This window comes from Hyperolius riggenbachi, chromosome 9 (assembly GCF_040937935.1).
Source record: "Hyperolius riggenbachi isolate aHypRig1 chromosome 9, aHypRig1.pri, whole genome shotgun sequence".
In the NCBI taxonomy this organism is placed as follows: domain Eukaryota; kingdom Metazoa; phylum Chordata; class Amphibia; order Anura; family Hyperoliidae; genus Hyperolius; species Hyperolius riggenbachi.
The window spans coordinates 203,057,890-203,346,247 of record NC_090654.1 but is presented as its reverse complement, the minus strand read 5'-3'; the positions used below and the strand labels follow the sequence as shown (position 1 = coordinate 203,346,247).

The 288,358-nt window shown below is 45.3% G+C and overlaps 1 protein-coding gene across 1 annotated transcript; it reads right to left on the bottom strand.

Annotated features, from left to right (window-relative positions):
• Nucleotides 1-62,002: 62,002 nt before the first annotated feature.
• STXBP6 (syntaxin binding protein 6) lies at nt 62,003-195,255 on the bottom strand. The gene is made up of 6 exons (XM_068251788.1): nt 194,831-195,255; nt 150,829-151,021; nt 99,158-99,288; nt 79,684-79,849; nt 76,731-76,888; nt 62,003-62,849 (listed from the first exon to the last, which is right to left on the bottom strand). Exons 2-6 carry the CDS (start codon nt 150,980-150,982, stop codon nt 62,826-62,828), a joined length of 633 nt encoding a protein of 210 aa, XP_068107889.1. The 5' UTR covers nt 150,983-151,021; nt 194,831-195,255; the 3' UTR covers nt 62,003-62,825.
• Between the last annotated feature and the right edge of the window lie 93,103 nt (nt 195,256-288,358).

The following is a 288,358-nucleotide window of genomic DNA, read 5'->3' as shown; positions in this document are numbered from 1 at the left end:
CCCAGGTTTGACCAATGATATTATAGCTAAACATTGGTTTCCGCCCACCTTCCCTCAACTCGGCGCCCCAGAAACCATGGCAACCAGCTCAGCCTCGGGAGAAATGACGTGACAGGAAGGGGCGGAGCCTACACTCCGTCTTAACTCCGGAAGCTCAGAACTCCCGTCCACAGTGGTCTGCAGCGTGACCAAGCGCCAGGAGACGCGAAACGGCCGTCGCTTTGCCACCCTTTGCCCACCACCCACCTCCACCATGATGACCCATATGTATAAGGACACGTAAGATCCTGTATGCACGGGAGAAATTTATACGCAGTATGCTATGTTAATGGTTTAGCACTGTAATATGGAATTGTCATTTATACGGAAATAAACCCAAGACGGAAGGTGCACGCCTCTTTGCCTCTATGTAACGATAAGTTGTTCTGTGCCCTTAGCAGAAAAACACCCCCAAATCAAAATGTTTCCACCCCCATGCTTGACGGTGGGGATGGTGTTTTGGGGGTCATAGGCAGCATTTTTCTTCCTCCAAACACAGCGAGTTGAGTTAATGCCAAAGAGCTCTATTTTGGTCTCATCAGACCACAGCACCTTCTCCCAGTCACTCACAGAATCATTCAGGTGTTCATTGGCAAACTTCAGACGGGCCTGCACATGTGCCTTCTTGAGCAGGGGGACCTTGCGAGCCCTGCAGGATTTTAATCCATTGCGGTGTAATGTGTTTCCAATGGTTTTCTTGGTGACTATGGTCCCTGCTAATTTGAGGTCATTCACTAACTCCTCCCGTGTAGTTCTAGGATGCTTTTTTACCTTTCTCAGAACCATTGACACCCCACGAGGTGAGATCTTGCGTGGAGCCCCAGAGCGAGGTCGATTGATGGTCATTTTGTGCTCCTTCCATTTTCGAACAATCGCACCAACAGTTGTCACCTTCTCTCCCAGCTTCTTGCTAATGGTTTTGTAGCCCATTCCAGCCTTGTGCAGGTCTACAATTTTGTCTCTGACATCCTTGGACAGCTCTTTGGTCTTTCCAATGTTGGAGAGTTTGGAGTCTGCTTGATTGATTGATTCTGTGGACAGGTGTCTTTTATACAGGTGACTAGTTAAGACAGGTGTCCTAAATGAGGGTGACTAATTGAGTAGAAGTGTCTAACCACTCTGTGGGAGCCAGAACTCTTAATGGTTGGTAGGGGTTCAAAAACGTATTTCACTCAATGAAATGCAAATTAGTTGCTATCTTTTATTTAAGGTTATTTTTTTCGATTTTCCTGTTGATGTGCTATCTGCCACTGTTAAAATAAACCTACCATTGAAATGATACTGTTCTGAGACTTTTTATTTCTTTGTCATTGGACAAACTTACAAAATCAGTGAGGGGTCTAATAATTATTTCCTCCACTGTATGTACGGTGGTGATGGGGAAGGGGGCAGAGATATAGGTAGCATTGCCTGGGACACTCAATGGGTTAGAAACAGCTCTGTCTGAGCCACACCGATTAGGCCACAGAAGCTGAATCATACTACCTAGGGCATCCAAGGTCACCTGTCCAATAACTTTATACATATTTTCATCTCTGTACAGCACCGGAATAACTTCTTATCAAATGTGACTATTTGCTTATATTCACTGCTGGAAGTGGTGACAAATGTAGGAACCTGCTGAATATTAGTAAACATGGAACCAATAAGTAATAGATCAGTTTGTTCACAGCAATTTGACATGCACCATCTATGGCCCTAGTGGGATGGCCAAAGCAGAGTGTGACCTGAACATTCTTTTCAGAAGGTGGTAGTGGACACCATACTTATATGTTCTGAGAGTGAGAGAGCAGAGCAGGGGAACTTCAAGTAGCCAGCAAGCCACCTCTCATGTAAAGTGTATGGCGGTGCTTTGCCATTGCAATGGAGCGGCGCTGCAGCATGGGGGTGCTATAGCACTGGTAAGGCACTGAATTATTACGATAATAGAATATCTGCAATTCTACCTACGTTCTATTTTTGCTTTACCAAACCTACCTCTCACACTGACCCTCTTTATTTCTACTCCTAACACTAACTTACAGGTATCTAAGCATAGCACTAACCTACCCTTACTTACGCCTACCACTTACCTGGTAACTTACCGCTGTCGCTATCTAAGACAAAATCAACACCGCTTTGGTCCCTTTTTTCCCTGGCACTTTGGTTACACTTGTCACCTCCTGCACCCAAATTGTCCACTGGGTGCAGTTATACCTGCAATTGATGCTGTGGTTCATGTGGCATCCAAGTTTCCTTTTGGCTGCAGGCGCCCAAATTTCCTGCATCACTTCTACGGTGCATAGTCTAAAAGGACACCAGGTCTTTACCCACATACCCCACAAGGAATGATGGGCCACATCTCCTAGTGAGTGGAACATTACTTTGCTGTTAGTATCCATTAAGTCACAACCCCTGATATTGCCTCACCTGCAACTGACAGCAGATGAGGTCACTGTTGGAGGTCTAGACACTGTAAATTACTGGAATACTGTGGCCTAGCAGAGCAGGCAATTGCAGTCTTAGTAGTACAGAGGTAAGATCAGGACTTGCAGCATGTATTGTATTTGGTAATCGAACAGGGTTCTGGACTGGCAGCAGATCTCTGTGATCAAGGTATGGGAAGTCAGTTGGTGTCATAGATGGAAATGAGGCAGAGGTCAGGACAAAACAAACAGCAAGTATCGTAGCCAGAAATTAGGCAGGAAGTTGAGGCAGATGGAAGTCAAATTAGCGTCAAGGAGAAAGCTAGGATCAAGTCAGGGATCATGCCGTGGGTCAGAGCAGGAACAAATGACAGCCATCCGTGCATGTATATTGTGCTGATATTTAGTGAATACACCACCATATTTGAAAAAGTTAAGCACCATACAAGCACTGTGTATACAGTGAGAGAAATAAGTATTTGATCCCCTGCTAAGTCTGCTCATTTGACTTCTGACCAAGAAATTACCAGTCTAAAACTGTAATGGTATGTTTTTTTGTAGCTGTGAGAGACAGAACAACAACAAAAGAACCCTCAAATAGAGATGGGCCGAACCTCCGATTTTAGGTTTGCGAACCCTGTTCGCGAACTTCCGCGAAAGGTTCGGTTCGCGAAAAAGTTCGCGAACCGCAATAGACTTCAATGGGGAGGCGAACTTTCAAAGTTTTAAAAAATTCTATCAACTGGAAAAATGATAGAAAACATGTTTCAAAAGCTCTAATACCTGGAGCCCCACCTAATTGAGTGAAATACACATCACTGCTGGAGGACCCTCCCTCTTCCAAGCAAGGTCCTTTATACCATTTGCCTACCTACACTAATTAGTTATGGGACAGCTGCTACACACTCTGCTAGGGAAATTTTAATTGGCCTCCTCCCACCTCCCCTTCTCCCTCCTACCGGAGGGAGGAGGGTCTCTTCTGCCAGGGAATTATACTATTTTAAAAACCAGTATACATCATACCATAGCTGGTACATCATACCATAGCTGGGAATACATACATGAGTATACATCATACCATAGCTGGGGATACATACATGAGTATACATCATACCATAGCTGGGAATCGAACCCAGATCTCACTGTGTGGTGGGCACATCACCCTAAGCACTGTACCACTACAGAAGTAAGCGAAGCTAGCCTAAAATTTAACATTTATGCTCAATGCAATAGAACCATTAGGTTGCTTAAAGGAGAACTGTAGTGAGAGGTATATGGAGGCTGCCATATTGATTTCCTTTTAAGCTATACCAGTTGCCTGGCAGCCCTGCTGATCTATTTGGCTGCAGTAATAATAATAATCCAAACATTTGTATAGTGCTTTTCTCCTGTCGGACTCAAAGCGCTGAAGAGCTGCAAGCCACAGGGACACGCTCAAGAGGCCACCCTGCAATGTTAGGGAGTCTTGCCTTGAACTCCTTACTGAATAGGTACTTGACCTAGCCAGGATTCAAACCCTGGTCTCCCATGTCAAAGGCAGAGCCCTTAACCAGTACACTATCCAGCCACTGTAGTGTGAATCACACCAGAAACAAGCATGCAGCTAATCTTGTCAGATCTTACAAAAATGTCAAACACCAGATCTGCTGCATGCTTGTTCAGGGTCTAGGGCTAAAAGTATTGGAGGCAGAGGATCTGCAGGATAGCCAGGTAACTGGTATTGCTTAAAAGGAAATCAATATGGTAGCCTCCATATACCTTTCACTACAGTTCTCATTTAAAGGGAACCTTAACTGAGAATGATATGGATGTTTCCTGTAAACAATACCAGTTGCCTGGCAGTCCAGCTGATCTTTGTGACTGCAATAGTGGCTGAATCACACCCTGAAACAAGCATGCAGCTAATCCAGTCTGACTTCAGTCAGAGCACCTGATCTGCATGCTTGTTCAGGGGATGTGGCTAAAAGTATTAGAGACACAGGATCAGCAGGCGATTCAGGCAACTGGTATTATTTTAAAAGGAAAAATCCATATCCTTCTCCGTTTAGGTTCCCTTTAAGGATTTGTAGCATAAAAGCCAACTCACATTGGCTGGGATTTGAACCTGAGTCTCACTATATGGTGGACAAGCACACTAACCAATATACCAACTGAAGCTGGCCTGAAATTGGTGGCCTAAAATTTACTATTTATGCTCAATTAGTGTTGGGCGAACACCTAGATGTTCGGGTTCGCGAACGTTCGCCGAACATCGCCGCGATATTCGGGTGTTCGACCCGAACTCCGAACATAATGGAAGTCAATGGGGACCCGAACTTTCGTGCTTTGTAAAGCTTCCTTACATGCTACATACCCCAAATTTGCAGGGTATGTGCACCTTGGGAGTGGGTACAAGAGGAAATTTTTTTTTTAGCAAAAAGAGCTTATAGTTTTTGAGAAAATCGATTTTAAAGTTTCAAAGGGAAAACTGTCTTTTAAATGCGGGAAATGTCTGTTTTCTTTGCACAGGTAACATGCTTTTTGTCGGCATGCAGTCATAAATGTAATACATATAAGAGGTTCCAGGAAAAGGGACCGGTAACGCTAACCCAGCAGCAGCACACGTGATGGAACAGGAGGAGGGTGGCGCAGGAGGAGAAGGCCACGCTTTGAGACACAACAACCCAGGCCTTGCATGAGGACAAGAAGCGTGCGGATAGCAATTTGCGTTTTGTCGCCATGCAGTCATAAATTTAATACAGATGAGAGGTTCAATAAACAGGGTCCGGAAACGCTAACCCATCACAGATGTTCATTGTTCATGTTACTTGGTTGGGGTCCGGGAGTGTTGCGTAGTCGTTTCCAATCCAGGATTGATTCATTTTAATTTGAGTCAGACGGTCTGCATTTTCTGTGGAGAGGCAGATACGCCGATCTGTGACGATGCCTCCGGAAGCACTAAAACAGCGTTCCGACAAAACGCTGGCTGCCGGGCAAGCCAGCACCTCTATTGCGTACATTGCCAGTTTGTGCCAGGTGTCTAGCTTCGATACCCAATAGTTGAAGGGTGCAGATGGATTGTTCAACACAGCTATGCCATCTGACATGTAGTCCTTGACCATCTTCTCCAGGCGATCGGTGTTGGAGGTGGATCTGCACGCTTGCTGTTCTGTGTGCTGCTGCATGGGTGTCAGAAAATGTTCCCACTCCAAGGACACTGCTGATACCATTCCTTTTTGGGCACTAGCTGCGGCTTGTGTTGTTTGCTGCCCTCCTGGTCGTCCTGGGTTTGCGGAAGTCAGTCTGTCGGCGTACAACTGGCTAGAGGAGGGGGAGGATGTCAATCTCCTCTTTAAAGTCTCCACAAGGGCCTGCTGGTATTCTTCCATTTTGACCTGTCGGACTCTTTCTTCAAGCAGTTTTGGAACATTGTGTTTGTACCGTGGATCCAGAAGGGTATAAACCCAGTAATTGGTGTTGTCCAGAATGCGCACAATGCGTGGGTCGCGTTCAATGCAGTCCTAGGCCGAAGAGGTCATAGCCTAGGGTCACAAAAACCTGTTTATTTGGGCTATTTCAATGGTAGTGATGGTGACGTACATAAATCTCAGCCATGGCCGTTAGCAACGTCTGAATTTCACGAAATGTCTCATGCAGGTAGAAGACATATTGTTAGACTTGGATTCCAAAGATGGGGTCCCTACATCTCTGCAAACCAGAGTTACAGGGGTCCAAAATTGGTAAAATCCCCCATAGACTTTCATTGCCTCCCTATTTCACTTTCCAAAATCTCACATCTTTTCAAAGGGCAATGGCTCAGCAGTACCAAATTTTCTAGCATTGTAGGGACCCTTAGGGGGAACATGACTGGTGAGTTTCGGGCCCCTAGGCCAAAGAGGTCATAGCCTAGGGTCACAAAATCCTGTTTATTTGGGCTATTTCAATGGTAGTGATGGTGACGTACATAAATCTCAGCTATGGCCGTTAGCAACGTCTGAATTTCACGAAATGTCTCATGCAGGTAGAAGACATATTGTTAGACTTGGATTCCAAAGATGGGGTCCCTACATCTCTGCAAACCAGAGTTACAGGGGTCCAAAATTGGTAAAATCCCCCATAGGCTTTCATTGGGCCTACTATTTACCGTTCCAAAATCTCACACCATTTCAAAGGGCAATGGCTCAGCAGTGGCAAAACTCACCAGTCATGATCCCCCTAAGGGTCCCTACAATGCTAGAAAATTTGGTACTGCTGAGCCATTGCCCTTTGAAAAGATGTGAGATTTTGGAAAGTGAAATAGGGAGGCAATGAAAGTCTATGGGGGATTTTACCAATTTTGGACCCCTGTAACTCTGGTTTGCAGAGACGTAGGGACCCCATCTTTGGAATCCAAGTCTAACAATATGTCTTCTACCTGCATGAGACATTTCGTGAAATTCAGACGTTGCTAACGGCCATAGCTGAGATTTATGTACGTCACCATCACTACCATTGAAATAGCCCAAATAAACAGGTTTTTGTGACCCTAGGCTATGACCTCTTTGGCCTAGGGGCCCGAAACTCACCAGTCATGTTCCCCCTAAGGGTCCCTACAATGCTAGAAAATTTGGTACTGCTGAGCCATTGCCCTTTGAAAAGATGTGAGATTTTGGAAAGTGAAATAGGGAGGCAATGAAAGTCTATGGGGGATTTTACCAATTTTGGACCCCTGTAACTCTGGTTTGCAGAGATGTAGGGACCCCATCTTTGGAATCCAAGTCTAACAATATGTCTTCTACCTGCATGAGACATTTCGTGAAATTCAGACGTTGCTAACGGCCATAGCTGAGATTTATGTACGTCATCATCACTACCATTGAAATAGCCCAAATAAACAGGTTTTTGTGACCCTAGGCTATGACCTCTTTGGCCTAGGGGCCCGAAACTCACCAGTCATGTTCCCCCTAAGGGTCCCTACAATGCTAGAAAATTTGGTACTGCTGAGCCATTGCCCTTTGAAAAGATGTGAGATTTTGGAAAGTGAAATAGGGAGGCAATGAAAGTCTATGGGGGATTTTACCAATTTTGGACCCCTGTAACTCTGGTTTGCAGAGATGTAGGGACCCCATCTTTAGAATCCAAGTCTAACAATATGTCTTCTACCTGCATGAGACATTTCGTGAAATTCAGACGTTGCTAACGGCCATAGCTGAGATTTATGTACGTCACCATCACTACCATTGAAATAGCCCAAATAAACAGGTTTTTGTGACCCTAGGCTATGACCTCTTTGGCCTAGGGGCCCGAAACTCACCAGTCATGTTCCCCCTAAGGGTCCCTACAATGCTAGAAAATTTGGTACTGCTGAGCCATTGCCCTTTGAAAAGATGTGAGATTTTGGAAAGTGAAATAGGGAGGCAATGAAAGTCTATGGGGGATATTACCAATTTTGGACCCCTGTAACTCTGGTTTGCAGAGATGTAGGGACCCCATCTTTGGAATCCAAGTCTAACAATATGTCTTCTACCTGCATGAGACATTTCGTGAAATTCAGACGTTGCTAACGGCCATAGCTGAGATTTATGTACGTCACCATCACTACCATTGAAATAGCCCAAATAAACAGGTTTTTGTGACCCTAGGCTATGACCTCTTCGGCCTAGGGGCCCGAAACTCACCAGTCATGTTCCCCCTAAGGGTCCCTACAATGCTAGAAAATTTGCCACTGCTGATCAATTGCCCTTTGAAAAGATGTGAGATTTTGGAACTGTAAATAGGAGGCCCAATGAAAGCCTATGGGGGATTTTACCAATTTTGGACCCCTGTAACTCTGGTTTGCAGAGATGTAGGGACCCCATCTTTGGAATCCAAGTCTAACAATATGTCTTCTACCTGCATGAGACATTTCGTGAAATTCAGACGTTGTTAACGGCCATGGCTGAGATTTATGTACGTCACCATCACTACCATTGAAATAGCCCAAATAAACAGGTTTTTGTGACCCTAGGCTATGACCTCTTCGGCCTAGGACTGCATTGAACGCGACCCACGCATTGTGCGCATTCTGGACAACACCAATTACTGGGTTTATACCCTTCTGGATCCACGTACAAACACAATGTTCCAAAACTGCTTGAAGAAAGAGTCCGACAGGTCAAAATGGAAGAATATCAGCAGGCCCTTGGGGTGACTTTAAAGAGGAGATTGACATCCTCCCCCTCCTCTAGCCAGTTGTTCGCCGACAGACTGACTTCCGCAAACCCAGGACGACCAGGAGGGCAGCAAACAACACAAGCCGCAGCTAGTGCCCAAAAGGGAATGGTATCGGCAGTGTCCTTGGAGTGGGAACATTTTCTGACACCCACGCAGCAGCACACAGAACAGCAAGCGTGCAGATCCACCTCCAACACCGATCGCCTGGAGAAGATGGTCAAGGACTACATGTCAGATGGCATAGCTGTGTTGAACAATCCATCTGCACCCTTCAACTATTGGGTATCGAAGCTAGACACCTGGCACAAACTGGCGAAATACGCAATAGAGGTGCTGGCTTGCCCGGCAGCCAGCGTTATGTCGGAACGCTGTTTCAGTGCTGCCGGAGGCATTGTCACAGATCGGCGTATCCGCCTCTCCACAGAAAATGCAGACCGTCTGACTCAAATTAAAATGAATCAATCCTGGATTGGAAACGACTACGCAACACTCCCGGACCCCAACCAAGTAACATGAACAATGAACATCTGTGATGGGTTAGCGTTTCCGGTCCCTGTTTATTGAACCTCTCATCTGTATTAAATTTATGACTGCATGGCGACAAAACTCAAATTGCTATCCGCACGCTTCTTGTCCTCATGCAAGGCCTGGGTTGTTGTGTCTCAAAGCGTGGCCTTCTCCTCCTGCGCCACCCTCCTCCTGTTCCATCACGTGTGCTGCTGCTGGGTTAGCGTTACCGGTCCCTTTTCCTGGAACCTCTTATATGTATTACATTTATGACTGCATGCCGACAAAAAGCATGTTACCTGTGCAAAGAAAACAGACATTTCCCGCATTTAAAAGACAGTTTTCCCTTTGAAACTTTAAAATCGATTTTCTCAAAAACTATAAGCTCTTTTTGCTAAAAATTTTTTCCTCTTGTACCCACTCCCAAGGTGCATATACCCTGTAAATTTGGGGTATGTAGCATATAAGAAGGCTTTACAAAGCACGAAAGTTCGGGTCCCCCTTGACTTCCATTATGTTCGGAGTTCGGCTCGAACACCCGAACATCGCGGCCATGTTCGGCCCGAACCCGAACATCTAGATGTTCGCCCATCACTACACGTGACCCGATCGGCCAATCACAGCGCTAGCCGAACGTTCGGGTAACGTTCGGCCATGCGCTCTTAGTTCGGCCATATGGCCGAACAGTTTGGCCGAACACCATCAGGTGTTCGGCCGAACTCGAACATCACCCGAACAGGGTGATGTTCTGCAGAACCCGAACAGTGGCGAACACTGTTCGCCCAAAACTATGCTGAATACAAGAGAAAAAGTAGACAAGACAAATAACATTTATATCACACTTTTCTCCTGGCGGACTCAAAGGACCAGAGCTGCAGCCACTAGGGCATGCTCTATAGGCAGTAGCAGTGTTAGGAAGACTTGCCTAAGGTCTCCTACTGAATAGGTGCTGGCTTACTGAACAGACAGAGCTGAGATTTGAACTCTGGTCTCCTTTGTCAGAGGCAGCGCCCTTATCCATTACACCATGCAGCCACTGCTTACAGATATTTAGCCAGACATGGCCTTCTCTTTTGTGTTATTTGTCTTGTCTACTTTTTCTCTTGTATTGAGCATAAATAGTAAATTTTAGGCCAGCAATTTCAGGCCAGCTTCAGTTGGTATAGTGGTTAGTGTGCTTGTCCACCATACAGTGAGCCCCAGGTTCAAATCCCAGCCAATGTGAGTTGGCTTTTATGCTACAAATCCTTAAAGGGAACCTAAACGGAGAATGATATTGATTTTTCCTTTTAAAATAATACCAGTTGCCTGAATCGCCTGCTGATCCTGTGTCTCTAATACTTTTAGCCACATCCCCTGAACAAGCATGCAGATCAGGTGCTCTGAATGAAGTCAGACTGGATTAGCTGCATGCTTGTTTCAGGGTGTGATTCAGCCACTATTGCAGTCACAAAGATCAGCTGGACTGCCAGGCAACTGGTATTGTTTACAGGAAACATCCATATCATTCTCAGTTAAGGTTCCCTTTAAAGGAGAACTGTAGTGAAAGGTATATGGAGGCTACCATATTGATTTCCTTTTAAGCAATACCAGTTACCTGGCTATCCTGCAGATCCTCTGCCTCCAACACTTTTAGCCCTAGACCCTGAACAAGCATGCAGCAGATCTGGTGTTTGACATTTTTGTAAGATCTGACAAGATTAGCTGCATGCTTGTTTCTGGTGTGATTCACACTACAGTGGCTTGATAGTGTACTGGTTAAGGGCTCTGCCTTTGACATGGGAGACCAGGGTTTGAATCCTGGCTAGGTCAAGTACCTATTCAGTAAGGAGTTCAAGGCAAGACTCCCTAACACTGCAGGGTGGCCTCTTGAGCGCGTCCCTGTGGCTTGCAGCTCTTCAGCGCTGTGAGTCCGACAGGAGAAAAGCACTATACAAATGTTTGGATTATTATTATTACTGCAGCCAAATAGATCAGCAGGGCTGCCAGGCAACTGGTATAGCTTAAAAGGAAATCAATATGGCAGCCTCCATATACCTCTAACTACAGTTCTCCTTTAAGCAACCTAATGATTCTATTGCATTGAGCATAAATGTTAAATTTTAGGCTAGCTTCACTTACTTCGGTAGTGGTACAGTGCTTGGGGTGACGTGCCCACCACACAGTGAGATCTGGGTTCGATTCCCAGCTATGGTATGATGTATACTCATGTATGTATTCCCAGCTATGGTATGATGTACCAGCTATGGTATGATGTATACTGGTTTTTAAAATAGTATAATTCCCTGGCAGAAGAGACCCTCCTCCCTCCGGTAGGAGGGAGGAGGTGGGAGGGAGGAGGCCAATTAAAATCTCCCTAGCAGAGTGTGTAGCAGCTGTCCCATAACTATTTAGTGTAGGCAGACAACTGAGTCAAATGGTATAAAGGACCTAGCTTGAAGGGAGGGTGGGCGGGTTCTCTAGCACTGAAAGCAGTGTGTTTGACAATAACATGTCTGCTGACAGTGAAATGGAGAGTAGAAATTTTGCTCAATACAGCATTATGGGGCGAATCGAACTTCCGCAAAAGTTCGCCTGATGCAGGCGAACGCGAACCCCCAAAGTTCGCCTGGAACCGTTCGCAGGCGAACCGTTCGGCCCATCTCTACAATACTTAGTGCCCAAAAGTCAGAGCTTGGTGTGCATTTTAATGAGTGAAATAAGTATTTAATTCCCTATGAACCAGAAAAATTTCAGGCACCCAGGTTTATTCAGATAACAAGATGAGATCTCCCTCAGTCTGGGACTCCATAAAATATGTCACATTGTGGAGTTGCAATGATCATGATAAAATGACAAAGCAGCCCAGAACTATACGGAAGAGACTTGTCAATGATCTCAGAGCAGCTTAGACTATAGTCGTCAAGAACATAATTTGTAACACACTGCTCCATTAAAGACTCAAATTTTGCAGAGTCCTCAAGGTCCCCCTGCTCCAGACAGCACATGTACAGGCTCATCTGTAGTTTGCCAGTGCACATCTGAATGATCCAGAGGAAAATTGAGTGACAGTGTTGTGGTCAGATGACACAATATTGAGCTTTTTGACATAAACTCAACTTGCTGTGTTTGGAGGAGGTCTGCTTCCTGCAACCTCAAGACCTTCATCCCCACTATAAAACATTAAGGTGGAAGCATTATGCGTTGGGTGTGTTTTTCTGCTAAGGGGACATGACACCTTTACCACAAAGAAAGGGATAGGGGACGGGGCCATGTACCATCAAATCTTGGGTGAGCACTTCCTTCCTTCAACCAAGGCATTGAACATGGGTTGTGGATTGACATTCCAAAATGACAATGACATTAAACCTATACCTAAGGCAACAAAGGAGTGGCTCAAAAAGAAGCACATGAAGGCTCAAGTTGCTAAACATCAGCCTCAAAACCTTACTTACTTTGAAAGGATCTGCTAAGTGGAGTGGGCCAAAATTCCCTCCTGAGATGTGTGCAAACCTGGTGGCCTACTACAAAAAACGTCAGACATCTGTGATTGCCAACAAGGGTTTTGCCACCAAGTACTAAGTAGGCTTTTGATAGGGGATCAAATACTGATTTCACTTACAACGCACATCAAACTCTGACTCTGGGGAATTGGGGTTTTAAGGGTTCTTTTGCTGTTATTCTGCCTCTCACAGCTACAGCTACAAAAAAAAACTACCATTAAAACTTTAGACTAGTCATTTCTTGGACAGAGGACAAACAAGCATAATCAGAAGGGCACTTATTTTCCTCACTGTAGCTCACTAAACATTTTGAAAGATTTTGACTGAAATGCTGCGAGTATACATTGTTAGCCAGAGACATTCGTTCTCCCAGTGGCTTTGATTGAATTAGTATTCATCGTACACACACACTGTCTGACCAGTTTGTTGTGATGAATAGGAATGACAGTTTGTGGAAGATGACAGCAGCAAATTTTCTTATAGATATTACAATCATCCAACTCCTCTCAGCTGCTGCAGTAAGAACCTTCAGAATCTAATGCAAATGTTAGGGTATGTTTAAAGGCCTATATAAAGCATGATTTGACTTAAACAGACTTAATCTGTTTTCAACCTTTAAGACTTTTAGAAGTCTTATTAAATATGATGATTCCCAGCCAGAAGATGCTTATGGAAAATAGTAAAATTAAAGTCGGATATTTAAAGAGCCCGATAGTAATTTACTCATGCTTGAGGCCTGGCTGGAACCCACTAGGAGCGCTTTTCTGAGAGCTTCGTGATTTGAAAAGCTCTTGCTAATATAATGCTATAGGTGTGATCTCACTTGAGCGGTGTGATTTCATAAAAATCCCCATAGCATTGCATTAGCAAGAGCCTTTTCAAATCATTAGCACTTAGAAAAGGCTGCTGGTAAGTTTGAGCCCTGAGTTTTTTTTTTTTTCTTAATAATTGGGCATTAAAGCTTTTTGAAGGTACTCCTCACACAATGCACTTCCCCCATGTCAAAAGTCACTGGTCTGATTTAGCATCATTTTTTTTTCCGGGGTCGGGGGGGACGGGGGATTCCGGTATCACAGTATATTACTGTCTGCTTTCCTGCTAACCCCTAGCCCACTGCCTGAGCACCAGGCTGGTTGGTATCTCTAGGAAGGGAGTTTTCAGCACTCTTTTTATGCTGAAAAAGAGTAACACCACTAAATGGTCGAACAGCAGATAAAAGATCAATATTACGCACTGACAAATATCTTTCGCATGTGGAAACAGGGCTTACTTTGTGGAAATACAGAAAACGAGAGAACAATAGATAAGCAGTAAACACAAGTACAACAGAAATGTTTAGTGTGATTTACCTTCTTAAAACAGAAGGTATTTGCGATAATTCAACTTTAAACACTTCAGCCTTCAGTCGTTTTTCACCTTATGCCTCCGAGCAATTTTCACCTCCCATACATTCGCCAATCACTTTAGAACTAATTATCACAACAAATTGATCTGTATCTTGCTTTTTCCGCCACCAATTAGGCTTTCTTTGGGTGGTACATTTTGCTAATAATTATTTCTTTCTAAATGCATTTTAACAGAAATATTAAGGAAAGAAAAAATGGAAAAAATTCTTTATTTCTCATAATTAAAACCTACGTATTTAATTTGCCCAGTTGTCCCGGTTATTACACCATTTAAATGATGTCCCTGTTTCAATCATTTTTATTGGAGTTTTTCTTTTTAAACACATAATTATATACAATCAGGTAGTAAAAGTTAATAATAACAAATGTAACATATTCAGATTATACATCAACAGTACAGATTGTTATACAACAGTGAGTTACAGTATATTACCCATACTACAAGGATTACATTGAATTTAAATTATGTCCCTATCACAATGTATGGTGCCAATATTTTATTTGGAAATAAATGTTCCTTTTTTTAGTTTTGCATCCATCACTATTTACAAGCTTATAATTTAAAAAATATTAGTTGTATACCCTCTTCACGTGCATATTTAAAAAGTTCAGACCCTTAGGTAACAATTTTTTTTTTTTAATTGTAAGTTTTTTATTTTATTTTTTTAGTTAAAAATTTTATTTGGGTATTTTTTGGGTGTGGGAGGTAAACAGTTAATTTTAAATGTAATTTATTGTGTCTTTTTGTAATAAAAATGCATGTGCATGTAGTTTTACTATTTGGCCACAGGGTGGCCAGAGTGAGATTTTTTGTTTTTTCTATCCTGTGAACGAGCACGCTCACTCAAAGAAACTACAAGGAGAATATGATTTTTTTTTTCCAGAAAGACTGCGGCCTCTGAAAAGAAGCCGTCGGTTTTTCTACCGGGGACTTAGATAAATGAATGGGAACAATGTTCTTATTCATTGATCTCCGGGCTAACAGGGAGGGCATGGGGGCACGCGTGCACGTGCGCGGCAGCGTGAGGAACCGCAACAGCCTTTTGGATGTGAAAGTCACGTCCAAAAGGCTAAAATGGTTAAGTGAACACCTGTGGTTACCTACAATACACCGCTACCTAATATGCAAATTATCTCTTTATGCCCCTGAAGCCAGGCTTGCATCCAGAACCGCTGGTGTATAGCAAGCCTATAGCTTTAAGTTTTACACATCATCCTCACATGCAGACAGCCTGTTTCTGAATTTTGGTTCTCATCAGTGCATGGCAAGAATTTTAAAGAAATAGATTGTAGAAAAAACCCTTAAAGGAAACATAAAGCAAATTGTGTTGCCCCATGATATACTTACCCGGGGTTTCCTCCAGCCGACATGTCCCATACCGCAACCACCAGACCGAGGTCCCCGCCAGTGCGGAGGCCGACTTCGGGGTCGTCCTTACTGCACTTGTGTGAAGCGCCACTGTCAATAAAGTCCACGTTGTCCGCAGCGTACTGCGTAGGCGCAGAACTACTATGTCTGTGCAGTACGCTGTGGACAACGTGGACTTGATTGACAGCAGCGCTCATACAGGCACAGTAGAGGAGGTCAGCCTCTGTACTGGCGGGGACTCCGGGCTGGCAGCTGCAAGTGGAGATGCTGCGTGGGACATGTTGACTTCAAGGGGGTGGAGGAAGCCCCATGAGCACATTTTCCTTTATGCTTCCTTTAAGTCAGATTAAGTCAATGTTGCCAAAGAGTTTCTAGCCTAGTATACGAAAAACGGTGCCTCAATTTTGCCTTAAAGTACAGACTAATTGCCCTAAGTGTATCACTGTTGCTACAGAATGTTTAACCTGTGCCTTAACTATACATGAAAGGAACCACCCACAGTGCTTCAACATTTGTAAAGGGTCTTTAGCTTAGTATACCGAATCTGTCAATTTTGCCATAGTGTAATTTCTTACAGTGCCACTAAAGACTGTTTAGCCTGATATACAGAAATTCAGTGTTGCTAAGCGATTGCGATTTTTTAGCAAAATCACCAGAAAGAAATCTCAACCACTAAGTGCTTAGCAATTGCAGTTTGTTGGAAAAATTGCAGGGAAAAAAATCACTAAAATTGCAATCGCTAAGCTTTATCGATTGCAAATTTTTGGCAATGGCGTTTGCAATTTTTGCAATCAGGGAATGAGAACTGCAGCATGTTTCTAAAAGACTTCAGTACTTTTACAATTGCAGCTCGATTGCAGTTTTGAAGTGTGAAAGCCGCCATAAGGAGACACTATATCAGCATTTTGCCAATACTCTGTGATTAGCAAACGTAGCTAAATCAACCAGTGTGAAACACAGCATCTTTTTCCAGAGTTTTCTCCTAAGAGATAATTTTTATTTTTCTCTTTAAAATAACTTTTCAGCACTTTCCGGATGAAAAAGTACCAAAAGGTAGGTGACAAAGTACTATCAAAATCATACTGAGTATTTTCATGTTTGCTAGTGGTTTAAAGGTTTTTAGCTTTTTATTGACAAGGTGTAAAAATATCACCTAGGAGAAAACGCAGGAGAAAAAGATAATTGCATATGGGCATATATTATATGGGCATATGCAATTCACTTCTTCACCCAAGTTTTCTCCTAGGAGATAATTTTAATCTTCTGTTTAACATAGCTTTTCAGCACTTTTCAATTGAAAAAAATACTAAGAGTAGGTGGAAAGTACTGTCAAAATTATGAATTGTATTTTCTTGCTTGATGGTCGCTCAAAATGGGCCCTTATTCAATTTACTTCTTCTTCTGAGTTTTCTCATAGGTGATATTTTACCAAAATAATTTTGATGGTATTTTTTCACCTATTTTTTTGTTATTTTATTCAATTGCAAAGTGCTTTATTTTTCGAGAGGCTTCTTGTAAGGGTCCTTTCACACTGCATCCGTCACGGTGCAATGCAAAAGACAACATAACCGTAATTGCATTACATCACCTGTAATGCCCCTCTGGTTCAAGTGCCCTGGTGTGGTTGCAACCTCCCCCTATTGCTACGCCACTTGGTCCCCCATTGAAGTTACTCGACCTGCAGGTGGAATAAATCTTCGGTCCTACCACGTTTGCCTATCTTAGAAAGCACTTGGAGGAGCGAATCGTTACAAAGCCCTCTAAGGAGACCCGAAGGTGTGAATTTTGAACAGGGGATGGGAGGGGGGGGGGGGGGGTGAGGAGATGGAAAGAGGACCTGAAAGGCTCTGCATGATCCAGAGCCTTTCCTCTTCTTAAGCCCTGTGCCCACTATGCAATTTTTAGGACTATTTTTGTAACAAATGGCGATTTTCTTGAGCGACAAGCGATTGTTTCCATGATCAGGCCTGCAATTACATGAAAAAATGTTTGGCGATGCCCAGCAATGACAACCGCTACAGTGGATTGGATCTTCAAGATCGCTGACGACTGCTGCAAAAAATGCCATGGTTGTTTACACTCTTGTTTGCGCCTGTCGTGTGCCGTCGCGACACATTTCGTGTTCCTGCTGGCAGGAAGTTGGATTGGGAGACGCTCGTCGCCAGGAGATGTCGCTGTTTTCCATCATCCTGCGTTGTTAGGTGAATATTCAGCTTTAGAGTAGTATCTAAGTTTTTTTTCAAGTCACTTTAGATTTGCTTAAAATATTAGTTTAGGGGGTTTAAACCTACTTGATCCTGTATCATATAGTGTGTGCACCTAGCTTTAGTCTTTTTCACGTGTTTACCATATATAAGTGACTTGTTATTAGGACAGAATGTAAATGGTACCAATCAATAACGGGAAGGAGGAGATAAGAAGGCCTTGTAGAGCACTGAAAATGACTCAGAATCCAACCAAACAGACGATCAATAGAGCTCTGTTGAAGTCAAGCCAGTGTGATTTTTAGTCACAAAAAGGGTATCTGGTATGGGTTTTCTTCTTTCAGATATGCTGTATTTTATATTAAGAAACAGGAAAAAAAGAACTAGAAAAAAAGGAGCAGTAAGTGTGGAAAACCTTTTGGGAAACTGTTTATACACTGAACAGAATGAACTCCGGCGGGGCACATTAGAAAGCATTAATACACCGGTTATTATTTCCCCTTAACAAACATAGCAGGTGGGAGATGCATTTCATCACATCCTTTGAGGGCTAGTTTCTTTTAACAACCTCTGATTAACAAGCCAGAGCTTCATAGCGATAAAATGAAACAGTAGTTGCCAGCCAACAGCGAGAAGAGTGCTTCATAGCCAGAGCGCACATATATTTCAGTCACAAGATTGAAAATTACTGCACCACATGAGATGTAAAAAAACAGATAAGGCTTTGACTTTAATTAGGATTAGTAGAGACCTTAATTAAAATATTTTTTATTGTCCCGAAGCAGCTTGTGCATGGTCATAGATCACGTCACTGTAATTATAAAGGCTTGGGATATGTTTCATTTTCTTATGTTCTGTACAATATAACTGCCTACATATCTAAAAAGCCTAAGGGATATAGTACCATAGCAATAATTTAAAAGTGTACTCTGGCCAAATGTAAAGGGAACCGGAGATGAACAAAGTAAAAGAGACCATGGCCCATATGCAATTAACTGTTTCTCCTGAGTTTTTTCCTAGAAGATAATTTTTAATCTTCTATTTTTAATAACTTTTTAGCACTCTGCAATTGAAAATGAAACTGCAACTGCAAATGAAAGAACACTGTCAAAATTATTTTGAGTATTTTCTTGCTTGCTGATGGTTTAGAAGGCATTTCATTGGCAAGTTTAAATATATCACCTAGCGGGAAACGCAGGAGAAAAAGTTAATAGCATATGGGCCCGTGTGGCGAAAAACGACATCACCAGAGACTACCTACATAGAGACCACAGCCCATATGCAATTCACTGCTTCTCCTGAGTTATCTCCCAGGAGATCATTTTTTAATCTTCTCTTTAAAATAACTTGTCAGCACTTTGCAATTGAAAAATTACCAAAAAGTAGGCAAAGAAGTTCTATCAAAATTATTCTGAAGATGTTCTTGCTTGCTGGGGGCTTAAAAGGAATTGTATTAACAAATTGTGAAATTATAACATAGGTGAAAAATCAAGAGAAAAAGAAGATTGCATATGGGCCCACATGTCTAAATTTTCCGTAGCCCTACAGATAAGAAGAGATGTAATAAGACAAAATGGAAGTGAGTGTAAAAGAAACAGAGATCCTTGGCTACTAATTAGTGAAGCAACTCATCACCGTAACGTACCAATAAAGAGGCTCAAAGTCCAAGGAGAAGGACCTTCTCCAGAAACATTTTTATCATTCTCATTGGTATACCTTTTGGAAAAAAACTAATACTTTGTCAGACAGTTTCAACAGTTCTCTTAAGGTTTCCTTGTGAGCCACTTTAGAGGGAACCTAAAATTAGAGGAGTATTGTGGCTGCCATACTTAGTTCCTTTAAAAGCAAATCTGAAGCAAAAATAGACTTATGAGACAGTGAATTGTATGTGTAGCATGGACAATATGTAGCAAAGAAAAGAGCACTCTGTATTTTAACCCCCTTGGCGGTATGAAAAATACCGCCAGGGGGAAGCGCAACAGTTTTTTTTAATTTTTTTTTTTTTTTATCATGTAGCGAGCCGAGGGCTCGCTACATGATAGCCGCTGCTCAGCGGCATCCCCCCAGCCCCGCCGATCGCCTCCGGCGATAGGCGATCAGGAAATCCCGTTCAAAGAACGGGATTTCCTGGAGGGCTTCCCCCGTCGCCATGGCGACGGGGCGGGATGACGTCAGCGACGTCAGCGACGTCGGGACGTCATTGGGAGACCCGATCCACCCCTCGGCGCTGCCTGGCACTGATTGGCCAGGCAGCGCTCGGGGTCTGGGGGGGGGGGCCGCGCGCCGCACCGGATAGCGGCGATCGGGCGCGCGGCGGCGGCGATCGGGGTGCTGGCGCAGCTAGCAAAGTGCTAGCTGCGTCCAGCAAAAAAAAAATTAAGTAAATCGGCCCAGCAGGGCCTGAGCGGCACCCTCCGGCGGCTTACCCCGTGTCACACACGGGGTTACCGCCAAGGAGGTTAAGATGTAAAACAGAGCAGCAATAATTCATAACTTTGGCACATAAGAGTAAATATACTAAAATATTTTTTGAAAAATTGAGAAAATGTATCGTATATCAATACAGAACAAATGAGATAGAGATAATAATGGAACCTTTTAGGTATACGGAATGGTACTGTGTGGAGCAACTTCATGGCACCTTGGGGAAGTTAGAGTGCGCATCTAATAGGTGAGAAAATTGAAGAAGGTGGGAGGTTGAAACAAGGGAGAAAAATTACCCCTGAACATATGGGAGAAGGAAATTGGCATTGACCCTCTAGCAAAAAAGTTTGGGGGGATAGTAGTTTAGAGCCCTCAGGTCAATATAAGACACAGAGCACAGGACCACAAGAGAAATCGACTGTTAAAGGGCATGTTGGGTGGGGGGGAGGGTTAAGATATACAGGGGAAAAAGTAAATGAAACGGCTATCAACATAATAGTTATTTCTTTCTGTTGACTTGAGCAAGAAAACCTGATATGCTGGATGCTGAAGACTCTGTAAAGTATGATAATTATTGTTCTGTAAGAGTTTTCGAAATATCTACTCCTCATGAAGATGTTAAATCAGCATGGATATTATATTGTAATGTTGTTTGAAAACATGCCTTTTTCATTCCAAATAAAAAATTTGTTTAAAAAAAAAACAAAAAAACAGAGCAGCAATGACTCTTTGAACTTTCGTGCAATAAAACCTTATCTCTAACGGTCTCTCTCACTGTTCATTAGCTGTTTAAGCTCTTCAGAAAACAGGACTGAGTTCGACCAAGTTAGTCGACTAGCTCAGAGAAGCTCTTTTGCATAGATAACAACTCTTATTTCTTCATGTACTGGAAAACCAAAATGAGACTATTTTCTTTGCTATCAATATTCTATTTATTGTCCGTATTACGCGTAATGTACAATTCATTATCTCATACGTTTATTTACACTTCAGAATTGCTTTAAACAACACTAGTTGCTTGACAGGCCTGCTGATCTCTTGGGCTGCAGTAGTGTCTGAATCACACACTGGAAATGAACATTAGGCTAATCCAGTCAGACTTTACTCAGAGCACCTGATAAGCATGCTTGTTCCAGGCTTATCACTAAGGGCTGGTGCACACCAAAACCCGCTAGCAGATCCGCAAAATGCTAGCAGATTTTTAAACGCTTTTTTTTATTTTTATGAGGCGTTTTGCTAGCGTTTTGCGGATTGCTGCTGCGGTTTTCAGTATAGTAGATTTCATATATTGTTACAGTAAAGCTGTTACTGAACAGCTTCTGTAACAAAAACGCCTGCAAAACCGCTCTGAAGTGCCGTTTTTCAGAGCGGTTTGCGTTTTTCCTATACTTAACATTGAGGCAGAAACGCATCCGAAATCCAAAAAATGCCTCACCCAGGCATTTTTCGCTTCTGCAAAACGCCTGCCGCTCTGGTGTGCACCACCCCATTGAGATACATTGACCAAGCAGATCCGCAGCCGCAAGCGGATCTGAAAACGCCCAAAAAGCCGCTCGGTGTGCACCAGCCCTAAGAGTATTAGTGGCAGACAATGAGAAGAACAACCGAGCAATTTGCATTGTTTAAAAGGAAATACATACTGTAAAGGTGGCCATTAACGGTCCAATTTGCAACAAAAAAAATCGTTTGAGCCATCAGAAATTCTGATCGGAATGGTTGTAAATAATCTCCATTGATGGGCACAATTGATTACGAACGATTATAAAAATAGTCATCTGATTGGATTTTCATCAAACCAAAATTTGGATTTTCTTGTTGGTTGTGATAGATAGGAAGCAAAGATTGGTTCGTTGAGGCTGTAGTGAACGATTTTTCTTCCGATCAGAATTATCTGATTGCTGAAACAGTTTTTCGCTAGAAACTGGATCGTTAGTAACCATCTTAAAGGAGGCCACTAATGATACAATTTGCAGAACGATCGATTACGAATGGTTCTTCGTATGAACAATCGTAAATGATCGTTTTGGACAACTACTGGACAAAAATCTCCTAACCAATCCGATCAGATTGATGGGATTGAACCGAAATTCGGATCGATTTCATTAATCTGATCGGATTGGTTAGGAGATTTTTGTCCATTAGTGGTCCCAAACGATCATTTACGATCGTTCACTTGAAGAATCATTCGTAATCGATCGTTCAGCAAATTGTATCATTAGTGGCCACCTTAAGTCTCCCTCCATATTTCTCTCACTTCAGGTGTTCTTTAGGGCCCTTTTCCACTAGCGGCGATTGCGATGCTGAATCGCAAAATCGCAAATCGCTAGTGATTTTGAAATCGCTACGGTTTGCTTTTTAACATAGGAATCGTGGTAGGTAATTTCCACTACCACGATTCGTTTTTGACTCAAACGCGAATGCACCGCGGATCGATCTTTGCCGCGATTTTGCTATGCAGTGCATTGCATAGCAAAATCGTGAATGCAATCGCCGGGAAGTTTCCTGCACTTGCGATTCAGCAATCGCTAGCGTTTAGCGCGAACGCTAGCGATTGCTAGTGGAAAAGGGCCCTTAAAGCTCAGCTGTAGGTAAACTTTGAACATCCAAAAGTTTGTCCAGCTATCTTTTCATAAAAAGCATAATTTTTTTTTATCTTAATCACAGCACTGTCAGTGGTTTATCCTCCTTCTGGTACACCAGTTACCACTGTAAAGTCTACAGAAGGTGAAGTTACCAAGCAGTGAAGTAAATAATCGACTTGTGCGGTAAATACCTCAACAGTCAGCAAATCCAATAAATAAAGACACCTAGAGATCAACACTGTATGACAAATGCAATGTATTATGTGCTCAAACATTAATACAATACAGTACAAAATATGACCCCCAAGTATTGCACCAAACCTTATTAAAATGGAGATAATCTCTGCAGCTACAGTTCATGCCAACCCTATTTATCCTACGTATATGCTGGTTAGTGTTATCCACATCTGCACTCTATATTTTATTCTGTGCTGTCAAGCTGCGTAGCTGAAGTCCAGTCTATGGATCTGTAACACCGCTGGAGCAAGAGTGTTCCGGTTATTAAATTCACACTGCAGTGTATTGGCGTATGTGGTTAGCATGCAAGTTACCTTCTGCCCAGGACTTAGTTGGCTGCTGGGATACTCACTTGGCCTCCAGGCCATTTGCTAGGTCCATTCCCCAATGGCTCACCGCATGTCTCTCTCCCCATCAAGTTGAGGTAACTTCACTCTTGCCGGCCTGGCGCTGAAGTGCAGCTAGAACCTGAGCAGAAGTCGTTGCTTACCCTCCACCTCTTTAAAGGCTTACTTGTGGTGCGGGCGTCCCCGCATTACCAGAGGCTCTCAGGTTGTGCTGCTCATCTCTGTACGCGGCGTCTTCAATAATATCAGCTTGGCGATTTGGTGCAATATTTGGGGGTCATATTTTGTACTGTATTGAATTAATGTTTGAGCACATAATACATTGCATTTGTCATACAGTGTTGATCTCTGGGTGTCTTAAAGAAAACCTGTAACATCAAAAAGTTTTCCTGGGGTGTACTCACCTTGGGAGGGGGGAAGCTTCAGGGTCCCAATGAGGCTTCCCACGCCATCCTTCATCCCTGGGGGTCTCGCTGCAGCCCTCTGAACAGTGGCGATGTAAATATTTACCTTCCCAACTCCTGTGCAGGCGCTGTGGCGGCTCTCGGCTCCAAAATAGGCAAAAATACCTGATCGCCGTCAGGCCTGCTCTACTGCGCAGGCGCAAGTCTCCGGCACTTGCGCAGTAGAGCGGACCCGACTGAGATCGGGTATTTCCGTCTACTTCGGAGCCGAAAGCCGCAACAGCGCCCCCACTGGAGCCTGGAAAGGTAAATATTGAACAAGCTGTCGGATCTGTCGGGCCGCTGTTAGGCCTCTTGCACACTGCAAGTGATTCCGATTCCGCTTTTTAATCAGTTTTTACATCCGATTCAGATTCCGATTTGCAGTGTGCAGGGAGCAAGCTGCAAATCAAAATCTGAATCAGATGTAAAAACTGATTAAAAAGCGGAATCTGAATTGGAATCACTTGCAGTGTGCAAGAGGCCTTAGGAGGGCTGCAGCAAGACCCCCGTGGGACAGACGGCGGCGTGGGAAGCCTCATTGGAACCCTGAGGCTACCCCCTCCCGAGGTGAGTACCCCCCAGGGGAACTTTTTGATGTTACAGTGTCTCTTTAATTTATTGGATTTGTAGATGTATTAAGCACAAAAAAAAGGACACGTTTATATGACATGTCAGCAAATGTCAGTAAATGTCAATTCATAAAAACTAGAACATGCGGAAAAAACCCACAATTTTACCATCACCTCTGGTGTGGCGAAATCAGAGCGGAGACTGTACAAGTCACTCCAAAATATGGGTAGCCACCCATGACTCACACAAGCAGAGAGGGATACGCTATGACTGACAGGACCAGAAGCCAATATAAACAGACCCGGTTTCCTGCAAGTCCCTAGGACCTGCAGGCTTCTCAGCCGGGTCTAAATTTTCTACCCCCCCAAGAGAAATCCTGAACAAAAGAGGCTTCCCCTGTTAACCCTTTAGGCTCCTGTTTGAAGATGCAGAGGAACTAGTGGGGAAAATCACCTAAGCAAGGCATGTTTAAAGTTTCTTGGAGTTTATCTAAGTTGTAGAAAATGAATAAAGTATTAACCTCCTTGCCGGTTATCCCGAGCTCAGCTCGGGGTAACCTGCGTAGGAGGATTTCTCAGGCCCCACTGGGCCGATTTTCATATTTTTTTTTTGTTACATGCAGCTACCGTAGCACTTTTCTAGCTGCTTGTAACATTCGATCGCCCGCTGCTCGTCGCCAATCCGCAGCGCCGAGTCGCACCCCCCCCGCCCCAGACCCCTGCGCAGCCTGGTCAATCAGTGCCAGGCAGCGCTGAGGGGTGGATCGGGATTCCCTGTGGCGTCCCGACGTCCATGACGTCATTCCGCCCGGTCGCCATGGCGACCGGGGAAGCCCTGCAGGAAGTCCCGTTCTGAACGGGATTTCCTGCTTACTCTGATCGCCAGAGGCGATCGGAGAGGGTGGGGGGATGCCGCCGCTCAGCGGCTATCATGTAGCGAGCCCTGGGCTCGCTACATGATTTGAGAAAAAATAAAAATAAAAAAAAGTTCTGCGCTGCCTCCTTGTCGGTGGGAATTAGACCGGCAAGGAGGTTAAGAAAGACTAATAGACAGATTCAGAGTGAGCAGAGGCAGTATAACAAACATGTACTTCTAAAGGAATGTCGGGATGCCTCTTACTATTGTAATGCAATAGTTAGAGGCAATGGCTTCTGATCACTGAGGGGATATGTCAGCTGTCATATGACAGCTTAATCTCCCCTCTCGGGTGCACACGATTGTGTCGGGAGCGGAATCCTACACCGCATCAGGCTAGAACAGCCACAAGTGTGGCGTAGGATCTAATATAAGTGGTCCCCAAAAGGTTAAAGCTGGTAAATTACCGAACTTCTACCGCACCTGTGAAAATTTTTATGAATTAGCAAACAAAAGTCCGAGCATTTTACATTTTCCTGCACTGTGCTCTATGAATTGAGGCCAAATTGTTCAGTTTCTTTCCATGTTTTTGGTTAAGCTGTTATTTCTGAGAAAATACTTTATAAGCAACTAGAGGAGCTTTCCAGCAGAGGCCATATTTCTATGGCACTGACATGGATCAATATATAAACTGCCCTGTTAGCAGCAATGCATGTTACAGCAGACTTTATTTTGTGCAGTCAACTAGATCAGATCATTTACTGTCCTCTGGGATTGCCTTTGTTGTCACACATAGATGAGCTAGTAAGGCAGAAGAGAGAAGTGCCTGTGGCTCTGAATGGTGCTCAGATAGTGAGGGTCACACTTCACAATCCTTGCTGTGCTCCTGGGAACCCAAATCCCAAAGTAAAAACTTTCTAAGGGACCCTGGGGAACAACTTCGCATAAGCTTGTGTTCTACGAAGGCATCTCCAGAGGCGTACATCAAAAAAAGGTGTCTGGAAATTTGGGCGCCCAGTAATCCCGAATAGAAAAATATTGGTATTTAATACCAATATTTTACTATTAAAGTGTAAAGATGATAGTAAAATATTGGTATTAAGAACCAATATTTTACTATAGCTAAACCTAAGTGTGTAGTGGTTGTATAGTGTACTGATTAAAGCGGTATAAAACCCTGACAAAATATTTAATAAAAACATGTTTTCCTACTTTTTATATGCCAGATGGTTATCACATTTGCATTTGTACATAAGTATTATTATTCATTTAGAAATTACAAGTTCCCAAAAGTACAGTTTTTTTGGTTTGAGAGCTGCCTTTGCATTTTATTCATAGCTGGTTTTATTCATTATGTAGTGAAGGCAGAAATGCTTTCAGTGTCTCTCCATGTCCAGGAGCTTCTGCACAGTCAGAGAATGTGTCACATTCCTAACTTGATACAATTAAGTAAACACAAGATAACATCATCTCCACTTCTGATGCCTCCAAATTTCTCTGCACTGAACTTTCAAGTCCTGTGTATAACCCTTTGAATGCTGTTCTAGTAAAAAAAAATGCTGGTTGTATATAATATGCTGTAAATAATTTTTTAGAGCAAAGAAGAAATGCTGGGTTTCATTCCGCTTTAAAGAGACTCTGTAACATTAAAAAGATCCCCTGGGGAGTACTCACCTCGGGTGGGGGAAGCCTCCGGATCCTAATGAGGCTTCCCACGCCGTCCTCTGTCCCACGGGGGTCTCGCTGCAGCCCTCCGAACAGCCGGCGACTGTGCCGACTGTCAGTTCAATATTTACCTTTGCTGGCTCCAGCGGGGGTGCTGTGGCGACTTTCGGCACGTAAATAGACGGAAATACCCGATCTCCGTCGGGTCCGCTCTACTGCGCAGGCGCCGGAAACTTGCGCCTGCGCAGTAGAGCAGACCCGACGGCGATCGGGTATTTCCGCCTACTTCGGAGCCGACAGCCGTCAGAGCGCCTACGCAGGAGCCAGGAAGGTAAATATTACGTCACCGCTGCACGGAGGGCTGCAGCGAGACCCCTGACGGATGGAGGACGGCGTGGGAAGCCTCATTAGGATCCGGAGGCTTCCCCCACCCGAGGTGAGTACCCCCCAGGGGCCGTTTTGTCGTTACAGTTCCTCTTTAAGAGCTCTGCCTCTGACACAGGGTACAAGGGTTTAAATCACAGCTCTTCCTGTTCAGTAAGCCAGCACCTATTCAGTAAGGATACTTGGGCAAGACTCCCTAACACTGATACTGCCTATAGAGTGCTTCCTAGTGACTGCAGCTTTGGCGCCTTGAGTGGGTCAAGAGAAAAGCACCTGTATATTTGTCTTGTTTATTCTCACACAGAACTCTCCCCCGTTGCCACATTACTATCAGCATTCAAAACTGCTAAGTGGGCAACCTGTGCAGCCTGATAATACTAAGAAAATGATGATAGACCTCCAGTTGCTTTAGATCAGAGATATCAAATTCAGATACAGATTGGGCCGAAACAGAACACAGAATTATCATTTAGCAACATATAGTTCCTGCACTTTTTTGCGCTGAATTGTAAAAACTGTGGAATTTTGCAATAGGTTGCTTTCTCTTTTTGTACTTAAAGTGAACCTGACATGGCAAATAAAACAATTGATACTTACCTGGGGGTTCCTTCAGCCCCATGACCTCTGATGCCTCCCTCCTGACCTCTCTTCAGACAGTTGAGTTTTGTGCTGGCGGGGACGCGCTATTGCGTCTGGTGCACAAGAGCCAGAGTCATTAAAACTACGCACACAAGTGCGGCTTAGTTCATTACACTTGCTAACTGCTTATTGGTATACAGTAGTTTGCCCGCATTTTTAATACCCCTGTTGGCTGGTCCAGTCCTCTGGTAGTTGGGGATATGTATGATCACAGTGTGCTTTATTACGGTATTTCATGCCACTACAGTTTATTTTGTTTGTTTGTTTTAATTTCGCTATACTGTATAATTAAGTGCTGATTCATTGGGGCATCATGCATGACCAGGATTTACATGGGGTTGGGTTATTTAGGATTTAAATGCTTTTGAAGTGTGATTTGATCCTCTTCCATACTGAGTAATAAAGTAGACAGATTATATTTATGAGAATAGCAGGTTTTTGTTTGTTCCCCATTTGAATACACCAGTAACTGGTTTGTATGACTGATCAGCTTGTGTTTTTCCAACAGGAACAAGAATATTGCTAGAGATGACATAATAATGATGAGCTCTCTGCAACCACAGAATTATCTACCACCAAGACAGATGTACTGTATAATCTCATTATAATAAACTCAGGTATACTGAACATTATGGTATAGTAAACTACCTCTCCAGGTCCTGGCCAATCTCCATTATAAGTGTATGAGAGCAATGCCTGGTATTGTAAACGCTGATATAATAAAACTTCTGTTATAGTAAACATGTTTTTTGGCCCCTACGTGACGCTGCCAGGGGTGTTCCTAGGGCCCTTGGAGATCAGGGGCACCTGTGGGCACTAGGTGGGGGGTAACTAGGTGGGCACTAGGTGGGGCAAAATGGGTGTGGCCATGCAGTGCGTGGGCGTGACCATGGGTGGGGCCAAATGTACATGAACTTAGCAGCGGTGTAAGCTACAGATAATGGGCCTGCCCAACGAAATATGGATGGAGCCCCCTGTCCTTTTTTTTAGATAATTTACAATCAGTATAGGCATAGATCAAAAGATGTATACGCACATACAATTTTGATTGGTCAATCACTGACCAATTTTACCACCCCCATGCAGTAAGTGGGCCAACAGACAATGAATTTGAGCTAACAGAGCTAAAATTGGCTAATCAAAATTGTATGTGTGTACCAGGCTTTACAGCTAATACTGTACATACTGAAAGTAGCAGGGATCAGCATACAATACAGCTGGTTTACAATCAGTAAAGGCACAGAGTAACACCTTACACTGTACACACTGGAGGTAGATCATCACACAGTGCAGGCACTAAAGAACAGCTTATACTGTACATACTGTAGGCAGCAGAGATCAGCACACTGCAGCCAGCGCGCTGAAAAATATGAGGGTTACCTTGCGCTGCAAAAAATGGGTATGGCCATGGACCAGAATGTGGATATGGTCACGGGTGGAGACAAATTTACATGAACTTAGCAATGGTGGGACATTAGATTAGGACAGTGGTGGTGAACCTTTTGGAGGCCGAGTGCCCAAACTGCAACCCAAAAGTCACTTATCTATCGCAAAGTGGCAACAGCAATTTAAACGAAATACTGTACAAACGTTTTAACTCATACATGAACATTATGGAAAATCCAAGTTCAAAATACAGTAAACTGTGAAGATAAACAATTTCATCCATCCTACTTCTGAAAAATGTATTCATTTTTCTAGAACCTCCCAGTTTTATTTTCTGTTTTAAACAGCTAAAAAAGTAGGTTTAACCATTTCAGCCCGCGGGGATTTTTCACCTTATGGACGAGAGGAATTTTCACCTGTCAGCGCTTCTCCCTTTCATTCCCCAATAGCTTTATCAGTACTTATCACAGCAAAATGATCTATACCTTGTTTTTTCCGCCAGCAATTAGGCTTTCTTTGGGTGGTAAATTATGCTAAGAATTATTTTAATCTAACTGTATTATAATGGGAATAATAATAAAAAAATTAAAAAAATGCATTATTTTTCAGTTTTCAGCCATTACAGTTTTAAAATAATTAATGCTACCATAACTAAAATCCACACATTTTATTTGGCGATTTGTCTTCGTTATTTAAATGTTAAAATTATACCCCTAGTTTAATGTATGGTGACAATATTTTATTTGAAAATAAAGGTGCACTTTTTCAGTTTTACATCCATCACTAATTTTTAGCCCAATATTTATTAATTTTATGTCCTCTTGACATAAATAACCATTTATTTTTATTCCCCAAAGTTAGTAGGTGTGTTATACTATTTGGCCACAAGATGTCCCTACTGAGCAAAAATCCCATTAGCGTACAATGTACGCTAATGGGGATACAATGTATCACTACATTGTAACCAGGGAAGTGACGTAGGCTTCCATCGGATGCCTCCGATCACAGCAGCGGCGGGGAAGTTATGAATGGAAACATTGTTTCCATTCATAAATTTAACGATCGGGCGGCGGAAACCGGCGGAAATCACGGCGGGAGATAGCGCGGCGGCTCCATTTACAGAATAAACACTGTTTTTGAACAAAAACAGTGTTTATTCTCGGCGGACATGCTCGGATTGGCACAGGGGACTTTTGTCCCCTGCAGCCAATCCCCTCTGCTAGCAGCAGCAGCGCGATCGCGGGCATCTGCCCGCACGATCGCCTGCAGACCACCCAAACTGCAGGGACGTGACTAGCGTGTCCCTGCGGCTCTAGCACTTGCCGCTGCGGACGTGAAGCTCACGTCCGCGCGGCTGAAAAGGTTAATGCTATTGTCTCATATGATGAGGATTCAGCTTTTCCCATAGTCTCGCAGTTAGCAATCATGTGACCCCCAACAAGACAAATTCAGCAATCATGAGGCGCCCCTATCAAGACAAATTCAGCAATCATGAGGCACCCAACAAGACAAATTCAGCAATCATGAGGCCCCCAACATGACAAATTCAGCAATCGTGAGGCCCCCAACAAGACAAATATAGCAATCATGAGGCCCCCAACAAGACAAATTCAGCAATCTTGAGGCCCCCAACAAATCATGAGGCCCACAAGACAAATTCAGCAATCATGAGGCCCCCAACAAGACAAATTCAGCAGTCATGAGGCACATAAATAGACAGCATTTCACATAAATAGGCAGAATGCCCCCTTAATATGGTAGACTAGACACCTTTCACCTGGCTACTGAATTCTCCTCTACTGGCTGCTGTGCCTGGCAATACTGTTTTTGGCTGGATTGGGGATGATGTGTGGGCTGAAAGGCCTGGCAGTGATGCTGTGGCCTGGCTGGCGGTGATGCTGTGGCCGGGTTGGCTGGCAGTGATGCTATGGCTGGGTTGGCTGGCGGTGATGCTGTGACCTGGCTGGCAGTAATGCTGGGCTGTGCTTGGCTGGTTGAAGTAAAAGCTGGCCTGACTGGTGGTGATGCTGTGGCCTTTTTGACAGTGATTCTGAGCTGGTTGGCTGGTGGTGATGCTGGGCTGGCTCGCCTGGATAGTTTAGGTAGTGACAGGTGCCTCCTAGTTAAGGTAGCGCCAGGAGTCCTCCAGTTTAGGTAGTGACAGGAGCTCCCAATGTTCAGGTAGTGACAGGAGCCCCCCAGTTCAGGTAGTGACAGGGATCCCCCAGTGTATGTAGAGACAGGAGCCCCCAGTTTAGGTACAGACAGGAGCCCCCCAGTTTAGGTAGTGACAGGCACCCCCCAGTTTAGGTAGTGAGTGACAGGGACCCCCAGGTTAGGTAGTGAGTGACAGGGACCCTCAGGTTAGGTAGTGAGTGACAGGGACCCCCAGGTTAGGTAGTGAGTGACAGGGACCCCCAGGTTAGGTAGTAAGTGACAGGTCCCCCCCAGGTTAGGTAGTGAGTGACAGGGACCCCCAGGTTAGGTAGTAAGTGACAGGTCCCCCCCAGGTTAGGTAGTGAGTGACAGGTGCCCCCCAGGTTAGTGAGTGACAGGCGCCCCCCAGTTTAGGTAGTGACAGGCACCCCCCAGGTTAGGTAGTGAGTGACAGGTGCCCCCCAGTTTAGGTAGTGACAGGGACCCCCAGGTTAGGTAGTGAGTGACAGGGACCCTCAGGTTAGGTAGTGAGTGACAGGGACCCCCAGGTTAGGTAGTGAGTGACAGGCGCCCCCCAGGTTAGGTAGTGAGTGACAGGCACCCCCCAGGTTAGGTAGTGAGTGACAGGTGCCCCCAGGTTAGGTAGTGAGTGACAGGCGCCCCCTAGGTTAGGTAGTGAGTGACAGGGACCCCCAGTTTAGGTAGTGAGTGAGAGGCGCCCCTCAGGTTAGGTAGTGACATGGACCCCCAGTTAGGTAGTGAGTAACAGGCGCCCCCCTCACCTGACAGCCAGCAGCGTCAGACCTCAGTATCAGCCGGCGACCAGTTAGAGCGGGCGCACAGATTCACCACGCTGTATATGTGGAAGTGATGTCACTTTTATCCGCTAGGTCCTAGTGCCCGCACTAGTGGCCGCCGGCTGATCGAGGTCTGATGCACACTGGGCAGTCTGGCAGTGGGGACGGCCGGGGAGGGGGGGGGGGGGGGAGACAGCGGGGCCTGGGCTTCCCTGCAAATAGATTGGGGGCACGGGCCCCCCTAAAATAGGGATAGCGATGCGCCTTACGCTGACTCTGGATATAGTTAACAGTGGCCGGAGCATTTGTCAGTGTGAAATCCATGGTCGGCTGCTCTCCTCAGGCTGGTTGCATGTGAGTTGATGCCTGATAACATTTGTTAGACAAGAAGAATGGCACTGGCGCTTGATATACAGAACTGTACAAATAAGCAGCCTGGGTGAAATGAGGAATAATATGAACATGTGAACAAAAAGAGATGTAGTGTTACCACTTCCACTTTGCAAACACCAATAAAAGTATCATCACAGTCGTCCCACAGGATTGTACGCTCGCCTGGGTATCTCTTCCCTTAGCGATGACGCTCCTGATAGCGTGTGGAGCACAGTACAGGCTACATTCACTTGTAGTGTAGATCCGAGCGGGCCTACTCGCTGCAAACTAAGAGTGGAGATGAGATTGATAAGTCCTGACCACGGAGGTATCGGAGTCACTCGCATTACAGATGCAAGTGGCTTATGATTGGCTGTATTTTGAAAGTGACAGCTGCAATTTTTAAGGAGCCCTGGATACTTTACCAGTGATTTGTCAGCATGAAGCCCTAAGGTATACTTAACCTTGTAGACCACCATGTTCAAGTGCTTGTACTGTACCTCCAATCGGAGGACAAAGTTGGGCCTTAGCAGCAGAGAATGTACCAGGGCATGATGGGCTATTCCTTGAACAATTTCTGATATAGTAAACTTCTGATATAGTAAACCACTTTTTTGGGTCCCTTGGAGTTTACTATCACGAAATTATACTGTAATGCTGTAAACAAACCTAAAACCTGCTTGACTCTAAAATATTATTTTCTAATGGCATATTTCTTTATTGTAAATGTAAGTGCCAAAATGTGCAAAATAGGATAGGAACTCTACAAACATACATACATACAGTGGCTGGATAGTGTACTGGTTAAGGGCACTGCCTGTGACTAGGGTTTGAATCCTGGCTAGGGTCAGTACCTAATCAGTAAGGAGTTCAAGGCAAGACTCCTTAACACTGCAGGGTGGCCTCTTGAGCGCATCCCAGTGGCTGCAGCTCTTGAGCACTTTGTCCAACAGGAGAAAAGCGCTATACACATGTTCAGATTATTATAACTAATGCCTGGTATACACATTCAATCTTGATTAGCCAATTTTGCTACTTTCATGTACTATGAGGGCCAACAGATTTTGATACTTGGAACAGATTGTGTAGATAAGCTCACTAACTACACGGAAGCGAGAAAATCAGCCAATCAGGTGTGCACATCTTATCTCTGCATGACTTCTTGATTGTTTATATAGCAGCTATAAAAAGCCTGATATATACCGGTATGCTAAACTCTATTTAGGTGCGTAACAATAGACCCTGCAAGGGATGCAGCTGCAGGGGGGCCCAGAAGCCACAGGGGGCCTGTCCTGAGAGACTGACAATTGAAGGCAAGGAGAGAAAAAAACATTTCTGCTCTGCACTATTGTTCTGACTGCATGTGCTCAGCTATTAAGGAATCGTACAAAGTTTTGCAGACAGATTTGTAGACAGTCCCTATTTAGTGTGCATCAGGTTCTTGTGTAATGCGCCCAGCCCCCTTGGTGAGAGGGGGCCCCATTCAAAGTTTCGCAAGGGGACTCAGTGATTTCGAGTTACGCCCCTGACTCTAATGATATTGTTACCCCCAAAAGTACAGTTCATTGGATGGGTGGCCTTTCCATTAAGGCTGGGCTCACAGTGGGACGTTGCATTGGGTTCCCTGTAAAGCAGGAAAGCAATGCAATGTGATGTAAAAATTATACAGCACTTTATCCAACTGTTGCGTTGCATACAGTCAATAAAAAGTACTACAAAGCGTTGCTACGTCGCACCGCAATACATCACTGTGGACATATCCTAAGGGCCCGTTCACACTGCACGCGTTTCCAGCCGCGTTTTGGAAACGCGTGCAGGTGGCCAAAACGCACGACATCAGACATTGCATAGAGTGCAATGTCTGATGTTCACACTGCATGCGTACCGGACCTGTGCGGTCCGGGAACGCATGCTGCACGCAGATTTTGCAAAAACGCGTGGCTGTCCCATTCACTTTTCAGTTATGGGATCAGCAACGCAACGCACACAAACGCGGATGGCCATGCGTTCGTACGCGTTGCGGTCCGCACGCGTTCCGCACGCATGGCCATCCGCATTTCTGATCTGAACGGGCCCTAAAGGGAGGTGATATTGTCTGTTTGGGTTTTTCATTTTTGCAAAATCTGAAAACAATGTTAATAAATAATGCTTCACATTTCATGAAACTGAAATGCATTGAAGTCAGAGGGGATACTTTTTGTAGGGTGAGTTTTGGCTTTACATATATTTACATACAATAAACAATTGTTCCCCTACTCTTTACTACACATATAAGTATCCTATTTACTTCTATCCCAGCTGCAGCTGCATTCGTATGTCATATTATCTTATTCATTTATAAAGTTCATCAGTGAGGAAGATTATCATGTCTCAGTTTAAACAGGAACTCTAACCAATAATTGAACTTCCAATCAGTAGCTGATACTCCAACTCCCACAAGAAATCTTTACCTTTTCTCGAATAGATCATCAGGTGGGTCTGTGTGGCTGATATTGTGGTGAAACCCCTCCCATAGTGTGATGTCATGACCATGACAGTTTGTTGTCTGTCAACCTTGTTGCATTGTGGGAAATAATGGCTTGTTCCAACTGCCAAGCAAGCAATCTCTCTCTTTGTGCATAGAACTCTCAGTAACAAACATTCCGTACAGATCATCTGGCAGGACTAAAGCTGTTACCACCGGTGATACATTTCAGAATGTAAATCAGGGAGAGGAAAGATTTTACATTGGGCAAACCCCGACTAAATAATCTATAAATTAATATTGTAAAAGATAAGCAATTTTATTCATTATGCTATTTTCACTACAGTTCCTCTTTAACCACTTTTGGACCAAAGGTTTATACCCCCTTAGTGACCAGGCCATTTTTTACAATTTGCACTTCAAAACTTTAACGGTTTATTGTTCGGTCATACAACTTAGCACCCAAATTAATTTTACCTCCTTTTCTTCTCACAAATACAACTTTATGTTGGTGCCATTTAATTGCAGCTGCTATTTTTATTCATTAAAAAAGAGCAACATTTTTGCAAAAAAATTTGGGAGGCTGGGAATTTGGGGGGCCCTCCCCGCCCCTTTAAATTGGCCCTAGACTAAGATACATACACTACACTATGCATTCATAGACACTGGCTATGGCAGGGATTCGATTGTGAGCCCATCACAAGGACAGTTAATTACAAGACAATATACTCTGTACAGCGCTGTGCAAGATGTCAGCACTATATAAATGTTTGTTTTTATAATAAATAAAAACCCCAGCCTGTAGCCCTGTCAAATCTCACTCCTTGTGAGATGACACCATATGGCATCCTGGAGGAACAACAGAGCCACTCTGCTGCCGCAAATGTGCATTAGGCGGTCAGCAAGTGGTTAAGGTGCCCATACACTTATAAATGGGCACCAGATGTAGTCTAAAGAACTGATCTGGGAGGGAATGGATCCTTCCACCCAATTAATATAGATTTGTATATGGTTACAGCATGAAATATTAAAAATCTATCAACTGGGAGGTAAGAGGCGCCCCACAAAGAAGATTGCTCGATTTAGATAATGGGGAAAATTAGTAAATAAAATGTCTTACCTGAGGTCGTGAACCACCGAGTGATAATAAAAATCTTTAATAGCACAGAAACAACGCACTTCATGGTTCACAGGCCGCTTCACCAGGTTAACACAGTGTCTCAAGTGGTCTGTCAATAGGAGTGCCTGTAAAATTTTGAAATTCTGTGTTTTGTGCTGTTTAACATGTAATTTGAAGGGTAGCCACTAGAGGTCAGAAGAAACAATGATTTTCTATGAAACTTTCAGGCAATATGGGTGTGTGATTTACTGGCGGACTTGCAGAGGATTGCACACAGAGGATCCGATTGGACCAGCCCTATAGGTACTTGACAAAAGAATGGTATCTTTATTATGTTAAAATGTATAGTCTTAAAAATAGAGGGACCACTCCAGCAGGGCCGGGCTGAGGCATAGGCTGGAGAGGCTCCAGCCTCAGGGTGCAGTGTAAGAGGGGGCACAGAATTCATTCAGCTGTCATTCCTAATTGTGTTTGAAGCAGAAAGAAATAAGAAAAGGGGATACATGGCAGTGACTGCAAGCCAGATAACTACATATTAAGGTGTTGGGGAGGTTGTGGGCCCTGTGGCGCCTCTTAGTCTAATAGCAATCAGTGTGTGACGGCTGGGGTGGCAGGGATGGAGGGGCGCACTTTGGTGTCTCAGCCTTGGGTGCTGGAGGACCTTGTCCCGGCTCTGCACTCCAGTTGGAGTGCCTCTCAATACAAATAGATACAAAAGTCTGTGCTGGTTCACACCGATATTACAAAAATACCACAGGGTGTCGTTGCTGATCCCCAACTACATGGGTGCTATACACATTATACAGTGCTCCTATACTTTGACCGGTTTCACCAACAGGCTTCTTCTGAAAGTGACATAGTGCAAGTGCTATATACAACATATATACATCCCCCACCAGCTGTACAAATGTACAGAGTGTCCCCCTGCAACCCTCAAATAGCCCAAGTCAGAGATGACCAGACGCTGCTAGAGCGTGGTTTAAATGCGCACCCCAGGGCGCATGCCTTCTGAGCCTGCTCCCATGGATGGGAGCTTTCTGCACATGCGCACTATGTAAAAATGTCTTCTGCCCTTGTGCAAAACGCTCCCAGACATGAGTGCAATTGTGCATGTGTGCGGCTCGGGGCAGAGAGGTACGGAGGCTGATTGGTTAACGTAATTCCTGTCCGGCAGTATTGGAGTATTGCCTCCAATTGCTCCTTGTGAGCATGCGCACATAGAAGGACCAAGCAGGGAGCGTGGTCACGAGCCTGTCGACCTGACATACTACACATGGGCAGAGAAGTATGTCCGGGTCAAACAACTGTGCCGACTTACTGGATAAAATGGGGCATTTTTACAGCTAACCAGAAAGGGACGCTGGCACATGGGAGATGCAGTAGGAATCTGCACACTGAAACACACACACATGTAGCATCCATTTTTAATCTCAAGCTCAGCTCAGGTATCCTCTAAGCAAGGCAGCCACTTGATTGGCCCAGTTCCAAGCTACATACGAATTGCATTTGCTATCCTAAGGTCTGGTTCACATGGACGCTTGGTGGGCGTTTACTGCCAGCATCCAGAACTCGTCGTTAAAAGTTCCCTTTCAAGTGAATGGGAGTGTTTGCAATGGGTTTTTACCAGTGTTTGTGAGAAAGCGGCATTCCGATCCCGATGTTCCCCTTTGTTTAGCCGACCCGGGACACTACATGCGGCTTCCAGGGTCAATTACCGCTGCCTCTTCCTGTCCCCCTGCGGCGATGAAAAATGCTGATCACGACGGGATGCCGCTGAAAGCCCGAAAATCATGCCGCTGTATGAGACGCCACTGAAAGCCGGGCAGAAGCCGTGTGAACCAGCCCTTAAAGGGACTCTGAGCACCTTTCATGGGTATGCCTTTGAGCTACCCATGAACAATTGAGTGTGTCAGCACACTTACCAGCCACTTGTTTTATCCAAACTCCCCCTGGTATTGCCGCTATAAAATGCATGGGGCCAGACGACTTAAAACAAAGTCGTGCTATGACCCCTCTGGAGGAGCCTCTTGCAATGGCCATGCGTGTCACTTCCTCTTCCTGCTTCATTCAGTGATGCACTTCTCTATCAGACAAGACGGGGGTAACCCAGAAGTTATAACATAGCCAAGATGGCACTCGCGATTTTTAAATTGAAATCAAGCGAAAACTATTTGGTGTAGAACGGCGATTCAGGCATCAAATGAAAGAGGAGAGCATAAGCTACAGAACGTTATGCAGTCTCGGAGTCGGAGTCTCTTTAATCACACAGTCCTATTCGGAATTTGTGGCGTGCAGTTCCCTACTGTGCTTTTTATGAATGACTGATAGTGTCCAGGAGAAGCTGATTATCTCGAATAGCCCTTAAGAGCTACAAGTATAATATGTCACAGAACTCCCATAATCAGAAGTGACAGAAGACAGAATGCAGTCTTCATTAGAGCAGATAATTAGAATATAATAAACCAGACTGTGGTGTGATAAAATCTCACCTAACAATTGACAGATCTGTTTTATGTCCATCCTCCCAGCTGCTTGATTTGAGAATGTTCCTGGCATGACAGTATATTATGACGAGGAGGATTTATAAGGACTTAGGTATCAAAGAAACAGCTCGTGAAATGAGTGAAAACTGTTGAGCAAAAAATTAGGGGCTTAAAGGGACTCCGAGCACTTCTCATGGGTATGCCTTTAACCTCTTGAGGACCACAGTGTTAAACCCCCCTAAAGACCAGGCCATTTTTTGTCAAATAGGCCACTGCAGCTTTAAAGAGACTCTGTAACAAATTTTTTAGCCTTATTTCTTCTATACCATAATTTGCTATGCCTGTTCTAATCTGCTCTGACTTACTGCAGTCTTTCCTAACTGCACGGTCTCTGTAATAAATCAATGTATCTTTCCTCTGTCCTGTTTGTCGGGCTAAAGCTTGATTGTGTGGAATGTGCAGGGCTGCTTGTGATTGGTAGAAGCGATACACACCCTCTGCAGGCCCCCTGCACACTCTGAGATGACTCACACACTATGCTTAGCTGAGCCTATTAGAAGCTGGTTAGTTTATTTGTAAACACTGCCTAAAACTGTTAATTACAAGCCAGGATTGCAGCAGAGAGTGGCAGAAACAGCACAGAGGGGCACAGGAGAAAATAATGAATAGAATGGTATGCTTTTTATTGTAAGAATATTAGAGTACAGATTCTCTTTAAGGCCAAGCTGCAGGGCCGCACAACACAGCACACAAGTGATTCCCCTTCCTTTTCTCCCCACCAACAGAGCTCTTTGTTGGTGGGGTCTGATCAGTCCCCCTGTGTTTATTTATTTATTTATAAATATTTATTTATTTTTTATTACATATAACTATTTATTTTTTGCTAGGATCCCTCTGGAGGAGCCTCTTGCAAAGGCCATGCGTGTCACTTCCTCTTCCTGCTTCATTCAGTGATGCACTTCTCTAACAGAGAAGACAGGGATGACCTGGATGTTATAACATAGCCAAGATGGCAGCAAATTGAAATCGAATGAAAACTATTTGGTGTAGAATGGCAATTTAGGTATCAAATGAAAGAGGAGAGCACAAGCTACAGAAAGGTATGCATATTTAAGTATTTTGCAGTACTGGTCGGAGTCTTTTTAAAGGCATACCCATGAGAGGTGCTCGGAGACCCTTTAAAAACCTATAATAAAAGCTGTGCTTATGTGATATGCAGCCTTGTAGTATTCTGAAACAGGACTACGGATGTCCGTACATGATTTGATTTTGTGAGTTGATTGCTCGTTCAATCCAAACATGTTATAGAATTGGAGGGAAATCAGCACCAAAACATGGCCCTTTGATCAATTTCCAGCCAAAATGATTAATTCGGCATGCTAGGAATTATTGGTCGCAAGGGCTCGTTTGGGTGCGTGGCAGTGAGTGTTGAATTTCTCAAAAATCGACAAACCCCAGGCCAATGACTCCCATGGAGGGTGTTGACGGCTCACCTGTCACGTCAGCGCTAATCCTTGTCTCCTTCGTTGTCTGGTGTCTTTTACAATTGTCCCTGCAAGTGGCTGTACCATGTGACAGGGGTGCAAGTAGTAATATCACTACATGCACCAGTGTTGTGTGATACAGATACAAGCACTCGCATTGATGCCAGATACAGAAGGAGGCCACCAACAGACAAGTGAGCCTTCAACACTCACCATGGCCGAGAGACAAACACACACAAATATACACTTGCCAGTCGCAATAAAACTTCCTTAATCAGCCAAAACTATCAATACTGGCCTAACGGCACAAAGGTATCCACTCCAAAAATCTAGATACTGGGCACCAAAATGAAAGGCACTAAAGTTGCCTGCTTCACCAATGCCGATTGTGTGAATACAATATATAACTGCCTCACCAAGAACAAAAAATTATATCAATATTTTGAATTTAGCTGATCTGCAAGCTTGACGCAGGTGAATGACACAAAGTACAACAGCCAAAGGATCAGTACAACAGTCAGCCAGGCAAAGTTTGCTGATGGTTTTTGTATCTGCAGCAGACTCTCTCTTTTAGCTCAGCAGGACTGATGAGGAGCTGAGCTGCAGTTACATGACTGAAGTAGCCTGTTAATAAAAATAAATATATATATATATATATATATATATATATATATATACACTGTATATACTCGCATATACTCGCAAGCAAGCCGACCCGCATATAAGCCGACCCCCCAACTTTTACCTGAAAAACCAGGGAAAAATGATTGACTCCCGTATAAGCCGGGGGTAGGAAATGCTGGCCGCGTGATCCCCCCAGTGTGTCCCAGTATAGCTAGTAAAGTGCACAGTATAGCTAGTAAAGTGCCCAGTATGGGTAGGTAGTCCCCCAGTATAGCTAGTAAAGTGCCCAGTATAGCTAGTATAGTGTCCCAGTATAGCTAGTATAGTGCCCAGTATGGGTAGGTAGCGACCCAGTATAGCTAGTAAAGTGCCCAGTATAGCTATTAAAGTGCCCAGTATGGGTAGGTAGTCCCCCAGTATAGCTAGTAAAGTGCCCAGTATAGCTAGTATAGTGTCCCAGTATAGCTAACATAGTCCCCCAGTATAGCTAACATAGTGCCCCAGTATGGCTAGTATAGTCCCAGTATGGGTAGGTGGGTGGGTGGGTAGTGCCCCTCCCCGCTCCCCCCGTGGCCGCCGCTGCTATTACCTTAGCCGGCGCCGCTTCCTCTATCCCCGTCCTGCTCGTACGGTAACTAATTCACAGCAGCGGGCCCCATGGTGGCCGCTGTGATGAGGGAGTTAGCCTAGAGAGAGCAGCTTCCTGTAGCGGCGATATGTATTGCCGTTACTATGGGAACCGCTCTCTATTGTTTCCTCCCTCATCACAGCAGCTGCCGTGGGGCGCACTGCTGTGAATTAGTTACCGTACGAGCAGGACAGGGATAGAGGAAGCGGCGCCGGCTAAGGTAATGGCGGCCGTGGGGCGGGGGGAGAGACACATGACTCGCAAACAAGCCGACCCCCCTTTTGGGGGGTACAAAAATTCAGCTTGCGAGCATATACGGTATATATATATATATATATATATATATATATATATATATATATAAAGTACAAGTGTCCCTGCGTCTGTCCGTGTCAGTGCAAATGCGCTACTGCACAGGTCAAGCGCTGACAGCCGTTGGGACAGGACGCAGGGCGGGCCAGCCGGTAGAGTGGTCGGGAGTGTGCGCGTGTGTTGGTGACAGACCTGGAGCCCGTTTTCAAACATCCTTAGGTCACTAGTCTCTAATAAAAAGAAAAAACATAGCAGCTTGTACCTTTATGGGGTTGGGCAGCAGGGCAGGGTTCTATGAATTATTATATATTTACATATATTAGAAATGTTTAAAATCCTGCAAATCTGGTCTTCATCCCAGGGTTTGCTTAGGATGACGATATTTTTTTTTCATTTTGTAATTAGCTTAAGAACAGTAAACAAATGTATTCCAGGAATCAGATCTGAAAGGAGTCTATGTCTGTGGCTTATCATGCAGATTTACGTGCTATAGAACAGACAGCTGTAAGTTCATGTCTGCAAGAAAGGAATTACGCATTCTTAGGGCTGGTGCACACCAAGAGAGGTTCTGATCGTTTTTCGCTTGGTTCCCTAGGCTAATGTATTTCAATGGGATGGTGCACACTAGAGCGATTTGTTTTTTCCCCAAATGCAAACTCGGGTCCTGCAGCATTTTTGTTGATTTCTGCCTCAATGTTAAGTGTAGGAAAGTGGAAAACCGCTCTGAAAAATGCTAGATCAGAGTGGTGTTCCAAGCGTTTTTGTTACAGTAGCTGTTCAGATACAGCTGTACTGTAACAAGATATAAAAAACGCAAGACAAAAACCCTCCAAAAACCGCTAGGCATGTTTTAGAAAATTGCTCCAAACATGGCTAGAATCTCTGAAAAACCACTTCAAAAACCGCTTGCGTTTGCAGATACACTAGGAGTTTTGGTGTGCACTGGCCCCTAGTAAGTCACTAAAAGCCCTTAACTGAGAGGGATATGGAGGCTGCCATATGTTTTTCCATTTAAACAATACCAGTTACCTGGTAATCCTGCTGACCTCTTTGGCTGCAGTAGTGTCTGAAACATACACCTGAACCAAGCATGCAGTTAACCTAGTCACACCTGTCAGAAATATCTGACCTGCATGTTTGTTCAGTGTCTATGACAGAGAGTATTAGAGACAGAGGATCGTCAGGACAGCCAGGCATTCTGCATCGTTTAAAAATAAATAAATATGTCAGCAGAATATGTGGCAATTAGTAAAATAAATGGCACCCTCAAAACAGATGTCAATCATATCCAAAGTAAAGACATGTATGTGTCGCGTTAAATGCATGTGTTAGTCTCTTGATGTTTTCACATCATACTTTGAACCTTGTTGCCTTCTGGATTCCCTGAGAGCTAATCATGCATATACTGAATTTGTAGCTCAAGGTTTTGGTGTTCAATAGTGATGGTCATGTCTAGGAGAACTCATGGAGAAGCATGTGATCAGTTTGATCAGGTGATGGGTAGGTAAGCCTCCGATTTGCTAGTCATGATTATGTGCTAAAGCAGGATGTGATCACAGCATATCAGAGCTTTGCAAATCTATCAGCTGATCAAACAAATCACATGCTTCTACAGGAGTTCTCTAAAGGGGCCCATACACTTAACGATTTTCCCGCCGATATACAACAGATTCGATCACTGTGATCGAATCTGCTGTGAAAGCGTTGTGCAAACGCAGACCGAACGATCGATTTCCGTCCGAAAACGATCGTTCCCGTCGATCCGTCCGTGCGGAAGATTTCGCTCGATCGCCGGCGGGTCGGGAGTGCATCGATAGCGGCGTTCGAATGTTCGACGACCGGCGGTAGTGGCAACTGCACTGAATAATGGTTTTATGGTTGCTTGAGATAAATGCTTCCAATTTTTTAATTATCAAAAAAAAAAAAAAAAAAAGCAGTGATATAGCAGCTCCAGTACTAAACCAGATAACAACTGTTTCAGTAGTTCAAGCTTGTGAGATGCTATAGTTAGGAAATTAAGGACCGTGACCAAGTGATCATTTAGACAAAACTAACAACTGCTTTTTAGTGCTAAAGTCTAATGGCCCATACTCACGGGCAACTTTTTGGCCTGTCGCCAGCACACGTGAGCGTGTGCGTGACAGGCCGGCGACAGCTCCTCGCCAGGTCCCTCCGCGTACACACGCGGAAGAGGGACCAGCGGTGCGACGGAAGCTGTCGCCGACGTTCCTCCTCCCCCCGCCGGAAGCTCCGTATTCCTTTATGTATGTTGCTGTCGCTAGTCCGCGTACTCACGCGGACTAGCGACAGTTACGGCGGAGTTGCGGCGGCGACTGTCGCCAGGCGATTGAGTGGTTCAATCGCCTGGCGACATCAGCGACGGGCGACAGTTCGGGGTGCCTGCCGCATGTTGCGGCGACAATTGTAGCCCGTGAGTATGGGCCATAACTGGAGAAAGGTCATGGTGTCAGAGCTAGAAATGAGAAGTTGTGATGTGGACCATTATGCTTCATATGGCAGACTGTGGCAGTGTGCAATGTGGATCACCATGGTAGAAGCTGTCCTGTGTAATGTGGATCTATTCTCTGCTGTGGAAGAAGTGGTGGTGGTGTGCAACGTGGCAGAAAAAGTGGTGGTGTGCAATGTGGATCTCCATAGTGGAAGAAGTGGTGGTGTGCAATGTGTATCACCATGGTGGAAGAAGTGGTGGTGTGCAATATGGATCACCATGGTGGAAGTGGTGGTGTGCAATATGGATCACCATGGTGGAAGAAGTTGTCCTGTGCATTGTGGATCACCATGGTGGAAGAAGTGGTCCTGTGCATTGTGGATCACCATAGCGGAAGAAGTAGTTGTGTGCAGTTTGGATTTCCATAGTGGAAGTGGTGGTGTGCAATGTAATTTTCCATGGCTGATCCGTCCATCAGAGAAATAGATCAATGTGTTTGATGACTGTCGTTGGAAGTTCTCATTTGCAAAGGCCATGGTATTTCAAATTAAAAATATTCAGCTGTAGTTACAACTGAATATCTTTGATATAACACTAAAGAAGTTGTTCAGTAGGAGTGAGGAAATGTCTTTAACCTATTTTGGTTCCTGGACGTAGAAACTACGTCCAGGAACCATGCGCGCTAGCGCGCGCTCCCGCGGCCGATCGCGCGCGTGCACGCGCACTCCCGGCCGCGGATTCGGTAGCCAGGGAATCAATGTATCGGGCTATGGTGCCCGATCACTGATTCCTCTCCCCCGCTGAAAAAACGACAGCTTCTCTCGGGAGCTGCGCCTTTTCTGGCCGTTCCCTCCCCGATGCGTCACTCTAAGCGTGTGTTACGCTTAGAGTGACGTCATGTAAACAAACTCATGGCCGCCATCTTGTGGCCAAAAAGTAATACTACAACTGAAAATAAATTAAAATGAACACACATTTACATAATAAATCTATTGTTTACCTCCCACCCTCCCAAAACTACCCAAATAAAATGTTTACTATAAAAAAAACAAAAAACCATTACAATAAAAAAACAAACAAACATGTAAATATTTACCTAAGGGTCTAAACTTTTTAAATATCAATGTAAAGATGAAATATTTCTATATTTTTTTATTTTAAACTTGTTAATAGTGATAGATGCAAAATGGAAAAAATGCACCTTTATTTCCAAATAAAATATTGTCGCCATACATTGTGATAGGGACATAATTTTAACGGTGTAATAACCGGGACATATGGGCAAATACAATACGTGAGTTTTAATTATGGAGGCATGTATTATTTTAAAACTATAATGGCTGACTTCCGGTTCCGGCGCCTGCATGAACGGACGTGTGTGAAGGGAGCTCCGTGCAGCCGTTTACAGAATAGTGGCATAGCCACACTCATACACCCCTCAGGGACTTGAAGGGTGGCCCACAGTCCGCAGAAGCTAAGAAGTATACCCTATGGACCGTCGCCTAAAACCAGCAGGCAAAACAACTAAAGAAAATTCAAAGCCTGACATCCAGCCTAAGATGGCGCCGCCGGAAAAGAAGCAGGCTAAGTCTCCGAGCAATGAGAGAGACGAGGGCGAGTGGGGCACTGACTCAGACGAGTTCGAGGAGAGACCCCACACTCAACTTAAAGATGCTGACCACCAGCGCATAGCCAAAGAAGTGGTCAAAAGAATCTCGCCAGATTTGCAAGCGATAGTAGAGGCCGCGGTCACGAGGTCCATGGCGGCCATTAACCACAAGCTACAACAACACTCAAAACAGATCCGGGAGGCGGAATCCAGGCTAGAGAGATGTGAAACTGACCTACAAACAGCCCAGAACACAATTAAAGATCTTACCGTGGAGAACAAAGGCTTCAAAGAGAAGCTAGACGACTTGGAGAACCGCTCCCGCAGGAACAACCTGAGAATAGTCGGGGTGCCGGAGTCTTGCAAACCAGGAGACCTGCAACAATTGTGCGAAATAGACCTGCCAGAAGCTTTGAAGCTAACAGCGCCTATGAGGGTGGAAAGAGCGCATAGAATAGGACCCCCGAAAGATAATGAGGCCAAAACACCAAGAACTGTGATAGTCAGATACTTAGACTACAATGACAAAATGAAGATTTTGAACGCGTATAAGACACTGAGAGAATCATTCAAGCTTCTTGGATTTGTCATACGTATCTTTAATGACTACTCAGCAGAAGTCACGAAGAAAAGACAACTCTTTGGAGCAGTATGTACAGATCTTTATAATAGACAGATAAAGTTTGCTCTACTGTATCCCGCACTTCTTAAAGTGACCGAAGCTGGAGGTAAAACCATATTTCTCCGGGAACCAAAAGAAGCTCGCAACTACATCAAAAATCTTCCCCCCTTAGTGCCTGCGGAAAGAGCTGAAGAAGAAGCGGGGTAATGTATGAAAAGACTTATTAGCCAGCCTACGCTCTGTTTATTCTAAGGTACTCAGACTGAGGGATCTGCCCTGACCCTTTTGTTCTGAAGAACTGGGGTCTTTCCTTGGGACTCGTAAAGTACATAATATATGATGCGGACAATCTGTATATCTTATAAGGTTGCAAGCAAGCCTAACGGCTAGCTGAACTGAGTCCATGCAGGAAAAAAGAGAAGTCTCTACCAAAGGGATGGAAAATGTTAAGTTTTTTGATGACATGAGAAATACAACTTCTGAAACTCTTGGTATTAACCTTAAAGTAAATTTGGTATGCTCATGTCAGTTAAAGGTTTTATATACTCAGGTTAAAATGGGGGAAGGGGTTAGGGGGAATAAAGGGGACTGCTCTCTCGATGTTAACTGTTGTCTGTGGAAGAGGGGATTGAATGAAAGGCGACATAGGCCCTGTAAACTTAAACCATGGTAATCAAAATTATCTCATGGAACGTTAAGGGCCTGCGAACACCAACTAAAAGGGGCCAAATCCTGAGACATTTGAAAAGTCTCCACGCTGACATAGCTCTCTTACAAGAGACGCATTTGGGTAGCTCAGAGCTCTCATATATGAAAAAGAAATGGGTAATGCAAGTTATAGGATCCCCAGCGGTGGGAAAAAAAGCAGGAGTAATGATTCTCATAAACAAATCCTTAAGGGCGGAAATTATAGACTCAGCCTCTGATGATGAGGGAAGATGGGCCTATGTCACTTTTCGTATACCGGGGGAGACGTATACTGTATTTAATGTCTACGGGCCAAACGCAAACTCTAAAGACTTCATGCAAAAAATACAGTGGAAAGTAACAGAAAAGTCATCCCCTAATCTCATTGTGGGAGGTGACTTTAATGATGTCATCAATGTGGCTGAGGATAGGTCTGCTAGACCCCGAACAAATTATCAATCAAAACCTACTTACTTAGCCACATTGATTAAAGACCTAGACCTGATAGACAGCTGGCGTTTCCTACACCCTTATGACCGCGAATACTCCTTTTACTCACAAGTCCATACCTCTTCCTCACGTATTGACTATCTGTTCATATCCCCAAATATAATCTCTAAATTAAGGGAAGCAGTAATCCAAGATATGATTATCTCTGATCACTCACCTATCTCCATCACTATAGAGAAAAAAATACCTCATGGTACAGATATACTATGGAGATTCCCACAGTTTTTATATGGAGATGAGAAGTTTCACCAAGACCTAATATATTGGTGGCAGGAATACTCTGCTGATAATAAATCTTACAAAACTAACCCTCACCTCTTTTGGGATGCCTCCAAAGCGGTCATAAGGGGAAGGATTATATCATATGTAGCAGGTAAAAAAAAGCAGACCTCACAAGAATATGATAAACATGTTAACATGGTCAGGCAAGCTTACACTGAGTATAAATTGTCCCCTAGTGAAACCAATAGACAGAAATGGCTAGAAGAGAAAAAAGAGATGGATTACTGGTCTAAGACCCGAGAAACCATGACAACACCCTATAAGCAGCTATACTTTCACAAGTTCGGGGAAAAGTCAGGGAGACTCCTGTCTAGAATGGTCAAGGCCCAAAACTCCCCCTCAAATATCCATTCCCTTAAAGCCAAGGATGGAAAGCTGGTCCATCTACCCAAAGATATTAATAAAATCTTCTATGAACATTATAAGCAATTCTATGGGGACCCAGGACCTATAGACAAATCACTGGGAGAATCATTCATACAAAAGGTCAAATTAAGGAAACTTTCAGAACAACATTTAGAGGAACTAAACACCCCCATCACAGAACAAGAAATCCTAGCCACTATCAAAACCCTACATAATCATAAATCACCCGGCCCGGATGGCATGCCAGCCGAATATTTCAAAATATTAAAAACAGAGGTGACACCCACACTGACCTCCTTATACAATTTAATACTGGGAGGGAAACATATACAGCCCTCAGGAAATGAAGCTTATATCAAACTGATATATAAGCAGGGTAAAGATTCAAATGACCCGGCCTCCTATAGGCCAATCTCCCTGATAAACCAAGATTTAAAAATACTCACAAAACTAATGGCGAATAGACTGGCACAGTTTCTGCCTTTCTTGATCCACCCAAATCAGGTGGGATTTGTAAAGGGAAGAGCAGCGGTGACAAATATCAGAAAACTCATGACAGTACTAGAACAGGTCAAAGCTTACCCAACAACATACAAGCAAGCGGCAATACTCACGTTAGACGCGGAAAAAGCCTTTGACGCAGTTCACTGGACATGGCTTAACAAGGTATTGATGAAAATGGGGTTTCAAGGGGAATTTATACAATTCATAAGCTCATTATATGCAGCCCCCTCAGCTAAAATCTATACCCCAGGTTTCCTCTCCCCCTCTTTTCGATTATACAAAGGAACAAGACAAGGATGCCCAATGTCACCGCTGCTCTTCAATATAGCCTTGGAGCCACTAGCCACTTATTTTCTTAACACCCTAGAGGGAATACATATAGGAGAGCGAAAAGTAGTGTCCGCACTTTTTGCAGATGATATATTACTCTTTTTAAATAAACCACGCTCACAAGTCCCCCAAATACTGGAAACTATCAGGGAGGTTGGCCAGGAGTCAGGCTTTAAAATAAATGAAAAAAAAAGTGAGCTTCTGTACCTGTCAAATCAGCTACCTAGACAAGAGCAATTACAACTAGGAGTTAAAATAGCAAACAAGTCCATCACATACCTAGGACTGAAAGTCGATAAAGATCCCGCCCTATTGTATATCAATAATTTTACGCCACTAATCACAAATATCATACAACAGTTAGAAAGATGGGCTAATATCCCTGTGGGTTTATCAGGTAGATCAGCTTTAATAAAGATGATAAGCTTTGGGAGGCTCCTATATCCAATGCAAACCCTGCCTCTCCTGATAAAACATAAGGATGTAACTAGTCTAACTACAGCCTTTTCCAAATTCTTATGGAAAGGAAAAAGAGCCAGAATACAATATAAGAGACTCCAAATCCCTAAAATATATGGAGGCCTAAACCTCCCAGACATTAGAAAATACAACCTAGCATGCCTAACACGACATGTAAGAGATTGGGTCTCAGCCACTAGCTACTTTTCCAATTATGAGCTCGAAAGCTCTTTAGCCGAGCCCTGGTCCCTAGTGGGCCTGTTGCATACTCCTTGGGCAAAATTGCCTACACGTATGAAACATAGCCAGGTATTCAGAGATACTATTGTAGCGTGGAAGGAACTAAGGAAGATGTTTAACCTCCCATGGAAAATCTCAAAATACACCCCCTTATGGGGCCTGCCAACATTCTTGCCAGGCATGATGCACAAGGAGTATGAGAAGTGGGAATCCAAAGGGATAATAAAGATCAGCAACGTGCTTAACTTAGAGAAACATACCCTCTTATCATTCAGAGAAGTCCAACAAATATATGGGATAAGTAAGACACATTTCCTGATATATGCGCAAATCAAATCCTATATAAATAAAAATGTCACTAATGTTGCTAATATAGCAAAACTTACCCCCTTTGATCGATTCCTTAAGCCAGGAGGAGGGAGACTATCTCTCTCAGAGCTCCAGAGTGCTCTAGCCCAGACGCAGTGCGAAGCAACATCAAAAAAGAACTTTAAAGCGTGGGAAAAATCCTTTCCAGATATAAATATTGAGAATAAAATAATAGCTGGAAATAATATATTAAGATCGCTCCTGGTAAGTGAGAAATGGAGGGAGTCACACCTTTTATTTATTTTCAAGGCAAAATATGCATTCAATATAAAATATAAAATCCCTCCACCACACTATGATAATAAATGCCCAAAATGCAACTATTTGGAGGCAGACCTGATCCACTGCGTCTGGGAATGTCCTGATATCTCAAAGCTCTGGGATGACGTGTCTCAATTTTTGAGTAAGCTGTGTAAACAACAAATTAAGAAGAACCCTATACTCTTCTTATTCCACTTCAGTGAAGAAGAAAGAACTGCAGAAACCTCCCCAATTAAACTCCCTGATATAGGCCATCTGGTCTTAGCGGCTGCCAAAAAAGCCATATACAATAGATGGATATATCCCACAGTACCCTCCATGACCGATGTACACGACGAATTATCATTTTTATTTAAAATGGAAAGACTGGAGGCAACCTCAAATGTGGAAAAGGGCACAAAAAAGTTCTTTAAGAGGTGGAAAGCATATATGCTGCTAATGTACTCAGACTCACAAATTAGACAGCTCATGGAACCATTCAAGTACTCTTCTTGGTATGCCTACCAGCAACTAGCAGGTACCTTAGGCCGATTAGAAATTCATGTTAGCTAAACGTTTGATCCCTTATGTCCATAGATACGGAAATAAAATGCATTAAAGTTGAAGAGAGAGCAGAAGGGAGGGAGGGAGGGGGGAGGGGGGAGGGAGGGAGGGAATTCAGGGCGGGAGGTTGGGAAGTCAATTTATAACTTGATGTGATTGTTGTACCTTGTCATTAATATATAATATGCTGATATTAATGAGAAGCAGCTGCGCCTGCATAATGTTAAGATGTGAGATGGTAGATATGTTCTGTAACCAGGGTGAAAATTTGAAAACCAAATAAAATATATTGGAAAAAAAAAAAAACTATAATGGCTGAAAACTGAGAAATAATGAATTTTTCAATTTTTTTCTTATTCTTCCTTTTAAAATGCGTTTACAGTAAAGTGGCTCTTAGCAAAATGTACCCCCCAAAGAAAGCCTAATTGGTGGCGGAAAAAACAAGATATAGATCAGTTAATTGTGATAAGTAGTGATAAAGTTATAGGCTAATGAATGGGAGGTGAACATTTCTCACGTGAAAACCACGGAACCTGAATGGGTTAAGCACACCTATATGTGTCCAGTTCACTTACCCAATAACTGATAACATAATTGATAAACCTCATCAGTTCTCATTGCCATTTTGTTTGACGGTACCTTTTTTACCAGTCATCTTATCGTAGGCCTAAGTCTACTGCAGGTGTTAAAAAACTTATTGCATACAAGTTTCCTAATGTCTTTCACATTACTTCTTTCCTGGATTGGAGACATATTGCAAACTCCAGGGGTAGGACAGATACCTGGAACTTCCCCTCAGGCCCCTCCACATGTGTGAGGGCAGTTTCCCCCATAATTTACAAATAACAAAAATGGCAATGAGGCAATGAAACTTGGGAGACACAGAGACACAGAATAAATGACACAATACTAGGCACCACAGGTTTTGAAGCGGGTAGTACAGAAGGTCAGAACTAGGGCATGTAGCCCTTCATAGTATGTGACAACATCCACTTTGTCAAGGACCATTGTATAAAAGTGGCCAGTGTAGCCATGTAATACATAGGTATAGATGACTGACCTTCTGTTCTACCTGAGCCCTGTGATGCCTCCTTGGTCTGGTCTTTTGAATTAATATACTTGTATTTTACATAGTCATGTGGTATGGTCAGTGTTGTGTATAAAGGTGAGGAGATTTCCCTTTTCCTTTTTCTGCAATGTAACATTAGCACTCTCTCCTTTGGCCCTGTATATTGTTTGAACATTTCCACATTCCATGTGAATTTTGGCAGTACGCACTATCAAAGGTCAATTACAGATATGAGTTTAGCTTTCACAAAGAAATGGGCTTTACAGAGATAGGAATAAAATCGCTGGCAGAGTGCAGAGCTATTAGAGCTGGTGGGAAGCATACAGAACATAGCAGGTGCTGTGAGAAAGGGTTTGTAAAGTATTTTGAAATAGGCAGCTGTAGGTTCCCTGTATTGTTTCAGTGAAGCAAAAACAGAAGTGTAATGGGCTTCTCCCCCCCCCCCCCCCCATTTTTCGTGATGTTAAACTTCCTCCAATTATACAGTAGCTTTCATAGTTTATCCAGCACACAGCATTGGAATCATTTTTTTAACCAGACAGATAGTGATTTTTTTTAAACTAAATATTGAATCCATACATTAATATGTACTGTAATAGCATAGGTTAAAGTGTACCGGTTCTAGACTTTTTGCTGCCTGAGGCAAACTTGTGAGGGTGCGCCCGTCAGGACAACAGTGCTACCTCCTCCCTTCTGCTGTGCAAGTCAAATGAAACACTGTTGCTCTCCTGCGCCCCCCCCCCCCCCTCCTCACTCACTGTCGGACTCCTCACACAGCACAACAAGCTGCTTTTCCCCAATGATGACCTCTTTACCTTGGTCTCCTCTCGCTTCTTCTCGTATTCTGACTGCATGCTATTACAACAATGCTGCCCCTGTAATCTCTGCACCTGATGCAAATGTTTCACCTTGAGACAACCAGCCCTGATGATGAGATAAACATGGGTATATATTAATAACCAGGCTATTTATATTTTGCTGCCTTAAAGTGAACATTTTCAGGCATGCAAGTGACATCTGTCTTGTAGGTACCTTGTCAGGAATATCGTAAGTCTCACTGATAAGCAAATTACAGCCATAAAAGTTTTCCTGACAGAACACAACTTCTGAGGGCAGGGGAGAGATAGAAAAAGGTCAATAGTTAATGTATTTTAACTCTCGGACACTTAGTTTGTAAATGTTTAAATATAAAATAGAATCATGGAATATCTAAAAAAAAGTCATTTTTAGGAGTAGGGAACTTGGGAAGGCATTTTTTTTTCATTTTGACAAAAAGAAAACTATTCCAGGACAGCTAGCATATTACCATTATTATGACTGCTATTGACAAGACAAAATTATTACAAAAGGACATTCATGTAATATCATGAAAATCATTTATATATTTACTCTTGGATTTTATCAATTTATTTAAGACAAAAGTTTGATTCTGACTTAAGTAGAGGGAAGACTCTGGATACATAGACCCTTTCTGGTCCTCCATCCGTCCGTCTGTCGTTCATGCTCCATCCTAGATATTTGGTACTCCTTGGGCAGCCTTTGGAACTACTCGCATCCCCAAGTAGTTCCGAAGGTGAGCTTCAGGTTCCCTTTTAAGTAAGTTATTAATTGAAGTGTTATGGTAATTGGTGGGACTTATGGTAACATTGGGATGTTGCGTTGTGCTCCTGTTTTAACAGGAACACAACGCTACAGAGCAAGAAAGTTGTACTACACAATACAGCTGCATTACGTCGCCTACAGTGAGGAAAGGTGAAGCATACCGACAATGAAAAGTATGCTTCCCTGTACCTGTTAACGTGTGATTAGCAGTTTCTCACTGCAGCAGAGCATTACCATAAAGCAACACGTTACACTGCATCGCTAACATCGCACTGTGAATGTCGCGTAGACTTACACCCCTTTTCATGAAAGTCTACGGGACATTTCACTCATGGTGTGGTGCGATATCGCATCTGATGTGAAAGCATCAGCGCGTTATGGGCCAACATGCGCGGCGACGTGCGTTGACCTGAAGTCATGTAAGTCAATAGCGCCACAGATATTTGAAACTGTTTTGCGTGTGTGCTGCAATGCGCCGAAGCGTATTTTTTTCAATACATTTCCATGCAATTTTTATTTTAGCCAGAGAAAGTGAGCGCTACAGAACTTCACTTATAGTCTGCCCTGCTGCCAATCATTACCACGCGTAACTCCAAAGCCTGCGTTTAGTGTTGAGGTGCAATCAACCGATCCTGACGCATCCAAAACGCTGGTTGATGGTGTGAAACCGGCCTTATCACTGCAGTGCGTCATTCTGCATTGCAATGCCTCCCTTCACGTCCCACTGTGAACTTGGCCTCATTGTATTATTAAAAGAAAAGTGGTTACAGATACTATATCACCAGACATCTTTTTTCCTTATATGGCAAGGTACTGTACTGAGAAGACAACAGCCCTGGAACCGCATCTATGTCACTCTTCCTCATGTAATCAGTGGGATCACATGACCTGCAGAATGCCAATGGCCAGCTTTGCTTACAGTTTCTGAACTCCTACATATGTAAAGGCAGGTCCTGAAGCACATTTGTGTCAGGTACAGACAGCAGGCGATGGAGAATGATCATTTTAATACAGCACTGTGGAACAGTGCATGTCAGTAAAGGAATTCATATATTTGTAGGACTATACCTATTCTTTAAAAGGCGAGAGGTATACGGAGGCCGACATTTATTTTATTTTAAACAATGCAAATTGCCTGGCTGTCCTGCAGATCATCTGCCACTAATACGTTTAGCCATAGTCCCTGAACAAGCATGCAGATCAAGTGCTCTAAAGTCTGACTAGATTACATTCACAAGAGTAGAAGAAATCTGGGCCCCAGCTTGCAATTAGATGTCACCTTTATTTCATTCTCCTACCACCAACTTACAGTAAAAAAAACATGCAAAGCCTGTTTGAGCTTAGCATGTTTTTTTTTTTTATACTGCATGTTGGTGGTAGGAGGATGAAATAAAGGTGACATCTACTTGCAAGCTGGGGCCCAGATTTCTTCTACTCTTGTGAATGTGATTGTACTTTTAACTTGGAGTAACAGCTACTTTTGCCCCACCTCTCCTCCATTGCCAGACACCTTGTGCCGAAACTATCTACACTTTACGTCTGACTAGAGTAGGTGCATCCTTGTTTCAGGTGTGTGATTCAGACACTATGGATGACAGACAGATCGGCATGACTTTCAGGTAACTGGTATTGCTTAAAAGGAAATTAATATGGCAATCTCCACATGCCTCTTACTTCAGGTTCCCTTTAGGGTATGAAATGTAAGACATTGCAGGGGATACTTCAAACGAGTCATGAAAACACTATATTTACACCCAATATATATACATTATAAACATATATACAGACATGTATGCATAACCCTTCTTCCAACTCACAGCTCTGGGTAATACAGTGGAAACATTCCTGTTAAGTGTTTGGAGATAGAATGAAGAGCAGGAATATGCGAGTAGGAATTCAGGAGTGGAATGACCTTGCTTTGACCTGACCACTTCCCCACAGGAGAGAAAGAATGTGATATTTGGAAAATACATCTTATTAATACACAGACTTCTGCTGTTACAGATTTCTGTGGTATTTGTGAAAAAGCAGAATTACCTAATGACATAGTTTCCAGTAATCTACCCGGAAAAGTCTTCCAAAATGGGCTCTTCCCCAAATGCGAGAAACATCAGACCCTTTCACTTCTTAAAGGGATACTGTAGGGGGGGTCGGGGGAAAATGAGTTGAAGTTACCCGGGGCTTCTAATGGTCCCCCGCAGGCATCCTGTGCCCGCGCAGCCACTCACCGATGCTCCGGCCCCACGTCCGGTTCACTTCTGGAATTTCAGACTTTAAAGTCTGAAAACCACTGCGCCTGCGTTGCCGTGTCCTCGCGTCCCCTGATGTCACCAGGAGCGCACGGCGCAGGCACAGACCATACTGGGCCTGCGCAGTACGCTCCTGGTGAGGACACGGCAAAGCAGTGAGGACACGGCAAAGCAGGCGCAGTGGTTTTCAGACTTTAAAGTCTGAAATTCCAGAAGTGAACTAGAGGCGGGGCCGGAGCATTGAGGAGTGGCTGCGCGGGCGCAGGATGTCTGTGGGGGACCATTAGAAGCCCCGGGTAACTTCAACTCATTTTCCCCTGACCCCCCTACAGTGTCCCTTTAAGCTAAGTACCCATGTGAAGATGGATGGGGGGGGGGGGGCGGATATCGGTGGTGACCTACAATCGTTCCCCGACCCATCTTCACTACTGCGGTAACGACAGTGCGAATGATTGTTTAAACAATAGTTTAAACGATTGCAGTAATGTCCACGGTGGTCAATGGGGATCTGAACAATCTGCATTAAAGGATCCAACATGTCACACATCGCTACATTTTGTTTAACAAATGTTTGTTAAACTATTTTAAACAATATCACGAAAAACTATTGTATGCTGCAAAAAGAGTCACCAGTCGCGAAAAAAGGCGGTCAAAAAAAATCACATAATGGGTATGGACCTTTAACCAAAATATGGATCTAGTTTCCTACACTTTACATAAATCGGTTCAGTTTTTCTTATATTCAACAGAGAAACACTTTTCCTTTTAATTAGCTGAATTGGTAGAAAAGAATGGAAGTACAAAATCCTGAGTTCTAAGAGAGGTCACTGCTTAGGAAGAAATGTCAGGTACATACGAAAAATGATTCTATCTATGAAGTCCTAGGTTAGTTTGTAATACCCTTATCTCACTAGTTATTGTAGTAGCTGGATACTGGTTTAATAGTCAAAGATAACCTTAAGATGAAGTTTCTTCTTATCGCCACTGTGCTACAGTTCAATGAACCACTCTATTAGGGAACAATGGGGTACATTTATTAACCTCCTGGGCATTACGGACGAGCTCAGCTCGGCCAGTAACGCTGCGGTGTATTGCTCAGGCCCTAGTGGGCCGATTTGCATAATTTTTTTTGCAAACACGCAGCTAGCACTTTGCTAGCTGCTTGTTTGTTCCGATCGCCGCTGATCCGCCGCAAAACAGGGCCCCCCACAGACCCCTTGCGCAGCCTGGCCAATCACTGCCAGGCTGCACTATGGGGTGGATCGGGGCTCCCCCTGACGTCATGACGTCATTCCGATCGTCGCCATGGCGACGGGGGAAGCTCATACAGGGAAAAAAGTTCAGAACGGGATTTCCTGTTGGGTATTTGCGCCGGCGGCGATCGGAGGAGTGGGTGGGAAAGCGAAGGGAGAGGAGAAGCATGTAGCTAGCGCTAGGCTAGCTACATGTTAAAAAAAAAAAATAACTATAAGAAACCCTCCCGCGGCCGTGGGCCGCAATTAATCAGAACACCAGGGAGGTTAACAGTGTCTGAGACAAAATATTGGTAGGTTTTTAGAAATTTGTGCAGAATTGTCTCAGACATCTTAAGAAATCACTAGATGCAGTTTCCTTCTAAAACTGTTCTATAATAGAAGGAGCTAGAAAGGTTTATCAGACAGTGCATTGTGCGGCTCTGACTGAGGAATTCAGCAAGGATAAGGAGCCCTTCACAAATCATTTCTAGTCTACACTGCTGCACAATCTGGAGAAGTGTTATTAAGCACTTCTTAGTCTGTTGCAGTTTAGGGATTGATTTGCACAATTCTTAACTGAAGTGCAGTTCTAGAAATTCACGCTAAACTGCCACTATTAAGTGGGATTTAAGAAGTTTCTAATTATCATGCAGAACAGTTCCCCTGCTGAATAGAACTGTTTAAGAAGAAAAAACTGTCAGTAATCCTTTGATAAATCTGGCTCAATGTTCTTTTAGCCTGCAATTTCAGGATCCAAGTTGTGATGTTCAGCTCCTCCACCCGAGTTAACAGACCCAGTATCTAAGGAAAATTCCACCTTGGAGAAACTCATCCGCCTCACTATGGCAACAATAGTGCCCTTGAAGGATGTTCTAGGTTGCCCAATCACTTGGGACCACAAACACCCATACCTAGTTTAGATTTTTACCCAAAACAATCACAATGATTTCAGGAACTGAAAATGTAACAAGTGTAAGTACTGTAGATTTATTTGCACTAGTAAGGAAAAAAAATGTTCCTTCGGAAACCAGAGTTATCCAACATCTCAGGGTTGGGTTACAGAGATTCTCCTGAGCTGGAAAACACAAGTGGTAGAGCAAACCTATACGAAACTACAATTATCTGGGTGACAATAGTCTCCAAAACGTGCTTAGGTCATATCAGAACTAGCCATGAGCAAGCAACTCTCGTGGTATGCAAATTTCCACCAATTTCAAACAAAACCTACATATACAGTAACATTTACTGCCACCAACAGGGATCAGGGCTTAAAGAGACTCTAAAGCGAGTCTAAATCCACGTTTTTAACTTCTATTTATGTTAAGCACTATAGCTAGTGCTAAAACGCTGCATCCTGCAGCAAAACGAGGGGTTTATTCCCCTTAAATCCCCTGTGCAATATCCCAGACTTTCTTGGTCGTGGATTTTGCTGTCCATGGAGGCAGAGCTTTGAGCTGTAGCTCTGCCTCCATGCGCGTCAATCTGCCCATGGATCTCCGCCTCTCCCAGCCCCTCTCAGTGAAGGAAGATTGAGAGGGGCGGGAAGAGGTGGCGATCAGTGGGAATTGATGCGCTACAACTCTGCTTCAAACAGGAAGTGCTCCCCGGACTTAGCAGAGGAGATTTGGGGGGTATAAACTCCTCATTTTGCTGCAGGGATGTGGCGTTTTAGCACTAGCTATAGTGCTTAACATTAATAAAAGTTAAAAACATGGATTTAGACTCGCTTCAGAGTCTCTTTTAAGTGCTGTACAGACTTGCAGCTAGCGTAGAGGCTAGCAACATGTTTGTTGCTCTGGATGAAAGATTAGGTACAACATAGGGTGCATGACTAAGTGACTTCCAGAAGGCAGGGTTGGACAGGTGTCAAACACCACTAAAGATTTGCACAATGAATGGAAATGGGAATTTTGATAATCACTACTCTTTAAACAGGAATTGGAGGATTGCATGGCACACAAACCGTTGATTCCAAGTGATTAATCTGAAATGTACCTCCATGTGCAATCGCCCACTTTTCCATCCAGTTCCTCTGAATTCATATAATTTATTGTTTAAAAAATAACTGCACTAGTTAACTAACAACTTGGTTAGCTTTTTAATGTTTAAGTTTTATTGATTAACCAATTGCTTCAAAGCAGAACACAGGCTCTGTTTAACTAGCTTTGCTAAAGATTTGTACACATGTACACCTCAAGGTTTTCCTTTCTACCTGAGCTTTAAAGTCATTAGCATGGAAGTGTTCGCAAATAAATCTGGCAAGTCAAAGTAAATTAACTATTTTTTAGGTAACTTTTAGGTACTGTATTTAGTCGTTATTGCTTTGTGTGTTAGGAAAATGTTTTACTCAGAATGGTGGGAGGAAGTGAAGTTCCCTAAGTTTTAGTGCAGCCAAGAACACACTGCAGTATAAAAACAAGTAAAGAAGACACAAGTATTTTACAGAGTAAGTTAACTTACAAGAGGCTTGTTAAATCCTCTCCAAATTTGTACAGGTACAGGGCAAATATAATCTGTGACTTGTTCTCTCCCATAAAAAGATCTAAGAACTCCTTTGTTGCCCATATTTTTTTTTTAAAGTCCTATATTATAAGCAGAATGGACACCCTATTTAGAAGTGCTGTGGCTGCTAAAATGTTCCCCTATCCCTCTGTCCTTCTTAGTCACCAATAGGGATAGTCAATGAGATGCAAATAATTTAGAATTGACACAAATTTATGGAGCTTATATCTGGACCAATCATACACAGCAGTAACTGACTGGTCCATTTTCAAGCTGCATACATTCCAATTAAAATGAGCATAACATTTGCATCAACCAGTCTAAACCGTGTTCACTGCAATCCACTTCCTCCCTGTATATACGTAAATCAGACCTTTAAACATACCGTACTATTTGTCAAAACAACTTATACATTTTGTTAGTTTGACAAAATATATGTATCTGTACCTTCTCCATGACAAACACTGGAACACGCCTGACATACAGATAGCCACCATGCCCACATGGGATTCATCGATAGATGAGTAATGCTTACTAAACAAGAGGATAGGAGGGCAGAGGGAGAAGCAGTGGAAGCTAGCAGGAGATAATGCACTCCTATATAGAATGTACAAACTGCAGGTTGTTTACTAACAACAGGCAGACTGGGCAGGGGTCTCAGATTTCTTCAATGCAATAAAATAAGTCATTCATTTTAAATGCATCATTGATCAGCAAGCAATTTGAGATAAATCAGTAATTTGGGTATATGGTTCGATGGTGGTCTATGGCAGCACCCAATTTACCAATGTAAATTGCTGCTATGGCGGCGCCACTTAAAGTGAACCTGAGGTGAGAGGGATAAGGAGACTGCTGTATTTATTTCCTTTTAAACTATAACAATTGCTTGGCAGTCCGGTTATTCTTCAGAACATCAGTGGTGTCTGAGTCACAACCCCGAAACAAGCATGCAGCTATGGCCTCGTACACACCATGCAAATTTCCAGCAAATGATGGGGCAAATTGATAACTTCTGTCAGGTCCGATCACATCCCGATCGATGACGGGATCGATTTTGTGCAGCAGTGTTCGGAAAATGGATCCCATTATTATTTGGCAGCTTATTGGGCCTGTGAGAATTATCAATCTTACCAGTCAATCTGATGGGAAATTGCATGGTGTGTACCAGGTTCTTTGACAAAAAGTATTAGACACACATGATCAGGGGGACAGTAAGGCAACTTGCATTGCTTATGGGCCCGTTTCCACTAGACGCATTGCTATGCGGAAACTGCTCCGCATCACAACTCAAGGTAACTGCAACCAATTCAAGTCAATGGTGTAGTTTCCATTGATGCAAATCTACCTACGCGATCCGGTGCGATGAGGGGAAAATTATGGATAGCATGCTGCAGTTTTCCGCAGCACGCATGCCAGTCCTCATAGCCGCCGGCTGGAAGCCGCATGACGCCGCATCCGGTTGTATGGATGGCAACCGGAAGTACCTGCGGGGGGATGCGAGGCGATGCGGCGATCGCCTCACATCCTTAACGGTAGTGGAAAGGGGCCATAACTTGTTCCTGGCTGACGCAGTATGAAGCTAAGTCCAGCAGGTGGTTCTGTGGGCCTGACTGGACGTAGATTCAACGTCGCACTGAATCGCGCGCCCCAGCCGATACCGCTCTGTAAGCAGGTCAGGAGCCGCTTTCATTGGCTCCTGACCACGTGATCAGAGAGAGCCGCTCACATTGGCTCCCATAGATAGACAGCACCAGGAGCCAATAAACACGGGTACTGAGCGGCTGTCAGCCCTCTGCTGTCATAGAGACGGCAGAGAGAGGAGCCTGTGGCGATGGGGCAGCGCTGTGACCGGCGAGAGCGGCGGGTACAGTATGTACGCCCATACCTTGGGAGGCAGCGTTTTACCGTGCCAGCAGTCTCCTCCATATCACACTCACCTCAGGTTCCCTTTAAATAATTTGGGCACCAGAGTTCGGCTACCATATAGCCGAATTCCAGTTAGTGGCTGTAGACATTTAGTGGGAAGCTGAACTCCGAATATCAGGTGGCAGAACTTGTTGTGCTGTAAATTCTCGGAATGCTTTGATCTCTCTCTCTCTGCTAGCAGAAATTATAGAGGCTGAAAGCAGAAGTTCTCTATTATTGTCTCACATTGTCCCCTATTGACAAGTGGTCATAAATACACATTACAGCAGTACTAATTAGAAGCAGGGGAAAAACAAGAAATACAAAAAGGTGCTAAAATAAATAGGCCTAGAGCACTTGCAAGCCTCTAAATACATTGGCTAACTAAGGGGTTAAATGTATGCATTAGGGATTAATTTAGCACATAATCACACTTACCCTTTAAAATCTGAAACCTGCATAATCACTTTATTGATCAGAGAGCAATTTGGGATTAATTTAGCCTATTTATGTCATAAACACATTTATCCTTTAAGGTCTGCAACCTGTTTAATCACTTGGCAGGAAGTACAATTCCGCTCTAATGCGGCACACATCCATTCCACAAATACTATATCTGTTACTGAAAAATAGAAGCCAAAGCCGTGATGGATATTTCTCAAGATGTAAGTAACCACTTTATTGCTCAGAATATCATTATGCAACATGGTTCAAAATTAAGCACGTGAAAATGTTAAAAAGATGCCAGCCCTGTAGAAATGCTGACATGGAAGATTAGTGAGCTGGATGGATGATCTCAACTCTAAAAAATATGGGTAAAATTCGCTGTAAAAATAAGAAAAACAAAAAACGTGTCCAGAGACTCACAGAAAGGCAATGCAAGCTATTTTTTAAGTGCTTGTCTATATATAGCTACTTCATATTGTTACTGGAAATTCAGGGGTCTTGCCTTCAATGTTATATAACTTGCGACAGTTCTTGGAAGAGCACCGATCACCCACTAACCGGCCACTTTCAGTTCCTTAGTGGTACAGCGAGGCGGCATTCACATCAGTACAGGTATGCGGCTCGCCAACTCACAGCTGGTAATTACGGTAAACGATGTGTGTCCTGCATCCTCAGCCAGTAGGCGGAGTTCCTCTGAGGGCGCCATCTTGGGATGCAATACTTCCACTGGTCGATGAATGACATTCTGGTTGATGTCCGTGCAGTTGTGGCGTGACAGTGGCTGCTGGAAGCTGTACCCTGCATGTTACATCCAGAACTAACTCCTCCCAGAGTTATTCTGTACCCTTGCAATTGGCACCACGTGTGCCTGAAAAGCACGATGGGATTGGCAGGAAGAGGTAAATAGGTGTCCCATTCAAAATTAAAGAGTTAATATACTTGGTAATAACATTGTGCTGAGGTTTTGGCATGTACAGTTCGGCAGGGGCAAAGGGGTTCTCAATATTTAATTCACACTCTAGAGTGTCAGCATTTATGCTTCATGGCAAGCTGTGGACAGAAATATAAGACAGGAGAAGTTATACCAGCAACAGAACAAAAGTATACAAAAAAACATTAAAACCTGGCAGAAAAAAAATATTTGAAAACATTTCGGTGGTGACATCAGTGGAATTGTGTCCTAATGAATATAGACAAGATGGTGTTGAGGTTACAGAAAAGCCCTCGTGGCACTTGCAAAGAAAGAAAGGCATATTTACTTGCCAAATAAGTGCTAAGTTCTTAGCAATCAAGTTGAAAGCTATAATAAATCCAAAAGGTGTGGTTGAGGGACACCTGGGAATAGTTAATGCAGAAAGGAGTGTGTGCTTATACAGGGTAGCCTGCAGAAAATATTTCTCATTCCCATTTATATAGTTTATGTTGATGAGAGATTCCTTAAAGGGATACTGTAGGGGGTCGGGGGAAAATTAGTTAAAATTACCCGGGGCTTCTAATGGTCCCCCGCAAACATCCTGTGCCTGCGCAGCCACTCACCGATGCTCCGGCCCCGCCTCCGGTTCACTTCTGGAATTTCAGACTTTAAAGTCTGAAAACCACTGCGCCTGCATTGCCGTGTCCTCGCTCCCTCTGATGTCACCAGGAGCGTACTGCGCAGTCCCAGTACGGTCTGTGCCTGCGTAGTATGCTCCTGGTGACGTCAGTGAGAGCAAGGACATGACAACGCAGGCACAGTGGTTTTCAGACTTTAAAGTCTGAAATTCCAGAAGTGACCCGGAGGCGGGGCCGGAGCATCGGTGAGTGGCTGCACAGGCACAGGATGTCTGCGGGGGACCATTAGAAGCCCCAGGTAAGTTCAACTCATTTTCCACTGACCCCCTACAGTATTCCTTTAATTCCATTGGCAACAACTGGTTATTAGCAGAGCCATCAACTACAATTCACGATTTTTACTGGCAAAGTATACAAAAACACTAGACTCAGAGGGAGAGCTGGGGACTCGGTTTTATTGGTGCCTAAGTAATTTTGATTTATTGTGAAAATACCATTAACTTGAGCATATTTTTGCATTTTATGTACGTCTTAACTTACCGTATTCATTATTCATGTATAAAATTACATTAATAAATTGTGTATTATCAATTCAGATGTGCATGTCATTTTTGGTGATTTAGTACACTTAGTGCTTGTTTGTTTCTCTAAATAGCACTCTACTATTACCTAGTGATGAAACAGTACCCTTTCTTGTTGCCTTGATGAATTAGTAACCTTTGTTGCTGCTCCCAGTTATAGCAGTGCTTTTTGTTATTTTGCCCCATTATGGTAGTACCCTCCATTATTGCCCCTTGTTATAGTAGTGTCTTCAATTATGATGCTCCTTGCTACAGTGTTGCCTGCCCTGGTATAGTAGTCCAACCTTTCCTTATGGCTGCCTGTTATAACCGTGCTATCCAGTACTGCCCCTTGTTACAGTAGTGGCCCCCAATTACTGCCCCTGCCCTCTACCGTTGTTCTCTAGACACTAAGTAGCCTGTGTTTTTCCCACCCTCATGCAGAGTAATGCAAGAGAGTGATGTGCTGAAGGAGGCACAGGTACTTTACCGGGATGGGATCAGTTGGCCAGGACAGGTGGGATCTGCAGAAACCTCAGCATGCTTCAGCAGTCGTCTGTTGTAAATTTATGGACAGTACAAACTTTCTCACACACATTACAGATGGGGCTAGAAAGGGCCCCTTTTTCATGAAACTACAGACAGACAACTGCAATGGCTAGGAGAAAGTAAAGGTCCTTTGGAGGCTTTTAGGTGAGGAGGTACAATAGTTTGGTTGAAGGGGCACTACAGCGAAATTTACTGGATAACCCTAGTAGCATGTTTCTAATAGAAAGAGAAACACATATTAGGTAGTGTATCTGGTAATAAATGCCAGCTGAATAGGCTAATTTATTGCACCTCTTACAGATTGTGGCCGGCGTTTACAAAGAAGTGACGTCCTCCTCCGTTCAGCTCATCTGTAACAGTTATTTCTATACTCTATGTGATAAAAGCCAGTACTGTAAGCTGGGTGTTATCGGCAAGTACAGATAACTTAGGAAAATAAACAAGAAGCTTTCTGGTTATTTACCTAATGCTAGGTACACAATGAGATTTTCCAGCAGATTTACTGTCCGATCGTTTTTCCGATCGATTCCCATTCACTTCTATAAAAAAAATTGCTCAGAAAAACGATCGAAAATCAGATTGGACCTGTTGGAAATTATCTATCGAACCATCTATCTGCCAAAAAATCTTGTGATGTATTCCCAGAATAAAACTAGGTTCACACTGATCGATTATTTCCAACATGTCTGATTTATTTCCGATCGATTTCCGATAGACGTGAATGGCAAACTGTTGAAAAACAAAAATGAGATCGGACATGTTGGAAATAATTCATCTGACAGTAAATACCTATACTACTTGCTACTGATGAGCCATCCTACAGTACAGGCTTTTATCTCACACACAAAGAGTGTACAAATATAACAGAGGAGGAGGTCGCTTCCTAGTGACGCCAGGATCTGTTAAGCTGGGTACACACGATGCAATTTCCTGCCCGTCAGGAGGGAATTGGGCGATTACTTCTGACATGTCCGATTAGCTCCCAATCGATAAAGTGATCGATTTTGCACACTTATAATTGGAAAATCAATCGCTTTATCGATCGGGTGAACTTTGGACATGTACACACGATGCAAATTCCCATCCGATCACCTGTCAATTGGATGGGAAATTGCATCGTGTGTACCCAGCATAAGAGGTGCTATAAATTAGCCTATCCAGCCACCATTTGTAACCAGATACACTACCTAATATTTGTTTCTCTTACATATATATATATATATATATATATATATATATATATATATATATATATATACAGTGAAGGAAATAATTATTTGACCCCTCACTGATTTTGTAAGTTTGTCCAATGACAAAGAAATGAAAAGTCTCAGAACAGTATAATTTAAATGGTAGGTTTATTTTAACAGTGGCAGATAGCACATCAACAGGAAAATCGAAAAAATAACCTTAAATAAAAGATAGCAACTGATTTGCATTTCATTGAGTGAAATAAGTTTTTGAACCCTCTAACAATAAAAGACTTAATACTTAGTGGAAAAACCCTTGTTTGCAAGCACAGATGTCAAACGTTTCTTGCAATTGATGACCAAGTTTGCACACATTTTAGGAGGAATGTTGGTCCACTCCTCTTTGCAGATCATCTCTAAATCCCTAAGGTTTTGAGGCTGTCTTTGTGCAACTCTGAGCTTGAGCTCCCTCCATAGGTTTTCTATTGGATTAAGGTCCGGAGACTGACTAGGCCACTCCATGACCTTAATGTGCTTCTTTTTGAGCCACTCCTTTGTTGCCTTTGCTGTATGTTTTGGGTCATTGTCGTGCTGGAACACCCATCCACGACCCATTTTCAGTTTCCTGGCAGAGGGAAGGAGGTTGACGTTCAGGATTTCACGATACATGGCTCCGTCCATTTTCCCGTTAATGCGATTAAGTTGTCCTGTGCCGGGGCGTGGCTTGGCGCCTGATCGGAATGGACGCACGCTAGAGCAGCTCCAGACCCGGACTCCTAAAGCTTTATCCCCAGCAAGCTAACACCTGAAATGAGCAGACCCAGCCGCTCCAAACAACTCAGAGGGACACCCAGAGATACCAGAGCCCAGCTCGGACGGACTGTCCCGGAACTATTTAAAACCCACTCCTCGAGGAAAACATCTGAGGCCTCCAAGATGGCGCCGACTCGTGCAGCCTCACCGGCAGTGTCGCAGTCTGGATCTTCCGACCAGGACTACGGTAGGCCCGCAAAGCGGGGCAATAACATCTCCTATGCTGACCTCAAATCCTTTGCGGATGACATTAAATCCACCCTGAGAACGGCAATAGCCGAGGTGAGGGATGAAATGGCGGAAATAGCTGCACGCATCAACACCATAGAGAAAGCAGATTTTAAGCGCAATGCCCAAATTAAAACACTGGCGAAAGTTTCTTTTGGCCACAACAACAAGCTAATCGAACACGAACGCCACTTAGAAGATCTCGACAACAGGGGCAGGCGGTGCAATCTCCGCATAAGAGGAGTTCCGGAATCCGTAGGCCACGAAGCGCTAGCTGACTCGCTGTCCGCCATCTTTAACCAACTGCTGGACAAGCCCAAAGATAACAGCATAGACTTTGTACGAGCTCACAGAGCCCTTCGTCCCCAGGGCAATGAGGGGGACCCCCCGAGAGACATCATCTGCTGTCTACAATCCTTCAACTTAAAAGAGGCAATTCTGCGTGCCTCAAGAGATCAATCAGAGATTACTTTTAATGAGCACCAAATAGCCATTTTCCAAGACCTCTCCCCCATCACATTAGCTAACAGGAGAGCCCTTAAACCGCTGCTCCAACTTCTTACGGGAAAAGGACTAAAATACAGATGGAAATTTCCATTCGCCCTGGCAGTAATGGATAAAGGTCGCATGTATGTACTCCGCTCTCCTGATGATCTCTCTGATTTTTGTGAGGCTTTGGGCATTGATACACCTGAGCTCCCACTCTGGTACGCGGATTATAAAACTCCACTATCAGACTCTGGCTCCATAAACCTAAAGACACCGTTCCCCACTTCATCTAAGGTGAATACCCCTTTAAGAAATAGCTCCAAGAAGTTTTCCACCCCCAGAAGCAAGAAATCTCACTTCAATGATCCTCTCTCGACCCCCCTGAGACCCCTGGGCGATGACGATGATTAACTTTTATCCAACAACCTACGTTATTTGTTTTTACCAGGGTGGCAGTTACTTACCCGATCTCAATATATGGACTATATATACATATGCCCTTAAACTTTTTACGGTCCACAAAACCAAACAAGAGCTCGCCCTCTACACACCCTGGTCACCAGATCAGATGATTTTGCTCGTGCTGTTACGTTTATCGTGAGCTTTGCTCTATCTGTTCCCCTCTGACTTGTGTTAATAACCTTCCTTTACAGGTAGATGGGTCACCAATCTTTAATTTTGTTCTCTTTTTCTGTTGTGCAACGAAAGGAATTATTTCCGGGTCTACCCCCATGCTCGTTTACAAATAAGACTTTTGGTTGACTTATTTACTGCATCCTTCCAATTGTCAGGCCCCAGGCCTTCTCCCCAACACAGAGGATTTTTCGTTTCCTCTGACCTCATCACAAATTTATTAGTGCGATCCTTCTATCACTAGAAGGCTCTCCCACGTGTGATTACTGTTACTTATTCTTGAGTTTACCATTGTTATTTTAATATTGTCATTCTTACCTCAGTATACAGTTGAGTGCTTGTCTTCGCCACCCCCCCTCTAATTCTCCTGTCACTATCCTGATGACAGTGTCACTAGGCTGCTCCCTTCTCTGTGGCATCGGATTTCTGTGTGCTGTCATATTAGACATAATGGCCCCAAATACAAAACACACCACCCAAGCCTGGAAATTTGTTTCATCAAACACGAACGGCCTAAATATCCCAGAAAAAAGATCAATGTTTTTAGACTTCCTACATAAAGAAAGAGCCCAATTTGGCTTTTTCCAAGAGACCCACTTTAAATCTAACGCTGTCCCCAGGTTTAAAAACAAACGATACCCCACCCATTACTTTGCCACCTCCCCCAGTGACAAAACCAAAGGAGTCTCTATACTCATCCATAAAGACATTGATTTCAAGTGCAGCACCCAGAGATCCGACCCAGAGGGACGCTTCTTGATTCTTCAAGGTACAATAGATGATTTCGATGTGACACTAGCCAACGTGTATGCCCCTAACTCCAAACAGGTTCAATTTATGGCAAAAGTGATTGATGAAATACTACTTGTACAGAAAGGTGTCCTTATACTAGGTGGAGATATCAATGTACCCCTACACCCCCTCCTGGACTCCTCCACAGGTACCTCCTCTATAACCTTCAAGGCATTGAAAAAAATTAAGTCCTCCCTTGACAGAATCTCCTTGATTGACACCTGGCGTCTCCTCCACCCGACTAACAAAGATTGCACCTTCTACTCTGGCCTCCATAAAAAATACACGAGAATAGACTATTTCTTCCTCCAGCAAAGAGACATCTCGTTATTAACTGAAGCCAGGATAGAAACTAAGATTCTAGCAGATCACTCTCCTATCACTTGCACGATCAAAGTCCCCAGTAGCAATGCTAAACAATTTTCGTGGAAATTGAACCCCTTCCTGCTCTCTAGCCAACCTAACCTAGATACACTAAAAAACGAGCTATCCCTTTTCTTCCAGATAAATTCCAACCAGGAGACCTCAGATCTCACCATTTGGGAAGCCCATAAACCCTTTATCCGAGGCCATCTCATTAAGTTGGGAGCTAGGGCCAAAAGAGAACGTCTTACTCAGCTAAACAACCTGTATTCCCAAATCAACATTCTAGAAGCCCAACACAAACTCAAACACATACAAGATAACTTAAATAAATTAACGGAACTACGCAAACAACTCCTGGCCAGATTGGCTATCCAAGCAAAACGTAAACTTCTCCTTCAAAAGAAAGTTTTCTATGAACACGCCAACAAGGCTGGATCCTTTTTGGCAAAGGCCCTTAGAGAACAAAGAGCAAAAACCTCGGTGAGATGTATTCTTGACCACAAAAATATGAAAAAAATAGCCCCTGAAGAGATTGCAGAACAATTTAGATTATTCTACAAAAATCTGTATAATCTTCCCTCCCCCATGACCTCCAACTCCATACCAAAAAACAGAAAGGAGGAAATTGAGATCTTCCTCTCTAAATTTGGCCTAGATAAACTATCAAGTGAGGAACAACTAGCTCTTAACACTCCTCTGACCATGGGAGAGTTCTCGGAGGCAGTTAAAAACACTAAAACAAACAAAAGCCCCGGCCCAGATGGTCTCTCGGCCCACTACTACAAAGCATTTTCGGAACTTTTAGCACCACACTTTCTTAAAGCATTCAACTCTATCACAAAATACTCGACCCCCTCTAAACAGCTCCTAGAGGCCCATGTCACAGTGATCCACAAACCTGATAAAGACCCTCAAAACTGCTCCAGCTATCGTCCCATCTCTTTGCTAAATCTAGATATCAAAATCTTTGCCAAGATCCTGGCTACCAGATTGGTCCCAATTCTTGAGACTAGAATCCTCCATGATCAAGTTGGCTTCCTACCAGGCAAGAAGCAAGAGATGGGACGATGAGAGCGGTGGGACTACAGTCATGGCTCTCTCGGTGTTCCGTGGCGGGCTGTTTCCTCTCCACGGACGCCGAGAAAGCCTTTGACAGAGTGGCCTGGGATTTTGTTCAAGCTACCCTTGAGCATATGCACTTGGGTCACCAGATGCTCGATTGGATCATGCTTCTCTATTTAAATCCCTCTGCCCGAATAAAGGTCAATGGCATCCTCTCAGACTCATTTGATCTCGCAAATGGGACCAGGCAGGGATGCCCCCTGTCCCCCTTGATCTTCATTACCACTCTAGAGCCCTTCCTAAACTCAATTAGGGCAGATACTTTTCCTCAAAGGGGTCACAGTTAATGGACAGGAGCATAAAGTCTCAGCCTTCGCTGATGACCTCCTTTTTTTCATTACTGCCCCAGAGACCTCCCTGCCTGCTCTCATTGATACATTTGAATGCTTTGGCCTGTTATCCAATTACAAGATAAACTTTACTAAATCCTACGCCCTAAACATCTCATTAGAACCGTCCCTAGCCGCCAATCTGGCCTCTCAGCTCCTTTTCCAATGGGCTAAACAATCCATCAAATATCTGGGCATCAATTTGTCCACCAACCAAGACCTGTTATACCAACTAAATTTTGCTCCACTAATTACCAGTTTCTCCAAAGACATAAAGAACTGGTCATTTAAACAACATATCTCCTGGTTTGGCAGACTGTCTGCCATCAAGATGAATCTTTTACCCAGATTTCTGTACATCTCCCAAACTCTACCCATTACAGTGCCCAACTCATTTTTTAACAATCTACAATCCATACTCTCAGGCTATCTCTGGGGCCAGAAACACCCCAGAATAAAACGTTCCACCCTCACTCTACCAAAGGGGGAAGGGGGCATTGCCCTCCCTGACCCCAAAGCATACCATCAGGCGTCTTCCTTGAGTAGAATCTTAGATTGGTGCACACCTCTTTTCCCTAAACGCTGGATCCAGATTGAAGAGGCCTTCTCTAGTAGCAGTCTGAGAGCTCTTCCATGGTCAAACCCCAACAGATCTCAAATAGACAACTTGACCCATCCCTTGATGATAGCTTCTCTGAAAAACATTACCTCTCTGGCCAAATCAAAGACCTTAACTTCAATCCCGGGCCCCCTTTCCCCTCTGCTTAACAACCCACACTTCCCACCCGGTACCTCACTCTCCTTCCTCCCCAACCTTAACAATAGATATTTAACGCTAAAAGACGTTACTCTTAACGGCCAGTGCAAAACTCGCGAGGATTTAGCCTCCTTTACAGTTGACGGCAACATTCCTCTATGGGATTATCTCCAAATCCGGAGTTTTGTTAATACTATAGCAAGAAAAGCAAACTTAAAGATGCCTCTCTCACCCTTTGAAATGTGGGCCTCGGCTCAAAAACCAGTCAGACATGCGATCTCTCTCATATATAATCTTATAACCTCAAACCCTACCCCAGAAGAGCTTGGACCATTCCAATCTAAATGGGAGTCCCTACTGCAAAAAACCCTACCCCAAGAGACTTGGCACAAAATCTATATCCTCTCCCATAAAGCTTCCTTAAATGTGAATACCCAAGAACAAGGCTACAAAATTCTCTCACACTGGTATAGGACCCCAGCTTTCCTACACCAAGCCAAATTACTGCCATCCAGCGAGTGCTGGAGATGCCACTCTCAAGGAGGAGACCTACTTCACATTTTTTGGTCCTGCCCAACACTAACCTCATTCTGGCACAAAGTGCATACCTTGGCTGAACAGCTAACCGCCACATCCATTTCCTTCTCCCCTGAAATGTTCCTACTACACGCCACTTCAGCCTCAATCCAAATTTATAGGCGCTCTCTGCTAATCCACCTAGTAAATGCTGCCAGAAGCTTAATTCCCTCGCTCTGGAAATCCCTGGACCCTCCCTCCATTAAACTCTGGTTTTCGAAAATTAACACAATTTATGATATGGAGGAAATTATCGCTTCTTCCCTTGGCAAATCCAACCAATTTTTAACTACATGGGAGAACTGGTTGGCTTTCAAATCTTCTCCAGCTTATGATCTGATTATGCTCAAATAATATCACTGCCATACTGATAATGACATACACTTGCTGATATGCTGAAGTATCTACTCCCCCCCCCCCCCCCCCTCTTCTACATGAAGCTCACCCCTTTAGCTCTCTCATTATCTTGATAAGTTTGACTGTTGAGAAATGATATAACATTACTCTCTATAGCTTGTACTTGTTTCATATTGCTGTCTTACACTATGCTAAGTGATTCTGATTTAGCTGATTGTTCAATATTACTAACTAAGTCTGATTCAAGATACTTGACTATGTACATGGAAGTCGTTTCTTTTTTTCTTGTTGATAACTACAATAAAATTCTTCAAAAGTGAAAAAAAAGTTGTCCTGTGCCCTTAGCAGAAAAACACCCCCAAAGCAAAATGTTTCCACCCCCATGCTTGACGGTGGGGACGGTGTTTTGGGGGTCATAGGCAGCATTTTTCTTCCTCCAAACACAGCGAGTTGAGTTAATGCCAAAGAGCTCTATTTTGGTCTCATCAGCACACAGCACCTTCTCCCAGTCACTCACAGAATCATTCAGGTGTTCATTGGCAAACTTCAGACGGGCCTGCACATGTGCCTTCTTGAGCAGGGGGACCTTGGGGGACCTTGCGAGCCCTGCAGGATTTTAATCCATTGCGGTGTAATGTGTTTCCAATGGTTTTCTTGGTGACTGTGGTCCCTGCTAATTTGAGGTCATTCGCTAACTCCTCCCGTGTAGTTCTAGGATGTTTTTTCACCTTTCTCAGAACCATTGACACCCCACGAGGTGAGATCTTGCGTGGAGCCCCAGAGCGAGGTCGATTGATGGTCATTTTGTGCTCCTTCCATTTTCGAACAATCGCACCAACAGTTGTCACCTTCTCTCCCAGCTTCTTGCTAATGGTTTTGTAGCCCATTCCAGCCTTGTGCAGGTCTACAATTTTGTCTCTGACATCCTTGGACAGCTCTTTGGTCTTTCCCATGTTGGAGAGTTTGGAGTCTGCTTGATTGATTGATTCTGTGGACAGGTGTCTTTTATACAGGTGACTAGTTAAGACAGGTGTCCTTAATGAGGGTGACTAATTGAGTAGAAGTGTCTAACCCCTCTGTGGGAGCCAGAACTCTTAATGGTTGGTAGGGGTTCAAAAACTTATTTCCCTCAATGAAATGCAAATCAGTTGCTATCTTTTATTTAAGGTTATTTTTTCGATTTTCCTTTTGATGTGCTATCTGCCACTGTTAAAATAAACCTACCATTGAAATGATACTGTTCTGAGACTTTTCATTTCTTTGTCATTGGACAAACTTCCAAAATCAGTGAGGGGTCAAATAATTATTTCCTCCACTGTATGTATATATGTATATATATATATATATATATATATATATATATATATATATATATATATATATATATATACAAATATACATATATATACATACACACTAAATAACATCTATGCTGTAAGAATAAAGCCTGACGTGTAGCCGTGTCGCTAATAGAGATGGTCAACGAGATGGAAATAATTCTGCATTGATGCTGATTTATGCAAATGTATGCACTCCCTTTGCTGATGAAATAAAATAATTTGATATGTTGTTAAAATTTGGTTTGGTGACTACAAATTAAAGGGTAACAGACGGATGAAAAGTAAAGTTTTATACATACCTGGGGCTTCCTCCAGCCCCCTTCAGGCTAATCAGTCCCTCACTGTCCTCCACCACCCGGATCTTCTGCTATGAGTCCTAGTAATTCAGCCAGTCAGCGCTGTCCGGCCGCATGCCGCTCCCACAGCCAGGAACATTCTGCACCTGCGCAATAGTGCTGCACAGGTGTAGTATGCTCCTGGCGGCAGAGTGTGTGCATGCGCACTACGCCCGACTGGCTCAAGTACCTGGACTCATAGCAGAAGATCCAGGTGGTGGAGGAGGACAACGAGGGACTGATTATCCTGAAGGCGGCTGGAGGAAGCCCCAGGTATGTATAAAACTTTAATTTTATCTGTCTCAGGTTTACTTTGTTACACAGTAGTACTATACTCTACATATGCACTCCCCACAGAGCTGCAGGGAATCCACTGAGAATGCTGTGCACATTGAACACAGAGGTGTTGTCTGTTTACAATCTCCTCATTCCCCTGCAGAGTACCTGCACATCATTCTTACATGTACCCACACTTACATTGCCTAGGGCCTGATAGATGTTCTTTGTTCCGGTTTGTACCTTTTACAAGTACTCTTACCAAGGACTAGTTTTAGTCTAAAGGGAATAAATATAGTAGTCTCCATATCCTTCTCACTTCAGTTGTCTTGTAAAATTCCTAAGCGTTGGCAGTTAAGAGATGAATTTCATGTTACATACTTTTAATCAACAAAATTGTAATATGCAAATTAGAGGAGTCGAGGAGTCGATGGAATCCTAAACTGAGGAGTCGGAGTCGGTGGATTTTTGGACCGACTCCACAGCCCTGCTTAGCCCTAGTTAGCACGGTGCTAAGTGGTAGTTTGCATGTCCTAACTACGGTGCTAAGTAGTTTGCATGTGCTAACTACGGTGTTAAGTTTGCATGTGCTAACTACGGTGCTAAGTAGTTTGTATGTGCTAACTACTTAGCACCCTAGTTAGCACGGCCAAAGCCTTTAGACGTGCTAACTGAGTTAGCACCGTTTACTGAATCGAGCCCTAGGTGTCCATTAACAGTACAATCGCAAAAACGATTGTTCGAGCTTCCAAACCACTATCGATCAAATTGTGCCCAGTGAAATCAATACAAAAAATGGACTGATGGAACTATTGGTAAATCAGTCATTCGTCACTGATCGGTATCACCGATATCTGATCAAATAGTTAATCGTACGGGAGATAGTATGTTAATGGGCACCTTTAGAATGCACACATTGGTGCACCAATGACCACAGGAAAAGTCACTAGAAAAAGTTGAGGTACTGTGATGGCCATTTCTGCAGTAAAGATCAGGCCTCCCCCTCTCTACCTGCAGAAAGTCTGTGCTGTGGGGATAAGGTTTATAGGGCAGTGCCGAACTAGACAGTACTAGCCCAACTTTGGTGTTTTTTTGTTTTGGGGTATAGATGTGCTTTAAATGCAGGGCTGTGGAGTCGGTCCAAAAATCCACCGACTCCGACTCCTCAGTTTAGGATTCCACCGACTCCGACTCCACGACTCCGACTCCTCTAATTTGCATATTACAATTTTGTTGATTAAAAGTATGTAACATAAAATTCGTCTCATAACTGCCAACGCTTAGGAATTTTACAAGACAACTGAAGTGAGAAGGATATGTAGACTACTATATTTATTCCCTTTAGACTAAAACTAGTCCTTGGTAAGAGTACTTGTAAAAGGTACAAACCGGAAAAAAAGAACATCTATCAGGCCCTAGGCAATGTAAGTGTGGGTACATGTAAGAATGATGTGCAGGTACTCTGCAGGGGAATGAGGAGATTGTAAACAGACAACACCTCTGTGTTCAATGTGCACAGCATTCTCAGTGGATTCCCTGCAGCTCTGTGGGGAGTGCATATGTAGAGTATAGTACTACTGTGTAACAAAGTAAACCTGAGACAGATGAAATTAAAGTTTTATACATACCTGGGGCTTCCTTCAGCCGCCTTCAGGATAATTAGTCCCTCGTTGTCCTCCTCCACCACCTGGATCTTCTGCTATGAGTCCAGGTACTTGAGCCAGTCAGGCGTAGTGCGCATGCACACACTCCGCCGCCAGGAGCATACTACACCTGTGCAGCACTATTGCGCAGGTGCAGAATGTTCCTGGCTGTGGGAGCGGCATGCGGCCGGACAGCGCTGACTGGCTGAATTATCAGGACTCATAGCAGAAGATCCGGGTGGTGGAGGACAGTGAGGGACTGATTAGCCTGAAGGGGGCTGGAGGAAGCCCCAGGTATGTATAAAACTTTACTTTTCATCCGTCTCAGTTACCCTTTAATTTGTAGTCACCAAACCAAATTTTAATAACATATCAAATTATTTTATTTCATCAGCAAAGGGAGTGCATACATTTGCATAAATCAGCATCAATGCAGAATTATTTCCATCTTGTTGACCATCTCTATTAGTGCCATAGCTACACATCAGGCTTTATTCTTACAGCATAGATGTTATTTAGTATATATAAGAGATTCCTGTGTACACATCATATATACAGTCACAATCAGATATGTATATCTGACCTTAAAAATACGGGGACTGCTTTATTGAAGCAGCACAAGTAACTAATTTTGATTGGTTTATTTCATTTTTGTGGACTAAGCACAGCTATTACTGTATATATACTGTATATATACATTATTTTTAATGACTATTATCTGAGAAATAGAACATTATATCATATTTTCTATTTTAATTACAGTTACAAATTCATTAGGAGTCGGAGTCGGAGTATGTGCATTTTTTCCCGACTCCGACTCCAGGCACCCAAAATTGCCCGACTCCACGACTCCGACTCCACAGCCCTGTTTAAATGTACCCTGATTATACAGTATACGTCTGCTTTAAACGAACGCACAGAAATGCCATCACTGATGTGTAAATGATCACCCTCACAGCTCATTGTCACTGCAGTGCAGCCTTGGTTATGACTCCACCTGAGCTTGGAAAATAAATGATCATCACCTTGTGCGCAGTGTCTGCAAACTGTTGTGCACTGTTCATCATCTCTGCCGTAGATTCCTCCGCTCGGCCCAGTCGCTCCTGGCGTTCATTAAGGGCTTGGCTAGCCTTCTGTACAGCACTAGTTACACTGTCTGCAGCAGAGTGTAATATACTATTGCCTGTAAAACATGGAACATTCTGTGTAAATTACAAATCGTCCACATAATATGCTCACATATCTTACAGAGTAAGCAGACTTTAGAGCAAAACACAATACAAATGCAAATAAAGCTTTCTTTATATTTTACGGGGCACTAGTAAGTCAGTTGTTTTTTTAAAGACAAGTTCTCAAACTCTACATAAGAAAATTGATGTCAGTTACTGAACCTTGCTGTATACAGAACATTGCAGACAGAATAATAGAAAAAGTACACAGATGCACTGGTATACGTTTGAGAAATTATGTGATATCTCAGCTCTGAACTGCATGAATCAGAGTCTCTACAAATACTGAAATGTATTGCGTAGGAGTGGAGTGAGCACATCTGCGAGGGTGCTGGGGGTGCCCTATTTTTCTACACCCATAAGTTTCACTTTTGATCACTGTGTCCTGCCAGGATGCATTATGTGGTCATATTCAGAGCACAGCAGGGGTATCTGTATAATGCAGCTTGGAAAAATACTTGCAACATACAAAACTGAACTGGAGAGGGTTTCTTCTTTAGTGAAAGTGGACACATGGTTAAGTGCCTCAAACTACAGTGCTGACATGTACTTTAAAGGAATCGTCAGGCAAAAAAAAGTGTTTCACTTCCCTGGGGCTTCTACCAGCCCCATGCAGCCATCCTGTTCCTCTCGTAGTCACTCACTGCTGCTCCAGTCCCTCTGCCACCAGCTAATTTCATTAGCTGGTGGCCAAGCGTAACTTTTTACGCATTCCCACTGGTGCAGGAACATTAACACATACATTTTTACGCATTAGTGGCGCAATGCGTAAAAATGTACGCATTGCACCACTAACGCATAAAAATGTATGTGCTAATGTTCCTGAACCAGCGGGAATGCGTAAAAATGTACACAATGCAGCCCGCCGACCCCAAAGTCGGCAAAAACGAAACTAGCTGGCGGCAGGGGGAGTGGAGCAGCAGTGAGTGACTACGAGGGCACAGGATGGTTGCATGGGGCTGGTAGAAGCCCCAGGTAAGTGAAACTTTTTTTTTTGCCTGACGATTCCTTTAAGCATCAGATCACATGGGGAAGGTTTGCTAGTTTTGAATTATTTCAATCTGTGTTAACAACAGAACTATTTCCCTCAATATCTGTGATCCCCAACTGCAGAAATGAGGGGGAATCTCAATCAGTGCTGGGATAGCATTCAAACCCTGGCACATCAAATACCTTCCTCGATCTTAAAAAATGCCATTATCTGTGTACCACCTGGAAGAACTTCCCCTCACATCCTCTTTAGCTAACCTCAATTACCTACATGGTGAGGGGGAAAGGGGGTCAAACAAAAAACCTCTACTCATGTATATGCATAGCTTTGGCCTGCTGAAATCTATAGAAACAGTAATACAGGTTGAACTCCAGAGCTTGTCTAATGGTCAGGAGAGAAGCCACATTTAGGCTGCTTACACACAGGGACGTTACAGGCGCACGTCAGTGCGCTCCCCTAACGCACAGCAATGTAACACAAGTGGGCTGTTCACACAGCCCACGTTGCGTTACATGTAATGCTGCACGTTCTCCCGAAAGTGCAGCATGCTACGGCGTTAGAGAGGCTATAGCCGCGTTAGACTGTTTGCACATGCTCAGTGGGGGGCAGAGAGGAGGCGGGGAGAGCCAGCTACAGTAGCCGCGCACATGGCTACTTAATATTCACTGCACTGGCGGCAGCTAATTGGCCGGCGGGACCACGTGATGCGGAGTGTCTCGCTCCGCATCACGTGGTCCCGCCGGCCAATCAGCGCCACTCTGGGAGACCTTATAGGGATAGAGCCGCCTACTGCGGCTCACTCTACCGTCCTATCTTGCAGCACCATACGTTGTGTTAGGTGCACGTTATGCGACCTTAACGTGGCACCTAACGCAACGTCTTGATGTGCAAGTAGCCTTAAGGTGCAGATACCTTTCGGAATGATCCATAATTTTGTTCGATTTAGTTCAGAAATCAATCGAAATAAAGATCAGACGGCTATGTTGGTGCATCACTCTCCAACAGATTCAATGCCCCAACATGGCTGCCTGGTCGTAATTTTGATCCATTTCTCGATAAAAACGATCATCATTAAGGACTGGTCCAAACTGTAAATAATGGTCAAAGGGGGTGGGGCTTGGCGTCTTCATCCTCTCTAGGGCCCTTTGTTCATGAAATGTGCGTACGGACATGTCGCTGGGGCACTGAGTACAGGCTGCCATCAGAGATGGAGACTAAAGGACTCAGACTGGAAGGAATGTGCTGGCCTAAAAAGTGAGTGCTCTACGCTGCTGTGTGTGTGGACTCTGCAGGGGCAACGGGGCCGGACAAAGGCTGAAATCTATATAAAACTGATTAGCAGTGTGTGTCAGTAATAGCTCCTTCTCTAATCAGATTTCCGATCAGGAAGGGATCTTTATCTATCCTTTGGGCACATCAGCTGGTCATCGGCTACCTTCAGGGTGTGTACACACATCCAATTTTAATTGGCCAATGAATGGCTAATTTTACAACCTCCATGTAGTATGAGAGCTTACCTACACAATCTGTGCATAACATTGCTGATGACCCTGAAACGCCTTTTCAATGCAGGCAACATCCGATTGTATATTTTTCCCTTTACATTGTCAGGTGGGTTAACTGAACTAAAGAAATCCAAATTCAAATAGTTACTACGTTTTTGAGCTTTTTGCTTCACATTTCACAGCCTCCTAATAAAGCTGCTGTAAAAGATAGAAGTTGTCGGCATTTGTATTGGGTTTCTGGAATGTCACGGACCTGCGAAGAGTCTGGACTGGCAGTTGATGAACTCAGGTTTTCGGTCTGATAGGTATCTCTGACACGTGTGATGCAGGATTTGGAAGAAAGTAAATTTTTCAGAACCTGAACTTGCTACCCACTGATCAGAGGCATTGTCAAAGTGAAGATCAAATTCAGGAGACTCCTGTAAATAGAAAGAACATAAAATTATTGCAGGACGGGACAGAATCACAACGAATAGAAGGTCCACTACAACATTTCCCATTTCATTTTAAATGTGGACAACTGGCTAAACGTACATACTTACATCAGATAATCATAACCCAGACAAAAATAAACTTTCAACTGTTCCAGGAATCAATCAGATGCTACTAAAGTGATGCACATACACTATACAAAAGTCACTTAAAATGTACGGTGAAAAACAGATTTCACCATTATTGGGCAATTGTTGAGAAAAATGTAGCCAAAGAACAATGAGCGACCAATATTGATAAAGAGAAGAGACTCTTGGGCAGATATCACGCAGTCGGCCTTGTGCGTACAATGTCGTTCAAACAACATTGTTCTACAGAATGTGTGCGTAATGTTGCTTGCGTGAGCAGAATTTGACTTGCTTAGTCATTTGGAATATCAGTGTGTGGTCAACATTGTTTGACAGACTGGTCATTTGTCTTTTCTCTGGGGTAAAGTACTTTGCGCAATGTTGCTCATGTGTTTGTGGCGACTTTTGTATATAGTGTGTCCAGACCTTAAAATGGACCTGAACTCAGAATTTCCTCTCTGCTCTAAAAGATAAGCAATAGTATAACCACCTTTAAAAAAAAAACATTTCTTCGTTACACCTTACAGAACTGCAATAAATCTGCAGTGCATCTAATTCCTGATTTTATAGAAGCAGACAAAGGGTTAACATCCTGTGTTTGGTACTGCCGAATGTTTGTGCTGACACAGTTGAAAGATCAAATTACACTTGTGATTGCTTGAAGATGAGGGGGAATTAGACAGACTCTTCTCTCTAAAAACACACCAGGTGCATTACTCACTGGTTTCCTTGTATCCTGTGCAAGAGTTCATAATAACACCTGCTTCTTCCGCCTCCATAGAACAGAAAAATGCACACTTGGCTGAGTGCAGCAAGTATCATATACCAAAAGATTATTGATAATTGAATTACCCTTTGCTGTAAGGTAACAAGGTCTGTGTAGCTCAACTATAGTCCGTAAAGTTGGCCTTTGGAACTCATCTCCTGCATATCTCTCATTTCCAGACATTTACAAATAATAAAAAAGGATTATAAAGTAAGAATGATGTCATGCAGGTAATTCAGGTTGAAAAACATCACAAAGCAGCAGACAGCATAGCTGCCAACCCTACATGCCTTCCTCTGTCCACATTCAGATAACAGCAAACGACCAATGAGAAAAGATGTGGCAGGTAGATGAGGGTAGGAGAGGATTAAGGTGACCATACATTACTCAACTTGGAGGTCGATCCACCATCCGATTTGATAATTATCGAATTGGATGAAAATCGGTGCCAAGAGCATGCTTGATTTTTGGACCATTGGTTGCAGGTATCGAACAAACATGCTGGTAAATTCCGGGCCGACGTGCTTAATCAGGTGCGCAGCGGTAACAGCGGGCGAGCAATGAATGCAGCGGAACCCCTCAATGTAAATGTGCCTCCCTTTGCATGCATTTATACTTGACCTGTCCGCTGTCACGCGCTAGTGTGCCCATCCATCTTCTACTTCTCCCATTTGCGCTGATGGTGTATAGCACGTGGCGCATGTATAACAATGAATGCGGCGGAACCCCTGGAACCCCTCCGTAATGTAAATGTGCCTCCCTTTGCATGCATTTATACTTGACCTGTCCGCTGTCACGCGCTGGTGTGCCCATCCATCTTCTACTTCTCCCATTTGCGCTGATGGTGTATAGCACGTGGCGCATGTATAACAATGAATGCGGCGGAACCCCTGGAACCCCTCCGTAATGTAAATGTGCCTCCCTTTGCATGCATTTATACTTGACCTGTCCGCGGTCACGCGCTGCTGTGCCCATCCATCTTCTACTTCTCCCATTTGCGCTGATGGTGTATAGCACGTGGCGCATGTATAACAATGAATGCGGTGGAACCCCTGGAACCCCACCTTAATGTAAATCTGCCTCCCTTTGCATGCATTTATACTTGACCTGTCCGCTGTCACGCGCTAGTGTGCCCATCCATCTTCTACTTCTCCCATTTGCGCTGATGGTGTATAGCACGTGGCGCATGTATAACAATGAATGCGGTGGAACCCCTGGAACCCCACCTTAATGTAAATCTGCCTCCCTTTGCATGCATTTATACTTGACCTGTCCGCTGTCACGCGCTGGTGTGCCCATCCATCTTCTACTTCTCCCATTTGCGCTGATGGTGTATAGCACGTGGCGCATGTATAACAATGAATGCGGCGGAACCCCTGGAACCCCTCCGTAATGTAAATGTGCCTCCCTTTGCATGCATTTATACTTGACCTGTCCGCGGTCACGCGCTGCTGTGCCCATCCATCTTCTACTTCTCCCATTTGCGCTGATGGTGTATAGCACGTGGCGCATGTGTGACGATACGGCCAGGATTCGGGCTGGCAGGCAGGTGAGCATTAAACACTGCACACGGGCACAAGGGGACACATTTACATTGGGGGGAGGGGGGCCGGCCGGGGGTATGTCAGTCATCAGAAAACTGAACGCCGTTGGTGCCGCGCACCTGATTGTGCGACAGAGATTTTTCAGTATTTCGGCCAAAAATCGAAAGATCAATCAGATGGCCATGTTGAGGCACCAATTATCCTTCGATTTGATAAAATTAACAGAACTGACAACAGCATAATAACCTTTAAAGAAAAAATGTATGTTAGAGCTGATACAAATCCTGAAATAAATCTGCAGTGTGTCTACTTCCTGCTTTCATTGAAGCAGACAGAGTTGGCATCCTGTGTTTACAAATTAGCTGCTCTGCCGAGGCAGCCAGCTGACACAGCTGAGAAATCAAATTGCAGTTGTGATTAGTCACATATGAGGGGGAATAAGACAGGCTAAACTCTCCAAATATACAGGGTGCATCTCTCTCTGTTTTCCTTCTGTCCTGTGCAAGAGTTCAGTTCCACTTTTGAATGGGTGGGAGTAAAAGGTGAGGCCAGTAAGGTTAGGGCATTGAAGAAGGGGGAAGAGGAAGTTATAGCTCCGCATAATTTGGGGGTAGAGGTAAAGATTTGACACCATGGGGGAGTTGTACAACATTTAGATGAACATAAAAAAGGCTATTTAGCTAACAGCCATCGTCATAATTACCCAACACCAGAATGAAATATATAATAATAATATTAATTCCTATATTTGTATAGCACTTTTCTCCTGTCGGAAACAAAGCGCTTGCGAGGCAGCCACAAGAGCGCACTCAGTAGGCAGTAGCAGTGTTAGGGAGTCTTGCTCAAGAAACTCCTTACTGAATAGGTGCTGCTTACTGAATAGGAAGAGCCAAGATCTGAACCCAGGTCTGCTGAGTCAGAGGACTTGGTTCAAATACACTGTAGAAAGATATGACCACTCGGCACGCAGTACAATGTTCCGAAGGGTAGCAGAAATGCCGCCTGCACTAGCCTCTTACAAACTTCGCCCTCAAATCACACCTGTACTGGGCATACAGCAGAAGCCAGAGGACGTGCAACTGGTGTAAATCACTTGGAAGGAACAGGCATGAACATAGTACATCAAAGTAAGCCGGGCAACTGTCACTTAGATATGCTTCATGCCACACATGGTAGATACATGCAGATAACACATAGGTGCTTAAAACCTGTCTCAGGTGTTAAACGAATTCTGATTACTGGGGTGTATCAGTGTCCGGGTGACAAGGGTGAGAGGATGGCTCTACAGCCGTTTCGCGCCCGACTGGCGCTTGTTCACGTGCTTGACACAAGCACGTGAACAAGCTCCAGTCAGGTGCAAAATGGCTGTAGTGCCGTCCTCTCACCCTGGTCACCCGGACCCTGATACACCCCAGTAACAACACCTGACACAGGTTTGAAGCACCTTTGTGTTATCTACATGTATGTACCATGTGTGGCATGAAGATGGAATAAAGCATATCTGAGTGACAGTTGCCCGGCTTACTTTGATGTACTATGGACATGGTTCAAATCTCGGCCACTACACCATCTAGCCAACATCTGCATGGAGCTTCAGCCTTCACCATTCATTCAACACTATTTTTTTTAGTAGCTGGACTTTATTGCTCATGGTCTTGTCAATGTATGTGTTCCTATAAATGATTTTGGTCAAATAAGCACAAGGCGTGGCAATACTTGCACATTACATAAGCAAGCTAAACTTCCTGCTTAGCAATCCCATCATGATCAAAAGGAATTGTTATCCACTTGGTATTTATGGGTTTTGAATATGGATAATGAAATCCAGGGTATTTAAGGAAGCTGGCAGTGTTACAGGGACTAGCAAGTGCATTCATGTGTGCGCGTGTGTGTGGAGAATCAGGCTGAGTAACCCGTATATGCAGGTAGTGACTCAGGTGTTTTATACAGCATCCTAACTCCTGGCAGAAGAGTTCCTGAAAAACAGGATACAAAACCTGCTCAGTGCTTTTAATGAACTGCCTGACAGCTCTCTTTACTATACTTCTTTATTCATATACTCATGAGTATAGCAATTACAATATACTGTACATGTGTCTAGACTAGGACATGGTGTCTTGGTTTATCTAATGTGAAATTCATCTTTAAAATGCCCTTTTCACTTTTAAAACTGACCATAATTAGCTCTTCTACAGAACTTGTGCAGGACTGCTAGTGTAGGTACAGCCCGTATGTACAAGAGATAGGTACCAGTTCATCCCATTTACCTGTATTGTTCCCTGCAATAACCTGAGATTTCCAATCAGCACCAGCAGTAGAGTTTGGCAGCTCACAGTGTAATAGAAAGAAGGCTATTTGCTTTGAAGGAAATAGCTTGCAAACACCACTGGACTGTGCTGGATACTATGGCTAGAGAATCAATTTTTTTACATATTAACTTTTTATGCTGTCCCAGTTCCAAGAGACTCCTTCAGCAGCACTGGTTAAGGAGACTATTTGGTCATAATTACACATTCTATAAATCCTGTTGTAAAATAAAATTCCAATTACCTCCCGGGTCTGTTTTTTCCAACTTACTCTCGTAGCCCCATTTCTGCCATCTTCCCTGCCCCCTAGCAGAAAATGAACTTTGACGCTTCCTGGGCACTTTCTCAATCTCAGATAGCGGAGTGCCATGGCATTCTTCAATAAGGGGGCAGGGCTAAGTGTCGGAAGGCGGTGGACATGTGGATCAGGGAGTGAGTTGAAAGAATCAGACTGGAAGGTAATTTTAACTTTTTATACAACAGGATTCATAGAAATATCTTATTTTTATAAAACTAAATTGAATTCATTATGTTTGAGAAAATAAAAGCTGTATTTTAGAGCCAATGCAAAAGATCCTGGATGGCTGTCCAGCCCTGTAATCCCCTGTATAAGAAACAGTGGTGTTAAATGTAAATACCTTCATCTACCTTTATCTTACAGTGTAGTCACATGACACATACCACAATTTTCTATGGAGCCAAAATCCAAGCCCCTGTAGCATAAATGAGCAACAGCCAGGTCAAGACAGGGAAAATAACATGCTGCACCGTGCGCCCTTCACCCAAAGGCCACTGAAGGATCAGTGACAGTTTGGGTCACACTAAAGGTGGCCACTAACTGTTCAATTTCTAGAGAAAAATCGTTCGAGCGATCAGAAATTCTGATCGGACGAACAATCGGTCACTACACCATCAACTAACCAATCTTTGCTTCCTATCTATCACGACCACCAAGAAAATCCAAATTTTCGTTCGACGAAAATTCATTCGGGCGACATTTTTTTCACTCGTTCATAATCGATTGTGTCCACCAATGAAGATTATTTACAACCAATCCGATCAGAATTTCTGATCGCTCGAACGATTTTTCGCTAGAAATTGGACCGTTAGTGACCAGCTTAACTCACCAAAAGCAATGTAGTCTTTGCATGCCAAGAGAGGAGGGAGGACAGTCAAAGATCCAAAAGTGCGTCATATGAACACAGTATATGATTGTCAAACAAAAATAAGCTTAAAAAGTAACTGTCGAGCATAAAATCAAAAATCTATTCTTTATTTTTATCTGGTAAATAAGTAATAAGGGTGCTAACCAGGCAATCCAAAAGTTAAAATCACTATTACTTTTCTTGTTGATAAATGATCATTCCCCAGTTTACCTGACTCTTATTTGGTACACACAAAATTTGGTACGCACAAAGAAAGTTGCAGGGCATGCTGGGTTGTCCTTTTAAGCTTCTCTACTTTCCCCTCAGACTTAAGTGGATCCGAGATGAACTTCTACTCATTGCATAATTGTGTTCCTTTCCTATTGTTTATAGGGCATTCCTCAAGCCAAATACTTTTTTGTTTTATTTTTGTTTTTGTTTTAATACTCTAATTGCCTATAAACTAAACAAGCCACACCCATAGGTTTTCAGAGAGCCAAGGCACCTTCAGACAGTAGCAAGGGCTCATGGGAGCTCAGTCTAGGCAGGAGGAGGGGGAGGTATTACTAGCCAGAGATTTCAGAGGCAGAGGGGAGGAGGGAGGAGGAGGGGGGAATTTGTTTTTTTTTTGCTCAAGATGCAGATAAGCCTGCCTCTGTGTAATGTTTACAAACAACATGGCTGCTGTCATTGTATCACAGGAAGAAATTATCATATTCTATTTAAGCTGTTCGCAGATAGATTTGCTGTGTAAACTATCTAAACTTTAGATAAGATATATAGACAAGTTACTTGTTATAGTTAGTTATTCATCTCGGATCCACTTTAACTAATGCAGCCTGATTGGCTGAAGCCTCTTTTCCTCCTTTTTCCCCCTCCCACACCTTTGTTCCTCTCTAATTGGCCAGTATTTCTCATGCTGAGACAATGAACTTTCTTTAGTGACGGGTTATGCATACACAATCAGGCAGAGGAGAGTAAGGGAGGAAATTACATCAGGTTTTACATCAGCCACACTTAAAATGGGAAATGCTAAGAAGGATTTTCTCTTTTTTTTACTGTAGAAAAATCACTAAAATCAAAACGTGGACAGTGCAATATGCTATGTAAGTAGAGCAAGTATTTATCTACTTTTCGATGTGTTTTTTTTTTTCAGAGATGGTATGGCTGACAGCTCCTCTTTAAAAAACTTTAAATCACAGATGGCGCTGTGCAGCTGTTCTTGTACATGGACAGGGAGCATGGCCACGAAGAGGGTTGTGGACAGGACGGAAGGGGTCATGGACATCAGGAAGGCCACTAGAGCCTCCAAAGGCTTCCCCCTACTGACATAAGTATAACATTTGTTTTCAAGGCTTCAGGTTTGCTTTAAACAATTGTGCTGAAGTAGATTCATTTTCAGGTCTATTTAACTCTTTAGCAGCCAATTTATTTAAAGCCTTGCAAGGCCTCAAGGCAAATTTATTTTAGCCCATTTTTTTCTTATTTGTTACATTTCCATGCTTCTAAATAGAACTACTTTAATGTATATGTATGACCACTTGTCACTAGGGGGCAGTGTGAGACAATAACAGAGGACTTCTGCTTTCAGTCTCTATATTTTCTGCAAGTAAAGAGAGTTCAAAGCATTCCAAGAATTTACAGTACAACCAGTTCTGCCAACTGAGGTCAAAAGCAATGCACTTATCTCAAACGAGATAACTCTATTGAAGCTGCTAATGAGTTAACACACATCTAAAGGGTACAAAAATAAAAATAAAAAAGTTACATGCTTATATCAGTAGGGAAAAGTCTCAATCCCCCTTCCTCTTCAAACAGACGACCCATGTAGTAGCACGGAGAAAAAAAATTAGTGTACAAGCAGCTCGGTGCTACTGCGCAGGCTGCCCATGTGCCTGTACAGTGTGGCCGCGCTTGTACACAAAGGGGAGCAAAGCCCCAAGCAATATGTGTCATTAACATTGAAAATTGAGAAGTGGGTCCCAGCTCAGGACCGGAGGTGTGTAGGGAGACCGGAGAGTCCTTTGGACCTTTTCATTTTTTTTTTTTCCTAATACAGGTCCACTTTAACAAATCTGCCTTAAAGTGTATGCAATGAGTAGCGTCACTTAAATGACATTTAAAATTAAAAACAATACAGCTAAGATCCACACGGTTCCCATGAATTCTTAACAATGGGCTTGAAATGCTACACTGTAATAATGCACACCATACTGTCACTAGCTTAAATCAGAACAGGAAACAGATGTGAGACAATTTAACAACAATGTTGTGAAGCACTAATCACATCTCCACACAGCAGCTGAAGCCACGAAACATTAGTTTATACAAGTCAATGAGGCGTTTACATTATCTGCCAGCTCTGTAGAGAGAGATCTACACAATATAAAAAAGCCTGTAGGAGTGCTAATCAGAGGCTTTCTCATGCACAAACTACCAGAATAAAGAGTAACCCATGGAACTTTTTATGGGATTGGTAAAATGCAAGACCAAAGAGTGGCCAATTTGGCAAAATTGATTTGTCTGTTTTGTCCAGTAATGTGAGCAATGGAAATGGTCTACAGACAGGTGCACAAGATATAAATAGCACAACAAGTGCCCACTTGGAAACTTCCATTACAGGGTACATCTCTGAAAGCCAGTTTAGAGGTCTCACAGGCCAACGAACCTTATGCCTAGTACAAACCATACAATTTTCTGTTAGATTTCACCCTACAATTTTCTGTTAGATTTCACCCTACAATTTTCTGTTAGATTTCACTATACAATTTTCTGTTAGATTTTTCTGTTAGATTATTTTCTTAAAGGTGCGCACACACACACACTACGGCAATGAACGACGGGTCCGTTAGACCCGGCGTTCCAGCGACAGTAGTGCATGTGTAGTCTGTCGGCAGACTGATGAGGCTGTTTCTGAACAATCCGCTCAGCAGATCGTTCAGAAACAGCCTTATCATTCTGCCCGACAGACTGTACACACGCACTACTGTCGCTGGAACGCCCGCCCAGCGGGAGGGTCTGAGGGACCGGTTGTTCATTGCCGTAGTGTGTGTGTACCCACCTTTAGAGACTGGTCATTATCTCTGGTGCATTGTCTTCTGGTTATCTCCTGCTGAGTAGAACAATGCCTAATTGCTAGGCAGATAGATGGTTCGATACATAATTTCCAACATGTTGGAAATTATCTATTTGGCAGGTAAATCTAATGCTAGGGCATACACGGGTCGATGCACCCTTATCAATTGAGTCGCTGATGGCTCGATTGATAATTTCCGACAGGTCCGATGTCCCGCCGGTTCGATTCCCCGCTCGATCCCCGTGGGCGGACAATAGCGGGGAATCGAGCGGAAGATAAGGAAGCGCCCGCAGGGACAAGCAGGAATCGATCCGGACGGAGGCAGGGACGCGGCAAGAGTCGATCCGGTGGCTAATCGAGCCGCCGGATCGACTTGTGTATTCCCAGCATAACAGAAAATTGTATGGTGTGTACCTAGCATTCGAACTGCAGAAAAACAAACAAGATGTCTCTTCACTGGTTGCAAACAAAATACATTTATCTGAAGCAGGTAATATGCTACATTTTGCAACCCGACTGGCTAGTCCACAGCATGCAGTGTATTACCTCATGCTTGAGGTGAATGTATATTATTTGAAGCCTGCAGTGTGTCATCATTTTATTTTAAATGGTTAAAGAACATAAAAGGCCAAATGGAACCTATTATATGTCCCTTTGTCAGACTGACAGAGCCAGTAAAACATCATACACATGCTAGATGGCTCTTGACCAAGGTTGGAACGCTTTTGTGGAGAATCCAGCATGTGTTTGGCTGCCCCGATGTGTCACCGGGAGATGTGGAGTGCCAGATGATTTTGGCAGAGCGCATTCTTCCACAACTTACCAAGCCTGCTCAAAGCAGCTCTGTCAAGTGTTAGGGCTATTGACCACTGTAGGCTAGCAACACATCTGTATAGCACATTTCTGTTTGTACAGCACTCTATACCTGTGGGCAACAGTGGTTTTGTCTGTGTATGCACCTAAAAATATAAAAAATAATACCTGAAGGGGGAAAAAGTGACCAATTTGGGTACTGACCTCAGAAGAGGGAAGCCTCTGGATCCTCCAGAAGCTTCCCCTGTTGCCCTCCTCCTTGGCGTTCCAGTGCTGAGACCCCCACAAGCCCGTCAACAAGGGTTTGACAACAATTGATGGACCTCGGTCATGCTGCGCAAGCACAGACTGCTTGGGCCTGAGAGTTGCCAGCATACCAGTAAGTAAAAGTTGTTCTGTACACCAGCTTTTACCAGGGCTGTGGAGTCGGTACAAAAATCTTCCGACTCCAACTCCTCAGTTTATGAAACCACGGACTCCGACTCCGTTTACCCCAAATTTCTCTGACTCCACAGACCTGGCTTTTACAGAACACTTTCTCCAAGCACAAAAATCTTCATTGATGCAGTAAGAGGGAACTAGTGAACTTGTTATTGTTTCTTGCCCTCAAATGTGTTTTCTTCAGCCATAAACAGTCTTACAACCCTGATAAGTTATCAGTGAGAGTTTCTAAGGCTTAACTGCACTGACCATAATTAATAACCACTACAGCATACACGTCACACTCCGGCCCACGGGCCAAATCTGGCCCTCAGAGCCATAACATTTGGCCCTCTAGTGGTTTCCCTACTTTGCATTATGTTTGGCCCACTCTACACCACCAGGGAAGCTATATTGGAGGTGAAGCCCTAGAACACAAGGGAAGCCACATGGAGGAGGTAAGGGGAAAGCACAGAACACTAAGGAACTGTATAGGGGAGGGTGGGGGCCACTATACACCAGGGAAGTGTATAGGGGAGGGGCCTCTAGACACCAGAGGAATGTATAGGGGAGGGAGGACCACTAGACACCAGGGAACTGTATATGGGTTGGAGAGAGGCCATTAGACACATGGAAGGGAGGAAGGTGGACACTAGACATTGAGGTTGGCCCGCGATTAGGTCCCAGTGTACAATTACGGCCCACATTGTATTTGAGTTTGACACCCCTGCTCTACAGTGAGGGGGAAAAAACAAAAAAACAATGCATTCTAAGTAGGATTGGGACTGCACCACCTGCAGCTAGTAAAGAATGCAGCCACAAGGCTGTTGCCAAGCAAACCCTGCCATTACCACATAACACCAACCCTTTGCTTCACTTCACATGCTACCCTGCTACCCATATGATGGAGAATCCTCTTAAAAAAATAAAAATTATATATATACAGTGGAGGAAATAATTATTTGACCCCTCACTGATTTTGTAAGTTTGTCCAATGACAAAGAAAGGAAAAGTCTCAGAACAGTATCATTTCAATGGTAGGTTTATTTTAACAGTGACAGATAGCACATCAAAAGGAAAATTGAAAAAATAACCTTAAATAAAAGATAGCAACTGATTTGCATTTCATTGAGTGAAATAAGTTTTTGAACCCCTACCAACCATTAAGAGTTCTGGCTCCCACAGAGTGGTTAGACACTTCTACTCAATTAGTCACCCTCATTAAGGACACCTGTCTGAACTAGTCACCTGTATAAAAGGTTCTTGTAGGAAACAAAAAAGGCACAGAGACCGGGAGCCCGATCTGGTGTATTATCAGGAGGACACCAGAATATATGTATAATAGGAGGAAATATACTCACAAAATTAGGTTGCTATACAAATGCAACCACTTTTGATCGCATGTGAGGAAGTACCGTCCTCACTCGGCTTTGCTTCTAGTACTGGGGTTGGTCGCAGCTCCAAAAGGAAAATATGCCACTGGAAAAACCTTTCGAGTGTGCACTCCCCTATACAGGGGTAAGATGAACTGGAGAAAGGGTAGGAGGCGCCCGTGGACGTGTAACTATGGTTCTTGTGATAGTTCAGACAAGGTAATTAAATTCCTACCTTGGAGTAGTACAACTCACACGTGTAGTAGTTGAAATTTCTCAAGCTTTATTGGGGCACAACTGACAACGCGTTTCGCGGCCAAGCCGCTTCCTCAGGTCTATAGGTGTGCCTAGAGTGATGCACGTCCAGGACCTGCCAAACACACAATTGGAGAACCTCACTCCCAAACAGTTCTCTGCTGCTTTATAAAGCCTGCAGGCTGCTTATAAGCCAATGAGAAGTGCACACATAATACACCTAGCTTGCAGTGATAATCAAGCAAAAGCTGAGCAAGTCAGCCAATTAGTAGGAGAGGGCTTCAGTTGCATATAGACAATGGCTATATGACCAGCAGGGGGCACCAGCGTGCAGGATATTCCCTCTCATCTGCCCCCCTCCTAACTAAACTGCATGGGATACTACAATAATTAAAAACAATGGTGCATGAGCCAGCCTGGGCGCCATATAGTGCTGCGTGTGGAGCGGCGCTGAATAAAGCCGCTCCACACGCAGCACTATATGGCGCTCAGGTCCTGGACGTGCATCACTCTAGGCACACCTATAGACCTGAGGAAGCGGCTTGGCCGCGAAACGCGTTGTCAGTTGTGCCCCAATAAAGCTTGAGAAATTTCAACTACTACACGTGTGAGTTGTACTACTCCAAGGTAGGAATTTAATTACCTTGTCTGAACTATCACAAGAACCATAGTTACACGTCCACGGGCGCCTCCTACCCTTTCTCCAGTTCACCTGTATAAAAGACACCTGTCCACAGAATCAATCAATCAAGCAGACTCCAAACTCTCCAACATGGGAAAGACCAAAGAGCTGTCCAAGGATGTCAGAGACAAAATTGTAGACCTGCACAAGGCTGGAATGGGCTACAAAACCATTAGCAAGAAGCTGGGAGAGAAGGTGACAACTGTTGGTGCGATTGTTTGAAAATGGAAGGAGCACAAAATGCCCATCAATCGACCTCGCCCTGGGGCTCCACGCAAGATCTCACCTCGTGGGGTGTCAATGGTTCTGAGAAAGATGAAAAAGCATCCTAGAACTACACGGGAGGAGTTAGTGAATGACCTCAAATTAGCAGGGACCACAGTCACCAAGAAAACCATTGGAAACACATTACACCGCAATGGATTAAAATCCTGCAGGGCTCGCAAGGTCCCCCTGCTCAAGAAGGCACATGTGCAGGCCCGTCTAAAGTTTGCCAATGAACACCTGAATGATTCTGTGAGTGACTGGGAGAAGGTGCTGTGGTCTGATGAGATCAAAATAGAGCTCTTTGGCATTAACTCAACTCGCTGTGTTTGGAGAAAGAAAAATGCTGCCTATGACCCCCAAAACACCGTCCCCACCGCCAAGCATGGGGGTGGAAACATTTTGCTTTGGGGGTGTTTTTCTGCTAAGGGCACAGGACAACATAATCGCATTAACGGGAAAATGGACGGAGCCATGTATCGTGAAATCCTGAACGACAACCTCCTTCCCTCTGCCAGGAAACTGAAAATGGGTCGTGGATGGGTGTTTCAGCACGACAATGACCCAAAACATACAGCAAAGGCAACAAAGGAGTGGCTCAAGAAGAAGCACATTAAGGTCATGGAGTGGCCTAGTCAGTCTCCGGACCTTAATTCAATAGAAAACCTATGGAGGGAGCTCAAGCTCAGAGTTGCACAGAGACAGCCTCGAAACCTTAGGGATTTAGAGATGATCTGCAAAGAGGAGTGGACCAACATTCCTCCTAAAATGTGTGCAAACTTGGTGATCAATTACAAGAAACGTTTGACCTCTGTGCTTTCAAACAAGGGTTTTTCCACTAAGTATTAAGTCTTTTATTGTTAGAGGGTTCAAAAACTTATTTCACTCAATGAAATGCAAATCAGTTGCTATCTTTTATTTAAGGTTATTTTTTAGATTTTCCTTTTGATGTGCTATCTGCCACTGTTAAAATAAACCTACCATTGAAATGATACTGTTCTGAGACTTTTCATTTCTTTGTCATTGGACAAACTTACAAAATCAGTGAGGGGTCAAATAATTATTTCCTTCACTGTGTATATATATATATATATTATATAGATATAGATATAGATAGATATCTCACAACAGGATCTAATAGCCTGACCACCCCAGAGTCCAACTCAAAATCTTTGCAGCCAGAGCCTTCAGTCCTGCTGCCCCTACCCCTTTGCAAAGCCTTCCCACACCCAATCAATACAGGTGCTAAAATCAAAATTGAAAAGCCACCTGTTTAGTCTTATCACATAACTTTTTCCCCTGTAAGGCTCCCTGCACACTGCAAATCAGTTTTCTGATTCTGATTCCGTTTCCGATTTTCAATTCCGATTTTCCCTGAATACATTCAACAGAAAAATGGATCAAAAAACGCAGTATGCAGTAAAAAGATTAAAAATCGGAATCGGAGGTAAAAACCGATTAAAAAGCGGAATCGGAATAAGAAATGCATGCAGTGTGCAAGAGGCCTTACACATCACAAACTGCAACTATTGCACTGATATGTGACAAGCTTTTGCAATTTGTGTTCTACAGGAGAAAAATGCTTTACAAATGTTCGTTGCTGTGTTGACTGTACATACATGTTTATTTTATACCTGGTACACACCGTGCAATTTTCCATCAGACAGGTCGAATCGATTATTTCTAAAAGGTCCAATCTGATTTCCAATAATTTTTCTGATCGATTTTTGTATAGAAGTGATTGGAAAATCGATCAGAAATCAGATTGGAAATAATCGTTTAGACCCGTCTATCTGACAAGAAATTATACCAGGCATTATGGCACATGGCAGTTCAGGTACCCTTCATCACAGCTGATGGCTAACTGATCAGCAGTAGGTGGACTTCATTTACTAGCACAGCTTCCATTTCCTGTGTTGCTGGAGACTTGCTTGCTGGATGTTTTTTCCACTCATCCCTTTAAAGTACTCCTGTACCGCGTAATTTTATTGCCTGAAAAAAATTCCACAGCATACCTCACCTACTCCGGGTTCTGTTCGCTGACTTTTCCGACCTGCCAGCTCTATTGTTCCGCCGCCGTGTCCCCTTCGAATCTGCCGGCATTTTCACTTCTATGGTGCTGACTCGGAAGTAACCCGGAAGTACTTCCAGGTCAGTGCCATAGCGGTTAAAATGCCGGCAGATATTAGAGGACACGACGATGTAATGAGAGACCTGACAAGGCAGAAAAGACAGTGAAGCGAGCCCGGCGTAGGTGAGTTATGATGTGGATTTTTTTAACAGGTAATACAATTATGCTTTAGAAGTGGACGTGATCGGGGACGTCCCTAAGGAGGATAACTTCCATTTCCTCCCTGCACATATTCAACATTCTAGTCAGTTGAAGATTTTGGCTAGAACAGGGACCCATGGGGACTAAGAGAATGGTGCTTTGACATAAACTCACCTAAAGGATTATTAGGAACACCTGTTCAATTTCTCATTAATGCAATTATCTAATCAACCAATCACATGGCAGTTGCTTCAATGCATTTAGGGGTGTGGTCCTGGTCAAGACAATCTCCTGAATCCAAAATGAATGTCAGAATGGGAGAGAAAGGCGATTTAAGAAATTTTGGTATGGTTGTTGGTGCCAGATGGGCTGATCTGTGTATTTCACAATCTGCTCAGTTACTGGGATTTTACACAAACATTTTTAGGGTTTACAAAGAATGGTGTGAAAAGAGAAAAACATCCAGTATGCGGCAGTGCTGTGGGCAAAAATGCCTTGTTGATGCTAGAGGTCAGAGGAGAATGGGCCGACTGATTCAAGCTAATAGAAGAGCAACGTTGACTGAAATAACCACTCATTACAACAGAGGTATGCAGCAAAGCATTTGTGAAGCCACAACACGCACGATCTTGAGGCGGATGGGCTACAACAGCAGAAAACTCCACCGGGTACCACTCATCTCCACTATAAATAGGAAAAAGAGGCTACAATTTGCACAAGCTCACCAAAATTGGACAGTTGAAGACTGGAGAAATGTTGCCTGGGCTGATGAGTCTCGATAGAGTCAGAATTTGGCGTAAACAGAATGAGAACATGGATCCATCATGCCTTGTTACTACTGTGCAGGCTGATTGTGGTGGTGTATTAGTGTGGGGGATGTTTTGTTGGCACACATTAGGCCCCTTAGTGCCAATTGGGCATAGTTTAAATACCATGGGCTACCTGAGCATTGTTTCTGACCATGTCCATCCCTTCATGACCACCATGTACCCATCCTCTGATGACTATTTCTAGCAGGATAATGCACCATGTTACAAAGCTCGAATCATTTCAAATTGGTTTCTTGACAATGAGTTCACTGTACTAAAATGGCCCTCACATTCACCAGATCTCAACCCAATAGAGCATTTTTGGGATGTGATGGAACGGGAGCTTTGTGCCCTGGATGTGCATCCCACAAATCTCCATTAACCTCCTTGGCGGTAACCCCGTGTGTGACACGGGGTAAGCCGCCGGAGGGTGCCGCTCAGGCCCTGCTGGGCCGATTTACATAATTTTTTTTTTGCTGGACGCAGCTAGCACTTTGCTAGCTGCGCCAGCACCCCGATCGCCGCCGCCGCGCGCCCGATCGCCGCTATCCGGTGCGGCGCGCGGCCCCCCCCCCAGACCCCGAGCGCTGCCTGGCCAATCAGTGCCAGGCAGCGCCGAGGGGTAGATCGGCTCTCCCAATGACGTCCCGACGTCGCTGACGTCATCCCGCCCCGTCGCCATGGCGACGGGGGAAGCCCTCCAGGAAATCCCGTTCTTTGAACGGGATTTCCTGATCGGTGATCGCCGAAGGCGATCGAAGCGGGCGGGGGGATGCCGCTGAGCAGCGGCTATCATGTAGCGAGCCCTCGGCTCGCTACATGATTAAAAAAAAAAATTTTTTTTTAAAACTGCTGCGCTTCCTCCTGGCGGTATTTTTCATACCGCCAAGGGGGTTAACTGCAAGATGCTATCCTATCAATATGGGCCAACATTTCTAAAGAATGCTTTCAGCACCTTGTTGAATCAATGCCACTACAATGAAGGTGAAAGGGGGTCAAACACTGTATTAGTATGGTGTGCCTAATAATCCTTTAGGTGAATGTATTTCACAGCTATATTTACATAATGGCACCCACAACAATCAAACACCTTCTCAGTTCAGGGGTACTTTAACCCTTTCCCTGCCAGCTGACTATCCTAACTGCAAACATCTACTGCCAAGCAGTTTTTAGACATTTTGCACTCATTAAGTTTATTTAGAATTTTTGACAGGAAATGAAATGAACTACATAAAATAGAACATATTATATATTGTTTTTTTCTGTAATGAATTAAGATTGAACACAAACAAAATGCTGTACTTTTTCTGGAGATATAACATTTGTGAGTGAAATATAAAAAACAATGAAATAAAAAATAAAATATTTTTCTGTTGTGTTTTTTTTTTTAAAATAAGAATTACATGAGCTGGTCCACACTAGGTCCGGAAACGTATCCGTGGCTGCGTTTTTCAAACCTGATGAAAAACGGAGTCCCGGATACTAATGTTGAAAATAGCAGCCAGCCTCACCCAAGTAAAAAACGGATCCGTCTGCGTTTGCGGGGATCCGTTTTCAAAACCTGAACGGAAGGTCCGGATCTGCTGCATTTTCACGCAACGGATCAGGACCACGGATACACGCAGGGGTAGTGAAAGCAATGAGAAAACGCATCTCCAGCTCCACAGGCAAAAAACGGATGTTAAAACGGATAGCCTGAGCTTTATGATTGGCCCAAAAAAATCCTCCCACTCCTTCCTAATGATGGAGACGTTTTCTGTCAGGGAAAAACCTGAACGGAAACTGATGCAAAACTGATGCACTTTCATCAGTTTGCAGTACGGTGGGTACTTCCCCTGATCCGGACTGCAGTGTCCGTCCTGCAACTGGGTCTAGTGTGGACCAATGTTACGGTTTATAAAAGCACTTATTCTGTTGAATCCAATGATACCAAATATGTATAGGTATCCCACTGTTCCTGTCCTGGAATAGGCGTGCTAGCACAGGTAGCCAAAATGCAGCCAGTATAGGTAGCCAGGTATAGGTGCCGCCAATACAGTTAGCAGGTACAGGTGTCCCATTATAGGTATCAGGTATAGTTGCCCCAATATAGGTAGTAGGTATAGGTGCCCACAGTATAGGTAGCAGGTATAGTTGCCCCAGTATAGGTAGCAGGTATAGTTGCCCCAGTATAGGTAGCAGGTATAGTTGCCCCAGTATAGGTACTGTAGTAGGTACAGGTGTCCCCAGTATAGGTAGCAGGTATAGTTGCCCCAATATAGGTAGTAGGTATAGGTGCCCACAGTATAGGTAGCAGGTATAGTTGCCCCAGTATAGGTAGCAGGTATAGTTGCCCCAGTATAGGTACTGTAGTAGGTATAGGTGTCCCCAGTATAGGTAGCAGGTATAGGAGCCACTGAGGAGAGGGGAACCGGCATCATCCTCTCTCCTTCCACATGGGCCCCCCTCCTGTGGCTCTCTACAGAGCTGTAGCGCAGTGGTGTGTAATTAACTCACCTGATCGCTCGCTCCATGCGGTGTCCCCACTGGCCACAGGCTCTTCTTTGGCTGTCTAATCTCTGTATGACGTGTATGTAATTACGCGTCATGCAGGAAACAGGAAGAAGAGAAGTAACGGCTATCGGCGGGAGACACTGCATAGAGCCAGCGATCAGGTGAGTAATTACACACTGACTGCTTCTCCAGCTCTGCAGGGAGGCAGAGTAGGGGGGCTCATGTGGAGAGAGGAATGATGTTGCCCCCCCTTCCCGCTGCTTCCTTGGGGACAAACTGCCAAATAACGTACTAAGTACGTTGCTGGCAGTTGAAGCCTTTCCTGCCAAAACGTACCTAGTATGTGCTTGGCAGGGAAAAGGTTAAGTGACAAAGATGACCTACTACACTATTAGCAAAAAATATTATGTTTATTCAGGTTAGTAATCCATCTACAAAGCAATCAGTATACAGTTAAGGTGACAATACACGCTTAGCTTGCCACCCAATTGGCAAACAGATCAGTCCCTCTCTGATCTGTAACTGATCAGAGAAGAATCAAATCCTCTAATACAGTGTACACATATTTTCACTAGATTTCAGTATGAAATCTATTTAAAATCAATCCAACTACAGCGATTTGATATCGTGTAATGCTTCTGACCATTGAACTATGACCATTCCCCTGCTGCATATGATCAACTGCAATTTCCCTTCAATCGTAATTCCATTTAATTGCTGAAAAATGGTCAAGAGTATGATCGATGCAGCATGTTGTGCTATAGAAACGTGATGCGAGTATGGCCTGCTTTCCTGTGTTATGTATAAATTGTGTGACTATATTTTAGATTCTTCTAGCAACCAATGTCAGGAATGGGAAGACTATAATTAATTGTAGCTAAAAGATATATGTACTATACAAAAACAAACAAATGATTCTAACAAAATATTGATCTTGCACATCACTTACCCTATTTGGGTCAATTCCATTTACTTGTCTGAGCTGATCCAGTGTCCACTGCGATCTCCTCACAAAGCAGGCTGAGCCCTCGAACTGTTTGACCTTGGTGATGTACACTTGAGAAGGCCTCTTGTTTGTAACTAAATGTATGAAAATACAGTCATTATTGTAAGATTAAGAGAAGATTACATCAGTTACAAAATACATATACATCTGTGTTTTACTAAAATAGATTCCTCTATAGCAGTGTTAGGTTGGGCACGCTTTAGATCAATGGTGGTCAACTAGTGGGCCTTACTGTGACCCCTAAATTAGCCAAATTATTAGCCCTCTGTAGTCCGTCTGCTTCCTCCATGTTCTCCCGTTCCCCCCTCCGGTGTGCCGCTGTCAATCCCTCATTGTGTTCCCATAGCTGGGAGCATTCTGCGTATGACCAGTTCGTCAAGACTGTAACTGCGCTTGTGCATAACGCTCCTGGCCACAAAAGCATGATGGAGGAGGTACGTGGCCCAGAAAAAAATAGTATGCAGAGTCCTGTAACCTAGCTAAATCACAGACTTTACATGAACACAGCAGACTAAACCGTAAGGAAGTTGAGGGAGCTGACAAGCTCCCAAGTATAAGTCTGTCTTAAATACCCATAGACCACTCCCCCATCCCACCACACCTAAACGGGTGATGTAATATTCTTAAAGGGCAATCACCCAAAGTGGGAAGAGAGCAGACTCAGGTGTATTGTACAATATTTCACATGAATAAAATTATTCAAAAAGACATTATACAAAAAGGCTAAACTGATGTTAATGTTAACTCTAGATATCAAGGCATACAAAGGGGGAAGGAAAGAGAACAAAATTAGGAGGGACCAATGTATAGCATACACAGATCTACCTCATGTACCGTAACTCCATGGATGAAACTAGTACTAGAAAAATATTACTAGATTCTGGATAAAAAGATGAATCATCGACGGGACTAATTCCAGAGAACCACTGGAAGGACACCACAGAGGTAATAGAAATATACCCGACAAGTACCAGAGAAGTACTAGAGAGACCCTTCCTAGGAACCCTGGACGAATCTTTACATATAAAAGACTCAAACAAATAGGTTCACATTCCACATTTTTTTTAACCTGCATAGCAACATGCCACTACTGTGACAACTTGCTATCCCTTCCCTTTATAAAACGTACACATTTTTTCGCTACGAATCTGCCTGTGATATGTGGGACCACTGACTTCCAATACAAGTGTTTTGGAATGCGAAACCGTCCGCAGTGCGAAAAACTGCAGCAGGCTGTGCAATTTTTTTTTCAGATCGGACCTGAATAAAACAAAAAAAATGCATTCAATGGAAACTATGCCATTTAACTGCATTGCTTTCAGTTCTTGGCTTTGAAACATTGCTATGTAATATGCACATTTTCGTACACATTATCCAGACTGTAGCTAATGCATTTGGATTATGTGGTCCATCACAACACTAAGATGAGAACATGTCTTTACAATTGCATGGGCAGGGAGTTCACATGCTGCAACGCAAAACAAATAGTGTGAAGTCACCCAAATTGTCTTCTTTTTGTAAATGTTATCTGGCATGACAGCTCAACCTCACCACATAGTAAAGTGCTGAGTGCTGCATTGAAGGGTGCTGCAATGTGTGTAGCCAATCCACTGCTGATTCCAGAGAACACAAAAAACTTCCATACTTCTTCCGTAGGGTTAAATTGAATACTCTTTATTGAAACATCAGTAGAAAAATAGCAAAAAGCATGGCAGCATGCAAGCTGATGCGTTGTTGTAGCTGGAATGACAACTCACAGTAGGTCTTTATATACTGGGAAACCACTCCCCCCCTGCCTTATTACCTGCATAGGTGCTGCAGCATGCGTGCTGTCATTCTTTCTGTTTTTTCTTCTTATGTTTCAATAGAGTACTCGGTTGGTTTACACTGAATGCTACAAAAAACTTGATGTATTTTAACCGATCAGTGCAGTGCAGTGCATTGTGAAAAAAAAGCTTTCAGTTAAAATGCATAGATGTGAAGTGACCCATTCTTCACCTTGGCTGCACATCAGTTGTCCGTTAAGGTATAACCGACAGCAACTGATTCAGTGTAACCTGGCCCTAAAGGACTCCATGTTGGGCACCAGGGATAGGGCTGACATTTTAGGCCTCTTGCACACTGCAAGCGATTCCGATTCAGATTCCGCTTTTTAATATGTTTTTACATCCGATTCCGATTTGCAGTTTGCTCCCTGCACACTGCAAATCGGAATCTGAATCGGACATTTCCATGATCTGCTGTTTAAAAATAACCAGCAGTCATTAATTCAGGACCATCTTGTTACATACTTAATTGAATCTGTCAGCAAGGAAAGATTGTTTGGGTCGGCTACATATCACAATTTAGAAAAAAAATATTTGTGGTCACCGAATCTGCCAGTTTCCTGATTTGTACAGTGTGATATGAAATTCATTCTGAGTTCAGCCGTTCTGGATAATTATATTGACGTCTACAAGCACAGAGCAGACTCAAGACTATATGCAGCTTTCAGTTTCAGACTTGCAGAAAAGTTTATTTGCAAATAAAGTAACTCATAGTTAATAATAGACTGGATTACTTGCCATCAGCAGTGTATATGTAAAAGGTAAACACCATACAACTGACTGTGCTATAAGACCAGTGTTTTGTCCTGGTACAATTTGCCTTTACTAGACATGAAGGGGAGACACTTGAGACAGACTGGCAGTAGAGGTCTGCAGATACAGTTTCCATGCTGCAAGGATCAAAACTTGATCCTTCACACCACACGACAGTTCAGGGCTGAGTGTTGCACAGACGTGCCACTAGTCTACAGGCTAGTGATGCCTTTTTTTGCTATGCTGCTGCTGCTGGGGGGGGGGGGGGGGGGGGGGGTAGCTGGGCTGATGACAGCACACCAAAACAAGCATGGGGTACAAAACAGACTATGGCATACACCAAGATACAAAATTGGTAATTACAGTGACAAAAGTAACATGATTAATAAAATGTATAAGAAATTCCAAGACACAAAAGGGTGAGAGAGCCCTGTCCTTAGGTGCTTACAATCTAAAATAATAGGTGGGAAACGAGGTGGGGAAGTATACAATAAACATACCTAGAGGCAGTGTGTTTTTACGTTCTCTAATAAGGAGCATAATAACTTGGACAGAGGTTGAAGGGGTGATGGACTAAGTTAGAGCGTATGCTTGCCAGAAAAGTGCTTTTTGAAGGAGCACTTAAAGATTTTAAAGGCTGGAGAGTGCCGGATGTGTTTCAAAGGGGGATTCCAGAGGAGGAGCGAGACCCATGAGAAATCTCGTACACGTGAATGCGAGGAGATGATTCTAGAGGAGGACAAAAGAAGGCCATGTACAGATCTGAGATTGTGGTTGGGTTGGTATCTGTAGATTAGTAAAGGAGATGAACAGGCGAGAGAGATTGTGGAGAGCTTTGTAGGTTCGAGTTAAGGGTTTGAAATGGATACTCTTATTAATTGGGAGCCAATGAAGAGCTTGACAGAAAGAAGCAGCAGAGGAAAGGCGTGAAGAAAGCGGATGTTGGATCTTACCAACTGTTCGTTTTACTCACACATCCTGATGAAGAAATTGCTGTTAGAGACTTATGCCAATGGTAGAAAAAGTTAAAGTGATATAATTTGTAGTCTCCTGAAGGCATCTTATAGCAAGACACAGCTGTGCTGGCGATCTGACTACCTGTTGGATGTGAAAATATCACTCCTTACTGTTAGGGTTAATAGCATTAGCATTAAAGTATTTCTGAATCTGATTTTAAAGTAATTTCCAGGCAGAACTTTTAATAAACCTTATTAATAAACAAAAGAGTCCCTCCCACTACACCAGTTCTATAGGCATTAATATGTAAAAATTATTGTAAATACCAGCTGGTGGCCCGCCATCTCTCAGGATGCTATCCTGCCACACGCGCCATCCAATCAGCATCGCAGGCAATCAAAGCAGGACGGGCAGGGGAGGGTGTGTCTGGGTAGGACACACACACATTCAGTAGAAGGCTTGGAAATTATTATAGATCTCACATTTTCAGTAAACAGATACCAGTAGCTGCTCAATGATGGGGTGGGGCTCCTTGGTGGACCTGGAGCGTATTTCTGTCCAAACTCTCCCCTACCCCAGCTGCCCACATCAGCTGCCCACATCAGCTACCCCAGCTGCCCACATCCTGCATTGGTCATGCTGATTGGCCCCTTTTGCCTTATAGAGGTGGTCCATCCTGGCTTTGTTTTGTCCAGATGTAACTATTTATTTACCTTTGGTCTCTGATTTGCAAACCAGATACACATTAAATTTACAAAGCAGAAGAAGGGTACTTAACCTGAAACAAGCCGGCTTTGTCGCTTGAAAATGTTAAAGCTATACAGCACTTCAAGCTCTTGGTGGGCCTCTTGTACTGTATCATTGTTGGTGGATGGATGAATTGTTCACACTTTTTATTACGTTTTGAGAATTGTTGTACTTTTTGATCATTAAAGAACAAGTCGGCCTTATATTTTTGGTGTCCTGGACTTTTCCTCTATATAGATAGGATATCTTCGTTACGTTTTTGATTGTACTGCTGGTGTAGTAGAAAGATCCTGCAGGATACAGGTTTCATTAATCCCAGCAATATTCTTAAACACATCACACGCCTCCACTGATCCCTACAAGAGAGGAGCCGAGTTTCAGACCAGCCAAGGCCCCCTACTACATCCTGATTGAGAGTGGCAGTGTGTCCATGCCTCTCCTTCCAGCATGCAGGGCAACTCCTCATCTGTGCAGTGTTCATTCCTAAACTGCAATCCAAGCAATTAACTAACAACTGATTCCCACAAGCGTGTATGCAGGTTTACGATGAATCTCTCTCTTTCTCTCTCTAGATCACATGTGGAACTCTAGGCCCCTAGGCCTAATCCAGACCGCCTTTCCATTTCATGTGGCCTGCAAAAACTTCAAATGCTCCCGACTGCCTCAGACAAGGTCTATGCTAATGTAAAGCTGGATGTCTGTCATGTATAGTGAGTCACAAGGGCTACTAATTAAAGTTGCTGTAAGCCTTTAACCTTTCCTGTCACCCAAAGCAGAAATTTTACAGCAAGATTATCAGGATGTAAAACCAGTTGTGGTTTTAAAGCATGACTATTTATGGAACTATAGTGCTCAGAAATAACAAGATGAATTTTTTAAAGCACGGAATAAATTGTGATACAGAAGCAAGGGCTGCCTGTAATAGTGTGAATATTTGCCTCTATAAAGGCTCTTAAAGGGAACCAGAGGTGAGAGGGATATGGAGGCTGCCATATTTATTTCCTTTTAAACAATACCAGTTGCCTGGCTGTCCTGCTGATCTTCTGCCTCTAGTACTTTTAGCCATACACCCTGAACAAGCATATGCAGATCGGGTACTCTGACTGGTTTTACTGGTCACTACATATGCCAGAAGATCAACAGGACTTCCAGACAGCTTGCATTGTTTACAAGGAAATAAATATAGCAGCCTCCATATCCCTTTAAGTGACGTTACCTGACAGATCTCCTTTAGGGCCTGTTTACGCTAGGTGCGAATTTGTATGTTTTGTCAGCACACAAATTTGCACAGCAATAAATTGCTATGGGCCTTTTTTCACTAGATGTGAAAATAAATCTCATCCAGAAACGGACAACCTTTAAACATCGCATGCAACCAAATTGCTTGTGAGGCGATTTTCACACACGTTTTTTGCATATGCAATCAATAAAAACTATTTCTTGATTTATCCATTTATGAAATTACGAATGCGCATATATGCATGTGCGATTTTGCAAACGAATTTCACATGTGAAAATTCACATGCTTCTATAGGAAAAATAGCTTTAATATTTAGGCTGTTGGTCCACTTTATTGTCATTTGATGTAAATGAATGAGACTGGATCCGATAACTAAGAATCAGATCATCCTATCTACACTGTAAATCCTGCACATGCTGGATAAGAGTGCTCTGGGGAAAACAGGCGCAATTTATCACTGGGGGAATAAAAGAACCACTTCACAACAGGAATTATGGCATTTCCTGAATTGGCTCGGTTCCCTCATCACACACAAGCTACACGGATTTCCTTGTCCTTAGACAATTACAGAACATAGAGGGAGAGTGCAAGCCCAAGTAAATAGAAACACATTGCTTGTCAGTCCCAGCTAAAAGAGCCTGGGAAGCAGATAACTTTCCACAACAGGTGATAGTTGTATGTCCAGCAAACAGGTGACCTGGCACATATACATTCCAACAGCACATCTGTCCTTTCAAAAATGGTTCCCATGAGCAGGTTGATAGCTTGAATCTCCTGGTAATCACCAGTGAGCAAAGCAAAAATGAAACACAATTTGGACATTTATTTGTTACAATAATTTCGGTTTTAAAATGATGGTTTTATTGAGCAATATATATATATATATATATATATATATATATATATATATATATATATATATATATATATATATATATATATATATATACACATACATCCAAACAGTGCAAATTTGTCAATCATATGAAATTACAATATGTTTTAAGTACAGGACATTCATGTGCTTCTTCGAGGAAAATAGAAAGAAACAATCACCCCGACTGTAGGCAGTCAAAGATACTGCAATTAGGGCACTCTACCCAAGATAATATTATGCAGAGCAGGGACAGAAGCTAGACAGGAGAGAATCAAACACACCAGGGGGACCAAACTTTATCAAATTGCTCTTCCTGATTAAGAAGGGAGAGGGTAATTTTTTTAAACTAGTAGAACTTGTTCATTTTGTGAGTAAGGGGATGGAGGGGACCTCCACTCCTTCGCTATGATAGTCTTAGCTGCATTACAGAAGTGTATCAGTAATTGGGAAATCCAGCCCAACAGAAATATTCCACCTTGAGTTCTGCAAACACCTTCTCCATGTCCATCGGAGTACCTCAAACAATGCCTGCCGAGCTGGGGAGATTCCCATTACTGCTTGAGATACAGAAGAGAGTGTTGTCCTTCTGGGCCCACCTACAGAGCAGCAGCCCCGACTCACCCCACTACAAAGCCATGCTGCACAATGAAGACCAAGAAAAGCCGTGTGCACTGAAAGTCGTGGTCAGCTCTATACTCCCTCCAACCCCCGACCCACAGGTCATAACAAAAGTCCAGATAAAACACACCACAGCTAAGAGCAAAGAAGACTATGTGGAAAAATGGAGAAGTGAAATAAAACAGTTACAAAAGCTAGACATATACCAGTCTCTACAAAGAGAATATAAAATGGCCCCATACCTGGAAAAGCTGCAAAACTCTCAAGAGAGGAAAATCCTGAGTGTCTACAGATTGAGTGCTCACAACCTCGAAATAGAGTCTGGGAGACACAGACAGACGTACAAACCCAGGGAGGAGAGACTTTGCCAACACTGTGAGCAGAAGACCCTTGAGGATGAAAGCCACTTCCTGCTGCACTGTCCCAAATATACTGCAACCAGGGACACTTACTTTAAGAAATTGTTGGAACTATTCCCAGACTTTCTCACACTAGAAGATGAGAGAAAAACCTATATCCTACTAGGAGAAGAGGAATCCACAGTGACAATCGCTGCACGCTATGTCACAGCATGCCACAGACTGAGAGGAGCATAACAGAACTGTAAACCTAAAAAAAAAAAAATGTGTCCACAGACTGCTTAGCCATTGTCCCCCTACCCCACCCCCTCCCATGCCCCCTATTTCCCCTTGCTTTGGCAATACCTGTAATGAATCTTGGTCATGCCAATAAAGCTATCTTTGATTTGATTTGATTTGTAATTTATTCTCAGACTTCGTGAGAGAAGAGATTTTTTGCCAAATAAGGCCATTAGGGATTTGGGAGGATATTGGTTTCCAAGACCGAAAAGGCCAAATGGAAGCATTTGTCCCAAAACGACTGTACAATTGGGCAAGACCACCAACAATGTTCCTGGTCTGCAGGGCGACCATATCCTCGAAAAAATGATTTAAATTTTTAACATCTACAGTGATTTACCCATTGTAATAATAAAAAATATATATACGGTATATTATTTAGGATATCAAATACATAAATGGGCCTAGCAGGCTAATTCTTGAAGGGACCCTGAGGTGAGAGCCATATTAAGACTGAAATATGCAATAAACAATGCGCCCTGCCTGGCTGGGCACTGTATCTAATGTGCATCCAGATAGGAATGAAGTGGTTAAACAATACCAGTTACCTGGGAGTCCTCCTGATACTGTTTCTTTAATACTTGTATAGCCATAAACTCTGAACAAGCATGCAGCAGATCAGGTACTCTTACTCAGCCGACTCAGGTTATAATGGATTAGCCAAATGCTTGTTCCAGGGTTTAGACTTTTAAAAGGAAATAAATATGGCAGCCTCCATGTCTGTCACCTCAGATTTATTTTAAATAATGCCTAATGTAGGATCTTCACTAGCGTGAAGCACAAAGTCAAGCAGTCTGACTTCTCCCCCATTCAGGAGATACTACTTCCAGCAGTGCAACACAGGCACTATACTAGTTATACAGTTGGGATTACCCAGTAGTGTGTGGAAAATAGCTACGGCAAATCAGCTCTAGTTTGTTTACATCATTCACTTTGCACATATTACAGTACACAGGTGTCAGAAAGGACTATAAGCTTGGAGAAGAAGGTGGATGGAGGTGGGAGGATAGGGTTAGATGAGAGGAAAGAGTTTATGTTTGGAGGGAGGGTAGGCATCAGAAGGGACAAGTCAGAGTTTGGCATTATGCCCACGGACGGGGAGGTCCACCGGCAACCCAATATTGTAACCAGCTGCTTCAGCCCACGTCCAGTGAATCTGGTGCTATAAACTTATGCATCCAGGCTTCCACCTCCATCAATTTTCCATCAGGTTCCAAATGAAATCTGATCAACAGCAAATGGTATAATATTTTACATCAAGATTCCCAAATCTACCTTTGATTGGTAAGTAATCAATCATTTGCAGGATCGAGTCATGTATGGTTAAGTTTAGTGATTATAACTTATCACAAGTTTAGGAAAGAAATACAAAGAACTACTGGCAGATGCAATAGCCTTATTGGCCATCTCAGCAGGTCACTGCTAACATGAATTATAATGTTAAAAAGTCTGGGTATAAAATTGGGCAGTACAGTCAGTATAGAGACGGAGGGCAGAAGAAAGCTTGAGAGCCTACCTATCTGATTGCCTAGCACACTTGCAAAAACCTATGCTTAAAGTAAACCAGAGATGATTAAATCTAAAGATTCGATACTTAGCTTTCTCCAGTCCCATAAATGCGTGCGAGTCCCACCGCGGTCTGCCGTTCAGCCACAATAACTCCCGGTAACTGCTTCAGTTATTCCAGTCGGAGTCTTCTGTGCATGTGCGGGAGGTCCGTGCAAGTGCAGAAGACCCAGACTGGACCTGACTGAAGCAATTACCGGGGCTGATTGCAGCTGACTGGCAGACCGCAGGAGGACAGCGAGGGACTCGCACATGTTTATGGGGCTGGAGGAAGCCCCCGGGTAAGTATTGAATCTTTAGATTTAATCATCTCTGGTACACTTTAAATACATCTTTGAATAGGAGCACATGGAAAGTGACACCCCTCTGAACAACAGTCTGGACCTAGTTAGGCACCAAAGCAACATTGCGCAATCAAGCTATGTGTAACTAAGAGAGTACTGTGCTGTTACAGTGTAGCTAAACTCAGAACTTCCTCTCTGCTCTAAGAGATTAGCCACAGCATGATAACCTTTATGGAAAAAAAAAACACATTTATTTCAATTTATAGATATCCTAAAAGTAACCTGAAGTTACTGAAAGTTTTAAAAGGGTTTCACTTTTGCAGGGAGCACTGAAAGGGTTAAGCATCAGTGTTTACTGTATGCCAGAGCTGCCTTAGCAGAGCTCTCCTACAGTCTATTCACAATTGATGACAAGAACTAATTAGATACTTTGATCTAACCTTTGAAACAGTACAAAGAGAAATTATTCTTCAGCAACGTTTCACTGTTTGTTGTGCAAGAGTTAGGGTCTGCTGTAGTAGCTGAGATGGTATAATTGGATGTATTTATACTTACCTGGGGCTTCCTCCAGCCCCATGGCCAGATTACTGGATTGTAATCAGTGTTTACTGTAGGCCAGAGAAGACTGTAGGCCAGAGAAGACGGTGAGGGAGCCCACTCACCTCATGGGGCTGGAGGAAGCCCCAGGTAAGTATAAATACATCCAATTACTGGATATACTCGAATACAAGTCAACCTAGTGTATTAGTCGACTTCAATATTCAACCCTCTTAACCCCCTTGCCGTTCTAAAAAATCCGGCAAGGAGGCAGCGCCGCACTTTTTTTAAATTTTTTTTTTAAATCGTGTAGCGAGCCCAGGGCTCGCTACAGGATAGCCGCTGAGCGGCGGCATCCCCCCACCCACTCCGATCGCCTTTGACGATCAGAGTATGCAGGAAATCCTGTTGAGAACGGGATTTCCTGCAGGGCTTCCCCGGTCACCATGGCGACCGGGCGGGATGACGTCACCGACGTCATGGACGTCGTGACGTCAGAGGGAATCCCGATCCACCCCTTAGCGCTGCCTGGCACTGATTGGCCAGGCTGCGCAGGGGTCTGGGGCGGGGCGGCTCGGCGGGTAGCGGTGAATCGGCGGCGGCGAGCGCGTACTACACGCAGCTAGCAAAGTGCTAGCTGCGTGTAGGAAAAGAAAAATTATGCAAATCGGCCCAGCGGGGCCTGAGAAATCCTCCTGCGCAGGTTACCCCGAACTGTGTTCGGGATAACCGGCAAGGAGGTTAAGCTGGGTTTTTTTTATTGACTCAAGTGTAAGTCTATCCAGCAGAGTTAATAGTTGCACTTGGGGCTCAGGAGGGGTTAATGACTGAACTTCATACAGTATTGCAGCCAATACCTCCTCCAGGCCCCCAACTGCTGAAATTATTCACTCCCTTTTGTGCAGCCCAGTATTTCCCCCCTGCCCCTTTCCTTGTTAATTGTTGTGGCCAGGACTTTCAGACATGTGTTTTCTTGGCATTTCCTTTCCTCAAAGTATCACTTATCACAGGGTAAATTGCTGCAAATGGGAATGTCACTATTAGTACACACATTACTCAGTGTGCTTATTGTTGCCCATGACTCGTGTATAAGTCGACCCCTAAACTTTTATGAAGTAAATCATACCTACATTTCTAGATGTTATACTCAAGTATATACAGTATACCATCTCAGGGAAATGAGGGGAATCTCCATCCATAACACATTCTCACACTATCTAAACTAGGTGAGCGACAGACAACACTTGTGCATCTGGTGTACCCAATTTTGTCTATAGATTCACAATAGATCTGCAAGGAATGTGCACTTGAAATATAGTTGTAACGTATAATACTGATTAAATTCTATAAGCACCAAGCCCAAATTGCAAATTGAACAATATAAAAAATAAATAAATACATTCCTGAACCATGTAAAGCCATTGATATTTATTCTAAAACTATCAGCTACATTTGGTTACAAATGTGTCGGCACAAAGACAGTTGTCTAACACCATGCACTATGCCAATTTACAGGAGGACCCAACAAAAAGGTACAGGATGGCACTCAATAGGATGGTAAAGAAATTGCCCGTAAACACCAGGCTTCATGTACAGACTCTTATCCCGGAAAAGCCTAGAACCGCCTGCTTTTACATGCTTCCCAAAGTCCACAAAGAGGGGAACCCAGGCAGGCCCATAATCTCAGGGAATGGAACTCTCACAGAGAATATCTCAGGGTGGTTGGAAAACATTTTGAAGCCTCTAGTCTGTAAAAGACCCAGCTACATACAGGATACTACACACCTACTGAACCAACTGGCAGCCATCGGCCCAGTGCCTGGAGGCACCATTCTTGCCACTATGGATGTAGAGTCTCTGTACACCAACATTCCCCACAACGATGGTATTGCGGCCTGTCGCAAATATCTTCAAGGTTTGGGCACACCTATAAACTCTATTGCTGGACTAATGAGATTCGTTCTCACACACAATTATTTCACTTTTGGGGAGGACCTCTATTTACAGCAAATGGGAGTGGCAATGGGCTCACGGTTTGCACCGCAGTACGCAAATCTCTTCATGGCAAAGATTGAAGAAGAATACCTGAATACTTGTCATATAAAACCCATGGCCTACTTCCGTTTTATCGACGACATCTTGATCATCTGGTCTGCAAGTGAGGAGGATCTTGTCCAATTTCACAGGAACTTCAATGCCTTCCATCCCACAATCAATCTGAAATTGAGCTACTCTCACAAGGAGATTAACTTTCTTGACACCACCATATACATCAGAGAGAACAGCTTACAAACGTCCATGTACCGCAAACCGACGGATCGTCCCACATACCTCAGGTATGACAGTTTCCACCCCAAACATATAAAGAATTCCATAATTTACAGCCAGGCAATAAGATGCAATCGAATCTGTTCTAACAAGGATGACAAAGACAAACACCTGGGTTACCTGAAGAAGAATTTCATAAAACAGGGATACAATCCTCTAATGGCAGAGACCCAAATCAGGAAAGCTAACAACATCCCTAGGACTCAGCTCCTGGAGTACAAGCAGAGCCAGGAAGAGAGCCGTGTCCCACTGGTAGTAACCTACAACCCACGCTTGGAAATCTTAAGAAAGATTGCAAAAGAACTTCATCCTGTTCTACACAAGGATCAGAGACTGAAAAAGATATTCCCTGAACCTCCCCTCCTTGCGTTCCGACAGCCACCCAATCTTAAGCAGATGATAGTGAGGAGTGCCTTAAATAGGCAAGAACAGAATGGAACATTCCCCTGCCGAGGGAAAAAGTGTGGGACCTGTGAATACATCCATTCCACTGACAGGATACTAATACCGGGTACACAACAGGAATACAAAGTACAAGGCACCTTTTCCTGCGACTCATCTAATGTGGTATACGTGATCATGTGTGCAAAATGCCCCAAAGGAATTTATGTGGGAGAAACAAGTCAACCACTGCGTGATCGCATGACACACCACAGATCCACTATTAACAGTAGGAAAAAGGATATTACAAATTATACTGATCTCCCAATACCAACACACTTTTGTTTACCTGGACACAGTTTAAGCGATTTTCGCGTCACTGTATTAATGGGTGGCTTCAAATCAGGAAACATGAGACTAACACAAGAAACTAAGTTTATACATTGGTTCAAAACTGTAGAAGATGGTTTAAACAAGGACTCCAACTTCTTGTGCTGGTACGATGGGTTTTAAATGCCACAATTCTTTTAATTTTAATTTTTCTATGTTTTCATTCATTTTTGTGCCATATGCTGTGTAAGATGGAATTCACTGTCACTATTCATTTTATTTGCTTTCAGGTGCTGGCTTTAAATGCCACAATTCTCTTAAGCTTAGAATTAATGGTGCATGTAACCAGGCCAGTTACCATTTGAATTCGAAATTTACGATGTCTCTTCATCACCAGAGTCTGCTTTATGTCATGTTGAGGATTCTATTGATCTTATCAATTTAGATAGGATGCCTGGGAAAGCCTCCTCAGTAACAGTTAAGGCATCTAATTACATTTATGTTTGCTAAAGAATGTTTCTCCTCTGTATGTCAGTGTATATAAGCTGTGTTTTTCAGTTCTGGTCAGGAACCAGTCCGACGAAGGCTTTTTATAAGTCGAAAGCTCACTGTTTATCCATCTCTAAGTTAGCCAATAAATGGTATCATCCTGATTCAAAACTTCTTGCTTTTACTCATGGCTAACACGGTACAACACTTTACTCATTTTATTTGAGCTGTTATATGATTAAACAAGCTCATTTGAATGTAATATACTATACTATTATCCAGCGTATATGCAAAAAGGGCATCTGGAAAAAAGGGCACGAGATATAGACGAAATTATACGTTTTCATCTAAAACAACATTTTTAGTTTCCTTACTATAAACAAAAATCAAGTGCTAAATATGTTGAATGAACGGTAATGAAATGGCAAAATACCGTCTATAACAAAAAAAACAATATTTACACTTGTATTAAGCTTAAGAATACAACTGTTGATATTACAGGTATTTTAGTGCAACTATACCTAACTGTACTCTCACAGATAACTCTCCCTATACCTATCCCTAACCACTAGACTCCGCCCCCCCCCCCCCCCCCCCTTGGTGGTAATAAGCATAGCTTAATAAATTGTATACATTACAAATATTGTACTGGAACTATACCTAACCCTACTCTCACACAGCACCCTCTCTGTACCTATCTCTAACCCCCCACCCCCACCCCTGGTGGTGCCTAACCCTAACAACCACCCGGTGATGCCTAACCCTAACCATCCCCCTGGTGATGCCTAACCCTAACCACCCCCACTGTAAACACAACTTAACACACATAAAAACAATAAAATATTTGATACCGTAAAATACTTCACTACAAATAACATGAATAGAATAATTTATATATTTTTAATAGAATAAATAGCCTTACAATCACGTACACATTAAAATATTATGAATAGTAAAAGTTATATATTTGTAATAGAATAAATAGCCTTACAATCAGGTACGCATTCAAATATTATGAATAGTAAAAGTTATATATTTGTAATAGAATAAATAGCCTTACAATCAGGTACGCATTAAAAATCTTAAAATCACAGTAATATTAAAAGTGATATATTAGTAAGATAATAAATCTGAAAGCTATAATTTACACATTATAAGACTGAAAACAAGGTTAATAACACAAGCGAAGTATTTGTAATATAAAAAGATTGAAAACGATATTTAAGCATTATACTTATGAAAACGAATGTTAACACCAAAAAAAAAAGGTGAAAATAAAAATGTACTTATTACACTCCTGAAAGTGAAATTGAAAAATGATAAAATAAGTTAAACTGAAAGTGAAAACGAATTTGTAAACGAAATTTGTCATAAACCCTATTCTGTAAATTTTTGTTATCACGATCCCGGCAACTGCTATTTCTCGGGCACCCTAATTTCTTCTTTCCTCCACAGTCAAGCCAGCACCATCTATAGAATTATAGCTCTTTATTAATTAAAAGATAGCATGACAGATATCTTCAACAGCGACAGCAGCGCTGTTTCGATCAATAGATCTTTCTCAAGCTGCATAGGATAATGTCACACTAAACCAGTACAAGTCATGCCTTTAAATAGTCCACTCAGGACACCTCCACCAATCAGAGTCAAGTATCTGCAACCATTCAGAACACTCAGGCAGCTAAGCGGACTGTAAGGAAAACTGCAGCCCTTAATATTTAAATTAGGACATCCCATAATAGTACCTTCGTATTTCAAACTCTCCCAACTCCCTCTGACCAGTAAGCGGACTTGAAGGAAAACCGCTCGTATACTATGCAAATAATATGCGCTCCTAATTTCTTCTCTGGCGCCCAATAGCCGACATTTTGCATTGCAGCCTATAGTGCGACCTTTTTGCCTATTAGCCCTAAGCGTCCTTTTTTCCTGCTTCCCATTATCCAGATTAGGAATGAGCTAGGATTCAGTCTATACATAAACTGAAAACCAGCCCCAATCCCCTCAAATAGAAGAAATGTTTGAGCTTGAGAGAATTCCAAGGTGAAACTAGACTTTGTCCTGAAAGTGGACCTGGACTCTTGCACTGGACAAAAGGAAAACAGAGAAATGCACCCTGTATGTATTTAGAGAGTTTAGCCTGTATAATTCACCCTCATCTGTGTCTAATCACAAGTTGTAATGTGATGACTTAGCTGTGTCTGCTGAATGCCATGACAGAGAGCCCATTTGTAAACACAGTATGTTAACAATATGTCTGCTTCCATGAAAGCAAGAAATACAAACTGCAGACTTTATATCAGCTGAAACAAAGAACATGTTTTTCTTTAAATGCTATTATGCTGTTGCTTATCTTTTCAGATAAAGTTCTGAGTTTAGGTCCGCTTTAAAACAACAATTTAGTGATGAATCCTCCTCAGCCCTACTTACCTTTGGGCATATTGCTCCAGCCTGTAGACTGCATTGCTTAGCAGAGTGGGGAGCATTTGCCAGCGCGGATCAGACATCACTTGGCACGGAAAATATTTGAGCGGGTGGCTACTGTAACCACTGTTATTTAAAAAATATTTTATGGGAGTATAATGGTGTACAAACATTGAGCCTTTGGCTACGGCAGGAGAAGTGAGACTCACTGATGAGAGCTGGCACAAGCAGTAAGTCTGACAAGTGATTTGTCAGTTGAGTCTACCCATGTAATTCTCTCGGCTGACATACAGTACATAACAATTTGCTCTGTAGAGTCTGCAGGAGATATCAGAATGTTGCACAGACAGCACCGGACAACAGACAGGGTTACAGTGAGCTGTAGCATAACAATGTGTCCGACCTATTGGATCAGGTAATGGTAATTAGGAGCATAGAAAGCACTGACCTGGGACACATAAATTAGTACTTAATCCTGGCTCACGGGCCCCTGGGAAGCACAGGCAGAATGATAAATGAACTGCTAGCTCAATAGAAAAAGCTGTATCGCTGCCAGAATACTTATGTCAGGTATGCGTAGAATGAGAGCAAAGCAAAGACAAAGCAGCAGAGAGGGAAAGGAGAGGTTTAAGATGCAACAAAAATGAAGATAATAATCTAATATCTGGGCAGTGGTCACATGGAGTACATTATTCCTATGACTATTTTCAAGCACTCCTCAGTGTTAAAGGTACTGAAAGAATGCACTCTGGAAATACAGAAAATATGGATTATCCCAGAAAAGACAACAGTTATATCAATCAATATAGATGACCTTTCATTGTTAAAGTGTACTCGAGGCAGTGCAGGGGGTGGGGGGCAGAGGGGACACAGAGGCATGTTCCCTGCTGCATGACAAGCCTTTGTGTACCCAATGGGCCGATCTCTGCCCCCCCCCCCCCCCACCACCACCGGGAAATCACCCCCCAAGATTGCCGACATGCAGTTTGTCACCAATCTCTAGGGGAACGCCAGAGATGATGCCTGCAACACGCCCACGGAGGGCGTTCCTGAAGGCCTTCCCCAGCTGCCATTGGGCAGCTCTGCCTCTCCATGGCTGCTCCCCCTGCCACTCCCCCGCCTCCCTGCACGCTGCTCTGTGTGAGACACACAGAGCCACTCTTTCAGCACCGTGACCTCAGGGAGTCACGGAAACGAAACTACAGAATATCTGGACACAGGGGCAGCACAGAGCGGCAGGGATTGCAGCTACCTGATCCGCCCAGCCCCACAGATCAACGAGCATTAGTTTAAATCCCCACCTCAGGTTCCCTTAACCTCCTTGCCAGTTATCCCGGGCTCAGCTCAGGGTAACCTGCGCAGGAGGATCTCTCAGGCCCCGCTGGGGCGATTTTCACAATTTTTTTTATTGCACGCAGCTAGCACTTTGCCAGCTGCGTGCATGTCTCGATCGCCACCGATTCGCCGCTACCCGCCTCCCCCCCCCCTCCAGACCCCTTGCGCAGCTTGGCCAATCAGTGCCAGGCAGCGCTGAGGGGTGGATCGGGATTCCCTCTGACGTCCCGCCCCGTCGCCATGTTCTGAACGGGATTTCCTGCTTGCAAACAGCGCCGGCGGCGATCAGAATAGGTAGGGGGATGCCGCTTGTCAGCGGCTATCATGTAGATATCGCTAGGCTAGCTACATGAATGAAAAATATTTTTTTTAAAGTGCTGCGCCGTCCCCTTGCCGAAATAATTGGAATGGCAAGGGGGTTAATGGTGGCCAAACATGGCACAATTTTTTTTTCATACAATCTTACCATTTCTATGTAGTATAAGGGTAAATTAAGTGAATATACTGAAAGGATAATTTAGGCAGTTCCCTTATATTACATAGAAATGGTAAGATTGGATGAAAAAATTGTACTATGTATGGCCATCATTAAGGAGATACAGCCTCCTACTTTCACAGAAGAGCAAGACTTTAAATTCCACTGAACAGAAAGGAACCTCTGCTGTCCACGGTAACCCCAAAGATTGGACCAGATGAAAACTTAAGTCCCATATTTTTGGGACTATAAGACGCTCCGGACTAAAAGACGCACCAAGGATTGGGGGGCAAAAATCAGGGGAAAAATATACTAAACCTGGTGATTCCATGTTCCAGGAGCGTCTTGTGGAGCTTCGCACACATATAGCAGCAGCAAGTGACAACAATATAGAATACATAATGCAAGGGAACTACTAATATAAACATCAGTGCTCGTGATGGCCAATGTATAGAGCGGGGAGAGATGGAACTCAGGAAAGTAAGCCGGTGGTCTTGCTAAGACAAACAACCCAGTTGGAGTCCTAAAGTGAGCAGTAATATGCATATATATTGCTTTGTGAATGTAATTGAACAGTAGGATCAGAAATTTATAAAGCATCAATGTGACGCTGTACAAAAGTAAGAAACAAACATGGGGTACAAAATACAGATAATGCTATACACTAGTATACAAAATACAGAGTTGATACAACATACAGAATCAGTACAAAGTACAGAATTGGTAAGAACAGTGACATACTGTAATTAATATGTGTAACAAAATCCAAAAAAACAAAAGCGTTAAAGAGCCCTGCCCTTGCGAGCTTACAATCTAAAGGTATGGGGGGGTACGTCAAGAGGTGATGTAGTATGGAATATTCATACCTAGAGGCAGTGCGTTTTAGGTTATCTGGTAGGAAGTACAACTTGGCCAGAGGTCAACAGGTGAAGTGGCCTAAGGTAGAGCGTATTTGAGTTTTGAGGGCACGTTTAAAGTGAATGTTTACCGTTTAAAAAAAAAAAAAAGTCAGATACTCACCTAAGGAGAGGGAAGGCTCGGTCCTAATGAGCCTTCCCTCTCCTCTCCCGGTGCCCGCGCAGGATCCCCCGTGGCAGTATTCGACCAGTTCTGTCAAATACTGCCACTTCCGCAGCCAAAGGGATGTTTTTCGGAAGCCTTCGGGAGCACTCGGGCTCCCGAGGACGGGGCCGCTCCATAGTACACATGCGCGAGCGCCCTCTATGACGCACTCGCGCGTACGTAGTATGGAGCGGCCCATCTTCGGAAGCCCGAGTGCTCCCGAAGACCTCCGAAGTCCCTGCGGCGGCGGACGCGAACGGGGGAGCCAGCACAGCACCGAGGGCACCGAGAGAGGGAAGGCTCATTAGGACCGAGCCTTCCCTCTCCTTAGGTGAGTATCTGACTTTTTTATTTTTATAGCGGTGCCCATTGGCTTTAAAGATATCAGAGGTTGGGGAGTGACAGAAGATTCCAGAGGAGGGGTGAAGCACGTGTGAAATCTTGTATATGTTACGGCCAGAACCCGAAGTGTGGCCACTTCTAGTTCTGGCCGGCCACTTCGGGTTCTGGCCGGCCAATATGCAAAGTGGCCGCAGCGCTGCGGCCAATGTGAGAAATGTTTTGTTGACGCCGTCTCGCCGCGGCCAAATTGATGACAAACTTGCTTAATTTTAATGAAATGTAGCCGGCGGCAATGTCATAAATGAAGCCGCCGGCTTTCGCGCACTGCCTCTCCCCGATCCCCCCCTCCCTCCTCTCCCCGCCTCCCATTACAATACGTAGCAGCCGGCGGGGACATGCAGCCGGAGTCGTTCGTCGCCGTTCCTGCAGAGCGGGTGCTGGCAGAAGCGATGTCTGCAGCCTCCCCCGCTCTGCTGCCCCTGCTGCGACGAACGACTCTCCGGCTGCATGTCCCCGCCGGCTGCTACAAATTGTAATGGGAGGCGGGGAGTGGAGGGAGGGGGGGATCGGGGGGAGAGGCAGTGCGCGAAAGCCGGCGGCTTCATCTATTCTATGACATTGCCGCCGGCTACATTTCATTAAAGTTAAGCAAGTTTGTCATCAATTTGGCCGCGGCGAGACGGCCGTAAACATTACATTTCTCACATTGGCCGCTGCGCTGCGGCCACTTCGCATATTGGCCGGCCAGAACCCGAAGTGGCCGGCCAGAACTAGAAGTGGCTACACTTCGGGTTATGGCCGTAACATATACATGAATGTGAGGAGGTGATTCTAGAGGATAATAGAAGGTCATGTGCAGATCTTAGATTGTAAAAAGCTTTGTAAGTTAAGCCCCATCTACACCATACAATTTTTTTCTCCTATTCAATTCATTGATTCGATTCAATTCGACATGTCCGATCGGGATTCGATTCAATATGCCATTATACAATGGCAAATTGAATCAAATCGAATCCCAAATTGGACTAAAAAAATTGTATGGTGTAGATGGGGCTTTAGAGTTAAAGGATACCCGAGGTGACCTGTGACATGATGAGATAGACGTGGGTATGTACAGTGCCTAGCACACAAATAGCTATGCTGTGTTCCTTTTTTTCTTTCTCTGCCTGAAAGAGTTAAATATCAGGTATTTAATTGGCTGACTCAGTCCTGACTCAGACAGGAAGTGACTACAGTGTGACCCTCACTGATAAGAAAAAGCCCGGGCAGTTTTCTTTGATACGTGGAGGTTAGCTAAAAATGCAGCTAAAAATGAGGCTTGGGTAAGAAATACAAAGTTCTGATGCTGTGAAGCTGTTAAAGAAACACCAAGCCTTTTCAGTTCTGCTGAGTAGATTTTTAGTCCGGAGGTTCACTTTAAGGTCTGGAGCCTCAATCCTATGATCACGCTCTCCAGTGATCGGGAGTCTCCAGGATACCAGGAGTTTGAATCTTATCTGCATCCCTGAGGAGGAGGTAAGGGCCTCTGGGTGCCACCGATTCCCTTTGTGCAGGGAGCGTCTGCCCGGCTTCCTTTCGGCTTGATGAGTGACTGCAGATGCTGCTGATTGGTAGCAATAATCCCAAAGGCGAGACAAATCACAATCACAACCATTCTAAACGGGATTTCCTGTTTGTTCTGATCGCCGGAAGCGATCAGAAGGGGTGGGGGGATGCCGCTGCACAGCAGCTATCATGTAGCTAGCGCCAGGCTAGCTACATGATTTAAAAAAAAAAAGTGCTGCGCCGCCATCCTGGCGGTTTTAATAGACCGACAGGGAGGTTAAACCCACACATTTTATTTGTCTCTCTCTCTCTCCCTCTCCTGTTTATTTAAACAGTTCAACAATTTGTTTTCATATTTTAGTAACCGGTTGTATACCTTACTCACTTGTTAAACCTGTCTGGAATTTTTATTTTACTCTTGTTTACCCATTAGCCCTGCCACTCAATTCCCTGGGGGAGGAGAGGGGTTTGCTGTAATTCCTTTCTACTCTACAGTATGTTTATTCAGCTCAGAGATAAATAAACAGTGTTATCTAGGATATTGTAGGGAGGAGAGTGCAGTGACTTATTTTAACATCCTGGGACAGGAAGTGGTTAATAAAATATATAAAACAAACCTCCCTCTTATTAGGGATCTTCATAAATGGTGAGGGCCGTTGGGGGGTGGTGGCAAACATTACATTGCTTTGAGGGGCTGCTCTGTATACACCCCAATTGTCCTCTTGGTACAGAGTCGCAGCAGTTTGACATGACCATGGAATTAGCACGTGTCCCTATCTGGTGCAATGCATGCTGGGAGATGTAGTCCTTCAATGCAAGTTCATCTCTAGACAGGACATTATTACATAACTACATCTCCTAGCATGCATTGCAGTGGCCAGGGATGCGTGTTACTACTGCAGGGGCTTCAAACTTTGAACACCTTCAGTTCTGAATCAAGAAGATGGCGGACCACATACAGAAGTTGGGCTAGGGAGCAGCCCCCCAAAGGTAAGAAATGCTTGCCACCCCCAAAGATCCACACCATCATTGAACCTCCCTCAGGGGAAGGCCCATATATATTTTATTAAGTCCCGGTTTAGATCCCTTTAAGCCTTCGGCAGCAAAACACAAACTCAGTAAACCAGAAATAATGTTATTAAGTAAACTTGTACTGGCTTGATGTCTCTTTAAATCACAAATAAAAAAGTTCCTCCGTTCACCAGAATAGAGGGTAGGGTAATTGTCTTGCTTACACAGATCCAAATTGGTTTCTCTATCTTCATTTAGGAAAGATAGTACTTTTCAAGCGATTGCCAAGGACATGACTTTATTGCAGCCATTTTCTGTTCTTTTCAAATTAAATTTCTTCTGGGTCAGATCCTGGCATTCTCCCACTGCATAAAATACAAACACTGCTGTGCTGCCAAATACCAGTCTGCCAGCCAGTGTCAGGCGCATCTGCCAGCGGAATGATAAGACTGGAAGCAGTCCAGACGGACCTGCAGCCACGGGGAGGCATATATGACCAGCTTGCACCACTTTGGACTCAGCGTAACAGGATAGATGCTGCATTTTTTCCAAATACGCCTTTTCCGATAAGACTAAAGGAACTGAGAGTAATTTTGATGTCATTTTTACATTTATTCAGATTCTACATATTTAAGTTTTAATACAACATGCAGATGCTTCCTTTCAGGGGTGGATGCAACACTAAAATACATAACCCCATTCTAAATGGGCGGTGATAGAAAATAAAATGCAGAAAAGCTACACAGATACTTTTCATGCAAGGATCACATAAAAGGTTGTTTTGTGCACTCACATAGCTGCATAAACTACATACAGAGCCACTGGAGGTCTGGGCCAGGTGAAGTTTGAAAAATAACTACTGTGCTCCTCCACACTGCACCATATAGAGCACATACACTAGCCTCAATTCACTAACCTTAAAGAGGAACTCCAGCCTAAACAAACATACTGTCATTAGGTTACATTAGTTATGTTAATTAAAATAGATAGGTAATATAATTTCTTACTCACACTGTTTTAAAAGAACAGGCAAATGTTTGATTTCATGATGGCAGCCATCTTTCTGGTTGAAAGGAGGTGACAGGGAGCATGAGACACAGTTCCAACTGTCCTGTGTGCTGATCATCCCTCCCAGTTGCTAGGCAACATGAATAACAACATAGGAAATCCCATCATGCTCTGCACAGCATCAGGGAAAAAAAGCCAGGGCTTTTTTTCTTTGATGGGTGGAGCTTAGGTAAAAATGAAGCTAAAAATGATGCTTTGGTAAGAAAAACAAAGTTCTGATGCTGTGAAACTGTTAAAGAAACACCAAGCCTTTTCAGTTCAGCTGAGTAGATTTTTAGTCCGGAGGTTTACTTTAAGGTTCGAGATTTGGTACTGGTATTCAGTTTCATGAGGCTTCAGAGAGCTGTGAGTTATGTTACCCCTACAGGGAGTAAGTTGTAACCTACATAGGTATTTGCCAGTCAAGGCTGGATTACCTACAAGAGAACAGCTGCCTTTGGCCTTTAGATACCATCTAGCAATAAGGGGACACCATGGACACGGGTGTAGAGGGCCCCCTGAACCACAAAGTAGTGAGCAGAGCTGAGTCTGTGGAGTCTAACCAGTCTGCACTCCAGCAACATGATTTTCCTTCCTCCTCAGCATCCTTTTTCTAAGGCTCCTGCTGAATATCTCATTACGTGAGCCACTAGCACATACCAGTGGGTCATGTGATAAAAGACATCACTGGAGCAATAAGGACAGGGACGTTGAGGAGGTATAAGTAAGATTGCATACTGAATTATGTACAGGTGAGTCACCTCTTCCCAGACTTCAATCCACTTAACGCTTTACATGATGGACACATTTGGCTACGTGATACTAGGGGGAGCCACTGCCTACCTAATACTATTTAGGTGCACCTCTGGCCACCTAATACTGGATGCATCTCAGGCTACTGAATACTATTTAAGGGCACCTCTGGTTACCCAATACTGGGGGTGGGGGGGATCTAGCTACCAAATATGGTGGGGCACATCTGGCTACCCAATACTGGGGGACACATCTGGCCAATACTTGGAGCTATCTCAGACTACATAATACTATTTGGGGGCACCTCTGGCAACCCAATATTTGTGGGGACACATCTGGCTACCTTAATACTGTTTGGGGTACGTCATTTTTCTGCTTGGGTGGTCTTAATCCATATCTGTTTGGCGTGCAAGACAGACAAAATATAAATTAAACAAAGCCTGTTGTCAGATCAATGTTCACTGCATTCCCTAGGACACTTAAGGAACCAAAGCATTGTTGGTTTAGTAGAAACTGCAACATGAGTGCATGGATTGTGCAAGTAAGAACTTTGGCCAAAAGAAGAGAATATATTATTCATGGCATCGGTTATACAGTACATTGTAAGAGGCAGTATCAAGACTGCGGCTGCTGTGTTCTGATTAGCAGACAAACCAGCAGGGTCACTCCTTGATGCATTTAAATGGCTCCATTTCTGGATTTAACAGTCTTACTGACCTGCAATGTTTTTGTACGAAGTGTGAGGGTGTTTTAACTGAGGGACAAAGGGTTATACAAGTGGTAAACTAATTTAGCGCAAGGAAATAATGATTAAGTCATTGAACAGTATTAGTTGTGAGATGAGAAAAACTGTCAAAAAATGTCACGCCTAAAGTAATCCGGGTGTCAAGAAGAGGTACCTGTGGGGCATAGACCTGGTGGCATTAGTAGCGAGTGAGTGGAAGCATAGTCACATAGTTACATAGTTCTTTTGGTTGAAAAAAAAGACATACGTCCATCGAGTTCAACCAGTATAGAAAGCAGCAATGCCAGCCAGCAGCTTGTACCAGTCACTGATCCAGCTGGATTCATTTTTTAAAGGTCAACAGCTCCACACTGGTAATGTAAACCCTAGACTGCTGGTCAGCCATGATGCTACCAGTCACATTGAATATTCCTACTGATGCTTAAAGTTGAACAAGGCAGCACCCCTAGAGCATAGGCTTTTTTCATACAAACAGCTGTAGGCAGTCCAGCTGCTCCTATGCACAGACAGGGTACTTGTTTGCAGTTGGCATCAGCAGTAGACAGCGTCCACCACAAGGAGCCACATCTGAGTGTGGCTGTTTATTAAAGCGTATCCAAGATGAAAAACTAAGTAGAACAAGTAACTTGCCTATATATCTTATCTAAAGTTTAGATAGTTTACACAGCAAATCTAGCTGCAAACAGCTTTCATGGAATGTGATTGCTTCTTCCTGTGATACAGTGACAGCAGCCATGTTGTTTGTAAACATTACACAGAGGCAGGCTTATCTGCATCTTGAGTAAAAAAAAACCTAATTCCCCTCCTCCCCTCTGCCTCTGAAATCTCTGGCTAGTAATACCTCCCCCTACTCCTGCCCAGACTGAGCTCCCATGAGCCCTTGCTGCTGTCTGAAAGTGCCTTGGCTCTCTGAAAACCTGTGGGCGTGGCTTGTTTAGTTTATAGGGAATTAGAGTATTAAATCAAAAACAAAAAAGTATTTGGCTTGAGGAATGCCCTATAAACAATAGGAAGGGAATGCAATGTGTAAAAGTTCATCTCGGATCCACTTTAAGGTCTAAAAAAACTGCATCTGGCTATCTGGAGGGCCCACAGAGCAGCACACAGAGCGAGTAGGGTGAATATGGAGTACAATACACACAGCAAGCACTTGGCCGAGTCTATCTGCCAGGTGGTTAAGGACCGATGCTCAGAAGGGGTGTGGGGGCCGCTGTACTCAGATTAAATTCCCGGAGAGGCTGACCTTATCGGCCACCTCAATTGAGTTTACTCAAGCGTGTGTATAAGTCTTTAGTACTGCAAAAATAAAAAAATAAAATTCTTAATCCTACTTTAGAGGCAAGAATACAACTACAGTTATCCAGAAGTCTTCACTACCTTTTATAAGTACAATATACTTCTTGGTCTGCAAGTGGCCTAATATCCAGCTGGGTATTCTGGGCAATGGAGGCTATGCACAAGCTCCCTGCTGGACTAGGTTGAATTCAGCAGTTAGCGCCTGCCAATCCTGCATCCTTCAAATGGCCTGGCTATGGTCTTTACTCTCACAGATGCCAGAAACATCACTGCTAACTCAGTCACTGGGCTCGATTCTCAAAAGAGTGCTAACTGTTAGCACGGCCGTTTTCACGTGAATTTTTGGAATTTTCGGTTTTAGAAGCTCTAATCCACAGAACACCCAGTCCTTCCTTTACGTTTTGTTCAAACATACCACTTATCACAGGGTAGGAGAAATTGTGGAAATCATACCGTTTAATGGCTTAAAAGATCCAAAATGTAACATTTTAGAGATCAAATACTCTTAAAGAGAGTCTGAAGCGAGAATAGATCTCGCTTCAGACCTCATAGCTAGCAGGGGCATGCGTGCCCCTGCTAAAACGCCACTATAGCGCGGCTTAACGGTGGTCCCTGTCCCCCCAAACCCCCTCCGTGCAGCGGGGGAGCGCTTCCTGGTTGGGGCAAGGCTAACCGCCGCAGCCCTGCCCCATGCGCGTCTGTCAGACGCGTATCTCCGCCTCTCCCAGTCTTCCTTCACTGAGAGGGGCGGGGGAGAGGCGGCGATGCGCGTCTGATAGACGCGCTGGGAGGCAGGGCTGCAGCCGTTAGCCCTGCCTCCAGGAAGAAGATTCCCAGCGACCATTTTACGACCAACTTTTGCGGGGGGGGTGGGTTGGGGGTGAAGGGACCCCCGTTAAGCCGCGGGATAGCGGCGTTTTAGCAGGGGCACAAGTGCCCCTGCTATATATAAGACCTGAAGTGAGATTTAGTCTCGCTTCAGTGTCTCTTTAAAGGGATTGTAAAATCCAAAAATTAAAAGTGCCAAAAATTAGATGTAACCCCTACCCTTTTTTTTTTCTAAAATAGGTCCTTATATGTCCCCCATTTTTTTTTATTATTTTTACATAGTCTGGGTGCCTTTGCCTATCTGGATTGTGGGAATTTTTTTTATATATATAAAGCTATAATAACAAGCTTATCTCAACAGAACAGAAAGCTTCCTATTTTGGATAAGATAAGGACACTATAACCAGAAAGTAATTGAATCCTCCCCCCCTCCTCCCCCCCCTTTGAAGAGATTACCCAGTGATACAAGCCTGTTGTCTAGGTGATGTTTGCTGTGAAAGTAATGCTGGGGATACACAGTATGTTTCTGTACAGTATATCGACCAGCTGATGCGGCCAGCTGAATATTAATAATATTCGGCTGGCCCGATCATGCCGCTCGACTGCCGCCCGCTCGATCCCCGCCGGCGGACAATGGCAGGGAATCGGCAGGGACGAGCGGCAATCGGTCCGCGCAGACGAGCGGGCACGCGGCTGGGGTCGATCCGGTGGCTAAACGGCCGCCGGATCGACCCGTGTATTCCCAAGCATTAGACAATAAGATGTGGCAGTAAGGAGGAAAAATTAACAATGAGCTGGGTTGAAAAAAAAGGGCAGAAGTGATGTCATTGTTGGCATCACAGAGAAACAGTTTCAATCCACCTCAAATGTATTCCTCTATACATTTTCATACACAAGCTGAAGTTACCCCTTGGGACTGGGGCGTAACAATAGACCCTGCAAGGGATGCAGCCGCAGGGGGGCCACATCCTGAGAGGCTGATAACTACGGGTACAGAGAGTAACACTTTTCTATTCTCTGCACAACTGTTCTAATGACTGCCTCTGCTTAGCCACTGATAAGGAATCATACAAAGTGTTGCAGACAAACATTTGCAGACAGTCCCTATACAGTGTGCAGCAGGCTTTTGTATACAGCGCCCAGGCCCCAACCTCTCTACCCCTCCCCAAGTGCTGTGTACTGTAGTGATGCTGGAGAAGTCTGCAGAGCCAGTTCTGTTCCATCAGAGATGGACAGAGTGAGTGTAAAAAGCTGCGGCTGGGAGCACACTCGTTTGTCAGTTTTCCGTATGCGTTTTCTGTACACCATGTGTGTCTGAGTGAAAACATGCACGTTTTATCACAACTAATGTAATTGATAGAGAAAATGCCTGCAATTCTTCACTGCTGTCAGTTTTTATCTGCATGGGCAAAACATGCTCTAGCCAATTGAATAATATTGGTTCTCAGTTTACTTGTGCAGAAAGCGGGGGGTGGGTTGGTGGGAGGGGGCCCCATCCAAAGTTTTGCAGGGGGGCCCAGTGATTTCTAGTTACGCCCCTGCCTTGGGATCTAAACAGAAGAATAAACTAGCAGCAAAGACTGCCCCTCCCACAGATCCTTCACTTCAACTTTACGACAGTTAAAATGCTTCCTGTCAGGTAACCAACATTTTAGTTTGTTGTGTTAGTGGCCTGTACTGAAAACCAAACAACATACTAATAAGCTATTAGACAACAATTATAATCTAGTCAGGCCACACTGAACGCACTGTGACAATACTGTTTACTTACTTTTATAGACCGTTTGACTGATCGTAAATGTCACTTTTCACATTGAGACATTTTAATAAATATACAGAATTCTGCCAATCTGATCCATTATTTGAAAAGGAACATTTATTGCTTGGTTAATGAATAACTGATTACATTTTTTGGGATTACAGAATGAGGGATCATTTATTCTAAGCCCAGATCAATCAAACAAAAAGGCATCCGACTATTTCAACTTAATTATATCCAATTTAGTGTCGCATATGTCATGCAACATTTCACAATAAAAGTGAACATTTGACTAAAGATTTCCAGTAAGGTAAAAGCATTTACAGATACACTGAGCGATAGGAAGACTCCTCTACTGTCAGCTCTTGAATGTATGTTTACAAAAAAATATAGTTAGGCCACAGAGGTAGGTCTTGAACTGATGTTTTATAGCAGTATGTTGTAGCCAGTCGGGGAAACCTAAATGCTGGTCCAAGCCAGGTTCATTTTAAAAGTCAGTCGGTCAATAATGGCTGTCAGTCAAAGCCAGCCAATAGGAGAAGCCACTGTGTCTAACTATTCACCCCATTGGTACTGATGTACTGCTGGGCGGACATTACAAAATTAACAAAACTCGAGATTCAGGAGCAGGGTACATTTAAGCAGCCCATACACTCAGCCGATTTTCTGGGCGACCGATCGATCCCGATCGATCGATCAATCGATTGCAAATCGGTTGGCCAATCGACCGATCGACGGCCGATTTCGATCGATTTCGATGGATTTCCATCGAACTGGCAGGGTGGAAAATTTAGGTCGATCTGATGAGATTGCTTATCAGTTTGCATTGGCCTTAATGGAAATCTGATGGCAAAAAAATGCCATCAGATCGAATTTCAATAGATTTCAAACTGAAATCTATTGGAATTCTATCCTGGTAAAAAATGTTCTAAAAACGCATCAGATAGATCATCAGATGCATTTCTTATCTATCTGCTGCCAATCTGACGAGTGTATGGGCACCTTTAGAGAGGTTTCCCTGTAACCATTTAGATATGAACAGGGAAAGACTGAAGCACAAAGAATCAAAGGGACCATAGAGCATGCAAGATCTAAAAGGATGCCAGGAATGCCTTTAACTCTTGCAGGACAGAAGCAGCAACTTGCAAAGTAAAGCAGCCCATACACTCAGCCGATTTTCTGGCCGACCGATCGATCGCGATCGATCGATCGATCGCAAATCGGTTGGCCAATCGACCGATCGACGGCCGATTTCGATCGATTTCCATCGAACTAGCAGGGTGGAAAATTTAGGTCGATCTGATGAGATTGCTTATCAGTTTGCATTGGCCTTAATGGAAATCTGATGGCAAAAAAATGCCATCAGATCGAATTTAACAGATTTCAAACTGAAATCTATTGGAATTCTATCCTGGTAAAAAATGTTCTAAAAACGCATCAGATAGATCATCAGATGCATTTCTTATCTGTCTGCTGCCAATCTGACGAGTGTATGGGCACCTTAATAGCTAATGTTTTAGGCAGACCACTTGTTCCAGAAGTGGGAGAACATCACCAAAGCAGAACACAGCTTGCTGCCCAGACCTGTTCCACAAATTAATAGTCTCCTACTTTTACTTTTTTCCCGGTCTGAAAGTGGCAATAAAGCAAAAAAAAAAAAAAAAAACGCTCATCATGTAATTGTATGTGTAGTACTGATAATTATTAGAATATTAGTAGCAAAGAAAACAGTCTCATATTCTTATTTTCATATATTAATTCTTTTTTTTTATAACATTGCATCATTCTGTCATATTTGCAATTCAAACCACACTTGTATTGTAAACTATAAAAACAAGCAGAGCTAATAATCACTTGAACTTCCCAGCAGTTAAAACTGATCTAAATCTGCCTCTGACTGTTTCTTTGATGAATACGTGATCTAGAAAACAGCACTGTATCTGACCAAAGTGTGGTCGATCTCAGAGAAGCTCTTCTGCATAGATAACAACTGAAGTTTCTTAACTCTTCCTGTACTGGAAACAATAGAAGAATCATTTATTTGCTACTAATGCTCTATTTCTTAGCTGTACACACTTCATTACATCATCAGTTTATTTTCACTTTAGTGAACTCAAGCAATGTTTTTCTGTAAATTGCCAAACAATTATTGAATGTGACAAAAAATACTGAATGTGGTATTTTACCGACCTATTATTTATCAACGAACAAGTCTTAAGGGGCCCATACACCTAACAATTTTCCGCCGATATACAGCAGATTCGATCACTGATCGAATCTGCTGTGAAATCGTTGCGGAAACGCAAACTATTGATTTCCATCCTAAATGAATCGTTCCCGTCGATACCCGTCGAGCCGTCCATGAGGAACATTTTGCTCAATCGCCGGTGGGTCGGGAGTGCGTTGATAGCGGCGTTCGAATGCTTGACGACCGACGCAATACAGCGACAATACGTTATCTGCTCCGGCCAGCGCGAGTCCTCCCGGTCACCGCTGTCTCTTCTCCGCTGGGCTCCAGGGCTGCAGCTTCACTGAACTTCCTGTCCCGGCAGGAAGTTTAAACAGTAGAGCGCCCTCTACTGTTTAAACTTCCCTGGACAGAAAGAAGTGAAGCCTGCCGGTCTGGAACCCAGTGGAGAAGAGACAGTGGTGACCGGGAGGACTCGCACTGGCCGGAGCAGGTAATGTATGCGGGGGAATGGGCGGCAGTGCCACCACAGATTGTGATCGGTTTCATGCTGAAATCGATTCACAGTCTGTTTGCAGTAAAGGCAGCCATACGATCCCTCTCTGATCAGATTCGATCAGAGAGGGATCTATTTGTTGGTCGAATCTGATGGGAAATCGACCAGTGTATGGCCACCTTTATTAAATTTAAGCCTTTGTGTGGCACTAGATTATGATCTTTATGACCTATGCTGATGCTACAGACCTTGTTCCTTTGCACTGCTCCTTCCAAGAGCCAAATGTCCAGCTGTTGCTGTCACTTTACTTGGTTTGTGGGTTGGGCAATTACACTGGAACTGTTCCCATTGTGAATAAATATAAGGCGGCGTAAGATGCAAGGACATAAAAGAAAAGCTCTAGAATAAATATACAGAGCGAGCAGCATATGCACTCTCTGATATCACCTCTCCATTTCCAGTACGTACAATAAAAGGGAAGAGACCCAGACTGTAAGCCAGCAGGGCATTAAAGTAATGCACAGGATCTGCTTATATAATCAGCAGCAGCGATAAAATCTTAGCAGGTTACACCCATCTTAGCATCCGGTTCCAGGTTTCAGGATTAAGCTTACAAATAGTTTTGTGGACAATTCAGTATTATAGATGGAAGCACACCATTAAAAAGAAAGTACAAAAAGAAAAATCAATAGAGGCAGGTCAAAAATATTAGCAAGTGCCAAGAGAGCTACACACACAATCCTGGGTCATTTTTCCAGATGGAAACATTTAAGTAACACTTCATTTTCGCAATGTGCATATCTGCAATTTGCAATTTTTATTTCATTGCAATTAAAGGAATGTTCTTCACTAAAACACTATTGCACCTGCATGATAAGCCAGTTTTTCAAACGTTTAATGCATGGCACCGCCGCGCCAATCAGTCTGCAAAGCTTTAAGCCTCATCTACATGGTACAATTTTCCATCAGATCGGATACAATAAAATGCGCCGGGATGCATCGTGCCGCAACGCATCGAAACGCAGCGTCGGGTGTGAAAGGTAAAATGAAAGTCTATGGACTTTCCTTTTACCTTGGTTAACGCAAAGTATAGACTTTGCGTTAAAACGCCAAAAGAGGGCTCTGGTGTGAAAGAGCCCTAAGGGGTACCCAGGGATGGTCTGGTAATCACATCACATGGTTAGCTGATCACATTGTTGCAAATGTGGCCGTTTAAACAAGGGTTTCCTTTGTGTGCACCATCTGGGTGGGATGTCTGTAAGAAAACTTATCTCAGACTGTGGGGGCCCTCTGAAAGGACATGAGGGGGATATCTAAACCTGGGCACGGAGGGGAATCCATCTCTCAAAATACGCCATTGCCTGCGATATCCAAAAAAGGCAATATGGAGAGCACCAAAGTAGGCAGTGTGTCTAATGAAAGAACGTGCTGCATGCAGCTGAGAGATGAGATCCAGCAATGAACTCTGTGGCCCCCTCCACACACAAAAGATCTCATTTAGGAATCGCCTCCTGCTGGTGGGAAAGATTATTGGTGTATACTGGCTAGTGTAATGGTTAATGGCTCTGCCTCTGACACAGGCGACCTGGGCTCGAATCTTGGCTCTTGCTGTTCAGTAAGCCACCTGTTCAGTAAGGAGTCCTTGGGTTAGACTCTCTAACACTGCTACTGCCTACTCAGTGCTCCCTAGTGGCTGCAGCTCAAGCGCTTTGAGTCCACCAGGAGAAAGGTTCAATATAAATGTTTGTCTTGTCTGTACAAAGGCCTCCTCAAAGAGACCCATGTATAAATTAGTGTGGGGGCACATTAGAACGCATTGCTGTACCACGTTGAACACAGTAAAACCCCTTGTACGCAAAATAATTGCAATACAACACTACCTCCAACAGAGTCAGAATGAACTTTCTTTATACATCACTAAGGTCAGAACAAGTCAACAGCTATCAGTCTCCATTCTCCACATTCCCATCAGGATTCACCTGCTACTTCAAGTTAATAATATAGTCTTATTGATCACAGCAATTAGCCAGGACTGCCTCTGATTACCACACCCAATGGCATTGTTGTCCATTGCCTAGGATAACGCCATTATTACAAATAGCAGGCCACAGAAAGATTGCTTTTCACCTATGGTAAAAAAAAATGCTGCTAACATTTGGTTCTAATTCACTACTGACATTAATATAATTATCCCATTATATTCTGGGTATTTGATTATTATTCCTTTAAAACATTTCTTTTAATTTCATAGCCTTGAACCTTCGATTGTACATGCGATCGATCAATTCGATCAAAGCCGACGTGATCGAAGGTGCCAAATAAGCAACATTGTATGTTTCCAGTCGATTTTTCCGTCGCATGAGATCGGATTCTCGAATGCAATCGGATCGGAAAGGTTGGATTTTATCTCCAGATCTCGAATGCAATCAAACCGTTTGTTGCTGGTTCTTGTTCGCGATCGATCAATCGAACGCAATTGCTGACATAGCCCAGGACAGCCCTGTGTGATCGGAAACGATCGGAATCGAAAGAGAAATCGCATACGTTGGGATTCTTTTTTATGCCGCGGTCGATCAGATCTAGGATTTTACTCTCGAACCAGACGATCGATCGCAAGTAAGGTCAAACATGCTATTACATGGTGCAGAGTGGGCTTAAAGCCTCATCGACACACGGTACAATTTTCCATCAGATAGATGCATCTGTTAGATAGATCTAATAAGAAATTGCTTCGTGTGTAGACATCCAAATTGTTTCAGATCAATTTTGCGATAGATTTTGCTTTGATAAGTTCCCAAAATGTATTGCAAGATCTAATGCAATCCGATTGGACCGGTTGTAAATTATCTAATAGATCCTTCTAAAGGTGGTATATAACAATCAGTTTTCCTGACTGATTGTAACATTTCAAAAATCTAACCAATGTACCACACACCTATGTTAAATTCAGGGCTGTGGAGTCGGTCCAAAAATCCTCCGACTCCTCAGTTTAGGATTCCACCGACTCCGACTCCACGACTCCGACTCCTCTAATTTGCATATTACAATTTTGTTGATTAAAAGTATGTAACATGAAATTCGTCTCTTAACTGCCAACGCTTAGGAATTTTACAAGACAACTGAAGTGAGAAGGATATGTAGACTACTATATTTATTCTCTTTAGACTAAAACTAGTCCTTGGTAAGAGTACTTGTAAAAGGTACAAACCGGAACAAAGAACATCTATCAGGCCCTAGGCAATGTAAGTGTGGGTACATGTAAGAATGATGTGTGGGTACATGTAAGAATGATGTGCAGGTACTCTGCAGGGGAATGAGGAGATTGTAAACAGACAACACCTCTGTGTTCAACGTGCACAGCATTCTCAGTGGATTCCCTGCAGCTCTGTGGGGAGTGCATATGTAGAGTATAGTACTACTGTGTAACAAAGTAAACCTGAGACAGATGAAATTAAAGTTTTATACATACCTGGGGCTTCCTCCAGCCGCCTTCAGGATAATCAGTCCCTCGTTGTCCTCCACCAACTGGATCTTCTGCTATAAGTCCAGGTACTTGAGCCAGTCAGGCGTAGTGCGCATGCACACACTCCGCCGCCAGGAGCATGCTACACCTGTGCAGCACTATTGCGCAGGTGCAGAATGTTCCTGGCTGTGGGAGCGGCATGCGGCCGGACAGCGCTGACTGGCTGAATTACCAGGACTCATGGCAGAATATCCGGGTGGTGGAGGACAGCGAGGGACTGATTAGCCTGAAGGGGGCTGAAGGAAGCCCCATGTATGTATAAAACTTTACTTTTCATCCGTCTCAGTTACCCTTTAATTTGTAGTCACCAAACCAAATTTTAATAACATATCACATTATTTAATTTCATCAGCAAAGGGAGTGCATACATTTGCATAAATCAGCATCAATGCAGAATTATTTCCATGTCGTTGACCATCTCTATTAGTGACACAGCTACACATCAGGCTTTAGGGCCCGTTTCCACTCTCGCGGAAACGGCCGCGAATCCGCAGAGTTTCCCCGCAGGCAAATCGCGCGGGGAAACTCTGCCATAGGGGATAACGGCGCCGCCGGCCGAATCGCTTGCAGTAGCGATTCGGCCGGAAACCCCCACAGAATTCGCGGCGGAGGCTGCGATTCCCATAGCCGTGCATGGCACGGCTGATGGGAATCGCCTGCGATCCCGCCCACCCGCTCAGTGCCGGCGTGCGTCTACGAGACGCACGCCGCACTAGTGGAAACGAGCCCTCATTCTTACAGCATAGATGTTATTTAGTATATATAAGAGATTCCTGTGTACACATCATATATACAGTCACAATCAGATATGTATCTCTGACCTTAAAAATACGGGGACTGCTTTATTGAAGCAGCACAAGTAACTAATTTTGATTGGTTTATTTCATTTTTGTGGACTAAACACAGCTATTACTGTATATATACTGTATATATACATTATTTTGAATGACTATTATCAGAGAAATAGAACATTTTATCATATTTTCTATTTTAATTACAGTTACAAATTCATTAGGAGTCGGAGCATTTTTTCCCGACTCCGACTCCAGGCACCCAAAATTGCCCAACTCCACGACTCCAACTCCACGACTCCGACTCCACAGCCCTGGTTAAATTTTTACCCAATTATGATAAAAATGATTGGAAACTCTTGAGAAAATTGCTAGGGTGTGTAGATTAATAAATCGATAATCTAACACACATCATAAAATCTTTAGAAACATTTTCGGATCCATAAGAAAAAACAGGAAATCCGATCATATTTTTCAATCGAATAAAAAAAAAAAAAGCTTTCGATTTTTTTCCCCGGGAGATCCAATCATATTTATCGAATTGCTAACGTGTCCGTGTGTTCTTGCCTACATGGCTTGCCTACAAAGTGTTTCACAATTAACCCTTTAGCAGCCAGTTTATTTAGAGGCTTGCAAGTGATCCAGGCCAATTTATTTTAGTACATTTTTTTTTTATTTGTTCAATTTCCTTGCTTCTAATTAGTACTGCTGTAACGTGAATTTATGGCCACTTGTCATTAAGAGAATAACAGAGGACTTCAGTTTCTGCATTTTCTGCTAACAGAGAGACATGAAAGCATTCTAAGAATTTACAGCACAAGTTCAGCCAACTTAGGTCAAAAGCAGTGCACTTATCTCAAACTCTACTCAAACTGCCAATGGGTTAAAGGCGATAGATGGGGTCCCTGCTGGCTGGAGGGGTGGGAGTAGAGAAAAAGCTCTCTTAAAAAAGGAAGCATCTTGGATATGGCTGCTGAATACTATGGGGGTGGGAGGTCTGAATAGGGAATATAACCTTAGCTTTTTGTATATAATTGGTTACTGTTGCTGAGCATGTTATGATTAAGTAGATCCTTTGCATGTATTTATTTCTATGATTTCTTATGCAGTCTTTTATTGTTTCTGTTGTTTTTAGAGCCACTGGGACAAGCGACAATGATATCATGGTGAGAACTATTTTTGCCGTCACTTCTGTGTGTAACTCCACTCACTGATTGAGATTGGTGACAGCAGCTTTGCAGGCACCCAATGATCGCAGAGATCTTGCCTGTGACTATCATTTACGTAAGGGATTCACGTAGTGTGTTATGTGCGGCTATGTCCACCCCCTACTTGGGAGGGTATTCCTGTATGGCCTGCTATTGGCCACACACTAGTGAGAATGGCAGTTTTGATTCACTCCCTGCACAGCGCACATTGATTGGCCGAGCTCCGATGATGTCATCAGGTCATGTGTGTCCACGGGTCCTCCTTCCTGATGGGGGCGTGTTTGATGTTTGCTGACACACTTGGAGGAGCATAGATGCCTCCATATGGCTAGCTAATGGGCAAGAGCTTCTCATATGCTTGTATGCACTTTCCCCACAGATGCATTTGCATAGTGGTGATTCAGTTCTCTATCAGGTCCGCCTCTGGCCCACCCAGGTCCATGCTGATTGGACATGTGTGGCTTATGCAGTTTGATAAAGCACAGTTCCCCAACCCTGTCCTCAAAGCCCACTAACAGTACATGCAGGGCTGTGGAGTCGGTCCAAAAATCCACCGACTTTAACTCCTCAGTTTAGGATTCCACCGACTCCGACTCCTCTAATTTGCATATTACAATTTTGTTGATTAAAAGTATGTAACATGAAATTCGTCTCTTAACTGCCAACGCTTAGGAATTTTACAAGACAACTGAAGTGAGAAGGATATGTAGACTACTATATTTACTCCCTTTAGACTAAAACTAGTCCTTGGTAAGAGTACTTGTAAAAGGTACAAACCGGAACAAAGAACATCTATCAGGCCCTAGGCAATGTAACTGTGGGTACATGTAAGAGTGATGTGCAGGTACTCTGCAGGGGAATGAGGGGATTCTTCCTCTATTACACATTCTTCATGCACAATCTGAACAAGGTTTATGGGTGACAGACAGCACCTCTGTGTTCAATGTGCACAGCATTCTCAGTGGATTCCCTGCAGCTCTGTGGGGAGTGCATATGTAGAGTATAGTACTACTGTGTAACAAAGTAAACCTGAGACAGATGAAATTAAAGTTTTATACATACCTGGGGCTTCCTCCAGCCGCCTTCAGGATAATCAGTCCCTCGTTGTCCTCCTCCACCACCTGGATCTTCTGCTATGAGTCCAGGTACTTGAGCCAGTCGGGCGTAGTGCGCATGCACACACTCCGCCGCCAGGAGCATACTACACCTGTGCAGCACTATTGTGCAGGTGCAGAATGTTCCTGGCTGTGGGAGCGGCATGCGGCCGGACAGCGCTGACTGGCTGAATTACCAGGACTCATAGCAAAAGATCCGGGTGGTGGAGGACAGCGAGGGACTGATTAGCCTGAAGGTGGCTGGAGGAAACCCCAGGTATGTATAAAACTTTACTTTTCATCCGTCTCAGTTACCCTTTAATTTGTAGTCACCAAACCAAATTTTAACAACATATCAAATTATTTGATTTCATCAGCAAAGGGAGTGCATACATTTGCATAAATCAGCATCAATGCAGAATTATTTCCATCTCGTTGACCATCTCTATTAGTGACACAGCTACACATCAGGCTTTATTCTTACAGCATAGATGTTATTTAGTGTATATATAAGAGATTCCTGTGTACACATCATATATACAGTCACAATCAGATATGTATCTCTGACCTTAAAAATACGGGGACTGCTTTATTGAAGCAGCACAAGTAACTAATTTTGATTGGTTTATTTCATTTTTGTGGACTAAGCACAGCTATTACTGTATATATACTGTATATATACATTATTTTGAATGACTATTATCAGAGAAATAGAACATTTTATCATATTTTCTATTTTAATGACAGTTACAAATTCATTAGGAGTCGGAGCATTTTTTCCAGACTCCGACTCCAGGCACCCAAAATTGCCCGACTCCACGACTCCGACTCAACAGCCCTGAGTACATGTTTTGCAGAAAACCACAAACATTCACAGGTTAGGTAATTAGTGCCTCAGCAGAGCTGATGAACTACCTCTGTGGATTTCCACAACACATGCACTGTTGGTGGGCCTTGAGGACAGGGTTGGGGAATCCTGCGATAAAGGGCAAGTCTGCTCGAAACTGCAGTCTGTTAATACAGTTGTTTTTGATGCAATAAAAGACCTTTAACTACTTCTGTTGGTGGTGCCGACCTATTCATTGCTTTGTCTGAGATAAAGAGACAAATATTTGCCAAATAATACCGGTGACACCTACATTAGTACCACATTTTTGTTTATTACAGTGCAAATACAGTATAAAGAAAGTATAGGTACATTTTCAGGATAAAATAATAAAAACTAAATCTAATGTGCAATACAATACTAAAAATGCAATCCGATACCGGCCAGTTGATAACATTATTAAGAGCAATCCTTAAAAAGCATTCCCAAAAAAGCTGTTCTTTAAACAAGCAAATTCCAGTAGGACTCTGGAAATAGAATCTTTATTAGCAGACACATAATTTAGGAGCTGAATAGGGGGGCGTAGAGAACGGAATCTTAGCACTGACTTTGTGTCAAGAGAAAGACATGCTTTACAATGCGACGCTCACAGTCTGTGAACATGCAGAAAAGGACTTTTAATTTTATAGACGATGCATGTAAAAGGAAGATTCTGCCTGATACCTTAATTAGTAGTCTTTAAATGTTTCTAACTACTGAATGCAAATTCATGAGGGATTATGCTTTAACATAAAAAGTTCAAGCCTCCCCAAGAGCTGGTGGAAGCACGGAATGCCATGTTTACTTAGTCTTGCACACATTAAACAAGTACATCGATTATGATATCCCTCAGTAGCTTTATCTGCTTGCCCAGGTTTCAAAATCAAAGGGCTGCCTTAGTAAACACTGCATGTTTATAGTCTTCTTCAAATTACTATATCTAGTTTATTATTAATACAATTCAGCAGGGCACAGGGGGTACATTTTAGAACATATGCGGCTCATAGACGTAATGACATTGTTCACCAAGATCATAGCTAAACCAGGAGATAAGGGCACCTAGCACTAAAGGTGCATGCACATTTTCAATCATTGTTACCCTCAATGACAGTTGCTCAATCATTAAGGTGACAATGCACTACATGAGCATTGTACAGACACACTGATTGAGAGGGACAATGGGGCAGCACATTAGCAAAAGGCTTCCGAATTGGCAGGATAACCTTTTGAGGATCAATGGCGTAGATCCTACGCTGCACTTGTGGCCGCCTAACTCTGATGCGGCGTAGGATCTACGCAAGCCGCCGTTTCCGCTCCCGCCGTTTCCGCTCCTGCACCTGAGAGGGGAGATTAAACTGTAATAAGTCAGCTGACATCTCCCCTCAGTGATCAGAAGACAACGCGTATGGCTTCTGACCATGTGATCACATCACGTGATCACTGCGATCGCCGGCGGATCGTAGAGATCACCATTAGAGCTGCGGCGGTGGGGGGGGGGGGGTTGAAGAGGATCCACTCACCTCCCTGCCATTCCCCCGACGATCCTCACTCCCCTCCGCTCTCCCCCGGCATCGCAGCTCGCTCTGACGTAAGTCCTGGGTCGCGGCTTGATGACGTCATCAAGCCGCGACCCGGAACTGAGCGGCAGTACGAGTTGCAATGCCGGGGAGAGCGGAGGTGTCCCCAGCTGCTCATCACTGGAGCCTGGAAGGTGAGTAAAGGCTGCTGCACATGGGGGACACTGGGCCACACAGTGGATACGGCTGCCTGACCCTCCCAAATGCGCCCCCCCCCCCCTCGAATGAAAAAACGCCTGGTCCTTAAGCCCCCCTTAACCTCCTTAGCGGTAACCCCGTGTGTGACACAGGGTAAGCCGCAGGAGGGTGCCGCTCAGGCCCTGCTGGGCCGATTTAAATAATTTTTTTTTTGCTGGACGCAGCTAGCACTTTGCTAGCTGCGCCAGCACCCCGATCGCCGCCGCGCGCACGATCGCCGCTATCCGTTGCGGCGCGCCCCCCCCCCCCAGACCCCGTGCGCTGCCTGGCCAATCAGTGGCAGGCAGCGCCGAGGGTTGGAGCTGGACTCCCAATGACGTCCCGACGTTGCTGACGTCGGTGACGTCATCCCGCCCCGTCGCCATGGCGACGGGGAAGCCCTCCAGGAAATCCCGTTCTTTGAACGGGATTTCCTGATCGAAGCGAGCGGGGGGATGCCGCTGAGCGGCTATCATGTAGCGAGCCCTCGGCTCGCTACATGATTTAAAAAAAATAAATAAAAAAAAACTGCTGCGCTGCCCCCTGGCGGTATTTTTCATACCGCCAAGGGGGTTAAGGACCAGGCGTTTTTTCAGGCAACCGGTTCTCCAGTGGTAAAGCACAAAACAATACCCTTGTTCATCGCAGTCACTAAAAGACGCAGCATGCTGGGTCAGTAAACGACAACTGGGGCAGCTGAACACATGCTAGATACTCACCGAAGGCAGCGTCAAGCAGCCGCCTTGTGATTAGTGATCAAGGGAAACAATACAATCTGTTGACTAACTGAATAATGTGTTAACTAAAAGTACTTGAGATAGCTCAGGTTCATCAGTCACAGCATCACAAAGCCCCCCCCCCCCCCTCAAAAAAACAAAAAACAAAACAAACACACCAACAACAACAAAAAACTACGATATTTAGCTGTGTAGTAGCACCTTCTCTGATCCTAGGCTAGACTGGAGCAGGACTTCCTGCTCAGCATTTCTTTGACCTCTTGAAGACCACAGTGTTAAACCCCCCTAAAGACCAGGCAATTTTTTGTAAAATAGGCCACTGCAGCTTTAAGGCCAAGCTGCAGGGCCGCACAACACAGCACACAAGTGACTCTACCCCTCCCCTACTTTTTTTTTCCACCAACAGAGCTCTCTGTTGGTGGGGTCTGATCGCTCCCCCAGTGTTTGATTATTTTAGTATTTTTAAATATATTTCCTTATTTTTTTATTATTATTTTTTTTTTTTAAACCAATCTCTCCCCCCCCCCCCCAGCCAATCACTGTGATTGGCTGTCATAGGCTCCAGTGGGCGGGGCCAAAACCAACCAATCAGATTTCTTTGTTTGATTTGAATGGGAAGAATTAAAAAGGTTGCCATTCTCACATTATGGATGTCATGGACCTTGAATATTGCAAATTTGGTCACTGGGGGTTTCCACCTCTAGCACAGTTAAGCATATAAATGAGTGGAGCTCATAGTTCAGTTAGTAGCTAGTAGAAGGTGAAGTGTTTTTAATTTAATTTCTCCCATTTAGTTGACCCTTGGGCTTTTGGCATGGTTCCCACTAGAACGCTGATTAAAACTAGCATTTTTGCCTGGTTAGAGTAGGACTCACCAGATCGAGGGACACTTTGGCGCAGTTGGTGAGCTTAAACGCGTTAAAGCGTAACCAAGAGCACGTCATTGTTTTCCTGTTGTGTGCTGCAGCCCCTCTGTATTTATATATTTCTTATGGAGATTGGGGTTCTCCAGTGCTGTGTGCATGCTTTGCATAGTATTGCATAATATTTGGTTTGTGCTGCTCATCCCCTGACATACAGTGGGTTGCAAAAGTATTCGGCCCCCTTGAAGTTTTCCACATTTTGTCACATTACTGCCACAAACATGAATCAATTTTATTGGAATTCCACATGAAAGACCAACACAAAGTGGTGTACACATGAGAAGTGGAACGAAAATCATACACGATTCCAAACATTTTTTTTTACAAATAAATAACTGCAAAGTGGTGTGTGCATAATTATTTGGCCCCCTTTGAACTGAGTGCAGTCAGTTGCCTATAGACATTGCCTGATGAGTGCTAATGACTAAATAGAGTGCACCTGTGTGTAATCTAATGTCAGTATAAATACAGCTGCTCTGTAAGGGCCTCAGATGTTGTCTAAGAGAATATTGGGAGCAACAACAACGTGAAGTCCAAAGAACACACAAGACAGGTCAGGGATCAAGTTATTAAGAAATTTAAAGCAGGCTTAGGCTACAAAAAGATTTCCAAAGCCTTGAACATCCCACGGAGCACTGTTCAAGCGATCATTCAGAAATGGAAGGAGTATGGCACAACTGTAAACCTACCAAGACAAGGCCATCCACCTAAACTCACAGGGCGAACAAGGAGAGCGCTGATCAGAAATGCAGTCAAGAGGCCCATGGTGACTCTGGATGAGCTGCAGAGATCTACAGCTCAGGTGGGAGAATCTGTCTATAGGACAACTATTAGTCATGCACTGAACAAAAGTTGGCCTTTATGGAAGAGTCGCAAGAAGAAAGGCATTGTTAACAGAAAGCATAAGAAGTCCAGTTTGCAGTTTGCCACAAGCCATGTGGGGGACACAGCAACCATGTGGAAGAAGGTGCTCTGGTCAGATGAGACCAAAATGGAACTTTTTGGCCAAAATGCAAAACGCTATGTGTGGCAGAAAACTAACACTGCACATCACTCTGAACACACCATCCCCACTGTCAAATATGGTGGTGGCAGCATCATGCTCGGGGGGTGCATCTCTTCAGCAGGGACAGGGAAGCTGGTCAGAGTTGATGGGAAGATGGATGGAGCCAAATACAGGACAAACTTGGAAGAAAACCTCGTGGAGACTGCAAAAGACTTGAGACTGGGGTGGAGGTTCACCTTCCAGCCGGACAATGACCCTAAACCTAAAGCCAGGGCAACAATGGAATGGTTTAAAACAAAACGTATCTATGTGTTAGAATGGCCCAGTCAAAGTCCAGATCTAAATCCAATCGAGAATCTGTGGCAAGATCTGAAAACTGCTGTTCACAAACGCTGTCCATCTAATCTGACTGAGCTGGAGCTGTTTTGCAAAGAAGAATAGGCAAGGATTTCAGTCTCTAGATGTGCAAAGCTGGTAGAGACATACCCTAAAAGACTGGCAGCTGTAATTGCAGCAAAAAGTGGTTCTACAAAGTATCGACTCAGGGGGCCGAATAATTACGCACACCCCACTTTGCAGTTATTTATTTGTAAAAAATGTTTGGAATCATGTATGATTTTCGATCCACTTCTCACATGTACACCACTTTGTATTGGTCTTTCACGTGGAATTCCAATAAAATTGATGCATGTTTGTGGCAGTAATGTGACAAAATGTGGAAAACTTCAGGGGGGCCGAATACTTTTCCAACCCACTGTATATATATATATATATATATATATATATATAGATAGATAGATAGATAGATAGATAGATAGATAGAGAGATTCCTGTGTACACATCATATACTGTATACACACAGTCACAATCAGTATATGTATATCTGACTTTAAAAATATGGGGACTGCTTTATTGAAGCAGCACAAGTAAGTATTTTTTAATGGTTTATTTCATTTTTGTGGACTAAGCACAGCTATTACCATATAAATTATTTATGATGACTATTATCTGAGAAATAGAACATTTTATCACATTTTCTATTTTAAATTACAGTTTAAATTCATTAGGAGTCTGAGTATTTTTTCCCAATCCCGACTCCAGGTACCCAAATATTGCTCCGACTCCAACTCCTCGACTTCGACTCCACAGCCCTGGTTAAAAGTGGGTGGAGCTAAAACAGCCAATCAGGTTTTTTATTGCTTTTAACCTCCTTAGCGGTATGCCCGACACTGTGTCGAGCATACCGCTCTGTGGCCCCAGGAGTCCCCCATAAATAAATAAATGTGGCAAATGGCTGTAAATCCTCTAGCTAGCACTAGGCTAGCTAGTAAGAGTCTCTGGCACCCCTGGAATCCCCGCGATCCCCCCGTTTAAACGTTACCCAGCCTGGATCCAGCGATTGTGCAGCTTCCCGGCACAGCTACGGTCTCTATGGGGAGGATCGGGTTTGCGCATGACTTCGGCGACGTCATCTGCGATCCTCCCCATAGTAAAGACCGGAGCTGTCCAGGAAGGCTGCACCGATCGCTGGATCCAGGCTGGGTAATGTATAAACAGGGGGAGTGGCGGGGAGCGGAGGGTGCCGGAGACTTCTTCTAGCTAGCTTAGTGCTAGCTAGGGGGTTTATAGCCATTTGCCACATTTATTAAAAAATCAGGCAAAAAGTAACAAAACCTTCTGAGCGGCGTAACGCTCAGGAGGTTAATGGTGCAATTTGATCTGCTTCAATTTTCAGTTTTAAACCAAGTTCCACCGACTTTGTGTACTCTCTATGCACCAGGGGCGACTTGCCACAACACCTCTTGCATTTCATAGCCAGCATCCTGTGGTTTCTTCAGAAACGATACCATCTAGTTAAAGTCTAGTCTTTTATTTCATCACCACTGAACATATGTGAAATTAACTGCTATTATTTCTAAAGAAAATGTTTGAGATTACCATTGCTTTGTAAAATATGCATTCTGCCGTATTTAAGCAAGTGTTAGCAGTTAGTGTTTTAGTTCCAGAATGTATGGAATATTTAGTTATAATCCACCTATTAAATCCTTTTATCCACAGCAATCAATATCAGTTGAGATAGTGAATTAGGTGTTGACAGGATTATCAGGTTATATGTGCCAGCTAACAAGTGGCATGGAAATAGTTTGGAAATTAGACATGTAATTAGTTACAAAATCAGTTTGGAAGTTTTACAAAAATGTTTTTTTAGTAAGCCACAGCAATCCAAGTAGTAAATGGTACTGTGGCAGTAAGAAATCCATCTTCATCAAAAGTAGTCTAACTAGTATCTTTCAAATGTTTAGGTCTAAGAGGATCTTCACACTCTTAATCTGCAGGGAGAAAAAGAACCCCTCGGATTACTTACCTCAGGGGAGGTAAGCCTCTAGATCAGTGGTCCTCAAACTAAGGCCCGCGGGCCGAATGTGGACCCCTGAGCCTTTTTTACTGGCCCTCACACATAAAATGTATTACATATAGATGCGGTCAGCTACATCTTTAAATATTGGTGGTCCGCATATAATAGCAGTGCTGGCACCACCCATCCATATGGAGGCCAGAAAGCAGTATTTCGCTGGTTCCCAATCAGGTGACACTGCTGTCCCCCCTCCCCCCCCCCCCCCCGCAGCCTGAAGTATGTTGACCCGGCCATCAACTCAAAACATTTGGGGACCCTAGATCCTAATGAGGCTTCCACTATCTGCCTGGACCCCCCCAACCGTCCAGGATCATAACAATCCTATGAGAGCCTCTCGCAGCTGCACTTGGTTCTTTGCGTTCTGGATTAGGCAGAAATAGCTGAGCCTGATCGGATCTGCTCTACTGTGCAGGCACAGATACCTCGTGCCTGCGCAGAAGAGGGGGTCCATCCAGGCTAAGCTATTGCTGCCGTAGCCAGAACGAAAGCCACAAGTGTGTCTGCGTGAGGCTCTCACAGGATTGTTATGGCCCTGGAGCCCGCACCATCTACAAAAGCTTGTCAGCAGATTTTCAGAGGCTGCCATTGCTGGATTGGGGCTGGAGTAGAGGACGGGGGAAGCCTCCTTAGGATCCAGAGGCTTCCCTCTCCCAAGGTAAGTACCCCCGGGGCTCTTTTTTACATTACAGGTACACTTTAAAGCAATAATTTTCCCTAAAATAATTGCAATTTTTGGATGTTTTTACAAATTACAGAGGATCATTAGGTCGGCAGAGAGGACCATTGGGAGACCGCTGCCCCCACTTGACCACCTGTACAACACGAGACTGCAAGCCAGGGCACTGAGGATTGCAAGTGACCTCTCTCACCCAGGCCAATGTTTTTTCACCCCACTCCCACTGGGTCGGAGACTTCGGGCCATCCCCTCCAAAACCACCAGACACAAGAACTCTTTCTTTCCGATGGCCGTTAGCCTCCTGAACTCCCTTAACATCCTACCACCCACTATCAGCGCCCTACCACCTGCATAGGAGCGGCGGGCTTCGGCTGTGTATATTTAATTGTGATTGTATATTCGTGTATGCTTGTACTTGAGTTTGAGATACTACTGTCATTCTAATGTTTTCCTGCCTTTCTTTCTATGTATTGCTCCATTGTGCCAAACCCAATTCCGGGCCTGACCCAGTCATGCTTGGCGAAATAAATTGATTCTGATTCTGATGTTTTAGCCAAAGAATTACTGTGACAATGAAAAACCTTGTCACCATACACCATTCAATATAACAATATTCTCAAAGCACCCATTAAACATTATCAATGTGCCGAATAAAGACAATTCATGCAAATTTTATGACTGTAGAATGAAACCATTAAAAAGATCAATAATCAGATTTGATTTATGGGCATCAGGGTGGCCAATTGGCTGGCATTCTTGCCTTGCAGTGCCAGGGTGTTAGGAGAGAATCTTAGTGAAAACATGGTCTCCATGGAGATTAAGAGTTCTCACACTGTTTGCGTGGGTTTCCAGTTTACTCACATACTAGTAAGCTATCTGGTTCCAAATCAAGCTGGACTTAAAGGGAAGGTCCAGAAGGAAGAGAAATCAAATATCTACTTACCTGGGGCATCCTCCAGCTGTGCCCTCACTGCCGCTCCGGTGGCTCCTGGTCCCCTCCGGTGCAGAGGTCAGGTCAGCATCTGCTTGCGATCCAGTGTGCGGCTCACTGAGTCGCACTGACGTCATCTGGATTGTACTGCGCAGGTGCAGAGCTCCTGCGCAGTATAGTCCGGATGCCGTCAGTGCGGCTGAAAGCCGCTGGCGCAGAGGGAATCTTGCGCCGGAGGGGACCCGGGCCACCGGTGGGGAGCAGAAGGCACCGGACGGCTGGCAGAGGCTGGAGGAAGCCCCAGGTTAAAGGATTTTTTTTTTATTTTTTACCTCCTTGAATGTGTCTTTTAATTGGCCATGATACAATTTGGTGAACGCTCATTTACAAACGATTATTCGTATGAACGATCGTAAATGATTGTTTGGGACCGCTGATGGATAAAAATCTCCAAACCAATCCGAATAATGAAATCGATCCAATCTTGGATCGATTTCATTAACCACTTAACCTATTTTTGTTTCCGGGACGTAGAAACTACGTCCAGGAACCATGCGCGCTACCGCAGCCGATCGCGCGCGTGCACGCGCGCTCCCGGCCGCGGATTCGGTAGCCAGGCAATCAGTGAATCGGGCTACGGTGCCCAATCACGGATTCCTCTCCCCCGCTGAAAAAGCGACAGCTTCTCTAGGAAGCTGCGCCTTTTCTGGCTGTTCCCTCCCCGATGCGTCACTCTAAGCGTGTGGTACGCTTAGAGTGACGTCATGTAAACAAACTCATGGCCGCCATCTTGTGGCCAAAAAGTAATACTACAACTGAAAATAAAAAAAAATGAAAAACACACATTTAGATTACAAACCTATTGTTTACCTCCCACCCTCCCAAAAACTACCCAAATAAAATGTTTACTATAAAAAAAAAACAAAAAAACATTACAATAAAAAAAAAAAAACATGTAAATATTTACCTAAGGGTCTAAACTTTTTAAATATCAATGTAAAGATGAAATATTTCTATATTTTTTTTTTATTTTAAACTTGTAAATAGTGATAGATGCAAAACGGAAAAAATGCACCTTTATTTCCAAATAAAATATTGTCGCCATATATTGTGATAGGGACATCATTTTACGGTGTAATAACCGGGACATATGGGCAAATACAATACGTGAGTTTTAATTATGGAGGCATGTATTATTTTAAAACTATAATGGCTGAAAACTGAGAAATAATGAATTTTTCCATTTTTTTCTTATTCTTCCTGTTAAAATGCATTTACAGTAAAGTGGCTCTTAGCAAAATGTACCCCCCAAAGAAAGCCTAATTGGTAGCGGAAAAAACAAGATATAGATCAGTTCATTGTGATAAGTAGTGATAAAGTTATAGGCTAATGAATGGGAGGTGAACATTTCTCACGTGAAAACGACAGAACCTGAATGGGTTAAGTACCAGTGGTCTGTGCCCCCTTAAGGACCAGAGACTGCTGGTACAGAAACGTCAGAATCCCAACGGATAGCGACGAATCGCCGCACTGACCCGCCGCCATCGCCGCACGTCGGGAACCTGGGCCACCAACTCTGCCGTCTCTATGACGGCAGAGTTCCTGTGAGCCGGTCAGGAGCCGCTTTCATTGGCTCCTGACCCTGTCTTTCAATGCAAGCCAAAGGGAGTGGCTTACATTGAAAGACAGAGCCAGGAGCCAATGAAATCGGCTCCTGACCCGCTCACAGGGTTCTGCCGTTATAGAGACAGGCAGAGCAACTGAGCTGCGGCGAGAGACGTCGGGATTCAGCGGCGAGATCAACGGAAATGGCGGATTCGCGCAGCGACGGCTAATTGAAATCTACGCCCTGCCAGCCAGGTGACCACCAAAGCAGGGAGTAGATTTCAATTAGCTTGGTACTAAAGTAGTTAATTTGATCGATTTGGTAGAAGATTTTTGTACATTAGTGGTCCTAAACATTCATTTCCGATCATTTCTTTGAATAAACATTCGTAAACAATCAACAAATTGTATCGTTAGTAGCCACCTTTAGGGTGTGCACACACATCCAATTTTGATTGATGAATATGGAGTACAAATTGGTTTGTTGTGAACAAATTGATGTATTACGACATTTTATTTCCAATCACATTTATCTGATCATTTGGCCGATTGTTCGCTCCAAAATTGTACCATTAGTAAGCACCTGTAGACTGTGGTAAGGAAATAATAAGACTAAGATAGGGATTAGATTTGTTAGCTCAAGACAATGACATAAATTGCTCAATGTGAACAATAATAACAATAACACAAGAACAAATATTTGGTCAGGAAAAGCGAACCCGAAGTGAGAGGAAAACAGAGGCTTATCTGCGGAGCGGCCTATCCATGGTGATATATGGTATTATGACGACATTAAGGGTAATAAGATTTCAGTACTTGATCCCATCTCTGCAACAATAATTTAAAGAGAGCCCGAGGTGGGCTCATATAATTGAAAAAAAAAAAAACACAAGGCTGACTCCTCCGGGGGGCTGGGTGGACCAGGTAGCTGCCAAAACCGTCTCTCCTGTGGGCCATACTTGCCCACTTTCATTTTTGTGACCTCTGGGTCACGACGCTGGAAGGAGAGAGCTCTCTCTCCCCCAGTGTGCAGGGAGGTGGGGGAGCAGCAGGTGGCACGGCCTGAGAGAGAGGGCCACCCAATGGCAGCTCTGGATAACCTGCAGGAATGCCTCCAGTGGGCGTTTGAGCAGGGAATCCTTCTCCTCCTCCGAGATAGCGACAGATATTGACACACACCCACTAAAAGACAATGCCGATATTATATATACAGAAGCTGTGAGCAGTGAAATATTCCATAACATACTGAACTACCACCACAGTACTCTAGTAGAGAGTAGGAAAAGAGAATACACACATCATACAGTTGTACCTTTCTGAAATCTACTTATAAGTCCATACAATTATAACTAACTACCCCAATGCAAATGTATTATATAACTGGTTTCAGAGGCATAAGCTTGAGTTGGAGACAAAGGGCCTGATTCACAAAGCGGTGCAAACACTTTGCACGCCTGTGAAAGGCCCTTTATCACGCCTAAACTTAGTTTAGGCGTGATCTGAAGGAATTTGCGCGAACTCCCGCGGTGCGCTACGCGCGCAGCGCACCGTGCTTCGCGCGAAGTGCCCATTAAGCCCTATGGGACTTTGCGCGCGCAAGTACGCGAGTACGCGCGGTAGCTTCGCGTGAGTTAGAGCACAAAGCGGTGATAACTTTGCTAGTGCAAAGGTTATCACGCCTAAAGTCTTTTAGGCGTGATAACTGGGTTATCACCGCTTTGTGAATCGAGCCCAAAATGAGTTATAAAACTATCCCCCCTGAAGGGCCACTGCAGCGAAAAAAGTAAGTAGACAGAATTGTCAAGTATTGAACTAGTCCATCTCCTCATGTGGGATTCTCGGGGGTTTCGTTTTCAAAAGCATTTCCAGTTTAACTGCCAAAATAGTAAGATACCAGCCAACCTCCCTACTCACTTAAAGAAAACCTGAACTGAAAATTAAAAGTCAAAATAAGCATACATAAGTCATACTTACATTCCATGTAGTCTACTCCTCAGTGTCTTTCTCCTGTCCCGCGTCCTGTTTGTTCACTGTGATCAAGAGAATTTTCCGTCCTCCATTTTGAAAATGGCCATTACCCCATAACAGCTTTCTGGTCAGCACACAGTTAAACTGTAACATCGCTCACTTGAGCCATAGGGAAACATGGACATTACCTGGTACATCAGTTTTCCTCTCAGCTATAACTGACAGCAACTGATATTTTACTGACAGCAACTGATATATTTCAGATCTGACAAAATATTGTCAGAACTGGAAGGGATTATTGTCAGAAGAAAATGGTGAGCTTCTGAGAGGAACTGATGGCAAGGTAACTATGTAATGTTCATTTGAAGTTACCTCATGTGTTTATTTTAAATCTTTTTACTTAGTACAGGTTCTCTTTAAGCTTGGTTCACACATAAATCTGTACATTGCGGTCCAGTACAGTCCTGTCAATCAGTTTTGCACCAGTTTTCTATCGGTTTTATCTTAGTGGACAAAATTTTTTTTACACCTTTTACGTGTAAACACACCCATAGAAACAGATACAAAACCGACAGGACTGGACCGGACCAGAAATGTACTCCTTTTATGTGTGAACCAAGCCTTATGTAATTTGACATTTAGGCTTAGCAACTGTAGTTCAGGAAATGCATTTCAAAACAAAGAAAACCCTGAGAATTCCCCATGAGGCGATGGACTAGTCCCATGACTGTTGGTTCTGTAAGATTTTAACTGCCTACTTTTTTTTGCTGTGGTGGTCCTTTAACATAGTCCGTCACTGAATGGAAACAAGCATATACTAGGAGTGTGCCGGGGAAACCTACATCATTGTTCTGGAGCTGTTCATAATTACGGTATGTTGCAGAGATTAAATCATCCTAAATTTTTCTTTTTTGACACCTCCTATGCATCTTTGGGGATGGGTCACAAACAACCTAAATGCATAAATATGGCACCTTATAGGAAGGCACAACCACGGCTCTTACCCCAGCCTTAAATTACAAATAAGAAATGCCACTGCTATGTTACACTAAAGTAGGGGGAGCAACGGGAAACACCATGCAAATTCTCATTTCACAGCATGAAACATTGGGTTCTGTGGCAAATATCAAATATAGGATTACTTATCTGAATAAACTTTAATTTTACAATGATTCTTGTTTTTACCATGTTACAATAAAATTGCAGTCACTATAAGATGAAAGCATCATGGAAGAAACGGTACCTGATATACAGATATATGTCTGATATTCTCCTTGTCCTCCAGTTGCAAGAAATGGTATTTTTTTCTTTGTCCTTCTCTTGACCAGAACAGCCCCCAACATCCGCTCGTCTTGGGGAGAGAAGACCTCCTTGCTGATTGTGGATTTAGCAGACATTGTGAAATCAATTCAATTGGAATTCAATTGGAACTTCACCTACAGGAGCAAAAGTGGAAAGTTAATTTCAGTAGGGATCACATATCTTTCGCTTCCAATAAACACACAAACACAGGAGTGGAAAAAGGAAACAAAGTTTACATACATTACATGGTGCTTACACAGTGGTGCTGCATACAAACGCATAAAGAATACCCATGCAGTGCCTGTGGCTGTGCATAAGCCTTGTTCGGCACACAGGAACTACGAGGGGTAGTGACATAAGTAGAAAAGTCTTCAAGGAACCTCTAGGAATATGGAGGCTGCCATCCTCATTCTCTAATAAACAATGCCAGTTGCCTGACTTCTGTACTGATGCTCTGATTCTAATGAATAAATCACTGGCCCAGAATGAGTATGCAGATTAGATGGTTTGAGTCTGCACTGGCAGCATGCTTGTTGCAGGTGTGTGGCTCAAAAACAACTAAGCCAAACGCTCAGCATGAGAGCCAGGCAACTGGCATCCTTTATAAGCGAATAAAGAAAGCAGCCTCCGTATTATTCCCACTTGAGGTCCCCTTTCAGCACCCAGCACAGCAAGATACTGCAATCAGTATAATGCTAGGAATACACAATGAGTATTTTTTAGCAGATTTACTTGTCGATCATTTTTCTGTTGAATTTTCCAATCGATTTTCTGATCTTTTTCCTGAACAATTTCCATTCACTTCTATGTAAAAATAGTTCAGAAAAACGATCTAATGGTGTGTACACACTTGAAAGATAAATGAAAGATATCAGACCAATTTTACCCCCTTCCATGTAGTATGAGAGCCATACTCTACACAGTCTTTTCTATGGAGCTGAACTCCCCATCAGATAAAATCTTTGCAAGATGCTGCACACAAAGATGCCCGTACACACTCAAAAGATAATTATCTGCAAAAGATCTGTTCCTGCAAAAGATCCATTCCTGCAAAATGCATTCATAGTCTATGAGATCTGCAGATCCTCATACACACTTGGTTTAACAGACAATCATCTGCAGATCATCTGCAGATCAGATCCACCAGGATGGATTTTCAAATCTGCAGATGATTGCCAGATATGCAGATGAAGTATGTTAAACGAAGTGTGTATGAGGATCTGCAGATCTCATAGACTATGAATGCATTTTGCAGGAATGGATTTTTTGCAGGAACAGATCTTTTGCAGATAATGATCTTTTGAGTGTGTACGGGCATCTTTGTGTGCAGCATCTTGCAAAGATTTCTGTCTGATGGGGAGTGCAGCTCCATAGAATAGACTGTGTAGAGTATGGCTCTTATACTACATGGAAGGGGGTAAAATTGGTCTGTGATCTTGCATTTTCCAAAGACTTTTATCTCAAGTGTGTATGAAGCATTAATCAAATCAGACCTGTCAGAAATTAACTATCTATCTGCCAAAAAAAAAAAAAAAACTAATGGTGTATTCCCAGTATAACATGACTGGCAGGAATTCTAAGAAAACAGAAAAAAACATATCAGCCCCATTACAAAGAGTGTACTAAAGAAGCATAGAGCCAAGATTGGAGAATATAAAAATAAATATTTGCAAAAAAATAAACAGTAAAAATGTTCTTTTTTCTCAACACAGGGAAGATCATAACTACAGGTAGTCCCCGGGTTACGAACGCCCGACTTACGAACGACCCGCCGATACGAACGCCGCGACCATAGCTCCGCCCCATTGCATGACGCCACGCCCGCCGGGGACTACCTGTTCTGCCCCGTTGAAAATGAAGAATATGGGCAGCGGAAGGTAAATAGAGGCCTAATCACCTGATCCTCGGCGGTAGAAGGTGCCCTCGTGGTGCCCGGAAGGTCCGCAGCCCATCCTCTCGCTTCCTCCACTGTTTCCCGGCGGCTCCTGGCTTCACATGCGGCGCATAATGACGCAATTAGGAAGCGCCGCCACTAGGGGGCTCTTCCTGATTACGTCATTATGCGCCGCATGTAAAGCCAGGAGCCGCCGGGGAACAATGGAGGAAGCGAGAGGACGGGCTGGGGACCTTCCGGGCAACTTCTACCGCCGAGGATCAGGTGAGATAACCTCTATTTACCTTCCGCTGCCCATACTCTGCATTTTCAACGGGCCACAACAGGTAGTCCCGACTTACGGACAGATTTAGGTTAAGAATGAGTGGGCAGTCCCTATCTCGTTCGTTAACCGAGGACTACCTGTACATAACAGGTTTTACAGCACAGCAAGTGTTAAAAAATAGGGTTATGTAAGCAAATGAGGTTGTCAAATTCAGCCTGATGTCATAAAACAGTAAATAGATGGCAAAACATTCTTATCTGGCTGAGAAAATGCTGCTGATAATGTTTTAGTGCTGACAAGTTCAAAGGGTCATTACTTCTGTTTGTTTTGAAGCTCATTTTACATCAACCTCATTTGAGACTCATTTCTATGCTACTATAATGTTCTATTTACCATTAGTACTGCACATACAATTAATTATCTCTTAACTTTATTTTCAGTTCAGGTTTGCAAAACAGCCCATCTACATACAGCACTAAAGTGAAGGGGCTACTACTGTAAAAAAATTGTAAAATTTAAAGTCCATGCATACACACACATATACAATATACATCTCCAACATTAAAAAAGTATTTTTTGCCTTTACTGCGACACTTACAGTAGGTATTAATCTGACAGCTGACAGGCTGCCTCGGCTGAGAACCCTCTAGCATGTGTAGGATGCTTAAAGCTGGCCATACACTGGCCTGTTTTGCCGCCGTTTCGACAGCAGATTCGATCACTGGGATCGAATCTGCTGCCAATCGTTCACGCTACACGCCCAATTTCGATCCATTTCGTCCGATCCAGTCGATCGGTCCGTGCGGAAAATTACCGTCGATCGCCCGCGGGTAGGGAGCGCTTCGCTAGGTGCGTTCGAGTACCCGACGACCGACGCAATAGAGCCGCATACATTACCTGCTCCGCCGGCACGACTACCCCCGGTCACCGCTGCTCCGTGTTCGCGCTGGTCTCCGGCATGCTTCAGTTCCTCCTGCCTGGCAGGAAGTTTAAACAGTAGAGGGCGCTCTACTGTTTAAACTTCCTGCCGGGCAGGAAGAAGTAAAGCATGCTGGACCTGGAGACCAGAGCGGAGACAGAGCAGCGGAGACCTGGGGACTGGAGTCGCGCCGGCGGAGCAGGTAATGTATGCGTGTATGCGGGCATGCGGGCGGGGGGAGCGGCGGCAGCACCACCACCACCACAACAGATTGTGAACTGTTTCAGGCTGAAATCGGTTCACAATCTGTTTGCAGTAAAGGTAGCCATACGATCCCTCTCTGATCAGATTCGATCAGAGAGGGATCTATCTGTTGGTCGAATCTGATGGCAAATCGACCAGTGTATGGCTACCTTAAAGGAATACTTAAGTCAAAAAAAAAAATGACATTTACTCACCTGGGGCATCCCTCAGCACCCCGAAGCTGGATGGTGCCCTCGCAGCCCCGCTCCGATCGTCCTGTCCCCGCCGGCGGCTACTTCCGGTTCGGCAACAGCCGCCGACAGGCTGGGAACGTGGCTGATTTTCCGCGTTCCCAGCCACTATATCACCCTCTATGCTGCTATAGCGTATATATATATATATATATATATATATATATACGCTATAGCAGCATAGAGGGTGATAGCAGCGGCTGGGAACGCGGAAAATCAGCCGCGTTCCCAGCCTGTCGGCGGCTGACGCCGAACCGGAAGTAGCCGCCGGCGGGAACAGGACGATCGGAGCGGGGCTGCGAGGGCACCATCCAGCTTCGGGGTGCTGAGGGATGCCCCAGGTGAGTAAATGTCATTTTTTTTTTTTGACTTAAGTATTCCTTTAAGGGTCAGTTTCCACTAGCGCAAATTCGCAGGCATTTTCTGCATGCAGATTCGCATAACCAATACAAGTCAATGGGCCTGTTTCCACTAGCAAAAAAATCTGTGCTCTGGGCTGTGCAGAAAAAATCTGCACAGCAGACCCATCAGAATTCGTACACCGCAAGCATAGTGTGCGATTCGCATGTAATGTAATTAATAGGAAAAATGCATGCGGTTTCGCTATGCGAATTTTCCATGCGAATTCAAGTACGTTTTCGCTTAAAATTTATGTAAAAAGCACAGTCACTGACATGGTTAAATTCGCATGCTTACAAATACGCGAAAATGAGTGTGCTTTCATTTTAAAATTTGCATACAAACGCAAATGAATTTGCATCCGCATGTGAATTACTTTACGCATTTTCCGCAACGGAATCGCACCGCACCAGTGGAAACATAGCCCAAGACTGTTATAAGACCCCAACTGCTGATCTGCCACAGCAACAGAACAGAGAAAGGCTGGCAAGAAGTAGACTAATGGACTCCCAGCACAAGGATCTTCCTGGATGTAGCAGTTGTTGATTGACTATCCCATAGACTGCAATGTTAACTGCGACTATGGGGCTCCAGAGAGGCGTTTTCTACCGTGGGGACTTCGGTAAGAAGCAAGACTGATATGGAGAGCGTCCCAACTGTTCAGGAAGCATTAGGCTGGCAGCGCAGTGTTCTAGAAGCATTCGCCTAGCAGTGGAAGTGTTCAGCAAGCAAACAGTAAGTGGCACCGGGCAGGAATAGGGTATCGGGGAGCTTCAGTATGGTGGTGACAGGGCAAGCAGTGTAGATTTCCGAAAAGCACAATGTTACCGATATTCTATATATCTCCATCTCTTGTGTCAAAAAAAGAATACCGCCAAAAATGTACGCCTGCTTGGGAGCCCATTAATCTTTAACAGGGCCATCGCAAAGGAGTTAAGCTACTGATAAGGGGCAAGACAGACATGCAAAGTACCTGTAACCTGAAGGAATGCCAAAGTTGTTGCGCATCAGCTTAATTAGTGCTGTGCTTAATACGCTCCATCTACCAACAAGCTACATGCAAACGGTCACCAAACCATCCACCAACAGTAGAACAGTACACTCAGAATAACACATGATACGAGCAGCTGATAACAACAACTACACCCCCCCCCACCACCACCCCACCCCCATTCTCCTCATATAAACCTATATGATCTGATCTGTAAAATGAATTACATCTGTAAGAAATGTTATGTAGCTATAGATTTTAAAGGGTAAAATAATTGCAAAAGTTTATGTATAGTCCCCATTTTATGATAGACATCACCAATCTATTACTCCCCCACTCGCTCACATTTTACTCTATAAAGATGTCATTGTTGTCAGTGGCAATAATGGATTCTTGCGGTATCCTCCCACACATATAGCCTTCTTCCAGATGATCTCCTACACTATGCTTAATGAAGCTGCAGTCAGCAGAGTAACAGCTATTCCTGCATGGGTGGCTGTGACATCAATACAATTATCAGCTGCTACTATTGGAGGATGAAACTTTATAAAGCGTGTGTTCTTCACTATGACAGGATTTAACATGTATCACAGCAGTTGTGCACATGCCATTAGCCCACACAGAAAACTCCATTAAGACAGGATTATACAAGTAATACCAGGACATGTCAACGTATTGCACGCTCATCACACATCACATCAAAATGATCTCTTTCTCATTAGAGTAAGAAACCTCCAACAACGGTATCAAGAATAGAAAATACCTTGAATTGTACTGCATACCACATGAAAGGGAATGTAATGTAGATTTCAAGTGTGAGAACAGAACTCCACTGTTACCATTACTTTAACTCCGCAGAAACATTTTTGGTACAAAACATGGCAGGCTGAAAGAATACGGGGTAATTACTCAATCATTACAACCAGTCATGGGCTGTATTTTTGGGTGCAATCACAGTGAATGTCTAAGAAACCATAACCGGTTACTTTCTAGGCCTGTAAGGCTATATAAAAGCACACAACATATTCACTTAATAGTTAAAATACTGTAGAACTAGGGCTGAGGAGTCAGTACAAAAATCATCCGACTCCTCAGTTTATGAAACCACCGACTCCAGGTATCCAAAATTGCTCCGACTCCACAACCCTGCTGACCCAAGACACTTCTACCCAAGGTAAGCACAGAACTATGTTATATGCTAGATCTACTGTACATACCTCTGTGTGCATTGTCCATTCCTCTCTCCACTCCGCTTAAAGCGGACCTAAACCTAGGACTTCCTCTCTGCTCTAAAAGATAAGCAACAGCATAATATCCTTCACAGAAAAAAACATTTCCTTGTTACAGCTTACAGAGCTCATTCAGAGATGCTGCAGTGTAGTACACTTCCTAGTTTGCTGGAAGCACATACAGGTTAAACTCTAGTGTTTACATATAGCCTGTCTGAACAGAACACCTCTGCACAGTTCAGGGATGACAACTCAAATTACAGTGGCTCATTACTAGCAGATAAGAGAGAATTAGACAGGCTGTTATCTCTAAATACAATCAGGAAGGGTTTCTCTGTGTTTTCCTTCTGTCCTGTGGAAGGGTTTAGGTCCTCTTTAACTACTTCCTCTCCCCCAGGTTGAGCATCTACGTCTCTGCAAAATCCAACACCAGCACGCAGGGACTATGACTCTTGCCGCCGTGCACGCATCCTTGCTCCCATGCTTGTTCGACAGGAGATCAATGAACAGGAACACATTTCCCATTCATTTCCTCTAAGTCCCCGTGTGAATGACCTCCACCATCAATGAGATGGCGCCGTCATTCACAAGAACCGATATTTACATTTCCGCGCATTACTTCCTATTTGGGCAGTAATACTACGCACAGGAAAGTTATGCGTGAGGACATCTTGTGGCCAAATAGAAAAATTACATCTACAGACATTTTTTTCATTAAGACTTTTTTTACATTTAAAATTAACCCCTTACCTCCCCACACTCCACAATAGTTACCCCAAAACACTTTTTTGTAAAAAAAATAAATATACAAATAAAAAAAATACATAAATAGTTACCTTAGGGACTGAACTTTTTAAATATGTATGTCAAGAGGGAATATTACTGTTACTTTTTAAGTTATGGGCTTGTAATTAGTGATAGACGCAAAACTGAAAAAATGCACCTTTAATTCCAAATAAAATATTGTCACAGGGACAAATGGCCAAATAAAATGTGTGGGTTTAAAATATGGTAGCATGTATTTTTTAAAACTATAATGGCCGAAAACTTAGAAATAATGAATTTTTTTCAATGTTTTTCTTATTATTCCCACTAAAACGCATTTAGAATAAAATAATTCTTAGCAAAAAGTACCCCCCAAAGAAAGCCTAATTGGTGGCGAAAAGAACAATGTATAGATCATTTCAGTGTGATAAGTACTAATAAAGTTATTGGCAGATGAATGGACACAGCGCTGAAATGGGAAAATTGCTCTGGTTTTTTAGGGAAACACTGCTTGGAGGTGAAGTGGTTAAGACGGAGGAATGGGAGGATGATAGAAGCGAACATCACAGATAGCTTGACTATGCCTATCTGAAAATTTGACTTAAGCCAAATATCAAATTTTTCAAAGAGTTATTACGTGGACAGGAGGGAACGAGGAGAGAAACGGCCAACACACAGCGGTACGTGGATCCAGAATGAACATACCTCTGGGCTTAGCTTGGGTAGCTTTGCCTTGGGTCAGGTGTCCTTTAAATTTAAAAAGCTTTTAATGTGAAGTAAGGCTCTAAGATTAGATTCATTGTGTACAGTATTGACAATGACAGCAACTTACGTATGTAATTCCTGGTTTAGGCAGACTGAAGAACTACAGTGAAATATTCAAGGGATCAAAGGACATTGTTTTTCAACATGGTTTTCTCTGTCAATGCTCTGCAGTATATATCAATGCCATTTGCATGGTAAAAGATAATCTCACCAATGCACAAATACAGTTTCCAGAGAAGCAGACGTGAAGCGATATTCAGGTTATTCTGTTTGCTCATATAAAACTACCATTCACAGTCTACAATATGTTCATTGGTTTAATGAATGAAGCCTGCTGTCCGCCACAGAGTAGGAAGGCTTAACTCGGTTGCTATACTGCAAGCGGCAGATCTATTGTTGCAGATCCAGTCTTCCCTCAGGCAAGAGCATTCATCAACATCTGCAAGAGGGATGGCTCCCACCCCACACTTTGAGCAGTACATCTGTTCATGCAGCCACCTCCTGACACAGGTAATAGCGGAAAGGGATGCTGCAGCCACCGAGCAAAACGCACCACAAACCTCCTGCTGCAAAACTGCATAAAGGGAAAAGCAAAGGTCTTATTTAATTCAGAATTAGATTAATATGAAATATCCCTTTGCAAATAAAAAAAATACATTTTATCTAACGTTAGGAAGTATTTAGTTAAGAGGGTGTATAGGAACTATATTCACAAGGGCAGGGAGGGAAGCAGCCAGAGCTTGAGGGGGCTTCCATATCCATGTAGATTGCAGTAGTGCATGGCCTTTCTAAATGAGATGAAAATGAATTTGAGAAGTAACAGTCTTCATTAGTGCAGTGTTATTTTACTTTACCGTAACCAAGAATTGAACTTCATCCCAATCGGTAGCAGATACCCCCTTTCCCACAAGAATTATTTACCTTTTCTCAAATAGATAATCAGGGGTCTCTGTATGCCTGAGGCTGTGGTGAAACCCCTCCCACTGTGTGATGTGCGGCTCAATTGTGACAGGAAAAAAAAAAACAAGTATGAAAACATTTTGAATATCTATGTTTAAAAAAAACAAAACTGCTATGAGATTTTCGTGTGCTTCCATTCCGTAGACAACTACCTAAACACGATCACAGAAAAAATGAAGCAAGCAGTATTACTAAGCTTAGGGAAAAATGCACCCAATTGCCACAGTGGGAAAGGGGGACCACAATAAGGCTCTGTTCACATCTAAAATCAAAATCGCTGATGCTGCACATTTTTCCTCCCTCCCGGCAATCCACTGCGCGCTACAATTTTGTACAAAGCGCTTTTGCAGAGCGATTTCATTTTTTCCACTTCCTGACGTCAGTCAGGAAGTGAACTCTTTCACCCGGAAATGAATAAATATAATGTATTTATTCATAAAACCGCAAACGCAATTGCCGGATAAAAGCGATTTGTGAGTGTTTTGGCATTTCCTATACCTTCCATTGTATCGAAATCGCCCCGAAAATGGTACATGCAGCGCTTTGCTGAACGGAAAGCGGATGCAACGCGCTGATATGAACTATCCCAAGTCGCGTCCTGTCCGATTTTCAGATTGGAGCACACTCACTGGAAAGGGCCTCATTAAACTGGAAGAGGTACCTAAATGAAGAGGAGATTGTATCTGGAATTACAAGTTAGAATTTTCATTTTGAAAAGTGTGATACAATAGCACAACAAAAGACTGAGAGCAAAAGAAATATACAATTGGTGTAGTCACATCCTGCGCATTTATAGGCAAGGAACTCGGCCCATGTACTGTATGTGTAAGGTATTGAAAGAATAAGCTGGGTCACGTGTTGGAGATCCTGGCTTGTCCGGTGTAATGCACAACAAGCCGGTAGGAATCATTTCTAAGGCATGTGCGAGATGAGATCACGGATTCCTCTTGGATTACACACAAGAAACAGGAATGGAAATGAAGTCTGCCTAGGATATGTGCAGTCACAAAGGTTTTCTGCTGAAGCAGCACAGCCATCCCAGCAAGAAAAGCCAGATGAGCTGTACAACTGTAATAGCGGTAATTAGGTAGGTATAAAAGTTTCTGTTGCGCGTAAAAATCTGACTGGATTTTGAAGGTGTACCTGAAATGAGGCCCCTTAAAAAATGTACACATACCTGGGGCTTCCTTCAGCCCCCTCCGGCCTGATCGCTCCCTCGTTGTCCTCAGTCGCCTTCTCCCGCAACTGGCCCCCAAAAACACTCCAGTTAAGACCAGTCGGTGCAAGAAGATGGCATGGGAGCGATTAGCCTGGAGGGGGCAGGAGGGAGCCCCAGGTATGTGTATTTTATTGCTGTGGCCCCATCTCAGGTTCACTTTAAAGAGGAACTTTATCCAAGGATTGAATTTCATCCCAATCAGTAGCTGATACCCCCTTTCCCATGAGAAATCTTTACCTTTTCTCAGGGCTGTGGAGTCGGAGTCGTTGATTTCTTAACTGAGGAGGAGTCGGGAGTCGGATGATTTTTGTACAAAATCCACAGCCCTGTTAAGTATTAGACTAAGGAGTCGGAGCTATTTTGGGTACCCGGAGTTGGAGTCGTGGTTTCATAAACCGAGGAGTCCGAGTCGGAAGATTTTTGTACCGACTCCACAGCCCTGCCTTTTCTTAAATAGATTATCGGGGGGAGGGGTCTGTATGGCTTATATTGTGGTGCAAACCCCTCCCACAGTGTGATATCATGACCATGGTGTTGACAGTTTTTAGTATGTGAACCTTGTTGCGTTGTGGGAAATAAAGTCTTTTTCCAACTGCCAAGCAAGCAGTATCTCCCTCTGTGCATAGAACTCAGTAATGAACATTACATACAGATCACCTGGCAGAACTAAAGATGTTACCACTAGTGATAAAATGTAAATGTAAATCAGGGAGAGGAAATATTTTACAAGGGGAAACCAGATACTACTACAATCTATAAATGAATATTGTAAACAATAAGCAATTTTATTCATTATGTTATTTTCACTACAGTTCCCCTTTAAAGTGTTATTACAGATTGGCAAAACATACGGTACACTGAAAAAAAAATGGTTACCCATATCCTTTTTGTTTACTATATAGTGATCCACCGGTCTTTGCCAGAAAGGACTGTCATCTGCATGAAATCTCAACTTCCTACATGACATAGTGCTGGAACCAGCCATTGTATGGTTACCTCATACTGTATCTTGTTGGGTATGATAATGCTAATTACATGAGTCAGAAAACAAGCACATTGCTTTGCAGGGTGAGTACAGTTGTCACATCAGTCACCCAGAGAAGATCCCTGCTTTCTTTTCAAATAAACAATCTTACCTAATGCTAACAGTACAACCACAAACAAAAGCTTCCTGACAGCAGCTTCCTGTCAGTGTAGTCACATGATACAGCTCCAGGAAAAAGTGAAAGTAGGCTTTATCAAAGATTAATCAACCATTTCAAGTTCTTTTAAGATTTTTCCTTACTAATGATCATAGTGTTGCAAAGTTCTGCCTTAAAGAGACACTGAAGCGAAAAAAAAATGATATAGTGAATTGGTTGTGTACTATGAATAATTACTAGAAGATTAGCAGCAAAGAAAATATGCTCATACTTATATTTTCAGGTATATAGTGTTTTTTCTAACATTGCATCATTCTATAATATGTGCACATTGTGAAGTAATGACCTCTCCTCTAGCAGAGGAAAAGTAAATAGTCCAGGAACAGTTGAGATAATAAAAGTCAGATAACAGCCCTCTAGACGACTAACTTAGTCGGAGAGCTTAATGGCTTGTTTGCATAGAGATAACAACTGGAGTTTCTCAACTCTTCCTGTACTGGAAACAATGACACTGATGTATCTGATCTTAATGTTTTATTTCTTAGCTGTGCTACACATACAAATCATAATATCATCATTTTTTTTCCGCTTCAGTGTCTCTTTAAATGATTGCCAAATCATCCCTTTAATTACTGACAAGTCTAAGATATGCATGTTCTGGGGCTACTTGCATATAATCATTACTAAAACGGTTTCTAACTAGCCACAATCTAGACATTTCAATAATTAAAGGGATGGAAATTGGCAACACTGTTACAACCTAATGAACTTAAAATAATAATACACTTAGGCTGCTTTCACAGTGGGACGTTACAGGCGCACGTTAGAGCAGCCTGTAACGCAGCCCAACGCACAGCAATGAAAAATCAATGGGCTGTTCACAGTGCCCATGTTGCGTTACATTGTAACGCGGCACGTTTAAAGAAAGTGCTGCATGCTGTACGTTAGACTGTTTGCACATGCTCAGTAATATTTTTTTTTTTATATTATGGTGCAGGAGAGGAGGCGGGGAGAGTCCGCTATTGTAGCCAGCCACATGGCTACTTAATATTCACTGCACTTGCAGTGTTTACATCCTGGAGCGGCCGGTGATTGGCTGGCGGGACCACGTGATGCGAAGTGTTCCGATCACGTGGTCTCCGCATCGCATAGGACAAAAAAGGCGAACCAAGAACTGTTGCCCAGTAGGTCTAGGACACTTAACCACCTTGGCGGTAACGACGAGCTCAGCTCATCCATTACCACCGCGGCGGATTGCTCAGCCCTTGGAGGGTCTTTTGGCACCAAATTTTCGGAGGGTGTGCAGCTAGCACTTGGCCACCTACACCACTCCGATTGCCACCGGCCCACTCTGATCCCCCCGATCGCTGCTGTTTTTTGCTTACCCCCCAGAGCCCGCGCAGCCTCTCCATAGCCTTCAGGGGTCGTATGGCGGCAATTGGAACTGCGCATTAATTCATGATGTCAATGACGTCCGACGTCATGTCCGATCATTGGCATAGCAACGCCTGAAGGTATGGCAGAAGTCTCGGCCAACGCAGGATTTCGGCCAGGTAAATATCGGCGGCGGCGAGCGGAGGGGGGGCACACAGTGACGGGGGACTTGGGGGGGGGGGAGCGTAGCTAGCCTAGTGCTAGCTACACTAAAAAATAACTTTTTTTTTTTTAAAAAAGCCACCCGCGGCCGCAATAATTGTAACGCCAGGGTGGTTAAGAGATCCTGAACAGACCTTGCTGGCTATGGCCAAAAGCATAAACAAAATGCATGCTGGCTAGTCTAAAAACCAATACAGGTAGTCCCCGACTTACGAACGCCCGACTTATGATTAACCCGCTGATATGAACGGCATGGATTCTGTGTTTCCATGGAAGCAAGTAAAAAAAAAAAAATTTAAATTGGAATTTTTTAAAAATCGATTTTCTCAAAAACTACAAGAAAAAATGGCTTTTAAACTTGTATCGGCAGTTACAGAGGGCAGAGGTGACATAGAGGGGGACACTGGAGGCACAGAGGAGGTAACGGGGGGGACAGAGATGGCACAATGTTCCGACTTCAGAACAGATTCAGGTTAAGAATGAACCTACAGTCCCTATCTCGCTTGTTAACCGGGGACTTCCTGTACAGAAAACATCTAATGAAAAGTAATGGCAGACCTAATGACAGGTCCTCTTTAAATCATTATCCTTAAGAAACAATTAAGAGAGTAAGTGTTAGCTTAATAAACTCTGATGAGAGAGGTGTCCAGCTGCAGGATTTACTATTGTACTGTAATGAAAGAATTAAGAGACAGACTCACTGACTCAGATTTCAGACAATTAAATACATTTAGTGAGTATGCGATCATCAGAATGACTAACAGAGTTAGGATGGAATCCAGCCAAATCCCAGACATCACTCAGCACTATGCCGGACAATTAACTCTGCCTGCTTGCCTTCACCGCACAAAACAGCACACAATATGTCAAGCAAGATGTACACATTCTTATATACTAATAGAATAATCCCAAACAAAGAAGTGTCAGAAGTGAATATTTTCACATAGGCCTGAGGAAGTAATAGAGGACATAAATATGAATGTCACGACCCTTAGCCAGGACTGTGGAGTCGGTACTAAAAAATCATTAGACTTTCGAGTCCTCAGTTTATGAAACCACCAACTCCAGGTACCCAAAGACTGCTCCAACTCAAGTCTCCCCGACTCCACAGCCCTGCCCTCAGCCATGACCTCTCGATTCCCCTCATGAGATTTCCTCCACTTGTCAAGCTATACATATTACCATTTTCTATTTTCTTTGGTGATACAACTTGAAATTGCATCTTTTTTCCAGTTATTGACTGAGTTATGTTTATTTTAGTATTCAATTGACAATATAATCTATCATTCTAGCTTTCTAACTCTTCTTGCAAGGAGTCACAAACAATTTTTGTTACTTACTTTGTTAAAAAAAAAATACAAACATTTTTGGAACTAAGGGCCTCCTCAGAAGGGTGCTGAACCGGCGTTAAACAACAGCTGCAGCACTTGTTTAAGTGCTGTCTATTCAAATGAAGGGACAGCAGTCAGTCCAATCTTTTACCATCGTTTGTGCAAACCTAGCTCTCAAATCCCTCATTTGTCGCCATTCTGTATCATTAACTGCAAAGTTTACCGGCTGGTCATGGCCCCACAATCATCACCTCAAGGGCACTTCATCATATACCTCTACCTGTCACGTGTCCACAACCATAGATACCAGAGGCACGCATTTGTCAGCCTAGTGTACAATAACGAGAAAAGGAACGTACACCCGCTTTCAATTCCAAGGTTTTATATATCAGGATGTAATAAAAATATATCTGGTCCTTAGAAGGCTCTAAAACTATTTTAGCACACTAATGTTATTGGGTGCATTTTTTTCAATAAATACAAATAAATACAAATATACACTAATCATTTTTGATTCATCTGTTTAACTAGGCTTTCTTCATCTACTTTTGGAAAAATCAGATGACAATTTAGGCCACATTTAATGAAAAATATTCAAATACTCAAAAAAACAATATGACGTTTTTATCTACTTTATCAATTTCTAAATGCTGAATATTTTTTTTATTTTTTAGAAAAGAAACAATTATCACCTGGGAGAGAACTCAGGAGAAAAGTAAATTGGATAAGGGCCTATAAGGTCTACTCACTAAGCTGAGGTTGGCAGAATAGCATGCGTAAAAGTCTTACGCATGTTGAGTAGAGAGTAATGCATTGCATGTATTATATTACATAACACTTTACTGGTTATGCGATAACACTTAACATGTTATTCTGCTTACTGAAGCATAGTGCATATGCCCCTATGTGCAGTGTAATATATATCATACATTGTACAGACAGTACTGTCCGACTTCCTCCACTGCTGTGTCGTCATACTATTCCCTGTTCCTGAATGGTGCCAGCGCTCCATTGGATAGCAAAGTGCTGGCCCTGATATAAAGCAAAGACATCAATTACCCTTTCTTCAACAAGGCAAATATCCCAAAGTTTACTTATAGCTGTGCATTTTGTATTAATTAATTTAAGAAAAACCCTGACCTCTCTGTTTCCAGTATTGGCACGAGTCCTGTCTCCTCACAGCAAAGATGGAGAATGAAGTCTGTTAACTGACAGTGAGGACGCTATAAAGTGTGTTACCTCATGCACAGGGCACATTCCGTTCATATCATATCATACTCTAATCATTGTTTACACATTAATAATTCAAAACATCTGAAATCCCAGAGGTAATTTAATGTTTGTGTGAAACAGAAACAAATTCAGGAATAGAAGCCAGGAGGAGTATGTGATAGTGAAGTTTCATTTTTTTCTGTTTTTCTTTCTAATTCTTTAGTTTTTCTTTCCTGCCCTGTAGATGGCCCAGCTTAGAGATAAGCCCATGTACACATTGCAGGGCATATCACACAGCACTCTGCTTATGTTTTCATGGACTTGGACTTTATAACCCTGCACAGTATTACTGTTTGACCACCTGGCCTAATCCTTTATTTCAGACGGTTAGTCTGTCATCAACAGGCAAGTGTAACATTGTGAATGTCCTCTCTGACGTTACTGTTGCCCAGTTCTTCCGACTGGTCAGTGTTTTCTTCTGGTGAACAATTGCTTTGCACCAGTAAAAGTTCTGCTCAGGACGAGACTGAAAGACCCTAACCAAGCAATACAATTGGGTACCAGCCTTATTTATTTATTTATTGTATTTATAAAGCGCCAACATATTACGCAGCGCTGAACATTAATTTAGGTTACAGACAATATTTAGGGGTGACATACAGCAATATGACAATACAGGAATACAAGAAAACCAGATCACACAGCACAGTATTAGTACAAGGTAATGCTTAGTCAGTCACTGGATGGAAGCATGGAGATTAGGCAAGTTATATTCACTCAGATGCATAGCATGGGTTCACAGTAATGGAGGTGCCAGATCAGGTAGGACACAAAAGGAGGAGGACCCTGCCCAAAGGCTTACAATCTAGAGGGAGAGGTAAGGAGACGAATGGCAGGGGACCAGAGTTCAGCTGTAGGTTTAGAGCACTTGTGAGGGGTAGTAGGCCAGAGTGAAAAGGTGAGTTTTGAGGGCTTTCTTGAAGATGTTGAAGGAGGGGGCTGCCCTAATGGGTGGAGGTAGGGAGTTCCATAGTGTTGGAGCAGCTCTTGAGAAGTCCTGGAGGCGTGCATGGGACTGGGTGATGCGGGGGGCGGTTAGGCGAAGTTCATTGGAAGAGCGGAGTGAGCGGCTAGGTGTGTACCTCTGAGTAAGATGTAGGTTGGACAGGTTTTGTGGACAGATTTGTAGGTCAGACACAGTATCTTGAATCTGATTCTGGACTGGATAGGAAGCCAGTGGAGGGATTCTAGGAGGGGATCTGCCGTGGTGGAGCGATGGGAGCAGTGGATAATTCTGGCTGCCGCATTCATGATGGACTGCAGTGGGGCTGTTCGGGTCATAGGGAGACCAGACAGCAGGGCATTGCAGTAGTCAAGGCGGGAAATTATGAGGGCCTTGCCTTATGCCTAGCGTTTTGAAGGCCTTTCACATTTATAACTGTATTTAACTATAAAAAAAAAAAACAAAGCATTACATAAGGCAGTCTTTACATATATTGCAAAGCTCACTGCTGGAGTGATAAGACAAGTGAATAAAAAACCCAAATCAGACCTTCCTGAGAAGCAGAGATAGAGGTTATCACGGACGGTTGCGGGGCCGCAGGCGCGTCCTGTAACCGCCCGTGAAGAAAAAGCGATCGCACTCGATTCCCTGCATCGATTGCGCTTCAGATCGATAGAATCTGGGTTGATTGTGTAGGAGGTCTGCAGTCTTTTCCCAGCAGAGAGAGAGCACCAGCCTAAATGCTGGATGGCTCTTTTGATATGCTAATGAGCCTGAGCCTAATCTGCCCCGGAGAGTCCCTGGCTTCAAGCTGTGCTGATGGCCCATCCATCAGGTATAAGGTGACAAGCACCATGGCAGAAGCAATCTAGTTGGGGGAAAAACCAGACCCGCTGGCTCCCTCCCAGCAGGGGAGGTGACACCTAGCTGGCTGCCCCAAACTTCAAAGAGCCTTTGCCTGGGAATAACCTGAGTCTCATAGCATATCCATAACTTCCCAGATCTGTCATATTTCTGGGGTTCCTGAGATGGCAGCTTCGCCAAACGTGGGGGAAGTGTAGCATGAGTCCCGATGCTGGTTCTGAGGAAGTTTCAGAACATTCTGAGGTAAGGACTGCCAGTTAGGCAGTTTGAAAGTGCCCTGATGATACCACAGGGGTCCCACCCCTCATGTCTGGTATCAGGGCGCTGGGTAAATCGAGAAAGACCTGAAAATGTTAATAAATCTGCCCTGACCTGTACGGTTCTGTGAGATAGAGGCCATATACGGGTAGATATGATTTCTAGTCCCCAGGACAAGGGGAGGGCTCATCTCATCTTCTAAGGGGGTGTGTGGCTCCCCGCCCTCACTCCCTCCTACTGAATCAGGGGCATAAGAATGGCAGAGGAGCCAAACTCAGTATCCTCCACCCTGAAAACATCTTGAACTCATCGGTGCCAGCTTGAGGATATGCTGGCATCCACCTGGTCTGAACTCTGAACTTTGATTGAAACCCAGAACTCTGTTTTTTCCCACAAAAAGGACATCTTTCCAGGAACTAAGTATTTTTCTCCCTTCTTTTATTTTTTTTATACTGGCTATTACTGTTTTAATAATTGTTGATTTTAATAATTGTCTGTATATATTAATTATTTATATTGCGTGAATAAACGACTTTCTCCAAGTCATTCACTGTCCGCTACCCTGCTTATCAGCACACACAGAACTCCCAGGTCTCTGAAGATACGCTACTGTTTGTTTGTTGTTGGCTAGACAGAATATCGTGTGTTTAACCGTTTTATTCGCAGGACTAGTCAGTTAGTGGGCTCCACGGTCCCATGGTAACCGCGGTGGTGGCAGTTTACTCTGAACCAGCGGGTGAAGTTGTAATCACCCGTGTCTCACAGGCTCCCTTCTGAGTTGGTTGCGGCTAATTCTTAACGGTTCCTGCGCACTGACTGCGACCAGAGTTCGCACGACCTGTGCGCTGGCACCGTTTAGAAGGCTAAGTGCGGTCAGCCACTAGGGCTCCTGTGACAGAGGTGATACTAGTTTAACAGTGGAGATTCAGGTATCATACTTAAAATTTCAAGGTGTGTACACACATTTAAATTATGTTGCCCGACAAAAAAATAAAAACTTCTATGAACTCACCATACTCCTAACGGAATACCTTTGGGTGTCTTCTTTCTAAAATGGGGTCATTTGTGGGGTTCCTATACTGCCCTGGCATTTTAGGGGCCCTAAACCATGAGGAGTAGTCTGGAAATCAAATTCCGCAAAATGACCTGTGAAATCCTAAAGGTACTCATTGGACTTTGGGCCCTTTAGCGCAGTTAGGGTGCAAAAAAGTGCCACACATGTAGTATCGCCGTACTCTGGAGAAGTAGTACAATGTGTTTTGGGGTGTATTTTTACACATACCCATGCTGGGTGGGAGAAATAACTCTGTAAATGGACAATTGTGTGTAAAAAAATCAAAAGATTGTCATTTACAGAAGTATTTCTCCCACCCAGCATGGGTATGTGTAAAAATACACCCCAAAACACATTATACTACTTCTCCCGAGTACGGCAATACCACATGTGTGGCACTTTTTTGCACCCTAACTGCGCTAAAGGGCCCAAAGTCCAATGAGTACCTTTAGGATTTCACAGGTCATTTTTGTTTCAAGACTACTCCTCACGGTTTAGGGCCCCTAAAATGCCAGGGCAGTATAGGAACCCCACTAATGACCCCATTTTACAAAGAAGACACCCAAAGGTATTCCGTTAGGAGTATGGTGAGTTCATAGAAGATTTTATTTTTTGCCACAAGTTAGCGGAAATTGATTTGAATTGTTTTTCTTCACAAAGTGTCATATTCCGCTAACTTGTGACAAAAAATAAAATCTTCTATGACCTCGCCATACACCTAATGGAATACCTTTGGTTGTCTCCTTTCTAGAATGGGGTCATTTGTGGGGTTCCTATACTGCCCTGGCATTTTAGGGGCCCTGAACCGTGAGGAGTAGTCTTGAAACCAAATGTCGCAAAATGACCTGTGAAATCCTAAAGGTACTCATTGGACTTTGGGCCCCTTAGCGCACTTAGGGTGTAAAAGAGTGCCACACATGTGGTACCGCCGTACTCAGGAGAAGTAGTATAATGTGTTATGGGTATGTGTAAAAATACACCCCAAAACACATTATACTACTTCTCCTGAGTACGGCGATACCACGTGTGACACTTTTTTTGCAGCCTAGGTGCGCTAAGGGGCCCAACGTCCTATTCACAGGTCATTTTGAGGCATTTGTTTTCTAGACTACTCCTCACGGTTTAGGGCCCCTAAAATGCCAGGGCAGTATAGGAACCCCACAAGTGACCCCATTTTAGAAAGAAGACACTACAAGGTATTCCATTAGGTGTATGGCGAGGTCATAGAAGATTTTACTTTTAGTCACAAGTTAGTGAAAAATGACACTTTGTGAAAAAAAAAACCAATAAAAATCAATTTCCGCTAACTTTTGACAAAAAATAAAATATTCTATGAACTCGTCATACACCTAACAGAATACCTTGGGGTGTCTTTTTTCTAAAATGGCTTCACTTGTGGGGTTCCTATACCGCCCTGGCATTTTACAGGCCCAAAACCGTGAGTAGTCTGGAAACCAAATGTCTCAAAATGACTGTTCAGGGGTATAAGCATCTGCAAATTTTGATGACAGGTGGTCTATGAGGGGGCGAATTTTGTGGAACCGGTCATAAGCAGGGTGGCCTTTTAGATGACAGGTTGTATTGGGCCTGATCTGATGGATAGGAGTGCTAGGGGGGTGACAGGAGGTGAATGATGGGTGTCTCAGGGGGTGATTAGAGGGGAAAATAGATGCACTCAATGCACTGGGGAGGTGATCGGAAGGGGGTCTGAGGGGGATCTGAGGGTTTGGCCGAGTGATCAGGAGCCCACACGGGGCAAATTAGGGCCTGATCTGATGGGTAGGTGTGCTAGGGGGTGACAGGTAGTGACAGGAGGTGATTGATGGGTGTCTCAAGGTGTGATTAGTGGGGGGAATAGATGCAAGTAATGCAATGGCGAGGTGATCAGGGCTGGGGTCTGAGGGTGTGATTCTGGGGGGGTCCTGGGGAGAATCTGAGGGGTGGGGGGTGATCAGGAGGGGGCAGGGGGCAGGGGGGGGGGGGAATAAAAAAAAAATAGCGTTGACAGATAGTGACAGGGAGTGATTGATGGGTTATTAGGGGGGTGATTGGGTGCAAACAGGGGTCTGGGGGGTGGGCAGGGGGGGGTCTGAGGGGTGCTGTGGGCGATCAGTGGGCGGGGGGGGGGCAGATCAGTGTGTTTGGGTGCAGACTAGGGTGGCTGCAGCCTGCCCTGGTGGTCCCTCGGACACTGGGACCACCAGGGCAGGAGGCAGCCTGTATAATACACTTTGTATACATTACAAAGTGTATTATACACTTTGTAGCGGCGATCGCGGGGTTAACATCCCGCCGGTGCTTCCGTATGGCCGGCGGGATGTTACGGCGGGTGGGCGGAGCCAGTTGCCGGGGGAAGCGCGCGTCGTCAATGACGCGATCGCTCCCCCGGCATAGGAAAAGGACGCAACGCCCTAAGGCGTATTGCGGTCCTTAAGGCATCCACTTTGCCGCCGCCCATGGGCTGTGGGCGGTCGGCAAGTGGTTAAACTTCCTGCCGGGCTAGAAGAAGTGAGGCATGCCGGACCTGGAGACCAGAGCGCAGACAGAGCAGCGGTGACCGGGGGGACTGGAGTCGCGCCGGCGGAGCAGGTAATGTATGCGGGCGGGCAGGGGCAGCAGCAGCAGCACCACCACAACAGATTGTGAACGGTTTCAGGCTGAAATCGGTTCACAATCTGTTTGCTGTAAAGGAATACAGATTCGATCAGAGAGGGATCTATCTGTTGGTCGAATCTGATGGCAAATCGACCAGTGTATGGCCACCTTAAATGCTTTCTGATGCTTACTGATTAAGTTAGAGGATGAATAAAGCGGTTATAAATAAAATGCAAAGTCAGCTCTCAGAGTAAAATTAGTGTACTTTAGAAACGTATAATTTCTAAATGAATAATAATACTTTTGCACAAAAGCAAATATGCATGCAGGACTTCCGGTTCCGGCGCCCGCATGGCGGCAGCGAGAGGAGAGAGCTCCGGCTGAGTGTCAGCTAAAAAACCCCCCCGAGCGACACAAGACCCACCCGCGGGAACCGGACACAGGGTGACACTGGTGAGGGAAGCATCCGAAACTCTCAGACCGCTGCATGGACCGCTACCTCACTCGGTCCAACTCTGCTACGCAGTCACCCACGGAAGACAACACAGCAAAGATGGCGGGCGCAAAGAGCGCGGTGAAAGCTACTCCAGGCCGCACACAAGCCAAGGAAAGCGTGCCAAAAGATGACAGACTGTGACACTGATCTGGAAGACGGTGAGAGAGGTAAGAAGGGGAACCTCCAGATAAACGATTACAAAAGGCTGGCTGCGGAGGTGGGAAAAGCACTGGCCCCTGACATCCAGGCCATAATAGAGAAAGCCCTAGCAAGCTCCCTGAAAACAGTAAAGCGGGACATAACAGATCTAAAAAAGAGAATCTCTGACATAGAAAAGCGCTTAAGTAACTGAGGATGATTTGCAAAAAGCAAACAACACCATTGAGCAACTCCTCCATGACAATTCTGCAGCACACGCGCGCATAGAGGATCTGGAAAACCGATCTAGGCGCAATAACCTGCAGGTAGTGGGGGTAACGGAGGACATCTTGCCTGCACAGCTGCATGAACTTTGTTCCGTGCAAATTCCGAAACTGCTAGGCCTCCCAGAGCCACTCAAGGTAGAGCGTGCACACAGAGTGGGCCCTCCTAAACGCAAGAATAAAAAAGGCCCCCCGCGAATGGTCATGGTACGATACCTTGATTATGCAGACAAGGTGGCCTTGATGACTGCTTACAGAGCGCAAGACCATGATCTTACAGTCAGGAGCCATACAGTACGCCTTTTCAATGACTTTTCCGCGGAGGTGTCACAGAAGCGGAAAACTTTCAACAAAGTATGCAACACTCTATTCAGCAAAAAATTTAAGTTTGCACTGATGTATCCAGCAGTCATGAAAATCACTGACCATGAGGATAAGATACACACATTTGACACACCAGAGCAGGTAGAATCGTTCCTGTCTGCACTAGATGCGGATGCAAGTTCAAATTCAAATGATGCAGCAGACGGAGACTGAAAAGCGTAAGGGTAGTTACTGCTCTGGTTCTCAAGGCACAATTGTCAGACGTATGATCACAAAATAAAACCATATTGGCAGCGTGAAAAATCCATTCAAGCCACAACTGACGATTCCTGACAAGGCAGGGAACAGACGTGCCTTACGCCTGGACTGAGCCCTAAGGGGCTGAATCTACGGAAATCCATAGTCAAAATGATTAGCAATAGGATAGTAATACTTACTCGGGAAATATAATAATCCAATCAGCAGCCAAATGTTTAAATATGCTAGAGTGTAATGTCTAACCGCTGAAATGCACTACGCATGTTTATGTTAGCTTAGCAAAAGCCTATATGTCATTTGTTATAAGATAGCTCGGGGGGGATGTTAAATTAGCTAACTGCTCCTTTAATGTCGAAGGAGAAGACTCTCATGCGGGGAAGAAGAGAAGTCACTGAATGCAAGTTTTTTAGGGTTACTTTGGGGTTAGGGGGGGGGTTAGGGGGGTTTTATGTTTTTGCCTCTCAGCACCAGGAACGGTTCGACTAAATGTGATTAATAAGCTGCAACCTGAGACGTACCCTTTACGTAGATCAATAAAGTAAAATGAAGTTAATCTCATGGAACGTAAAGGGCCTGCAGTCCCCAAACAAGAGGTCGCGAATCTTACGCCACTTAGGTAAATATAAACCAGATATCTGCCTATTACAGGAAACACACCTAAAAGAGGACCAGTATAAGTACATGAAAAATTTTTGGGTGGGTGAGGTTTATGGTTCACCGGCAGTAGAGAAAAAAGCAGGGGTTATGGTTTTGATCAGCAAAAAGCTTAACTACAAAGTATTAGGGCATGAACATGATACAGAGGGCAGATGGTCGAGGTTGCAGCTTCAATTGGCAGGGGAAGTGATCATTATATACAACATATATGGCCCCCACACAGAAAACTGTACTTTTTTCAAAACTCTTCAGCGAAAGCTCTTAACCGAACAGAGTTCACAGATCGTACTAGGGGGAGATTTCAACACGGTACCGAACCTCTGGGAAGATAGAAGTCACCCCAAAAATTCTCTAAAGCAGAGATAAATTTATAGAACCCCTTCTGGAGGTCTGTGATCTAATAGATACATGGAGATATGCCCATCCATCTGACCACGAGTATACTTTTTACTCCCCAACCCATAAGACATTCTCCAGGATAGATCTATTCCTTATACACAATCGACTCACTTCCAGAATGACAACAGCATCTATTGAAGACCTAATTATATCGGACCATTCCCCAATTATCCTAGAATTGGGGGACTCATATCCCAGAGGTTCGGATATCATGTGGCGCTTTCCAGCAGCCCTATATGGGAATGAAGAGTTTGAAAGCAAGCTAAAATTGTGGTGGCAGGAATACAGTATGGAGAATGAGGGACATACTGGAGACCCGATTCTTTTCTGGGAAACGGGAAAAGCGGTAATAAGGGGCAGGATCATCTCATATGTATCTGGAGCAAAAAAGCAAGCACACAGAAAATATGCACAAGAACTAATTAAAATAAGGGAAGCATACACCAAATTTAAACAATCTCCGTCGGAGGAAAACAGGGAGAGATGGCAAGAGGCAAAGCTCAAAGGGGATATATGGCTCAAACTGCAAATAGAACTACAAAAGCCGTATACAAATCTCACCTTTCATAAATTTGGCGAAAAGGCGGGTAAATTGTTAACAAACATGGCAAAGGCAAGAGGGAAACCCCAGCAGGCCACGCAACTAAAAAATAAAACAGGGAAGCTTCACTCAAATCCCAAGATCATTAACAATATTTTTAAGGATTTCTATGAGAAGCTATATTCTTCTAATCATCTAAACTCCTCACGATTGGAGGGTGCCATTGCCAATCTCCCAGTTGGAAAACTGACGGAAGAGCAATTAGCTAGCCTTAACCTCCTTAGCGGTAACCCCGTGTGTGACACGGGGTAAGCCGCCGGAGGGTGCCGCTCAGGCCCTGCTGGGCCGATTTTCATAATTTTTTTTTGCTGGGCGCAGCTAGCACTTTGCTAGCTGCGCCAGCACCCCGATCGCCGCCGCCGCGCGCCCGATCGCCGCTATCCGGTGCGGCGCCCCCCCCCCCCCCCCCCCAGACCCCTGCGCTGCCTGGCCAATCAGTGCCAGGCAGCGACAAGGGGTGGATCGGGTCTCCCAATGACGTCCAGACGTCGCTGACGTCGGTGACGTTATCCCGCCCCGTCGCCATGGCGACGGGGGAAGCCCTCCAGGAAATCCCGTTCTTTGAACGGGATTTCCTGATCGCCTATCGCCGGAGGCGATCGGCGGGGCTGGGGGGATGCCGCTGAGCAGCGGCTATCATGTAGCGAGCCCTGGGCAGGAAGGGCGGCATATATTAAATTGCTTGCAAAAGAGGGTAAAGATTTGTGTGAGGTGGCCTCTTATAGGCCAATCTCCCTTATTAATCAAGATGTCAAGGTATTATCAAAAATTTTGGCAGACAGATTATCTCTCCTGATGCCTGGACTTATACACCCAAATCAGGTAGGGTTTATACGTGGAAGGTCAGGGGTCACCAATATAAGAAAACTCCTAACGATATTAGAGCATGTACGTGCTTATCCTAAGTCATATAAAACAGCAGCTGTCCTTGTGCTGGACGCTGAAAAAGCTTTTGACAGCGTGGAGTGGGATTGGATGCTTGGGGTTCTGCAGAAAATGGGTTTCAATGGCCCCTTCCTACAAGCAGTACAAGCTATGTACCTGGGACCCAAAGCCAGAATAATGACACATGGTTTCCTCTCAGAATCATTCATGATGCGCAGAGGAGTAAGGCAAGGATGCCCACTATCCCCCTTACTGTTTAATTTAGCTCTAGAGCCATTGGCTGCTCTTTTAAGAAAACACATTCGGGGAATTCAAGTGGGAGAAGTGGAAACCCAGCAATCACTTTTTGCAGATGACATACTCCTGTTCATAGAAAACCCACTGACCCAAGTGCCCCAAATATTTAAAATATTAACAGAATTTTCACATCTATCAGGGTTAAAAATTAATAGAGACAAAAGTGAAATAATGCCCCTCTCAAGGCTAGCTGACACTAGATCATGGCCCGACCTAGGACTACGGGTAGCCCGTACACAGGTACAATACCTGGGAATTAAAATTCCCAGAGATCCCACCCAAATTTACACCCTAAATTATACACCCCTGTTTAAACAACTTAAAGAGCAACTAGACAGATGGGATAAACTTCCAATAGGCCTAGCAGGAAGGGCAGCTCTCATAAAAATGACCACTATGGGAAGACTGCTTTACCCTATGCAAACAATCCCACTCCTTATCCGGCACAAGGATACACAGTTACTGGAATCTGCTTTCAACAAATTTATCTGGCAGGGTTAAAAGCCCTGTATTGCATTAAAAAAAAACTTCAAATGACAAAACTTTTAGGGGGACTGAACATGCCAAATATAAGACGATACAATTTAGCGGCAATACTAAGGCATGTGCAAGACTGGGTAAAAGGAACTAGTAAATATTCCAACCTAACGTTAGAAGCTGAAATTGCAAAGCCATGGTCGCTCCTGGTCCTCCTACACTCAAAACTGACTGAAATACCTGCCAGACTCAAACAAAATATAATTTTTAAAGACACTATCCTGACATGGAGGGCAGTTAGAAAAAAGCTGGGTCTCCATTGCTTAATCTCCAAGTATATGCCTATATGGGGGAACCCTCATTTCCCAATAAGCACCACGCAACAGTTCTTTGCAAACTGGGACCAGAAAGGAATCAGTAAACTGGGCAACCTCCTACATTTGGATACTGGCAAGTGGATGACCTTTGAGGAAGTAAAAAGGACGTATTTGATCCCTAAAAGGGACATCTTCCCATATCTACAAATTCAATCCTTTGTGAGATCACATATTGCCAGTATATCAGATGTGGCATTGCCAGACGAGTTTGACAAAATGCTGAACCCAGGGGGACCTCTAAAGTCACTTTCGGAATTAGTACAATGCCTAGTGGGGGTAGAGGGATCTAAATTAACATACCTTAGCTTCAAAGCATGGAGGAAAGATTTCCAAGAAGAGGATTTAGAGAAGAATATAGTACAAGGTCTTACTGAGTTTAGATCCCATATTATAAATGAGCAACATAGAACTTCCCACCTCCTGTTTCTACATAGAGCGAAGTACGCTTTCAATATTAAATATACCCACCCACCAGAGCATTATGTTCCTGAGTGCCCCAAATGTTCAGAGCCAAATGCTAACTTGACACATTGTGTATGGAGATGCTACATGATAGACCATTTTTGGGACAAGGTAATGGAATATGGAAACAAATTATGTAAAAAAAAGGTCTGTAAAGACCACATGCTATGTTTATTTCACTACCACAAAGTACAAACTGAAAATAGCCAAGAGATCCCCTCAGCACTCTTTCATATTATTTTAGCTACTACCAGGCGGGTTATCTTCCTAACATGGATTCAGTCATATGCCCCCACTATAAGTATGCTACGGAAGGAACTTTTATCCCTCTTTATACTGGAAAAGTTACAGGTATCCCAAAACGTGGAAAAAAGAGCTAAAAGCTTTTTCAGGATTTGGAGAAACTATATACTGGACACTTTCTCACCAGCGGAAATAAACGAACTAATGGGAAAATTTGTACTGACTTCATGGTATTGCGTGGAAGACATTGGTGGATCATTGGGACCACTTAAATATCATCCCCCTAAAATGGGGGTCTGCGGACAAGAGTTAACGGCATAAATTAATCTGTTATAAGACAAATCGGTGTAGCTTACTGAAAATAAGTTGTGTGCTGAGAGGCTGGGGCTTTTCTTTTTTGGTGGGGTTGGGTTGTTAGGGAAAGGGGGGGGGGAGAGATAAGGGGAGGGAGGAAGGTGACCAGTAGACCCGGTTTATGACTGAATTGCACTTCATGTATAGCCTGTATGTAATATCCATGCATTGTGTGATAATGTATGTAGACCTTGGTCTGCTATAGGGTGAAAAATGAAAATCGCAAATAAAATATATTTAAAAAAAAAAAAAAAAAGCAAATATGCTAACCGTATGGCATATAAAAAGTAGGAAAATATGTTTTCATTGAATATTATGCCAGGGTTTTATACCGCTTTAAGTAAAGACAAAAAACACAGCAAATGTATTCTTGAGCACACTACAGGTGCTCTTTAAAGGGGAACTGAAGTGAGAGTAATGTGGTGGCTGCCATATGTATCTCCTTTCAAACAATACCAGTTGCCCGACAGCCCTGCTGATCTATTTGGCTACAATAGTGTCTGAATCACACCAGAAACAAGCATGCAGCTAATCTTGTCAGATCTGACAATAATGTTAGAAACACCTAATTTGCATATGCTTGTCCAGGGTCTAGTGCTAAAAGTATTAGAGGCAGAGAATCAGCAGGATAGCCAGTCAACTGGTATTGCTTAAAAGTAAAGAAATATGGCAGCCTCCACATCTCTCTCACGTCAGTTGCCCTTTAATTTGTTCTTACTTGCAAATCGCACTTAACAGAAAACATATGTAGAGGCTTGGTTAACACGGCTTGCTAACATGGCTTGCTGGGCGGTAAATAACGGAGTGGCGCCTGTCGTTAAGTGCTGCCCATTTAAGTAAATAGGTAGCACCAATAGCATCGTTCATTGTCTTTTGTGCAAATGCCAAGTTTTTATACCTATTTTTCCCATCGTTTGAGCCAACCATGGAATCAACAGGTTACTTCACTTCCAGTGTAGTTTACCGTCCAGTGTCGTTTACAAGCGTCTGTGTGAACCAAGCTTTAAAGTGTACCCGAAGCTCATGTAGAAAATGAAATACTTACCTACAGAGAGGGAAGCTTCAGGATCCTATTGAGGCTTCCCTCAGTGCTCTGATGCAAATGTGTGGTCACGATGGTAGCAGAGGAGGAGCCCAACCCTGATGTGGAGAGGGGTCGCGCTCAGCGACGGGGGACAGTGGATCCTGAGGCTTCCCTCTCATCCTCAATAGGATTCTGAGGTTTCCCTCATTTCAGGTTAATCTGTTTAACCCGGGATCATTTTAAAGTAAACCAGAGATCAGTTAATACAAAGAATCAATACTTACCCTGGGCTTCCTCCAGCCCAATAAACACGTGCAAGTCCTTCGCCATCCGCCAGCGGTTTGCCGTTCAGATGCGATAAGCCCCGTTAACTGCTTCAGTCTGGGTCTTCTGCGCATATACGGGAGGTCCGCGCATGCGCAGAAAATCCTGACTGGACCCTGACTAGGTAAATCTAACAGAAAATTGTGGCATCAAATTCACCAAATGCTGCTAGGTACACATCATACAATTTTCTGTTAGATTTTTTCCAACATGTAGGAAAAAATGTATCTGGCAGGAAAATGTATCTGGCAGGTAAATCTAACAGAAAATTGTGTGGCGTGTACCTAGCATAAGAGGCACCTGACCAAGTGTACAATACAGATTTTTAATGCTGATTAGTAACAGTTAGTGCCCATACACTTATACATGGGCGCCAGATGTGGCCGAGAGAGCGATTCTCTCTTAGATCATTTCTCACCAGAGAGGGAAGCAATCCTTCCACATACTAGGTGTACTTTTTTAATAGATCTCAGCATGAAATCTAATAAAAATCTATCAAACTACAGCGTTGCATTGTTTGATGCAGTGCAATGCCACGGGTCGCCGATCTGCTCCCATTCTTGACCTGCCACCGATCAATCAAGCAATTCAATGGATTTTCATACAAAATACTGTAGATCAAATCATCAGTCAGGCCAGCACGTTGGGCCATGGATTCCTAGCAGATTCAGAGGGATTTAATCTGCCGGAATCGACTTGTACTGAGTTGTACACATGTATAGCGTGGAGTTTGCATGCTATATCATGCAGTGCAAAGGAACCTGCGTTCTGCATTGTACTCTAAATACAGTCTCCACAGAAACATTTCAAGCTGGAAAGAGTTCATTCTGCAATGATTCATATAAACCGAACAGAATACACTGGAAACTTAGGAAGGCAGTTGTCACCATAGTGTAAACATCTGCTGAGCTGTGTATTCAGCTGCCACAGTACACAGAGTTTATAGTGATCATAAAAAGTTGGTATCCTGTTTCATTAATAAATCAAAAACAAAATGTATAACTGATGAAGGGTAGGGTATGGAAGGCAAGAAGGCAAGAAGTACCGTAATCAAATAGAATTATATTTTATAAATATATTATATTGTCTATATTAATAGATAATATAAACACATTTTAGATTTGTTAAAACACTTTAAAAGAAAATCTACATAACCAAAATAGGCAAACGGAACAATGGGTATCCTTCTTGAGCCCATGGAGCATTTTGATTAGTCCACTACTCAGTGAGCCAATGAGAATCCTCCCTGAGGAGGGACGAAAACTAACGCTTCTGATGGGGCTCTGGGATCAGTATACCAGTATTTCTAGCGTGCAGGGACCAGAATGGACGGTGGTGAAGGTGAGTATTTTGCGTAACGAACCCAGCGAGTAGCGTATTGGGAACAGACACCATCCATTCTCATACGTCAGCCTTCGGGGACCACTTCTGACCCAGAAAAGTCGTATGGGACCAAAACTTTGCATTCCGCTTAGTAGAATGGACCCATTACAAATAGACTAATGTAAATAGATCCTATTGCTTTGCATGGATTACCGTCCAGTTCCAATAAACAGAACATTTTTACTGCCAGCTTGAACCCAGCCTAAAGTATGAGAGCAAAAGGCCCTGGAACACAACTCATAATCTACCCTATTTGTGCGTATATATTTAGCCGTTATTAGACTGATACACTAGCAATAAAATTCGTAAGCACTTCAGATTAAACTCAGCCGAAGTGACAGAATAGCCTCACCAGCCAGCAGGCTAGCAATTTATATGTACAAGCTGTGTGTTGTATGTCCCAATCCTTATACAAACAATGGGCCTGATCCAGTAAACTTTGGTAAAGCTGGGGAGAACCAGCTTTTAACCCTTACAGCCAAATGTGTTGCTATGGTAACAGGTGCATTAACCTGGTAAAGCGTGTGGTGCAGAAGGTTAACGGCAGATGCTCCCCCTGACATAGTAACTGTAAAATTGCCCTGCACACACCCACTTTACTGGAATTTACTGCATCAGGCCCAATTAATCTTGTCCTGAATAGAACTATTTTTTTTAAAGTAAAGAATACCTACTTAAAGGGAACCAGAGAGGAAGGGTAGTTGAAAAATGAAAAAAGATGTTATACATACCTGGGGCTTCCTCCAGCCTCATAAGCCTGGATCGCTCCCACTCCGCCATCCTCCGCTGCCTCTATCGCCGGTACCTTGTCCTGTCACTTTCACCGGACACGACCAGTTGTACACATGCGCAGGGGCTTCCTCCGGCTCTGTGCGCATGCGCAGTACGGAGGGAGCGCACTGCGCTTGCGTCGACTGGCCGCAATGATGGGACCCGGTACCGGCGGACAGAGGCAGCAGAGGACGGTGGTGTGGGAGCGATCCAGGCTTATGGAGCTGGAGGAAGCCCCAGGTATGCATACATTTCGTATCTTCTTAGTCTCTGGGTCTCTTTAAGATCAGCAAATATTACTGCAAAATCCACATTAAAGTGAACCCGAGGTGAGAGGGATATGGAGGATGCCATATTTATTTACTTTTTAAAAAATACCAGTTACCTGGCAGTTCTGATCCTCTGCCTCTATTACTATTAGCCATAGACTAAGCATGCAGCAGATCAGCTACTCTGACTCAAGTTTACTGGATTAGCCATACTCTTGTTCCAGGGCTTTGACTCTAGACTACTTATGCCAGAAGATCAACAGGGCTGCCAGGCAACTGGCATTGTTTACAAGGAAATAAGTATGGCAACCTCCATTTCCCTCTAACCCTGTGGTTCCCTTTAAAGATTTAGAGCTAACCTCAGCCTGCCAGCTGAATTGCAGCTCTGGTGCAGATCTGCCACCCAGCAACCTTTGACCTACATCACAATATACTGCTGCACGTGCAACCAAATGTTGGTCATATGGGTGGTTGTAGTCGGAGGTTGCTGAGCAGTCATGAGTTGTGATGTTCAAAACTACTGCTTGTCAACCACCCAGTAAAAGGTAAATTGGTAAAACACTGTGGCCTGGGAACCATTAGCCAGACAGTGGAGGCAGACTGCAAATAGATCAGCCAGCTCATGAATGCTCTATAAAGTAAAACCAACAAAGTTTTAAAAAGACAGTTTTACTAAAATTGTTTTAAATTGAAAACAGTAAAGCACAGTAGCCATACAATAAAAAAAAATAGTATAAATTCATAGCCTTCCTGGCGGTATGGACGAGTGTGACTCTTACAGGAAAAAAAATAGCAGAAGTCGGTATTTTTTTACATGATAGGGTTTGAAACTTTTACTATACTCAAAAAGTATACTAGGCCTTTGCATGACACATTTTGGTAAGTTACAGACAAAGCATGTCATGAAAAGTAATTGAACCCTTTTTGCACAGAAATTCAGCAAATATTGAACACCAGGGAGGTTACGCCCGGATCTTTGGGGGATCTCTGTCACCCAAGTGATCGTATAGCGATGCATCATCAATGTACAGATGCATCATCCTGGCTAGCCACGCCTCTGCTGCTATGCAGGGTCAGAGGGAGAACAAGCGGCGTGCGACGGAGCAAATTCCCATGGGGGGGAAACAAAGCAATCATGCAGTGCTCGGGCCTCGGGAATTGCCAAAGATCTGGCATGCCAAACCTTTAGCAGTCATCATATGGCCGCAGTACACAGGCTGGTCTGACTCAGGAATCTCGGCCATATTGGTCGTTGCCATCTGCCATGGCTATGTTCAAACCGATGTTTGTACAAAGCTTTAAAGGGACTCCGAGCAGTGCAGAAACTATGGAAAGATGCATATCATTTTAAAGCTCTCTTTCTCCTCTTTCCAATGATATATAAACCACCACCCTACGTCTTTTAGTTTTCGCTATTTTCGCGATTGAAATTGCCGCGGCCGCGATTTCGATCGCGAAAATAAAGAAAACTAAAAGGTGTAGGGCAACGATTTAGGTGTCGTCAGAAAGAGGAGAAAGAGAGCTTTAAAATGATATCCATCAAGCCATAGTTATATTGTATTACACAGGGCGACACTTTCCCCAGTGTCAGCAGCTCCATTCTGCTGAATGCAGCTGCTGACTTTGACAAAAAGTCGCCCTGTGTAATACAATATAACTATGGAAAGATGGATATCATTTTAAAGCTCTCTTTCTCCTCTTTCTGACGACACCTAAATCGTTGCCCTACGCCTTTTAGTTTTCTCTATTTTCGCGATCGAAATCGCGGCCGCGGCAATTTCAATCGCGAAAATAGCGAAAACTAAAAGGCGTAGGGTGGCGGATTATATATCATTGGAAAGAGAAGGAAGAGAACTTTAAAATGATGTGCATCTTTCCATAGTTTCTGCACTGCTCGGAGTCCCTTTAAGGAAACCCAAAATGTACAATCATATGGGTTCTGTACTGTACTCCAAACACCCAATAAATGGTAAATCTCATAATAAATAAGCAGTTCTTCATAAAAAATAAGCCAGTTCAAGACAAGATAAACAGCATTTATATTGTGCTTTTCTCCTGCGCCAGAGCTGCAGCCACTAGGACGCGCTCTATAGGTGGTAGAAGTGTTAGAGGGTCTTGCCAAAGGTCTCCTTACTAAATAGGTGCTGGCTTATTGTACAGGAAGAGCAGAGGTTTAACCCCTGGTCTCCTGTGTCAGAGGCAGGGCCCTGAACCAGTACACTAGCATGTGTCTTCACCCTCTGACAGTAGTTATGCATATTTACGTTGTCAGAAACTTGTTTTACCAAGGTTATCAGTAGTCAGTCATTGGCTCCATAGTTGTTCCCACTGGTGACTCACTCCACTGTTCCCAGATTTTATCAAAGTGTATTGAAGCATTTCCTGTAATGATGCAGCACTATGCTAATAGTTATGACTGTTTACAAACAGCAGGATTGGTATCTAACATCCACTTTGATGTACTTTATCTTGCCACAATTCCCTTTCCAGTGCAGCACTATTGTCCTGGTAATCATTCTACCACTGTATTCCAAATAAGCATTATTGTAGATATGATTCAGACAATCTCTGTCTAGCAAGTGGAAGTAAAGTACTTATGAAGGCAAACTCAAATAATGTGACAAGTGTACCATTAATATATTTCATCCGTACCATATCTAGGCTCCTCATGCTCCTTCCCACAAATATAGGTATGAACACACATGCACAACTGAATCCGCATGTTCTTACCACAATCTATGGCTCTGGGACATTTTGTGCCTGCACATTTTAATAACGCCTAGATGCTGCTAAGAGTGGGAGGGCGTGTGGGTTTTCTTTTTCTACAGGTTGTTTAACTCAAAGTGGACCAAAGTCTCTGGTCCCTTTTACTTTTGCACTTCCTGATCACTGCGATTGGCTCACAGTAATCAGGAGGTAAGAAGCCAATTAAAACGGCTCCTGACTGAGTTACGGAGCTCTGCTGTCTAGAAAGCCGATTTCTGTGCCGGTGGGGATTCACAACTGCACCCCGTGCATGGGTGGGATTAGGCAGCTTTAAAACTATACTGCATCAGGCTTAGGCAGCTACGACTGTGGCACAGTTTTAACTACACGCAGTCCTGAACCAATTAAAGTATGACTTTATCTAAAGTGTACAGGCACACAGGGCACTAAAAGGATAAAAGTCGATAAAAAGTTTAAAAAATCGGGGGAGGCCGAGGTGGATTTCTCTCCTTCAGGTAGACACAACAAACTGTTAATAGAGTTCAACCAAATATTTATTCACATACTCCAGAAAGTGCAACGCGTTTCTCAGGCATATCCCGCTTCCTCAGGCAATGAACCATAAAACTCATGTAGGTCTAGTACAAAGCTAGGCGCCTCTGTAACACGTGTCCATGGTGCAGGGGCATATTGTGGTTCTTCTCCCCCACACCCCCCAACTATTATTTGCCTCTTGTACCCCCTTTGTGTCCTTCTCTGTTTCTCCTGTGTCCTCATTTACCCCCGCTTGTGACCTCATGTGTCTACTCTGTCCCAGTTTCCTTTCTGTCCCTGTATCTCCTTTGTCCAGTTTCCTCGTACAGTCCATCTGTTTCCCTGTGGCCTCCATTGCCCCGCCTGTGTCACTTCTGTCCCCCTGTGTAGCCTTCTAACCCCCTGCGCAGCCTTCTGTGCCTTTGAGCAGTCTTCTGTGACCCTGTGCAAACTCAGACTTCTGTCCCCCTGTGTAACCCTTCTGTCTCCCTGGACAGCTTTCTGTACCTCTGAGCAGACCTCTGCCCCCATGTGCAGCCCTCTGTGCCTCTGAGCAGACTTCTGTCCCCCTGAACAGATATGCAAAACCCAAGGGCATAGTAACTATCATTGAAATTGTCGTGTCCATTTCCAATGATGTAATTCAACTTCACCCCAAACACAAACGTATGGTAATACATGATGCATTTTCCTGTTTTGGGTTAATGTCAATGGGAGCGCAAGAAAATCACATACTAAAACGTGGTGCTATGCGATTTTCCAGTGTTAATATTTTCCCTAGCAAATCCTTGGAAAAACGCAAGTGCACTGAGAAGACGAACAACTGCACTGCACAAAAATCACAGCGAAACACACACACACACAAAAGTTTTAGTGGAAAAAGATTTGCAGTGAAAAAAAAAAAGCCCAATGATAAGTCCTTAATTAATCCATTGCAATGCGCGAGTGGTACATCACTACAGATTCTATAGTAGAGGCTTCTGGAAACACGTGCGTCACAAAGCACAGTACCTTGATGCCAACCATTTATAACATGGACGTAATGTGTGCATTGTCAGGTAGCGCAATGCTAGGCTTCCATTATTATGATGGAACCCGACACACTGCAGATGCTACAGGTTGCTGGGCAATTGTGATAGGATGCACCACAGCACGCATTGGGCTCGATTACCAAAAAAGCGTGACAACTGCTATCACAGCAGTTATCACGCGATCTGCCGCGTGCAGAGATTATCCCGCGCGTGCACAGTGCTAGTTCACGTGAAAAGCGAAGGTTTGCACGTGATCACATGCGCGTTTCACGTGAAACACGCACATGATTGCGCAAACCTTCACTTATCACGTGAACTAACGCTTTGCGTGATAACTACTGTGATAGCAGTTGTCACACTTTAGTGAATCGTGCCCATGGGGCTTGATTCACAAAAGAGTGCTTACTGTTAGCACGGCCGTTTTCGCGTGAATTTTCGCGTTCGCACGCAATTAAACGTTTCCACGCAAATTTTCACATGAAAATTCAATAACGATTGTGCGCGAACGCGAAAATTCACGTGAAAACGGCCGTGCTTACAGTTAGCACTCTTTTGTGAATCAAGCCCATTGTGTGAACACACCCTAAGGCCTGGGTAGGGCTGTGGAGTCGGAGTCGAGGAGTTGGAGTAATTTTTGGGTACCTAGAGTCAGAGCTGGATGATTTTTGTACTCACTCCATAGCCTTGCAAGAACTGTGGAGTCGCAGTCGAGGAGTTGGAGCAATTTTGGGTTCCTGGAGTTGGAGACTGATGATTTTTGTACCGATTCCACAGCCCTGGGCCTGGAGCGCACTAGAAAGCTTTCAGCTGTGTTTTAGAATAACCAGCACTTGCAAAAGCGCTATAGCAATAAAAGTTAAAAGGGAGGGTTCACGGAAAATAAAAAAACTAATTCACTTATCTGGGGCTTCCTCCAGCCCGTGGCAGGCAGGACGTGCCCTCGACGCTGCTCCGGAGGCTGCCGGTCTTCTCCGGTGGCTCAACCAACCTGGCCAGCTTCCAGGTCGGGCTCTTGTGCGCTCCAACGTGCGTCTCACGCGGTCGCGCTGACGTCATCGGACGTCCTCCAGGCTGTACTGCGCAGGCGTAGTAGCTCTGCGCCTGCGCAGTACAGCCTGGAGGACGTCCGATGACGTCAGCGCGACCGCATGAGACGCACATTGGAGCGCACAAGAGCCCGGCCTGGAAGCCAGCCTGGCCAGGTCGGTTGAGCCACCAAAGAAGACCTGGAGCCTTCGGAGCGGCGTCGAGGGCACGTCCTGCCTGCCACGGGCTGGAGGAAGCCCCAGGTAAGTGGATTAGTATTTTTTTTTTTTTTTTTTTAATCTCTCTCCGTGGATACTTCCTTTAATGCAATTTCCCACAGTCACACTTCAATACAAAGTATATGATCACTGCAAAATGGCTTTGCAATCTCTGTACAAGACGCTTTTGCAGTACTTTTACTACCCAAAAACATTTGCTGTACCCAAAAACTCTTACAAAATTGCAACCACGATACAAACCGCTAGCATTGCTAATCGATATACAATTCACTGGCTATTGCAAAAAAAAAAAATTGCCACAAAAGTGCTCTGTGAGTCACTATTTCTAGTGGGAAGCCCATGGGAGTGGTTCCACTTGCAGGGCTGTGCTAATGGACCGATCACAAATCATTGCATGCAGCATTTTGGGAGCGATCGCATCAGTGGCTACACAGCCAATTGCGATCGCTTCAGGATGTGCGGTAAAAATTGCAGACTTCTGCGATTACAGAAATCACAGGCGCTTTGTGATCCATTGCAAAGAGCCGCCAGTGGGTCCCAGGCCCGAGTACTGTTTCACACTGGAGATGACTCTCAACAGTGATCAGCAAATGGCTAGTGCAGTGGCTCCCTATGGGAGCATACACACTGTAGTGTTCACGATCGATCACGAAAAATCGTGGCAAAATTGCTAAGCAATCGTGGATTTTTGCAGATTTTTGCCGTGAAACAGACCTCAGACGAAAATCATCACAATCAAAAAACTTTAGAATACTGTATGATTTTTTCTTTTTTAACAATGGATGTACATTAAAAGCAATGCAGTCACACTTCTGCTGAGACTACAGAGACACTTTAGATCACATGGTATAAGCCGAAATCCCAGAGCCAAACTTCCCCAACCCATCATCCTAACATTAGCAGTAATGCATATCCTTGAATATAAGTCAACCTCATATATAAGTCAACCCCAACACTTGTCCCACTTAAGCTGGAATTTTTATTGATTCAAGTATAAGTCTACCCAGAAAAGTTAATGGTGTTGTGGCCAGGACTTTCAGACCTTGGTTTTCTTGGCATTTCCTTTATCAAGGGTAAATTGCAGTAAATGGGAATGTCACTAAAAGTTACACACATTACTCAGTGTGTTCAGTGTTGCTTGTGACTTGTGTATAAGTCGACCCCAGACTTACATTTCTAGACTTATAGGCTTCGATTCATAAACAGCAGTGCGATAAAAAAATCTTGTCGGGAAAATACCGCACTCGGTATTTTCTCGGTCTGTGTGCTAATTCATAAAGATTTCCCCAGCTGCCCTTGGAGGTCGGTAAATTACCGCAGCCCATTGAGAGGTAGAGTAGAGCAGTGTCTCGATTCTCTCTTTGCCCTGCAGAAATGAATCACACAGACGGCTCTCTCCACTGATGACTCAGACAGATGAGTCACACAGTCTTTCCCTGCCTGCTGAAATGATTCACACAGAGGGCTCTCTGGCTCTCTCCACTGATGACTCAAACAGACTTAGGCTCTCTGCACTTTGCATTAATCAGAGCTGTCAGAGCTGTCGGTAACTTGCCTCACTAGAGGTGTCGGTAACTACCGCCAGGCTTACCGCTTGTTGAAGGCTTTATGAATTGACATTTGCTGACAATTTACTGACGTGTTGTCGGTAACTGCAGCCAAGTCGGTAATTTATCTCCCTGGTCGGTAATGTCAGCTTTTCATGCGGTAACAGCCTTTATAAATTGACATTTTGCTAAGTGGTCGGTAAAGTCTGCTGTTTTCAGCATTACCGCATGAGGTAATGCTTTATGAATCGAGGCCATTGTGGAGTATATACATGCTTCAGCCAGACAGGGGCACACACATTCACCACAAAGAGGATGAAAAGTAGCCGCAAAGGCAGCCTGATGTGTGAAGGCATCCTATAATGCTACTACCAAAAGTATGTCCCTAAGAACCTTCAACAATGACCAGAGAACCACCTAGTCTGAGCTGGAAATAAGTACTACAGACAATTAGCAAATGCTCAGAAACAGATGCTAACATACCTAAAAAATAAATAAAATAAAGTACTTTTTAAGCATACTGATGACTTTATTATTATTGATTTATAAAGTGCCAAAGTATTCCGCAGCGCTGTACAAAATAAGAAACAAACATTGGGTACAAAACAATGCAGACAATGGAATGCACCAATATACGAATTGGTACAAAATACAGAATTGGTAATCACAGTGACAAAAGTAACACGAATAAAATGGGCAACAAATTCCAAGACACAAAAGCGTGAGAGAGACCTGCCCTTGTGAGCTTACGATCTAAAGGACATTAACAATTAAATAACACACATTTAATTATGGTAGATTTATTCAAGTGCAGTAATCCAGAAAAAAAGTTCCCTTACACCCATCTAAACCTGCGTGGAACGGCTGCCGAAGTGTAATATTTAGAAAATTTGTCGCAATCATCTGTGATGCTGCAATAGCAGATCCATATTTTGTTTGCATCATCAAAAATCATTTTAGTGTTCTTCAATCTGACAGGAAAAAATGAGGCCTCCTCCACTTCCTGAGGAGATGAGTAAGATTTGTTTTTAAAGGGAATCCTAGCACTAACAGTACCTCTGCCACTGGCCCATTCACACAGACGTGGTAATACACAGCGATTCCCCACATGCGATTTGAATGGGAGCAGCCTATTGAAGTCAACAGGCTGCTGTCCGATTCGCATACAGGGCAAAATATGCACGACATACTGCATTTTTTCGCCTCGCGTCTGTGATTTCCCATAGCCGGGCATGGAGGGCTAGAGGAAATCGCATGCGTACCCGCATTAAACAAGTGCGGGTGTGCAATTCAGAGACACGCACTGTGCACAAGTGGAAATGGGCCCTAAGGCAAAGTTCACAGTGAATTTATTGCGATTACCGTATATACTCGAGTATAAGCCGAGTTTTTGAGCCCCAAAAAGTGGCCCAAAAGTGGGGGCCTCGGCTTATACTCGAGTCATAAGCACAGAGAGCCCCCCCCCCCCAGGTATCCCCGCCGCAATATGAGATCTGGAAGGCCCGGTAATGGCTGTCCGCATAGTCCTCAGCGTGTGCAGAGTGCCCGTGCAGAATTTGGGAGAGACTTCTGTGCCGCCCACCCTCGTACTGAGTTCCTGTGTGTCCCCGGTGCTGGGGTGTCCGTTACTCACCCCCTGGTGCCCGATTGTCTCCCCGGCATGTGCGGCATATGCATCGGTGGTGTGTCAGTCACTCACCGGTCTGCGCCGCTCGGAATCCCTCTGCCTCTCGTAGCCGCGGTCTCATTGCTATGGCGCCTTCTACTGACATCTGCAATCACGTCATAGCAATGAGACCGCGGCTACGAGAGGCAGAGGGATTCCGAGCGGCGCAGACCGGTGAGTGACTGACACACCACCGCTGCATATGCCGAACATGCCGGGGAGACAATCGGGCACCAAAGGGTTAGTAACGGACACACCAGCACCGCATATGCTGGAGGACACACAGGGGGTGGGCGGCACAGAAGTCTCTCCCAAATTCTGCTCGGGCACACTGCACACGCTGAGGACTATGCGGACAGCCGTTACCGGGCACTTCCAGATCTCATATTGGCACTTGGGGGGCCATATGCAGCACACGCGAGGGGGGCACAGAGGAGAGGGAGAAAGACGCACCACATACAAAGCTCCCAACTGTCCCTCTTTGGGAACCAACAAATGTGTCTCAAACTGCTCTGCTATGGTGGAGCACCATGTGCTGCTGTATGGAAAGAGGGGAGGGAATGCATGAAGCTATACTCTGCAGGAATTTCATGTGAAGATCTTGCAAGTAACATAAGTAACTGGATCAATTAACTGACCAGGAGGGTTGCTGCAGGTGAGTCCAGCAATGTCAGGAGACACCTGTATGCACTTTAGAACGGTAGGGGTACAGATGTCAGCTACACACACCATTCCAGTCTGGTATTTTCCACTGTATATGTACTTTCTACCTCCTCCAATCCATCTATATCCTCTAAACAATGCTTTCTTCTGCACCGTTGGACCACTGCATTTCCTAACCTCGACTTATACTTGAGTCAGTCATTTTTCCCAGTATATTTAGGTAAAAGTTAGGGGGTCGGCCTATACTCGGGTCGGCTTATATTTGAGTATATACAGTAGCATGATTTTAAAAATGGTCTCTTCCCGTAACATGCATGTCGCAACATATAGAACCACATCGCCCTTCACCTGTAACACGGGCGTAATGTGCGTGATATCCGGTACACCACAGCTACGCTTGCATTCTTACAACAAAATACAACACTCAGAATATAATGCAAGATTGTAGCTCAGTGACACATGGCCTTAAAATGTTTTCTGCAGGTGACAATCACCTTTAGAGGAACTTTAACCAAGGATTGAACTTTATCCCAATCAGTAGCTGATACCCCTTTTACCATAGATCATCAGGGGGTTCTGTATGGCTGATAATGTGGTAAAACCCCTTCCACATGACCATGGTCCTGCCAGTTTGCCATCTGTGAACCTCTTTACATTGTAGGAAATAACAGCTTTTTCCAACTGCCAAGCAAGCAGTGTGCATAGAACTTTTAGTAATGAACATTCCGTGCAGATCCCCTGGCAGAACTAAAGATGTCACCACCAGTTATACATTTCAGAATGTAAATCAGGGAGAGAAAAGGTTTTACAATGGGGGAACGCTACTAAATCGTTTATAAGTATTGTAAAATGTAAGCAATTTCATTAATTATGTTATAATCACTACAGTTCCTATTTGAATATGGCTACGGCATTGGTCCTAACATTAAGGCTGGTTTCTGGGCTCGTTTCCACTGTAGCGGTGCGGAATCGCCTGGATTCCACCGCTGAAGAAATCGCATGCGGCTGCGTTTCCCTATGCGGATTTACCCGCGATTTCGCATGCGATTTCGCATGGCAAGGAGCCAGGCGAATTTAACCATGTCACTGCCTGTGTAAAGTTCCATTGCCTTTCATGCGAAATCGCGGGGAAATCCGCATGACAAAGCCGCATGCGATTTCCCTATTGAATGCATTAGCGGCGATTCGCCCGCATTCCTGACGCACGCGAAATCTGACGACCCTGTCGTGCAGATTTTTCCCGCACCGAAAAACGCCGCCGCAGACGTGGAAACAGCCCCATCCACTAACATTGAGTATGCGAATCCGCATGCAGTGGCCGCATGCGGATTCGCTATAGTGGAAACGAGCCCTCACAGTGGGACGTTGCGTTTTAGGGGACGTTATGGTCGCATAACGTGCCCCTAACGCAACGCCTGGTGGTGTTTGGGCAGGACGCTACCAAGAGCCGCGTTACAAGCAGCTCTTGGTGCGCCTGCTCTGTCGGAGGCACTGCGGAGACCACGTGAGCGGAGCTCTCCGCATCACGTAGTCCCGCCAGCCAATCCGCGGCCGCTCCAGGATGTAAACACAGCAAGTGCAGTGAATAATAAGTAGCCATGTGCCTGGCTACGTAGCGGCCTCTCCCCGCCTCCTCTCCGCCCATTGAAAGAAAAAAAAAAAAAACCCCTACTGAGCATGTGCAAACCGTCTAACGCGGCTTAGCCGCGTGTAAAGTACTGCATGCAGTACGTTATGTACACGTGCTGCGTTACAACGTAACGCAACGTGGGCACTGTGAACAGCCCATTGATTTTTCATTGTTGTGCGTTGGGGTGCGTTAGAGGCTGTTCTAACGTGTGCCTGTAACGTCCCACTGTGAAACCAGCCTAACTATTGTTAATTATGGTTAAAGGGGGGGGGGGGTCGGGGGAAAATGAGCTTAACTTACCCGGGGCTTCTAATGGTCCCCCGCAGACATCCTGTGTTGGCGCAGCCACTCACCGATGCTCCGTCCCGCCTCCAGTTCACTTCTGGAATTTCTGACTTTAAAGTCAGAAAACCACTGCGCCTGCACGCCCGTGCCTTCGCTCCCGCTGATGTCACCAGGAGTGTACTGCGCAGACACAGACCATACTGGGCCTGCGCTGTGCGCTCTTGATGACATCAGCGGGATCGAGGACACGGCAACGCAGGCGCAGTGGTTTTCAGACTTTAAAGTCTGAAATTCCAGAAGTGAACCGGAGGCGGGGCCGGAGCATCGGTGAGTGGCTGCGCCAACACAGGATGTCGGCGGGGGACCGTTAGAAGCCCCGGGTAAGTTCAACTCATTTTCCCCTGACCCCCCTACAGTATCCCTTTAAAGCAGAACATACAGCATACAACTTAAACAAGTCTTTATCCAATGTTAACAACAAAAACTGTAGTATGAGGATTAGCAGATCAGATAGAGCTTACCTGCACTTCTTAAGTAACTATATACATCCATATGTGTAATACATTTTCATTTCATCAATGTTTTAATTGGCTCAAAACACCAAATCTCTTACTAACACTGTAGGGCTAGCATAGCATCAACAACCCAACCCAATTTGCGATATAAAGATCAAGTCAACTACTGCACCTGCATCTTTCTGATATTTTGGCAGACGTGAATGTGCCTTACTACTGTTCGTTATATTTCTGTGTCAAAGGCTAATGATCCATTAAATTGCTATTCAGCTAGTGCACTTTGAAATCCATCGCCGCTCTTCCCAAATTAAGCTGGCCTGGCCATACACTTGGCAACCAGTTTGATCCCTCTGAGATTGAAATCTGATCAGAGAGGCATCCATTACTGTTCACAGATTTTCAATAGATTGCAGCCTGCCAGGCCCCCCAGATCTTTCCTATCTAATGAGTGCCTCCCGCCCATGCGGTGTGCTGGCAGCGGAGTATAGGCTCACCTGTCCGCTGGCACACTCCTGCTGTGTCCTCTCTCCATCATCACCTATACCACATGACCCGGTGGTCAGGTACCTCATTGATAGAGAGGACACACAGCGGGTGTGTGCCAACAGACAGGTGGACATACACTTTGCTGTCATCTCTCTGCACAGCCTGGGGGAGCACATTTTAGATGAGAGGATCTCATTTAGATAAAGATTAGTCAGGGGGTTGTTGGTCATCCCGAAACCAAACACCACTACCGATGTGCCCCCAATCGTCCAGTTTCGAGCTAGATCTTTCCATCCTGTGCGCCCCATACTTTTAATTAATATTGCTCAGAAATTGATCGAAATTAAAATCGTGTGGCAACAATCTCCAGCAGATTCAATCATAATGATCAAATCTGCTGGTAAGATCGAGCAAGTCTATGGGCACCTCAAGCCTCTAAACTTGCCAACATACACACAAAGCAAACTAAATGAAAAAAGAACAAGAGCATCAGCAAAGCTCAACAGTAGTTGCAACTTGCTTTCAGCTAGAATAATATAGTGACCCCAGCTTCAGCAGCCAGAGTTCCTAAACTAAGCAGCAGCCAGGAGCTCACAGCTATGAATGCCACTTCTTGCTGTAGCTATGAGACACTCACCTATAGGCACAGCTCCACGTATACTGGGATGTGCTGCACTGCTGTCCGGAGCGGGATATGCCAATCTCTGGCCAGGAGGAGACACACCGGCCAGACAAGAGGTGTGGCAGCAGCAGCCAGGCAGGCAGGGCTCGGGATATAAGACTTCGGTCACACGGGTGTTACGTTACTGCTAGTCTCACCCAGGACAGGGAAGATCCCGATCTCCTCCCCGGAGCGGATCCCGTAACGCAGCTGCCCCCCCGGCTAACTGACTGCAGGACCCCGGCCGCTCCCAGCAGTGTGCCCGGCCACCGAGCTCTCCCGTCCCGGGCTGCACTATGTTCTGCGGACTCGGAGCACAGTACTGCAAAGCTGGGGGCGCTCACATGTGAGCTGCATTGCAGAAAGGCGGCATCCCCGGGTTCACCATGAACGTGCACCTTCTCCCCGGAGGCCACTAGGTGGTGCTGCTAATGGCTGAGCCGTGCCAGTCGCAAAGTAACCTTACCTTGTTTCTCTGAAGATAAGAACTTCCCTGAAAATATGCCCTAGCATGATTTTTTAGGATTTTTGAGGCTGCTCGAAATATGAACTTCACTCCAAAATAAGCCCTAGTTACAGTTCCTAAAATAGTCAAATGAAAGGGAACCTAAAGTGACTGTGAGTTCCTCGGTTAAATAAACCTGAGATACAGTGGCGTACCTAGGGCATTTGACACCCTGTGCTGGTTATTATAAGCCCCCCCCCCCCAAAAAAAAAGTGTGGCATAATAAGCGCGCCACAGTGGGTAAAGCCAGGGATAGGTGCTCCCTGTATAGTAAAGTGGGCAGCATTTCACCAGAAATCGTAAAGTGGGCAGCATTTCACCAGAAATTAATCATAAAGTGGGCAGCATTTCACCATAAAATAATCGTAAAGAGAGCAGTATTTCACCAAAAATCGTAAAGTGGGCAGCATTTCACCAGAAAATAATCGTTATGTGGGCAGCATTCACCAGAAAATAATCGCTATGTGGGGAGCATTCACCAGAAAATAATCATTATGTGGGAAGCATTCACCCGAAAATAATTGTTATGCGGGCAGCATTCACCAGTAAATAATCGTTATGAGGGCAGCATTCACCAGAAAATAATCGTTATGTGGGCAGCATTCACCAGAAAATAATCGCTATGTGGGGAGCATTCACCAGAAAATAATCATTATGTGGGAAGCATTCACCCGAAAATAATTGTTATGCGGGCAGCATTCACCAGAAAATAATCGTTATGAGGGCAGCATTCACCAGAAAATAATCGTAATGTGGGCAGCATTCACCCAAAAATAATCGTTAAGTGGGCAGCATTCACCAGAAAATAATCGTTATGTGGGCAGCATTCACCAGAAAATAATCGTAATGTGGGCAGCATTCGCCCAAAAATAATCGTTAAGTGGGCAGCATTCACCAGAAAATAATCGTTATGTGGGCAGCATTCACCAGAAAAGAATCGTAATTTGGGCAGCATTCGCCAGAAAATAATCGCTATGTGGGCAGCATTCACCAGAAAATAATCGTTATGTGGGGAGCATTCACCAGAAAATAATCGCTATGTGGGCAGCATTCACCAGAAAATAATCGCTATGTGGGGAGCATTCACCAGAAAATAATCGCTATGGGGGGAGCATTCACCAGAAAATAATCGTTATGTGGGGAGCAATCACCAGAAAATAATTGCTATGTGGGCAAGTCACCAGAAAATAATCGCAATGTGGGGAGCATTCACCAGAAAATAATCGTTATGTGGGGAACATTCACCAGAAAATAATCACAATGTGGGGAGCATTCACCAGAAAATAATCGCTATGTGGGGTGCATTCACCAGAAAATAATCGTTATGTGGGCAGCTTTCACCAGAAAATAAACCTGTAGAAAAAAAAATTCACTCACCTGGCGCGCAGCTCCCCGATGATCCTCCAGCGACGATCCTCCTGCAGCCAGTGTAAATTTTCTGCGCTGACAGGCAAAGAACAGGGTTACGGGAAGATGGAGCCCGAAGCTCTGTACTGGAGACACGAATAGTCTCCAGTGCAGGGCTTCGGCAGCCATCTTCCCGTAGCCCTGCTCTGCCTCCAGGAGGCAGTCCCCGAGTTCAACTCCTGGGGGGTCCCAGGTGGGCAGCGGGGAAGAGAGGCAGAAGGAGGTGACCCAGGTGGGGGAGGGGGGGATCTGTCCCCCCTCCCCACTGCTGTCCTCTACTCCTCCTTCTAGCGCTGCTCTTCCCCTACCATGGGGGGTCGTGGCGACACCCCTTTGAGTGTCAGTCACCCGGGGCGCCATGCCCCCCTGTGCCCAATGGTAGGGACGCCACTGCTGAGATATAACTAGTTGCGGTATTTATACTTACCTGTACGTATCTTTGTGTTTATCTTACTCACAATCATTACCATTTCGTAGTTGATTTTCCTCTTGTGGCCGGATCCAGGGAAGCAGGAAATTCGGGCGTCCGCTGGCGGCGAAAATTTGGGGGCCATAAAAATATCGGCTATAGAGGGGAATTTGGAGGCCACACAGCACCCAATATACATAAGGAGCTGAGGCTGACCCAGGGGCGGACTGACCATTAGGGCACTCGGGCATGGACCGAGGGCCCGTGGTCAGGGGGGGCCCGCCACCCGCCAGAGAAGCCTGACCAGGAGGGGAGACAGCCAGTGAAGGAGGGCAATGGGCATAGCAGCGGAGAAGGGGGGAAGTTCCCCCCCCCCCTTCTCTCACCTTGGGGCCCCCCTTCCTGGCTGTCCCCTCCGTAATCTGTAATGTGTCGGACAGCTGGAAACGGCTGACAGCAGGCGGAGACGCTGTTCAGCCACCGGAGGGATCGCTGATCTGTGTGCAGCTAGTGTGGGCTTGAGAAGCCCAGACTAGCTGCACACAGATCAGCGATGCCTCCGGTGGCTGAACAGCGGTAAGTCTCCGCCTGCTGTCAGCCACTTCCAGCTGTCCGACACATTACAGATTATGGAGGGGACAGCCAGGAAGGGGGGCCCCAAGGTGAGAGAAGGGGGGGGGAACTTCCCCCCTTCTCCGCTGCTATGCCCATCGCCCTCCTTCACTGGCTGTCTCCCCTCCTGGAGACACCTACAAGCCTGGCTGCTTATACTGGGGGCACTTATAGACCTAGCTACATATACTGAGGGCACCTATAGACCTGGCTATACTGGAGAGACCTATACACCTGGCTGCATATACTGGGGAGACCTATACACCTGGCTGCATATACTGGGGAGACCTATACACCTGGCTACATATACTGGGGGCACTTATACACCTGACTACATATACTGGGGGAACTTATAGACCTAGCTACATATACTGAGGGCACCTATAAACCTGGCTATACTGGGGACACCTATACACCTGGCTGCAAATACTGGGGAGACCTATACACCTGGCTACATATACTGGGGGCACTTACAGACCTGGCTATACTGGGGAGACCTATACACCTGGCTGCATATACTGGGGAGACCTATACACCTGGCTGCATATACTGGGGGCACTTACAGACCTGGCTATACTGGGGAGACCTATACACCTGGCTGCATATACTGGGGAGACCTATACACCTGGCTGCATATACTGAGGGCACTTATACACCTGACTACATATACTGGGGGCACTTATAGACCTAGCTACATATACTGGGGGCACCTATAAACCTGGCTATACTGGGGACACCTATACACCTGGCTGCATATACTGGGGAGACCTATACACCTGGCTATACTGGGGAGACCTATACACCTGGCTATACTGGGGAGACCTATACATCTGACTGCATATACTGGGGGCACCTATACACCTGGCTGCATATACTGGGGGCACCGATACACCTGGCTGCATATACTGGGGGCACCTATAGACCTGGCTATACTGGGGACACCTATACACCTGGCTACATATACTGGGGACACCTAAAGACCTGGCTATCTATACAGGAGACACCTATAGACCTGGCTATCTTAACTGGGAACATCTATAGACCTGGCTATCTTAAATGGGGACATCTATAGACCTGGTTATCTATTCTGGGGACACCTGTAGATTAGGCTACTTATACTGGGGACACCTATAGACCTGGATACCTGCACTGGGAAAACATATAGACCTGGATACTTCCACTGGGGATACCTTTTGACCTGGTTACCTATACTGGGGGCACCTATTTTGGCGGAACTGCTGCCAGATTAACTATTTTTGGGGAACTGCTGCTCTCAGATTAAGTGTAGTTTGAGAAACAGCTGCCAGATTATGTGTATTTTTGGGGAACTGCTGCCAGATTGTGTATAATGGGGGAACTGCTGCTTCCAGATTCTGTGTATTTTGGGGGAACCACTGCTGCTACATGTATTTTGGGTGATCCGCTGCCAAATTATGTGTATTTGGGGGAACCGCTGCTGCCAGATAACGTCTATTTTGGGGGAACGACTGCCATATTATCTGTATTTTGGAGAAACCTCTGCCAAATTGCATGGATTTTTGGTGAAATGCTGTCAGATTACATGTATTTTGGGGGGAAACACTATGACAGAGTTCAGACTTCCCCGGCAGACCTTTTACACCACTGCTAAGGTCATGTATATTTTGCCCCACCCATGACCACGCCCACATTTGTTGCGTGACCACACCCATTTTTTTGTCTCTGTACGATATCTCAATATAACATATTAACTGTTGTCAATAAATGATTATATCTTAGTCTGTAAAAATATAACGTGAAAGGTGGGAAACACTGGTATGGGGGCCCCATAATCTCCTATTATCCGGGGCCCCCATGAGTTGTCAGTCCGCCCCTGGGCTGACCACAACGCAAAATACGGTTACAAATAGTGGGCGCTTGCAGGCACTCAAATTTCTCCCCTTTACCAATAATTCTATGGGCACCCATGGCAACATCAGAACATTTGTGTTTTTGCAGGGGGATTTTCCACGAATTGGCAGCGGGGAAGGGGGGGGGGGGCGTTAAGGTTAGCTGGGGGGGGGGGGTTAAGGTTAGCCTGGGGGAGTGGTCACGTTTAGCCATGGGGGGTGGTTAAATTTGGGCATTGGTAGTGGGAGGGTTCAATGTAAGAATAGGGGTATGTTTAGCTGTAGAATATTGTATTTATTACTGATATTTTACTATCGTCAGTTGCACTGTAACAGTAGAATATCAGTAGATTTACTGATATTCTACTATTGGCTTTTATGTTTTCCATGAACCTGCCACATTGGCCTTGAACTTATTTATGCCTGTAGTCACCAGGACATTAGGCTGCTTGCAGATCAGTTTCTAGGCTAATTTGCTCCCAAGGCGAGGGTGTAAAAATGCAAGAACATTATTTGCAATGCAGTATTTAGCTCCTCGGCATAGGGAACTAGGTATAGGTGCTCTCAGTATAGGTATCCAGATATAGATGCCCCACTATAGGTAGCCACTAGTCAGGTATAGGTCCCCCCAGTATAGGTAGCCACATATAGGTGCCCCTAATATATGTAGCTAGGTATAGGTGCCCCCAGTATAGGTAGCTAGGTATAAGTGCCCTTGTATAGACAGGTAGCCAGGTATAGCCCCCCCCCCCCCAGTATAAGTAGCCATATATAGGTGCCCCCAGTATTGGTAGCCAGGTATATGTGCCCCCAGCATAGGTATCCATGTATAGGTGCCCCCCCAGTATATGTAGTCAGTTATAGGTGCCCCCAGTATAGGTATCCAGCAGGGGCATAACTAGAAGTCTACGGCCCCCCTGCAAGAACCTGAGCGGGCCTCCCCCCTGGGGCCCGCTCAAGGCCGTTTTGGGGGGGCAGGAGGTGTTGCAGCATGAGGAGAGAGCATTGCACATTGGCAGGGACAGTCCCCCCTCCCTCACCTCGGGCTTTCCCCTCTGCGCTCCCCTCCTGTATCTATTACTGGCAGCTATAAATACCACCATTCACCGCTGGAGGTCTCTGATCTGTAAGGGCTTCACAATACTTCCTGTTTTAACATGTGTCACCATTATAGGTTGCCAGGTATAGCCCCCCCCCCCCCCCCTTAGTATAAGTAGCCACATATAAGTGCCTCTAATATAGATAGCCAAGTATAGGTGCCCCCAGTATAGGTTTGCCAGGTATAAGTGCCACCAGTATAGCTAGCCAGGTATAGGTGTCCCTAGTATAGGTAGCCAAGTATAGGTGCCCCAGTATAGGTAGCTAGGTATAGGTTCTACCCCCCCCCCATCCCCCAGCTTTCACAGGCTGAGGGATTACAGTGAAGGAGAGGGGAGCAGTGGATACACAGGGCACTCAGCCATGGGAAGGGGGGCTGACTCCTCCCTCTTTCTCCTCTGACCCCCCCTCCACAGAAAAGATTTGTGGCAGCCAGAAGCCTCATAGTCCAAACTCACATCAAGGGCTCCATGTGAGGTTCACTGCCGCCGGGCTGCTCTGTTTCCAGGGCCACTCACTACTTCTGCTAACAGGTAGTAGTGAGCAGCGCTGGAGAAAAAGAAGGCCAATCAAAACTGGGTACACGTAAGAGTGATGTGCAGGTACTCTGCAGGAGAATGAAGGGATTATTCCTCTATTAGGGCTGGTGCACAACAAAAAAGCGCTTGGCTAATGTACAGTATTTGAATGAGATGGATCACACCAGAGCGTTGTGATTTTTTTCCCAAACGCAGGTCTTGCAGCATTTCTACTGATTTCTGAGGCAATTCTGCCTCAATGTTAAGTATAGGAAAGTGGAAAATTGCTCTGAAAAGCACTAGATCAGAGCAATTTTCCAAGCGTTTTTGTTACAGAAGCTGTTCAGTTACAGCTCTCCTGTAACAAAAAATAAAAAACGCTACACAAAAATGCTCGTAAAATCACTAGGCATGATTAGAAAATCGGTAGCCACATGCCTAGAAAAATGGCTTCAAAAAGCACGGAGCGTTTGCGATTACGCTAGTGCTTTGTGGTGTGCACTGGCCCTTATACATTCCTCACAAACCAGGTTTACAGGTGATAGAGAACACCTCTACAATGTGCGCAACATTCTCAGTGGATTCACAATGGCTATGCTGCAGGTTGTGCATATGTACTACTGTGTAACTTAATTCGTAGTCACCAAACCCAATTTTAACAACAGATCAAACTGACTGTTGTTAGTAAATTAGAATTAGTAAAGGAGCTGACAATAGTTACATGTGCTGCTAAGTTTACACTTAAATGAACTTGTTTAAAGGAACACTATCGATTAACATGTTTCTTTTAACCTGGGATTGAGAGAGTTTCTGAAATGCTGGTAAATAATGATGTATACAAATCACTTGCTTATCTCTTTTGTTTACTGTATCAAATTCCTTTCACTCTAAACTGAGGCAGAGTGAACCATGAGGGGAGTGGGAACTCCCTCACAGCGCACCTGTTAACCCTGTGTGGTTTTTTTTTGTTTGTTTGTTTTTTTGCTTTCAGAGAAAAATACTCTGTAGTCTGATATGCAAAGAAACAAACAAACAAAAAACAAAACACCGTGCATTGAAGCAGACACCCCTTTTTAAAATTGTCCCAATAGAGCTAAAACCTACAATAAAAATATTTTTATATCAGCGCAACCATTAATAATCATAAATCAGTTCTTGACTTGAAAAGCTGCCAAAGTCCAACACTCCAGTGTAGCGTCTTCTAAACAAATGCAAATATAAGCCTTCAGCGCTAATGTCAAGAATCCACCACCAGAAACACCATAAAACTAGGTTTTTACAGACATGAATTACAGGGTCTGTAACAAAGCGTCATTAGGTCAGCAGCCGGTATCTTCCCAGCTGGCCTCCTTTCCCAGTTCTGGTGTCAACAGTTATTTACAGATTCTCATCCGTGGTGATTCCAAACTAATGCATGAAATGATAATAAACTCATCTAAGTGTATCAATTTTAAATTTTTTATATCAATTCCATTAAAAAACAAACAATATAATATTACTCACATCAGGGCCCTTATGACAGGGACCCAGAGCAGAATACAGCGTTGTACATATCACAGAATGCCATCCAGCCAAGCGTTCACCACACTGACTGGTTTCACTACTATTGTTTCCTCAGGGGCTGAGGAAACTATAGTAGTGATACCGGTCGGGTGTGGCGGACGTTTGGCTGGACAGCATCCTGTGATATGTACAACGCTGATCGAATTTGGTCTGTCCACAATGAAGCAAAGACCTTATCTATTTTCTTGGGTCAGGTGTGCCCCCCAACCTGAACACACTCATATAGCCGGCGGTCATTGCTTCATTGTGATACGCAAGCCCCTTCACCGCGGCAAGGTAACGATCACTAAGGGGAATTGACACATGTACATGCCTTTTGTTTTGTTGCTGCAGCTGCAGTGCAGCCAGCGAAATTAGGCAGGCATATACACACACCAGAAAAATTATTATTGCTAACAGCGACCTTAAAAATTCAGGAATCCGACTGGAGTCCTGGACCCTGTTGGTGGTGGCGGAGAAGGCAGTCAAGCGGCCTGCAGGCAGAAATGCTGTGTGGGGACCAACTTAGTCATGGGGCAGGCAGTCACACGGCGTGCAGGCAGAGATGCTGTATTTGGGGCAGAGCCGGGACAAGGTCCTCCAGCACCCAAGGCTGAGACACCAAAGTGCGCACCCCCATCCCTCCCACCCCAGCTGTCACACACTGATTGCTATTAGACTAAGAGCGCCACAGGGCCCACAACCTCCCCAACACCTTAATATCTATTTATCTGGCTTGCAGTCACTGCTATGTATCCCCTTTTCTTATTTCTTACTGCTTCATACACAATTAGGAATAACAGCTGAATGAATTTTGCGCCCTCTCCTGAACTGCGCCCTGAGGCTGGAGCCTCTCCAGCCTATGCCTCGGCCCGGCCCTGATTTGGGGACTGACTTAGTCTTTGGGCAGGCAGTAACCCTCCAGGATCTATGCCTCATTCCTTTTGATAAAGGTGAGGTACTAAACACTTTTGTGACCTAGGCAACTTCTCTTCTCAGTGACAATGCCTCCAGCTGCGCTGAAGGTCCTTTCTGACAGGACGCTTGAGGCAGGGCAAGACAGAAGTTGGATGGCAAATTGTGACAGCTCTGGCCACAGGTCAATCCTGCGAAACCCAGTAGTTCAAGGGTTCATCGCTGCTCACAGTGTCTACATCCACACTTAAGGCCAGGTAGTCGGCTACCTGCCGGTCGATACGTTGCTGGAGGGTGAATCCGGAAGTGCTAAGGCGAGGCGTTGGACTAAAGAATGTCCGTGTTACAATCTGCATCTGCTGGTAGATTCCTGCATGTACTACCTCTGCTTCACCAGCAGATGTCACCAGCCTCTATGAATTTACAGCCTGAACTTTCCTCTGCCCACCAGTAGAGGGTGGACTTTCTGGATATCTCTCCACAGACAGGGAGGAGGCCTGGACTATCACATGGTCTTTCAGCATGGCATTTAAGCCACACCTGAACACTCAGAACTTGCTAGCTCTTTGTTCCTGATCCTAGCCATCCTGCCCTGAGTTCCCTGTTCCTGGTGTTAGTGCCTTGATTCCCTGCTGTATTGATCTCCTGTGTTTTGACCTTGTGTCTTGTATTCCGACTACTCTTTGCCTAGCGATTACTGTACTGTTTGATCTCCTGTGTATGACCTATGCTTGCTGAATATCCGTGTGTCTCCTCCTCGATTGTTTATCCTGCATTTATATACATCTATTGTGCTTACTATTCTGGATCCAGGGTCCGTGTGCACACAGTTCTATACACTGGACCTACTCTGCATAACTCGCTTATGCAGAGAGGTCCTTGTATAAACCCTGATTTTCATACCTTCCTGTATGCTTATTGTTTGTATCTACCTGTATTATTGGTTGCAGTGCATGTATGTGTGTAGAATACATTGCCTGCAAGTCTATGCTGATTGTTTCCTTGCATGAGGTTAATGCACAGCATTACTCTATTTTTATTTAATAATAAATTCTTATTATTCATTTATTCCTGGTTTTGTCAGTCTTTTCCTAAACAGTGACATCTCTGCCTGGTTGCGGGTTTGTGCGTTGTTTTCTGTTTGCTCCAGGTGCAGCGCACAAACTCCATGCAAATTATAACCGCATGTTCGACATCACCATGAGATCGCTAGAGCGTCCTGTCCTTGCCTGCTTGGACATGGGAGAAGGTTTACTAGCAGTTGGTAATGTAAGACTAAGGAAGCAGGAGGAAATAAATTATATATAAAAGTACAAATTTTATTAATGACCAAAATACAAACACATATATATGTAAATCTATTTAAAATTGACCAGAACACACAGGTGGGCCACCATGTCTAGGCCAGATGGAAAAATGTAGGGGATCCCCTAAAAAAATATATTTTTTGATATATTTCTGATGATGCCTGACCTGTGGACCTGCACATCAATTATTTTGTGATAACATATGCAGTAAGACCACCTATTGTGATGGATTGAATCTCTCTATCAGCCGTTATTCAGCCTTTTGATCCTGCAAATCACTGGAAATATTATAGCAACACAGCCGGAATCTGATACACCTGTGCTTTTTCTACTAGGATGTCTTTTTCCATTTAGGTCCTGGACACTTGGCCCTTAAAACCAATGAAACATTGCAGCAACACAGCCAGTATCTGATACACCTGTGCTTTTCTACTAGGATGTCTTTTTCCATTTAGGTCCTGGACACTTGGCCTTTAAAACCAATGATATATTTCTCTCCAAGGTCTTTTGTTTCAATTTTACCTGCTAGGAGTCGCTTCCCCCTTTTTTGCATTAAGATATTTGATGGATTGCGCACTATCAATATATTTTTTTAGGGGATCCCCTACATTTTTCCATCTGGCCTAGACATGGTGGCCGACCTGTGTGTTCTGGTCAATTTTAAATAGATTTACATATATATGTGTTTGTATTTTGGTCATTAATAAAATTTGTACTTTTATATATAATTTATTTCCTCCTGCTTCCTTAGTCTTTCATTGGTCATATTGAGAAGTCTCAGACTTGTGAAGGATTATTTGTGATAGGAATTTTTAGGACCCATTTGTCTAAATTGAACTAGCAGTTGGTACCTTTATTCCGTTGTGCTGTGACATCACCCTTAAACGCACTGTAAAACATAGTTGCCAGCTTGTTCTGCATGTGCAGCATCCTTACTGCCTTCAGGTGAGTTGGTAACATGTCCACCACTTTGTGCCTATACTGAGGGTCTAGTAGCGTGGCCACCCAGTACAGGTCATTCCCCTTGAGTTTTTTTTTATACGGGGGTCCCTCAACAGGCTGGACAGCATGAAATATGCCATCTGCACAAAGTTGGATCCAGACGTACTATCCAACTCCTCTTGCTCTACCTCAGTGATGTCAGGTAAGTTCTCCTCCTCCCCTCAGCCACGAACAATACCACGGGAGCATTGAGCAGCACAAGCCCCCTGCGACGCCTGCTGTGGTTGTTCTTTTGCTGCCTCCTCCTCCTCAAAAAAAAAAACCACTTTCCTCTTCCCCACACGACTTTTCCTCCTCCTCCTCCCCCCTCTGTGCTACCGCAGGTGTTGAGGAAATATCTGGTTCTGATGAGAATTGATCCCACAACTCTTCCTCCTGTAACTGTTCCTGTTCACACTCATCCACAGCTTGATTCACCACTCTACACACGGCACGCTCCAGGAAGAAGGCATACAGGATCAAATCGCTGATGGCGTCTTCACTGCGACTCACCATGTTTGTCACCTCCTCAAACGGCTGCATGAGTCTGCAGGCATTTTGCACGAGTGTCCAGTACTTCGGCCAGAACATCCCCATCTCCCCAGACTGTGTCCTTTGACTGTAGTTGTAGAGATACTGTTTGACGGCTTTCTCCTGTTGTAGCAGGCGGTCGAACATCAGGAGGGTCAAATTCCAGTGAGTTGGGCTATCACAAATCAAGCGCCTTACTGGCAAGTTGTTTCTCCGCTGAATATTGGCCAAGCATGCCATGGCCGTGTAAGACCTCCTGAAATGCCCACACACCTTCCTGGACTGCTTCAGGACGTCCTGTAAGCCTGGGTACTTATACACAAATCTCTGAATTATTAGATTCAGCATGTGCCATGCAGGGTACATGTGTCAACTTTCCCAAATTCAAAGCCGAAATGAGATTGCTGCCATTGTCACACACCACGTTGCCGATCTCCAGTTGGTGCGGGGTCAGTCACTGATCCACCTGTTTGTTCAGAGCAGCCAGGAGAGCTGTTCCAGTGTGACTCTCCGCTTTGAGACATGTCTAAGATGGCGTGACAGCGTCATACCTGGCATGCAGCATAGGCCCTGGGGAGCTGGGGCTGTGTAGCTGGAGAGGAGATCGCAGTACCAGTAGAGTTGCGCTGCCACCCAGTCGAGGAGGAGTAGGACGACAGTGAAGAGGATGTAGCAGAAGGAGAAGGAGAGGAGGTGGCAGCAGGCCTGCCTGCAAGCCGAGGAGGTGTCACAAGTTGGTCTGCTGCACAGCCACATACTCCCTGCTTGCCATCGGTCACCAGGTTGACCCAATGGGCTGTGTAAGTAATGTACCTGCCCTGACCGTGCTTGGCAGACCAGGCATCCGTGGTCAGATGGACCCTTGACCCAACGCTGTGTGCCAGAGATGACAGCACTTGCCTTTCTACTTTCCGTTACAGTTTGGGTATCACCGTTTTAGAGAAATAATTGCGGCCTGGTATCTTCCACTGTGGTGCCCCAATGGCCACAAATTTTCGGAAGGCCTCAGAGTCCACCAGCTGGGGAGCTAACAGTTCCGCCAAGCCAGCTGTCAGATACCGGGCAAGGGGGTGACTGGCAGATATTGGCTTCCTCCGCTTAAAGATTTCCCACACGGACACCTGCCTGCTGCTGTGGGCAGAGTAGCAGGAACCGCTCAAGGTGAGAGGCGGAGTGGAGGAGGTTGGTTGTTATTGTGAACGTGCAAGGGAGAAAGTGGCTGAAGATGATGCACCTGAAGAAGGAAGAGGAGAAGGAGGGTGGCTTTGCTTTTGTGTGCTGCTTTTGCTCGGGTGGTCTTCCCATTGCAGTTTGTGCCTTTTCTGCATGTGCCTCTGTAAGGCAGTTGTCCCTACGTGGGTGTTGGCCTTTCCATGGCTCAATTTTTAGTGGCAGAGAGTACAGATGGCATTGCTCTGATCTTTGACATACACACTAAAAAATTTCCACACCGCTGAGCCACCCTGGGGTGTGGGCACTATGGTGGAGTCAGCAGTTGACGTTGAAGGGCATGTTGGCTGGCTGTCCATAGGTGGCGATACATGGCGCCAGACACTGCCACCAGCTGTTTCTGATGACGAGCTCCCCCTGCTTCTTTTAGCAACTCGTCTCCTCCTACTCCTCTCTGACTCCCCCTCTGAACTGTCCCCCTGTTCATCTCCTCTATTGGGAACCCACGTGGCATCCGTATCCTCATAATCATCATAATCATCCTCCCCAGCTTCGCTTGTATCAAACACCTCCAAAACTGCACCAACAGCAGGTACTTCATCATCCTCCTCCTCACACATTACGTCCATAGTGTCGCCTAACTCAGACATGTGAGGTGGTGTAACTTGCTTATCGCCTTCATCTTGTTGTAACAATAATGGCTGTGAATCAGTGATTTCCCCACCAAATAACTCCTGCGAAGTATCAATTGTAGTGGATGTGGTACTTGCAGTAGCGCTGGTGGTTGCGGAAGATGAGTGTGATGCTCAGCTGGCTGCACAGGCAGACAGCTGTTTGTCCATTCCTCTAGTCTGTGGGCTGCAGGTCTCTGGAACAGAGACCTGTCTTTCCATTGCAAGTTTCTGGTCTGTTCTCTTGCTGGGGAATTTGCATACATTCGTTATGCAAATCCCCTACCTGCCTTCTTTGATTGGCACTATAAGAGCTTTATGTTTCCCAGAAGGCTTTGCTGGTCATTTCCCTTCCATGGTCTGTTACTGATAGACACTGCTGGAGTGTCAGCCATTGCTCTCTAGTATAGTTAATTCCTGGGGGTTGCTTTAGGCTCCCCTTCTAGCCCAGTCAGGTTGTATTATCTGTATTGCCTGTTCTGTCTTGTCTTGCCTGTTGCCATTGTCCTGTCCCAATGGTGGTCGACAGGAAATGGTTTTGATCTCTGTTCTTGGAGTGTAGCTGGTGCAGCGGTTGCTACCAGCTATCTCTTCTGTTCTGTCTCCTGGGATCGCGCTAGCTACTTTTCGCTAGCGCTGGGGATCCTTCTGTTCTGTCTTCTGGGATCGCGCTAGCTACTTTTCGCTAGCGCTGGGGATCCTTCTGTTCTGCTACTCTGTACCTGGATCGCGCTAGCCACTTTTCGCTAGTGCTGTGGATCCTATCTCTCGCTTGTCCCTGTTTTCGTGTGTCTGTCTCGTCTGCTACGCTTGCTCGAGGCTCGGTGAGGTAACCGTTAAGCAAGCGCTCGTGTCCTCTGTTTCATGTTTGTCTGTTAATGGTTAGTTAGGCGTGCTTGTCTCTATTGTGCTTATCACGTGGAGATCGCGCATAACCGCGTGCACTGTTGCGAATGAGTGCGGTGTTCGTGGTTAGCTAGCGTTTGTTGTTTTCCGTATCTCCATTTTGTATTATTTGCTGTGCCTTTGCTACCCTCGTATTCTATTCTGCCTTGTGTCACGTCTGGCGATCGCACCTCTCGCGATCGCGTTCCTATTTCGTATCTGCTGCACACACATACAACCTGTCCCTTTGCTCAATCTCATTCGCAATCGCCTCTCTTGCGATTGCGTTCTGCGCTTCGTACAATTCCTGTCTGGCACTTGTGGAGGTACAGAGGATTGGTTCCTCTGCACTCCCCAGCGCCATCTGCCGACAGGAATTTCCCTCTACAGGTGCGTAGCACCTTTTGCTGGGTGCCTGCAAATATACGCTTGTGGAGGATTTCCGCCGTGTCAGCGCACGCGTTGTGCGCTGATCACGGAGAAAGTTCCACAATCGTTACAATGAGGTGTTCTGTGTTAAATAGTCAACCACATCCTGACAATCTTGGGAGTTGATGGGACGTGCCTTTTTCTGAGCACTGTACTTTGGTCTAGGGCCGCACAAAATCACGTCAGCACGACCTCAAACAGACCTGCCGGGTGGCCTGCCTCTGGGTCTGTCTCTGCCTGTTGTTTTGTCCATATTGGGGGGGATGAAGTGAAAGGTATGCACTGACTTGATTAATACAATGTGCAGTCACACAGGTGCAGTGAAAGGTATGCAGTGACTGGTATTACAATACAATGTGCAGCTGTCACACAGGTGCAGTTAACAGGTATGCACAGACTGGTATACTAAACAGCGTACGGTCACATAGGTGCAGTGAACAGGTATGCAGGGATTGGTATTACCAATGTGCAGCTGTCACACACAGGTACCGTGAACAGGTGCAGTGACTGGTGGTATACTACACTGCTTGCGGTCACGTAGGTGCACTGAACAGGTTACAGGTATGCACTGCAGTGATTGGTATTACAAATGGGCAGCTGTCACACACACACACACACACACACACACACACACACACACACACACACACACACACACACACACACACACACACACACACACACACACACACACACACACACACACACACACACACACACACACACACACACACACACACACACACACACACACACACACACACACACACACACACACACACACACACACACACACACACACACACACACACACACACACACACACACACACACACGTACCGTGAACAGGTGCAATGAGTGGTGGTATTAACAATGCGTGCGTTTACGTAGGTAGTTAGGTAGGTAGGTGCACTGAACAGTGAACAGGTGCATTGATTGGGATTACAAATGTGCAGCTGCCTGTCACACACACAGGTAGTCACTGAATGTGCTGGGCCTGCCAGTGGCACAGAAGGAATTACCACCAAGGGGCCAAAGGCCAGCTGTGACTGACTGACAGGGCTGTATATAATGCATGCTGTATATAATGCCACAAAAAAAAAATAGATCACAAGAACAAGATTAGCTCTCAAAAGAGCTGTTGAGGGGTGCTTTTTTTTTAGCAATAAGAATCAGCAAGGAGCAAGCTAACAAGCCTACAAGAGCCTAACTAAGCTTTCCCTATAGCTCTCTCTGCAGAAGCTCTCCCTTCTCTAATTACTGCAGGCACACGAGTGAGTCCAATGCCTGACACTGCCTGCCTTTTATAAGGGAGGGTGGGGCTCCAGGAGGGAGTGTAGCCTGATTGGCTAAAATGTGCCTGCTGACTGTGATGTAGAGGGTCAAAGTTGACCCTAATGATGTAGTATAGGGGCGGACCGAACTTCTGAAAAACGTTGCGGTTCTCCGCGATCGCAAACCACCGAAGTTCGCCGGTTCCTGTTCGCCGGCAAACTGTTCGGCCATCTCTAGAGATTTTATTTATTATATGTAATAGATTCCTGTTTATACCTCAAATATATAGTCACAATCAGGGCTGGAACCCACTAGAGCGATTTTCTTAGGGTTTAGGGAGCGATTTCCCTAAACGCTCAGCTAATGTTAATGGATGGGCCAAAAAACGCAGCAGCATTTTTAGCATTAGCGGTTAGCGTTAGCGATACTGCAATGTAAAGTATATAAACGGTGGCCTAATCGCTCATCAAAACCTACACAGAGCAATTTTGCTAGCGTTTTAAAGTTACTGCACGCTGTAAAAAAAATAAAAATTAATTGAAAGGACCAATCAGAATTAAAACTGCTAACCGCTAATCGCTACACAATCGCTGGCCAAAACCTTACACTTTTTCAAATCGCTACCAAAAATGCTCATGAAATCGCTTACAAATCACTCAACGAATCGTACAAATCACTCAACAAATCACAAAGCGATTGCGATTAGCGGTAGCGTTTTGTAGTGGGTTCCAGGCCTCACATATGTATATCTAATATTAAAAAACACAGTGACGGCTTTATTGCAACAGCACAAGTAACTTGTTTTTTAATTGGTTTATTATTTCAACTTTGTGGACTAAGCCCTGATATTACTGTATATACAATTGATTTATGATGACTATTATCTGAGAAATTGAACATAACATTTATTAGGAGTTGGAGTCAGTGCATTTTCTTTATTACTATGACTGGGAAACTTTATGGAGCTGATGTTTCTCAGGGTAGGAACACAGTAGGCAGAGTCGCATATGCGTTTTCGATAGCACATAGTGGAAAACGCATATGGGATTCTGCCTAGAGTGTTCCTAGCAGAGCCGGATTAAGGCTAAATGGGGCCCTAAGCAAAGTAACTGATTTGGGCCCCCCCATCATGTCGTAATAGAATCAGAAGATGCAGCTGCACAGCAATATGTCGCACACACCGGGCAGCCGAGCTACTGGTTGCTATGGGCAACAGCACGCTTTCCTCTGTGGGTGCACAATGCAGGGAATAGCAGCGGCAAAATGCAGAGTGAGAGATGAATGGCTGGGACATTTGCACTCAGGGGCTGGGGCACCCCTGTGAAGAGGGCGCCAGATATCACAGCAGCAGCACTTTCCCCCTGCATCTCCAGCCTGGCAATAGCAGAAAGCTCTGGACACCGCCAAACCGGAAGCCGTTCCCCAGACAGAATTACATAACCACTCCCACCACCGAACAACCAATTTCCTCCCAAACTAGACAGCCACCATGCAGCCTCCATCCCAGTGAATACGATAGTCCAGCAGAGAAGGCAGCCGCAGTGGGGGAGAATGACAGCACCAGATGAATCACATTCACCTATTGCGATCCAAGCAATAGAGGTCCCGTCATCCGGAGCCCATCTGTCTCCTCTAGAGTGCTGCCGCTCTGTTACTACTACTATTACTATTTCCTACTTCATGTCTGATCTGAGAATCAGGAAGTTCAGAGCGAGCGGCTGCACTGTAGAAGAGACAGATGGGTTTCAGATGACGGGATCTCTATTGCTTGGATCATGGATAGGTGAGTGAGCGTTTGCCATCTGCTGCTATCATTCTTGCTGCAGCTGTGGTTCTCTGTGGGAAGGGAGGGTGGAGTGGGCAGCGGCAGAGCGCACAGTAGCAGGAGGGGGACCTAGGAGGAGAGCCTGGCTCTGAAGACAATCAGCAGCGCACGGCATCATTTGACAAGACAAGACAAATAACATTTATATCGCGCTTTTCTCCTGGTGGACTCAAAGCGCCAGAGCTGCAGCCACTAGGACGCGCCCTATAGGCAGTAGCAGTGTTAGAGAGACTTGCCTACGGTCTCCTACTGAATAGGTGCTGGCTTACTGAACAGGCAGAGCTGAGATTCGAACCCTGGTCTCCTGTGTCAGCGGCAGAGCCCTTAAAGGGACTCCAAGCAGTGCCTGTGGATATGCCTTTAAGCATACCCACAACTAATTCATTACATCCTCACACCTACCAGCATGATGTTTGTAATTATATCCCCCTGGGTTCCTTATATTTCATTGCATTGTGCTGAATCGAGCTGCCAACTTTGTAGAAAAGTCGTCCTGTGGCCGTGATTTCTATCGTGAAAATATCAAAAACTAAAAGGCATAGAGCAGCCGTTTATATATCATTGGAAAGAGGAGAAAAAGAGCTTTAAAATGATATGCATCTTTCCATAGTTACTGCACTGCTCAGAGTCCCTTTAACCATTATACCATCCAGCCACCGCTGACTTTGGAGAAAAGTCGTCCTGTGGCCGCAATTTCGATCGCGAAAATATCGAAAACTAAAAGGCATAGAGCAGCTGTTTATATATCATTGGAAAGAGGAGAAAGAGAGCTTTAAAATGATATGAATCTTTCCATAGTTACTGCACTGCTCAGAGTCCCTTTAACCATTATACCATCCAGCCACCGCTGACTTTGGAGAAAAGTCGTCCTGTGGCCGCGATTTCAATCGCGAAAATATCGAAAACTAAAAGGCATAGAGCAGCCGTTTATATATCATTGGAAAGAGGAGAAAGAGAGCTTTAAAATGATATGCATCTTTCCATAGTTACTGCACTGCTCAGAGTCCTTTTAACCATTATACCATCCAGCCACCGCTGACAGGATGGCAAGGGCTGGTTTATGTGCTAATGGGGCCCCTTTGACTCTGAATGGGGCCCCAAGCGACTGCTTTTGTTGCCTGGTCGGTAATCCGGCCCTGGTTCCTACCCAAAGAGAAAAGGATAGCAAGGGCAGCACAGTGGTATGTGAACAGTACTCTCGCCTTGCAGCACTGGTCCCCAGCTCAAATCCCAGCCAGGGCACTACCTGCGAGGTGTTTGTATGTTTTCCCTGTTTCTGCATGTGGTTCCTCCAGGCACTCATTTCCTCACACATCCCACAAACATACTGGCTGAGAACACACTAGGCAGTTTGGGAAACATGGCGTTTTGCTGGATATACGTTTGTGCATTTTTAGTGCATTTTTAGTGCGTTTTCTATGCATTTGTGTTTTGCGTTTTTTTCCCACACATGCATATTTCTTGAGTTGTGCATGCGTTTTAATGCGTTTACGGTTCGCATATGTAAATCGCATATGCTTTTTGTATGTGTTTGGCATGTGTTTCTATGCAAATCACTAGGTAGTCATCAGGAATAGAGTTGGGCCGAACGGTTCGCCGGCGAACGGGGTTCGCGCGAACTTAGGTGGTTCGCGTGCGGGTACCGCACGCGAACCTTTTGCGGAAGAAGTTCGGTTCGCCCCATAATGCACCTGAGGGTCAACTTTGACCCTCTACATCACAGTCAGCAGGCCCAGTGTAGCCAATTAGGCTACACTAGCCCCTGGAGCCCCACCCCCCCTTATATAAGGCAGGCAGCGGCGGCCATTACGGCCACTCGTGTGCCTGCATTAGTCAGAGTAGGGCGAGCTGCTGCAGACTGTCTCTCAGGGAAAGATTAGTTAGGCTTAACTTCTTCCTGGCTGCATACCTGTTCTGTTCAGTGAGCCCTCAGCCCACTGCATACCTGTACTGTGATCCTGCCACTGCATACCTGTTCAGTGATCCTGCCACTGTATACCTGTTCTGTGAACCCGCCACTGTATACCTGTTCTGTTCAGTGGACCCGCCACTGTATACCTGTTCTGTGAACCCGCCACTGTATACCTGTTCTGTTCAGTGGACCCGCCACTGTATACCTGTTCTGTGAACCCGCCACTGTATACCTGTTCTGTTCAGTGGACCCGCCACTGTATACCTGTTCTGTGAACCCGCCACTGTATACCTGTTCTGTTCAGTGGACCTGCCACTGTATACCTGTTTAGTGAACACGCCACTGCATACCTGTTGTGTTCAGTGAACCTGCCACTGCATACCTGTTCTGTGAACCCGCCACTGTATACCTGTTCTGTTCAGTGGACCCGCCACTGTATACCTGTTCTGTGAACCCGCCACTGTATACCTGTTCTGTTCAGTGGACCTGCCACTGTATACCTGTTTAGTGAACACGCCACTGCATACCTGTTGTGTTCAGTGAACCTGCCACTGCATACCTGTTCTGTGAACCCGCCACTGTATACCTGTTCTGTTCAGTGGACCCGCCACTGTATACCTGTTCTGTTCAGTGGACCTGCCACTGTATACCTGTTCTGTTCAGTGGACCTGCCACTGTATACCTGTTTAGTGAACACGCCACTGCATACCTGTTGTGTTCAGTGAACCCGCCACTGTATACCTGTACTGTTCAGTGAACCCACCGCATCAGTGCGCATACCTGTGCAGTTAAGTGAACCCACCTACCTACGTGAGTGCACGCAGTGTGATATACCACTCCGTGCATACCCGATATGGACAAAACAGGTAGAGGAAGAGGAAGAGGTAGTGGCAGAGGCAGAGGAAGGCCACCCGGCAGGTCTGCGCGAGGTCGTGTAAATGTAATTTCGTGTGGACCTGGCCCACAGTACAGTGCTCGGAAGAAGGCACGTCCCATCACCTCCCAAGATTGTCAGGACGTGGTTGAGTATTTAGCGACACAGAACACCTCATCTTGCTCAGCCACCAGCGCTACTACTAGCACCACTTCCGCTGCATTTGACACTTCGCAAGAATTATTTAGTGGTGGTGAAATCACTGATGCACAGCCATTGTTACAGCCAGATGAATTTTCACCAGCTCATATGTCTGCGTTACGCGACAACACTATGGATGTAACGTGTAAGGAGGATGAAGGACCTACACATTTGGATTTTTCTGAGGCAAGCGAAGCTGGGCAGGATGATTACGATGATGACGATGATAGGGATCCTCTGTATGTTCCCAATAGAGGAGATGAAGAGGGGGACAGTTCAGAGGGGGAGTCAGAGAGTAGTAGGAGGATAGAAGTTGCTGAAAGAAGCTGGGGCAGCTCTTCGTCAGAAACAGCTGGTGGCAGAGTCCGGCACCATGTATCGCCAGATTCGCCACCTATGTACAGCCAGCCAACTTGCCCTTCAGCATCAGCTGCTGAGGTGCCCACATCCCAGGGTGGCTCAGCGGTGTGGAAATTTTTTAATGTGTGTGCCTCAGATCGGACCAAAGCCATCTGTTCGCTCTGCCAACAAAAATTGAGCCGTGGAAAGGCCAACACTCACGTAGGGACAAGTGCCTTACGAAGGCACCTGCAGAAAAGGCACAAACAGCAATGGGATGGCCACCTGAGCAAAAGCAGCAGCAGCACACAAAAGCAAAGTCACCCTCCTTCTCCTCTTCCTCCTTCAGGTGCATCATCTGCTTATGCCGCTCTCTCCCTTGCACCTTCACAGGCACCCTCCTCCACTCCGCCTCTGCCCTTGAGCGGTTCCTGCTCCTCTGCCCACAGCAGCAGTCAGGTGTCCGTGAAGGAAATGTTTGAGCGGAAGAAGCCACTTTTGGCCAGTCACCCCCTTGCCCGGCGTCTGACAGCTGGCGTGGCGGAACTGTTAGCTCGCCAGCTGTTACCATACCGGCTGGTGGACTCTGAGGCCTTCCGTAAATTTGTGGCCATCGGAACACCGCAGTGGAAGATGCCAGGCCGCACTTATTTTTCCAGAAAGGCCATACCCCAACTGCACCGTGAAGTTGAGAGGCAAGTGGTGTCATCTCTTGCGAAGAGCGTTGGGTCAAGGGTACACCTGACCACGGATGCCTGGTCTGCCAAGCACGGGCAGGGCCGCTACATTACCTACACAGCCCATTGGGTGAACCTGGTGGTGAACGATGGCAAGCAGAAAGCGGCGGACCAAATTGTGACACCTCCACGGCTTGCAGGCAGGCCTCCTGCCACCTCCTCTCCTCCTGCTACATGCTCTTCGCTGTCCTCCTCCTCCTCCTTGGCTGAGTGGCAGTTCTCCTCTCCAGCTACACAGCCCCAGCTCCGCAGGGCCTATGCTGCATGCCAGGTACGACGGTGTCACGCCATCTTAGACATGGCTTGTCTCAAAGCGGAGAGTCACACTGGAGCAGCTCTCCTGGCTGCTCTTAAGAAACAGGTGGATGAGTGGCTGACCCCGCACCACCTGGAGATAGGCAACGTGGTGTGCGACAACGGCAGCAATCTGCTTGCCGCTTTGCATATGGGGAAGCTGACACACATACCCTGCATGGCACATGTCATGAATCTGGTGGTTCAAAGATTTGTGGCAAAGTACCCTGGCTTAGCGGATGTCCTGAAGCAGGCCAGGAAGTTCTGTGGGCATTTGAGGCGCTCTTACACAGCCATGGCACGATTTGCAGAAATTCAGCGTAAAAACAACATGCCGGTGAGACGCCTCATTTGCGATAGCCCCACTCGCTGGAACTCGACCCTCCTCATGTTCTCCCGCCTGCTAGAACAGAAGAAAGCCGTCACCCAGTACCTCTACAACTGGAGTAGAACGAAACAGTCTGGGAAGATGGGGATGTTCTGGCCCGACAACTGGACAATGATGAAAAATGCATGCAGGCTCATGCGGCCGTTTGAGGAGGTGACCAACCTGGTGAGCCGCAGTGAGGGCACCATCAGCGACTTAATTCCCTACGCGTACTTCTTGGAGCGTGCTGTGCGTAGAGTGGCGGATGAAGCTGCGAATGAGCGTGACCAGGAACCGTTACGGCAGGAACAGGCATGGGACCAATTTTCATCAGACCCAGCTGTTTCCTCAACACCTGCGGCAGCACAGAGGGGGGAGGAGGAGGAAGAAGAGAGGTCATGTGCAGAAGATGAGTCAGACTCAGAGGATGATGAGCAAGGTGTTTCTTTGGGGGAGGAGGAGGAGGAGGAGGGGACAGCGGCAGGAGAACAACCGCAGCAGGCGTCGCAGGGGGCTTGTGCTGCGCAACCTTCCCGTGGTATTGTTCGCGGCTGGGGGGAGGAGGTTGACTTACCTGACGTCACTGAGGAAGAGCAAGAGGAGATGGAGGGTACTGGATCCGACTTTGTGCAGATGTCGTCTTTTATGCTGTCCTGCCTGTTGAGGGACCCCCGTATAAAAAACCTCAAGGGGAATGAGCTGTACTGGGTGGCCACACTACTAGACCCTCGGTACAGGCACAAAGTGGCGGACCTGTTACCAACTCACCGGAAGGTGGAAAGGATGCAGCACATGCAGAACCAGCTGTCAACTATGCTTTACAATGCCTTTAAGGGTGATGTGACGGCACAACGCCAGCAAGGTACCACTGCCACTAATCCTCCTCCCGTGTCCACGCAGTCAAAGACAGGACGCTCCAGCGATCTCATGGTGATGTCGGACATGCGGACGTTCTTTAGTCCAACGCCTCGCCGTAGCCCTTCCGGATCCACCCTCCACCAACGCCTGGAACGGCAGGTAGCCGACTACCTGGCCTTAAGTGTGGATGTAGACACTGCTGTGAACAGCGATGAGGAACCCTTGAACTACTGGGTGCGCAGGCTTGACCTGTGGCCAGAGCTGTCCCAATTTGCCATCCAACTTCTCTCCTGCCCTGCCGCAAGCGTCCTCTCAGAAAGGACCTTCAGCGCAGCTGGAGGCATTGTCACAGAGAAGAGAAGTCGCCTAAGTCACAAAAGTGTTAAGTACCTCACCTTTATAAAAATGAATGAGGCATGGATCCCGGAGGGCTGCTGCCCGCCCCAAGACTAAGTCAGTCCCCGCACATACAGCATCTCTGCCTGCACGCCGTGTGACTGGCTGCCTGGCCTGCCCCAAGAAGACTAAGTCGCTCCCAGTCCCTCCACACAGCATGTCTGCCTGCAGGCCGCTTCACTACCTTCTCCGCCACCACCAACAGGGTCCGGGACTCCAGGCGGATTGCTGAATTTTTTAGGCCGCTGCTAGCAGCGGCCGCTGTAATAATTTTTCGGGTGCGTGTACATGACTGCCTAATTTTTCTGGCTGCACTGCGGGCAGCTGCAACAACAAAAGAAAAGGCATGAACATGCGCCCATTCCCCTTCGTGATCATTACCTTGCCGTGGTGAAGGGGCTTGCGTATCACAATGGAGCAATGACCGGCGCCTAGATGAGTGTCTCGGGGGGCACACCCACGATAATAAGGTCGTTGCCTCATTGTGGTCAGACCAAATTTGATCAGCTGGACAGTCACTGTTCTGTCATTCAGCTACATCAGCCAGGTGACTGACCATATGGGCTGTAAAGCCACCAAAACCTGCACTCTCGCCATGGTGCGCACCAGTCCAGCACGGCCGTCACTACACAAACAGCTGTTTGCGGTGCGTTACACGATGAGTTTGGTGCGTCAGTGTGAAGCAGTACCTTAATTACACTACCTGATTGATGTATACACATGCAAGATGTTTGAAAGCACTTTAGGCCTGTCATTTAACATTCAATGTGATTTCTGCCCTTAAAACGCTGCTTTGCGTCAAATCCAGATTTTTCCCGGGGACTTTTGGCATGTATCCCACTCCGCCATCCCCCCCTCCAGGTGTTAGACCCCTTGAAACATCTTTTCCATCACTTTTGTGGCCAGCATAATTAATTTTTTTTTTCAAAGTTCGCATCCCCATTGAAGTCTATTGCGGTTCGCGAACTTTAACGCGAACCGAACCTTTCGCGAAAGTTCGCGAACCCGGTTCGCGAACCGAAAATCGGAGGTTCGGCCCAACTCTAATCAGGAAGTGGAAATACATCATCAATTTTTTTTAAATGCATGCAAAACGCACTAAAACGCAATACCGCTGCGTCACCATTGGCTTTCATTATGTGCATTTTTGATGTGTTTTTGAAAAACCAGCATTTTTAAAAATGCACATTGCAGAACGCGTTTTTTCATGCGGCCCTTTGACTTGCATTACGCTAGCATTTCTACCTAGTGTGTTCCCTGCCACAGATAAGTTAATCGGCTTCCCCTTAAAATGGGCCTTAGACTATGATGGACATACATGATAGGGATTAGATGGTAAGCTCCTATGATAGACAGTGACATGATTATGTACTCTATATAGCGCTGCAGAAAATGTTGGCGCTATATAAATAGTAAATAATAATTTTATTGAACATTTAGTTGTGTTAGCAGCTTTCACCACTGGATATTTGATCAGATTTCAGAAGAAATGTGATTGAGTATCGATCAGAACGCTTTCCCTGCTAGTTTTATACACCTCAATGCAATGTAAAGCTATGCAGCTGCTGCTCACCCCTGCTGATTACTGATGTATTCTGAATGTGGCAGGATGCTGATTGACAGCTCATACAGACACAGTAACAATTTACAGATGCAAGGCATTGCCTCCAAGTTGGATTGAGCTAGGCAAGGAATACTCACATCTAAAGGGATGCAGAGGATTTATTTTCCATCAGATCTATAGCCGCCAATCTTTGGACTAGCGCAGGGCCTCTGAGAGTGGGAGAGGGAATGGCTGGAAAGAAGGGTGGAAAATGAGGGTCTGAGGAGTATCCCAAACAGAGGACGATCACAGGAAGATTGAAAGCAGTTGATTATAAGTTTGTCGCACTGTTTAATTAACTGGTAGCTTGTTGCATGCGTTGGGGAACCATTGAGAGGTTGCTTTTTAAGTATAAACTTATTGTACTACTCTTCAGAATCATTCAGAGACGATGATCAGTGTTATTAGATTTGCAGGGAGTTCCAGTGGGAAGTACCATATGTTGATTTGGCACATTGGTTTAGGTGCTGATATTTGGCTCTAACACAATTATCAGTGGAAGATTGGGCATCTGCACTGGTGATAAAAAGAAGATTGGGGTTAACTGAGTGCAGAGGCTGCAGTTGATAAGAAAAAAGGAAAGAAAAAAATTGAGGAAGGTTAGGGTTAAAGTGGTCTGAAACTCAGCATTTCTTTTTTGCTATAAAAGATTATTAACAGCATAAAACCTACTAGGAGAAAAAAAAAGTAGCAGAACAGCTTTGAAACAGTTAGGGCTCATTCACATGGAGGCTCTTTCCTACAGCATTTAGGTGCTTTGCTGATCGCCTGCGATAGCACTGTGAGCTAGGCCTAAGGTGTATCAGTTGAGCTTAGGTATCATTTTAAGGTAGGAGATTAGGTTAGAAAGGGGAGCTCATTGTGGTTAGGGTTCAGAGGCATAGCTATGGGGGGGGGGCAAGGGAGTACATATGTTCTCGGGCGCAGAACTGTGAGGTCGCTCAGCGAGGGCCATTCCCACATTGGGGAGAGGAGGCTCACTGGCTGCCCGAAGTGCCCCCCGCCTCTCTTGCACTCTCAGCAGAGGAGTGTAGAAGCATTAATAGCAGAAGCTGGCCATCTGCAGGGGAAATGGAGGCATAGCTGGCTATCGGAACAGTAAAAGGGGGCACATTTGGTACATCTAAACAGCATTTGTACATTTGACTCCACCCACGGCCACGCCCACATTCTGATGCATGACCACATCCATTTTGTGGAGAGGGGAATGCAAAAACTGTCTTTGTCCCCGGTAGTGTTGGGCGAACACCTGGATGTTCGGGTTCGGGAAAGTTCGCCGAACATGGCCGCGATGTTCGGCATGTTCGGGCCGAACCCCGAACTCCCCGAACATCCCGCTTTTGGGGGCCCTATGGGGTCGCAGGCATAAAGGGGGAGCATGCCCCGATCGCGGGGGGGTCGGAAATTCCCCCCACCCCCTCCGCTAGCGCTCCCCCCTCTGCCCGCTTCCCCATACAAAAGTTTAATGAAGTAAAACAGTACCGGTCCGGTGGTAGTGGGTGGCTGGCAGTGGGCGGCACTGTTTAGTGAGTGACTGAGGAGGAGGAGTCCGGAGAGTGACGCGTTGAGGGAGGCCGGGCAGCGGGCGGTTCAGCAGTAGTACGGTACTACTGCTGAACCGCCCGCTGCCCGGCCTCCCTCAACGCGTCACTCTCCGGACTCCTCCTCCTCAGTCACTCACTAAACAGTGCCGCCCACTGCCAGCCACCCACTACCACCGGACCGGTACTGTTTTACTTCATTAAACTTTTGTATGGGGTAGCGGGCAGAGGGGGGAGCGCTAGCGGAGGGGGTGGGGGGAATTTCCGACCCCCCCCCCGCAATTGGGGCATGCTCCCCCCTTATGCCTGCGACCCCATAGGGGGGCAGTATTCGGCAGAACAGGGCCCTGTTCGGCTGAACAGGGGCCCTGTTCGGCCCTGTTCGCTGCCATTTAGTAGTTCGGGGCGAACCCGAACTTAAAAGGCCGAACACCATCAGGTGTTCGGCCGAACTCGAACATCACCCGAACAGGGTGATGTTCTGCAGAACCCGAACAGTGGCGAACACTGTTCGCCCAACACTAGTCCCCGGGCGCTGAAAACCCTAGCTACGCCTCTGTTAGGGTTCAATGAAAGAGGAGAAGTTAGGTTTAGGCTTCCAGAAACAATGAGATTAAAGTGTACCCGAGGCAAAATGTGACATGATGATCCGAGCGGATACGAGATGAAAAACTAACTATAACAAGTAACTTGGTAACTTGTCTGTATATCTTATCTAAAGTTTAGATAGTTTACAAACAGCTATAATAGAAAATGATTATTTCTTCCTGTGATACAATGACAGCAGCCATGTTGTTTGTAAACATTACACAGAGGCAGACTTATCTGTATCTTGAGCACTCAGCCTGTGAAAAAAAACCTAATCCCCCCTCCTACCTCCTCCCCTCTGCCTCTGAAATCAATGGCTAATAACACCTCCTCCTCCTCCTGCCCAGACTGAGCTCCCATGAGCCCTTGCTACTGCCAAGGCTCTCTGAAAATCTGTGGGCGTGGTTTATTTAGTTTATAGGGAATTAGAGTATTAAAACAAAAACAAGAAGTATTTGGCTTGAGGAATGCCCTATAAACAATAGGAAAGGAACACAATTATGCAATGAGTAAAAGTTCACCTCGGATCCACTTTATGTGTGTAGAATGCAAAATATATTAATAACCAGACTGTTTTACTTGCTTTATTTTGCTGCCTGGAAGAGTTCATTTCTAGGCATGGAAGTGACAGCTTCAGTCTTGTTAGTACCTTGTGAGGAATATAGTAAGCATCACTGATAAGCAAAGTACATGCTTATCAGTTAGTCAGTGCTCCCAAGTCTCTGTCCCCGCCGCTGTCTGCTTCCATGAGCTTCCTCCAAGCTCATGGAAGCAGACAGCGGCGGGGCTAAGCCGTGACCTGGGAAGGTACTTCCTGGGTTGCGGCTTAGCTTCTGATTGGAGGAAGCTCACGGACGTGGGCAGCGGCGGGAACAGAGGCGGGGGAGCGCTGACTAATTTACAGGCTGCAGGTAAATACAAGGCTAGCGACAATCTCATTGTGTATTCCCAGCATTACACACTCCTAGGAGTTCTGGTTCACCATGAGCTTGCTGGGCAATCTGTAAAAGGCAAAGATCATGTGACAATCACATAACATCCGCAATTCCCAAAATGATTGTTCATTTTCTGTTTTATCATATTACTTGTACTTAATATGCCTGTCTCTCTAGCAATAAAAATATGCCACCAAAAAAATTTCATTGCTTGAGGTTAATTATAGAGAAAATTAATATTAAGTAATGTCTTTTTTATAATTAGATTAGCGCAATAGAAGCAACGCATGCAGAGAGCAAAATGAGTCATGCAGCGTCAGAAAGAGAGTTTTTCAGACGGAAAGTTAATTTTCCTCTTCTCCAGATGAGATTATCGTGCATTTTCCCATATGCTGACAAATGAACCTTTCAAGCAGTTTTAAGTAGTTAAGGCGTTGATGCTCACCGACCTATTATATTGAAACGGCCAGCGAATGATGTAGCAGTGAGCTTGCTGTGAGAAATATAGTTATGTGAGTTATGCCACATAGCTATCACTAAGTCCAATCCAGCGTAAACAAAGTGACTGACGCAAGACAGAATTCTTTACCTCTGGCATGAGCAAGTGGCTTTACAGCTTAGTTTTCCTGGCTTATCTGATGCATAAAAAAGTTTAGTGTCACTTTACACGTGCTTCAAAACATGATAAAATGTGTGGGTTTCATCACTGTCTGTATCCCTTTTGGAGGGATTGCCCTTCACTGCAACAGGGGGGGTTACTGAGCTGGACTCCCACACCAGGTCTGACACCTGGTCCGCCGGTGCACAATCCCTCCGTGGGTCACCACTCCACAGTATCCGATACAACAGTATAAATGAAGGAGGCACTCAATTGGCGCATAAACTTGCGTTTATCAAATTAGAAGCAAACACGACATGTTTCGGGGTAAGCCTCTTCCTCAGGTGTTCATGCAACCAGGACAAACACAGCAAACTTATGAACACCAGTAATGCACCACACCCTAATTGAAAGAAACACCTCTTTGGTCAGCTGACCAAAATGACATCACATCTAAATTAACCCCTCAGGGTAAGTCCATAGTGATTTCCAAGTCCAATTTAACCCCTCCGGGTAAGTCCATCTTTCTGGGCACTACAATCAGATGTCTACCCACATAAACACCTTCTGGATCATAAGTGTAAGCAAACATTAGGTAATACCTTATTGATTCACAGACTAAACAAATCATACTCTGCATAGACTCACTGCACCACGGAAGCAGATGTTCCCTCTTTTCACCATCCACCATAGCAATGACAAGTCATCCCAACCTGTAAGAGAAAAACACATGACAGTATTTACTTACAAGAAGCATTTCATACTAAACATTTCAATCAAGTCCCTAGGCGTAATGGAATCAAGTTTCCTCATCCACCATGCTTCTTTTTGTAACAGTAACCTGTCCTTATCTCCTCCTCGTTTAGGCAGGGGTACATGGTCTAACACCATCCACTTAAGCTGCGTCACTTCGTGTCCAGGAGCATGAAAATGCTTGCCCACCGGAGTGTGGCTGCCTGGTTCTGATGGCTTAAAACCCCGTATCGAGCTTCTGTGCTCCTGTACTCAGGTTCTGACATCCCTAGTTTTCTTCCTCATGAGCCCTCATGGGCATTTTAGCACATAAACGACAAACGTACTATCACAGGTGTACATAGAGTTAATCCCAATTTTCTCTCCTGTATATGGGTGGCTCACATGATCACCTTTGATGATAGCGCTACAACAATTGCAGCTCATGCACGGAAAGGTTCCTCTTTTCCTCGTGAGTTTTCACATTTCCACACATCTTTCTGACAGATCCACCCTGCTGACTATGTTTTTAATTGTCCTCCCCCTTTTAAATGAAAACAATGGGGCATTTTTGAAAACATCACCATACACTGGTTCTTGTAATACCGGCCAGTATCTGTTGCCCTTCACTTCCTGTAGTGCCTAGTAATGGGGTTCGGAAGCCTTTCAATTCCTGTCACAAACAGCAAATACACTATACACATTTTTTTTACAGTAGAGTCCCGGTTATCTGGAATTCAACTAACCAGCAGTCAAAAACCAATTGCAATTGCAATGCAAAATCGTAAAACGTTTTGGAAAAAATCTTAACTAACTTTTTTTATAGCCATAATAAGGAACTGTAATATGAGAAATATGCATAATTTCACCCTGACTTTAGAGGTTAATAGCAAAGCTATGCTATTCACCACCAACATTGCTATGTATGTTAAGGGACATTGGCCTCAATTCACGGAGCATTATCAAACGTTTATCAAACACTTTATCAAACGTTTGATAATTTACCTCATGGGTAAAATCTCATTTTAAATTCACTAAGGTGTTATATTTTTATCGAATGTTTTACCGATAAAACGTTTAACAAATATATGACACCTTAGTGCATTCAAAATGAGATTTTACCCATGAGGTAAATTATCAAACGTTTGATAAAGTGTTTGATAAACGTTTGATAATGCTCCGTGAATTGAGGCCATAGTGGGAACAAGTCAAAACTTTTTTTTAAAAAGACATTGTAGTTTTTGAGAAAATCAATTTTCCAGAATTCAAAGGAAATGTTTTGTTTTTTTTTACATTTTGCTTTAGTACACCTTAGGCCCCTTTCACACTTACACACTTTTTTGTGTTGCGTTACCTTTTTTGGGTGCAGGGTATTGCAACAGCAAGTTTCCAAATCGCTGGTGACCTGCTGCAAAGTCAACAGCATGTTACCGTCGGACTTCCGCTGCAACAGAATGTATGGAAGTCTATGGGCGAAGCAGAAATTTTCATTTCGCATGTGCGAAACAGCTAAAATATGATGGGGAAGCCGGGAATCCTCGTGATGTACTTCATGTTTAGCAGGAAGTACGTCACTGGGCAAGGGGCGGTGACATGGGGCGAAGGGCAGGGGATGGGGATGCATATGAGCCTGTTGGCGCACTCTGCTGCAGGGTCATATGAATTGCTTTTTTGGTGTTGCATTGTGATGTGAGGGAGGCTGAGCATTGCACCACAACACTCACCAAAGGTCTAAAACAGGCCTCAAAGGGAACCAAAAGTGACACTAAGGTCCACAGTTTAATTTACTTTGGGCTTCGTCCAACTAACTGTAGTCGTCCTGGTCCCTCTGTGTCTTTCCACAGTGCCCGTCTGAAAGCTGCAGGTGTGGCCCAAGGCTGCATGCACCTTTATAGCGCTCCTGTGGCCAGGAGATTTCTGCACTTGCACAGTTCGAAAAAAAATTGCGCATTCACCAAACTCCTGTTTAGAGACGGCCCGAACCTCTGATTTTAGGTTCGCGAACCCGGTTTGTGAACTTCCGCAAAAGGTTCGGCTCGCGCGAACTTTCGCGAACCGCAATAGACTTCGATGGGGATGCGAACTTTGAAAACTAGAAACATTTATGCTGGCCACAAAAGTGATGGAAAAGATGTTTCAATGGGTCTAACACCTGGAAGGGGGCATGGATGAGTGGGATAGACACCAAAAGTCCCAGGGAAAAATCTGGATTTGACGCAAAGCAGCGTTTTAAGAGCAGAAATCACATTGAATGCTAAATTGCGGACTAAAGTGCTTTAAAACATCTTGCATGTGTATACATCAATCAGGGAGTGTAATTAGAGTACTGCTTAACACTGACACACCAAACTCACTGTGTAACGCACCGCAAACATCTGTTTGCGTAGTGACGGCCGTGCTGGACTGGTGCGCACCGTGGCGATAGCGGTTTTCAAGCCCACATGGTCGCTGGGCTGTGGTAGCTCAATGATAGAACAACAGTGACTGTCCAGCTGATCAAATTTGGTCTGTCCACAATGAAGCAACGACCTTATTATCTTCTTGTATGTAGGTAGGCATAGGTAGGTGCCCCAGTATAGGTAGGTAGGCATAGGTAGGTGCCCCACTAGTCAGCTAGGCATAGGTAGAAGTCTCAGTATAGGTAGGTAGGCATAGGTAGGGGTCCCAGTAGTTAGCTAGGCATAGGTAGGAGTCCCAGTATAGGTAGGTAGGCATAGGTAGGTGCCCCAGTAGTTAGCTAGGCATAGGTAGGAGTCCCGGCATAGGTAGGAGTCCCAATGTAGGTTGGTAGGCATAGGTAGGAGTCCCAGTATAGGTAGGTAGGCATAGGTAGGTGCCCCAGTAGTTAGCTAGGCATAGGTAGGAGTCCCAGTATAGGTAGGTAGGCATAGGTAGGAGTCCCAGTGTAGGTAGGTAGGCATAGGTAGGAGTCCCAGTATAGGTAGGTAGGCATAGGTAGATGCCCCAGTAGTTAGCTAGGCATAGGTAGGTGCCCTAGTATAGGTAGGTAGGCATAGGTAGGTGCCCCAGTAGTTAGCTAGGAGTCCCATTATAGGTAGGTAGGCATAAGTAGAAGTCTCAGTATAGGTAGGTAGGCATAGGTTGGTGTCCCAGTATAGGTAGATAGGCATAGGTAGGTGCCCCAGTAGTTAGCTAGGCATAGGTAGGAGTCCCAGTATAGGTAGGTAGGCATAGGTAGGAGACCCAGTATAGGTAGGTAGGTAGGCATAGGTAGGTGCCCTAGTATAGGTAGGTAGGTAGGCATAGGTAGGTGTCCCCGTATAGGTAAGTAGGTGCCCCAGTAGTTAGGTAGGCAAAGGTAGTTGTCCCAGTATAGATAGTTAGGCAGGACCAGGCTGGCACAGTTATAGCAATTACCAAGGTCCAGCTGCAACAGATAGGGCTGTATAATGCAGTGTCAGTGGGCAACACAAAAAAGGAGAACATTAGCTCTCAAAAGAGCTGTTGTGGGGTGCTATTTTAGCAATAACAATCAGCCAGGAGCAAGCTAACAAGCCTACAAGAGCCTAACTAATCTTTCCCTAGGAGAGTCTGCCAGCAGCTGTCCCTTCACTAAGTAATGCAGGGCTGCAGGCACACGGGTGAGTGGCTCCAGGAGAGAGTGTAGCCTAATTGGTGCCTACTGACTTTAATGTAGAGGGTCAAAGTTGACCCTAATGGCGCACTATGTGGGCGAATCGAACTTCCGCAGAAGTTTCAAAACACACACCAATTATCGTGGGATATCGACCTAGACTAATTCATCAATTCTCTGTCTCACCTATTAGAAAAGAGGTTTAAACAAACATAGATCATAGGGAGCTGAGATATATAGAATTTTACAAAAATGTATTCTTCAATAAGCACATATCAAAAGCATAATCAATTACCACATGATTAAAATCAATTAAAACTCATGTTTCTATAGCTCTGAACATAAACCAGATCATTCATTACGGGCAGCATAATTTGCAGGTGCACCTTGCTTGTACCGGTATATGTATGCAACAATAATCTTCAGGCCCCTTTAAATCCAGATATGACAGGCTATATAGCGTCATCCATTCACAGAATAATATCTTCAATTCACCCTATATTCATATTATATTGCCTCTAATCCGCATAAATTCCAACGGAAACACCCCCATTACGTGTAGCATCCAGGTCCACAACCTTGTTAGCCTTAGACTACAACCGGGTAGTATTGGCATATATCATTCAGCAGATGACAAGAGAATAGCAAGCCAGCGCTCTCCTTGTAGCTTTAACTTTTAAAAGGACCATTCCGGTCAGTGTAGCCATTACTCACGTGCCCTGTCAGTTGCCCAGGGACTGAGCCAGCAGTGCGGCGAAGTTCATGTTAGAGCAGTCTTAGCGGCGATCCTATTCAGCCGCTACATCAGCGGGGTGCCCGGGAGTCCGGCCAAACTAAGGAAGAGGGGCGGAGGCTAGGGTGAATCACTGCAGCCACGGAGGTGGCGGGATGACGTCACAGAGCACGTGACGCGTTTCGACAATAGGCTTCTTCAGACGTGCGTTCCGCAGAAGTTTGCCTTCACTGACGAACGCGAACCACCGGAGGTTCCCCTGGAACCGTTCGCAAGCGAACCGTTCGGGCCATCTCTACTCCTGTTCTATGAAGCGCAATAGAGGAGGCACATGGTTGGAATCACACATGTGTCAGCCAGATTTCTGAGGAGCAAAAACGTGAAACACGTTGCCAGTGCATAATACATTTCATTGCTGCATAAAGTTTTTATTATTGAGGTAAGTCAGTGAAGTCACCTTATTTTTTTATTTTTGTGGTTTTTAAACTATGTTGTGTGAATTAGAGGAAACTCCATAGATCTTTGCTGGAGAACCCCCATAATTTGTAGTTACATCCCAAAGAGGGTGGGAAGCTAGTGACCCATTCTGTCCGTTTATCTCCATATGGTTATGCAGTGACTACTTTTTACAATGATAGCAACAAGTATTATGTGGCTATATAAGTACATTGTTTCCTATGGCATTGAAAAGAGAGGAGAGAGCTGAAGACCCTCCAATGCACCTTATTTTGTTGGAATGTTATAGCAATCAGCTAAGGAAATTCAACCAAGCTATCACTTCTTCAATGGACCTTGTGTCCTGGAGCCAGCTGTCGGCAGGACTGGTTTCCACTTAGAGGATGGTTTGGTGATTGCCATGCTCTGCTATTAGGAAATAGCGGGAAATAGCTAGTGGTTGGATAATGGCTGATGCAAGAAACTTGTAAGTATTCCCATGGCTTGTGTGTATTTGCATATCCACATTTTAATACCTGTGTATTCTTAATGACCATTAGAGATGGGAATTATTACAGCCAGCTGGAAGTGGCCTGGAGTGTTTGTTTTTGTGTTACTACCTTGTTCCAATACCTGATCTGGGTGTTGCCTTCAGTATATTCATACGTATGTTCAGGAATTAGCATTATTAGTGATATCTGCGTACAACAAGCAATGAATCCTTTCTTTTCAAGGGCACAGTTTCACTTACCTAATCAGTTGTGTACTGCACCTTGCCAAGGCCATGCATGGGAAGGCAGCAGCTAATGTCAATAGCTTCTGTTGTGACTGTAAGGAGTCTTTGTTCTGTGTGGTCGGTACTCCTCCTCTCTCGGTATTCTTGACAAGAAGGCTTTGCTGAAGGCGATCACATGACAGTCAAGTGAGGGGCACGTATCCTAGCAATGACATTTTTAAAGTGACCCTTGTAACAGTTGCTGGATAGTGTAATGGTTAAAGGAAACCAGAGATGTAATAAAAAATAAAGAAAATTATACATACCTGGGGCTTCCTCCAGCCTCCTCTGGCCTGCTTGCTCCCTCTGCGCCATCCTCCACCCCCTCGTTCTTCCATACGGGATCCTGGTGTCTTCAGCAGTTGGGGCTTACTATGCATGCGCGGTCTGGCCGTACATGCCCTCCCTATTACGTTCCCGTCACCAGGAGCACTGCAGGCGCAGAACTCTCCTAGTCGAGCGAGAAGGAGGAGTGCGCACAGCCGCACCGCGCATGCGTTGACTGGCCCCGACTGGCCGAAGATACCGTGACCCCATACGGAGGATTGAGGAGGCGGAGGATGATGCAGAGGGAGTGATCAGGCCGGAAGGGGCTGGAGGGAGCCCCAGGTATGTATGAATTTTTTTTATTTCGTCTCTGGTACACTTTAAAGAGACACTGAAGCGGAAAAAAAAATATAATATAGTGAATTGGTTGTGTACTATGAATAACTACTAGAAGATTAGCAGCAAAGACAATATTCTCATAGTTTTATTTTCAGGTATATAGTGTTTTTTCTAACATTGCATCATTCTATAATATGTGCAGATTACACAACACTCAGCATTCAAAACGAGTCTTTCAGAGCAGTCTGTGAAGTAATGACCTCTCCTCTAGCAGAGAAAAAGTAAACAGTTCCCTTACAGTTGAGATAATAAAAGTCAGATAACAGCCCTCTCCATGACTTAAGGCCCATACACACGTCGGATTTTTGCGAACGACCCGTCGTTTGAACGTTTCGTCGTTCCGTCGTTCCCACGTCAAATCCAGCGTGTGTACAGACTATCGTTCGGGTGAGAAGACTGGTTTTCAGCGATCCGCCCGGCGATAGTCTGTACACACGCCGGATTTGACGTGTGAACGACGGAACGTTCAAACGGCGGGTCATTCGCAAAAATCCGACGTGTGTATGGGCCTTAAGACATAGTCTGAGAGTTAATGGCTTGTTTGCATACTGTACTGGAAACAATTAGACTGATGTATCTGATCTTAATGTTTTATTTCTTAGCTGTACTACACATACAAATCATAATATCATGATTTTTTTTTTGCTTCAGTGTCTCTTTAAGGGCTCTGCCTCTGACACAGGAGATCAGGGTTCAAATCTTAGTTGTTCCTCTTCAGTATGCAAGCACCTATTCAGTAGGAGTTCTTTCTAACACTGCTAATGAGTACTGAGTGCAGTCTAGTGTCTGCCTCACAAAAACTTTGAGTCCAATAGGAGAAAAGCGCTATACAAATATAGGAATTATACAAATATCGGAACTGCTCTCATCACACCAGGCTCTTGTATAGCTAAGTAGAAAATATTATAATCTGTAGGCCAAAATGATTTACCATCTTTATTCTCCGATAGACAATTAGCCAATGCGGCTAAACTAGTCAGTGGTTATTCTAGAGTACTTGCTCTGCTTGTTTGTTTAGGCTCTATGGCTAAAATAATTAAGGTGCATACACACCTTTGAGCAAAGTCAACTGTTGGGATCGGGACTCGTTCCCCTTGGGTGACATCGCTGGGCCGGGCTGCACAGACGCGAGTAAGCAGTGTAGCTGACGATGTGCTGCGCTGCTATGCGGGGAGGCGGAGTGGCATGTGCGTGACGTCAGGTGGAGGCAGTGGAGCAGCGTCTTTAAAGGAATCAACGCTCGAGGGAGTGAGTTGATTCGCCGGACAGATTGCTTGCGGGTTGAGGGTTGCTGATCGAGGGCCACTGTACACGCACTATATTATCGGCTGAAGTGGTCGTTATCATCCCACCTCAGCTGACTTTAATCAAGCATGTGTACGAGGCTTTAGAGGCAAAGGATTAGCAGAACAGCCAGGTAAATTTTATTGCTTAAAAGAAAATAATTATGTCAGCCATCCAGTGTTTTTTATGTACTGCCTACTACTGAGGATTTTTTTGAATCCTCCAACTGAAGAAGTTCGGTATGCCCCCAAAACTTCTGACCAGCTTCTACTCCGCTACAATTGAATCTGCTTTCTGCTCTTCCATCCTAGTCTGGTATGCCGGCTCCTCCGCTAGCGACAGACACAAATTGCAGAGAGTCATCAGATCAGCAGAGAGAATTATTGGTAAACCGCTACCCGCTCTGGACCTCCTCTACCACTCAAGGCTGTGCTCCAGAGCTTTGAGGATTGTAAATGACCCCTCACACCCAGGCAACCGTTTTTTCAGCCAGCTTCCTTTGGGCCGGAGGTATCGGTCCATCTACACCAGGACCACTAGACACAGAAACAGCTTCTTCCCCTCAGCTGTCAACTGATTAAACTCTCTCCACGCACTCCCCACCACAACGTGATTAATTTTTTGCAGTCGCACATATACATAGCTGCGCCAAGCCCGGCGGTAATATGAGTGTTTTGTAATTATGGAAAAATTGCGTGTGTCCTATCCTACTTGTACCCTATATGTGCGAAAACCAATTCCGGGCACGACCCAGTCGTGCTTGACGAAAATAAAGATTCTGATTCTGATCTGAACAAGTCCTCCCACCCATGGACAAAGGCTGGGGTTTGTGATAGATGGAAGGTTCCTTGAGAGCTCTCTAGCAATGTTAAAGCATCACTGTGCAAGTAGCAGTCACAATGCATTTTGTCTTAAAAAATGTTACAATTTAAAGAAATATTTTACGGTACTGTAACGATTGGTGTCAGCAAGAACAGATTTTCTGATTATTGGTGATCTGCAGTATCACCAATAATACAGATACTATACCTGATTATGTGGCGATCTGCAGAATCACCAATAATGCAAGTATAGCGAGACACAGGAAAACCAGATGTAAAGATAGGTGTTAGATGCAACAGTAATACAGATAGAGATACCAACTCCCCCAGATAAGCTGGTTCTCTATAGAACACAGGGATCAGCACTCCAGCAAGCTGGAGATGCAGATGAACTAGTAATCAGTTCACCCGAGGAGCAGGTGGTGCACAGTAAGACAACGTATACTGATCACCCGTGGAGCGGGTGATTCAGACTGTACTGCAGCAGGTGATCACCTGAGGGGCAGGAGATCTAGACTGTACTGCAGCTCCTAATCACCTGAGGAGCAGGTGATGAGGACAGTACCGTAGTTACTAGTCACCTGAGGAGCAGGTGATTAAGACTGTACTGCAGCTACTGGTCACCTGAGGAGCAGGTGATTAAGCTGTACAGAGAATCCCTCACCAGGGACTAGACTCACTGGTGAGGGCAGGAGAGTCAGACAAGCAGATTCGGCAACAAACGGACAGATACGGTACAAAGACAGAAGGCTTAAATCAGAGTAGTGTTCAGGCTGAGTCGGCAACAGGATCAGATAGACAGAAGCACAGAATCAGTAAGCAGAAGAGTAGTCAAGACTAGCAGAAGGTCATAACAAATAATACAATTCAATTAGTACTTTAGCTATCAAAAGAATCTGACTAAGTGTGGATCCCCAGCTCCTGCTGGTTCTAGCACACTTTGGAATCGGACTAAGGTCTGAGTGCTAACACGTAGCATTTGCAACAGCAGATGAAGAACAACTGACAGGCAGGTCCTATATATACTGAGAGCGCCCCACAGCGCCGCCCCAGTCACTCAGCCAATCAGGAGCACTGCTGGAGTCAGCTGACCGGCCGATCAACTGACTCCCATTCTATTCGCATAAAGGTCCTGTTGCCTGGCGCGCGTGCGCGTAGCCCTCAGTCTATGTGCAACTGAAGGACCAGGCAAAACTCCACCATGTAACTGCGCGGCAAAGGCCGCCAGCTGAGACACGGAGACTGATCCTTTCTAGGGAGTGCTTTTGTAAAGAATAAAGGTAATACTGAGAATCTCCCAAAACCAGATCTGTCAGCTTTTTACTACCTACTGTAAGCCTCAGGGACATAGGAGAAAAGTAATTTATAGTGCATTTTACTCTAGGAGAAATGTACATTTTATTTGTAAGTATTTACAATATTGCAATTTTTTACAAAAGTGGTCCTTTACATTTCTGTTTTATTAAACAGTTTGTGACCAGCAATGACAAAGTGCCATTGTGACTTTGGTTGTGGTTTTGTCACTCTTTTCTTTTGTCACTGTTAAAACAAAGTACCTGTAATAGATAGCGGAGATGCTGCCGCAGCGGTGAGCGGCATGGCGGCATTCTATACAAAGCTGCTAGCCACGATTTTGACTGAGAAACTGCCATGTAAATAACAGAATACCTGAGGCGATGGACTAGCCCAAAATTTGTCAGATCTGTCACATTTTCAATGTGTACTGTAAGTGAGAGCAACATAGGTAAAGAGTAATTTATAGCGCATTTTACTTTCGTATAAATGAACAATTTATATGTCTGTATTTTAAATTGTTTCAGTTTTTTCAATTGTGGTCCTTTAAATAAGTTCTTTACTTATCCTGGTCTGTATGATTTCAAAAGAAAAGAGCAAAAAAGGCAACAAGTAATGTCATGAATTAATAACCCAGACACAAACAGCAACACTACAGATGAGCTGACTTTTATTGCCTGTTGAAAAAACAGACGATAAAAAGTCTGAGTCTCCCAATGAAAATTTTACGCCGCCAAGACTGCTTAGTTTTTCTTTCCTACTTAGCTGACGTGAGAGTGCAGCTCACAGCAAAATGTTTGTTCCCTTCTTAGAGAACTACACAAAATGTATTTCAACATGTAACATCTTTCTGCGAAATAATGAGATCTTGAGCTCAGCTCATGGAGGGGGGATGAAAGCATTCCCATGGAACTGACTGTCTCAGAGTAAACAATAACGATTGTTTGAGAAATTCAAACCGGTACAATCACTTTTCCACTAGCACAGTTGGGCTAGGAGATCGGGGGATTTCCTTACGGACATCAACAAATTTCCACAAGTAACCATAAATGTTAGAATTTGGCAGTCAAGATCTTTACATCATCTGCCACTTAGGCCACAAGTACCACTGATAAAGGACTGAATGTATTTAAAGCATATTGCATACATAGAAAAAAGGCTATAGTAACACTTCACAGCATAACCCGTCAGCAAGAATAATATCCACATGTATACCTCTTGAGTTATTTTCTGCACACTCTGGCTATGGATCGCTTGGGGTACAAATTTTATTCGACCATACAGCTGTGAAGGTATAGTGGGCTTGATTTACTAAGATTTTGTACGCTGAGAAAAAGTTGAAAACATTCTTGATTAAGAAAACATTGCGTACATTTATAAACCATGTCTGCTGCTAAGTGGCAAATTTTTGCAATCCTTGCCTGTGCCATGTCAGATAATAGTGAGGGCTGCTAAAAGGTTAGTGAATTAGCAGTTAAGTAGATACATTTGCATGAACTGCAGCAATATGTTTTTCCCAGAGTAGCCATAAACATCAGCACTGGGCAACAATGCTTGCTGCCTAACTAAGAGCAGAGAAGTATGCTTAGGTGACATCACCTTCTTAGGCTGAGCTCAGAAGTGAGCTCCTCTAAGCAGGGGCGAGCCTGGGGTGCCTGGCACCTGGGTGCAAGATTTTCTCTGGCGCCTATGGGAGTGGTTAAATTTACCGCGCCCAACCACATAACCACACCAGTGTCCTGCCTAATCACACCCACACCTTCCACCTCTTTCCGCATGCATGTGATACCCCATTCCTACCCCTCTTCCATGGGCTTGCTCCTGGCTGGCTTTGGCTTCCTGCGAGTCTGCTAGTCTCTGGACTGACTCAGGCTGAGAGGCTCTGCGAGTGCGACGCAGTCACACACTGCGTATTTATGGCTGCCTGCGGCCACCCTACTCTCGCTGTCGTAGGCTCCTCCCCCCGCCAAGCCCAAGCGTGAGGTGGGCTGCCTGTATCTTTCCCGTTGCGCCGCGCAGCCTGCCAGTGTTGCCAACCTTTCACGTTATTTTTTTACTGACAAATACCTAAAAATTTACTGACAAAAGATTATTTTTACTGACAAAATTTCCCCACTAAATGCACATAAGAGACAGCTTTTCCCCATGTAAATGCACATAACAAGAGACAGCTTTTCCCCATGTAAATGCACATAAGAGACCGCTTTTCACCAGCAAATGCACATAACAAGAGACCGCTTTTCACCAGCAAATGCACATAACAAGAGACCGCTTTTCACCAGCAAATGCACATAACAAGAGACCGCTTTTCACCAGCAAATGCACATAACAAGAGACCGCTTTTCACCAGCAAATGCACATAACAAGAGACCGCTTTTCACCAGCAAATGCACATAACAAGAGACCGCTTTTCACCAGCAAATGCACATAATAAGACAGCTTTTCACCAGCAAATGCACATAAGAAGGCAGCTTTTCACCAGCAAATGCACATAAGAAGAAAGCTTTTCACCAGCAAATGCACATAAGAGAGATTTTCACCAGTAAATGCACATAATGACAAACAGACAGTGTCCCCAGAATATATAGCCAGGGATATATGTCCCCAGGATAGGTAGCCAGGGGGTATATGCGCCCAGGATAGGTAGCCAGGGGGTATATGCGCCCAGGATAGGTAGCCAGGGGGTATATGCGCCCAGGATAGGTAGCCAGGGGGTATGTGCGCCCAGGATAGGTAGCCAGGGGGTATATGCGCCCAGGATAGGTAGCCAGGGGGTATGTGCGCCCAGGATAGGTAGCCAGGGGGTATGTGCGCCCAGGATAGGTAGCCAGGGGGTATGTGCGCCCATGATAGGTAGCCAGGGGGTATGTGCGCCCAGGATAGGTAGCCAGGGGGTATGTGCGCCCAGGATAGGTAGCCAGGGGGTATGTGCGCCCAGGATAGGTAGCCAGGGGGTATGTGCGCCCAGGATAGGTAGCCAGGGGGTATGTGCGCTCAGGATAGGTAGCCAGGTGGTATCTGTGCCCAGGATAGGTAGCCTGGGGGTATGTGCGCCCAGGATAGGTAGCCAGGGGGTATGTGCGCCCAGGATAGGTAGCCAGGGGGTATGTGCACCCAGGATAGGTAGCCAGGTGGTATCTGTGCCCAGGATAGGTAGCCAGGTGGTATCTGTGCCCAGGATAGGTAGCCAGGGGGTATGTGCGCCCAGGATAGGTAGCCAGGTGGTATCTGTGCCCAGGATAGGTAGCCAGGTGGTATCTGCGCCCAGGATAGGTAGCCAGGTGGTATCTGTGCCCAGGATAGGTAGCCAGGGGGTATGTGCGCCCAGGATAGGTAGCCAGGTGGTATCTGTGCCCAGGATAGGTAGCCTGGGGGTATGTGCGCCCAGGATAGGTAGCCAGGGGGTATGTGCGCCCAGGATAGGTAGCCAGGGGGTATGTGCGCCCAGGATAGGTAGCCAGGTGGTATCTGTGCCCAGGATAGGTAGCCAGGGGGTATGTGCGCCCAGGATAGGTAGCCAGGAGGTATCTGTGCCCAGGATAGGTAGCCAGGTGGTATCTGTGCCCAGGATAGGTAGCCAGGTGGTATCTGTGCCCAGGATAGGTAGCCAGGGGGTATGTGCGCCCAGGATAGGTAGCCAGGTGGTATCTGTGCCCAGGATAGGTAGCCTGGGGGTATGTGCGCCCAGGATAGGTAGCCAGGGGGTATGTGCACCCAGGATAGGTAGCCAGGGGGTATGTGCGCCCAGGATAGGTAGCCAGGTGGCCGGGCGGCACCTCTCAGAGGCAGGCACCTGGGTGCCTTGCACCCGCAGCACCCGCCCAGGCTCGGCCCTGCCTCTAAGTCCTCTAGGTCACCTAAATCTAACCAAACCTCATACTTATGCCTATACAGTGGGAAGCAATAGTTTGGGCAACTTTGTTAATCGGCATGCAGAGCCGGCGCTACCATAGAGGCAAAAGGGGCAATTGCCCTAGGGCCTCCGACCTCTGCTGGGCCCCCCAGCTTGCCTGGAGGGTCTGTGGGAAAATATCTGTCTGGTCTCTCCCCTATGTTATAATGACTGCATGTGTGGATAAGGTGTTATACAAGTTGAAAAGTTTTTGACAGTCCCTAGACTCCAGGAGGGCTGCTTTCTGACTTGTGTGAGAGACCAGCAGGGACAGGAGTCCTATTACAGGCAAGTAGCCTCTGTGTGATGTGAGACTGCAATACAGATGAGCTCTCTGCTCCATCTCAGGCTATTCTCAATTTCTCTCCACTCCTCCTCTCTCTGGGCTAGTGCACGCCAAAATCACAAAAGCAATTTGTGAGCGCGATTTTGTGAAACAATATTTAGAGCTATTTTTTAATGAATCGCTCAAAAAAATGCTACATGCAGTGTGCTTGTGATTTTGAAAAAATCACAACTCTGCTGTGAGAACACTCTCATAGGGTAACATTAGCCAAGTGCTTTCCAAATCACTCTCGATTTGAAAAACGCTCAGAAGCCCTCTTGGTGTGCACCAGCCCTCCTTCATTCACCTTTGTTTCCCTCTTCCCCTAGTGCTGGGTGTCTCCTTGTCATACTGGAAAGCTAAATAAAAGTGCAATCCTGGTGATTTTTTTAAAATGTCTGAATAGTTAACTGAATAGCTTGTTGGAACATAGCATTCATAGCTTTGTGGGACATTCTTTGGCGACACTCTTAATTTCTTTACTGATTGATTCTGCTGGTATGTCTCTGTTCTGGTCCAAGGGGGGTGTCCATCAACAAATCTCTGCAGAGGGGCCTTATGTAGTTACATCCTTACCCAGCTGCCTTGCAATAACTCACCTGTCCCTGCAGCAGCTCCATCCCGTGCTCCCTCTTCAGCCACGCTGCCTGCCTCTATGACCCTGTCGGATGGAGGAGACACAGGCAGCAGGGCTGAAGGTAAAGCACAGGAGGGAGCAGCTGATACAGGTGAGTTATTACAAGGCAGCTGAGCTACGCAATGTGCGGGGGCATGGGAGAAGGCAGTGGTCAGTTCGGGGGCTGACTTTGCTGGGGGGGAAGGGGGGGTGTAGGGGGGCCCCAAGTTATTTTTGCCCCAGGGCCCCCGTGTGGCTTAGACCTGCCCCAGCATGATTTTCCTGTATAAATCGTTGGTTGTTCCAATAAAAAATGTCAGTTAAATATATCATGGTAGTAGACCCAAGCCCGCCGCACACCCGTCCGCCCAGTCACACGACCGCCCGGCTCCCTGGCCCCGTCCTCCTGTCTCTGTGAGGCTGGGTCCATGCTGCGCACATGTGCAGTAGCAAAAAGCACGGACTTGCTACACAGAGACAGCACACGCAGGGACACAGGGGTTTTATTATAGAGGATAGGAGACACACATAGTGATATTTGAGAAGTGAAATGAAGTTTATTGGATTTATAGAAAGTGTGCAATAATTTTAAACAAAATTAGGCAGGTGCATAAATTTGGGCACTGTTGTAATTTTATTAATTCCAAAACCTTTAGAATGAATAATTGGAACTCAAATTGGCTTGGTAAGCTCAGTGACCCCTGACCTACATAGACAGGTGAATCCATTTATAAGAAAGAGTATTTAAGGGGGTCAATTGTAAGTTTCCCTTCTCTTTTAATTTTCTCTGAAGAGTAGCAACATGGGGGTCTCAAAACAACTCTCAAATGACCTGAAGACAAAGATTGTTCACCATCATGGTTTGGGGAAGGATACAGAAAGCTGTCTCAGAGATTACAGCTATCTGTTTCCACAGTTAGGAACATATTGAGGAAATGGAAGACCACAGGCTCAGTTCAAGTTAAGGCTTGAAGTGGCAGACCAAGAAAAATCTCAGATAGACAGAGGCGACGAATGGTGAGAACAGTCAGAGTCAACCCACAGACCAGCAACAAAGACCTACAACATCATTTTGCTGCAGATGGAGTCACTGTGCTTCGTTCAACCATTCGGCGCACTTTACACAAGGAGATGTTGTATGCGAGAGTGATGTAGAGGAAGCCTTTTCTCTGCCCACAGCACAAATAGAGCTGCTTAAGGTATGCTAAAGCACATTTGGGCAAGCCAGCTTCATTTTGGAATAAGGTGCTGTTGACTGATGAAACTAAATTGAGTTCCATCATGCTGTGGGGCTGTGGGGCCAGTGCAGGGACTGGAAATATTGTCAAAGTTGAGGGATTCATGGATTCCACTGAGTATCAGCAGATTATGGTGACCAATGTTCAGGAATCAGTGACAAAGCTTGAAGCTGCGCCGGGGCTGGATCTTTCAACAAGACAATGACCCTAAACACTGCTCAAAATCCACTAAGGCGTTCATGCAGAGGAACAAGTACAATGTTCTGGAATGGCCATCTCACTCCCCAAACCTGAATATAATTGAAAATCTGTGGTGTGAGTTAAAGAGAGCTGTCCATGCTCGGAAGCCATCAAACCTGAATGAACTAGAGATGTTTTTTAAAGAGGAATGGTCCAAAATACCTTCAACCAAAATCCAGACTCTCATTGAAACCTACAGGAAGCATTTAGAGGCTGTAATTTCTGCAAAAGGAGGATCTACTGAATATTGATTTCATTTCTTTTTAGGCACCTGCCTAATTTTGTTTAAACAATTATTGAAAACTTTCTGTAAGCCCAATAAACTTAATTTCACTTCTCAAATATCACTGTGTGTGTCTCCTATATGATATATTTCACAAAAAGTTCAATATTATAGCGCCACACAGTCCTGCTACTCCTAGGAGGAAAAACCTCTCGTTCTCAGATAATTCTTCTCTGTAATTGCTGGAGCTTAGTTCTCACCACCACCACACCAAATATTGGAAAGGGACTCACCCTCTTCCAAGACCTCCAATTAGGTCTTAGTCACGCCTTGGGGTTATTCCCAGGTCACCCCCGACCTTATCGATCTGTGTCTTTAATATTCCCACCAAGGGCTGTACCAGTTCTCAGAATATTCACAGATGGTGATAATTTGCCTCCAAATAAAAGAACCTCTCATAGCGTAAAACCGTTATGGCTTAAAAAACTTTAAAATTTATTGCACTTACAAATTTCTCCACAAAATAACAGCATGAGTTTTTCCAACGGGCTCTCCCCCGCATTGGTGGCCTCCGGAGGGCTCCCCAAGTGTTGCGTAGCTATCCAGTATGGCTGCCGCGCGGTCAGCCATCCGTGTTGCTTCCGCGTTGCCCCACTCGTCTACGCACACTCCACGCCGTCTAGGGTCCCGTCCGACTAGTTTCGTCACAGTACGTGACTCATCAGGAGCTGGAGCCCTGATTGGCCAGGAGTGCTTTACCATCATATCCCCTCCCCTTCCTCCTGCGTCAGTCCAATCCGATCACAGGATTCTTGCTGCAACTAACATTTAAACTTACATCCTTCGCATCCCTTCACCCATATGAAATCTCACCTTACGCAACCTCCGCATCCCTCTAGCCGCACCTTCCATAACTAATACATATAGCGCGCAACAACTATCAATTCCGCATGCTGGGCAACTAGTACAACCAAACTACCTATCCATTTAATCACTCACTAATCTATTCACTATTATATATATATTGTTGACCACCTATTAACCCAGCATGCCGAATCGCATGTTCCCAGCGTATTCCCCAATACAGTGAGAGTCCGTTTTACATATAAAATATAAAACATAATCTAAAAAACATTAACATCTTTATATAACCAAAGGTTAAAATGTTCTACTAGAACTTTCATCTGTCAGCCATAATAGCATAAAAGCATATGTGTCTTCATATAGAGGCTAATAATCCTTCATCATACTAAGGCTTAATCAGGCAGAACTGAGGTATACACATCTTTTTATATACAGGATCTTCTCAAAAAATTAGCATATTGTGATAAAGTTCATTATTTTCTGTAATGTACTGATAAACATTAGACTTTCATATATTTTAGATTCATTACACACAACTGAAGTAGTTCAAGCCTTTTATTGTTTTCATATTGATGATTTTGGCATACAGCTCATGAAAACCCAAACTTCCTATCTCAAAAAATTAGCATATTTCATCCGACCAATAAAAGAAAAGTGTTTTTGAAACAAAAAAAGTCATCCTTCAAATAATTATGTTCAGTTATGCACTCAATACTTGGTTGGGAATTCTTTTGCAGAAATGACTGCTTCAATGCGGCGTGGCATGGAGGCAATCAGCCTGTGGCACTGCTCAGGTGTTATGGAGGCCCAGGATGCTTTGATAGCGGCCTTAAGCTCATCCAGAGTGTTGGGTCTTGCGTCTCTCAACTTTCTCTTCACAATATCCCACAGATTCTCTATGGGGTTCAGGTCAGGAGAGTTGGCAGGCCAATTGAGCACAGTAATACCATGGTCAGTAAACCATTTACCAGTGGTTTTGGCACTGTGAGCAGGTGCCAGGTCGTGCTGGAAAATGAAATCTTCATCTCCATAAAGCTTTTTTTTGTTTTTGTTTTAAAAACACTTTTCTTTTATTGGTCGGATGAAATATGCTAATTTTTTGAGATGGGAAATTTGGGTTTTCATGAGCTGTATGCCAAAATCATCAATAAGAAAAACAATAAAAGGCTTGAACTACTTCAGTTGTGTGTATTTGAATCTAAAATATATGAAAGTCTAATGTTCATCAGTACATTACAGAAAATAATGAACTTTATCACAATATGCTAATTTTTTTAGAAGATCCTGTATATTTGCCCACCACTATTTCCCCACCATTATCTTCCCTCCCCCTCCCATCTTTCAACTTTCTCCCAAAAAACAGACAAGGTCAATGTCAATATTAAGTCCCCTAGGTCTCAACGTTCCCATTTCACATATGTTTCCTCCTGCGAGATTCTTTTCAACATGTCTGTCCCCCTCCAATCTGCTTTGATCTTTTTCAGTGCGCAGAAAGACATAAGTTTGGGGTCAAACTTGTGACATTCCCCAAAGTGTGTTGGAACACTGTGATTCTTTTTCCCCTTTTGGACATTCCTTATATGTTCCCCCATCCTCTCCCTCATCTGTCTAGTTGTCCGTCCCACGTATTGGTATCCGCAGGGGCACCATAGTATATAAATTACATGTTTATCATTACAAGTTATAAACTTTTTTATCTTAAAGTGGGGGACCATAAGATTCCTTAAATTTGGTGACCTTCTGTACACAAACCTTGGCCTTTTTGATATAACACTTCTTTATATATGGTCCGTGTCCAGAATTCCCCAATGTTTTTTGGGGCAATTCTTAAGAATGAGGAGGAACTGTACCACAATGGGCGATTACTATCAGCAAAGTGGGACCCTTAGGGGGAGATTTGTTGAGAGAGGGTATGGAGAAGAGGAGCTAGATAGACAAATACAGGAGATCAGTCAGAGGGACAGAAGGGATCTCATTTTTGGGGAGGGGAGGAAAACAAATGATGAAAATCCACAGTTGGCGATTATAACAGACTACAGCTCCCAATATAGGAATTGGGAAAGGGTGGTCAAAAAATATTGGGGAATTCTGGGCACGGACCATATATTAACCACTTTACCCCCGCCCGTACGAATTTCTCCGTCCCTTTTTCCATCCTTTAACCCCCAGGGACGGAGAAATCCGTACTTTCCGCGTTCCCGACGCTGTCCGCGCTCCCGCTCGTAAACACGCCGCCCGCCGCTAGTAAACACGCCGCCGCCCGCTCGCCCGGAGATCAATGAATGGGAAAATCCATTCCCGTTCGTTGATCTAAGCCCCACAATGATCCGCTGCTCTCCTATGGGCAGCGCGATCATTGTGAGAAAAAACTCACGTGTCCAGCCTCCTTATACTTCCTCCAAGCTTCCGGAAGGAAGCTTGGAGGTCGCATTAAAACAAAAAGTTACTGTGGCCATCTTGTGGCCAAATAGTAAACTACACCCTACACATTTTTCACATACAAAAAAATGATTTTTACACAAAAAATTAACTCATTACCTCCCACACACCCCATTTTTTTTTTTTGTAATTAAAAAAAAATTCAAAAATTTACAATTAAAAAAAAATACATAAATAGTTACCTTAGGGACTGAACTTTTAAAATATTTATGTCAAGAGGGTACAACACTGTTACTTTATAAACTATGGGCTTGTAATTAGGGATGGACGCAAAACTAAAAAAAAATGCACCTTTATTTCCAAATAAAATATTGGCGCCAAACATTGTGATAGGGACATCATTTAAACGGTTTTATAACCGGGACAAAAGGGCAAATACATTTCATGGGTTTTAATTACAGTAGCATGCATTATTTAAAAACTATAATGGCCGAAAACTGAAAAATTATTATTTTTTCCCCACATTTTTCCTATTTTCCCATTAAAATGCATTTAGAAAAAAATAATTCTTGACATAATGTCCCACCTAAAGAAAGCCTAATTGGTGGCGGAAAAAACAAGATATAGTTCATTTCATTGCGATAAGTAATGATAAAGTTATAGACGAATGAATGGAAGGAGCGCTGAAAGGTGAAAATTGCTCTGGTGCTCAGGGGGTAAAACCCCTCAGTGGTGAAGTGGTTAAGAAGTGTTATATCAGAAAGGCCAAGGTTTGTGTACAGAAGGTCACCAAATTTGAGGAATCTTATGATCCCCAGCTGTGTAGACCCCCCAAAAAGACAAGAAAAACTACAGAGGTGGCAGGAGGAGGGTTTTTTCCCCTGTAGAAAGTGTAAAGCCTGCAGAGAGGGGAACCCAATAAAAAACAAAAGAAGTTATATCATTTGCTAATAGACGACACTTTAAGATAAAACAGTTTATAACTTGATATGATAAACATGTAATTTATATACTATGGTGCCCCTGCGGATACCAATACGCGGGACGGACAACTAGACAGATGAGGGAGAGGATGGGGGAACATATAAGGAATGTCCAAAAGGGGAAAAAGAATCACAGTGTTTCAACACACTTTGGGGAGTGTCACAAGTGTGACCCCAAACTTATGTCTTTCTGTGCACTGAAAAAGATCAAAGCAGATTGGAGGGGGACAGACATGTTGAAAAGATTCTTGCAGGAGGAAACACGGTACATATATGAAATGGGAACGCTGAGACCTAGGGGACTTAATATTGACATTGACCTTGTCTGTTTTTTGGGAGAAACTTGAAAGATGGGAGAGGGAGGGAAGATAATGGTGGGGAAATAGTGGTGGGCAAATATATATAAAAAGATGTGTATACCTCAGTTCTACCTGATTAAGCCTTAGTATGATGAAGGATTATTAGCCTCTATATGAAGACACATATGCTTTTATGCTATTATGGCTGACAGATGAAAGTTCTAGTAGAACATTTTAACCTTTGGTTATATAAAGATGTTAATGTTTTTTAGATTATGTTTTATATTTTATATGTAAAACGGACTCTCACTGTATTGGGGAATACGCTGGGAACATGCGATTCGGCATGCTGGGTTAATAGGTGGTCAACAATATATATATAATAGTGAATAGATTAGGGAGTGATTAAATGGATAGGTAGTTTGGTTGTACTAGTTGCCCAGCATGCGGAATTGATAGTTGTTGCGCGCTATATGTATTAATTATGGAAGGTGTGGCTACCGGGATGCGGAGGTTGCGTAAGGTGAGATTTCATATGGGTGAAGGGATGCGAAGGATGTAAGTTTAAATGTAAGTTGCAGCAAGAATCCTGTGATCGGATTGGACTGACGCAGGAGGAAGGGGAAGGGATATGATGGTAGAGCACTCCTGGCCAATCAGGGCTCCAGCTCCTGATGAGTCACGTACTGTGACGAAACTAGTCGGGCGGGACCCTAGACGGCGTGCAGTGTGCGGAGACGAGTGGGGCAACGCGGAAGCAACACGGATGGCTGACCGCGCGGCAGCCATACCGGATAGCTACGCAACACTTGGGGAGCCCTCCGGAGGCCGCCAATGCGGGGGAGAGCCCGTTGGAAAAACTCATGCTGTTATTTTGTGGAGAAATTTGTAAGTGCAATACATTTTAAAGTTGTTTAAGCCATAACGGTTTTACGCTATGAGAGGTTCTTATATTTGGAGGTAAATTATCAGCAGCTGTGAATCTTCTGAGAACTGATACAGCCCTTGGTGGGAATATTAAAGACACAGATTGATAAGGTCGGGGGTGACCTGGGAATAACCCCAAGGCGTGACTAAGACCTAATTGGAGGTCTTGGAAGAGGGTGAGTCCATTTCCAATATTTGGTGTGGTGGTGGTGAGAACCAGTGGTGCTCACCGCCAGGTCGTGATCACGCTTACGCGTGGATTCACGACCATTTTGACGCATTCCGCCTCGGACACGAAAATCCGTGAATAGATTTTCAACCACGAAAATCTACTTCGGCTTCGCGTGAATGCGGACAGAAATCCGCATTCACGCTCGTGAAACCCGGGGCTGAAGTCGTGGTTTGCGGAAATGCGTCAAACTATGCGGAAGTGACACATTGCAGGCCAATCAGAGTTCCCCAGCCAGGCCCTAGCAACCAATCACAGGAGGGGAGCTATGCCCTCCCCTCCTGAATATAAAGCGGCGGCCATGATGGAAAAGCTCTGTCCTTGCTACTAGACTGTGGTGCTGAGAGGATTATCTCCAGGCCATTGTTGTTTGAGCAAGTGCATTTATTGTGTTAAAAACAAAGCGTTTTTTTTGCTAACACTGCTCTTATACTGTACACAGTTAGCTAGTCAGTGAGTGATTGCTGTAGTTAGTTGTAGTCAGTGTAGTGTAGTGGGAGTGTGGGAGTCTAGTGATTATTTAACTGTGTGTAGTGCTGTGCAGGCAGGTTCAGTGCTGCAGTGTAGTGGGAGTGGGGATTATCTGTGTGTAGAGTGCAGGCAGGCAGGTTAGTGCAGCTGCAGTGTTCACTTGTATATTCCAGTGACAGTTATACACTTGTACTATTTGCAGGCAGCCAGTCACACCGCCAGCGCCGCCACTCTCTGCCAGCGCTGTTCATTCATTCTGTCAGTGACCTTGTGCCGTGCCCAGTGCCCACTGCTCGCTCGCTCGCTGGCATATGAGCATCTCATTACGCAGTGTGACATCCTTGTGTGCCCACTGCATCCTTCAGTGACCTAGTTGTATATCCAGTGCCCACTGCTGTGCCCACTGCATCCTTCAGTGACCTTGTACTGTGGCCACTGCATCCTTCAGTGACCTAGTTGTATATCCAGTGCCCACTGCTGTGCCCACTGCATCCTTCAGTGACCTTGTACTGTGCCCACTGCATCCTTCAGTGACCTAGTTGTATATCCAGTGCCCACTGCTGTGCCCACTGCATTCTTCAGTGACCTTGTACTGTGGCCACTGCATCCTTCAGTGACCTTGTACTGTGCCCACTGCATCCTTCAGTGACCTTGTACTGTGCCCACTGCATCCTTCAGTGACCTAGTTGTATATCCAGTGCCCACTGCTGTGCCCACTGCATCCTTCAGTGACCTTGTACTGTGGCCACTGCATCCTTCAGTGACCTAGTTGTATATCCAGTGCCCACTGCTGTGCCCACTGCATCCTTCAGTGACCTTGTACTGTGGCCACTGCATCCTTCAGTGACCTAGTTGTATATCCAGTGCCCACTGCTGTGCCCACTGCATCCTTCAGTGACCTTGTACTGTGGCCACTGCATCCTTCAGTGACCTTGTGCTGTGCCCAATGCATCCTTCAGTGACCTTGTACTGTGCCCACTGCATCCAGTGATTCATTACTAGCAACATGTCTGGCAGGGTTTCGCGGGGTGAGAGGAAAGGGAGTTCAATTGCCTCAGCCACTTCTGGGACTGCTCCACGTCCAGGAAGAGGACGCCCAGCTGTACGTGGTCGTGATGCAGCAGAAAAGGGGGCAGCAAAGCCTGGGCCGAGTCAGCGGACGCCATTGTCCAAATATTTTAAAGTTTCTGGTCCCCGTGTGGTGGTTGAGCAAATGGAACCTGACGTACTCATGGACATCATGACTTCCTCCCAGACCTCTATTGTGAGCACCACTCCAAGCAGTAGCAGCAGCAGCCAACATCCCACGCTTGTTGTGACATCCACCCCAGCACCCACTGGTCAGCAGCCCTCCCAGGATGACAGCGTTCTGTCCCTCAGTCCGGCATCTGGGAACCTGCTGATGCAAGAAGCACAGGACTTACTGGGGACTGATGTGGCAGAGATTGAGATCGGGCCACAATCACAAGCGTTGTTGAGTTCTGGTGATGAAGAAGAGGGGTCTGTGTCTGGGGATGTAGGGACAGAAGAGGAGGCGGGGGAGTCAGAGGAAGAGCTGAATTATGATGATGCTGCTGATGATGACGTTGTGGACCCTAACTATGTGCAGCCTGCTGAGTCCGTGGAAGAATGGTCAGAGCAGGATGACGAGTCACTTCGGCCTAGGCAAGGATATCGCCATATGTCAGGCAGGGGCAGGGGCATCGGCAGCAGTGGGCGTGGAGGAAGTAGACAGGACACTGCTTCAGCCGGCACCACCACCATGTAACCCCCGGCAACTACTACCACACATTGCTCCGCTGCACCCTCTGCTAGTGGGGGCCGCAGTAAATTAAAGTCACCAGTGTGGGATTGCTTTGAGGAATGTACTGATGACAAAAGGTATGCGGTGTGCAGGTTATGCAGCAAAAGATTGAGCCGTGGGAAAAGTCTGAGCAAGATGGGTACCTCATCCCTCCAGGGCCACCTGAGAAGCCGCCACTGCCGCGAGTATGCGGACTTTAAGAGGAAGCAGGCACTGCTGGCAGGGATTCCTGAGAGCAGAAGGCCCACCAGCGCAGCAGCATCCTCCCTCCCTCAGGGTCGTGAATCCCCCACAGCAGCAGCAGTAGTAGCACGCAAGCGCTCTTCCACCTCGGCTGCTCAGGACACAGACATTGAGGCTGGCAGCCAGTGTTCGTCTCTCTCCTCTGTCTCCCCTGCATCCCAGCGTCGTCAGACCCTGCTGAGCGACACCTTTCAGGGTCTGACCAAGCCTCTGCCTCCAAGCCACAGGCGGATCCGCAAACTAAATGGCTTGCTGGCCCGGGCCATGGCATCACAGCTGCTTCCCTACTCCCTGGTGCAGGAGGGGAGCGCCATGCGGACGCTGCTCCAATTTGGCATCCCCGAGTGGCAAGTCCCCAGTCGCCACTATTTCAGCAGGAGCGCGATCCCAGCACTCCACAAGTTTGCGGTGGAAAACGAGGCCCGTTCCCTGGACTACTCTGTGGGCAAGCGGGTCCACGTGACCATGGACTCGTGGAGTAGCAGATTTGGGACAGGTCGCTACCTGTCCTTTACGGCCCACTGGGTGACACTGATGGAAGGGAGGGAGGACAAGAGCGCATCAGCCCAGCTAGTGGTGCCACCACGCGGGATCAGGGGGGATGCAGAAGGGTCCTGTCACGACACTCCCTCAGCACCCGGAAAGCAAGCCCGCCTCGGCAGCAGCAGCGCCAAGCCTCGGCACTGCCAAGCCCTTTTAAAATTGGTGACCCTGGGGAAGGAGAGGCTTACGGCCACCAACGTCCTGGCCGCCCTCAGGAAGCAGGAGCGGAGGTGGCTGACCCCCAGAGGCCTGGAAGTGGGGTATGTGGCAGCCGATAACGGGGCCAACCTGGTGGCAGCAGTGCAGCAGGGAAACCTCCAGCACATCCCCTGCTTGGCCCACGTGCTCAATCTTGTGGTGCAGCGCTTCTTGCGCACCTACCAGGGGATGAGCGAGCTGCTGCAGCGGTGGTACGCTTTTTCCGCCTGTCAGCCACTGCCTCTGCACTCTTGTCCACCTTACAGCAGCAGTATGGAAGGCCACAACACCGGATGATCATCGACATGCCAGTTCGCTGGAATTCGACTCTGGCCATGTTGGAGCGGCTGTGTCAGCACAGGCTGGCTCTTAGGGCCTACATGCTAGACCCAAGTGTCCCCAGCAACCAGCAAGTCCCCATGATTACTGCCACTCAGTGGACACTGATGCAGCAAGTATGCCTGGTGCTGAGTCCCTTCCTGGAGGCAACCAAGATGGTCAGTGAGGAGCGGGCCTCTGTGTGCCAGTGGGTGCCCTTGGTTTGTCTACTGGAGCAGGCAATGGACAATTTAATTGAGCGTGGGGATGAAGCCCTGAGGCAGTTGGAAGAACAGGAGCAGATGGCAGCACAGTCCAGCTCAGAGGAGGGCTCACAGCAGGTAGTGGAAGAGTTGGAGGTCCCTAACCTGAATGAGGAGGAGGAGCAGAGTGCAGCAGGCGTTGTACGTGGATGGCGGTTTGAGGAGGACAACGACATGGCACAGGAAGAGGACAGGCATGCGTTATGGGACAATGGCGAGGACGAGGAAGATCTTGCTGGCAGGGCCCACTTGTTTCCCTTGGCTGTGCACATGTTGCGCTGCCTTCGCAGGGACCCCCGGGTGATCCAGATGCGTTCAAGGGAGGACATCTGGATTACCTTGATGCTTGATCCCCGTTTGAAGGGGAAGCTGGGAGACTTAATGACGCCATCCACCACCGAGCAACGCACAAGGGAGTTGAAGGAGGCCCTTGTGCGCAGACTACTGGAAGCATTCCCCCAGCCTTCCACCCCCACTGTAACTGCTCTGCCAAGCCAGCAAGAGGTGCCTGCCATTGCCACTAGCAGCACAACAACAACCACCAGCAGCAGCAGCAGCAACTGGCGCCCCGGAGACCTGAAGAGCCTAAGCAAGAGCCTGTATGCAGTGCAGCAGCCCAGAACAGAGGTGCCCGCCACAGCATCCACCACCAACCAGCACAAGCAACGACTGACCACCATGGTGTCTGACTATATGGGGTCATCCAGCGGGCTCAATGACACCGACAGCCCCGTGGACCCCTTGGAGTACTGGGTCAAGAGACTGGACATCTGGAGCGAGCTTTCCCAGTACGCCCTGGAACTCCTATCCTGCCCTCCTTCCAGTGTCCTCTCAGAGAGATGCTTTAGTGCGGCCGGTGGCGTGGTCACAGAGAAGCGCTCTCGGCTCTCCCACGCCTCTGTGGACAAACTCACCTTCCTGAAAATCAACCAGGCTTGGGTGGAAGGTGAGTTTCTGGCCCCTATTGTCGGACACAGGAGGACATGAAGGGCTGCTGCATGTGCTGTTGTTAACTATGCCTGCCTTTATAAAGACATTTACTACCTGCCTAGTGCCTACCTTGGTTAATTTTTTGGTGTTATGGTACTACTACCAGTAAGTTGCCATGGTCCTCCTTCTGAGCTGCTGAACTGACCGCCCGCTTTGTCCTCCTGACTCAGTCGCTACTACACTCTGCGTTCACACTGCCCGGGTCGCCGGGTGCATTTAATTTTTTGGCCAGCACTATGACGCTGTGCTACTACTACTGTGCTGCTGCTGCTGCTGAACTGACCGCCCGCTTTGTCCTCCTGACTCAGTCGCTACTACACTCTGCGTTCACACTGCCCGGGTCACCGGGTGCATTTAATTTTTTGGCCAGCACTATGACGCTGTGCTACTACTACTGTGCTGCTGCTGCTGAACTGACCGCCCGCTTTGTCCTCCTGACTCAGTCGCTACTACACTCTGCGTTCACACTGCCCGGGTCGCCGGGTGCATTTAATTTTTTGGCCAGCACTATGACGGTGTGCTATTACTACTGTGCTGCTGCTGCTGAACTGACCGCCCGCTTTGTCCTCCTGACTCAGTCGCTACTACACTCTGCGTTCACACTGCCCGGGTCGCCGGGTGCATTTAATTTTTTGGCCAGCACTATGACGCTGTGCTATTACTACTGTGCTGCTGCTGCTGAACTGACCGCCCGCTTTGTCCTCCTGACTCAGTCGCTACTACACTCTGCGTTCACACTGCCCGGGTCGCCGGGTGCATTTAATTTTTTGGCCAGCACTATGACGCTGTGCTATTACTACTGTGCTGCTGCTGCTGAACTGACCGCCCGCTTTGTCCTCCTGACTCAGTCGCTACTACACTCTGCGTTCACACTGCCCGGGTCACCGGGTGCATTTAATTTTTTGGCCAGCACTATGACGCTGTGCTGCTACTACTACCACCAGTATGTTGCCGTGGTCCTTCTGTGCTGCTGAACTGACCGCCCGCATAGTCCTTCTCCTGACTCAGTCGCTACCACCACTGCACTCTGCGTTCACACTGCCCGTGTCCACTGACAACTCTGCTGCGATGTCATTGCTAATTGCTGCAAAAAAAAAAAAAAATTACAAAAACCTCTCTGGAGCCTTTTTGCCGTCAGCCACTCATCCTCCTCCAGCGGTACCTTCGCCGCCAAGTGCCATTGGAACTCGCCTTCACCTCTTTGACTGCTTAACGCGTATATCCCTTTTTAAAACCACTTATTACCAATTAATAGCCCCATTTAAAGTGTTGATTTCACTTTAAAATCCATTTTCTCTAGAAACATTTTTTGGGGGGGAATTTTTTATGTTGAAGTTATGTTGCCCCTTATCACCTCGATAATCCATGCTATTTGGGGGACTGTAGCATGTATGGGGGCTTTGTTATTAACGTTAAAAGAAAATCCGCCTCCGGGCGTGAATCCGCGCGTGATTACGCCATTCACGGGAAAAAATCTGCGTGGTTGCGTGGACGCGGACGAAAATCCGCATGCGGCGGGGCCGAATGCGAATTTTTTTTTGCAACCACGCGGATTTCCGAATTCGTGGATGAGGCACATCCGAGCATCCCTGGTGAGAACTAAGCTCCAGTAATTACAGAGAAGAATTATCTGAGAACGAGAGGTTTTTCCTCCTAGGAGTAGCAGGACTGTGTGGCGCTATAATATTGAACTTTTTGTGAACTTTTCTTATATAAATATTGGCGCACTGCCTGGTGTAGTTGACACATTTGCGCATCTCAACTGTATTTGACTATATGATATATTTAACTGACATTTTTTATCGCAACAACCAACGATTTATACAGGAAAATCATGACGATTAACAAGGTTGCCCAAACTTTTGCATCCCACTGTAAATAAAGATGTGTACACATGCTAGCTTAAACTCAGTTGAGGCCGAGTACAATAGCCCCAGTGCCCTCTGATGCATTAGCGAGTGACCCGCCTGGTGAATCAAATCGTCCGACTGCTGGCCAAGGGCAGTGATCTGCTTACTCACCATGCCAACTGTGTGATGCTCCTTGTGTGCCGTTCCATTGGCCCTCCTACCGCTGCATAGCAACAGAACTCCAGGCTAGTGACGCATCTGTACGGCCTCAGCTCTCCCAATCCCTCTGATGACATGACTTGTACAGGTGTACCAGGCAAACTCCCCTCACTGACAGGCAAGGAAGAACAGCCAATCGGTACAGCATTGAGAACCCTCAGTTGATCCATCTTGGGTTGAGAGTAAACAACATTACTGTGTAACATTACTGTGTATGCTGGGCACTGTCCATCCCACAGCTGGTAGGTCTCAGCATAGAATCTAGGCTAAACTGCACCCAGGGTTAGGGTGTAAAAATTGCTCCCCCTTACCTCCCACCCTGTGGACTCGCAAACCCTTACTCTTTAGGGTCAGTCACACAGCCACAGGTCAGAAGTAGATCTGCCTACTTACTAGTGACCAGCCACTCATCCAGGAGGAAGCAGGGGGGAGGAAAACACACAAGCAAAGAGAGCCCATAAAGCCAACTCCTCCATGGGTGCCGCTCCCTGACAGCCTGCAGAACAGGACATCAGTTGTCATCTCGCAGTGGAGACGTGATGATGACTTGACGTCGGACACAGGCAGAACAGGAGGGGTCAAGCCTGCCGCACTTTGGGTGCTGCAGCTAACTGGCAACTGAGCCTGTAGGCACTCCGGGGGAGCAAGCTGGAGGCACGAAATGCCATGCCCCTCCACCTCCCGCTGGCACCCCACCACCCCTCGCGCCGCTGGCACCCCACCACCCCGCGCGCCGGCAGCCATGCCCTGCCCAAGCAGCTCCCCACCACACGCAACACCTATAACAGGGAACAGCTTCTAGGCTGGGAACCACGTGGCCCCCCACCACCGGAAGCCATGCTCCTGACCACCCTTGTCTGGGACCACATACAGCAAGTCCTGGACCCAGCCCTGAGACTCCGGTCTGGTCAGCGGCGAAGAGGATGCCGTGCCGGGGCCCGTGTGCGGCTAGGGAAGAAGGGTCTTCGTTCAGCCATCCCCTCAGTCCTCCTGGCAAATGTCCAATCCCTCCCGAACAAAATGGACGAGCTGCACCTCCTCTGTGACAGGAAAGACCTCTGCAATTACACTCCGGCCCTTTGCTTCACAGAAACATGGCTACATGAGGACATCCTCGAGAACGCCCTTCTCCTCCCTGGCTTCAGCATCATCCTAGCAGACAGGGACCCTGTCCTCTCAAGGAAAAAAAGAGGGGGTGGCATCTGCTTCTATATTAGCTCCTCATGGTGCCCCACCCCGACAGTACTCGACAGGCAGTGCTCCCTGGACCTGGAACTACTACTAATCAATTGTAGGCCACCATACTCACCTCAGGAGTTTTCCTCCTATGCCCTTGCTGGAGTGTACATCCCCCCGATGCTGACGTCAAATCTGCCCTACTGGTCCTAAGCGAGACCATCTCGCGGTGGGAGACATTCCTCCCGGATTCACTGTTCATCGTCGCAGGCGATTTTAACAAGGCCAACCTGCGCCAGGAGATGCCACGCTATCATCAGCATGTAGCCTTCCCCACCAGGGGCCTGAGCACCCTTGACCACTGCTACACAGCACTGAAGGATGCATACAAGGCAGTACCATGGGCGGCCCTGGGCTCCTCTGATCACTGCCTCATCCACCTTATCCCTACCTACAGGAGGCGCCTGGAATCAGCCAAACCAATCGTTAAGTCTACCAAGGTGTGGTCAGACGAGGCCGAACTTAATCTCCAAGCTTGCTTTGAATGCACTGACTGGAAGTCCCTGGAAGCGCCAAATCTGGATGAATAGGCAGATAACGTCGCCTCATACATCTGTTTCTGTGAGGACTCATGTGTACCAACAAAATCCTTCAAGGTGTACCCGAACAACAAGCCCTGGTTTACCAAAAAGCTACGGCAGCTGCGGAGGCGAAAGGAGGCTGCACACAAGTCCAGGAACCAGGAGGACTACAGAAGGGCAAGAAATTACCTTAATCGGGAGCTGAGAGCTGCCAAAAAAGGGTACGCCGAGAGAATGAGACACAACCTATCCTCAAATGACTCACGTGCTGTATGGAAGGGGCTGAAGGCCGCCACCAACTACAAGCCCCCACCCCAACAGTCAACACCTAACCCGGAACTAGCAGAAGAACTCAGCAGATTCTACTGCAGGTTCGAGAACCAGGAAGCACCAGAGATGAACCTGGCAACGGCCTCTCCCCCTCTGTGCCCTGCAAACACCCTGAGCCTGCCCTCTCCCCCGGTGGTGAGCGAGGCGGACGTCATGCGCCTCTTATCAACACTAAATGCCAAGAAAGCCTCCGGTCCCGATGGAGTATCTCCAGCCTGCCTGAAAATCTGCTGCCGGCAACTTGCTCCCGTCCTCTTCGCCATATTCACCAAGTCCCTAGAGGAAGGCAAGGTCCCTGCATGCTTCAAGAGGTCTACCATCATACCTGTCCCTAAGAAACAAGGGGTCTCCGAGCTTAACAACTTTAGGCCCGTAGCCCTGACGTCCGTCATCATGAAAACCATGGAGCGGGTGGTCCTAGCCTACCTTAAGCTCTCCACCTTGCCCCACCTGGACCCCTACCAGTTTGCCTACAGGGCAAACAGGTCCACGGACGACGCGATCAATATATGCCTGGAGCTCATCAACGACCACCTGGACAGGCCAGACACGTATGGTAGAATACTACTCCTGGACTTCAGCTCGGCCTTTAATACCATCTGCCCACGCATTCTACAACGGGAACTAGCTGCACTTGAAGTCCTCCCTAGTCTACAACTTTGGATCACGGACTTTCTCACCAACAGGTCCCAAGTCGTCAGACTGGGCGACTTTCACTCTCGAGCTGCGACCACGAACACAGGTGCTCCTCAAGGCTGCGTCCTGTCACCACTGCTGTTCTCCCTCTACACGAACAATTGCAGATCTGAGGCAGATTCTGTCAAGGTCATCAAGTTCGCAGATGACACCACCATCATTAGCCTTGTCACCAAGGATAACGTCAAGGAGTACCGTCAGCAGGTGGAGAAAATTTGCAACTGGAGCAAGGAGAACAAGCTGGTGCTCAACACTGCAAAAACCGTTGAACTAATCATTGACTTCAGGAAGTCTGCTCCTACCCCACCTCCAATTTATATTGATGGCTCTGAGGTAGCCAGGGTACCCTGTGCCCGGCTCTTGGGTACTACCATCCCCAGTGATCTCAGCTGGAAGCCCAACATCACTGCCACCCAACGGAAAGCCCAGCAGAGACTCTTCTTCCTCCGCCAGCTGAGGAAGTTCGGCATGACTCAAGTAATTCTTACCAACTTCTACTCTGCCACCATTGAGTCGATCCTCTGCTCTTCCATCCTGGTCTGGTATGCCGGTGCCACCGCCTATGACAGGGACAAACTACAGAGGGTCACCAGGTCAGCGGAAAGGATCATTGGGTGCCCCCTTCCCTCACTTGCCCTCCTACACAACAAAAGACTGAAATCCAGGGCACTGAGGATTGCCAATGATCCCTCACACCCAGGCCACCGCTACTTCAGCCTGCTGCCATTGGGCCGGAGGCTACAGGCCATCTCCACAAAGACCGCAAGACACAGGAACTCTTTCTTCCCCTCGGCGGTCAACCTCCTAAATTCTCTCCACTTTCTACCGACAAAGCAAGCCCCAACGAGCAGTGGGGCCAGCTGCGCTACGGCTGATCAGCGGTCCGTACCTACCAGCCCATAAGACTAACTGCCATACCTACCAGCCCACAAGACTAACGGCCAGTCATCTCAGTGTCACACTGGGGACGGGGATGGATATTGTGTTGCAATGTTAACTTGATGTATATTGATGCCTCTGCTGTCGTTGCTATCTATCTATGTATCTGTTTTCTATGCTTTCCTCCTGAGCCATATGTCTGTGCCAAAAACAATTCTGGGCATGACCCAGTCATGCTTGGTGAAATAAAATGATTCTGATTCTGAGATTGACCTGGTAATCTTCTTTCTTCTTCCATTTCACTGCACCGCATGTCACCTGCTCCCTATCGGTTATGTCCTTCTGCCTGCGCCCCCTTCTTCTACCTGCCAGTCTGCGCCCAGGGCGGTCGCTCTGCCCGCACTGCCCAAGAAACAGCCCTGTCTCTGGCACATGTTGTGCAGCAAGGCACTAAGATGCAGACTATATATCCTTCTTCCCTCTGCACTGTCTGTCATTACATTCATCAAGAACTCTTCCCTCAATGCCAGCATTGCAGCATTATTTTTTAATGATCTACTTTTCATTTATGACAGCTACTGTAGGTCTTTTTTTTTTTTTTAATCAACAGCCGCAGGGAAAAAGTCAAAACAAAGTGAGAAAAAAAGTCCTGTATCACAAATGCATCTTAGAGTGAGGGAAATCATGCAATGGGAAATCAATAGCGCAGTGGATCCTCTATTGCTAATAGACACAGCTTTGATGGCAGGTGATGACAACTAGTGGTGACATCTGCCACTTAAGCCCCAAGTGTCACTAGCCAGAGGTAAAGGTGGTGATGGGATAGCTAACAACACTTCAAGATCAATAGAAGTGAATTGGATTTTTCCAGCAGGAGGCATACAAATGAAGATGCGGAATCACTGCATAAATTCAAAAAGGGCCATAGCTTCACTCTCCACAACCGTCAGCCAGCAAAGATGATATCACTTTACTTTGTGCCTTATATTCTGCACATTCCTGCTATTGGTTACTTGGGGTACAGATTTTACTCATTGATTAATAAAAGGAAATGGGGTTAATTTGCTAAAGGAGAGATACACAGGGAGTAATAATATCCTACAGTGGAGAACAGAGGTGATCAAGATGCTAGATTTCCAGCTTGATACTGTTCAGAACCAATTAAATGCAGTTGCTGATGCTGCATATTTGGATTGGCTCTATTTTATTAGTTTAAAACTGTGTACAAATGGCAGCAAATTTAAAATAGAAATAGACCAGAGACTTTTACCAACATGTTTTTTTTAAGCTCGCCGTGAGACCCCTAAACTTTCCCTACTCCCATACCTAGCCTAAACCTAGTATAATCTCCTGCCCTGTGGCCAAAGCCTTCCGTACACTATCAGATTTTTTTTCTAGATTATGCTTATTCAAACAACTATGTATTGAAATCATGGTCTCTCTCGGTTTCTTCTTGATCAAAAATCGTGCCCAACTGCGTTTAAACATTCAATGAAGTGACGTGCAGGGGTTAAAGTACAAGAAAAACTTTGTAAAATATCTTGTTCCCTCCCTGTTCTAGTTTTCATTGAAAACTGATTTAGTAAAATTCCCCTAATCAATCTTCCAATTTCACAGTGAGTTAAATGGATCTCCATTCTTGCCCTCCACTTTTAACTACATTTCCACACATATGCAACAATGTCATGAAATTACGCAGCTGTGTTTTTTGAATGGCCAATGGTGTGATGTATACACAGAAATGTATGTACAGAGGGCTGTATAGTACACTCCCCTATAACCATGAAACCGTATAGTATGTAAAGTGAATATTAGCTGACACATGCAGATGGCATAATTGTAGTTGGGATAGATGATACTGAAAATAGATCACTTGATTGTGCATCTTTTCTCAGTAAAGGACTCTGTATAAGTATAAATATGTATTGCTGAAATTATTCCAGATACCGCAATACATTTTAAATCTTTTTTTTTTCTCTGCTTTTAATGTACTTTTAAGGATTGCTTGTTTAAAAGAACACGTGTTTTGGTCTTGACATGACCACGACCTGCCAACCAGAAAGGTAGAACTGCAGCTATGAGGGAAATTTAAAATGATCTCATAATAAGAGGTTCAAGAAGGCTCACATGTTCTTTTAAAACAATGCTGTTGGCCTTCTGGCCCTGCTGATTTGTGCCTCCATAAACTTAAAGGACCATACACACGTCTGATTTTTGCGAACGATGGGTCGTTTGAACGTCCCGTCGTTCAGTCGTCCGCATGCCAAATCGGGCGTGTGTACAGACTGTCGTTCGCGTGATAAGACTGAGTTTGAGCGATCCGCCCGGCAGATCGCTCAAACTCAGTCTTATCACGCGAACGACAGTCTGTACACACGCCCGATTTGGCGTGCGGGCGACTGAACGACGGGTCATTCAAACGACCCGTCGTTCGCAAAAATCAGACGTGTGTATTGGCCTTAAAGGGTACCCAGGGTGACATGTTACATGATGATATAGATGTCTATATGTACAGTGCCACGCATACAGATAACAAGTCTGTGTTCCATCTCTTAATTTTCTGACTTAAAGAGTTAAACATCAGGTATGCAGGTTCCAGTGTTTCACCAGTTTGCAACCTACTCAGACTAAAGCGTAACCCTCATTGATAAGGAATTACAGCCATAAAACTCTTTCCTGGCAAAGAGCAACTTCTGAGTGCAGCATAGAGATAAAAAAGGTTAATAGTTCATAGATTTTAGCTTCAGGGACACTGAAAGATTGTATTATTAATAAGAACCAGTACAGGATTAAAAATATTTTTTTAAGCTAATACTAAGAAAACTGTGGGATTCTGAAAATAAAAACATATTTAAGGATAGGAGGATAGATAAAATTGTTTACCTACCTTGGGTTTCCTTTAAGCCACAGACCCAGAACAAGCTTGCAGATCAGGTACTCTGACTAAAGACTGACCTAACTAAATGCTTGTTTCGAGTGTGTGATTCTGACAATTGTGAAATATACTGTATCAGTAGAAGAGCCAGGCAATCAGCATTGTTTAAAAGGAAAAATAACTGTGATGAAACATAAGTATTGATTAGGGTTAGGCATAAATAGGTTGGCCAAAGCATGATGAAGTATGTAACAAACCTATATGAGTATTACGTTAGGCAGAGATGTGTGTGTTTCTTGCTTAAAGAGAACCCGAGGTGGGATTTAATTATGTTAGTGGGGCACAGAGGCTGGTTGTGCACACTAACACCAGCCTCTGTTGCCCCATGGTGTGCCTCCAGGACCCCCTGCACGCCACTATACCCCCCGCAATGCTGGCGACACACAACGTGTCTCCAGCTCAATGTTTACCTATGCGCTGTCTGTCAGCACCGCTTCCCTGCCTCCTCCGTATCGGCGCTACCCGCCCGTGTCCCTTCCCTCCCGCTGATTGGAGGGAAGTGACGCAGGCGGGTAGCGCCGATACGGAGGAGGCAGGGAAGCGGCGCTGACAGACAGCGCATAGGTAAACATTGAGCTGGAGACACGTTGTGTGTCGCCAGCACTGCGGGGGGTATAGTGGCGTGCAGGGGGGTCCTGGAGGCACACCATGGGGCAACAGAGGCTGGTGTTAGTGTGCACAACCAGCCTCTGTGCCCCACTAACATAATTAAATCCCACCTCGGGTTCTCCTTAATAGTTGCCAAGTGCTAGTTGGGAGTGCAAACAAAAGGCTGTGTATGTCTTCTAGCACAGCAGTCAGCAGACAGTTCTGCGATAGTCTCAACTCTAGACAGTTGGTGTGCATTTGCTACTTGCTAGGACTAATATTTCAACAATGCAGTGAATTGTATTGGAACTCAGGATGTCTTATGTTGTTCTGTACTGTTTGGCTGTCATTGCAGCGACAGAGCAGCTGTCTTTTCTCTATCACTCCTCTGCTGCAGCACAAAATAAGTGGAAGGAAGAGAAGCAGATCCCGCCAACTGTAATATTCATATCAATTCACTAAGATCACGCTGGAGATAATAAGCAAGAGATAACTTGCCACCACACAGTGAGAGAGATATCTTATCTATTCATTCCTCAAGTTACCTCCTCTGTAGTTAAGTTACCTCCTCTGCAGTTAAGTTACCTCCTCTGTAGTTATTTTCACACGCAGTTAATTAACAACCTGTCTTTAACTTTAGAATTCTGGAGTTATTTTAAGGATTGAAGCGTTAACTTAAAGACAGAAGAGTTGACTTTAGGTTTGCCTGAGGTAAAATGTTTCCTGAATACTACATGCCTCATCACCATGGTGATAACTCTAGAAACGTTATTAAAGACAGGAGATAAGCTTAGTGAATTGAGCCCATAGTGATACATGTCTGTAAAACTGGTTAAATAGAGCAATACTGGTGCACGAGTTATCAGGGACTTTGAGTTGATCTGAACATCTTCTCCAGTTTCCACTAATTCTGCTCCATTTTTTTTACTTAGGCAGCTTTAGATTATTGTCCTTCAATGGTTCAGGAGATCACCCAGAAATTATAGAATGACACTACACCAGCCTCTGCATTGAAGCATATGCCAGATGGCTGGATATTCAGGAGGTATGGTCATGTCCAGAACGCCATACCTCTTGTTTGAACAAAAAACCAATTTGAAGGCGCTCAATGTAGGTAATAAAATATTTAACAACAGTTAAAGACAGGTCATGTTGGTCTTACCTCTCCTGAAGAAATTGTCCATAAAAAACTAGGAAAAATAACTTTTTTAAGCACTATAATGAACAATGCGTTTCTTGAGTCTTAGCCTACTTCATCAGGTCTGTACAATACCAGTGCCTCTAAAGGTGACCACTAATGATCCAATTTCTAGTGAAAAATCCTCAGAGCGATCAGAAATTCTGATCGGATTGATTGTAAATAATCTCTGTTGATGGGCACAATCGATTACAAACGATTATAAAAACATCATCCAATTGGATTTTCGTCAAACTAAAATTTGTATTTCCTTGTTGGTTGTGATAGATAGAAAGCAGAGATTGGTGCAATGATTTATCTGATCGCTTGAACGATTTTTGCTAGAAATTCGATTGTTAGTGGCCACCTTTAGATGGGTTCTTACCCTTTGAGTGCCTCTACTTATAGCGGGCTAACCGTGGCAGAAATCAATATGCTAAAATCCGTATGCGAAAAATTGGACTTCCGTGGAAATACCACATTAGAGCAAGTGTGAAATTTTAGCCCAATCCCAGAACACTGAAGCACTGGACCAATCAGAGAATGCAGAATTTTTAATCTGTAAATTGAATTACAGCGATAATTTTATGCCAAATTGTAAAAGAAGGATCCACAGACCAGACTTGGCTTGATGAAAAAATGTCTGTTCTTTATTAGAAAATTCCACATGACAAAAGTGAAGTGCAATAAAATCACAGGATCAACTAACGCGTATTGGGCCTATAATCTGCCCTTAATCATAATCATGTAATATTCATGTGTAGCTACATCATGTGTTTATTTTAAATAATTTTACTTGCTTCAGGTTCCCTTTAAAGAGGAACTCCAGTGAAAATAATGTTATAAAAAAGTGCTTCATTTTTACAATAATTATGTATAAATGATTTAGTCAGTTTTTGCTCATTGTAAAATCTTTTAAATCCCTGATTTACATTCTGACATTTATTACATGGTGACATTTTTACTGTTGGCAGGTGATGTAGCTGCTGCATGTTTTTTTGGCAGTTGGAAACAGCTGTAAACAGCTATTTCCCACAATGCAGCAAGGTTAACAGACAGGAAACTACCAAGAGTACGTACTCAGAATTTCTTTGTGGGAGGGGTTTAACCACAATATCAGCCATACAGCGCCCCCTGATGGTCTGTTTGTGAAAAGGAATAGATTTCTCATGTAAAAGAGGGTATTAGCTACTGATTGGGATAAAGTTCAATTCTTGGTTGGAATTTCTCTTTAACCTCCTTAGCGGTAACCCCGTGTGTGACACGGGGTAAGCCGCCGGAGGGTGCCGCTCAGGCCCTGCTGGGCCGCTTTACATAATTTTTTTTTTGCTGGACGCACCTAGCACTTTGCTAGCTGCGCCAGCACCCCGATCGACGCCGCCCCGCGCCCGATCGCCGCTATCCGGTGCGGCGTGCGCCCCCCCCAGACCCCGTGCGCTGCCTGGCCAATCAGTGCCAGGCAGCGCCGAGGGGTGGATCGGGACTCCCAATGACGTCCTGACGTCGGTGACGTCATCCCGCCCCGTCGCCATGGCGACGGGGGAAGCCCTCCAGGAAATCCCGTTCTTTGAACGGGATTTCCTGATCAGAGATCGCCGAAGGGGATCGAAGAGGGCGGGGGGATGCTGCTGAGCAGCGGCTATCATGTAGCGAGCCCTGGGCTCGCTACATGATTTAAACAAAAAAAAATTTAAAAAAACTGTTGCGCTTCCCCCTGGCGGAATGTTTCATACCGCCAAGGGGGTTAAGGAGTGAATAGATACGATATCTCTCTCACTGTGTGGTGGCAAGTTATCTCTTGCCTTATTATCTCCAGCATGATCTTAGTGAATTGAGGCCATTATTTACAAATAACAGCAGAACACCTGACCACACAAAAGTTCAGGTAAGCTTTCGCCGCAGCATTTAAGTGACACAAAGATTAATAGGATGGCCATATGTAAAGTCGAATTTTTGCTCAAATGCACTGTGAGGAGATACATCTGCACGTGTTTAGCTTTCTAGCTGATGCAGATTTTCTTGTGACACACAGTACAAAAGAGACTCTGCAGTACAAATGCTCATTATGTACTATGGTCCAATATATGCTGCAATTCAAAAGTGTCAAAGGCATCTATTATGAGTTGCAGAATGCAGAGCGTATGCCACCCAGGCCTCCTGGCAATGGCAACTTTCCAAATGATTCCAAACAATTGCTTGTTGTTCGTGTCACACTCCGCCACCCTTCTGAGGATCGCTGCAGAAACAGAGCAACTGGCCAGTAGAGATAAGTGGAAGGAAACCATTTCTTTTCTTTCATCTGTTCACAAAAATAATGCAGTTTTCACTAAAAACTGTTGTTGAAAAGGGAATATCATGAATACTTGCCCCCTACAAGACTCTGTAAAGAATGCCTCATTTCTTCCTACTTAGTTGCCTTTTGGTAAGTAGTCTATTTATTTTACAGGAAAATCATTTAACACCTAGAATTAAAGTGCACCTGAGATGGGGGGAAGAAGACTTTAACTTGCCTGGAGCTTCTTCCTCCCCCCAGTCTTTGTTGTTGTTATTTTTAGAAAAAAAATGATTTTTTTTATGCATCGGAAAAAAATAATAATAATAAATAAATAATAAAATAATAATAATAAAAAATGCTCTTGGCATACATGCAAAAATGAAACTGGTCCCGGGACTGGGGCTTTAATAACAGGTGTAGCTGAAGACAGCAGGAGTCCTTGTTTTATTGCAGAATTTAGATTATAGGCCCATTTCCACTGTAGCCACTTCCTGTGATGTGAGAATGTGCCTGAATCCCTCTAGTGACATGATTTTTTTGGGGGGGCTGCATACTGTTTGTTTTTTTAGAATTTAATAGGCTCATTTCCCCATCCAAATTCACATGTGGGAAAATGCTGCGAATCACCCCTGGTGGAAAGAAGCCCTTATATTTTTTAGAGTTCTAATATGACAGTTCATATATATACTGCACAAAATAACTATAGTGAACTCTAAAGCGATAAGCAAAATGGTACTACTTTACTACATGCATATACTTTCTTTCTGCAAAATATCCAAATTTGCAGGTTGCCATTTTTGTGTACATTTGCAGAAATATAGCACACATAAAGATCGCTACCTCACTGGCTCACTCTTGTGTCTTGTGTCAGGGAGGTAATGCTCCTTCACCTGCCTCAAAGCATGCTCTGTTTATGAGATAAATCTTATAAACGCAAGTTGGAAAACACCTTTAGAATGTCTCCTTTTTGTTTTACTACATGTCATATGTCTGACTTTAGGCAATCAATATTTCTCTGATAGAAATTCAATAAATATGGTAAATATTGATCATTTTACCACCTTGCATCATGGTACTTTGTCATGGCAGCACGGTGCATAGTGGTTAGCAGGGCCGGTGCTAGCATAGAGGCAAATGGGGCATTTGCCCTAGGGCCCCTGAGCGCTTCAGGGCCCCCCAGGTCTCCCCTTGACTTGTGCTCCCTGGGGCCCAGGCCCAGATTTACCTTTAGGGATTGTTTGCAAGCTGCTGAGTTGTAAGTGTGCTTAATTGACGGTAATATAGAGCGGAACTACTCTGAAGCCAGAAGCCTCCATACAGAGACTAACCCCGCCCACCATTCCCCTGAAGTCTGCAAACACAGTTGTCCCAGCAGCACGGAGTAAGTGAGGTGAGGCAGTGACTGTGATGCACACTGTAGGAGAAACTTCAGATCATCCTGTATTCCTTGTAGTCCCGATGAAATTCTTGCTGCTTCTTCAAACAGCCTTTTCAGCTGGGACAGCTGTAATTGCACAGCACAAATAATGGGAAGCTCATTAAAGGTGCGTACACGCGCACTACTAAAGAGAACGGCGGGTCCGTCAGACCCTCCCGCTGGGCGGTCGTTCTTTAGTAGTGCGTGTGTACGCACCTTAATAAGTGGTAAAGAACCAGGTCCAGCTCTACCACAGCTATAAAGATAAGGGACTTAAAGGGATACTGTAGGGGGGTCGGGGGAAAATGAGCTGAACTTACCCGGGGCTTCTAATGGTCCCCCGCAGACATCCTGTGTTGGCGCAGCCACTCACCGATGCTCGGGCCCCGCGACGAGTTCACTTCTGGAATTTCTGACTTTAAAGTCGGAAAACCACTGCGCCTGCACGCCCGTGTCCTCGCTCCCGCTGATGTCACCAGGAGTGTAATGCGCAGTCACAGACCATACTGGGCCTGCGCTGTGCGCTCTTGATGACATCAGCGGGACCGAGGACACGGCAACACAGGCACAGTGGTTTTCAGACTTTAAAGTCTGAAATTCCAGAAGTGAACCGGAGGCGGGGCCGGAGCATCGGTGAGTGGCTGCGCCAACACAGGATGTCTGCGGGGGACCGTTAGAAGCCCCGGGTTAGTTCAACTCATTTTCCCCTGACCCCCCTACAGTATCCCTTTAACCTCCCTGGCGGTCAATTAAAACCACCAGGGGGCAGCGCAGCATTTTTTTTTTAATTATGTAGCTAGCCTACCGCTAGCTACATGACAGCCTCTGAGCAGCAGCATCTGCCCAACCCCTCCGATCGCCTCCGGCGATCAGGCCCGTCAGGCAATCCCGTTCTGAACGGGATTTCCATTAGGGCTTCCCCCATCGCCATGGCGACGGGCGCGATGACATCACCGACGTCATGACATGAAAGGGAGTCCCGATCCACCCCTCAGCGCTGCCTGGCACTGATTGGCCAGGCTGCGCAGGGGTCTCAGGGGGGGGGGACACCCTCTAACGCGGCGAGCGGCAGTGAATCGGCGGGGAGCGGCGGTGATCGGTGAGTTCACGCAGCTAGCAAAGTACTAGCTGCGTGCAACAAAAAAAAAATTACACAAATCGGCCAAGTAGGGCCTGAGAAATCCTCCTGCGCGGAATAGCCCGTGCTCAGCACGGGCTTACCGCCAGGGAGGTTAAAGTGTAAAACAGCAGATAGCGTCTGTGCAGTGTATAAATCATTAAGTGCAGCACCTGGCTCTTTTCCTCTGAAAGAATTCGGTGTGTGATGGCTGCCTGGGGCTGTGCTATGTACTGGGTTGCTTTGCCTTTATCAGCTTTAGCTTCATTGGTAGATTAGTCTTGTGATGGGTATGGGGTTGCATGTACTGTTTCCTGCTTTCAGGGCTGGTGCACACCGAGCGGCTTTTTTAGCGTTTCTACAGCCGCTTGCGGCTGCGGATCCGCTTGGTCAATGTAGCTCAATGGGGTGGTGCACGCCAGAGCGGGAGGCGTTTTGCAGAAACGAAAAATGCTGAGGTGAGGCATTTTTTGGATTTCGGATGCGTTTCTGCCTCAATGTTAAGTATAGGAAAAACGCAAACCACTCTGAAAAACGCCTGTTCAGAGCGGTTTTGCCGGCGTTTTTGTTACAGAAGCTGTTCAGTAACAGCTTTACTGTAACAATATATGAAATGTACTATACTGAAATCCGCTGCAGCAATCCGCAAAACGCTAGCAAAACGCCATAGAAAAATAAGAAAAAGCGTTTCAAAATCTGCTAGCGTTTTGCGGATCTGCTAGCGGTTTTTGGTGTGCACCGGCCCTCAAATGTTGTTTGGCTAACAGTAATGCTATTTAAGCTCCTTAAAGCTTACATACACCATGCAATTTTCCTGACCGATCGATCAATAATTTACAGCATGTCTGATCTGCTTCTAAACAAGAAAGGGATTCATTTCGAGACTAGTACTGCATAAAAATGTAATTTTTTTGATCGGAAGCAGATCAGACGTTCTAGAAATTATCAATCGATCTCACAGGAAAATTGTATGGTGTGTATAGGCCATTAGTGAATCTGGAAGTTGGACTGTGCATAAGTTGTACAATGGACCACTGATTCTCGGTGAAACCTTACATAGAGCTTAACGGTTCGGGGGCCCAGAGCAGGCGGTTCAGGGGTCCAGAGGGCCGAATATGCTGCGGGGGTGGGAAGGCCGGGGCCCCCAAGGTTAATTTAGCCCCGGGGCCCCATTGTGCCTTGAACCGGACCTGGTGGTTAGCAGTATTGCCTTTCAGCGCTTGGTCCCCATTTGGATCTCAGCCAAGGCATTATTTGCACGGAGTATGTTCTCCTTGTGTCTGTGTGGGTTTCCCTGGGCACTCTAGTTTCCTCCCACATCCCATAAACAGGTAAGTTAACTGGCTTCCCCCCAAAATGGGCTTAGACTAGGTAGGTATTAGATTGTGAGCAGGGGCGCCTCTAGGCATAGGAAGTACAGGCCATTGCCTGGAGTGCCATTTGTCCTAGGGCGCGCCATGTTGCTGGATTAAGCCCCACCCCAAATTAAGCCCTGCCATGTTCTATTACTTGCTTCACTTCACCTACTTAGCATAAGTTGCAGGCAGCTGCCACCTCTGTACCTTGTGCATCCCTACTTCCCTCTTTGTGCCTTCTTCTGTCCCTTTTGTTCCTCCTTCAGTCCCTTGTACCATGTCTGACTAGTGATGCTCGGATACCCCTTTTTATTATTCGAGTTTGGTCGAATTCGAATAGTAAATTATTCGCGTTCGGTCGAATATTCAAATCGAATTTTTTTTACTATTCGATTCGACCTCGGACTTCGAGCTCACTATTCGAGTCGGTATTCGAGCTCATTATTCGAGCTGACTATTCGAATTGGCCTTAAATAGCTTCCAACACTTGTTTTGAGGGTGAATGATGCAAGAAACATCTTTTTTTCCAAGTAACAACAGCAAGTGATTATGTGGGGATGTTCCTTTAAAAAAAAAAAAAGTGGAAAGAGAAGTTGTGTCCAAAATTTTGTTCAGTACTGTATATACTTCTTCTTCTTCTTTATCTTCTATATCTTCTTCTTCTTCTTCTATATCTTCTTCTTCTATATCTTCTTCTTCTATATCTTCTTCTATATCTTCTTCTTCTTCTTCTATATCGTCTTCTTCTTCTTCTTCTTCTTCATCTTCTTCATCATCATCTTCTTCTTCATCTTCTTCATCATCATCTTCTTCTTCATCTTCTTCTTCATCATCTTCTTCTTCTTCATCATCATCTTTTTCTTCTTCATCTTCTTCATCTTCTTCTTCTTCATCTTCTTCATCTTCTTCTTCTTCATCTTCTTCATCTTCTTCTTCATCTTCTTCATCTTCTTCATCTTCTTCATCTTCTTCTTCTTCTTCTTCATCTTCTTCTTCTTCATCTTCTTCTTCATCTTCTTTTTCTTCATCTTCTTCATCTTCTTCTTCTTCATCTTCTTCATCTTCTTCTTCTTCATCTTCTTCTTCTTCTTCTCCTTCTTCTTCTTCTCCTTCTTCTTCTTCTCCTCCTTCTTCTTCTTCTCCTTCTTTTTCTATATCGTCTTCTTCTTCTTCACTTATTTCTCTTTTATATTTTTTTTTTAAAGAAATGCAGCTATTTTTGAGCGTAATAAATAGCTGGTGGCGCACGCATGTTGGAAGCGCCATTGTATGTGCTCCCTGGCAGTGGAAACACACAGACAGCAGGAGGTAAATTCAGCAGCAGCAGCAGGAGGAGGAGGATGATTGTGTGGCAGCAGGCAGTCAATGAGGCAGGCAGCGAGACGAGACATAATAGGCTGTGGTACCTAGCGGTGGTACCAGGCCGTAAATACACAGCATGAGGTTCCAGACAGCGGTCGTGAAGCCCACATCATGTCCAATACACAACTGGGACAACACAGTTTTCAACCCGGACACCTCTAAAAATAATATCACAAAGTATTAATAAAAAGTATATATAATTTTTTGGTTTTTTTAAAGAAATGCAGCTATTTTTGAGCGTAACAAATAGCTGGTGGTGCACGCATGTTGGAAGCGCCATTGTATGTGCTCCCTGGCAGTGGAAACACACAGACAGCAGGAGGTAAATTCAGCAGCAGGAGTAGGAGGATGAGTGTGTGGCAGCAGGCAGTCAATGAGGCAGGCAGCGTGACATAATAGCCCTGGTACCTAGCGGTGATACCAGGGCTGTAAATAAACACAGTAGGAGGTCCCAGACAGCAGTCGTGCAGCCCACATCGTGTCCAATACACAACTGGGACAACACAGTTTTCAACCCGGGCACCTCAGAAAAATTAAACCTTTTTTTTTATGGTTTATTTGTTTTGTTTTTACAACAAATTACACAGACAGATATAGCTATTGTTTGACGTAATAGCTGGTGGCAGAGTGGCAGCAGAAGGTAATTCTGTGTACCCTGGCAGTGGGAAACACAGGCAGACAGCAGCAGCAGCAGGAGGAATGGAGGAGGAATGTGAGCAACTATTGTTTGACATAATAGCTGGTGGCAGAGTGGCAGCAGAAGGAAATTTTGTGTACCCTGGCAGTGGGAAACACAGACAGACAGCAGCAGCAGCAGGAGGAATGGAGGAGTAGTGTGAGTGTGGCAGCAGGCCAGGCAGGCAGCGTGACATAATAGCCCTGGTACCTAGCGGTGATACCAGGGCTGTAAATAAACACAGCAGGAGGTCCCAGGCAGCGGTCGTGCAGCCCACGTCGTGTCCAATACACAACTGGGACAACACAGTTTTCAACCCGGGCACCTCAGAAAAATTAAACCTTTTTTTTTTTTTTTATGGTTTATTTGTTTTGTTTTTACAACAAATTACACAGACAGATATAGCTATTGTTTGACGTAATAGCTGGTGGCAGAGTGGCAGCAGAAGGTAATTCTGTGTACCCTGGCAGTGGGAAACACAGACAGACAGCAGCAGCAGCAGCAGGAGGAATGGAGGAGTAATGTGAGCAACTATTGTTTGACGTAATAGCTGGTGGCAGAGTGGCAGCAGAAGGAAATTCTGTGTACCCTGGCAGTGGGAAACAGAGACAGACAGCAGCAGCAGCAGGAGGAATGGAGGAGTAGTGTGAGTGTGGCAGCAGGCCAGGCAGGCAGCGTGACATAATAGCCCTGGTACCTAGCGGTGATACCAGGGCTGTAAATAAACACAGCAGGAGGTCCCAGACAGCGGTCGTGCAGCCCACATCGTGTCCAATACACAACTGGGACAACACAGTTTTCAACCCGGGCACCTCAGAAAAATTAAACCTTTTTTTTTTTTTTTTTATGGTTTATTTGTTTAGTTTTTTACAGAAAATTACACAGACAGATATAGCTATTGTTTGACGTAATAGCTGGTGGCAGAGTGGCAGCAGAAGGTAAATCTGTGTACCCTGGCAGTGGGAAACACAGACAGACAGCAGAAGGGCAGTACACAGCAGCCCACTGTAGGTGTAAAATGTGTGGCTGCAGGCGACGTAATAGTCAAAGTGAACCAGGCTGGCTTAGTGAGCAGGAGCCAGGAGGTGGTAAAGGGTGGTAAGGCACATTAACGATGGTTCTTCCGGTAGCCAGTTCATGTCCCCCTCTCGCCGACAACAGGGGCCAGGAACTCGCCTTCCACCCACGCCTGGTTCATCTTGAGAAACGTCAGTCTGTCCACAGACTTGTGAGACAGACGTGAGCGTTTCTCGGTGACCACGCCACCAGCTGCACTGAAGCAGCGCTCGGACAGCACGCTGGAAGGGGGACAGGACAGCACTTCCAGGTCGCTCCAGATCTCCAGAGCAGAGCTCCAGATCTCCAGGCGCTTGACCCAATACTCCATGGGATCAACAGGGGCATCGCTGTCAAGCCCGCTGTAGGACCCCATGTAGTCAGCCACCATTCGGGTCAGGCGCTGGCTGTGACCGGAGGAGGATGCTGCTGCATGCACCTCCTCTCTAGTCACTGCTGCCGGAGCCTCTACAGTCCTGTAGAGCTCGTTGCTGAGAGACAGCAGGTCTGTGGGGCGCTTGCTGCTGGATGCAGGCACCTGCTGCTGCCTCTGTGCTGGCTGGACAGTGGGGGTGGAAGGCTGGGGGAAGGCTTCCTCCAAGCGCTCAACAAGGGCCTGCTGCAAGCTCCTTATTTGTTGCGCTGGGTCTCCTCCTGCAGGCGGCAGGAACTGGCTCAACTTCCCCTTGAGGCGTGGGTCCAACATCATGCTGATCCAGATGTCCTCCCTCTGCTTCATCTGGATCACCCTGGGGTCCTTGCGCAGGCACGTCAGCATGTGCGCTGCCATTGGGAAGAGGCGGGCCACGTGTGCTGGCACATCGACGGCAGTGCTGTCCTCATCCTCCTCCTCTGCCTCCTCAGCCTCATCCTCTCTCCACCCCCGCACCAACTCAGCTGCGCTGTGCTGATCCCCCTCATCAGCAGCAAGGTCAGGGACCTCCACCAAGTCCTCCTCCTCCTCCCCCTCAGAGGTGGACTGTGCAGCTGCATGACGCTCCTGCTGGTCCAAGGCTGGCGCTCCCTGTTCCAGCAAAGCATCGAGGGCCCTGTTCAGCAGACAAACCAGGGGCACCCACTCACAGACCATAGCATGGTCCCTGCTCACCATGTTAGTGGCCTGCAGAAAGGGAGCCAGCACTAAGCACACCTGCTGCATGTGCCTCCAGTCATCATCGGGGACGATGGACGGGATGTTGCTGGTCCTGTCCCTTCTCTGAGCGGCGGACACAGTGGCCAGGGCAAGGTACTGGTTGACAGCGTGCTTCTGTTCAACCAGACGCTCCAACATCGCCAGGGTGGAGTTCCAGCGAGTCGGAACGTCAAGGATCAGCCGATGGCGTGGCAGCTCCAGCTCCTTTTGCACGTCTTCCAGGCTCGCACAGGCTGCAGCCGAGCGCCGGAAGTGACGCACAACGTTCCTTGCCGTTTCCAGCAGTTCGCCCATCCCCTGGTAGGTGCGCAAGAACTTCTGCACCACCAGGTTCAGCACGTGGGCAAGACAGGGGATGTGGGTCAGGTTTCCCCTGTCTATTGCGGCAACCAGATTGGCCCCATTGTCGGCCACCACCTCTCCGACTCTGAGGCCTCTGGGGGTCAGCCAAATCCTCTCCTGCTCCTGGAGTTTGGCCAACACATGGGTTGCCGTCAGTTTGGTCTTCCCAAGGCTGACCAAGTGCAGCAGCGCTTGGCAGTGGCGGGCCTTCACGCTGCTGCTGAGGCGGGGGGTTTGGCCAGGTGTGCCGGAGGATGGCAGAGGATCGGAGGAACCTGCTGCAGTTCCCCTGACCCTGCGGGGTGGCACCACCCACTGTGTTGCTGCTGCTGCTGTGCCCGCTGCTGCTCTCCCATCCTCACCCCCTTCCACCAAGCTGACCCAGTGGACAGTGAAGGACAGGTAGCGGCCTGTCCCGAAGCGGCTGCTCCAGGAGTCCATGGTGACGTGGACCCTTTCACCAACCGCGTGCTCCAGCCCTCGCTCCACATTGGCCATCACAAAGCGGTGCAGTGCAGGAATGGCCTTGCGGGCGAAGAAGTGTCTGCTGGGGAGCTGCCAGTCTGGGGCTGCACAAGCAAGCAGCGCACGCATGTCGCTCCCCTCCTGCACGAGCGTGTACGGCAGGAGTTGGGAGCACATGGCCCGTGCCAGCAAGCCGTTCAGCTGCCGCACGCGACGGCTGCTGGGAGGCAGAGCCCTAACCACCCCCTGGAAGGACTCGCTCAAAAGGCTCTGGCGTGGCCTTTTGCTTGCACGGGAATCAGCAGACACAGCAGAGGAGGCCACTGAGGACTAGCTGCCAGAACAGGCCTCAGTGTCGGCGGCAGGAGTTGCAGAGGGGGGAGGAGCAGTGCGTTTCCGCACTCCTGCTGGTGCTGCTGGAGGAGCAGGAGGGCGGGTGGCTGCTGTTGGTGCTGCTGCTGCTGCTGAAGGCTGTGCAGTGATGGCTGTTGTGCCACTGCCAGCACCAGATGCCTTCAGCCTCTGGAACTCCTCATGCTGGTGGAAATGTTTCGCAGCAAGGTGGTTGATGAGCGAGCTGGTGCTGAACTTTAAGGGGTCTGCACCTCTGCTCAACTTCCGCTGACAGTGGTTGCAAGTGGCGTACTTGCTGTACACTGTGGGCATGGTGAAAAATCGCCAGATTGGTGACAAAAACAACCCCCTACGGCCTGGAGCCGCTGCTGCCTGTCTCCCTGTGGTGGTTGGGGCGGGGGCTTGGGTGCAGCTGGTGGTGGTACTGGCAGATGCTGCTGCTGCTGCTGCTGAGCCTGAGACACCAGCAGGCTGTGGGACCTGCCTACTGCTGCCAATGCTTGCAATGATGCGCCTCCTTGCAAGGCCCACAAGCGCATCCTCCTCCTCCTCAGAGCTGCTGATGACGACATCCCCTGGAGCTGGTGGCACCCAGTCTTTGTCTGTCACCGTGTCATCATCATCCTCCCCCTCCTGAAACATGTCTTGCTGGGATGATGACCCCCCAAACTCCTCTCCTGATGCATGGATGGGCTGCTTGACTGTCGCCACAGTCTTGCTGTCCAATCCCTCCTCCCCCAAAGTGCCCATCAGCATCTCCTCCTCAAGATCGCCAACAACAGCAGACAATTTACTCATGATGCCTGGGGTCAAAAGACTGCTGAATGACAGGTCGGCGAGTGACGGTGAACTGGCCTCCTCCCCAGGCCCTGCTGGGCGGCTGCTGCGAACAGGGGTGGTGGTGGTGAGGGTGGAGGCCTCGGATGCAGAGCTGATGGCGGGCTGCTCATCCTCCGTCATCAGTTGCACCACAGTGTCTGCATCCTTTTCCTCAATGGGACGTTTCCGACCCGGCTGGAGGAAAATCGGAGCAGGTGCTACACGCTGCTGCTCAGGGTAGGACTGGAACCTTTTGGCCTGGGGGGAAAATACAAACTAGTGGCCCGTTTTCACGGCAGCCCCAGCCCAAATGACATCACATGCGTGCCCCACGTGCTATATGCCGGTAGTCACGTGGGAAATACAGCAAGGACACTCGAGGGAGAGCATGACAGGTAAAGTATAAATGCACTGGCACCGGGGGGCACATAATACATTTTGAGTTACAACGGTTTCTATCTCTTACACAAGTCCTGCAAGCAGCCCTTCTGGAGTCTAGGGACTGTCTGCAAGCAGCCCTTCTGGAGTCTAGAGACTGTCGAAAACTTTTCAACCTAGACAATATCTTATGTAGCTGTGCACATGCAGTTAACAATGGTGAGAGACCAGACAGATTTTTTCCCACGGACCCTGCAGGCAAGCCTCTGCTCTGTATCATGTTGTGTATATTTACTACCTTGCCCGCCCTGCAATTGCTCTTTAATTGGGCGTTTATTTCCCTCATTCAGCCTAGTATTTCACATTGCCTTACACAAAAACCTGAATTCACCAGGCACAGTGCCAGCCCTAAATCATTGAATGAGAGGCAGCCTGGGGGAAAATCTCCCCCCTTCCCCCCTGGCCAGTCCTCCCCTGCTGCTGCTGCTGCTGCTGTGTCTCTGCAGCGTGAGTTGCAGATGCTCCTGCTGGGCGGCGCCCAAGGTGTCCACGGCCAGTGGCTATAGGAGGAATGTTAGCCACTGACGCTGCTGCTGCTGCTGCGGAACTGTGCATGGTGGCGCGGCCGCGGCTTGCCACAATGCTGCTCCCTCTCCTCCTGATTCCCTTGCTGCCCTTCCCCTTGCCCAAACCGCGCTGGCTGCCACTTCCAGACATCTTAGATGTTTTGGGCGTAAACACAAAAGTTTTTTAGAAGGGCGGGTGAAAAGTGGGGTACTTTAATGGAGTGAGTTGGTGGGTGAGGTGACACTAATCACTAAGTGATTAGATCGCTAACTGATTAGTACAGTACAAATACAAAATACAATAATCGGTAATCAGTAAGTGTGAACAGTGAACAGTGAGTGTGTCCCCTAGTACACTAACTAGAAATTACAATAATCAGTAGTAATCACAAGGAAATAGAGTGTGTGTACACTACAGACAGTGAGTGCACGCACGCGCACACACGCGCAGGAGCTAGCCTATGAACAGTGACTGAGTGAGTGTCCCTAGTACAGTAAGTAAGTAGTAACAGTCAGGAAGTACAACTAGAAATTACAATAATCAGTAGTAATCACAAGGAAATAGAGTGTGTGTACACTACAGACAGTGAGTGCACGCACGCGCACACATGCGCAGGAGCTAGCCTATGAACAGTGACTGAGTGAGTGTCCCTAGTACAGTAAGTAAGTAGTAACAGTCAGGAAGTACAACTAGAAATTACAATAATCAGTAGTAATCACAAGGAAATAGAGTGTGTGTACACTACAGACAGTGAGTGCACGCACGCGCACACACGCGCAGGAGCTAGCCTATGAACAGTGACTGAGTGAGTGTCCCTAGTACAGTAAGTAAGTAGTAACAGTCAGGAAGTACAATTAGAAATTACAATAATCAGTAGTAATCACAAGGAAATAGAGTGTGTGTACACTACAGACAGTGAGTGCACGCACGCGCACACACGTGCAGGAGCTAGCCTATGAACAGTAACTGAGTGAGTGTCCCTAGTACATTAAGTAAGTAGTAACAGTCAGGAAGTACAACTAGAAATTACAATAATCAGTAGTAATCACAAGGAAATAGAGTGTGTGTACACTACAGACAGTGAGTGCACGCACGCGCACACACGTGCAGGAGCTAGCCTATGAACAGTGACTGAGTGAGTGTCCCTAGTACAGTAAGTAAGTAGTAACAGTCAGGAAGTACAACTAGAAATTACAATAATCAGTAGTAATCACAAGGAAATAGAGTGTGTGTACACTACAGACAGTGAGTGCACGCACGCGCACACACGCGCAGGAGCTAGCCTATGAACAGTGACTGAGTGAGTGTCCCTAGTACAGTAAGTAAGTAGTAACAGTCAGGAAGTACAACTAGAAATTACAATAATCAGTAGTAATCACAAGGAAATAGAGTGTGTGTACACTACAGACAGTGAGTGCACGCACGCGCACACACGCCCAGGAGCTAGCCTATGAACAGTGACTGAGTGAGTGTCCCTACCCTAGTACAGTAAGTAAGTAGTAACAGTCAGGAAGTACAACTAGAAATTACAATAATCAGATTCAGTAGTAATCACAAGGAAACAGAGTGTGTGTACACTACAGACAGTGAGTGCACGCACGCGCACACACGCGCAGGAGCTAGCCTATGAACAGTGACTGAGTGAGTGACCCTACCCTAGTACAGTAAGTAAGTAGTAACAGTCAGGAAGTACAACTAGAAATTACAATAATCAGATTCAGTAGTAATCACAAGGAAATAGAGTGTGTGTACACTACAGACAGTGCACGCGCACACACACGCAGGAGCTAGCCTATGAACAGTGACTGAGTGTCCCTCCCTAGTACAGTAAGTAGTAACAGTAAGTACAACTAGAAATTACAATAATCAGTAATCAGAAGGAAATAGAGTGTGTGTACACTACAGACAGTGCACGCACACACACACGGTCACACGCAGGAGCTATGAACAAACAGTGACAGTGAGTGTCCTAGTACAGTTATATAACTACAATACAAAATACAATCACTCAGTACTAGTAAAGGACAGCAGAAATACTGGTATAGATGAGAAATAAACTAACAGAGGACAGGAGAGAACAGCTGAGCTGCCCACACAGGCAGGCCCTGAGGCCTAAAGTTGTGTAAGCTTGCCTGCAGCAGCTGGCTCTCTAGTAACACACAAGCTACTAACTAAAATACAATGTCTATCTAACTAACAACAATATAGGTGTATATAGGAGGTGTATGTGAGCAAAAACGCTAGGTGAATGACCACAATAAAGCTCTTGCTAAGCCAAAGCACAAAGGAGCAGATCTCTCTCTGTACAAAGTCAGGCAAGGACGGAAAAACCTAACATGGCGGCCGCTATTTATAGGGTAGGGGCTGGCCAGGGTCCCCCTCTGTGATTGGCTGCCGTCAGAGGGCCTGGGAGCCCTCTGATTGGCTCTGAGGACATCAATCTGGGCTATGACGCTATTCGAGCTCGGTATTCGAGCTCGAATAGCGCTGTTAGCTCGAATAGCGCGAATAGTGAATGTGCTATTCGAGTTTACTCGAATAGCCCATTTGAATATCTCCAGCTATTCGGAGCTCGAATACCGAGCTCGAATAGCTGAAAAAGAGCTTGAATATTCGAGCTACTCGAATATTCGAGCTCTGTTGAGCACCACTATGTCTGACCCCCTGTTTGTCCTTCTGTCTCCCTTTGTGCCTCCTTCTGTCTCCATATGCCTCCTTCAGTCCCCCTGTGCTATCTCTGCCTCCTTCTCTGCCCCTTTGTGCCCCCTTCTGTCCCCCTGTGCTACCTCTGCCTCCTTCTGTGCCCCTTTGTGCCCCCTTCAGTCCCCCTGTGCTACCTCTGCCTCCTTCTGTGCCCCTTTGTGCCTCCTTCTGTCCCCCGGTGCCTCCTTTTGTCCCCTTTGCATTTATTTTTCCCCTTGTGCTACCTCTGCCTCTGCAGTCTAAGCATTGCTGCTCCTACCTGACAGAAACAAAAAAAAACAAGAAAAAAAGATCTCACACGTCTAATCAATGTGGGCTCACTAAAATGGTTGACCATCAATCAACATGTCATACATGGTGTATTCCAAATTCCTCTCACCTCCAGATTCCTGAACCTCCTACAATGTGCTTGTAAAATTCGCCTGAAATGGTATGTGTATTTAAAAGCAGATAAGCATAAGAACAGCAGGACTGCATCCATCCAAACGCAAACTCATTTCTGATCACAGAGCAAATCTACTTTGATGTGGAAAAAAATGGGCACATTAACCAAGATGAAAATGTTGCAAGATAAAGCAGGTTCTGCAACTGCTAGAGCAATAGCAAGCCATCTGCTAGATTTTCTCTGCACACATAGGGCCTGATTCACATAGTGCCAGTAAAGTTACTGTGTGCCTGCTCCCATTCAGATGCATTCAATTGCATTATAAAAGCACTTGTGGCCGGAAGACAGAAGGATGAACTAGCTGGAGACCAGGGCCGAGCCGAGGCAGAGGCGAGAGAGGCTCCAGCCTAAGGGCGCAGCGTAGGAAGGGGCGCACAACTCACTCAGCTATCATACCCCTATTGTGTTTGAAGCAGGGAGAAATAAGAAAAGGGGATACATGGCAGTGTCTGCAAGCCAGATAACTAGAGATTGAGGTGTTAGGGGTTCCAGGGCACCTCTTAGTCTCTTAGTCTAATAGCAATCAGTGTGTGACGGCTGGGGTGGGAAGGATGGAGGGGCGCACTTTGGTGTCTCAGCTTTGGGTGCTGGAGGACCTTGTGCCGGCTCTGCTGGAGACAGGAGGCTGTACTAGCTGGACCCCAAGCAAATATGTATTATAGTGATGATCATAATCTGCTAGTTACGATTACGCAAAATTTCACATACATTTTTGCAGTTATGGCCATATGTAATTACGCTTTGGACATGCAACTGATTTTGTGTAATCCATTTGTAATTTTGTGCAATTTCGTGCCGAATGTAGGGGTTAATAGCGTCTTCACCGGGGTCTTCACCGGTGCAGAAGCCGACCTCGCAAGGTTGTCCTCCACTGTGTCTGCGCTAGTGTTGGGCGAACACCTGGATGTTCGGGTTCGCGAAAGTTCGCCGAACATGGCCGCGATGTTCGGGTGTTCGCGCCGAACTCCGAACATAATGGAAGTCAATGGGGACCCGATTTTTCGTGTTTTTTAAAGCCCCCTTACATGCTACATACCCCAAATTTACAGGGTATGTGCACCTTGGGAGTGGGTACAAGAGGAAAAAATTTTTTAGCAAAAAGAGCTTATAGTTTTTGAGAAAATCGATTTTAAAGTTTCAAAGGGAAAACTGTCTTTTAAATGCGGGAAATGTCTGTTTTCTTTGCACAGGTAACATGCTTTTTGTCGGCATGCAGTCATAAATGTAATACAGATGAGAGGTTCCAGGAAAAGGGACCGGTAACGCTAACCCAGCAGCAGCACACGTGATGGAACAGGAGGAGGGCGGCGCAGGAGGAGAAGGCCACGCTTTGAGACAAAACAACACAGGCCTTGCATGCGGACAAGAAGCGTGCGGATAGCAATTTGCTTTTTGTCGACATGCAGTCATAAATGTAATACAGATGAGAGGTTCCAGGAAAAGGGACCGGTAACGCTAACCCAGCAGCAGCACACGTGATGGAACAGGAGGAGGGCGGCGCAGGAGGAGAAGGCCACGCTTTGAGACACAACAACCCAGGCCTTGCATGAGGACAAGAAGCGTGCGGATAGCAATTTGCTTTTTGTCGGCATGCAGTCATAAATGTAACACTGATGAGAGGTTCCAGGAAAAGGGACCGGTAACGCTAACCCAGGAGCAGCACACGTGATGGAACAGGAGGAGGCGCAGGAGGAGAAGGCCACGCTTTGAGACACAACAACCCAGGCCTTGCATGCGGACAAGAAGCGTGCGGATAGCAATTTGCTTTTTGTCGGCATGCAGTCATAAATGTAATACAGATGAGAGGTTCCAGTAAAAGGGACCGGTAACGCTAACCCAGCAGCAGCACACGTGATGGAACAGGAGGAGGGCGGCGCAGGAGGAGAAGGCCACGCTTTGAGACACAACAACCCAGGCCTTGCATGAGGACAAGAAGCGTGCGGACAGCAATTTGCTTTTTGTCGGCATGCAGTCATAAATGTAATACAGATGAGAGGTTCCAGGAAAAGGGACCGGTAACGCTAACCCAGCAGCAGCACACGTGATGGAACAGGAGGAGGGCGGCGCAGGAGGAGAAGGCCACGCTTTGAGACACAACAACCCAGGCCTTGCATAAGGACAAGAAGCGTGCGGACAGCAATTTGCTTTTTGTCGGCATGCAGTCATAAATGTAATACAGGTGAGAGGTTCCAGGAAAAGGGACCGGTAACGCTAACCCAGCAGCAGCACACGTGATGGAACAGGAGGAGGGCGGCGCAGGAGGAGAAGGCCACGCTTTGAGACACAACAACCCAGGCCTTGCATGCGGACAAGAAGCGTGCGGATAGCAATTTGCTTTTTGTCGGCATGTAGTCATAAATGTAATACAGATGAGAGGATCCAGGAAAAGGGACCGGTAACGCTAACCCAGCAGCAGCACACGTGATGGAACAGGAGGAGGGCGGCACAGGAGGAGAAGGCCACGCTTTGAGACACAACAACCCAGGCCTTGCATGCGGACAAGAAGCGTGCGGATAGCAATTTGCTTTTTGTCGGCATGCAGTCATAAATGTAATACAGATGAGAGGTTCCGTAAAAAGGGACCGGCAACGCTAACCCAGCAGCAGCACACGTGATGGAACAGGAGGAGGCGCAGGAGGAGAAGGCCACGCTTTGAGACACAACAACCCAGGCCTTGCATGCGGACAAGAAGCGTGCGGATAGCAATTTGCTTTTTGTCGCCATGCAGTCATAAATGTAATACAGATAAGAGGTTCAATAAACAGGGACCGGAAACGCTAACCCATCACAGATGTTCATTGTTCATGTTACTTGGTTGGGGTCCGGGAGTGTTGCGTAGTCGTTTCCAATCCAGGATTGATTAATTTTAATTTGAGTCAGACGGTCTGCATTTTCTGTGGAGAGGCGGATACGCCGATCTGTGACGATGCCTCCGGCAGCACTGAAACAGCGTTCCGACATAACGCAGGCTGCCGGGCAAGCCAGCACCTCTATTGCGTACATTGCCAGTTCGTGCCAGGTGTCTAGCTTCGATACCCAATAGTTGAAGGGTGCAGATGGATTGTTCAACACAGCTACGCCATCTGACATGTAGTCCTTGACCATCTTCTCCAGGCGTTCGGTGTTGGAGGTGGATCTGCACGCTTGCTGTTCTGTGGGCTGCTGCATGGGTGTCAGAAAATTTTCCCACTCCAAGGACACTGCCGATACCATTCCCTTTTGGGCACTAGCTGCGGCTTGTGTTGTTTGCTGCCCTCCTGGTCATCCTGGGTTTGCGGAAGTCAGTCTGTCGGCGTACAACTGGCTAGAGGAGGGGGAGGATGTCAATCTCCTCTCTAAAGTCTCCACAAGGGCCTGCTGCTATTCTTCCATTTTGACCTCTCTGACTCTTTCTTCAAGCAGTTTTGGAACATTGTGTTTGTACCGTGGATCCAGAAGGGTATAAACCCAGTAATTGGTGTTGTCCAGAATGCGCACAATGCGTGGGTCGCGTTCAATGCAGTCTAGCATGAATTGAGCCATGGGTGCCAGAGTCCTGCCAGAATCCTTATCATCCTCTTGTGAGCGTTGTGATAGTTGTTGTGATGCATCATAGTCGTCACCTTCTTCCTGGTCTGCTTCTGCTGACCATTAGCGCTGAATTGTGGAAGTCCAACGTGCACCGCTCTGGCCCTCGTCAGTGGTGGCATGAAATTCCTGCTCCAACTCCAGCTGTTCCTCCTCCTCTTCTTCGTCATAGCTGCTGGGGCCAGCGTTTCCTAAAGCAGATGGCCTGATGTTGGTATCATCACGCTGATCGTTTTCTCCTTCAGATTCCCCCAGTTGCATCATGACAGCTGTTTCCTTGATTTTCAACATTGACTTCTTCAGTAAACACAGCAGTGGTATGGTAATGCTGACTGAAGAGTTGTCACTGCTCACAAGCAACGTGGATTGCTAAAAATTTTGGAGGACTTGGCAGAGGTCCAACATGTTGGCCCAATCGGATCCACAGAAGCTTGGCAGCTGTCCGGATGCGCCTTGGTACTGCGCCGTCATGTACTGGACCACTGCACTCTTCTGCTCGCAAAAGCGGACTAGTATGTGCAGCGTAGAATTCCAGCGCGTAGGGACATCACACAGCAAGCGATGGTGGGGGAGATTGAAGCGCTCCTGCATCTTGGCGAGTGCCCCCGAAGCAGTACTGGAATTTCTGCAATGTTTGGCCACTCGTCGCACCTTCAACAGAAGATCGGCCACGCCTGGGTATGTCCTCAGGAACCGCTGAACTACTAGGTTCATCACGTGCGCCAGGCAAGGGATGTGTGTCAGCTTAGCCAACCTTAAAGCGCGAATGAGATTACTCCCATTATCACACACAACCATGCCTGGTTTCAGGTCCAGCGGTGCCAGCCACAAATCCGTCTGTTCCTTTATTCCCCTCCAAATTTCCTCCCCTGTGTGCTGCTTATCCCCAGGGCAGATCAGCTTCAGCAACGCTTGCTGACGCATGCCAACAGCTGTGCTACACTGCTTCCACGACCCTACTGCTGCTGGGTTAGCGTTTCCGGATGAGGTACAGCTTTGAGATGCGTTGGAGGAGAAGGAGTCAGAGAGGTAGGTGCTGCTGTTGTTATCCAGTGGGAGGGACGGCGGTGCAGCTGTTTGCGGCGTGGGCAACACCGTAGCAGGTGAGGAATCGCTGCCAGGCTCTACAAGGTTCACCCAGTGCGCGGTAAGGGAGATGTATCGACCCTGGCCGAACGCACTCGTCCAGGTGTCAGTGGTGAGGTGAACCTTGCAGGCAACGGCATTCTTCAAGCTTCGGGTTATTTTGCTGACCACGTGCTCATGCAACTCAGGCACTGCAGAGCGCGCAAAGTGGTAGCGGCTGGGAACCACGTAACGTGGGATGGCCACTGACATCATGCCCTTGAAGCTGTTTGTCTCCACCACTCGATATGGCAGCATTTCACAGGCCAGAAGCTTGGCTATGCTGGCTGTTAGTGCCACGGCCCGGGGGTCATTTGCTGGCAATTTCCTTTTTGCGCTCAAACATCTCCGAGACAGACAACTGAACCGTAGGGCTGCACACTGAAGGGCTGTTGGTTGTTGTGTTTGATGAAGACTGGGAGACCTCAAGAGCACTATTCCGGAAAGTGACAGTGTCAGCGTCGTCTGATGTTTGTGAATGTTGTTGTGAACCACGCAATGGCTGGGCTACTGCTGCTGCTGAGGAGGGTCTGGTGGTGAGTCTGGTGACCCCAAGGGAGGCAGTGTTGCTGGTACCCTGTCCTGGCGCCCACAGAGTGGGATGTTTCTATACCATGTGGCGGGTCATGCCGGTGGTGGAGAGGTTGTTAATATTTTTCCCCCTGCTCAGGCCGGTCTTGCACACCTTGCAAATCACCATGGTACCATCCTCACTGCAGTCTTCAAAGAAAAGCCAGACTTTGGAGCACCTGCCTTGCTGGCGATTTCTGTTTGCGCCTCTTTTGCATCTCACTTGAACTTCCACGCTTGTGGTGCCTGAAATTTCGCGCCGCTTACCTTGTGGCACAAGGCGAACTCGTGCAGCAGTGGGTTCTTCAACAGACTCATCTGTGCTGCTGCTGCTACGACGGCGATGTTCTCCTTCACATACAAAATCTGGGTCTCTGTCAACATTGTCCATACCCTCCTCCTCTTCCATCACCTCAAACTCGTCATATGTGATTGTGGGCCGCCGCCGTGGAGTAGAGCTCCCCAGAACAACCTCTGCGCAGCTCACTCCAACGTCGTCTTCCAGATCTTCTCGGCCGACCTCCTGCAATTGAAACTAGTGTTGGGCGAACACCTGGATGTTCGGGTTCGGGCCGAACAGGCTGAACATGGGCCAGATGTTCGGCATGTTCGGCCCGAACCCCGAACTCAATAGAAGTCAATGGGGACCCGAACATGCCGCAATACGGCCCCCCTATGGAGTCGCAGGCATAAGGGGGGAGCATGCCCCGATCGCGGGGGGGGGGGTCGGAAATTCCCCCCACCCTCTCCGCGTCACGCGTACCCTCGTATGCGTCATCACGTAGAGGACGTGAGGTCAGAGAAAGGGCGGAAGTACCACAAGGGTACTACCGCTGAACCGCCCGCTGCCCGGCCTCAACGCGTCCTACTCGGACTCCTCCTCCTCACTCACACCACTGCCAGCCAGCCACTGCAGCAGCCACCACCGGTACTATTTAACTTTACGCAAACTTTTTTATGGGGAAGCGGGCAGAGGGGGGAGCGCTAGTGGAGGGGGTGGGGGGAATTTCCGACCCCCCCCCACGATCGGGGCATGCTCCCCCCTTAAGCCTGCGACCCCATAGGGGGGCCGTATTCGGCCGAACAGGGGCCCTGTTCGGCCGGGCATTTAGCAGTTCGGGCGAACCCGAACTAAAAGGCCGAACACCATCAGGTGTTCGGCCGAACTCGAACATCACCCGAACAGGGTGATGTTCTGCAGAACCCGAACAGTGGTGAACACTGTTCGCCCAACACTAATTGAAACCCCTCCTGCCCAACTTGCTCTGGGATTTGGGTTTCAAAGTCCTCGGACTCGCCTTGCATTTCAGTGCGCGGTGCATTTCCCACACTAAATGGTTGTGAATCCGGGCACAAAATTTCTGGCTGTTCCATTGACCTTTGAAAGGTGGAAGTTTGTTGGGCTGGGAATAGCTCCTGCGAATACCCCATTGTGTCCTGAGGAAATTCTTCGGACTGGTTATTTGGCAGTTGTGTGCGTGGTGTCGCTGCCGGTTGTGTCAGCTTTGTGCCCACTGGCTCCTTGTAACTGGCTGAGGACTCGGACCTCGTGCGTGATGTGCTGGTGCTGCTTAACCCACTGCTGGATGCTTGAGAGGTCATCCAATTAATTATCTGGTCCTGTTCTTTTGGATTTGCGAGGGTTGATTTCCTGGACAACATGGGCGGTATTGAGTGGGTTTTCTTCGGTGCTCCACTGTGGCCTGTACGTGAACTGTCAGGGGAAACACCTCTTCCCTTGCCCCTCCCTCTTTCACAGGATTTCTTCTTCATTTCACTTATCCTTAAAGTACACGCTGACTGGCAGCAGTACAGTGGCAGTACAGAAATGCTATACAGTGGCGGGTGAGCGGTGTACTACTATTCCCAGCAGCGACACAGAGCACAATGCTATACAGTGGTGGGTGAGCGGTGTACTACTATTCCCAGCAGCGACACAGAGTGGCAGTAAACACAATGCTATACAGTGGTGGCTGAGCGGTGTACTACTGTTCCCAGCAGCGACACAGAGCACAATGCTATACAGTGGTGGCTGAGCGGTTTACTATTGTTCCTAGCAGAGACACAGAGTGGCAGTAAACACAATGCTATACAGTGGTGGCTGAGCGGTGTACTACTGTTCCCAGCAGCGACACAGAGCACAATGGTATACAGTGGTGGGTGAGTGGTGTACTACTGTTCCCAGCAGCGATACAGAGCACAATGCTATACAGTGGTGGGTGAGCGGTGTACTACTGTTCCCAGCAGAGACACAGAGTGGCAGTAAACACAATGCTATACAGTGGAGGCTGAGCGGTGTACTACTATTCCCAGCAGCGACACAGAGCACAATGCTATACAGTGGTGGGTGAGCGGTGTACTACTGTTCCCAGCAGAGACACAGAGTGGCAGTAAACACAATGCTATACAGTGGAGGCTGAGCGGTGTACTTCTATTCCCAGCAGCGACACAGAGCACAATGCTATACAGGGTGAGCGGTGTACTACTGTTCCCAGCAGAGACACAGAGTGGCAGTAAACACAATGCTATATAGTGTGGGTGAGCCGTGTACTACTGTTCCCAGCAGCGACACGACTGGGGGGACCCTGGCTAGCCTGGCTGGAGAGAGAACTACCCTGCCTGCCTACCCAAAGCTAAACCCACAGACAAATGGCGGAGAAATGACGTGGATCGGGTATTTATTTACCTGAACCACGTGACCCGTTCGGCCAATCAGAGCGCGTTCGGGTCCGAACCACGTGACACGTTCGGCCAATTACAGCGCTAGCCGAACGATCGGGGAACGTTCGGCCATGCGCTCTTAGTTCGGCCATATGGCCGAACTCGAACATCACCCGAACAGGGTGATGTTCTGCAGAACCCGAACAGTGGCGAACACTGTTCGCCCAACACTAGTCTGCGCGAGCGCTGCAGTCAATCACTCGCACGTGGACTGGAGTGTTCTGCGCAGGTGCAGAACTGCTGCGTTCGTGCAGAACACGCCAGCCCATGTGCGAATGATTGACAGCGGTGCTCGAGCAGACACAGTAGAGGACGACCTTGCGAGATCAGCCTCTACACCTGAGGGGACCCTGGACTGGGTAGCGGAGCTGCGGCAGGGGACATGTTGGCTGCAAGGGGCTGTAGGAAGCCCCGGGTATGTAGAGCTTGCATAGGTTAATTTGGCTGACATTTCCTTGAACGCGAACTCGAGGTGAGAGTGATATGGAGCTGCCATATTTGTTTCCTTTTAAACAATACCAGTTGCCTGGCAGCCCTGTTGATCTATTTGGCTGCAGTAGTGTCTGAATCCCACCAGAAACAAGCATCTTGTCAGTTCTGACAATATTGTTAGAAACACCTGATCTGCTGCATGCTTGTTCAGGGTCAATGGCTGAAAGTATTAGAGGCAGAGGATCAGCAATACAGCCAGGCAAACTGGTATTGCCTAAAATGAAATAAATATGACAGCCTCCATATAACTCTCACCTCGGGTCCACTTTAAGTGGACTATTTTGGCTAAAATCCTTGGACTTTACAAAGCAGACCTAAAAGTGCCTTTTTTTTCCTCAGAGAAATTGAGATTTATTGTCAGTATTCAAATTGAAGATGAGAAGAAATCCATATCTTTTATGAGTTTATGTTTAAAGAATGAAATAAAGCATTGTCAGTCTCACCTTACTAGCAAAACTGTTTTTCATTAGAATAACAGTTTAAAAGTGGTTTGCCAATGTACTTTATGACATAAGTCCATAAAGCCATTACATTTAGGACAAATTACATATATTTTAATTAATTTGGTGTCAAGTACGTCACACACTGCACCCGTGCCATTCCTGTAGGTGGAATGCATTGGTTAATATGCATGGTGAATGTATTTATTAATAAATTTGACTGACTGCCCTGTGTGTATTCTTTATGTCTCATTTCTTAGTATTTCTTGATTTCCATATAATCAATGCTGCATGATAAATCATTTCCACTTAATGGAGGTTGTTATTGACTAAAACTCAGATGGCAAGTTTTCTAACATATATCTAGCTGGTTTTATTAAGACACTAAGCAGTTCCAGGAAGACCAGTCCATCTGTCGTGGGTTCTGCTGTGATATATGCATCTGACCAGTTAAGTTCCTGCATAAGCAGGAATCCAACAGAATGAGAACTGGGCAGTTTGGACTAAAAAGACATCAGTAAAGTCTCACCTGGCCTCTTCCAGTGTTCAGCGTCACTGTGAGCACCTGTACCTCGTGGCACCAGGTATATGCAGTGACATCACACATGCGCCAGTGCCACTTGGTACAGGTGCTGACGGTGACTATGGACACCAGAGGTGGCCAGGAGACACGGCAGACAGGTGATTCTTTTTACACCGCACACAGGCACAAGAGGGACACTTTTACACTTGGCTAGGGGTCCTTCGGTCATCGTTTATATGACACGCATTTACTGCCCCGCATTCATGCTTTTGACTGAGATTCTCCAGCATGTCCAATCAATCCTTTCAACCAATTTCGGAGCTAATTGATTAAAAGATTGATCGAGCATCTATATTAAGGCATCGATTCTCTTCCGATTCAATAACATTATCGAATCGGATGGTCATACAGGCCGCAATGTCGAGTGATGTATTGGCGCGTTAAGGCAATTGATGACACCCGGAGAGGTGGAAGCCTGAATGCCCTGTTTAATTTCAGTGACATTATTAATGGGCTTAAAGGGGCACTATGGCGAAAAATTGTAAAATTTAAAATATGTGCAAACATAGACAAATAAGAAG

Coding starts and splice junctions, on each gene's coding strand:
- STXBP6 (XM_068251788.1), bottom strand. CDS start 150,982: ATGTCTGCTAAATCCACAATCAGCAAGGAGGTCTTCTCTCCCCAAGAC. Junction 99,289..150,828: donor GACATATATCTGTATATCAG/GTACCGTTTCTT, acceptor TCATACATTTAG/TTACAAACAAGAGGCCTTCT. Junction 62,850..76,730: donor TTGCAGACACTGCGCACAAG/GTGATGATCATT, acceptor TTCTGTCCACAG/CTTGCCATGAAGCATAAATG.